The sequence below is a fragment of the Mixophyes fleayi genome, chromosome 5 (assembly GCF_038048845.1).
Source record: "Mixophyes fleayi isolate aMixFle1 chromosome 5, aMixFle1.hap1, whole genome shotgun sequence".
In the NCBI taxonomy this organism is placed as follows: Eukaryota; Metazoa; Chordata; class Amphibia; order Anura; family Limnodynastidae; genus Mixophyes; species Mixophyes fleayi.
Window position 1 is genome coordinate 244861253 of NC_134406.1, and position 269079 is coordinate 245130331.

General features: G+C 40.3%; 1 long non-coding RNA gene across 1 annotated transcript; it reads left to right on the plus strand.

The window, feature by feature from the left end:
* The first annotated feature begins 7402 nt into the window (after positions 1 to 7402).
* On the plus strand, positions 7403 to 193668 carry LOC142157876 (uncharacterized). Its single transcript, XR_012692670.1, has 3 exons — positions 7403 to 7482; positions 158654 to 158729; positions 193207 to 193668. It is a non-coding gene; the product is annotated as an uncharacterized LOC142157876 (long non-coding RNA).
* Positions 193669 to 269079: the final 75411 nt, after the last annotated feature.

Sequence of the window (269079 nt, forward strand, 5' to 3'; positions counted from 1 at the left end):
CTTGGGTGAAGCTGGACCACTAGTCATGAACACGGGCCAGGGCCTAAGCCGTTCCTTGCCACTACGTGTCGTAATTGGCATATTGCCAACTTTACGTTTCTCCTCAGATGATTTTAAGTTTCTTTTTTTGCTGTTTTTTGAGAACTTGGGCTTTTTGGATTTTACATGCCCTGTACTAGGAGATTGGGCATCGTGCTTGCCAGACGACGTTGATGGCATTTAATCGTCTATGTCATGACTAGTGGCAGCAGCTTCAGCATTAGGAGGAAGTGGGTCTTGATCTTTCCCTACTTTATGCTCCAAATTTTTGGTCTCCATTATATGTAGCACAAGATACTGCAGAATGTGTGAACTTGGTAATATTGCAGTACCAATGGACTTATACTGCTGGATTGGTTTTGGGAATAATGGGGAAATAACTATGCCCTTAGAAGCACAGAGCACAGGACACAGCACCACTGGACTGAACAGGACACCGCACAGGACCCAGCAGCACTACGGAACTCAGCAGGACAGAGCACAGGACACAGCACCAATGGACTGATACTGCAGAATGTGTGAACTTTGTAATATTGCAGTACCAATGGACTTATACTGCTGGATTGGTTTTGCAAATTTGGTTATAATTATATATTTTTTTTTAAATTTTTTATTTTTTATTTTTTTTTACTTTTTTTTTATTTTTTAAAAACTTGGGAATAATGGGGAAATAACTATGCCCTTAGAAGCACAGAGCACAGGACACAGCACCACTGGACTGAACAGGACACGGCACAGGACCCAGCAGCACTACGGAACTCAACAGGACAGAGCACAGGACACAGCACCAATGGACTGATACTGCAGAATGTGTGAACTTTGTAATATTGCAGTACCACTGGACTTTTACTGCTGAATGTGTGAACTTGGTAATATTGCAGTACCAATGGGCTTATACTGCAGGATTGGTTGTGCAAATTTTGTGGTAATTAAAAAAAATTAAATTAGTTTTTGGTATTTTTTTAAATAACTTTTTTTTATTTTTTTAAACACAGGGGAATATTGGGGAAATAACTATGCCCTTAGAAGCACAGAGCACAGGACACAGCACCACTGGACTGAACAGGACACAGCACAGGACCCAGCAGCACCACTGACCTCAGAAGGACAGAGCACAGCACACAGCACCACTGGACTGATACTGCAGAACACAGCACAGCACAGCACAGCACAGAACTAAACAGCACAGCACAGAACTAAACAGCACAGCACGAGATCTACCAGGACAGAGGACCACCTAACACACCCTCCCTCTACCCTGATCAATGCCCGAGTGAAGATGGCGGCGACTAGCGGGGAATTTATAGGATCCGAGTATCGCGAGATCCGACAACGGGATTATGAGTCAGAGCCTCAGTTTCAGATTTGAATTTGGCGCCAATACCCGGATCTGTTGTCTCGGATCCGACTCGGATCGGCAACGTTCGGGTGGGCTCGGATTTCAGAAATCCGAGTGCGCTCATCCCTAGTTCAAATTGTGATGGCTAGATGACTGGGTCAGAGCATCTCCAAAACAGCAGGTCTTGTGGGATGTTCCTGGAATGCAGTGTTTAGAACCTACCAAATGTGATCCAAGAAAGGATAACCAGTAAACCGTCGAGAGGGTCATGGGCACCCAAGGCTCATTGATGTGCGTAGGGACCAAAGGCTAGTCTGTCTGGTCCAATCCCACAGAAGAGCTGCTGTAGCACAAATTGCTGAAACAATTAATGCTGGGCATGATAGAAAGATGTCAGAACGCACAGTGCATCACAGCTTGATGCGTATGGGGCTGCGTAGCTACAGACCGACCAGAGTGCCCATGCTGACACCTGTCCACCGATGAGAGTGCCAAAAATGGGCACGTGAGTGCCAGAACTGGGCCATGGAGCGATGGAAGAAGCTGACCTGATCTGATAAGTCACGTTTTCTTGTACATCATGTGGAAGACCAGGTGCATGTGCGTCATTTATCTGGGGAAGAGATGGCACCACAATGCACTATGGGAAGAAGCTAAACTGATTGAGACAGTGTGATGTACCTAGCATTTATGTGGATAATATTTTGACACGTACCACATACCTAAACATTGTTGCATACCAAGTACACCCCTTCATGACAACCTTATTCCCTGATGACAGTGGCCTTTTTCAGCAGGATAATGCGCCCTTCCACACTGCAAAAATTGTTCATAATTGGTTTGAGGAAGATGATAAAGAGTTCAAGGTGTTGACTTGGCCTCCAAATTCCTCAGATCTCAGTCTGATCTAACATCTATGGAATGTGCTGATAAAATAAGTCAGAGCCTAAGAGGCCCCACTTCACAACTTACAGGACATAAAGAATCTGCTGCTAACATCTTGGTGCCAGATACCACAGGACACCTTCAGAGGTCTTGAGGAGTCCATGTATCAATGGAGCAGAGTTGTTTTGGTGGCACAAGGGGGACCTACACAATATGTAGGTGGGTTTAATGTTGCGGATGATCGTTGTTCAATATATACATATATATATATATATATATATATATATATATATATATATAAACAAAGAGGCCTATCTCTTTAACCTCTCCTAAAGAGGAATAGATAATAACCCAGGGAGTCTGCAGCAACAGGCTGCAAGCAGAGTTAACTTCCCATTGGTGGTTTCCATTACATCACACAAACACACAGGTGCACCACTGAGGTGTCATTGAATTGTTGCTTTCTGTGATTGGTTTGTGATGTTTGGATGAAAGATAACATATTGTATTGTGCATGTGTGCAGTTGAACTGATGCCAGATAGTAGCCGGTGACTAGGCAGGAGGACTGTGTCTAGTCAGAGTTAGGTTCCCTGGTGTCATCCTGCCAGAAAGTGTATAGTTGATCTGTGATATGAAAAATAAAAGCACTGTTTAGTCAGTAAAAAGCTTTTTGTGTTTGATATGCCGGATGTCAGTGTCACAATGGTGTCTTCATAGAATAACAAAGGTCTGCCAAAGCACTGATGTCCATCCAACCAACCAGGTACAATGGTGTGTGAAACATGTATTGAATACCATTAACAAGCACCAAACTGTTATAAAGCTGTCAGATGCAGTGGAGAGATTGCTGTATTGCAGGGGAAGGTAACATTTTGTCTGTGGAGGGGCAGAGAAAAAGTTATATCTGTGAACTGTCCAGCAACTGTATGCTTTCTTCACAAAGTAAAGAAATGCAAATGTTTTAAAAACTGTTAGTTATTGTAGCACCACATCTGCTGATTCTGTAAGTTGTGAGTTGGGTGTGTCTATGTTGGTGTTTATGCATGTGCATATTCACCTAAATGACGTGTATTTTGCAAAACAATATTCTAATCTGTATAAAGATATATGTCACCCAGCATGCTGAGGACGTAGGTTTTCCATAGTTTAGTGCGCTATGCTAAGTTATATTTAAATAATCCCTACTTTTATTCTAGGTTGTCCTTGACACATGCCCCCCATCCTACTCATTCAATTGTTTTTCAGTTCTCACAGTGACTACAGCAGAAGACACTGATCCTGTCAGTATGAATGCCATTATCACAGAAAAGAAACAATTTATTATTCTCTTTCTGTTGTTTAGATTGTTCTGGATAATGACCTGAATGTTCTGGGTAATATAAGACCTGTATTTTTTATGGTAAATTAAATTTAAGTCATATGTTGGTAACAAAGCAAAAAATAAACTCAAGGCTGGTAAGTGCTAGTGGTATAGGACAATTTTGCGCTAATTGGAGTAAATGTATAGTTTATGATGTGAACTTTATAAATATTTAAGTGCTATTAGGTAATGCAAAAGCAACCTCTTCCCATTGGGGTGATTAAGAAGAACAATATAAAAGGTTACTTCAGTACATCTACACATTGCTTTATAACTGTTTTATGTTTAAGCTGATTTATATGTGTTCTGAGAAGAAAAACGATAATAACAATTTTTATTAATTTATTGGTTTGTCAATGTTAAGATTTTTTGCTTTCTATATTCTAGTATGTTACCGTTTGATCCATATTATAAGATTATAAGATCAAGGGGTATATTTACTAAACTGCAGGTTTGAAAAAGTGGAGATGTTGCCTATAGCAACCAATCAGATTCTAGTTATCATTTGTTTAGTACATTCTACAAAATGACAGAATCTGATTGGTTGCTATAGGAACATCTCCACTTTTCAAACCTGCAGTTTATTAAATATACCCCTAAGTCTTTGAAGTTCCATTGTACTGAATGTGTCAATTGGTATTTTTTATTTTGTTTTGTTTGTTCATAACACTAGAATTCAATAATTGACCAGAAAGGAAGACCATTAACATGAATCTAATTTATTTGTTGATAAAAGATATATTGCATATTTTAAAATAAGTTGGACTACTACCATGTCTACTTAAGTGATTCAAATCAATTATAGCACTGGGATTTATGTCTTGGATTTATGAAAACATCCGTATAGCATAGCCCTCCGATGTATCACCCTCATCAAATCTCCTAATAATCCCAATTTTGGTGAGATTGTCCCAATTCTCAGACACCAAATGTGACCTTTTAAAAAATGGGTGATCATGAGAATGTATCCATGGCTGGGTTTAGTGGGCATCGTTTAGGGGGATGGGCAGCATGGTGGTTTAGTGGTTAGCACTTCTGCCTCACTGGGGTCATGAGTTCGATTCCCAACCATGGCCTTATCTGTGTGGAATTTGTATTTTCTCCTCATGTTGGTGTGGGTTTCCTCCCACAACCCAAAAACATACTAGGAGGTTAATTGGATCCTATCAAATTGACCCAAGTCTCGCTCTCTTTTCTGTGTATTTTAGGGAATTTAGACTGTAAGCTCCAATGTGGCAGGGACTGATGTGAGTGAGTTCTCTGTACAGCGCTGCGGAATTAGTGGTGCTATATAAATTATAAATAGCTGCTGATGATGATGATGGGGTGTGGGGTTTGGGTAAATTGGGGATAACTTATCTCATCACGATTTTGCTGTTAGGTATATGATTTTTGTTGGGCATATGTTGCATGTCTTGCACTGAGTCATTGATAATTTTTTTTGTGTTTAATTCATTATAATAGTATAGTTATCAGTCTGTATTAGGCTAGCTTTAGATAGACAGCAGTTAAGTCGATGCTGTTCTACCATATAACTAGTTTATTCATAATCACTCTAGTTATACTATCAACAGCTTAACCCTGAATGTCTATGCTGTAATGTAAGTGTACTACAGGATAAAATAGTATTTCCTACTAGTATGCAGTGGTCCCCTAAGTTAGGTGTAATACTTTCACTTTGTTATATGTTCCGCTATGTTGTTTGTGGTATATGGATAAAATGATGGCTCAATCCTGCACAATAAATCTTCTTGCTTTTGAAAAAGAATGACAAAAATGGTTATAATGAATAACATAATTATTTATATGGAGAGTACTTAATCACATCACTAGTAGGAACAGTGCTACATCCTACTGTATAAACTATATAATGAAAAGAAGTGGTTTGGCTGCTTTTACCAATGCAATTCCATACCTCCCGAACTGTCCCGATTTTAGGGCTCTGTCCTGCTTGGGGACACGTGTGTCGAGGGTGATAACGTTGGGGGGGGGAGATTTCTATTGGGCAGCCTTCTGGGGGCGTCGCCACGCCCACTGTCCCGCTGTCGGAGACTAAAATGTTGGCAGGTACAGGGGCAAACACAGGATTTGTAGAGGGGGGTTTCCTCACCGTACCGCGTGACCTCACCAAGTGGGCGTGACAAGCATGCATGGGGGCGTGGCTATAATTTTAGACAGTGCTTGGCTGGTCTCCAACTCTTCCTATCCCCATAATATACATGGGCAATGCTGTGTGCACTACTGTTAGGCCGTGGGAGCAGAGCCATGTGAAGCGGGGGTAGCGATCAGCCCAGGGCCGCCGAGAGGGGGGGGGAGCGGGTACATTTTACCCGGGCCCGGCCATGCCAGGGGGCCCGGGCCGGGCCCTCTCCGCTAATTAAATTTTTTTTTTTTTTTATAATTTTCTTTTTTGCGATTTTTATTTATTTTTATTTTTTTTCCCGCGGGGGGGGGGGGGGTTATTCGTTGGTGGGGGGAGCTGGAAGAAAAAAAGAAAAAGAAAAAAAACGATACTCACGTGATCGCGCGGCGCCGTGTCCCTCCTCTCCTCTTCTCCATTCACACTGACTGCCGGGCGTGACGTCATCAAGTCACGCCCGTCAGTCAGTGAGGAACGCTGCAGCCAGCATGAAGAAAGAAGACAGAAGAGGAGATAGAAGAAAAGAAAGGAAAGAAGTTGACAGAAGAGAAGAAAAGAAAGGAAAGAAGTTGACAAAAGGTAAGTAAAGAAACGGAGAGGCAAGGGGAGGAAAACAGAGATGGACAGTACTATAAAGAAAGGGGAGAGAAAAACAGAGGAGGGAAAAAAAGCAGAGAGCCACAGAGGAATTAAAAAAAAAGTGGGAAAGAGGAACAGAGGAGAAAAAAAAGGAGAGAGGAACAGAGGAGAAAAAAAAGTGGGAAAGAGGAACAGAGGAGGAAAAAAAAGTGGGAGAGAGGAACAAAGGAGGAAAAAAAGTGGGAAAGAGGAACAGATGAGAAAAAAAGTAGGAAAGAGGAAGAGTGGAGGAAAAAATAGTGGGAAAGAGGAACAGAGGAGAAAAAAAAGTGGGAAAGAGGAACAGATGAGGAAAAAAAGTGGGAAAGAGGAACAGAGGAGAAAAAAAAGGAGAGAGGAACAGAGGAGAAAAAAATGTGGGAAAGAGGAACAGTGGAGGAAAAAAAGGAGAGAGGAACAGATGAGAAAAAAAAGTAGGAAAGAGGAAGAGTGGAGGAAAAAATAGTGGGAAAGAGGAACAGAGGAGAAAAAAAAGTGGGAAAGAGGAACAGATGAGGAAAAAAAGTGGGAAAGAGGAACAGAGGAGAAAAAAAAGGAGAGAGGAACAGAGGAGAAAAAAATGTGGGAAAGAGGAACAGTGGAGGAAAAAAAGGAGAGAGGAACAGATGAGAAAAAAAAGTAGGAAAGAGGAAGAGTGGAGGAAAAAATAGTGGGAAAGAGGAACAGAGGAGGAAAAAAAGTGGGAAAGAGGAACAGTGGAGGAAAAAAAGGAGAGAGGAACAGAGGAGAAAAAAAGTTTTGGGGGCTATTGAATGTTGGGGTGAGTTTAGGGAGAATGAGGTCTATTTATTAAATGTGACTGAATTATTTAATGGCAGTGATGGTTGCAAGAAATAGGTACTGCTGGGGCTGTTTGCAGGAAGTTTATTTATTAAATGTGAATAGTATTATTTTAATGTTGGGGCTGGAGGAAGGCCTAATTATTAATTGTGGGTGCTATTGATTTAACGCCGGGGCTGGCTGTAATTTTCTAAATGTAGCCATTTTTTTTTCAAAATAGGTCCTTCAACATTCCTGGATCCGGACAAGCCACAACTAAAGAAACCAGCAGCCACAGGTGGAGAAAGTGAGAAGAACAGGTAGGAGAGAGCAGCACAGTGTGTGAAATGTTGTGATTCTAGTAGGGACAATACCAATTTTTGGTGAATGTTGTGCCCAATGTAAGGTGTAGGCCAAGACTGAACTGTTTGTGTACACACTGCATTGTTTGTATACTACACTGTGGTGGTAGATGTCCTGAAAGTCAGGAGTGCTTGAACATATGTCACGCTCCGGCGAATTGAGAGCCTAGTGGTTTTTATGTTAGCCACGCCCCAATGGCACGTTTGCCACGCCCCCAAATGCATGACCACACCTCCCAAAATTTTTGCACCGCCGTTTGGCTAGCCACGCCCCTGAATGTATGACCATACACCTAAATTGTTTTGCGCCGCCGTAAGGCGGCGCAAAAAAATTTTGGGGCTTACTTGAATATGAGGGGGGCCCCATGAATTTGTTGTACCCGGGCCCTGAATTCTTCTTGGCAGCCCTGGATCAGCCACCTCAATTATAGAGTGCCCCAGGCTTGGAGGGGGTTTCCAGGCACTAGGAACCCCCCCCCCCTCCCCCTCGGTTTGCCTATGAGGTATGCATTTCACAATCTGAATTATCTCATGAAATGTAGGGTACAAGCTGAAACATAAAATATTGTTCCTTCACAAAGTACAACAAAAATAAGAAATGGCTGATTACCAAATCAGTATTATATTGTCATTTATATTTCTACCATCGCCCTTACGGTTATCGAAAGGGCAGCAAAAATCATGCAGATCTCGATTTTTACAAGGTCTTTTAAATGTATATCAGTGATCCAATGTGTGACTGTTTCCATAGCAGCAACATCTACAAGGCTTTAATGACCATTTTCTTGCTTTTTCATATTAAAAACTGGAGGTAGCTTTATTCTTGTGCTTTTAATCAAACTTAAAATATATCAACGCTGAGGCCAGCGTTTGATCGTGAAAATGTAAGTTAACATCCCATAATAAAATAATAGCGATACAAGATGGTAATGGACAAAGTAAAATAAAGCTTAGATTCAAATATTTTAAGGCAGCACTCTGAAAGAAATCAGTGTACACAGCACGAAACATGGGCGAGTTTTACGGATATAATTTGGTGTATTATTACCTATGAGCATTCAGCTGTACTTGGCACTGCAGTAATTACTTGCAGTTAATTAACAATGTAATTGAAATGCTGGTACCTTAAACTCTTACCCAGTGAAAGGACATTCCTGCCATTATCGCTCTTTCTTTGGAATATAGGGTGAAAGGTGTTTATCAGCAGTTTCTTATCCCCTACAGAAGTATATACATATATTAGAATCACCTGTTTATTATATCAGAATATAGCAGATCTTAGTCTGCTAAACTTAGGCACCCAGGAACCTTGGAATCCTGACCTGTCTTAAAACTTTCCCAATTAAATGTAACGTATATTTTGCAGAGGTAGCAAAATAATGATGAGCTGAAAGTCAATTCTCCCTACAGCATAATAATGATAATAACTATTTTCTATGCTAAGTTCTTATGGGGACACCTGCTCCTACTGCTGACTTGGGTATTGATACCCGGTAAACTGACACACATACATAAATGATATATATATATAGTGACTGTGGTGTGTTTAATAAAATAATTGCATTACCTGGGGAATTTCTCTCCTTGTCTGCATGACAGCTCAGGGGAGGTTTGCCAGGAGGCGGTGGCAGTAGGGGATACAAGTCACTGTTGTTTTCAGAGATGAGGATCAGCCCTGATGGACAAGGCTTCCTCCGATGCTGCACTTATTGTACTCAACAATCCATCGTAACTACATGTTAAACCTGTGTGCTGCTGTTTACTAGGTCTCGTAAGCCCACACAAAGCAATCATATAGTAGAATTTCCTGCAGAGATAATATTTATATGCATTATTATCCTGCAGGAGAACACGGCTGTCAACTCATCAGATTACTATTTATCCATAATTTCCAATAAAATGGCATGGACACTATCATAATGTGTTGCTTTTTTTCCAAGCCATCTTGTGCCTGTGTACTCATCTTTTTAGCTAGGTGTTTTTTTCTAACTTATATTGACTTTTTTTGTGTCACATTCGTGGACCAAACACATTTTTAACCGAAGTGATGTCATAAAACTGAAAAGAGTCTGTATGTTTAATACATACTGACAGACGGATCAAACAAGCCCAATAACTGTTTCTAATGGAAAGAAGTTATTTAGACTAAGGTGCTACTCATATCTACATTATGTTTACTTCGCCTTAACTGGTGCTGTTGGCCAACATCTTGCAATGATGAGATCTAACAAGGATTAAACAGTTATTGAAGTTGGATCTAGAACTGGCCACATGCTTATAAGTATACATGAGGCTAATACAGTGGAGCGATTTAAACATGCTTGGGATAGATACAAGGATATCCTTATAAAGAACTAAGGATTAAATAGGGTTGGAGACTACCATAGGTTAAAATATGGGCAGTCTAGATGGGCCAAGTGGCTCTTATCTGCAGTCAAATTCGATGTTTCTATGTCTTACATATATAGATATATTTATATAGTATAAGTGATAGAACCAGTCACGCCTGTGGGCATCCTATGGATCTGCATCTCTGGTTAATATCAGTGGTTTTGGGTGAATGGTTGTCTTGTAGAAGCAAATAAGGAACAATTTTCATCTCTCTTTTAACAATTCCTTGGGTACCGTTTAATTCTTCTTTCTTTGGTCCTGTAGGATAATCCTGTTGTTTTAATAGTTGTGAGCACGTGGTAGGTAAGTATTTTCTTTGATATAACCATGCTTACACACAACTACTGAAGCCATACCTAAAGCTTGTAAATGGAGAACCATTAGCTTATTTTTTTTTTATTGCAAATCACAATTTGCTTATATATGTAAATGTGAAATGTGCTTGCATAGGTAAAAAGAAATGCTTAAACATGTAAAAATCAACACGAGCTACGCAGCCAGAAGAAATGATTGCTCTAGCTTAGATTCCTGAATTTACTCAAGATACCTACATTCAATTGTGTAATGCAATTATTATCTGTGTGATTTACTGTTCAATTACAATTTAAATGCTTGCTTTTATCTCATATGTCTAATTCTCTGGCAGAACTCAGCACAAATTTCATTGTAACTCAGTTTAATGCATTGGAGATTAACTTTTATTGTTTTTTTAGAATATTATACTGAATTATAGCAAATACAACATGCTTATGAAAATATAATACTTGTGTTTATTTTATGGTTTATTGAAATAAATTAGTACTAGAGATATCATGCTGTTTAAATGGGTAATATTACAAGTAAATATACACAAATTATTTATTATAAAATGTGTGGTTTACATTTATGACTATTATCGAAAAAGTGCAATGCTTTGATCAGCTGATGTCCTATGGTTTTACAGAATAAAAGTGCAAATTACGCCTTGTGATATCACATATCTATTTGTGGGTGAATGCACTGCCTATAGTAAAGTGTACCAATGTCAACCTCTGCAGGGGGTCACAAGTGACAGAACCCAGCGTATCAGGGCATTCCATGCTGAATGCTGGCTATGTGCATTTATGAATATTATTTTGTGTCCATAAGTAAAAAAAAAAAAAAAAGAGACTATACATCGCAGAGCGAAATATTTAAGTCAGATTTCGATGTTGGAAACAGTGTATTTTTAGGGGGTGTTTTAAAGATGGAATGGGTCACATAACCACTTTAATCCTATCCTTTTGGCGGAGATCTTATGCTGACCAGTGCCGTAACTAGACATTTTTGTGCCCTGGGCGAGACAGAGCACTGGCGCCCCCCATCTAAGTGGGAGTGACAATCGTAGAGTGGGCATGGTCAACCTACTGTGGGGGTGTGGCTAGCGCTTTACAAGTTCTGAACAGCCCTCCCTCCCCATTCTTCACGTTCTGGCTTTGTAAGGATCTTTATGTAATGAGCCTCCATAGAATCAAAGTACTTTAAATGCAGCTATCACATGCTAGCTGTATACAAAATGAATTGGTTATTGAAATAAAACTCACTGAAACAAATTAAAACATAATTGTAACGGTACCATCTGTATCACACTGCCCCTTCATCACACTGTGCCCTCCATCACAGTTCCCCCCTTATCACACCGTGCCATGGAGCCATCTTTATCACACTGTGCCCCCTTATTACCATCACACTAAATAAATAAAAATAAATATATATATATATTTACACATATACACACAAACACATACAATATAAAGAGCATCCTAGTGTCTGCCATACCATACAGAGAGCATTTCTATGACCGCCATACAATACAGAGACCATTGCTATGACTGCCATACTATACAGAGAGCATTCCTATGACCGCCATACAATACAGAGAGCATTCTTGTGACTGCAATACAGATACCATCCTAGTGACCCCATATAAAACAAAGAGCATTTTTGTGACTGCCTCACAATACCAACCCCTAATCATGAATGAACCCCTCTTCAAAATTGTTAACTCCCTATCAACATTAACTCCCTCATCCAGTTTAATCATTAATCCCCACTTCATAAATTAATTTCATTCATATTCATTAAACCCCTTCATTATCTTCTTCAGTCTCATCTAAAGACTGTATATGTGTGTGCCCAGAGTGTCTGTTCCTGTATGTATGTGTCCAGTGTATGTACCAATGCATGTATGCCCAGTATCTGTACCTGTGTGTGCGTGCTCAGTGTGTGTAACTGTAGTTTCTGAAAAATTATTTACCATAAGATGTCCAGGGAGAGCACAGCATGGCCGCAGTGCAAAGGAAGTATCTGGATCCTGGAATGTTGGGGGTTGTATTTTGAAAAAAAAATTGGTGATGAAATTTAGAAAACTAATAATTAGCCCCAACATTAAAATAATAATATTCCTATTTAATAAATAAACATATTTCCCTCCCTCCAAACAGCCCCAGCAATAAATTAAAGAGCATTTACATTTAATAAATATAACCATTTCCCACAAACTTCCCCGGAATTAAATAATTTATATTCACATTCACCTCCCTAGCCTCATATCACACATTATATTAATACATGCCCCTTCCCTCACACATTAAGGCAGCATATCCCCCCCCCTTCCCTCATATGGCATAGCAGCATGCAGCACACATCCCCCCCTCCATAATAGCAGCATACATTCCCCCCTCCCCTCCCTAATAGCAGCATACATTCCCCCCTCCCTAATAGCAGCATACATTCCCCCCTCCCTAATAGCAGCATACATTCCCCCCTCCCTAATAGCAGCATACATTCCCCCCTCCCCTCCATAATAGCAGCATACATCCCCCCATCCCCTCCATAATAGCAGCACACATCCCATCCCCCCCCCCTTTTGAAGCTTACCTTTTTCGTCTTTCTTCCTGTCCAGCCATTGCTGCCTGGCTCTTCTCTGCTCCTTTGCTCCTCTGCTGCCCAGCAGCGTCATGACATCAGACGCAGAGGGGCAGAGGGCAGAGTTCAGAAGGGGGTGGAGCCGAGTGCCGGACACCATTTTGGATGCTACGGGCGGTCGGCAGTCTGATTCTGAGGTCTGTTATTTTCTTTATTTTTCAGTCTCCTCACAGAGGCAGGTGCGGGCGGACACTGCGCCCCCTTGGGACTGCGCCCTGGGCGACAGCACCGCCCGCACCTGCCTGGTTATGGCTCTGATGCTGACCTATACTTTCAATGGGATGTGTCTAGCACCTTCCAGGTGTTCTTGATATGTGTATTTATAGGTTCAATTCTACCAATGTAGTTTAAAAAATAAACAAATATATATTAACAAGTAATAAAGACAGTTGTGATGCTTTATTGCTATTCTATCGTAAAGAGTGAAAATACAAATATGGAAATGCTTCAGTCATACTGCATGGTATGAGTTACGTGATTGTGAGCACCCACCAATAGTCCTTGAGGTGGTAGATTGACGTCAGTTCAATGGCTCAGTACCCCACTCGTCTCCTGACTTAAGTCTCTGATCTAACAAAAGAAATAGGATATTGTATTAGCACTGAGCGTCTGATTCATGTTCGGACACAAGTACATTTTCGTGCCATATCTTGGGAAACTAGCTCAAACCATTCTGAGAGATGGACGTTACACCAATGAGCGTAATTCTGCGCAATTAATGTCTGAACGCAATTGACTCTTACGAAAGCCTACAAGTTGAAGGGGCGAAACAGAGGTGAACGAACATAGACAATGTACAGTAAGGGCATGAAAGAGGCCGATTCAAGTGTTTTTTTTAAACTATGATTTTACTGCCTAATAGTGACGATGGCATAATCTTTGAACTAAAAACTACATGTATGTGTGCTACCAGATAGTAAAGAACATACGTATGCAAGTAAAATAGATTATAAAACGCAATGTATATACAGTACACATTAAGAAGATCCTGATTTATATATTTAATGTAAAAGAAAAAAAAATTAAAAACACATTTTTATTAATGATTATAGTATTAGGAGCTTTTCATTTATTTTCTAACATTTTTTTTTCATGCGTTTTGATGGGACTTTATATTGCTCATACACATGTGTGTATTCTGCACTGTTTTCTCTCTGCCTGAACGTTACTCGCTGTATGTTAACAGAGCGCACTAACACCCAGATCGTAATGGAATCTTATACTGAGATCCGCTTGGATTTGAATACAGTCGGAACTCTGCTGTTTCTAACACGTTTTTTAAAGGCAAGTTGCGTGCAGGTTGTGTCTGAATATCAATAAGGGCCATAATGTTATGCTCGTTTTATTACATATCAACATCATTATGTGTAATATGTATTTATTTCTCTTTATGCTTAAATAAAGTGTAGAGAAAAGAAAATAAAAATACGAGAAAAGAAAATACCATTTCACAATGTTTTGGGGAGCTGCTTGCAGCAAAGGGCAGCTGGCTGGTAACATGTCACCCACAGTAGCAATATCTGAGCGTCCTGACAATACACAGCATGAAATTATCAGGGATAAAACGTAATATACAGATGAGGCAAGCCTTACAGCATCTGAAGCCAATTCCTTCAATGGCAGGTGAGGCATTAAAGGTCAGTTTAAAAAGTCGGTTACATCTGTAGTACATATTGTGGCAAGGAAAAGATTTCAAGTTCTAAACAAATGCAAACTGTCCATCATTGCAGCACATGCGCAGTAGCGCTACCCTCAGCACCTGTCGGTTGTCAGTGTTGCCACTGACTGCCCTACACCTTCCTAATATCAGCATTCAGCTGCATATATATAAACCTGGCTATGACACAATTAGGGTGCCAGAGTATCAGGTCTTACCTGCCTCCAACCTTTATCATCATCATCATCACCAGCGCTGTACAGAGTACTCACTCACATCAGTCCCCTCCCCATTTGAGTTTACAATCTAAATTCCCTAACACACACAGGCAGACAGACACACAGACTAGGGTCAATTTGTTAGCAGCCAATTAACCTGCCAGTATGTATTAGAGTGTGGGAGGAAACCAGAGCACCCGGAGGAAACCCACGCAAACACGGGGAGAACATACAAACTCCTCACAGATAAGGCCATGGTTGGGAATTGAACTCATGACCCCAGTGCTGTGAGGCAGAAGTGCTAACCACTGAGCCACCGTGCTGCCCATACTAAGGTTTTGGATTAGTTTATTTTTAGTTAAAAATTAGATTTAGGTGACAAAATTGTTTTCTGTGCATCAATTTGCTTTTTTCCAGCAAAGTTACACAAACAAAATTAGTGATACCAGGTATTCCAGAACACACCAGGGGCTAGATTTACTAGACTGCGGGTTTGATAAATTGGAGGTGTTGCCTATATCAACCAATCAGATTCTAGCTGTCATTTTGTAGAATGTACTAAATTAATGATAACTACAGTCTGATTGGTTGCTACAGATACCACCATACAGATAAGGCCATGGATGGGAATTGAACTCATGACCCCAGCGCTGTGAGGCAGAAGTGCTAACCACTTAGCCACCGTGCTGCCCCATTTCACATTTAGCCAGGTTTGGTGTTGAATGTGCCATCTTGCTTTGCCCGGGACCCCTTTTTATTTAGCATTGGTTCTATACCTCTATTATTTCATGATAAACTTTATTGGATTGTACAGATACTAATTTAAGAGTGTCCATCACCTACACTCACACAATTTGGTGAGATAAGTCAATATTTATGAAAACGGAGCCCATCAACAATTGGCTAGGAACCATTAAAGATCACTGCGAAATACTAGGGTTGCCTTCTAATGGTTATTATTTGCCTCCACTGTGTGTAATGCCCCACTAGTTGAGATCGTGTTACAAGTATTTGTGTCTTTCCTCTTGAATACATCTTTGTACGGTGCCATCTGTATTCTTCTTCCTGTCTTCCTTCTACTTGTGCATGCTCAGTCTGTTTCCTACAACTATTTCCCTTCATCCTGAATGTAGAAGGTTTATTGTGCCATCTGCACATTGGCATATTTTTATAAGGCAAATGAAAAAAAAACTCACATAAAAAGATCTTAAAGGCGGGAAAAAATACGCACAAGTCCATGGATTTTGTCCTCTACCAGAATCTCATAAAATGCCAAGTTCTCAGAAGCACATGTCTATATATCATTTTAATGATTACACAATATAGTATTATGAACACTGATGTTTTTACAAGCATAACTTTATTCCTCACATCTGAAATGACAAACGTCTTTCTGACTACTTACACACACAGATCATCTGGCTTTCGTTGGAGGGCCCTGAAATGACTCCATAATAAATTCAATTCAATAAATTCTTGAAAGAATTAACAGGAGTATAAAAGTATTTAGTCATCGTATACATTACTTAGGCCTTATCTTGCATGTAAGAGGACAAACAAAGCTTCTCCAGGGTGTCTGAACCTTGTTTTTTTTCAATATCCGGAAATTGCACTGAAATGTGAGGTACAGCGCAGTAATATCAGGGCCGTCTCTTCCATAGGGCACGATGGGCAGGTGCCCGGGGGCCCTGCAGCCCAAGGGGCCCGTCAGAGGCAGCTAAAAAAAAAACCTGAATAAAAGAAGAAGGAAATACTTACCTTGCTCTCAGCTGGCGATCCGACTCCCTCCCTGGTCTCCTCCTCCATGCTGCGCTCGCAGTGCATGTCGGGCGTGACATCATCATGCCCGCCCGACATCCATTGCGGAGCGCAGCACGGAGGAGGAGACCAGGGAGGGAGCCGGATCGCCAGCTGAGAGCAAGGTAAGTATTTTCTTCTTCTTTTTTTTTATATATATATATATATATATATATAGGGGCCTCGGTGGACTGCTTTGCCCAGGGGATCCAAATGGTATTAAAATGGCCCTGAGTAATATCTCTCAGGAACTGGGGAAAATATATTTATAAATGTGTATGCAGGTGAAGCCATAGATGTGTTCTTCACATTTTTATGTTCCCTATTTTTTTCCCATAATATGGGGAAGATTCAATTCCCCGAGTTGTTCTTTAGAACAATGCGGGCCTTCGCACTATTACCGTTACTACGGTAATAGCTGTACATTATTACTGTTACTATGGTAATTTCAAAGCTGATTTTTGCTCGCTGCTCTGTGAGCCCCAAGCAAAAATCCGCATTAAAATTACCATAGTAACGGTAATAATGTGCGGCCCACGTTGCTCTAAAGAACGCAGGAAATTGATTCTGCCCCAATATGTTGTTTGACTTTGTCAAATGGATCATATAGTCTAGTCTCCAGTATTAAGCTGGGTACACACTACAAGCTTTTAACCCAATTATCACATGATAAACGTCTGTTAGGTCCGATATCGCATTAGTGTGTACGCTCCCGCGATCATGTTTGATTGTACCAAAGCTTATCGTAGCATTTGATTTGATTTTATAAACTGACTAAAAATCACTATCAACGAGGGAACGATGTCAGGCAAATATGGAAGTGTGTATCATACCTTTGGCATATTCTTCTCCGAGAAGTCCGGGGCAGGTGGGCATTTGTGAACGGGACCCTGCGAATCGCATCATTTGGCCCTGCCCCTTGACGTACAACACATATTAAGGCCTATTACAGCAGGGGCCAGGGCCACTATGATGAGCGAATGGCGTCACTCAGCCCCGCCCCCTGCCAATTAACTACTGCAGTGAACGGGAATCAGGAAGTTGACCTGCTGTCTCGGAAGTCCAGGAGGACTCCCAGAAATTCGGTAGTCTCCCGGACATTCCGGGAGAGTAGGTAACTATGGTGTGTATGCACTCACAACCAGCAGTGTCCATAGATCTCTATAGAGTTTACAGAGCCACGATCTCTTCAGCAGATGCTTATGAGAAAAGAGCAGAGATCTGAAGGTAGATCCTGTAGGTGTGTACCCATGAATCTGAACGCTCATCGGAACTTTCGATCGTTGCTAAAATTGTCATTGTAAGAATTTTTCTGTTGTATGTACCCAGCTTTGCCATTAGAGATTGTTCTGATGTTTGTTCTATGCACTCCCATGGGGGCAAACACATTCAATGTGCTCTTACAAGTACAGTATTTAAATAGAACAGCTACTGGAACAGCAGATAGTTTTGTAGCTTTGTTTTGTAAATATAGGATATCTGTATAAATTTTGCACAATAACTCCAGTTCTTTTGTAGATATAAAGGCAACAGCTATGTCCAGTGTAATGATGCCCATTTCTAAATTATATTAACTCTACCTTAGTCTTGATGAAGGGTAAAAAACGGCTACCAAAGCGCTCACCTCTATGCAGATACAATGATAGAATGGGCTTAAGTATTCAAGAATGGCTTCACCTGGTAGACAGCATTTGGCTATCTACAGGATATCCCCTTTAAAGGACAATATTATTCTGCAAACATCAGTGCAGGAGATACACAAATAACTATGTATCATCAAGTATAATCAGAAACACTATGTAGTAACGAACTATAGAATGCGATCAAGCAAAGCAATAAGATCAGATCCCCGAATACACAGTGCTGTCGTCCAATTAGCCAGCAGGTCTTAGACAACACCAGCAGATAAAGGCGATGCTCACAATGGAACAAAGCAAAAATGTTTTAACACTGTGTTTAAACAAAAGTATGATAATAAAACATTTTGATAGAATGGTTATGTAGAAAACTAGCGGTGTTCCTTTCTATGTATGTTAGTTTTGCAATTACAAAAACAATATTTCATCCCAGTGGAACAACATCATTTATGTAAACACATGATTCATTTGAAGTCACTTTTACCGATGGAGCACATTTGTTTTTGAGAAATGGGGTGCGTATTATTTGGCAGATCAAATGAGCTGTATACACTCACCTGCGCTCCCCATGTTAAACACTAAGACAAGTGTGGATCAGAAAACAGATTGAGTGCGGCATAAGTAGCACATACTTGCCAACATTTTAGATTTGGCTTCCGGGAGCTGCCAAGGGGAGGTGGGTGTGCAGGGGGCGGGGCTCCAAAAATCGCGTCAGTTTGGCCCCGCCCCCATTACGCAATGACGCAAATCGCATCATTTTACAGCGGGGGCGGGACCAAACGCCGCAATTTTGGGTGAATCGCGGCGCTTGAACCGAATTCTGCCCACTTCCTAGTGAAGTGGGCAGATCAGGGAGATTGCCACACTCTCCCGGGAGTCCGGGAGACTCCCAGACATTCCGGGAGAGTTGGCAAGTATGAAGTAGCAATTGGGAGCATGATGCACTGTTCTGGGGTCTCTCCGTCACACCACATAGAAACATGATCCATCTATAGTTCCACTATCAGCTGAGATTCAGATGTTCTAAGGATACTTCAGAAACAAGACCTAACATTTCCCTGAATATAAAATAAACTTTATTCATCATCAGATATTAATACATGTTCCCTATATAATGTCATTGTAGCCTATAGAGGCTCCAGCATCAGAGCTGAACTGCCCAGAACAAAACTGTTGTTCTCAGCACTTATATGTAGCCCTATTTTTAATGCAGCAATTACTGGAGAATGTTCCTGTATTTGTTGGATGAGCTTTTAAGTTTGAAAATGGGATCTGCAGCAACTCACATATAGTTTTCTCATGAATCCAACCTTCTAAAAAGAAGAAGTGGAGATGTTGCCTATAACAATCCATCAGATTCTAGCTATCATTTATCTAACACATTCTAGAAAATGGTAACTAGAATCTGATTGGTTGCGATGGGCAACGCCTCCACTTTTCCTTTTTAAAAGGTTTGATACATTTACCCTCTGGAATCAAATTTTTAGTTTAAATACAGATTAAAACGGTTAGTCAAACTGGTTCAACAGATGTTAGTAAATTTACTTAACATGTTGGGACTGATTCCTCTTCGGACTTCGGACTCAAGTCCCTTTGCCGTATCTTTGTATGATATAGCTCTGTGCATGCTGAGAAACTGACCTTATGCCAATGAGCGCAAATGCATGCAAATCATGTCTGACCGCATATGGCATTTACGAACGGCATAGTCCGTTTTAAAAACTACAAATATTCTTACCACTAGATAGCACAGAACATGTGTATGCAAGGGAGAAAGGCTATAAAAATGCATTGTATCCACAGTACACATTAAGAACATCCTGATTTTTTTTTGCAAATATTTGTATGGATTATAGTAATAAGCTGTAAATTTAATAAAATATTTTGTTTGTGCATGCGTTCTCATACACCATTATATTGTACATATGCCTGTGTGTATCCTGCACTCTGTTCTGTCTGTCTACATGCGGCAAGTAATGTTTAGCCAGACCGCACTTATACCCAGATTCAAATGGAAACGTATGAGATCCATTTGTATTTGAATACGGTGAGAACTATGCTCAGGTTCCGTGCTTGTTGCATCAGAACATGAATCAGACCTTTTATGTGCTCAGGGATTTATTCAATTAAATTTCCGAAAAGTTCATTGGCACTGTTGAATAAAACACATTGATTCCTTCCATACAGCACCTACTTAAACTAATGTCTCACATTGATATAGAAAGTGCCCATACCAAACAATAATAATAACTTGCTTTATCTTTGATGTATATTAAATGCATAAAATGTATAATTTGTTTCATACACTAATTCACCTAAAACTAGTCTAAAAGAAGGAAAATAGGTAAAAAGAAATATTCAATTTTTACCAAAAGAAATGGAAGCTTTCACGTACTAAATCCCAAATGGAAATCACCTTGAGTGATTTCCATTTGAGATTTAGTGTGGCTGCATGTTTGACAATCCTGGTTGGGTATCCTTTGCTTCTGCGAATCTGTTATACCTATGACAGGACATTCTGACTTTTGGCCAGTATGACACTTTTATCACTTCACTGCAATAAAGAAGCATCAATAGGCTTCTGACAAAGTCAATAAGGCAAAATCAAGGATGAGTTGAAAGTTACAGATATTCCAGCATCCCTTGAAATCTTCTCAACTCTTTATAGTAAAAGTACAAAAGAAAACACCTGATCGAGACACCCCCCCCCCCTACCCCACCCATATGCTTCTCTCCCTGATCCCCATTCCCTCCCTCTTACAAAATTTGAAACCACCGCTTCACTCTAAATATCTTCTTCTATCAACCACATACTTGTTGGATCCAAATCCTGGACTCTCGCTGTTTAAACAAACTCTGTTCACATGCTAACTTTCAGATTTTGGATTACGTGTAGTTCTATCCGATTTGGACTCATATATGGTATTTGTATCACTTTTGGTTTTTTGATATACTTTGTATTTGGGAGCGCCAATTCTAGTTCCACATTTCTTATATACATCATTTAGAGCACATTATAGTGGATTGTGTGCAGGATAGTAGAAGGCAGCTCCTAATCTGTCAGCGCAGCATACCAATCCCTTTAATTACGTCAACCACATACTTGTATATCCTATCCTAGCATTTACGAGACGCACAAGATGTCACTTTATATGCTTATCTGTCTTACTGAACCAATTGTACCATGTTGTTGGACTGTTCGCTTGCTTCTCTACCCATGTAATATGTTTTTGAATTTTTACGCGGTTTGAAAATAAAAAGTTTTTAAAAAAGTACAAGAGGAAGGCAAGAGAGGGGATCACATTCAAAAACAGTAGCACACAACCAACAAATGCAGGTGGAACAATGTCACCTCCTTGAGGAACGTGCTCACAGGTGATCTCTTGGGATTTGCATGTACTATGGCACCAAAGGTCTCTTTTCTTTACCAGATCGTCCTGAAATTGGTAAACACCAAAGCCTAAGAAGTTCAAGAAGGCCACACTAGACTCTTCCCTATCCTTGACTATCCTTACTGTTTTTTGATGAACTACCAACTTGGGTTGTCTTTGACCTTTCTGATTTGGACTCTGATCTGACATTCCTCTTACCATAAATGTGCCATGCCCCCAGTTTCGAGTCAGCTGCAAATGCTAGTATGACAGTGGCTTTGTGTCTGCAGTTAGCAACACCACCCAAAACCTATGACCGCTTCTAAGCATGCGCAGGTAGAAAGCTAGAAACACGTCATTGTACAGCCTCCTACCTCTTCAGGAACACCTTCTTCATTCTTTTAAACATTTCAGGTTATTTTTATACCAAAATACTTCTCAGTTTAGCTATAGGTATGGCTTAAATTAATCATTAAAGCAAGGGGACATTGAAACATATGTGCCCAGAAATGCAATCCTCTTGCAAGGACTCTCTATCCTTATTTCTAATTTAAGTAATCTTATCCCACAAAACAAAATCTCACTTTTGCAACATAGGTGCAGATTAGGTGCACATTTGTGCCTAAGCTGTATTCAGCAAGGTGATCTGCCCAACTTCTCCCAGCGGCTGATGCAAACTTTTGCACCCCTGCAGTCACTGCCATAATAGCCAATATATCCATTCATTGCCCTGTGAAACTAGATACATTTGCACACAAATAAGCATGAGACATCACAAAAGCGCATTTTTGCTGCAGTTTGCAGTTCTTAAATTACCGATATTGTGTTACTATCTGCTTGTAACATTAGAGACTCTGGAAAGTTTTTAGAAATGTTTTAGCTGCCTACTGATCCAGCAGAGCCTCAGATCCATCATAGAATGTGACAGTACAATGTGTAATAAATAATCTATGCAGCACTGTCCTGCGGCATCACAGAAAACACTGGAGTCAAACACACTACTTGTATTTTCTTGAACTGAGAAGCAGAATTGTGCAGGTCAGAAATTGTCTGTTGCAAATAGACATGTCTATGAAAGAAATGCGTTATTTTTTTATTTATTCTACTACTTTGCTTAGTTGAACACTTACCGTAGTTGCTTAGATAAAACACCTTTCTTTAACAGCCTATTGGGGAGTAAATTTGCACATGTATATAAGGATGCTTCCCTATTCCTATGGTCCCCTACCCCTGGGTTACTGCTCCACCCTCCGTTCTATGTTAGCCTCATGGCTCTTGTCAAAGGGTCACTACGGGAAGAATTACTGCCTCTCCCATGATGTGCGGAGGGAGTGGATGTCTGGACTTACTGTCAAAGTTAGTGGCCCATCTGTTAACAGTTCAGCTTTTTGGCCGATCCCACAGCTTCTATTAAACCGGACTCCTTACAATTCCCTCAGGGCTTATGGACACAGTCAATGTTCATTCGCAATTTTTTGACCAATGGATGAGGTGCAAACAACAGCTGACATGGGGATGATTAATCCCTATGGAAAAGTTCACACAAAGTGCATGGAGCTTTCTGCTGTTATGAAAAAATCTAAAATTATCCCATATTTCATCCCTTAGCCATAAAAAACCTACAGTACATCATCCTAGTGGAAACATTTTATTTTTCTGTTCTTCTTATAAGTTGTGAATGAATAGAAAACCATCTAGTGTGATATTACCCCAGGGCCCTCGAATATCTTGAAACGGCCTTAGAGCTCCTGACCTTCAAGTACGGTGGCTGGTATGTGTGCCCTGATTGTACGCATGTGAAACTAATCACAATTATAAGACAAACACTACAACAAATTCCGTCTTCCTTCTGCTGCACTGCTATGTGTTTTGTGCTGTGTGTTAACTGTAGATAATTATGGCATGACTCCGGATTGATTAAACACTTTACTAAATTATCTAATTTGCTTCTAAATAAATTATAAAAAATTGTAAACAGACATAAAATACATTTCATTATACGTAAATATTTGAAGGTTAAATAAAATGATGAAACAAGATAGGCGTTCCACCATAAATGGACCGAATCTAGAACATGCAATAACACATTTTTGTTTTTGAGTTTTGTTTTATTAATTAAAAAAGCTTCCTTATAACTTCTGCAGGAAACGTCCAACCTTTGCTTTGCACATTAAATGCCATTTTCTAGCCTTCCACTATAATTCAGCAGATATTAACAACAGAAGAGATGTGTTCAGCCAGTCAGGCTCACTGTGAGAACAGTCATATTAACAGCATTTAGGAACTGGTAACATAACACCCTATTTCAAAAGTTCACTAATCATTAACTTCTCGCTACTTCAGCCGCTGGTCCCTGAAGTCTTTACTCAGGAACCTGACAGACTGCAATTGTTTGCTGCCTTGTAGCAAGTAGAATGAAATGTCAATATGAACACATTTAAGATCATTATACAGCAGGAATGAATGGTGCATGAAAGATGCCTTTCTCACTTCGGACCACCAGTATAATGAATCGACGTGCCCTCGGATGAACCACATTCCCTGAGGATCCATGGTACAAGGGGATTATTATACATGGTTTTCCATTTATAATTGCATCCAGATTGTGCAGTGAAAAAAAAAAGTAAAGAGTTATATTCCCACAGTATAAACGCTCTATCTCTATGTCTGGTACACTCGGGACTGTATACATTCAATGCACCTGAATGACTGTGGGACATACGAGACCCTCTTATTTTTAGTTACACTTAGAGAGGTGTAATAAGTGAAAACACAATAGACAAACTACACACTAGCGACAAGTAGTGACATTTCAGGTTGATAAATAATTTAAAAGTTATGAACAAATCTGTAAAACAATTTACTTAAAATCGGTGTAGTACTGTCTTGTAACCTATAGATGTCACTAGCTGTGGAGGTCACAGCTAGCTAAATGTTTTCTATATTATACACAGCAACTGCAACATCTGCAGGATATGAAAGGGTTGCTGCATTCTATTATAAAAATAAAATTCAGTAAAGGGTAACGCGTTGCAACAAATTTAATTTATATATTAGATGCAACATGTGTGTTATTCATACAATGTATAAAATATTGAATTTTGTTTTATTAATATTCCCATTTAGATAATAAGTTATAAACAGATGTATGAGTGTGATGCCTGGGAGTACCTTTCCCCTGTTTATTGGCATAAAAATACTTATCAGATTTATTTAAAAGAAAATCCTAGTTAACTAATTAGATTTATGATGGAGATATATTATGGATACTTAGTATTATATTATATATTATATTATCAGATACGGATAATTGAAGGAAAGCAAGATCTCACTTTCTGAACCTGATTTAGAAAGTGCTAGTTACACTACACTACACTGGTTTATTTTAAGGTAGCTCTCAGCTGTGTTTGTTTTCTCTTTGTTTAAATGGATCTTGGACTTGTCAGATAAATGTGACAATTCTGCCTGTTCTGTGTTAAGTAATATTTATTTATATATGTATGCGTATATATTTATTGCTTGAAATATTTGCATAATTTACACTTGCATTAAAAAGCTGTGCACATTAAGAGGTATATTTACTAAACTGCAGGTTTGAAAAAGTGGAGATGGTGCCTATAGCAACCAATCAGATCCTAGTTATCATTTATTTAGTACATTCTACAAAATGACAGCTAGAATCTGATTGGTTGCTATAGGCAACATCTCCACTTTTTCAAATCCGCAGTTTAGTAAATATACCCCTAAGACTCAACTCAGTTAAAAAGCATAGCAATAATCATTTTCAAATTCACATTGATGTGTATATTTAGCGAGGACTGGTTAGAAGAGAAAGACTTTGGCGTGAGTCGGTTAGCTTAATGTGTATTGCAATACATGGAACTAACATTCCTTGTTTTAATACAGAGTACAGCTTGAAGTAACTAGAGTACCAATTTTTGATGAGTTCATCAGGTTAAGTGGGAAGGCACTGCTCCCAAGCAATCCTGGTGTTTGAGACAACTTGAGCCACGTACTGCCTAAACAGGTCTGCTTAATCATCTCCCATTCTACATATTTCTCCAACGCCTAGTCTGAAAAGGATATACTGAAATTATTTAGATGGTATTAATCTATAACAACGGGTGTAAGTGGTAGTGTGTTGTCTTTGTGTGTGAAACAATAATTTGAACTTTTACCCCTTGTTTCCGAAAAGGAAAACTGGAGGCCTTTTCACATGTCAAGAATATATTTCACGGTCGTAAAAATGTCAAGTTAGCGATCTGTTACAGAAAGCTTTACAGTTTTTAATTTTGCTATTACATTCCAATAAGTTAAAGAGAAGGCTTAACCCTGCCCCTGAAGATTTGGTGAGGGAAGTAAGTTTGGGGTTGTATTACAACAGCTGTCCATATGGGGATTGCTTTCCAAATGGAGGACTGAGCTGATTGGCCTTCTATTAGGCAAGATGTCTCGGCTAAATCAGGAGTCACACCCAGATTCCTTTAGGATTAAGAACTTTGAATATCCTCTGCATATACTTATCCCCCCAAGAGGGTTATCTGGCATCTGAATTTGATTTACCTGCCTTGCCTATATGAAACACCTCATTATCACTTTCCCACCCTACGTCTTTTGGATATGTTATAGTCATTTTATGTTGTCTAACATTTAAAACACTTATATTATAACACTTTATGTTGCATAGATTTTATGCCGGTAAGCACCCAATACTTCCTAAACTGCATTCTTTGACACCCAGAGGCACTCAGCTCACATTTACATAGCACTTGGACCTTCTACTAGTATCACACTACTACCTGGAGACAGCAATCACTATACCCGTGAGACACAACATGCTCACGGCCACAGGCAGGAAACACCAGAGATAACTGGTATCTCCCAGGTCAAAGAAGTGACCTGGAATCACAAAATTGCAATTTTGGTACAGGTCCCTGGCAGTGAAAGGGTTGACATATGGATTCAGGCTCTAGATTAAGATATTTTGATGCAAACTGCAGTCACCGTAAAATAAAATAAAATAAAAATAAACCTTGCAGGTGATCTTTAAATTAATTTTATATTAGGTGTGGAAAGAGAATTTCTATAACGCTTTTAATATATGACCTGACATAACAGCCACTCTTCCCTACTAGTAGAACCAAGCATAGACCTAAGTAAGTGCTTAGACTATTAATTCAGGGTCTTATAAAAAAAAATAGTTATATAAAAAACTGTAAACATTTTTTAATATGATTTGCTGTTAAAAACATTTTTTTATTTTTTTCAGCAATTCGATATATATTTCCTTCAGTATATGGATTCAGGATCTCTGTAACAGCCAAAAAACTCTGAACCAAATTTAAAACAAAATAAAGTACAGACGATACATACGCAGCGCACTGGATCCAGCATACAGTCATTCATTCCTGAAGCCTGTGATTAAAGTAGACTGAATGATGGTCTCAGTACCTGGTTTATATACCGTTTGTGAAACATAAAAAACAATGGTGATGCCAATGCATTTTCCATTGGTTCAGAATTTAGGACAGTCCATTATAATGCATTTCATAGGTCGGTTCAAACGATGCCCTCCAAGGGTGGGGGCAACTCTCCAACAGCTATATACGTGTCTTCAGGCTGAAAAGCTAGTTTAAACTGGTCTATTTGCATTTCACACTCAATATCATTCTGATCATTACTCACTCCTCTATCATGCTTAACTTGCATACGCAATATGCGACTGCTTAGCCGATTGTAACAGATGTCTGATAGTAAAAATAGAATTAGTATGACACTAAACATGATACATTTCCTATATCCTGAACCTTAGATGTCATTAAAGTGGTTTTAACATTATTATTTTAAACTTTTAAATCTATTACATTTGAATATAAAAGACTATTTGCTGGAACTTTATTAAGGTGAACTATTTACAAATGAATGTATGAGTGTAAACGTATTTAGAAGTGTTCGGCAGTGTTATTGCGTAATAAGCCCTTCCGCGTTGTAGCGTGTTATTCACAAAGTTTCACCTAAAATCAATTAAATCGATATAAAACCACTTCATCCAATTATTTGAATTTCACATTTGGAAATGCGGCAATTTCGCTACATTTCCTGATTCGTGTTTGTTTTTCAGCAAGGCACCAAAAACGACTTATTGCATGCATATGCTGAGATTTAGCGGCCTTGTCTAAATACGTGACGATGCGAATGTGGAATATATTCCATCTAATAAGGTCACATCTGATGTGATATTTCCTACCTTAAACAGTGGCACTGCATCTGGCATGCCCAACACTGAACAATGTCCAGTACGGCATACCATGGTTGCCTGATCTGCCACTTTCCCAACAGACAATTGTGTCCAAAGTATATTTCTTCATGCTTGAGAGGCTTATCTGTGAGGAGATTAATCTCTTTGGAGGAGACATCTGGTTCTCTCCTGAGGGTGTAGGTTGCTATGAATATATGAGCAGCACTGAATCTCACATTTTCTATTATGAATAATCTGAGAACACCATTAATGTGAAGCACAACGTTACTTTAGCATTTAAGATGACCTTGGTTTAAATTTCACAATATAAGTTATATCCTTTTATATCTTGCTGGTCTTTCTGGTGTTCACCCAAGCAGACACTTTGCATGACATTTTGTAGGTTTGCAAACTATGCCAGAAATTTACATGTTGTTTAAAGTAGAAATGTCCCGAAATTGCTTTGTACCGACAACTTTTCAACTAAAATCCTGCTTATTGGGGCCCGATATATGTTTTAAATAACTAATGACAGTAAGTGGACATTGAGAATACCTTTATTTCAAATATCACAGTCTTCCAAATTTGTCACTGATCTGTTTATTTATTTTTGATTATTTATAAAGTGCCCCCATATTATTGAATCATTATTCACATCATTCTTGAAATTCGTAAGTCCGCAAAGCCATTTATAAGTTCGGTGGTTAAAACAGTATATCCTGCAGGAAGCTCTTGTCCGGCTATGTTCCTCTATCCCCCCGATCTTCTCTCTGGTGTAGTTTGTCAACGTTTGCTGCTTGAATTATGAATACAAAATAAATGCAAATGTAAATATTATATTAGATACCTTATAAGTAAAAATGGATGTATTACAATACTTTTAAATCATGCCTACAATATTTATCAAAGTAAAAAAAGAGGCATTTATGATAGACCATTTTTGGGTGCGGCAGGAAAAAGAAGCTCTTACGAGACAGACAATTATTGTCTCTATGACAATAAAGTATACTAAAAAATCAAACAACCCCACTGAAGTATTTGATTCAAAAAGTTACAATAAAGTATACTAAACGAATCTGAACAACAGCTCCGGCTGTATTTATTTGCATGAAAAAAAGAAGCACTAATGTCGCAATTAGAATGAAATAAATCATTGTAACCACATCTACTGCAATATTTGAGTGAACAGAAACATTTGACATTCAGGAAAAACTGAAATATAAATAATCAGCATTATTTTCTTTCTTGGCTACCAACAGAACACATCTGTCCATCCTCACTGCCGCTGTCCTGTTCACCACCAATACCTATATAACGTGAGATTTATGCATTTGGGAATGTCACATTTTAGAGGGTTTTAGTTTATTACTGTATTTTGCACATAGCACTATCACTATGTATATTGCAGCTTTACAGTGAAAACACTTATGAAGACTTGCGCGTGAACCTGTTTAAAATAAAATCCAAAATAAATTGTAGTAAATATGTGTCTTATGGGGCTGGACAGTAACTTTTAGCCTGGAGGGAGGGGGAGGGGGGGCGGATGGGGGATGGGCCAAAGCAGGCGAGTGACGCAGTGTTTTCTATCAGCACACAACCGCCACTACAGAAAACTAGGTGTGATAAATCATGTGTAGGCGTGGCTTGTCTAATGTGGGTGTCATTTAAATAGCCAATAAAATATGTGGAAAATTGTCATGTCAAGAGCTGTAATCATATACAACACCAACCTGTCCCGTTGGCCAGTGTTCAAAGCAGAGATTATTTTAGCGATCCTATACAATACAGAGAGCCTTATAGTGACCTCTATACAATACAGAGAGCCTTATAGTGACATCTATACAATACAGAGAGCCTTATAGTGACCTCTATACAATACAGAGAGCCTTATAGTGACCTCTATACAATACAGAGAACCTTATAGTGACCTTTATACAATACACACAGTTTTATAGTGACCTGTATACAATACAGAGAGCCTTATAGTGACCTCTATACAATAGAGAGAGCCTTATAGTGACCTCTATACAATACATAGAGCCTTATAGTGACCTCTATACAATACAGAGAGCCTTATAGTGACCTCTATACATTACATAGAGCCTTATAGTGACCTCTATACAATACAGAGAGCCTTATAGTGACCTCTATACAACACAGAGAGCCTTATAGTGACCTCTATACAATACAGAGAGCCTTATAGTGACCTCTATACAATACAGAGAGCCTTATAGTGACCTCTATACAACACAGAGAGCCTTATAGTGACCTCTATACAACACAAAGAGCCTTATAGTGACTTCTATACAATACAAAGAGCCTTATAGTGACCTCTATACAATACAGAGAGCTTTATAGTGACCTCTATACAATACAGAGAACCTTATAGTGACATCTATACAATACAAAGAGCCTTATAGTGACCTCTATACAATACAGAGAGCCTTATAGTGACCTCTATACAATACAGAGAGCCTTATAGTGACCTCTATACAATACAAAGAGCCTTATAGTGACCTCTATACAATACAGAGAACCTTATAGTGACCTCTATACAATACAAAGAGCCTTATAGTGACCTCTATACAATACAAAGAGCCTTATAGTGACCTCTATACAATACAAAGAGCCTTATAGTGACCTCTATACAATACAAAGAGCCTTATAGTGACCTCTATACAATACAGAGAGCCTTATAGTGACCTCTATACAATACAAAGAGCCTTATAGTGACCTCTATACAATACAGAGAACCTTATAGTGACCTCTATACAATACAAAGAGCCTTATAGTGACCTCTATACAATACAAAGAGCCTTATAGTGACCTCTATACAATACAGAGAGCCTTATAGTGACCTCTATACAATACAAAGAGCCTTATAGTGACCTCTATACAATACAGAGAACCTTATAGTGACCTTTATACAATACAAAGAGCCTTATAGTGACCTCTATACAATACAAAGAGCCTTACAGTGACCTCTATACAATACAAAGAGCCTTATAGTGACCTCTATACAATACAGAGAGCCTTATAGTGACCTCTATACAATACAGAGAACCTTATAGTGACCTCTATACAATACAAAGAGCCTTATAGTGACCTCTATACAATACAAAGAGCCTTATAGTGACCTCTATACAATACAGAGAGCCTTATAGTGACCTCTATACAATACAAAGAGCCTTATAGTGACCTCTATACAATACAGAGAGCCTTATAGTGACCTCTATACAATACAAAGAGCCTTATAGTGACCTCTATACAATACAGAGAACCTTATAGTGACCTTTATACAATACAAAGAGCCTTTTAGTGACCTCTATACAATACAAAGAGCCTTACAGTGACCTCTATACAATACACACAGCATTCTATCAACATCTATACAAAGCACAGAGCATTCTAGTGACCGATATACAACACAGGGAGCATTCTAGTGACTAACATATTCTAGTCACCAATTTACAATACACAGAACATTCTACTGACCAATTTACAATAGACAGGGATGTAATCATCCTATAATCCATTTAGGGAGACATTTGTATTTTAAACTATCTATGATTTAAGTATATATTAGACAGATCAGGTCATGTATCTTACTTTAAGTCTGCTAAGAAAACTTGCCTGGAGGGAAACATATTTTTTTGGTGCAGCTGACACTGATACTGTTATAATAGTGATGTTCGACTTGATCATTGGATGCATAGCCGTGTCTTAATTCAGTCTGCATACACAGGGTTATAGTTAAAATACAAGTAATAAGGTAGAGATGACAAAACTATTCTACTCAATTAATATGAATATGGCCTCAGTAAGAGGAAATATAAATTAGGACATGTAGCAGCCCCAGACCCACACTAAGCTCTGGTGGTATACTTATATAGCTTATTCCCACTCTAATCTCTCTTGGTGATAAAAAGCAGACCCCAGATCTCTGGAGCAGTGCTAGTTAAATGACTTACCCTTCCTGCCATCCCTCAATGTCTCTCATACCCCGTTCACACTGCCTCAAAAACCCAGGTTATTGCTGGGACAAGACCCGATGACCCAGGTCGAGGCTCAATTTGAACGGGTACAGGGGCATCTACCCAGTTCGGATGACCTGGGAATTAAACCCAGGTCTCACCTAAATCTATTGTAAAGTAAAAAAAAAACAAAAAACAAACCATTACAAGAGGAGCCAATCAAATCTCCTCATGTGACGTTGCTAGGAAGATCCGGGTAGACCCGTGTTCAGGGTGAACACGGTCTACCTGAGAATTTGTCGGGGGGTCCTGCACTATGTCACTCGGCAATATACCTGGTTCATAAATGTGGGATATTGCCAGGGCGGCAGTGTGAAAGTGGTATCAGTGTGTTGTGGACAACATCTGAGGGCATCCTGAACTCTGATTGGTGGATAGTTACAGCCATTCATTAATCAGTGTGTGCAGACCTCCCAGTTCTCTGATTAGTGGATGGCGCTGACCATCCATCAGTCGTCTAGTGAGTGTGACAAAAGCATGTTATACCCAATAACTGTGGGGCCGCAGATGCTCCCCAGCCGCTCCGATTGTGTCTCTATTTCTGTGAATCTTTATACCTACCTGTGTGTATGTCAAGTTACGAAGTGTATGTGTGTGTTTATTAAAACTTATGTATTTAAAATGAAATAGCATACCTACTACAGTTTATTATTATGGACATTAGAAGTCACCTAAGGTATCCATGACACGTATTAAAGCACTTGGCCTTTTGCTTATATATAGTCTTGGAACTCCTTGTTGACATCTAATAGCCTTATAATATATTGTAGACATTACATTATCTCATATATGGCAACACAAGAAATAAAACATAGCTTTTGGTGTGCCGCCATACTTTTGGCAAGACATATCTTGTGCTATAACTATGATATGGAGTAATATCCAGTCACCAAACTCTATATAATATTTCCATTAACTAGAAGATTATAACAAGTCTGCCACCAAGATTCAAGTGCTGCAGTGATGCTAGACAGAGAAGTTCTAACTTATAAAACTAATAATAGGCTTGATAAAGATGTCATGGTATACAGACTTAGTTAAGTATAACCACTTCCAGTATATTGTTTAGCTCTTAAGTACTATGTGTAAATATAATATATATATATATATATATATATATATATATATACATATATACTTGCTGAGAGGCTCCCAAATTTCGGGGAATTTCCCAAAATCCTGATAGCGTAGGCAACCTCCCTTGTGTAGGCCAGGCTTAGTGACGCAATCGCCCCATCAAGCCCCGCCCCCTGCCATTCAATGTGGCAAATGCCGGGATTTTTCAAGAACAGGGGGCGGGGCTATGGTGACGCCACATGGGGATCTCTTGGAGAACAGGTCTTAAAATTTGGCAAGTATGATTACACACCTCCAATTGCTAATTGCTATGTTTCCAGTGCCCCTTTGAGCAAATTTGGTAATTAAACCTCATGTCTATATGTTAGGTAAAGCTGCATGTGATCAAAAAAAATCATTTTCATTAAACTAGTTGTAGTGTACTAACTCCAATAAACATTCAACATTGTCATACTCATAGACTTGAAAGAAGTCAATAATATAAATAGCAATTTTAATGTCAGATTAAACCACCAGTGTAGGCATAACCTGAAATACATATTTGTTGTTATCAGTTAAATACTATTAATTTATGTTGGACATAATGATTTTAATAAACTCAATCATTGATATATTAAATACTGCCACTGTTAATGTTATTGTAATCTTATAACGCACCAACATTGTTCACTAACCAGCACATATAATTATGTTAGGTGTAAGTCCCTGTTTATCAGCAATAATTGTAATGCTATATAACATTCTAAATGTAACTGAAATGTACATCAATATAGGGTGCTGTGTATTAGTCTCAACACAGCAACTAATACAAAACTCTCCTTTATTTTTACAACTCACCAGAACCATGCACAGCATATGTTAAGCAGTAATATTGTCAGAGCATTTCCATAGCCTTTACAGCTAATCCTGGATGGCATGGAATATTTTTGCCAGCTGAGAAGATTTAACCTACGTTACTGTATTTGTAGTATAAGTTCAAGTCACTTTATAGACTTCATTGCAAAAAAACAGAGAAAAAAATAAGCTCCGGTCCCTTTTATAGGCAGCATGCATGAATTCATTGTCCCTGCTCGTTTTTTTCCCCTGGACATAGAGTATTGTCTGCTCTCCATATGTCCACAGTCTGTAGATGCCATATGGTAAAAAGCTGGAAAAAAAATATCCTTTTACAATTGCATATCAAGTACTGAAAGCTATGGGCATAATATTATAAACCCAACCACAAACTCATCAACATTTGTAGAATTATTTTTTTTTATTCATTGCATGTTATGTCGATGTTACTGACAGTGTGTTAATATTTGTGTTGTATTTTGGTTTATTCAAAACAAATAAAAGGTATAACACCAAAGCATCTCTCATAAATCATTGACACATTTCTTCCCTCTAATTTATGTACATTGATAATACAACCTCAGCTTTTTCCTACATCAATTTAATTACTGATTTGGTAACCTTAAGACAGGGGTGCATTTTATATTGTTTTAAAAAAATTGTAAATATATGACATTTTCAACAGCAAAATAGACAGAAAGTGAGCAAAGGAAACTCAAAACGATATATATAACTTAAGTTAGAGTGATATTATACAGGTACAGGTAGAGTAGAATGTATTGTAGCTAACAGTGCACCATGGCTCAGAAACAACATGTATAATAATAATAATAATAATAATAATAATAATATTGAACAGCCAAATACAGCTAATTAATCAAAGATCTCCTAGACAATAACGCCAATAGTACTTCACTAAATCTGTAGCAATTATGCACATCCTTATGACAATGACATATTATAACCTTCGTAAACAACCAATGACCATTTAGTTGATGGTAAATTGGTGATGTTGGAAGGTAATCCTGAACATTCTGTAAGGGTCAGGTCATGAAACTAAAAATTGTTCTTCATCTGTATGATGTCATTAAGCTTATGAATGAGCAGCCATCAATAATAACTATGTAACCACAGGTTATCAGGATAGATATTGATTTCAGCTACCAATGAATGCATTATCTTCAGAATTCAATGCTGGACAGGGCTGGCTTATCATAAGGAAAACTAGACTGGGACCTAACTAAAGAATGACATCTGCTTACCCTTTCTGGCCTCTGTTAGTCTTTCCTCCACTCTACTAATCTCTCATTCATTTAATTGACTCTTGAAGAGAAACCAAATTCAAGCTCACAACATTTTAAGGAATTGTCCCTATTGGGCATATGTGAATTCATAGAGCCTAGGATGGTTCCACAATATCAACAGAGCGTGTGCAGTTCGGAGTTGACCCAGTTCTTCACGTGTGGGGGTATATTTACTAAACCGTGGGTTTGAAAGAGTGGGGGTGTTGCCTTTAGCAACCAATCAGATTCTAGTTATCATTAATTTAGTACATTCTACAAAATGACAGCTAGAATCTGATTGGTTGCTATAGAAAACACCTCCGATTTATCAAACCCGCAGTCTTGTAAATCTAGCCCCTGTTGTGTTTTGGAATACTTGGTATTGCTAATTTTGTTTGTGTAACTTTGCTGGAAAAAAGCAAATTGATGTGCAGAAAACAATTTTGTCACCTAAATCTAATTTTTTAACTAAAAGGACACTAATCCAAAACATGAGTTAATATAATATGAAAAGCAATTTGTTACATTCATAGACACATATACCTTTAGAAAACGTAAGCTGTTTATCATTCTATTTATTTATTTACTAACAGTTATTTATATAGCACATTTGTTCATCTTTACCTATAATTGCTTTGATAATATTTTGTCTCCTTATATAAACTCTTCTTTCCATATCTCTTCTCATAATATTTCTCCAATTTATTAGTGACCTAAAAACTAAGGCCACCATACAATCTTCTTACTACATAAGCTGTCACTCAATTCTTTGATCCGATCATCTGTATATTTATTGCAGCACAGATAATTTCAGGAGAAGAGAGTGCTGATCTTGTGGGAGACAGTGACTGATGCAGTGAGGAGAGGAATGGAGGTAAACAGGAAGCCAAATCTTTTGCGTTATATAGTGAAAGGAGCAGGGTCCCTCAACAGCACATTGTCTGGATGAACTTCATGTAGCCAACTAATCAATCAATCAATCAGCTGAGCTTTTGTTAATCATATAGATAGAAATTGACACATTTAAAGAACTCATTAATTCTATTTAGACAAATGCTCTGAACATGACCATTAGGGGTACAATATTTTAAATGGGCAGACTGAGACAGTAATAAGTTGCTATATATAGGCGAATTAACGATACACATTTCCTTGTGTTCATATACACATGCAAACATACATTGGCAGTCTTTTTCTGTTTAAGATCATAAAACACAGGTCATTATGTACAGCCACTAAGCAGTAAACAATTATATACATGGACGGTTCTCTTTTAAATGCACGTTTTTCGGTCAACTTAATTAATTTATTAATACAGACCTATAAATTAGATCCAAAATAAAGGCACAGGGAAAATACATTAGTATTGATTAAGAGTCAAAAATAATACTATTGACTTTATTAATTTCTTTACTTAAAGCTAGTAAACGACTTTATATTATTGTAGGATGCATACATTCAAACACACATTAGGTCAGTGGTCAGGGAACAGGGATAAATGACCCCAAATGGGGTAAAAATGAAATTCCTGGGGGTAATGCTGCCGATTCACATGCTGTCAGTTGGATTGTAGACCCCTTTAAATGTGAAATTGCTATTGTACCAGAAGAGCCTCAAGGGTTGGCAGAGGCACTTCTTGAGCTTCAATGCAATAATGAAGCACTTATTGCATTTGAAAACAAAGCAGATCTGTCATATTTTTGGATGCCAACAGCTGCAAAGGCATTCAAAATTGCCCATGAGGAGTCAGTCAAAAAGTTGCTGCTTTTTGCAACAACCTACCTTCGCGGACAAGGATTTTCCACTCTAACGAACATAAAAACAAAGCAGAGAAATCGATTGGATGCTGAAGACTGTGTCCAAATTGCTCTGACATCAAAATGCCCCAATATTGATGCTCTCGTATCAAAAATGAAGATACATCATTTCTCCAAAACCTGAAGTTTTGAAGTTGAAGCTTTCAAAGAAATTTTTAATAGAATGAATAAAATTTTGAATTCCAATAATTAATAATATATGATTTCCTTCCATTCAAATGAAGGGGGTAACGTCGGTGTATCTAAATATATTTTGGGGTAAAAGGTAAAAAAGTTCCCTGACCCCTGCAGTAGGTTAAGTAACATTTAACAAATATATAGTTACTTATATAGCAAAAACACTGTATTTGTAGATTAAGCAGCCTTTAATTGCAGTGTGATTTGCTTATGTGTTTATGAATTTGTTTCAAGACGACTAAATTTATGATCAGGGATAACTCTTTACAATTGGTATCATCTGTCAGTTAAAGGAGAATTGTGGGGAGTAAAAGAGACAAGTACAACTATCTGAGCCTTTTAACTGTTGACCACAGCTGTCATTCAGCCACCCGTTTATGTTGTATAACAAGCAGGCACTTCCTAGTGTAACTAATTACCCCATAGTCTTGCAGTTCTCTAGCATGCAGACACCAGATCAAAGCATTTTGCTCATACCATATACACTGTTTGAATAGACCACAAGACAGTTAATAGTTGAAGGTCAGCAGCCTCCCATCCTTCATCACCTTGTCCACTTGCAGAGTCGGAAACTGTAAACGTTCCAGCTGGTGTGGGGGGAGGTTGCATGGTGCACTATTTGTGTGTCAGGGAGATGGATAAAGCCTTGGTCCACAGCTTCTCATGCACCTGTTAGCTTGCCACCATCTGCTAGCCAAAATGTTTAAAAAAAAAAAAAAAAGAGCCACACCCTACGACAACCAGCTGAAGAGAATTTAATCTGTTCCCTGCAGGCATAACAACAAAAGCAACTGATCACATCTTACAAAAATGGAAAGTGCATCATAGAAAATCAAACTAGGCCCAGGGGGGAGCTAATCTCTTTGCATTCCTGGTTTTGTTTCCTCGTTTCAAATGAGACTATTAAATACATCTAGATAGCTACTAGCTGATACACCAGCTAATACAGAAACGGCTATTTGTTACAGGAGGAAAAAGTTTTTAATTGGGAATGATTTCACCCCATAAAAATGTCGAGCATAAAAGTTTATCGTATGAAAATGTAAAGTGGGAATTAATATTAAAAAGGGATAGTAATTACAAGACACAACAAAAGTAAAAATGTAGCTGCTGTTTGTGCCATCTATGTAGATCTTATAATGTTTTATCTATAAACATGTTTTTAGTTTGTAGTGTCTGCGTGTCGCATAGAAACTGTACAGCGCTATGAAAATTGATGCCAATTTATTAACACTGGATAATAATTAGCAATATTACCAATATATTATGTGAATGAGTTTTCTGTTCAGCGCTGCGGAATTAGTGGCGCTATATAAATAAATGGTGATGATGATGATAATATATTGTGAATGTGAGGAATGAAAATGAAAACGTCTTAGTGCTATCATAATTATTTTGTTTTAGGAATTTTTTTTATTTTTTTTAGCTTTGAAAAAGTTAGAGTTGGATTTATTTGTTACATAGGAAATATTAATAAACTTTTCAGAAATTGGCAAAGTGTATTTTGTTAGAGCTATTTAACATGTCCTTGCTTTTAATTTGTATAGAACAGAACATGGTTTTGTGAAGAAGAATTACACTGAGAGTGTTCAGAATTTGAAAAGAACACAAGTTTCTATAATCTGTGTTATGTGAGTCCATACTTGCCGACTTTTTAAACTGCTCCTCCAGGAGAGGTTATGTGCCAGGGTATAGGAGAGGGCATGGCCAAACATCAGAGCATTTCCGGTAGTCCAGAAGGACTCCCCGAAATTCAGGGAGAGAAAGAAAGTACGTGTAAGTCTGTACCTGCAGATTGCACAGTGGCTAACATTGCTGACTTACAGTTCTGGGGTCATGTGTTTGATTTCAACCAATATGTGTGGAGTTTGTATGTTCTACCCGTGTTTATGTGGGTTTCCTTTGAGCGCTCTCGTTTATTCCAACAGACCAAAAACATACTGGTAGATTAATGGGTTGCAGGTAAAACGGACCCTAGTGTGTCTGTGTATATGTGCGGTAGGGGATTTAGACTGTAAGCTCCAATGGGGCAGGGACTGATGTGAATGACTTCATATTCTCTATGCACAGCTGCGTAATACAATTGGCGCCGTATAAATAAATTATAACAACCTTACAAGGTACTAGTTCAAGCCCTCCCATAACTACAATGTCACACAGACATTTCTATATATAGAACACTGAATTGCAAACAGATAAAAAAAAATTATTTATAGCCCTGTTTAGCAAGTATACCTTGATCTAATGTCATCTTGTAATTATTAATGTATAGCTTATAACAAATACAAACAGTACATTCACAATTAAGACAGTCATTTTAATGTTAATATTATTGAAAATAGATAATTTGTAGGAAAATGTATGATAAAAGTGATTGGCATATTTTCAGAAAACTTAAAATGTATATTGGAAACGACAGCGTTTCCATTGATAGTTATTTTCACTTTCGACATCAACAAGTGCAGGGCAGGGTGTGGTTTGGACGAATCAAGGTTTGGCGTAATCTGCCCCGGTTTTTCAATCAATATCAGTAATAACGGACAGTCGTCTAGCAGTGTATATGTACACCTGCTAGTTTATGCATTATTTCTAAAATTGTTGCGTATTTAGCAGTTTGGGATATTTTAAATGGAAGTAATACTTTATTATGTGAATGTCATTGGAACATTAGTATTCAAAGCTGCTGACTCCTGATTTCAGGGATAGCTCTTACCAAATATCTGAAGCGAAAATGAAAATACTTCTGTGGTTCAGCCTAACACACCTGAGGACAGTGAGAGAGGTCATAGAATTGGTCGTATCTTAAGGTGACAATAGACAGTTTACGTGCGTCCAAATCAGAAGGATCCACCTGTACACACCAGATCAGATAGATTGACCTTTGATTAATGTTGATGTTGATTTGGATTACTGCTCATTTTGGGCTTCCGCATTCAGAAATGTGTTGTCAATTTGGTCTAAATAGACCAGAGAGACACTAAAGTCACTGTGTGGGCAGTTTAAGTGGATTCCTTTTCGTACCATTTTTCTCAGATGTTCTCATCTACCTTAGTTTAATAACTTTTCTACCCTGGACTTTTTTTTTACAACTATGCACAACAATCTGAAAGTGTGCATTTAGTGCCACCACTAAATCAGTGTTTTAATTAAGTGCCTCCTCATCAGTTAGGACCTTCATACAGTGATGATCTGCTTGAAAATAGCGCTTTGGTTCAACATTCTTAACAAGTAAACTCTACTACAGAACTGGGGGTAACTGTATCAAGCTGAGGGTTTTCCAGCGGTTTTGAAAAGGGGAGATGTTGCCTAGAGATACATGATTTTTCTTTGGTTTTATATATATGTTTATTATGTAACTCTCTAAAATTTTCTTTGCTTTTAATTGTAACATTAACAAAAAAAATTTAAATGAAAAAAAAAAAACAAGACAAAAAAAATACAACAAAACAAAATGCATATTCTATGGGATAACTCTTAAGCATATGTTCTTTTGGTTAACCCAAATCATGTATTACATAATTGTTTATATAGTACTGGTTAGATTACTTTCTATTAACTGACAGGATCACTTTTTGGGGCCCTGGCACCTCATCTTTGCTCTTATATATACCCTGTTAAAAAAAAATCATAATGTTAAAATAAATAGAAAAAAAAATGCAGTTTATTTAGTAATTTACATGAGATTGCCTTGTCCTGTCAGCAGTGTATTTTATTACGTGTTATTTTATAAGTAAGAGTTGTACACATTCATTAAACTCCTGTTGTTTAATGTAATCGTTACACAAGGATAGTCAAGTTCTGGGGGTAAATGTATCAAGCTGAGAGTTATCCAGCGGGTTTGAAAAGTGCAGATGTTGCCTATAGCAACCAATCAGATTCTAGCTGTCATTTTGTAGAATGTACTAAATAAATGATAGCTAGAATCTGATTGGTTTTTCACCCCCGTTGGAAAACTGTCAGCTTGATACATTTACCCCCTGGACAAGCGATGGCTCTCCATGTGTTGTGAGACTACAAGTCCCAGCATATCCTGCCAGCTATCGACTGGCAACGCATGCTGATACTTGTAGTCTCACAACACCTGAAGGGCGACGGGTTGTCCAGGTCTGCTCTACATCCTTGTTTATTAGCCAGAATAAAAGGAAGTGTCACAACTGATGTACAACTATAAATATACTGAAGCCGGCAGTATTCCTCCGTTACTGGAAGCTGAATCAATACTTCAACTTCTCGGTAGGAGCAAAGTAACTTGGAACTGCCAACTGGGCATACGTAAAATATTATTATAAATAAAAGTGTCAGTGACATTTATAGGAAAGCATACTTCTTCCAAGATACCAACATATTCTGTTGTGTGATGCATTATAACAACCATCTGCAAAATATAATTCACAGCAGGTTAGTGCACATACCTACAAAAGACAAGGAACTCTTGAAAGTTCATGCTTATTAAAATGTAACAATGTAGTGTACTTATGTTATGTGGTATAATAGGGAGGATAGTGCAGGTGCCCACGACTCCAACACTTTACTTTTCTAAAAGACGGATATAAAATTAGATGCAAGACTATTTAAAACCATATAGACAGAAGGACAAAGGTCCAGCTTGCATCTAAAGTCACACAGACCCTAGCAGGGAGTGGGATATAGCAGGTGCTCAGGGCTGTTGTACAGGCCAACAAACCAGCTGGTGGTAACTTCAGGACTCTGCAGCACAGATGTTGGCTTAAGAAGCAGAAAGAGGAATGTGAACAGGCAACCGGTACTGACGCTTCAGTCGGGTGAGAAGTGCAATGAATTAATAAGGCAAGGACAACGTTTTGCTTTCAAAGGCTGTTTAATAAATAATACACCAAGGAATAATCTCATAAAAATTAATCACGGTGTGCATAAAACAGTACAGATGGTAGGTGTAGCACTTGCAATCACTGTTTATTAAGAACTTTACCCTCTACAAACAGTTATAGCATTTATTTTCCCAAAGAGAAAATATCAGATGGGGAATATACATTTGTAATAATTCAGCAACTTACTGAGAGTATGTTGCTGTAAGTCAGACCTGGATTTAAATTTGATGCAGCCCACTATCTCTATTGAAAATAAACGTATTCTGCCATGGTATTGACATGCTTTTCCCACCTGCCTTCCTCACACCCCCACTTCTTCATTCGCTCCTTTAACCTCTTCAATGCTAAGGACAAGTCCTCCACAAACCCCCTTAAAGTGCTAATGACAAGTCCCAGTCTTCCTTAGCACCGGTTGGGTACCAAGAATATAAAATAATATTTAGCTGGCCCACACCTGTCATTTCTGTCAGTGGGGCAGGGAGAAGAACCGTGTAGTGGTGATGTGGCCCCGTTAAAGTCTGGTGATCATATATAATCCCATATAATAACACCCTGCACTACAGAAAGCGCTAAAAATGCCAGAGATAAGGGATTTTAATGCCCAGATTCCCCCCATTCTGGTTTCAATAAACTCATGGATACCCACTTTTGGTGCAGTATGCTGTCTAGTTTTCAAAATGTTATGCCTTGTTGCGATACTATTCCTACATATATTATATGCATTTAATTTTATGCATTTCTTTCATGCAAGCTAAGATGAACAAAATGCGTTGTCATTTTCAAATGCAAATTTTATTATGAAGGCTAAGTGTAGCGTTCTGCCTTTTGCTGTTTTGAAGTGGTGGATTGATGCCAAAGCAAGAACCACAAAGTATTTCTTAGTGGCGTTTAGAAAAAAATGCACATATTTGCTTTTAGTTCACTTTCTCATAATTTTTATTAAAAAAAACAACACTTCTTTTTGGCAATTTTGGGTACATTGTCTTTGCCGTGCCTGGAGGTATAAGACTACCAATGGCATTTGCTGAAACTTCAAAATATTCTGAAAAAGCAATTTATAATATGTCTGTGTACTCCATAAACAAATTACTGATATTCACGTTGGAACGTGACCAGGGCAAAAAGGTAGTAATAGCTCAACAAAGGGCGGAGAAGGGGTTAAGTATGCCATAGTCAAAAACATTATTAAAATCCCGGTCTTGCCTCCGCTTCTCATTAAAACTACTTTAAAAAAAACATGTGGAGTTACTTTATCTTTGATCTCTTCCTGTCTCTTTGACTGGACCTTATAGTCGGGACATTTACTAAAGTGCAATTTAATGAAACTAACGCATTTTTCTGCGTTTTCTTTTTTTTTTGGTAGTTTAGTTTACTAAAGGTAAATCGAGAGCAAAGACAGCCAGAAAATCACCGTTTTACAAGGCTCCACATTAGACATTGCAGATTTTTACCTGATAAGCATGCAGACTGTGACATTTATTAAGCTGTGGATTGATAAACAGACAGAAAATCTGTCAGAACAAAAATGTGATTTAGAGATGAGGTCACTCAAACCACCTGCTGTTTGCGATATCTTGCCTGTCAGACCAAGAACAATAAATAAATAATCTGAATTAAACACCTTCTTTCCCCTTCTGTAACAGCCCGTGCCTGTGATTGGAGAAGTCTCGCCCAATGCTAAAAAGCACTGGGCACCTCCTGGGTACCAAGGTAACATGTTCTAATATAGTGCCCGTTCTTGTGGAACTACAATTACCAGCATGCACAGGTCCACCAATGCATACTTGTGCTTGTAGTGCCACAAAAACGGGCGTTACAAGTGTTGGGATATAAAAAAGCAAACTAATTGTGCCCCCATTGTGTAAATAAAAACATAACCTTATTACTAAAAAGAAACTTAAAAAGTATTTAAAAAAAGCAGTACTGTGCCCCATAAGTATTAAAATAAGTAGTACAGATCCCCCTTAGTCATAGAAATATATGATCCATTTTGCTGTGTTATTAATAATATTACTGGGCCCATATTATTTTCTGTAGTACAGTGTGCACATTATACTTACCTGGAATCTTCTTCTTGTCTTTATCCGACATAACCCATATGGCAAAAAAGTGAAAACCCCTCTTACACAGAATACTGCTTCCAAGGAGCTTCTGACACGGAATTTTTGGTAAACCGGCCTACATAATAGGTAGCCAATCAGGAGCGGTCTCTCATCTGTCCCTTTAATGTTTCAATGTCCAGCCCCCTGCCAGTTTAGGACTACACCCCTCATTAATGAACATCTTTACATTTTTTTACTAAAATATTTATCCACATAGCCTTATTTATTTCTTAATTTAATAATGAGAGTAAGGGGACATTGGTACTACATTTGTTACATATGTGACTTATTTGTGTTGGAATGTTTTTACTACACTAGTCCATACTTGCCTACTTCTGAGATTCCCCCTCCGGGAGATTAGATCTCAGTGGCATGGTGTGTGGGTGTGGCTACCAGAACCACGTCATTAGGCCCAACCCCCTCTGTAAAATGTCACTTTTTTCAGCCTATTGCAGCAGGAGGCGGGGCCATTATGATGCAATTCACAGAGAATTGAGTCACTGAGGCTCACCCCACTCGCAGGTCACTAAGGAATCAGCAGGATTCATGAGGTTGCCATGCTCTCCGGGAGTCCGGGAGAACTTCCAGAAATTCTGGAGTCTCTCGGACATTCCTGGAGAGTAGGCAACTATGCACTAGTTAAAATGTGTCTTGAAATGTGCTTTATAGAGATCACATGCAAAAGGCGTCCTGATAGTACAGGACGAGGCCTGGTTTGCACCACTTCCAAGGACAAGGAAAAAACAAATGCTTTTACAGGTAGAAAAATGTTCTGTGTTCCCCCACTAGACAGGAACTCCCCCGAAAGTAGTCTTATTCACCCCTTGAGTCTCATTTAAATAATCTCGTCCTGCAAAATGTAATCTTATTTCTGCAAATTGGAATACCAATGGAATCTTCTTTCTGCAGATGGTAAAACAGCTGTAGAAATGCATCTCAATGTTCATGCTGTATCCATCGTTGGCTTCACCTATGCAGCTGAATAATAGGAATTTACTTTTCTGTGCATCTGGTCCACATGTTATTGATGCAGGCTTATAATACATGAAGGGAAATTAGAGGTGATTGGACCAGTTCTGTTCAGACTGGCTCAGAATTCAAATATTGCTAGTTCGCAGGGTATAAATAAACTCAACAAGGTTTAATAACCCTTTTTTTTTTTTTGCAAAGTGTCAGTTTTTGCCATGAAAACCTCTTTATTTTGAATAGCTTTATATACAGATACAATAAGTTTCTTTTAGACTAATGCCATGAGCCAGCAAGCCTCAAAGGGTGGTGAACTGTGCCGCAATTGCTTCTTTATTCCAGTTTTTAAATAAGGGTGAGATTACACGGCAATTGCACAATCAACCCGTTGTGTGACTGGAGGTCGAAGATGCCACCCAGCTGTAAGGAACATCTGTAATTCTTTTCATTTCTTCAGAACAGATATGTTGGGATAAAATAATAAATTCATTTTTCATTATTCTTCCCACAATTAGTGCAGCTCCAATAAATGGCCCCAAAATGTAATCAGCTGTTTGTCCAAAGTTGTTATTACGTTTTTTCTTTTTCATTTTTTCCTTCTAATCAAGGCAACATCTTAAAGGATCACGTGAGACCTCTATAGGGTTATTGTCAGGGCAAATAGATCCACTGTAAAATGGATTTATTAGTGATGTATCAGACAGCTACTAATAGATGGAATTCACATTGATCTGTTATGGATGACTGACAGAAGAGACCTGATTCAAGTTCCCTCTGAAGTCAGGTGGGAACTCCGATATGGAAATTCTGACTGAAGTGACTTGATGACATTTTAGGATGTCCATTTGTCACGTGTAAGAACAGTATCTAGTACTTCTGCATTAGTGGTACACAGAATTTAGATTTAACCCTGCATGCAGTGATCGGGCTGCCAGGAACTGAAGGGGACAGTTCCTGTTCCTTCATTAGAGAATCAGAATATTATTTTTAGTTCTTATCCTCTGACACTCTCACTATCATGTTGGGTGATTTCAACATCCCAACTAATGAGCTACATTCTCCCTCTGCTTCTAAATGTCTCTCTCTAGCCTCCGCTCTCTGCATCTGCCAGTGGTCTCTGCTACTCATCATGATGGACACAGCCTTGATCTTGTTTTCTGTAACATTCCTTTACCTCTCTCAGACCATTACTTACTATCTCTCCTTCACCCCTTTTACAACTTTGCTCTCTAATAAAACACTTGCAGAACTCTCATTCCTATTAATTTTCAATTACTTTCCACCTCTCTGCAACAACTTCTCTCCCCAGTTTCTACTTTCTCCTGTTCTGATCTGACACTACCACATCTTAGGTCAACCCTTTTTTGGATTGTTTTGTTAAGGAAACATATCCACATATATTCCCTTTTCAATTCTGTCTTTTACTCATGGTCTCACTCCTGTCAGAAGAGCCGTATTAATACAGCGTACCATGGGGCCACCTATTGCTGCGCGAGGGGCTGCTACTGCAGGCGCCACCTTAGTGGACTGAACTAAGTGATCCTTCAGTAACTTTAGCAGCTTGCGTGAACCTTGTTCGTCATCAACTGTTGTGCAGATAGAGAAATATTGTCACCAACAATGGAAACCAGAATCCCTTGTCCTTGTTGTGGGGAGTTATCCTGAGGCACATTATCCGTTGTGATATTTACTTGTACCGTTTCTTCTCCGCTGGTCACCGGTGTAAACTGTGATAACGAAATGCTTCCTCTAGCCACAGCTGTTTCTCCCCTTTGTTGTACCTGCATTACTGGATGAGAAAATATATTAGGTAGAGGCAAAACATCTGACCTACAAACACCAACTTGCTCTGAACCACTGAGTGAGGGAGGAGCAACACCATCCAGGCTCGTATTAACGTGAAAGCCAAGAGCTGGTGGATGAGTCAATGCATTGCATACAAAAGAGGGAGCAGGCATCTGGCTGAGACCTTGAGGGTGAAATGGGCCTTGCATGGGTGATGAAGCGACAGAATAAACCTGGAGTATGCTTCTATCTGGCTGGGGTAGGGAGCCATCCAATGCGGCAAGGCATTCTGTTCAACTTGAGAATCAGAGGGCGGATAAGAGAGCGACCAGGCTGCTGGGGAATTAATTGGGGGCACCTTCTCCAAGGGTAGGGGCATGTACTGCACCTGATTGAGTGCTGGAGGATATGGCATGTTGCCTGGCTGCATAACCATGTGTTCACGGTAAGGTAGAATGTTACCAAAACCTGCAGGACTATATGAGGAATTATCAAATGATGAATGAGGTCTGTGCAAAGCCCCTGAAGTCGGGTGTGAGCTATGTCCCAGAAACAAATAATCTTGTGAAACAAGAAGGGGAGAGTGTATACGCTGCAAGGGGGGCACCTAATGCTGCAGAAGGACCACCAGAGGAAAGTGGGCGGCCCCTGTATCTCGACCACCCTTATGGCATGAGTGGTGGTTACCTCGCATTCACTGATTGAAAAGCTGTGGGGTTGTGGCTCCAGTGACTGGTGGGGGGGAGTAGAACTTGCATTTAATACATTGGAATTGTCAATCTGTTCAGGAAGGGGTGTGTGGGGTAAAAACCTAACTCCATTGCATTGTACCATAACTATTTATGGGTGAAGGGGTAACCGTGTGCTCAATGTAATAAGCATCTGTACTGTCACTGAAATCACTCCCTGTCTGCAGGGCAGAAATATTGCTAAGCTGATGAGTGGCTGAAGTAGCGATGGCTCTACCCCTCCTCTCCCCTCTCCTACCCCTCTGCTGCCTGCGTGCACCAGCATTGGACGGGTGCACAGCCCTGTCTGGAGCACGTCATCTCCTATTTTTTTTTGTCCAAACCTATTATGCCCCCGGCGTCCGGAGCCCCTGGCGAGCTCCGGCGCTAACACAGTGTCAGAGTCTGCGGCGGTGCGAGGCTCCACTCCGCTGTTCGCAGGCTCTGCAATCAAATTTAAAATGGCTGCCACTGGGTCGGGGCTTCAGCCTGAGCAGTGGTAGAAGTATCCCCGCCATCCAGAACACGGGCTGGGGGAACTACCTGACGGCAGGGACGGGATATCTTTAAGCTATTGGGAGGGGAAGGTAGTAAATCAGGGAAATAATGGCCAGAAAGTTAATGTGGACTGAGGGGAGAGAGAACAGGGGGGAGGTTTGGAATACTACACAGTATTGGAGGGCGAGAAATATGAAAAGGAGGAAGAGGGGTTAAGAAATGAGTAAAAATAACAAAAGTATGACAGGAAAGTCAATGAGAAATAGACTATAATAAAGCTGGAAAGAAAGTATAGAAATATAAACAATGACAGAACAACCAAGCAACTGAGTACTAAGCCTTTAATCGACACAGGAGATGCTTCCTATCCGAAGACCCAGGAACCAAGAGGGCCAGCCCACTATGTCAGTATAATTTATAACATCAACAGTAACCACTCCCAACCACTGTGATTGGCTGACTGTAAATAAAACGTAACCCTTAATGGTAAGTGCTAAGAAAAGTATAAACACAATATTTTAATTGCCCTCAGCTTATGGCTTCACTTAAACTTGTATTAGACCAGTAAGAATGGCAGACATTGACATTATATAATTATAAATACTAGTATCACATGGCAGACATTTAACATTTTAATTGCTGAGAGCATTGCAGAGGCGTTGCGGTTGTAGAGAGGGGTCTGGGATACAGGAATTTCTGCACCTCATATAATCAAATTTGCTAAATTGTATATTTGAATCAGAAGGCTTGAATCCCACAGCCAGGGCCGGATTTAACGCTTGGCAACCTAGGCACCTGCCTAGGGCCTAGCGGCTCTCAGGGGGCACATAAGGGGGGACAACAGAAAATATAAAAAAAAATAAAAAAAAATTGTGGCCCCTCCCCCAACTCGCGGCACCCCAACCGCGACTCGTGCGGGGGGGGGAGGGTGCCGCGAGTTGGGGGAGGGGGGGTTTCGGGTGCCGTGAGAGGGGTTCCTCTAACTAAAGACATTACCCAACTTCACCCTGTATAAAGTCAACCCGTGCATTGATATGCCTTTCGTAGACACAAGCGACACTCAACAGATGGTCAGACACACTGGCACATATATGAGGCTTTATTATTGAAACCAGAAATTTGTTGACATGATTAAACGCTAAATCATTGAATACTTCAAGCTAAACAACAACCCCTGAACTATCCACAAGGCTACCGTGAGAAAGGTCTTTATGAGAATTGCATAGGTCAAAACAAAAGCTTTGAATCAAGAATCCAAACTCTCATTCCAAAATGCCAGCGCTTCCATAATAATTTACTAGAACTCAACCAAATCCCTGGGGTTAAAGCCAGATAAAGCAATACAATGTCATAGACTAAGATATTAGAGTGGAGAAGGGGGATCAAGCAGACTCACATGAATGAAGCATAATGAGGGGGCCCAGAAGGGGGGGACAAAAGAAAATATAAAAAAATAAAATAAAATAAAAAAAATAGTTGTGGCCCCTCCCCCGACTTGCGGCACCCCCCCCCCCCCCGCTACTCGTGCGGGGAGGGGGGGAAGGGGGGGGTGTGAGAGGGGGGAGGGGCGTGTGGTGGCTGGTCTCCTCCACATGACAGGTGCCGTCCCATGTGTGAAGAGAGGGAAGAGTGCTCAGCTCCTAGATGCAAACAGGTAAGTTGGGAGGGGTGGTAATATTGTGTGTGTCAGTATATTGTGTGTGTCTGTGTCTGCATATTGTGTGTGTCTGCATATTGTGTGTGTCCGCATATTGTGTGTGTCCGCATATTGTGTGTGTCAGCGTCTGCATATTGTGTGTCAGTGTCTGTATATTGTGTGTGTCAATGGCTGTATATTGTGTGTGTCAGTGTCTGCATATTGTGTGTGTCAGTGTCTGCATATTGTGTGTGTCAGTGTCTGTATATTGTGTGTGTCAGTGTCTGCATATTGTGTGTGTCAGTGTCCGCATATTGTGTGTGTCAGCCAGCATATTGTGTATATATATATAGAAGTATGGGGCCAATATATTGTGTGAGTGAGGGGCCAGTATATTGTGTGAGTGAGGGGCCAGTATATTGTGAGTGAGGGGCCATTATATTGTGTGTGTGTGAGGGGCCAATATATTGTGTGTGTGAGGAGCCAGTATATTGTGTGTGTGAGGGGCCTGTATATTGTGTGTGTGAGGGGCCAGTATATTGTGTGAGTGAGGGGCCAATATATTGTGTGAGTGAGGGGCCAATATATTGTATGAGTGAGGGGCCAATATATTGTGCGAGTGAGGGGCCAATATATTGTATGAGTGAGGGGCCAGTAAAGGAATGTAGTGGTAGTGGGTGTGTGTGTGGGGGGGACAGTAAATGAATGTAGTTAGTTTGTGTATGGAGGTTCTTAATACAATGTGGGAGGTAGGCTATTCATTTAATTGTGGAGTGCAGGTGGGAACTAATTATTGGGTGCTATTTTATTTGTGGGGTGATGGTGGGGCAATTTAATAGTGGGCCTATGAATTCATAATGGGGTAATTAGACCTTTAATTTAATGCTGGGGTGGTTTGAAAGCTATTTATTGATTGTGGGGCTGTTTGTGGAAAATGAGGTCTATTTATTAAATGTGATTATGTATTTTTAATGCCTGTGATTGTTGTGGGAAATGGTAATATTTGTTAAATGTTATTGCTATTTAAATGATTGCTGGGTCTGTTTGGAGGGAGGGAAATAGGTTTATATATTAAATGTGTGTGCTATCTAATGTCAGGGTTGGTCGGAGGGAAAGGGATCTATTTAGCAAATGTGAATATTATTTTAATGCTGTGGCTGGAGGCAGGCCTAATTATAAAATGTGGGAGCTATTGATTTAACGCTGGGACTAGTTGGAGTTTTCTAAATTTTATGTGCCCATTTTTTTCCAAATAGGGTCTCCAATATTCCAGGATCCAGACAACCAGCAAATGAGCTAAAGTAACCAGCAGCCACAAGTGGTGACCGTGACAAGAACAGGTAGGAAAGAGCAGGACAGTCTGCCAACTGTCCTGAATCTGGTGGGACAGTCCTGAATTTGGGTGACTGTTTCACTTAGTACAGTTGGGAGGTATGTCCTGCTTCACCGTGTACTGCTCGTGAAGGCAGAACTGGATTTGGTCTGACTGCAAGGACAGTTGGGAGGTATGTACTGCTCGTGAAGGCAGAACTGTGTGCACCTAACAGTAGTGCACACAGTATTGCCTGTGTATGTGTCTAAAATGATAACCATGTTACATCATAGGGGGTTACCCTGTCTAAAGTGCCCAGGCCCCCAAGATCCTTAATCCAGCTCTGGGCCTGGGCATAAAAATATATATATGGATTACGCAACACTAAAATAGTCTCTTTTTATATAGATTAATATATATTGTACCAAAAACCACCCTTTAAGGATGGGCCGCTACTTATGGGCCAGTGCTATGTGCTTGCCCCCCGGGCTAAAGTCTGCCAGCCCCCCCCTGATTGTGGCCACTGTGTGTGTGTGTGTGTGTGTATTATGTGTGTGTGTGTGGCCACTGTGTGTTTATTATGTGTGTGTGTGTGTGTGGCCACTGTGTGTGTATTATGTGTGTGTGAGGGGCCACTGTGTGTGTGTATTATGTGTGTGTGAGGGGCCACTGTGTGTGTATTACGTGTGTGTGAGGGGCCACTGTGTGTATGAAGGGGGGGGAGGCCCAAACCAATATCTTTCCTAGGGCCCCATGAGGTCTAAATCGGGCTCTGCCCACAGCATTCGATATATTGGAAATTTACCCTGCTAGTGTTTTAAAAGAGGAACAATTTAAGTATCACTCCTAGGTATACAGGACACAAACCCTGTGCAGCTGTGTGGAGCCGGGTGCACAAGTCTGCAGCTGTGTTTTTATTGGCTCCAAAACTGTACATAGAATCCTCATTGTATATGTGAGCAGGGTAAGATGAGACCAACACATCACACCATAAATAAAGGAATCATAGTCCTGACAACCAAGTTGTGTGCAATGCAAATTAACAGGAAAGGATAAGGGGATTGTGATTTTTGTTTGCGGTCTGTAAAACGAAATAAAAAAAAAATTGTTAAATTAACAATTTAGCGTGTTATTGAAAATAGAATAACATATATAGAAAGCAATCAGTCGTACCAAGAGCATACCTCACAATAGACCTCTATTTATGTGGGACAGTCCAGATTTCTAATAACTAAATGGGGTGTGGCAAAAAGCCGTTGAGGTCTTCCGGGAAATTTGGGAATACCTTAATTATTGGGAAGTTAATGAAGAGATAGAGAGGGAGAAGTGGAACAGAAAGATAAGAAGCAGAGAAACAGAATCTCTGAAGGGAACGGGAGCAGAATCCCAAAAGGAACAGACAGACAAACAGAGTCCAAAGGATGACATAGTAAGAGAGGATTACTGGCTCTGATAGGGGGGAGGACCAGTAGTGAGACACAAAGGTCCTCATTCATCAGTATCAGTATCTATCTGCCAATTTTGTGCGTATTGTACTCAAAACCACTCTGCACATGCCCAGTACAGAGAGATACGGTGGTGTACACAAGCAAAGTATGTGCGGAAGTGAGCGCAAGTGGCACTACGACAGGCTACGACTTTGGGAGGGTAGAGGGGCGTGTGATGGGCTGACACCCCTAACAAATGCGCATAGTAGGCGCTTATCTGCAAATACATCAGATTCATATTCTGCCGCAAGCAGCAATTCATACGTAAAGCTTGCACCAGCTCAGGATCTAGTCTAAGTCCAAGCTGATGTGGGCAAAGCTGGATAAACACAGCTGGACACTCTCGTCATCTAACGACAGGGCAGACCATACATCTGCATACACTTCTCTCATTGTAAACCATTACAAAAGACTTAACGATGCACACTTTCATTATAGGAGTTTATAGTGGATAGTAGGAGATTATAGTGGATAGTGGGAATTTATAGTGGATAGTGGGAATGTATAATGGATAGTAAATAGTGGGAGTTTATAGTAGGGCAGCACAGTGGCTAAGTGGTTAGCACTTCTGCCTTACAGCACTGTGATCATGAGTTCAATTCCCCACCATGGCCTTATCTCTGAGGAGTTTGTATGTTCTCCCCATGTTTGCGTGTTTCCTCCGGTTGCTCCGGTTTCCTCCCACGCTCCAAAAAACATACTGGTAGGTTAATTGGCTGCTAACAAATTGACCGTAGTCTGTGTGTGTGTGTGTGTGTGTGTGTGTGTGTGTGTGTGAATTTAGACTGTAAGCTCCAATGAGGCAGGGACTGATGTGAGTGAGTTCCCTGTACAGCGCTGAGGAATTAGTGGCATAATGGCACTATATAAATAAATGGTGATGATGATGATGATAGTGGATAGTGGGATTTTATAGCGTGGGGAAGACGTATGTGGGGGACAAACGTGTGTTTTCTACACTAATGGCCTGAGTCATTAAGGAAAGTAAGGCGAAAAAAGTAGTAAATGTTCTAAAGGATGAATCATGATACAATGCAAGGGGTGAAAATTAGTTTATTATTTTGCACATAAGTTAAATACTGGCTGTTTTTTCATCTAGTATACAAGTACTTGATAGCTTTATTTTTACACTGAAATTTAAAGTTGATCTAGAACTTGCCCTGCCCCAACTTTAAATATGTCCCCTCATTTTAAATTTACCTCCCCCTCCAATGAAACATGGTTTTGCCCAGATGCACAATTACTTATTTTTTATGCTTTGCTCTCCTTAGTGACTCAGGCCCTAAGTGTTTTTCTTACAAAGTGTTTAGAAAATACAGTTAACCAAGACAACATGCTAACTGCTAACCATTGTACATCTGTCTATCCCCAGGTATGTACAAGAACTGAACATCTCATCTCATCCTCTCTTATTCTCATCTCTGCAACTGCAAGTATGTAATAGGACTTTGTTACTTGCTTAACCTGTGTTTAGTTGCTGCGCATTGCACCAATTTTATGACTCTGGCCTGGCTCTCATATAGCCTGAGTAAGCCCAATAGTTCCCCCCTGCCTTCTCTGATCAGCTGTCCAATTAGCACAGATGTAACTTATTTTGAATTCAGACTCACTATAACTTATCATTTAGTCTCTGGAAGACGTATGTGGGGGCAGACGTGTGTTTTCTACACTAAGGGGTATATTTACTAAACTGCGGGTTTGAAAAGTGGAGATTTTGCCTATAGCAACCAATCAGATTCTAGCTGTCATTTTGTAGAATGCACTAAATAAATGAAAGCTAGAATCTGATTGGTTGCTATAGGCAACATCTCCACTTTTCCAAACCCGCAGTTTAGTAAATCTAACCCAAAGTGTTTAGAAAATACAGCTAAACAAAACAGTTGAATAACAATTGAAAACATCTAGAAATAATCTACATCTGCTGCATCTTTACTCTGCTACTTCTGATTGCACAGGACATTACAACTAGGTAATTCTTTTTAATTCTTGTATTTGTTGCTATTTTCCTTCCAAATACCAATGTTTGCCAAATTATTTTTCTTGCTTTTCCTTCATGGCATTATCTTTATAACTATATTCTCCTTCACCCATCCTGCAACACACACCTCTGTCCACATTGCCCCTTCATTACTTCATTTACCTCTAGTTAACACTCATAAACTGTTTTCCTATATAAATTCAATACTTATAACAGTCTCATCCTGTCACCAGAAACTAAAAGGACACACATCTTACTATCACCTTTCTTATCTTTCTTCCTCCCTGCATCTATTATCTAGTGATATATCACCTAATCCAGGTCCCCCACACTCCTCCCACATGCATGTATCTGAACGCTACCAAAATTCAGCAAACCTCAAACGCATCACCTGTCTCCCCTCTCTTCCAAACTCCTTTAACTGTGCCCTTTGGCATGCATGCTCTGTAACAAACTTACCTCCATACACGACCTCTTCCTCTCAAACAACCTCAACCTTATGGCAATAACAGAAACATGGCTCACGCAATCAGACACTGCCTCACCTGCAGCCCTTTCACATGGTGGTCTCTATTGCACCCACACTCCCAGACCTGGAGGCAGACAAGAAGGTGGGGTTGGACTACTTATCTCCCCATAGTGCACATTCACAGTTCTACCAAATGTCCCATCACTCACGTTCACATCTTTTGAAGTACATACTGTTAGAGTTTTTAACCCATTCTCTATGCGTGTTGCTGTGTTCTATCGCCCCCCTGGACTCCACCAATAATTTCTTGAACATTTCTCTGCATCGCTCCCTCACTTCTTATCTTCTGACATCCCCACCATCATCATGGGTGATTTCAACATCCCTACTGCTAATACACATTCCAATGCTGCTTCAAAACTGCTCTCTCTAACACTTGACCTCTCCCAGTGGCTTGAATCCGATACTCATCAGGATGGCCACTTTCTTGATCTTGTTTTCTCTAGACTATGCTCTGTTTTTCCTTAACACTCCGTTCCCCCTCTCGGATCATCCCCTTTTTAGTTACTCACTCATTCCCAGTTCCTTAACCTCCCTGCTGTCAAACTCTTCCAAGCCTTCTCATACCTGCAGGAATATTAATTCTATTGATTTTCAACAGTTTTCCACCTCTCTCCAACACCTTCTCTCCCCAAGTTCTACATTCTCCTCCCCTGATATGGCAGTTCCTCATTTTCACCATATCCTAGCAACTGCCCTTGATCAAGTGGCTCCAGCGAGTCCTCATACTCCACGTAGACTTTGTTGTTAACCGTGGCACACTAAAGTAACATGAAATCTACAAAAACGTTCTCGTAAAGCATCATGGCATAACTCTTGTACCTCTAATGATTTCAGCGCATATACTTCTATCTACAACTACTATCAAAGTGCTCTGGACACTGCTAAACAAGCATACTTCCAATCTCTCATCTATGCTCAGGCTTCTAACCCCAAACGCCTTATTAACACATTTAAATCTCTTCTCAATCCTCCCACCACAAACCCTCCAACTAACATCAGTGCCCAGGACCTTGCTTCCTATTTCAAGGATAAGATTGATAAGATCAGACTTGAAATGGTATCATCTCCCTCGACAAGAAATCAGCTCAATTCCTTTGTAGCACCTTCTGACACTCTCTCTTCATTTGATCCCACAAATGAAGAAGGAAGTTTCTACTCTCTTCTCATCTTCCTACTCTATGTCCTGTCCTCTTGATCCCATTCCCTCACAAAGTGGTAGGTCCCTGTCTCCTGTGCTCATTCCACCTCTAACTAAAATCTGTAATCTATCTCTCTCTACTGGTATCTTTCCATCACGATTCATTCATGCAGTGATTAATCCTATTCTACAAAAACAAAATTCTGACCCAAGCTCTCTCTCAAATTACTGCCCCATCTCTCAGCTCCCATGCCCCTCCAAACTTCTCTAGCAAATTGCTTACACTCGCCTCACACGTTTTCTTTCTGCAGACAACCTATTGGATCCTCTTCAGTCAGGCTTTCACTCTCAACACTCCACAGAGACTGCACTGACCAAGGTTGTCAATGATCTGATCACAGCTAAAACTAAAGGTGATTACTCTCTTCTAATTCTTCTGGCTCTCTCTGGCATCAGACACTGTTAACCACTCTCTCCTTATACAGAATCTACAATCCCTAGGTCTTCAAGACACTGTTCTATCCTGGTTCTCATCCTACCTATCTAATCGCTCTTTCAGTGTTAATTTCTCTGGAACAACCTCCACTCTGCTTCCTTTATCAGTTGGAGTGCTCTGCTATTCTCTATCTACACCACTTCTCTGGGAAAACTAATAAGATCCTTTGGATTTCATTATTATCTCTATGCACATTTATCTTTCCTCTCCTGACCTCTCACCATCTGTGTGTAGCGGCATCCTTTGCAAATACTCTATTTATATTCCCCTCACCTGTGTCATATCTGTAACAGAAGGGGGGTATTTATGACAACAGGTCACAGGTTCTGCAACCACCAGCAAGCAATGAAATTCTCTTATCTTTTTAGTGCGGTTCATTAAATAAAACCATTTGGTTGTTATGGGTAACAGCACATTTTTTTTACCACGTATCTGAGCGCCGGATTTCAAAGATTTTGACAACTACCTGTGTTCTATACTGCTGCTTGTGAATCCTGGCCCCCAGGGTCCGCTTATAATACACGGTTTCCGCATTACCTATCTGATGCACACGTGAATTAATTAGTGACTGATTCCAAATGAGCTACTAATTATTTCATCTGAGATTCTGTTAGAAGACCTGGAGAATAGGCACCATTAGAAATCCCAGAGCTACACACTGTTCCGTGTTCCGATGGTCTTCTCCTTGTATTGTACGTAGCTCCGTTTATCAATTTGTCACTTAAGTGATGTCGCATACACCATTGCTACTTTTTGTTTTTCTAGCGCCATAATAATTAGAGCCACCTGTCATCTGAGATTTTATCAGGGTCATGTTGATCCCAAAAAGCTGTGTGCACCATATGTTGGCAACATGTCCAACATGCTGAAATCACATGTACAGTTTTCTTGCCTTGACGTTGCTAGGAGGACTTTCAGTGAGCCTTTGTGCTGTCTGTCATTAACACCAGCAACACATACCAGAAATAACAGTTCATGGTCTAGAAAATCAAAGACAAAAATGCACAGCAGGCGATGAAGGGGTTTTCATATCTAAGGGTTACATTTTGATTTAAAGTAATCACGCATGTACACACAGCGGTAAACAGTGGCAAATTGTCATCAGATCAGAATAAATTAGCATTTTGACTTTTCGGTGTCAAACGTTAACATCTTCAGCGCTGGGGGAAAGCACAAAGCTGTGTAAGGTGTAATGGACGAAGCTCTCTTTTGTTGTATTTTATTAAATAGGATAGTGTAAAATCTAGAGTGGTCAAGCGTTGTGACATTAGATAACGGAACAAAAGATGTCACTGCTATTATCTACATAAACAGTTATGGAAAATAAAAGGCTTTTTTTTTAATGATATAAACCTTTCTATAGAGGATAACAAATGTGCAGCATTACAGGCAAGGAAATACATTCATATAATTAGGGCTAGATTTACTAAGCTGCGGGTATGAAAATGTGGGGATGTTGCCAATAGCAACCAATCAGATTCTAGCTGTCATGTTGTAGAATGTACTAAATAAATGAAAGCTAGAATCTGACTGGTTGCCATAGGCAACATCCCCACTTTTTCAAACATGCAGATTAGTAAATCTAGACCTTAGAGTTTTACAACTTACAGGTGTAACTGTTTTCACTGCTGTCTATGCAGAGATCCTTTGTATAGCCAGTGACATTTACGGGACCATTTTTACTGATCATAATACTTGATAGCTTATTTGTACACTGAAATTTAAAGTTGATATTTGTGTGCTACATGAAAAAACAGTCAGTATTTAACTTATGTGCAAAACAGAATACTAATTTCCACCCCTTGCATTGTAACATGGTTTTGTCCAAGAGACTGAAATACGAAGTTTCTCAAGTTAAGATCCTTCATGAATCAGGCCCTTGGTTTGTAACTTTGCACTTAGATCGCATGTTATTTTGTAATCCCTTTTCAAACCAATGTTCATGAGAATACAGCCCATAAATTGGATGGACCAGCGCTTTATGAATATTAGTCAGGCCTCAAGAATAGATGTCAGGATGCACCTCAGTGATGTCACTTGTTGCTAATGAATTGATTGGCTGCAGAAATATAGGCTTCAGCTCTGTGGGTGCTTAAGTACCCCCAATGTTTGTGCTACAGCTGCAACTGATCATGCCTATTCATGGACGTTTTCTTTCATTTTTATAAGTTGATAGACTACACAATGGCTGCCTCCACTGTAGGTGAAAGGTGGTCTTTAAAGAGGATAACATTTTGTCATTAATGTTTCTGTTGATAAAGACAAATATATACTGTAAAGTAATTTTATCACAAAAGACTTACGATAACTAAATATGTCCATAGACAGTAGGAAGCCAGTGGTCAACTTAGTTGGCAATTAGTCCACCAAAATGCATGGGGGCCCTCACAAGGTCATTCAGCCTGCCTGTCAAAAGATCAGCTCTGTAGAGTGAGACCAGGGGGTAAATGTATCAAGCTGAGAGTTTTCCAGTAGGTTTGAAAAACCAATCAGATTCTATCTATCATTTATTTAGTACATTCTACAAAATGACAGCTAGAATCTGATTGGTTGCTATAGGCAACATCTCTACTTTTCAAACCCGCCGGAAAACTCTCAGCTTGATACATTTACCTCCAGAACTTGACTATCCTTGTGTAACGATTACATCAAACAACAGAAGTTTAATGAATGTGTACAACTCTTACTTATAAAATAACACGTAATAAAATACACTGCTGACAGGTCGAGGCAATCTCATGTAAATTACTAAATAAACTGCATTTTATTTATTTTTATATAATAGCAAAGAGCAAAGATAAGGGTGCCAGGACCCCAAAAAGTGATCCTGTCAGTTAATAGAAAAAAATCTAACCAGAACTCTACAAACAATTATGTAATTCATGATTTGGGTTAACCAAAAGAACGTATGCTTAACGTATCCCATAACATATGCGTTTTGTTTTGTTTGTTTTTTTGTCTTAATTTTTTTTTTTCATTTACATTTTTTTTGTTAATGTTACAATTAAAAAGCAAAGAAAATTTTAGAGAGTTACATAACAAACATATATATAACCAAAGAAAAATCATGTATCTCAAATATAGTACAGTAAGGTAAAGAAAAATATAAAAAACCCAGAAGATACATATACACGTGATTCAAATTATACTTTCAAGACCTATAAACATAATATTTAGAACTACATTAAATATTGCGGATAACTCGTTTTAATCTCAACCCTGTAAATATAACATTTAAAACATCAATACATATTGTGCATAACCCATTTTAATCCCATTGATATTAGTGTGGGCACCCGCGGGCTCAGTCATCCAAAACTGTTCTTCTCATAAAGACTAGCACGTAAGGGAAATCAAGGCATCTGCTCCATATATTTTCTTATTCCTTTAAGCCTTGCCTACCAGTATACATAAACCTTCATGCCTTATCATATCATTAACTAGTACTAGCCAATGTTTAGCCTTGGGGCTCGTAAGAGCTATAGAATATGGGCCTGATTCATTAAGGAACTTAAATTAAGAAGTTATTTAAGTCTCCTGGACAAAACCATGTAACAATGCAAGGGGTGCAAATTAGTTTTCTGTTTTGCACATAAGTTAAATAGTGGCTGATTTTTCATGTAGCACACAAATACTTGATAGCGTATTTGTACACTGAAATTTAAAGTTGATATTTGTGTGCTACACGAAAAACAGTCAGTATTTAACTTATGTGCAAAACAGAACACTAATTTGCACCCCTTGCATTGTACATGGTTTTGTCCAGGAGACTTAAATAAGAAACTTCTTCATTTAAGTTCCTTAATGAATCAGGCCCTATGTGTTTAAATTCAGGGCAACACAATGGACTTATTTAAAAGTCCATTGTGTTGGAAGGATCATTATAAAAGACCAACTCAGTATTAGCACAATTTTAGGATAATTCACCCTCAATGATGGACCATACAGATAAAAAGAGAAAGAACACTTTAAATGACCTTTATAGAATGTTTTAGCAATATTCCCGTATAACGAACATTACTTGATTTAACTTCTAGATTACACTAAAGTAACTTATTTAATTGATCCTGATTATGGTAATAATCAGCAAATAAGATTGACCATAACGGACATAAATTAAATTTTAAAGGGAATGGTTATATATTCGTTGTCCAGGACCAAGACAAGGGTATACATTTAGGAGCAAAAATATTCTCAGTATATGACACTGTGAAATTGTCTGTCTGCTGATAGCTGGAATACATTGTAGCATATAAAAAGGTAAACCCTTCTAGCATACCTAGAGAAGATGACCTGACAAGATCAGCCAACCCAGTGTTTGTTCCGTACAGAAGACTGAAAGGTTGCCAAACGTGTCTCCGGTAGCCACAGATGCATCAGAGTGTGTTTTTAACCCAAGAGAAGTCTTTGTCTCTCTTCAGGGCTTTATTAAGTTTACACACATTTCATGTCATTGTTTTAAGAGCTATAATTCGGTATTTACTATTATTATAATTATCTTTCATTTATAAGGTGCCAGAAATGGTCTGCAATGCTATACATAGTAAGTGAACAGAGTACACATTAACAGTATTACACAATGCACAGACAGCAACAAATAAAACATAATTGCACAATACAAAACTATACAATGGCCAATCAACAAAGAATAACAGAGTATAAAATAGATAAACAGGTCATTTTAAGTAGATGAGCAAACCATACCGTGTTCTGGTTTTGTTCCCAAAACCATAATTGTGTTGTGACGTTGGTATGGATTGTAGCAAAACTAGGTTGGTGTTTTATTTTTTATTTTGGTTATGAATCTCGACAAAAAAAATTAATTTGGTGAAAAAAATCCTAAAGAACTCCAGGGCATAATTATAGCCGTAGAATTTCGTGCAACTGCTGTGCAGCTCTACAACACAGGGGAAATAATGTTGCTTAAATTACACAATTAATATGGCTTCACTACAAATTTATCCAGGCAGTTATGTGATTTGATAATAATAAAGATAAACTGACAAATAAGCCATATTTCTACTAATGCAGTTGGCATTCTTCCCTAATGGATACCGATTGGGAATGGAGAAGACACCATGGGGGGTGTCACAACAAGACTCACCTGAGCCTGTGTTATGTGTGGGTGGGAAAGAATTTATCAATAGAATACCACCTGGTTTGTCTCAAAATGTTTTCAAAATTATATCTCTAACTCACTATTTAACTACCTTTTTTCACCCCCAATATTTGTTTTAAAGGCTGACACTCTTACAGGAAGTCTTGGTTTACACCCTGACTTGTGACCCTGTCCTGATCACTATATACTAACAACTTAAATTAATCGGTTATTGTAAACTAAGCAATTCTTTGTATCTAGGTGTGTAGCATTTATAACTAACCAATCTTATCTAGCACATGAGTCCTTTAAGCACACAGAGAGAATATTATTAAATGGAGGTTAATATGTCGAAAAATGTCACAATGCTTAATATAAAATAGGATACTAAATTGACAGACAGTCATCTATTGCGAAACAGATTTTTAAACAAAAACAAATAACACAACAGCTGAAGTTTTGGACAGTTTAATGCTTCTCCCGATTTATCAAAACCCCTGGGCCTGTTAAGAATGTTACTGGCTATAACTGATGTTAGTCTTCACTTGGGGCCTCCAAAAAAGTTTCCTATAAATTGTGCGGCCAACGATTTTCTATTGCTGTGCTAGGCAGAGAGAGGAAATCTACAAATAGCAGATAAATAGACCACTATGTCTCTGCAAAATACAAATGATCCCAGCATGTTGACAAGACCTTGAGTTGTAGTTGAAAGCTGTAGTTGTGCTTCTGATATAAAATTATGCACACAGACATGAGCATGACTGCTCAAGTTAAAAAGTTAGAAGCCAGTGGCGCACGCAGGGGGGGGGGGGTTCTGTGTCTCCAGAAACCCCCCCTCGCTAACTAAGTGCCCACCATAGCGGTACTGTACTATACAGCAGCTGCGGCGCTGTCAAAGAAGCATCCGCGGCGGTGCTGTATTGTATACAGCACCGCCGCGGACGCTTCTTTGACAGCGCCGCGGCTGCTGTATAGTACAGTGCTGCCGAAATGGAGCTGCTGTGTATGCGCGGGTGCATGAGCAGCAGCTCTCGCACATGTTTTGGTTTTTTGGGGTTTTTTTTGGTCAGGGGGGAAACCCCCCCCCCCCCCTGACAATCCTGCGTGCGCCCCTGGAAGCCTAGGAACGCCTAACTCTAGGTAAGCCTTATTAATGGCTAATGAAAAGAACTAGGAGTTTCTTGCTTATTTACAATTGACTAGAATTCCAGGTATAGGAAAAATTTGACTTAACAATATCAGCACATTAATGATAATAAAACTACATTGTTTTTCAGCACTGGCTAAAAGTAATGAGTTTGTTTCTAGTATTATTATTATTATTATTATTATTATTATTATTATTATTATTAATATTATTACTATTAGTGACAACAGTAGCAACATAACTGCACAAATAGGAGTTTCTTTATTTTCTTTAGTAAATCTATTCTCAAAATGTACTTCGCCTATTCTGGAAATCATTATGCAGACCGCATAAATATAGAAGATTCACTTTTGCCCTAGAGCAATATGTGTTTTATAAAACTTGGGACATGCTACCTTAAGGCAGAAGCAATCCTAAAAATATTAAACTAGGTGGCATATGGTTCCATGATGCAATGTCACAATGTTCTAGAGATAAAGGTTCCTAATCCCAAACTAAACATGCCATATTTTAAATTAAACATGAAATCAGATGGTTCATGCATTTTATAGTAAAATTAAGAGCGTTTTCAGGCACAAAAACAAATGGAAAATAATCTGTGTTTGGATCAGAATCTTCATTGTAGAAGATGACCACATGTAAAGAGTGTCTACTGCAGCTGCAGTTTTTATGTTTATGCAGAACTTGTGGACTAGAGATGCTCAGGCTCGGTTTCCCGAGAACCGAATATACCCGAGCTTAGCAGATCCGAGTACCAAGCTGAGCCGGCTCGATACTTTCGCGCTTTTTCGGATTTGAAAACGAGGCAAAACGTCATCGTGATGTCGTCGGATCTCGCGATTTTTGGATTCCTTTTTAAGATCCAACATAACGGTTGGTGGGAGGGAAGGCGGACTCCCATTTTTATTTTCTGCCACTAATGTGTGCCAATGTGTCCTAGATGTGCTAGGAACTGCTGTGTGTTTTTGTTATTGCTCTGTCGCTTACCATCCAGCCAGGTCGCTGCAGTATTTGTCCGAAAGTGTATGAAAATAATATTTTGATCTGTGACGTGGTCAAAATCGACTGCAAATGACTTGAAATTAGTGTTATTGAGGTTAATAATAATGTAGGAGCAAAAAAGAGCAAAATTATGTTATTGTAGCATATTTTATCATTTTTTCTAAAAATCCAAAACCAAAACACACAAAGGCGGTTTTGCCAAAACCAAAACACAAAGCTAATCCAGATCCAAAACCAAAACCACTTCACGGGGGTCATTGAGCATCTCTAGTATGGACCTGAGTAAGGCTGGGTACACACTATAGTGTTTTCACTCGATTATCGGGCCAATCACATGATAGACGACTGTTCGGCCCGATATCGCATTAGTGTGTACGTTGCAACAATGAACGATTATAATTCCAAAGGACATTGTATCATTTCATTTGATTTTTAAACCAGACTAATAATCTTGTTCAACGATTGAACAATGTTGTTCCAATCCTGCAGTGTGTCTGCACTCACAACAGACAGTGTCCATAGATCTCTATGGAGTGTGCAGAGGCAGGAGCTCTTTAAGCCAATGGTTATGACAGATGAAGAGCACAGATCTGAAGGTAAAATCGTGTAAAATGTGTTAAGTCTGTAAATAGGAAATGGGATGCTGAACGGGTCGTTTTTTTTTAATCGCTGGTAAAATCGTTAAGGATATGGCATTGGGAGAGATTTTGTATAGCGTATACCCAGCCTTACATTGCCCTAATCCTGGTTTTCTTGTGTGAGATACCTCACTAGCTGCACTAAGCTAAAGTCCTCAAAATTATACAAATAAACAATCATTTAATTTTGTAATTTGTTGGTAAACTAAACAATATGTTTTAAATAAAACAATAGGAGATTTTCTTCATTAGATGTAAAATGCATCTTGGAGGTGACCTTGTTAATATACACAATACACTAAAGAAATATGTAAGGTGTTATCCAATTATATTTCACACACATAGATAGCCCTTCAGGATCTGATATATGGATTTTGAGGCTTAGATGCAGTAGTTTCATGTGTGCTGGCAGGCCAAAAATGTGATAAAATACCCTTTAAGTGATGGAAAGACAATCACAATCACAAGAACAATACAATAAAAGCAATCAAAGGCTACCCGCTGTTTCCTATTATTAGCTGCAGGGAGATATTTTGCATACATTTTTAAAGCTGTTTCATTCATATGAAGGAAGCAGAGTCCATAAAATGGACTTTATGTAGAATACTGTCAGAATGCGCTACATCACTTGCATTCATTCTCTGGCATGTATCCCCTATAGAGTCCCTTACAAAGGCATCAGCATAGCTGCCAACATCACAATATAACTTTCAGGGACACTACTGCTAGGCACTGCTGCTATTTCACACCATGCGTGGTGTCATTCCGATCAGATGTCAGTGCATTACTAACCCTATCATGATATGTTCTCTGTACCTGGCTATAATGTCTCTATAAAGATGGATTAGTGTATGATGGCAGGCATATTTCACCTAGGTTCCTAACCTACTTGTTTTAAAACCCCAGAAAAATGATATTGTCTGTGAGCTGCTGTAGGGCTATAGGCCTGTTCAAAAGTCAGAAAAGGGTCCTGGGGTTTATGGATGGAGAGTGAGGGCGGGCTCCATCCATTAGGCCTATTAACCGGGTCTTCCAAGTTGTCAGTGATTCTCCTGGTAATCAGGAGCTGCACCTGAGTGGTGCTGGTAAAAGGCTGCAGCTCAGTCAGTTTCTCACTGCCTAGGGATCAGGCTTTCTCTCTATGAGAGAAAGCCTGATATCTGCCTGTAAGTTACTGTGATGAAACCACTTTTTGTTTTGTCTTAGTGTGTTAGCTAGGAGCCACCAGTGTTTAGTTAGAGCCGGACGACAAATTGTTTATTTTGGAGGATTTTTTTAGTTGTTTTGGTGCTGAAAAGGCCACTTGAATGAAATCTTTGGACTTGAGTTTGTGTGAAATTTCTCGGCTGCTATAACCCCCAGGAGATGGTAATGGGCCCCCGAGGCCTGGTCACGATATATGTGTGTGTATATATATATATATATATATATATATATATATATATATCTATCCAGTGGTCGAAATGGAAATTCAGAAGTGGTGGTATGAAAAATGTAGTGGGAAGTGAACGGAATTGATAGTTCTACTATGAAGGCAGTGAGAGACGTGGTAGTGTGGCATACCACTGTATACACCACCTCGACCTCTGTATATGTGTATATATATATACACACATATATATATATATATATATATATATATACATGCACAAGGGCATAGACTAGGAAAAAACAGTGAGAATTGTATATACAGAAAAACCGAAAGTTTCAAGGACAAAACTTTCCAGGGACTAATCTTTACAACCTGGGACTGTCCCTGGAAATATGGACAGTTGGCGAACAATCCTTGTTAATAACTTCCATGACAGTCATAATGCAGCCAAAAATATATTGCAACATGTAGGTTACTTTCTATTTCTACTACAGCAGTACTAAAATGACGCTGTCAATTGACAATCTTTAGTATTTGACACTAATTATAAATATCGGCAGTAACTGTAACTTAAGCACTGGTAGGACTTACTCTATGGAACTGTTGGCCAATGAATTAATGAGTAATATATATACTTTCTTTGATATGGACTGTCCAGACTTGTTATGTAAAAGCAAACAGTGAAAGCAATATTATTTTAAAAATATGTAATATTTATTGCTTCAAGATATCTCCAGTGTTCACTAAATTATCTGACACTGCCACAGTCCCTATATTCTCTATAGGAACCGCAGTCTTCTCAAATTTTTTCCCCTTTTGTTAACGCCATCCTCAGATGGCATTGGAAGCTCTCCCTCTATAGTGGAAGCCTAGACGGAGAGGGATCTTCTGATCTCTCCTCTCCTTCCACCTCAATCTAGCATGTGTGTGCCCTATGTACGCGCATTTGCAGAGAGAAGAACTGGACAGAATAAGTAAATAAACTCTTTTGCTGCTGTGAACAGTGGGTAGAGAGTGTGTTTTACCATTTGCAGGGACTGCTGCTTATCAGGGAAGCTTGAGTCACTAAATAAATTGTCCTTTTGCTACAACTTTTATGGCTGCCAATAGCAGCGAGCGTGAGCAATAGAAAAAGACTGAGAGGGTGGGAGAGAGAGAGAGAGAGATGGAAAGAGAGAGAGAGGTTAGAAGTTGGGGAGAGCGTAAGCTAGAAAGAGAGAGCAAGAAGGTGGGAGAGAGAGAGAGAGAGAGAGAGAGAGGCGAAAAGAAAGAATGAGAGAAGAAGTTGGGGAGAGTGTAAGCTAGAGAGAGAGAGAGAGAGAGAAGGTGGGAGAGAGAGAATGAGAGAGAGAGGCAAAAAGAAAGAATGAGAGAAGAAGTTGGGGAGAACGTAAGCTAGAAAGAGAGAGAGAAGGTGGGAGAGAAAGAGTGAGAGAGGGAGGCAAAAAGAGAGAGTGAGAGAAGAGGTTGGGGAGAGCGTAAGCTATAGAGAGAGCAAGTAGGAGGGAGAGAGAGAAAGAAAGAGATGAAAAGAGAGAGTGAGAGAAGAGGTTGGGGAGAGCGTAAGCTATAGAGAGAGCGAGAAGGTGGGAGAGAGAGTGTGAGAGGGAGGCGAAAAGAGAGAGTGAGAGAAGAGGTTGGGGAGAGCGTAAGCTATAGAGAGAGCAAGTAGGAGGGAGAGAGAAAGAAAAAGATGAAAAGAGAGAGTTAGAGAAGAGGTTGGGGAGAGCGTAAGCTATAGAGAGAGCGAGAAGGAGGGAGAGAGAGAAAGAAAGAGATGAAAAGAGAGAGTGAGAGAAGAGGTTGGGGAGAGCGTAAGCTATAGAGAGAGCAAGTTTGAGGGAGAGAGAGAAAGAGATGAAAAGAGAGAGTGAGAGAAGAGGTTGGGGAGAGCGTAAGCTATAGAGAGAGCAAGTAGGAGGGAGAGAGAGAAAGAAAGAGATGAAAAGAGAGAGTGAGAGAAGAGGTTGGGGAGCATAAGCTATAGTGAGAGCGAGAAGGTGGGAGAGAGAGTGTGAGAGGGAGGCGAAAAGAGAGAGTGAGTGAAGAGGTTGGGGAGAGCGTAAGCTATAGAGAGAGCGAGTAGGAGGGAGAGAGAGAAAGAAAGAGATGAAAAGAGAGAGTGAGAGAAGAGGTTGGGGAGAGCGTAAGCTATAGAGAGAGCGAGAAGGAGGGAGAGAGAGAAAGAAAGAGATGAAAAGAGAGAGTGAGAGAAGAGGTTGGGGAGAGCGTAAGCTATAGAGAGAGCGAGAAGGTGGGAGAGAGAGAAAGAAAGAGATGTAAAGAGAGAGTGAGAGAAGAGGTTGGGGAGAGCGTAAGCTATAGAGAGAGCAAATTTGAGGGAGAGAGAGAAAGAAAGAGATGAAAAGAGAGAGTGAGAGAAGAGGTTGGGGAGAGCGTAAGCTATAGAGAGAGCAATTAGGAGGGAGAGAGAGAAAGAAAGAGATGAAAAGAGAGAGTGAGAGAAGAGGTTGGGGAGAGCGTAAGCTATAGAGAGAGCAAGTTTGAGGTAAAGGGGTAAAGAAAGAGATGAAAAGAGAGAGTGAGAGAAGAGGTTGGGGAGAGCGTAAGCTATAGAGAGAGCAAGTAGGAGGGAGAGAGAGAAAGAAAGAGATGAAAAGAGAGAGTGAGAGAAGAGGTTGGGGAGAGCGTAAGCTATAGTGAGAGCGAGAAGGTGGGAGAGAGAGTGTGAGAGGGAGGCGAAAAGAGAGAGTGAGTGAAGAGGTTGGGGAGAGCGTCAGCTATAGAGAGAGCAAGTAGGAGGGAGAGAGAGAAAGAAAGAGATGAAAAGAGAGAGTGAGAGAAGAGGTTGGGGAGAGCATAAGCTATAGAGAGAGCAAGTAGGAGGGAGAGAGAGAAAGAAAGAGATGAAAAGAGAGAGTGAGAGAAGAGGTTGGGGAGAGCGTAAGCTATAGAGAGAGCAAGTAGGAGGGAGAGAGAGAAAGAAAGAGATGAAAAGAGAGAGTGAGAGAAGAGGTTGGGGAGAGCGTAAGCTATAGAGAGAGCAAGTAGGAGGGAGAGAGAGAAAGAAAGAGATGAAAAGAGAGTGAGAGAAAAGGTTGGAGTGTGGTGGAGAGAACAAGAGATAAAAAGTAACTAATGAGAAAGACAAAAGAGAGAGTATTACATCTGAACAAATTATGAAAGTTTTGGGTGTATTTATTAAGTTAACAGTTGTTGTGTCAAAAAGTGTAATTTTAAAATTAGAATAAAAAATCAGTTATCGCCACAATTTACCATCATTTTTTTGCCATGGTGAAAAATATACAACAGTTTGAGCTTCTGTTAAAACAAATCAAATAAAATAGAAAAAAAACCCAGCTGGATTCTAACCTGTGACTGCGATGACAACACCTACACATGTACAGGGCAAAGTGGAAAGAGCTACAGACAAGAAATCCTGTTTTTGACAGCAATAGTGCTCTTTGTCCTATAATGACTTGGATGACCTGCCCTTAGATGGCGATTTAGATAACTCCAGTTTCAATGACCTGATAACAGGAACGCTCAGAACTTGGGAAAGTCATAATGAGGTTAGTGCTAGTCTTGAGAGACGCATCTACTATTTTTGCCCAAATGGCTTTAGGACATTTATATCTGTAGTAAATGAGAGGAAGCTGATTCAGCAGCGACCTTGCAGAATGAGCAGTATAAAAGTTATTTATACTGATAGAAGACTTCACAGTTTTATAACAATGTTCAGCAAACTGGAGGTTCTGTGGAATCAGGTTAGTGAGAGCCAGGGCTAAGCCCTGCTATTTGTTTGGCTGCTCGGACAAATCACTAAGGTGAGATAAAGAGAACAACTGCTGTATGTTGGCGTATGTGAAAACCACAAGCGCTATTTAGTATAGCAGCTCCCGCACACCACAATATTCTCATGTATATGAAAGTGCAGTGTTAATGTCATCTGAGGTGCTATGTGCCTGGGGTGTTGGAGGAGATTGCTGTTAAATACTATAGTTTATTCCCATGTTTCCAAAATATACTAGTAGATTAAATATGTGTGTGTGTTTGCCAGTGGCTGACAAATTGGGGTTTTAAGCTCCTGCTCTAAGGACGCTTTGATGCTAGGTGAACCAAGGAGAAAGAAATATATTATAGTGCCACAATTGCGCTGGTGAAAAACAGCAAAAGAAAGAAAAAATTCTATATAAAAATATATATGTTCACAGGTAACAACAAATATCAATAAATATAAAAGTGTCTCTGAAATAAGAGTGTCTCTTTAAATAAAACGTGCCCTTTCTTCGTAAATTGTGTGTTCTGTGTTCTTCTTCTATCTCTACTGTGTTGACATGTAAAAAATAAAATCGGGAAAAAACATAGTGTAACCTGTATACACACTGCATACACAATAACATCCAAGTAGGAGGTTATTAATATATCATAAATGGGATTCTTCCCCTCTATTTCAAAAGAGCAGACCTAATAAGAATGGTAGATAATCAAGGAACAATTATCCTCTATACCTGATATACACCAGAGAAACAGCTCAGTAACAGAACTATAATATTTACTGCCAGATTTTAATTGGCTTAGAGCATTTAAGGACAATGATCTTTTTTGCCCAATACTCAAAGTAAATTACTTAAAAAGTGTAGCATACAAATCATCAAGGATGGAACGAAATAATAAAAATATAGGGCCTGATTCATTAAGGATCTTAAATGAAGAGGTATCTTATTTCAGTCTTTGGACAAAACCATGGTACAATGCAAGGGGTGCAAACTAGTTTTCTGTTTTGCACATAAGTTAAATACTGACTGTTTTTTCATGTAGCACCCAAATATCAACTTTAAATTTCAGTGCACAAATAAGCTATCAAGTATTTGTGTGCTACATGAAAAAACAGTCAGTATTTAACTTATGTGCAAAACAGAAAACTAGTTTGCACCCCTTGCATTGTACCATGGTTTTGTCCAAAGACTGAAATAAGATACCTCTTCATTTAAGATCCTTAAGGAATCAGGCCCATAATCTTTATTACCAGACTTTACCTGGCTTTTAAACATATCACAAATCTTTAAAAGACAGCAGTCTCCAAATGCGATGTTCAGACGCCCCTTAAGGGTATCCGCTTACCCCGTACTGATGGAATACAAGCATATAGAAACTAGCAGGTGTCTGCAGACAATGATGTTATTCGGCCAATCATAGCAGTTCCTCCAGCTCCTAGGTATAGATCGCACAGCTGCACTCACACTTGATGCCAGGTGTTGGGATAGCTACCGTTTCAATCATCACTGAACATTTTCCTTAACTAACTTGCTGGGAACTACTTTTATGAACACTGGGCTTCCAGCTTAGCAGAGTAGTATTTTTTAACACATTTTATATTGAGAATATGAAAGAAAACTATTGTAACAAACCCTGGTGGCTCAGGAGCTGATATCTTATTCCTAGTGAAACCCAGGTGCAATTTGTGGACTGCTGACAATTTGTTGCACTTAGATCAGAAAGACTTGGGTCTAGGAGCAATACTACCCTGGGAGATATGCACACAAGGGTCACTTGTCTACAAGACACACTGGATGCTGGGCCTGCATTGTTTATGTACTTGGTGAATTATTAGGGCAGTGTGAAACCACAGAAATTTTGCTCATCGTAACTCAAATTTCATCTCAAAATTTGTGAATTGTGTTGAATTTCCATATCTCCTGAACTGGAGTGAATCAGTGATTTGTTGACATTCACAGATGGAAATAGAGGAATTGGTGGTGGTCCTGACCTTTATGTCCTCCCTGTTATATTGTTAACAAGCCCCGGCTGTCTAGCATGGAGGCTGGCTGAGGATTTGGAGCACGCCGCCTTTTTTTTTTTTAAATGCACTTTAAACATCGCCAGACCTATGAAGCCAGGAATGCTAGTAATGTGTATGGGAAGGGAGGGGGGTGGTGGTAAGGGTGACTGGCCCTGTTATCAGTGCTGAACCAGCTTCCATAGGAAATAATGGTAGAACAGCAGTGTATATGACATGAGGTTGCCGGATTCTCCAGTTGCTGTTTTTTATTTACAAAATGTTTTGTGAATCTAAACAAATTGGTAATTAACTTACTGAAGTTTGGATGAATTCATTCACCCAGCCCTAATTGTTACTCTGCTATTGCATTTAATTTTTCTTGGAAGGAAAGGGAGCTTCTGAAGTCCTGGACACATTCATTGGGGCGGGGGGAGGGGGGGCTTGCATGGCACTCCCCAGTGTGGTGTTGCCACATCCCCGTGCCTCGTGACCACGACGTGTGACAGTTTGGAGGTACGGTACATGTATCATTGTCCAACTAGTGAGAAAGACATTCAGGTTTCCTGCAATTGGTGGAGACAAGTGAAATTCAATTTAAACCCTCTGCCCCGTTTAGTGGAGACTCAGAACTCACAGTAAGCATCAAACTTCACACCTTGCACTCTCTGTACAATGTGTGTAAGGGCTACACAGTAACAAGCAATCCATCAATGATCATAATTCCTGGAGATTGTACATTAACTTTTGCAACTGTTAGAAGATACTAGTTATATTTAGGTTATGCTGCGTGACATTAAGGGCTAGATTTATAAATTGCGGGTTTGAAAAACTGGAGATGTTGCCATTAGCAACCAATCAGATTCTAGCTTTCTAGCTAGAATCTGATTGGTTGCTATAGGCAACATCATCTGTGTGACGTCAAGCTGTGTAAAGAATGTGGGCAATATATAATCTCTGTGTATATTATTAGTATTAACCTGGTAACATATTCTGCAGGGCTTTACAGGGATATTTTTTAATCATTCACATCAGTCCCTGTCCCAGTGACAATCAAAAGCAATGGTGGTCAGTGGTTAGCAACACACAGCCAATCGCCAGGCTGCCTGTTGCTGTGCAGCAGACAGGAAGCAGGACGTCTTCACTTCCTATCTGCTCATCTGAGGAGAGGAGCGATGCTGGCACAACTACAGGTAATTGAAGGGGGGAACTGCCCTGCATATCTATAGGGAGGGGGGGGAACTGCCCTGCATATCTATAGGGAGGGGGGGGGAACTGCCCTGCATATCTATAGGGAGGGGGGGGAACTGCCCTGCATATCTATAGGGGGGGGGGAACTGCCCTGCATATCTATAGGGAGGGGGGGGGGAACTGCCCTGCATATCTATAGGGAGGGGGGGGGGAACTGCCCTGCATATCTATAGGGAGGGGGGGAACTGCCCTGCATATCAATAGGGAGGGGGGGGGGGGAACTGCCCTGCATATCTATAGGGAGGGGGGGGGAACTGCCCTGCATATCTATAGGGAGGGGGGGGGAACTGCCCTGCATATCTATAGGGAGGGGGGGGGGACTGCCCTGCATATCTATAGGGAGGGGGGGGAACTGCCCTGCATATCTATAGGGAGGGGGGGGGAACTGCCCTGCATATCTATAGGGAGGGGGTGGGAACTGCCCTGCATATCTATAGGGAGGGGGGGGAACTGCCCTGCATATCTATAGGGAGGGGGGGAACTGCCCTGCATATCTATAGAGAGGGGGGGAACTACCCTGCATATCTATAGGGAGAGGGGGGGACTACCCTGCATATCTATAGGGAGGGAGAGGGGGGACTGTCATGCATATGTATAGGGAGGGAGAGGGGGACTGTCATACAAATCTATAGGGTGGGAGGGGGGGGCTGCCATGAAAATCTATAGGGAGGAAGAGAGGTTGATATGTATGAAGGAGGGCAGAGGAGGGGGGCTGATATATGTGACTGGGGGAGTTTTGATGTGACGGGGGGGATAGCTAGCTAGCAGAGTGGAGGTAAGGAAAATAGCTGCAAAGGGGATGGATGCAGGATGGGAGGTAAAGAAAATGGCTGCAGCAGGGGTTAAGGAAAATGGCTGTGGGGGGGGGGTTGTGGTTAAGGAAAATGGCTGCAGGGGGTATTTAAAAAATACAGCAGCTTTGGGGGGCAGAATCTCATGATTGTGTGGTGGTCACATGGGTGGTCTCAGCAATCACTAGAATACTAAATATTAGTGAGATGGGGCTGGTAGAGGTTTGTATTTGATTGACAACAAATATTCAGATATTGCTTATATATGCCTGTCCAATGGGGTACTTTTAGCTGCCCATAATGGAGTGTTTTGTTCTAACTAAAGGGCCTAATCATTCAGGGTTTGCATTATAATACATTTTTGCATTTTCAAAACGGGACGCCAACTTTCCAGAAGCCAACGAGAGGATAACAAAGTTGCAAGAGAGAAGAGCAAGAACAGGTAAGAGACAATGGCACAATCTGTCTAAATTTGAATGCTGGAGAATACACCTGAACACTCATATTCAGGAGTGTTCCTATACACCTATATATTCGGAGGAGGGGGAGGGGGGGGGGGGGGGGCGCTGCGGCCGTATTAGCCTAGGGCGGCCAGAACCCTTAATCAGGCCCTGAGTGCAAGTATCTGAACTCAAAAGTATATACACAAATTGCTTACAAAATCTCCCTTTGGTGTAATTTCCTCAAACTGGAGCTTCTCACCAATTTATTCCGATGTTCTTTGTAGTGTAAAACTGCTATACTACGTCTCTACACACTTGAGATGCATCCCTGCTGTCTGTTTACATTAATATTATAAGGCCTCCCAGATCCATGTATATTCAAGCAGCCACATGTACGTTAGAAGAGTGGATGGTTAGTGCACGCAAAGTGTAATCTGACTTCAAGAAATATGTGGGGGTTATTCAAGTTACAATGGAAAGAAAATAAATGCATAAGAAGGTACGATTTTTATATTCATCTCTCACTATCATATGACTCTGCTAAAAACCAAACAGCTGGCTTCATCATGACTGACAAATCAAAACTCAGAAAGAAACTTCCTGATCATCTGAGCTCTTGCCACCCGATTAGCAGAAATAAAACAGGGCAGATGGAGAGAGACGAAGCAGCGTGAGGGAACAGATGGCCACTACCAACTTGATATATGAAATTAATAACACTTCCTCAAATACAATTTAGTAGCAGGAATACATTACCTGAATTTTCAGAACAGAAAGTTGGCTGAAGTTACATTTATTTTCTTCCCTTAATTATTTGTTTTATAATTCTTTAGGTAAAATGTAATAAATGAAGAAGATGTTTTTGGTTTTTTTTCATGTATTTAAAAGACTGTAGATTATGTATTTCTGAAAGGATAAAGGTGAAATCTGCATATTGGTAAATACTACACTTATGGTATAATTTTGGCAACTGACAACCTTACCTGTCTAGCAGGTATCAACAAGGGCTTTTATTGACAGCATGTTGTTATGACAGTACATCCAGATAGTACATAGGTTATTGTTGTGTCTGTAGGGTATGTATATGGCACCACCTGCAAGTGTCCTACTAGAATACCGCATATGTATGGTATAGAATTTGCTTATTTGTATCCATATTTGGCTACTCCCCCGGGAACATCTGGGAGACTCATGAATTTCGGGACTCCCTGGAGTGTAGGCCACCCTCCCGCATTAGCATCATAGGACCCACCAGAGCTGCAAATGGGCATGATTCATGTCACCACGTAGCGGCAGATGGGGCCTGATGATGGGAACCGTGACATCGTGGCATCATGCCCCCCTCCCCCACTGCACCATGACATCATGTCCCTTGGTGAAGGAGTAGGCAAGTATGTTTGTATCTAGTTGTGCAAGTAAGAATGAATTAACAACATTGTCAGAATACACCTTTTTCTTACTCAAAATGCTACCAAACCTCTTATTCATTCTCTCATCATAGAAATTATTTTCAGGGACATTATCTGAAATATTTCTTATTTAAAATACACACACACACTCACACACACACACACACACACACACACACACACACACACTCACACACACACACAGACACACACACACGTTGAGCCTGGTTTTAAATATGCATGAGAGATGTCTTCTTCAAAAATCACATTAGGTTCGCTTAATGGCAGGCGTTCCGGGCACGGAACCCTCACAGTTTTCTTAGATAAGGGGTGGGTGTTAGATAAAAAAGAACTTTCAGGAGGACTTAAGCCTTCTGCCATTCTACTGTACAGAAAAATATGGCCACGCAAGAAACTGTTAGTTTGGTTTGATTGTTGACATTTTACCATGTCTTGGCCTAGTCAAGACCGAATCAATGATGATAATAATAATGTCACCAGGGACCTAATAGGTTCATTTTGTATAATACGCCATTAAATATATAAATGAAGTATATTTTCCTACATAACATTTCAGTTGTTCAGAAAGTAAAAGATCAAGATAAATCCACGTACAGAAATATTCTTGTTTCTGAAAAATAAGTTGATCAGCAAAATAATAATAAGTGTCTGTTAAGAGGATATTTTAATGGAACATTTTTCTGCAATTTATTATTGAACTGATAACCAAGTTATTATACAATATAACTTAAACTATGGTCTGCATGGTGCAAGTTCATAGGTCACAACCTTTAAGAACACAGCTATACATGAACCCCTATTTGCACCTATTAATCTATTTCTAAGAGAACGTAACAATTTAGTTTATGTTTTGATGTCTACATCAATTAGCTCTTCATTCTCCTTATACAAACTGCCTTTTTTTATATTGGTGCATTATAAATGTCACATGGTCAGATGCATTCAGCCACAGGATGGAAATTTAAGAGAATTTCATATACCCCACTTATCTATTTTCTATAGTCATATAAATCCAGTAACACAAATGGGTGGCATAAGTTATCCGACACCGTTCATGTAAATTCTCAACACATTTATAGGTGTCAGCTGCCATTTTGCATACTCTGGTAAGAATAAATTAAATCTCATTAATTGATCAAACTGGCCTTATCTGGGCCCTAAACCACGATGGCCTGAAAGACATTGCAATGACCTGATTCTAATTAGTTTCCCCAACAGCTCCTTTAACATCTCTTCTGTGGGCTTTTGGTTGTGGTGTTTTGCGGATTAGTGTTCAACTCTTGGAAACACAGTCAGACAGCTTTTCAGTATTCTCTGTATGTTAATGATATGTAATGCCAAACTGCCTGCTATGACCTCATAGGCAAACAGAGTGGGTGTTTCCTAGTGCCTGGAAACCCCCCTCCAAGCCTGGGGCACTGTATAATTGAGGTGGCTGGACCCTGCACCCACTTCACACAGCTCTGCTTGAAAAGGGAGAGCTGCGTGCACCTAACAGTAGTGCACGCAGCATTGCCAATGTATATTATGGGGATAGGAAGAGTTGGAGAGCAACCAAGCACTGTCTAATATTATAGCCACGCCCCCATGCATGCTGGTCACGCCCACTGGCGGCGTGGTGTGGAAACCCCCCTCTACAAATCCTGAATTTGCCCCTGGACCTCCACCCATTGTTATGACCAGTATACCCGCCTTATGGTGGAAACCTAACCTTTAAAGACCAAGTATATTGTGTTTCTACTTTCCTTTAACACTCCTGTACCTGAAATATACGGTAATTCCTTGTATAAAACTCCAACAGTACGGACCCTTTCTCTTAAGAACATATTCCACAATTTCTTTCAGTTCCTTCCCCTCCAAAATCTCTCTCACATCCACCCTTATATCACTAATTATTACTAATAAATATTACTCATAAATTAGTAATATGCAAAATAGGAAAAACATCAAAACATTGGTGCAGCAAGTGATATTCCCTCCACTAACTCCCCCTTGTGCCTCCTGTCTGTTTGCCCTCCCTTTAGTATGTAAGCTCTTATGAGCAGGGCCCTCTTCCCTCCAGTCTCTGTACCATTTCTTCACCTCCAGCTTCAGTGTACCAGTTATGCTTGAAGCTATTGGAGTCTTGGTTTTACTCATTTATTGTTCTGTATCGTTTTACCCTGTATGATCAACTGTTTGCATTCTGTACGACGCTGCGGAAATCTTGTGGCGCCTTATAAAGAAAGAATAAAATTAATAATAAAGTTAACAAAGTTATGGGCCTGTGTGGTCAAACCTCAAATCCAGACCTGATTCTTTGGTCTCTGTCCTACCTGTTATGTGCGTATTGTCGCTAACCAATAACGATTGTCGAACCTCGATTTGTGTTTCCAACGCACAAAGATTTATTCGCAATAAGTACAATAAATATGCTCAAGCGAAGTAATAGTAAATACAGCCGTTACTTATCGCAGGCGCTCTGGATCCAGTGCAGTCATTCAATCCTGAAGTCTGGGGACAAGATGTCTGCACACTGGATCACAAGCTGCTGCTTATATACACAATCAAATACAGTAATACAATGAAGATGGTATAGCTTGCATCTATTGGTCCAGGTCTCAGGAATGTCCAAGGGGTTGTCAATCATTGGCTGGTTCATCCTAAGGAATCCAAAGGAGGGGGTCATCTCTGCAGGGGGTATGCTCTGCTCTTCCCGCCAAGATTCCTTAGTCTTAAGTAGTTCATAATTTCCTATCATTCATAACTTATGTATGCACTCTGCGATTCCCTCGCAGAGTGAACCAAACAGTAGGATATGTAACAAGGTTCATTATGATACCACTCATGATGTGATTCCTTCAACCTTTTCCGTGTATTTCACTAATATGCATGTAACTCTGATATAACATATAAATACTACTATATTTCAACATAACTGACTATGTGTTGCAACTGCCATTAATGTGTACTATTTTATAAGTATGCGTGTTTGTGCGAATGTATGGTAAAAGACCAATTACTGTTGCTGCCACGTGTAGTGGATGCGTACGCCCTTTCACGCCGTAGCGTGCCCTTGTACGTCATAGCGTACCGTACGCATCTTTTCAGACAAAGACAACCAAGTTTGCTAGACTTTAATTGATATGACTTTATCCAATTTGCTGACTTCGACATACCAAAGACTTACATCAATTATCCTTCCTGATTTCCACCACCAACTCCAGCCCTAAATATTTCCTGAGGCTCTACCTCCCAGTTAAACTAATCTATTCCCTTCAAAATTATAAGCATACCAAAAACAGACATTTCTTAGGGAAAATTATTACGTATTACTCTGAATATTATGACGTTACCTCTCCATATTAAATATGTAGCACAATCATCAGTCACCTACATTCACTCTACACAAAGGGCCTGATTCATTAAGGAAAGGAAAGCAAAAAAATGAGTAACTTTGAACCTTGGCAAAACCATGTTGCATTGGAGGGGGAGGTGAATTTAAAATGTGAAGACAGATTTATAGTTGGGATAGGGCATGTCCTACATCAGCTTTAAATTTCAGTGTACAAATAAGCTATCAAGTATTTGTTTGCTAAGTGAAAAAGCAGTCAGGATTTAACGTATGTACAAAACAATAAACTAATTTGCACCCCTTGCATTGTAACATGGTTTTGTCCAGGGGAAAACTTACTCATTTTTTTGCATTGCTTTCCTTAAAAAATTAGGCCCAACATTTTTACCTCTTATCTAGAATACGTAACACTACATTCTCCTGACTTAGTTACATCCTCCACTAATATCAGCCATGCTCACTCAGAGCCTGATATTAAGTTAGGAGGAAAGCAAAAAATGGAGTAATTTTTCTCCTGGACAAACCATGTTACAATTCAAGGTGTGCAAATTATTTTATTTTTTTTGCATGCAAGGAAAATACTAGCTGCTTTTTCATGCAGCACACAAATACTTGATAGCTTTATTTTTACACTGAAATTCAAAATTCTAGGACACGCTCTATTCCAACTATAAATCTGTCCCCACATTTTAAAATGACCCCCCCCCTCTAATGCAACATGGTTTTGCCCAGGTGCAAATTTGCTCTTATTTTTATGCCTTGCTCCTAACATAGCATCAGGCCCTCAGTATGTGCTTGAACTGAAACTAGTTGGATAGTCAATCCATACAGCACTATTGAGCACTTGGAAACTTCACCTTTTAGATATTTGTGTAGCGACAACATTTAGATTGTAAGCTCCAGTGAGCAGGGCCATGCTTTCTGTTTCAGTACACGATCCATAAAGGTATAATTCTATCTTTACTTTGTCTTCTTTATTGCACAGTACTGCGGTATATATTATATAGGTAAAGGATAATAATCCACAGTACCAAATGCCACCTAGTGATAACACACTGGAAAAAAAGGTAAAACACTTTCCTATGATAACCGAACAGTAATGTGAAAATGTCTAACACATATTTTAAAAAAAAAAAATAAGCATTTTTCTTTTCTTAGTTTATCATACCCATTTATCACCACTAATATTAAATCACAGTTTTAGTGATATTTGTGCATTTTATTACCCTATATTCATAAATATTGAGTGCCTAAACTCAGCATGCAGGTATACATTGGTTCAGCATTAATTCATGTAACAAAATTCTGAACATTCACTTATAGTTATCAGTACAAATATTTTGAAGTCGGTTTGATAGGCACCAAGTACATCCCAATATATATTGCATGAAAGATTAAGGGCTAGATTTACTAAACTGCGGTTTGAAAAAGTGGAGATGTTGCCTATTGCAATCAATCAGATTCTAGTACATTCTACAAAATGATAGCTAGAATCTGATTGGTTGCTATGGGCAACATCTCCACTTTTTGAAACCGGCAGTTTAATAATTATACCCCTAAGTGGCAACATCAATTCAAGTTTCCCAGTTCAAAAAACATTAGTATGACCGCTGGCGTTAAATAAAATGTTAGCTTCCTCCGTTGAGGCACACTGGGAGCAGAATATTGTTCCACGAGAGCTGAAACTGGCTGACCTGTAACAGCAAAGTCCTGCAACACAAACATTCCTCTGCGCAGAAGTGAAACATATTTATATAAGCCATGTCATTTTTATGTCCTCTCAAATTCCATTTTAAATCAGCTTCACAGGAATGGAAATGATATTCTGTCGCTAAAAGCAATTACGAATATTGTTAAAGGAAGTATATTATTACAGTATAACACTATAAAAATACATATTAATTTCCAGCTTATATCTTTCCATTAAATAGCACATAGCAGCGGCACGATTTGGGTGTTGAATTTTGAATGCTGGATGCCTACTTGATCCATTGACCTGCGCAGACTGTTTACAAGTACATTAACTAGTATTCAGTACTGGAAACAGATATTCCTTTCATTCATCAAAGGAGACGGAATTCGGACAATCTGCTCTTGGGACAAAAGAGGAAGAAAGAAACTGTGAAGTGGTTGAACTGTAATAATAAAAGAGAGCTGAGAAAAAAACAAGAGGCGTCTGTAGAGAAGGCTTTAAGGCTGGCTGTGCAGACAAGGAGACTGCTATCAAGAATGAACAAGACATAGACCAGAGCACCCTGGACTTCATTACCTGCTTTGCCTCAATGTCACTTTCAACAGAAACAATGAGGCAAAACAGATGATTCCAGAATCCAGTAAATTCACATGACCACCCTGCCGAGTGCACATACACACACAGATACTGAGCCTGACACTTTACCAATGGCTGCCAGACACGCTTATCAATGTGAATAAAAGCTACCACGGGAATGCGGTCCTCCTCTTGTTCACAAGGGCTGGGTGTGAAGTTTGAGCTGAGCCAGAACATTCCTGAGCACTTTAAATTTGGACTTCAGACGCGCCTGGAGAGTACAGTAAACATAGGAGAAAACAGAACACCACCGTGGTGGAGCCAAGTGCAAAATGACATTTGCTGCAACTAGTTTGTCTGTCATGACATAGCCTTGTCATAAGGGTTTCTGAATTGTTTGGGCCTTTACATATTTAGAACTATATCTATAATTAGAGTATCGTATGTATAGGGGAAAGTACAAGATTGTACTTTATTTCCAATTAAGTGCATAGCATGTTGACACAACAGAAAATAGTTCAACGATGAAGAGTAAGCAATGGATTTTACAAACAGGCCACAAGACAACCCAAGCAAGTGCCCGTGGTCTGGAGCCTTGTAGGTGTTGTGTGCTTTAGTTCATAAGTATAAAGTGAAATCAACAAAGTCAGAACTTAGAGGATGGGAAATATTAATAGTGCAATTAGATTCACTGGGAGTCTGGCAACCCAAAAAATTGATTACAAGTTGCAGCAGCTGCAGTAGGCAACAAACCTGCTTATTACTTATTTATTGACAATGATTTATGTAGCGTTAGGATGTTCCATAGAGCTTTACAATTTGGAACAAACACAGTGATAAAAGGAGATAGGCAGACAGAGGGGTAAGAAAGCCCTGCTCGCAGGCTTACAATATTTATGAGAATAGCAGCTTGATGCATGAGGTGCTACATATTGCATGTTGGTCCAGCCAGATTGCAAGAGTAAAATGTTTGATTTGTGGGGCTAAGTGGCGGCAATGCTGGTTTGGGGTCGGAGAGATGTTTGAACATAGAAGGAGAATAACGGTGCAGCGCTTTAATAGAATTCACAGTCATGGAATTGCACAAGTCCGTCCCCTGGTGGGGTGCTATAGATTTAGGAGCTGTGCATATACTTGTGTGTGTATGTGTGTTATGTATGTATGCATGTATCTATGTATTTGTCTACCTTTGCACCAATGTCTACTCTTGCATTCACCAATATGCAGAGCCCGCGCTCTATCCATCTCCTTATCCCTATCCACCTCTGCTTTTCCCCTCCTTCTAAATAGCGAACATATTCAAAGTTGTCAAACCACCTGGCCGGAATAGTTAGAGGATCTCCTGTCAGAAACAATTGAGCCAGCGATCCACAGAGACTGAGTGAGAGTGGATGAATTCAAGGTGAGATCTAAGATTAGAAAGACAGCCTTAATATACAAGGAATGCAAGGATGACTGATCTGTGACTAATACTTTATAAACTGAATGTTTAAAAAGAAAGATTTGAAGAGTATTTCAGATTACCCTGAAATAGTGGGTAAAATAAAAAAAGAAAGAATTAAGAAAGTTTTAAATCATTCTTGTCGATAGTGGAATGCCTCATGGTTACAGTGTGGAAGATCACTCGTAGGGGTATATTTACTAAACTGTAGGTTTGAAAAAGTGGAGGTGTTACCTATAGCAACCAATCATATTTGCGCTGTCATTTTGTAGAATGTACTAAATAAATGAGAACTAGAATCTGATTGGTTGCTATAGGCAACATCTCCACTTTTTCAAACCCGTAGTTTAGTAAATATACCCCATAGACTCTCTGAACAGTAAAATACAGTTTGCTTTGTATACGTTTATATTCAGTAATGGTTGTGTATGTTTCCATGGAACCTACTTCAAGATAATTCAGGTAGTTAAGGATCGCACACAAATTAAAGATGAGCAGTTGGGATTTGTAGAAATCCGTCAGATCTGAGATTCGTGGATCTGAGTATAAACAAAACACAACTCGATTCTACGCACCAAAATCGGATTTTAAAACGAGGCAAAATGTAATTTCCGTGGGGAAAAAATACCAAACTCTTGTGAGTTTTGGATCAATGTCATCTATATATATATATATATATATATATATATATATATATATAGCCCTCCCCCTGTACTCATCTGCCATTTTAGAACAGACAGTGTGTAGGGAGGAAGAAGCTCCTAAAATAGCATGTAGAGAATGACTAGCGCGTTAGAAGAAAAAGAGAATTTTACATAGAAAACAATAGCTGTGATTATTTTTAATGCAGTTTATTTCTGTAACGATATAGTTCTATACCAAAATAGATAATAGTGTGAGAGGTTGTCCCCTGCATATGGAGCCTGTGAAGAGGGTGAAGTAAAGAATCGGAGTGCAGCCCTTGAAGAGGGTGAAGAAATTAAGAAAAAAGGAAAGAAGCAAAGAAAACTCAACGTGACGTTAAGTGTTTTTCTACTTTCTGCACAGGTCCCGGCGCTAACGACAATGAATCGGCAATGATTCACTGCCAGCCAATCAGTGTCCGGAACATAGAGCCAGGTATGATGGCTTTTATATAAACTGTTGCTCCCAGCACCATTAGGAGTTCATTGGCGGAGCCAGATGGAGAGGACGTTGGAGGATGTCCAGAGTTCGATGACAGGCGAGTCAAGAAGACCAGCTGAAGAAGCCGCCATATCAAGCTGAGAAGAATTTCGAAGGGAGCCCTTGTCAGGGCTAGGAGCGCTCCTGCCCGAAGTGAAGGAAAGGAGGGTCTGGAAGAGGCCCCAGAAGAAAGGCTGGTATCCTGCGCTGAGCAGGTAAGTATGGCTCCAGCTAGATAGGTCCTGGCACATCCTGGGCATTAGACCCGTGGGGCCGCAGTGAGTGTAAGGCCCTGGAAAATTAGGTGAGTAGAAATATTCTATTGGGCATATTTAATTCAGCATTAGGCTCTTGGCTGCAATTAGTGCAGGCTCTAGGCCTGAGGTGGCAATAAGGTTCAGGTTTTAGGCCTGAAGGGGTAATTAGGTTCAGGCTATAAGCCTGAGGTGGCAAATCATTCCAGATCAGTCTGTGGCAGTAGTGGCAGTCGGAATTGTCCTGGGGCCAAGTAAGTTGGTTCTGTAATAGGGGCATTCCTCATAGTATATTACCCGGTAGGTAACTGAGTGGCCATTTGTGTGGTGGTCACTGTAAGGTAATACCCTGTACTTTATAGCATAGCACTGGTGAGTGTGTTTCCCTTATGTAATTTCTTTCCCGAAGTCTGGGCCCCCTTAAAGGTAGGTTTTGGTATCCGTATCCTTCATTTGCATCTTTTCCATTGGTAAAATGGTTCAACCACCGCACCAAGTGATCATATCTCCGATGGCTTAATTAGCTGTTTGGAAATCAACAATAATATCGCTTATCAGGTGGTGCACCCAGACCATGTATAATACATATTAACAAAAGCCAGAGAAAGAAAACATGACTCACTGGGACACTCTATGAGCCAAATTAATATTTCTAAAAACAAAATACTTTATTGGTGTATTTTTTAAAAAAGACGGAGGACAGAAATTCCCTTATTGTCCCTGAGCCTAGCTAGTAGCGAAATATAAAAACAAATGATTGTGATTTATAGTGAAAAACGATATAGGTGATTTAAAATGGTGGCTCTGCCACCAAATCTAGCTGTGTCAGCTCTATATTATAATAATTTTAGTATAGATTGCAGCAAATTGTATTTATATTATTATCATTAATAATAATAATTAATTGAGAACCTGTGGATTTAATAAAATGATTCAAACCCCCCGTGTCTTGTCTGAGTAAAAATTATCCAAGTGACATATATTTATTATGTCCCTTGTAAAAATAAAGTTGATACTTATATTGTCACAACAAAGAGGCATCATCTGAAAGGAATGATAACCTGACTTATACAGTCATACTTCTGGGGTTGCAAATAGATGGCATAATAGAGATTGGTAACCTATAGCTTCATCATTGACATGTGTCAGAAGTAACTGAACATATATATTTATAGCTAGATGCTCCCCTATTTGTGATAACCAGTCTTCCTAGATGTAATGCCTAGAGTACTTATCGCAGCCATTCAGAAACCGATTGTCTTGATCGTTTTTGATACGGTTAATGTATTCCCTATATTGCCATTACCCAATATTAATGGCTGTTAAGTCATATAGAATTAATTATGATAGATCAATTCAGATCAATCAGCCCAATTGTACCATAAAGTCTCATGCTGTAATGGCAGAAGGTAAGCCTCACATATACTTAATATACTGGCTAGACTGATATTATCTGAGGACGCTAAATCTAGCTCTCTTTTGTGTCCAGATTTGTATTGCCCCTATATTGTCAGACAAGAAGGTTGCTATCAGGAGTTTGACAAAGCGAGGCGAATGCTGATGCGCATTTCGCTTATTCGCTCTGTCCAGGCAAATAATTCCTTTCCTATGTTTCTTTTACAAATATACCAAAGGATTTTGTTTGAATAAATATTAATTCGGATCATAGAGTGCCCCAGTGAGCCATGTTTTCTTTCTCTGAACTTTTCCATTGATGTCTGTGTGACCGTGGGGTTTTGAGCTAAGGTAGTGCACCACATCTACTTGTAGTAGCGTTAAAGTCATGCAACGTCTGATCACAAAGTTTGTTGATAGGATCAGGGAGCTGCTCTGTTGTAGTTATAGATTACACTAGTGTGGGAGCACATTTGAGAGGATAGCTCTGTGGGTGGGCTGTGTTGTGTCTCCCCTATTTCCTAGGCACCGGTTTGGAGGGCCGCAGATGTCCATCAAGAGGAGGCGGCGACCATCCCTCTGGTTGCATCCCTCTCTTGGTGGGACCCTCACCTGTAGAACGGTGAGTAGGGTATTCGGGGTGTGGTTTTTCCCTACCCCAAATATTCGTTGTCTCGTGCCCAGACCCAGAGCAAAACGTGGTGTCAACAATTGGGGTACAGTGAAGTATCTCTACTCCTTGCCATCACCTCTCCTTCCATCTGGTATCTATTCTTCAGTAGTCTGTCTGGTTTCTTTCCTAAGCCGAGGTTCTGAGGGGTCCACACGCCAAGGTTAGACCACAAGGTTCTTTGTAAGGAGGGTACGGTTTCTTCCCATAGCCGTCCCTCCGGATCAGGTAAGTACCTGGGGTGTCGGGAAGGGATTTACGGGTAGTGTTGTCCTAGTTTCCTAAGCAACCGTTACAATAGCACTAATAGTAAGTACCGAAAAAATTGTGTTTTGTGCCAATTGGGTCTGTGTGTTGTAAAGTGTGCACCAGTTCAAATCACAATGCATATGCTCCCCATTTAGAGCTGAAAATGAAACGATATCTTATATACAGTATTAATATGAAAAAGAGAATTGTACTAGTTTCCTTAAGATGTGAGTCCACCAGCAGAAAGGATCCACTTTAATGGAGCAATCTCACTTGGTCTGTCAGCTGCAGGCTTGCATGGATGTGTCCCTACACAATCCCCTAGAGGACATAATACGCTAAAAAGAATTGAAATATGCGCTCACAGTGCATCATTTATACCCATTTGTCCTATCAAATATACAGGATATATTTATTCTGTTTGGCAATAAAAGTCACAGCATCACATGAATATGCAAATAGCGAATACACTCGCTGAGAACACAATGAATTGCCTGTGTATTTCTCCACCTAGAATACTAACAGCATCAATCACAACTACAGATAACAATTGTGTCTTGCGGTGGTCGGTATTAGGGTGAGGGTGTAGGTTCTGTATACCAAAATATAAATCAAGCCGCAGAATGGTTACACAGCTATGTAACAATGCACATGGGAGTATTGGGGGAAACAATAGATGCCTAGGCAATAATAAAATTAAGGTCCCGTGTATAATAGTAAATTAAATACTATTATTCTAAACAGCCTCAATTCTAGCTCTCAATTCTAGCCTCAATTCGCCGCCTCCTCTTGATGGACATCTGCGGCCCTCCAACCCAGTGCCTAGGAAATAGGGGAGACACAACACAGCCCACCCACAGAGCTATCTGCCATTACCCTGTTTCAATTTACTTTATTTATTTTTACACAATGATATATAGAATATAGACACATCACATACATTGCCTTTTTTTCAATGCACAAATATTATTTCTTATTTTTTGCAAGGTACGTCTCCATCTACAGGATCCGCTTCACATCCAGCATACGGAATATTTGGCGCAACAATGCACATACTGAGTCTGTTACTTACTGGTTATAGCAGTGGTCTTACTGTGTCCCGTATGCCACTGTATTAACGAATGGCATGCAAGAACCTTCTGTTTAAACATCTGCGACAGGGAAATTTTAGGCAGTTTTCCAAATAGTTTTAGTGCTTTGGACCAAATTTTCATTAGTACTATAAAAGCTGGCAAGCAGCATTGTTGTATATGATTTTTTAATAAACTGGGATATGCATTTGTTAGAGAAGTGTTGAAGAAAGCCCCCGTGGGAACACTTTCTATTAAAAAGGTATAAAGAGCATATGATAGTTCATGCAACAACATTGTCGAGTGGTGTTTGATGTGAAGCTGTTCGCTCTTTCGCTGTTTCCAAATGGCAGATCTTGTGTCTTTCCCAAACCATTTCTATTCATGATATTTTCATTTTGAACTTGTAAAATAGATACTGAAATACAACCCAACATTCTAAACCAGAGGTAGATGACCTGGAGCTGAAGTTAAACTACAATTTTTAGTATGCTTTGCCAGCCTTAGGCTATAACCTCCAAAATGTGTACTGTACTTTTCATAGCCACATTTTATATTAGCAAATTCTAATTTTATAGTTATCATTTTATAATAAATATTACCTGACTGCAGGAAAGTGAAGTGCTGCAACAACTAAAATCATTTGTTGTGACATTTTTACCACTGTGAACGAAAGTGGCCACGATGCTTCGGTATCTTGTAAATGACCACCAGTGGGTCAACTAATACTGTCAATTAAAGTAAGCTTGTGAAGAGAGAGGTGGTGAAGGTCACCTTCAGGCCGATATTCAAGTTTAACCGTCAAAATAATATAATTGTTTTCAGAGAGATGCACTATTGGAGCCCTGGGTCCCAGTGGTATTCTGAGCCTCAATTGTTTGCCTACCCACATATCATCATTATCATCACCATTTATTTATATAGCGCCACTAATTCCGCAGCGCTGTACAGAGAACTCACTCAAATCAGTCTCTGCCACATTGGAGCTTACAGTCTAAATTCCCCAACATAAACACACATACAGACCGAGAGACTAAGGTAAATTTTAATAGCAGTCAATTAACCTACTAGTATATTTTTGGAGTGTGGGAGGAAACTGGAGCACCCGGAGGAAACCCACGCAAACACGGGGAGGTCATACAAACTCCACACAGATAAGGCCATGGTTGGGGATCAAACTCATGACCCCAGTGCTGTGAGGCAGAAGTGCTAACCACTGAGCCACCATGCTGCCCACATATCCTAAAGAAATACAGGAGATTGGGGAAGTTCAAATGCTGACATTTAACATTTAATGAGATCACAGTGGTCCTGTGGTATTTTATAAAATGAAAGCCCTCTAGCTACCGAAGGAAGCACTAGCCCTCTACAGCGGATATAAAAATTCTCCCTTACCCTCTCCTGTTGGTACCTTTCAACAATGAGATCCTGAAGATGTTTTGAAAGCTCCTTGTGCACCATGGCTATCCTTGTAGGATGCAGCCAAGAAAACTGTAAGGAAATCCTACAGGAACAACAATTTATATTTGGGGTTAATCATAATCACTGGGCCGCCATCAGGCTGGTACAGTGAGTAAAGCAGTATGGTGCTCGACAGCAGTATGGGGCCCTACCAGCCCTGTGCCCAAACAGATTTATTAAATGAGGCAGCTACAGTGAATTATGGGATATGATAGGCTCCCTTTCTAGGCAGCAGCTGCGCCTGAGCTGTGAGGGGTGTGGGCGTGGCCTCCATGCTGAATTAAGGGATGCAGCAGCGTTCACCCTCTAGTCCCAGCCCCCCAGGTGCGCATCTTCTCACAAACAGAGAACAGCGGCAAGGCAGAGAGGCGTCGCTGGCGTAACTGCTGATGTAACGATACAGTCATTGGGGAGGAGCCAGCAAGAAGAAGCAGAGAGGTAAGCAAACTATAGCAGGGGTTAGATAGAACCAGGGATGAGGGGTGGCTGGTGAGAACAGGGGAGAGAGGGGGTGGCTGCAGAGAACGGTGTGGGGCAAAAATCCAAATGTTGGGTAGAGGATAGTATAAAAATGGGGGGTGGGGTAAGAGAAGGAAGGAGGGAGGTCCTGCCTTGTTACATTTGTAGTGGACTCTGCAATCTCTGGTGGCAGCTGGTAGGTGTAGGCTACTTACCTTTGTACATGATTTTGAATGTGATTGGTGAACTCTGGACACAGCTCCATTATGAAAGGGTGTGCACAATTATCCAACCAGGTTATTGTAGGTTTTTATTTTCACTTCTTTTTACTAAAATGATCTATTTGTTTTTCACTTGAATTTTGTTGGTTGCAAGGCCACATTACAGTTGGAAGTAGGTTTCACATGATTTATCTTGATTTCGGACTTTCCACTATATCTGTGGAATGTTGTGTGTCTAGAAGAAACCGCTGGTACCTGTCCCTATCACTGAAACTTACGTCCGTTAGCCCGTGGGAGACGGTGGTTGACGCTGCAGTAAGACCGTTACCTATGTGGCACTGGATGTTTGGGTTCCTTGGCTTCAGATGTACTATCACTGCCGTGACATAGACGATGGCGATAACTAAGACACTATCCATCGAGCTTTCCTGATTGCATTCAAACATGACATTTTAGAACAGAAGCCATTTAGATGCGCTAACGGAGGCGTCACAGCAAACGTTTTGCCCCTTGCATAACACTAAAATACATTTGATATAAAAATGAGCATTTGCGCTAAACACAAATAAAACAATAAGGTAGGTTTCTTTAAAAACTAAGGGGCATGTTCAATTGTCTGCGGTTTCCGCTGCGGAAAAACTATTACCAGTATTACGGTAATAGTAAGCTGGATTTCAGCGAGAAAAGTACCGTAATACCGGTATTTACGCGCACTATTACCGTAATGACGGTAATAGTGCGCGTGTCGCGAGAATTTTGGCTATAACGCCAACAATTGAATATGCCCCTAAAAATGACTCGTTTGCAATGTTTCTAAGTGGCTATCACTGAACTTTTATTAGCAGAAGTGCTATTAAAGAGAACTGCCCCCAACTAGTGCTGACTACTAGACAGGAGGAGTGAGGGAAGGGGCAGTAAGCTGACACACCTTAGCTAACGTCTGGATACATTTTGAAGTCTCTATTGAGATAATATTTTGACATAAGTACTGTCTGTTCTCTTATCTCCTGTGGTCTCTGGATTTTGTATCGCTCATCTATAAGTATACTGCATATTGCCACTCACTTCCTCCTTTATCTGAGTTCTTGATTTGCCATAAAACACATGGATTCTTTCACTTCTCCTATTTGCGTTCAGAACTGAACGTAGAACACACTGACTCTCTCAAGAACAGACCTCTCCACTACTATACTCACAGATTCATGAGACAGAGAAGTGGTCAAGTCAAATAAATAACATGAATGGGATCTGGAAAGAAACAAGATAATTATTCTTTCTGGAACAGGCTGCTGGTAACTGGTGAGAAGAATGAGCAATAAATCAGGTGAGGCAGAAGCAGTGTTGATGTACTTTAGTCACTCAACAGTTTCCAGACTCTGCAAAGATAATTCTGTTAGAGAAAGCAACTTAGCAACACGTTTGAAGTTGCAGCAATGGAATAGATTCATGCAGTCGCTCGTGTAAATGTTGAGACGTTATGTGGTTTGGTGCCTATAGGATTAATAACTCTGCTTATAATGATGTAAAAGTGTTGTTGCAACTGATTTATTTCCCTGACCTACAGTGCAGATTGCAGATTGCATGTTACAAACTTGCATATCACATTTTTAAGGAGCAATCTGTACCAGCAATGTTTATAGCCGACAAATTATTCAGACCACCAATTTACTATGAACTATTGACATCACTGAGCCATAACGTACATTGTGCAGTTGTTCCCGCAGGCTGGCTGTATGAGAATATCCCTAATAAAAACAAATGTTTAGACTGAACTAAAAATAACAATTTCACAGTAGTCGCTAAAAACTGGCAACATTTTCAAAACGGTTCAGCAGCCCGTGTACCTCATTCTTTATTTGGCACTGCGAAATTTGGCCTTTAGTGTTCCCAATCCAACACCAAACAGCAGGATAAATTGACCAGCGTGGTGCCAGCTTTATTTTTAGATTATAAATTCTGCAAAATGAAAATAATAAATACAGGGGTCTATTTATCAAATTGAGATAAGTCCTAAGGGCCTGATTCATTAAGAATCTTAACTTAAGAAACTTCTTATTTAAGTCTCCTGGACAAAACCATGTTACAATGCAAGGGATGCAAATTAGTTTTCTGTTTTGCACATAAGTTAAATACTGACTGTTTTTTCATGTAGCACACAAATATTTGACAGCTTATTTGTACACTGAAATTTAAAGTTGATATTTGTGTGCTACATGAAAAAACAGTCAGTATTTAACTTATGTGCAAAATAGAAAACAAATATGCACCCCTTGCATTGTAACATGATTTTGTCCAGGAGACTTAAATAAGAAGTTTCTTAAGTTAAGATCCTTAATGAATCAGGCCCTAAATCCATATTTAGCGCTTCTCCTTATTTTTATCAAAGTCTCCTGCAATGCTTCCTCGTGTAAAGCATGGGGAAGATTATTTACCAAGGATAGAGACGGTACAAACTCTAATTGTTTGTTAGTCAGGGACCAGCAACGGAAAATGCTTTATTAGTAAAACAAAACATTTTCCTTTCTTTAAAAAAATAAATAAAGATTATTTAATGTTTTAAAATATGTTTTGACTTTTTTTTAACTTCTATTACTATATTTTTTTTATTTTACAGAATCCGGAACGGCAAGCCACGGCAATGAGAAAAAGAAAAGATAGTTAAAAAGATTTTCGATCGCTGTGATAAGCAATCAAAAGTCTGCTTAACATAAGGGTCTTAATAAATAGACCTCACAGTGTGAATGGCTAGTCAGCAGAATGACTAAGCAAAAAGAGGACGCAAGGATTGTACAGTCGAAAATTTGGACCTTTGCGAAATGGACTATTCAACTGCGAAAAACAGTACAGCAACTGCTACATTGTCTGTTATCAGTCAGCCCCTGCAAAAGCTAGCAGAATATTGTCGTGCAAACAAATATGTACAGACTCATGGGATAAAGAACAGCACTTCTTGTGACTCTTTTGGCGCACCCATTGCTCTCGCCTGTGGAGTGCAAAAGAGGACACGGGATTACAGTGTGAGAAATTGGGTGAAAAAAATTCACATGAAATCAACAAAATGAATAAAAGGAAATGCAAAATGTTACTCTTGAGAACAGTCTCCATGATGTGTTTATTTGCACTGCAAGCGAAGTGCCTGGAAGGGTTATGGCAATTTACAAATATGCTGAGAGTTTACACAAAGCATTCTGTGGGGACGCTTCCATCTACAGGACTGCACAAGGACATAAGGTCATCAGTCCTCTCACTTATACATAAAGGAATATTCCACCTTCAGCGATAAGAAATTCTTCCATTTTAATGCAAACAATAAAGATACAAGTTTTAATAAAATAATCTGGTATTGTATATATCTAAATCTCCATGTCAACATATAGTTGATGAAAAAAATTACCAATTGTCCTTCTGTTGTGAAATAATAACCGGCTGCACTGAATATTTAGACCTAAATGCAAATTTTGAGAGAAGGGACAATGGTTAAACAATGCAATGTCAACAATGCAATATATGAGTATGTGATTAAGATCCTCAGTAATAAGTAAATTAATATATATACTGTATATAAGTATGTATATATACAAGTTAACCCGTGCATGATACTCATGCATTCTAGTCAAATCAAGCTACTTAAGGTGTTAAAAAGGTTCTTGTCATGCATTTGGGCCTAGCCCAGGCCTCCTCAGGGGAAGAGCGTTACTTCCCGATGCAAGCGCCCTTTTTTAACGTGGTTTTGTCCACGTGTCACCACCTCATCATTTTTCTCCATCACCTCATCCTTCATCTTCATCGCCACATCCTTCATCAAGCTACTTAAGGTGTTAAAACTCCCCACTGTCACCCCCGGCAACCACCAACCACTCCCAACTGTCACTTTTCCTTCAAGAAATATATAGGTCAGTGTATAACTCTGCCCAGCAGGTGGCACTGCAGCTTGATTTTTTTTTTCCACACACGCCACTAGGCATTTATATAGTAGATATATATATATATATATATATATATATATATATATATATATGATCATCGTTTATTTGTACAACAACACTCTTCATAGTCAGAGTTACAGATCATACAAAGTGCATATGGCATATATAAATAAATGGTGATGATGATGATACAAGTACATACAAGGTTGAAGAAAGTGGTCCAGACATGAGAGGCGGTGGAGATGGTAGTCTACAGGTAGGGGGCGATGCTGAGTCAGTAAGCGCTAGTGTGATTTGGAGAGGACATGGGTCTGTAGGTAGTAGAACAGAGGGGGTAGTATCAGGTAGGATAGGCTATAATAAAGCCTATCCTACCTGGTTTTGAGAGAGCGCTTGAAAGATTGAAGGTTGTAGAAGAATTGGAGGTGGGATTGAGATGTGACTATCAGTGGTGGCGAAGTGCAGGTCAGAGAGAGCGAGAGAGCATTTAGTGACGAGCGAAGCATAATATCTATATTTTCAAATAAATTAGTTCTATAACTGAAAATTTAAACTAAAATACATTACCTTATCTGTAACATGTAACGCAGAGACTCAGGGTGTGTGCCCTGGCAGATCACCTTAATGCAGAAACTTAGGGTGTGTGCCCAGGCAGATCACCTTAATGCAGCTGAAGAGGAAGCTACTGGTCAATGTGGCCACCTTGCTCAAACTTTGGGCTCAAAGCTCTATATTTTCCCATAATCTGCAACCACAGGTCTCCGAAGAGAGACCTGTGCCCTGGCACTTATATCTGTGCCACCCCTTCTTGGCACCCCTGTCTGGAGAGGAATTAAAGTTTACTTTCTGAAATGATTCAATCCCAGTATTATCATCTGAGGGTGAGAAGTGATGATCACTAGGGATAAAGTCACCCATGTTTGTAGAAGTCCGTAACTATAATTCTTGTACTACAACTTTCCTCAGTTTTGGACCCTTCCAGGACACATATCTCAGCTTGATACCATTTATCTCATGTTCCTTCTGGTTTGTCTCCTAATGAAGCTGAACAGGTGATGTTACCACTCTGAACTAAATGAATTCCTGGTCCATTGAAGAACCCTCACAGGGGCTTGGTTTGGGCTGGTCCGTAGGGCCATAATCAGCCTTCGTGTTTATCAGTTTCCAACCTCCTCTTTTATCACCTTTAAAATATTTTGTTTTACAGTTTTCGTATGGTTATTAAGTGTGAAATGATTTGTATCCCTCAAGCATTTTTGTCTTTTTCTCTATTTTATTATTAACTGTTGTACAGTTTATGTATTATGTTTTTTTTAGATTGGTAAGATCATCTGACCAATGAGGAACAGAGAGCAGGAATAAACGAGGGGTAACCAGATTTATCACCCACTTTTGGAATTGCCATGATGGCAATCCAGGTTTGTTGGAGCATGTACAGGTTCCTAGCAAAATAGAGTGTTTGAATTTAATACTTCCTTATACGTTTTAAGGGGTCTATTTAAGACCCTTTGCAAATTTTCCACATTAGCTAACGTCTCTTATCCCCGCTACTTGCAGCGATAAAATATGAAGTAATGGGGCAATCTATTAATTGACTTAAGACAGGAGCCCCATGTGCATGGTCACAAATGTTGATCGGGGGGGGAGGGGGAGGAATCAGGAGACCCCTCTTTGTCTAGGCTATTGTTATAGGGGGAGAACTGCTAACACCATCTGGTCTTAAATACCCCCTATACTAAAATCTGCTTCAATCCAGTATAAACAGCCATTTCTGCAAAATTTAAGGCAAGCTAGTATTTCATAAATTGGCACCAAAGTGAGATATTTGGCCCCTTTCATGGTAACGAAACGTATGAGATATCAAAAGGTTGATCTTGATGGAACTAACTTGTACAATGTATAAAATATTTTTGAAGTTAACTGATAAAACATGCAGTACTGATATATTGTCTAACAGAGATATATTGCTAAATACACAAAAGTACCAAACAGTTGTAAATATTACAGATGGAAAAGCTAAACCTTTTATCACAATGGCAATACAAGTTCTTATTGAATCAACAATGTTTCCCCTGCACTTCATGACACTCGCTGAAAATTCATATATATAAGATCTTGAAAATTTGTTCCCAGAAGGATGCAGAAATGATCGCTGCTTTAAATAACAAAATAATACTTGACTGAGAGAAGATCTGTAGAAGGTTAAAGCAATATAAATTCAAATATTTAATAACTGTATTATGTCGCTGATACAGAATATGAAATCCGGATGATGAAAAATTGCATCTTTTGTGCAAAGCCCAAAGGCCAATCAGCCTGATCCCTGAGCAGTGCAATTTTGCATTTTAACACATTTTGGGAAAATAGAAAACAATTTGTATACTCTGTTATTTTCATTCTTTTGAATAATTTACTACTTCAAAAAGGAAATCTAAGACTTGAATTCTTTCCACAGGTGTAAGCGTGTGGGTGTGAGTTGACAGTGCATCTATTTGTCTCTCAGACAGGGGGTAGCTGGCAAAATGTTAGCCTGGGGTCATGCACACAGCACTGGCCCGTGGGGAGCAGGCCCATCTTAAAATGTAGCTTTAAGTATAGAACACAGGGCCTGATTTATCAAAAAGGGTGAAAACCCATTTTGCTGGAGACAACGTGTTTTATCACCACAATTTATCGATGAAATCTTGCAGAGATATCCAGAGAACTCAATTTATCGCTTTGACGTGTCGCTCTCTGCAGTATGTGCAAGTGTGAGCTATGTAGCCTGCTGTCGCCTGTGCAGTGGAACTATAAAGCCCAGACTTGGGCTTTCAGTTCTAGTTTATAAAAAAATTATAAAAATCGAAAATTTACAACTTTCTTTTAAAATAAAAATTAAAATAGAATAAAGCATGCCAGTTTATCTTACTGTCAATTTTCTTACACTCATTTGCACCAGCAATAGTGCTTTATGTGGGGGCCTCCTATTAATGGAATCCTCCTAATAACAAGGAGGTTCCAAATATATAAATTATATATGCACTATAGTGGTGTATATGATGTGTAGTCTAATAAGGTCACAACTCAATAAGCCACAACTGGGCATGTACTTTGCAATGAGATGAGGATTGAAAAGTTGCTTCATTCCCTCCATTAACAGTTAATAAAGGATAGAATCAGTTTCTGTAATGAAGCGGTAATGGCCTATGGCAGCCACGTCACTCACAAGCACAGACTAGGGGAGCTTTGTAGTACTAATACTGTGTCAATAAATGGCGCATCCGCACATGCTGTGCATAGGTGGCTTCATAAAGTATTGCCTGATGCGGCCATTCCATTCAATCATCATCATCATCTATTTACTTATATAGCGCCACTGATTCCGCAGCGCTGTACAGAGAACTCACTCACATCAGTCCCTGCCCCATTGGAGATGACAATCTAAATCCCCTAACATACCTACACACACAGCCAGAGAGAGACTAAGGGCAATTTGATAGCAGCCAGTTAACCTACCAGTATGTTTTTGGATTGTTTCCTGCGGAGCACCTGGAGGAAACCCACGCAAACATGGGGAGAACATACAAACTCCACACAGATAAGGCCATGGTCGGGAATCGAACTCATGACCCCAATGCTGTGAGGCAGAAGTGCTAACCACTAAGCCACCGTGCTGCCCCATTCAATGACACATTATTGGTCCTACAGGATTCCCTGTAGTGTTTGGGGATAATGTAGGATCAATAGTGTCACTAAATGACAAATTATTATTATTATTATTATTATTATTATTAAGCTTTATTTATAAGGCGCCACAAGGTATCCGCACATATTACAAACAATAGACCTTACAGGATTAACAGCACAGAACAATGAACAAGTACTACTTGGACTCCAAAGGCTCCAAGCAAGACCAGAGTCAGTGTGGCTGGAGTAGAAGTAATAAGTAATGAGGCAGGAGGGAAGAGGACCCTACTGGTGAGAGCTTACATACTAAAGGGAGGGGGAACAGACTGCAGGCAGAAGGGGGAGTCAGTGGAAGGGATCAGGTGCAAGGGGAGCGCATACAGGGACAGGGGAGGAGGGAGGTGAGGAGATCACGCATGGAGGTGGTTAGGTGGATGGCTGGTAGGCTTTGAGGAACAGATGAGTTTTAAGTGCTCAAAAGTAATGTAGTCCAATTGCAATTGAGGATGTAAATAAAAGAAAAAAAGGCTCTAACCCGTTTTACTCTGCCTACAACTGACATAAATCCCTTGGGGGGGATTGGTGATAAAGAAAGCCTCCATAACAGAGGGGTCCTGTTAAACAGACCCCTACCTTCCCTTGTGGCGTGTGTTATGTCTGCATTCTGAAACCATCTCGACTGTATTAAATTCCCAGCAACCTCCAGGAATATGTAATGTCTGTTAGACCGCTGGCTGGAGCATTATGTGGATTCTCCCGGTATCCAGTCGTGCTGTGTACACTTTCCTGCCTAAGGCAATATTAAACAAAATAAAAATAATAAAAAGTCGTAACGTGCCTTTAAATGTTATTCTTATTAGTGTCATCATGTTCTAAAGCTGTTTTCCAAATTGCCTACTACTGAGACTGAAATAGGATACTGTAAAATGAATACAAATTCATAAAAAAAAGTATCTCAGGGGTGTTTTTAAGGCTAGTAATGTAAAATACAGAGACAATTAGCCATCACTAATTTCCACCTCTGTCCTCCTTACTCAATGTTTCCATTATAATTTAACTTTCAAGCCTTGTAGGCTATAATCCTCGGCCCGGCTTTTATTAGCTGAGCATGTGTGGCATTTAAGTTAAATGGTCACTTTTATAGAGTATACGTAGGGTTTTGGCTTCTTGTATCGGTAATAATATGGACGGTCAAGGAGGCGCCTATTATAAAAATACACATTTTAAGAAGCGGTGGTTCTGCTTTTTCTCAGAGCGAATGTAATGCATTCCTTCTGTTTAGGATCACTTTCCACGCTTGCATTCTTCGTGAACAACTTATAAAAGAAATCTGATGCAAGGCAATTATTTTTACTTTCAAAGCCATTAATCAAGATCGACTGAGAATGAAAACAGCCAAGTAACATTTCATATGTGGCTCAGAGCGAGATTAAAATAAAACCAGATGGGGATGGACAGAGACACTAAGCATTTTTCGCATTGCGTAATAAATGTATTTTACAAATCGCAGCGCTCTTATTTTTGTACAGTAAATCAAACCAGGTCACAGTGTACAAGTGGTCTCGTTGCAAAAACGTCAAAAAAAATTAAAAAAAATAGATCCTGCCTTGTTCTTGCTGAGTAATGGTTCACAATGGAAACCAGCAGTGGGGCCTGACAGTCTATAAAACACTACCTGAATTTACATCCTTTAACGTCACCCTCCGCTGTGACAGGACAGAATAAAGGCCGCACACTGCCATATTCCCCAAACGGACAAAGTGTTTAAGTATTTACATCTTATTTACAAAACTTTAGCCGGTGATTTTTGCCAGGAAAAGTATATTAACAAATGACAAAAGTGGTGTCGGAGTATTGCTAGTATCATAAGTCACCATTATATTCTCTATGTCTTTATTGGCAGTGTCACTGGATCTGGGTGTAATCATTTTACTTGCTTGCTGATATTACAGCATAATTGTAAAATCATTTATAGATAGGGAAACAGATGTAGAACTTTTTGGGGGGATTAATTTGGCCGACACTTATAGGTCGGTAATGGGATATATGGTTTCGGTCACAGGTAAAAAAAGTTGGTTGACTCCCTTAGTCTTCATGTTAGTGACTATAACAATAATTTGCATAATATCGCAATGTTTGTTTTAAAAAATATCCCTTACACCCATTTTTGAAAATATCCCTTGTGTTTTGTGTTTGTTTTGCTGCTGCGTACAATGTATAGTAAAGTATTATTTAAATACAGGTATAGAATCTATTATCCGGAATGTCTAGATGTTTTTTTTTTCCATATAAAGGTATTTTCTGTCATTTGGATCACAGTGTCTAAAATACAGTTGCCAACTTTGACAAGTTTGCCTCCGGGAGATGTTGGGGGTAGGGTGGGTGTGTGGGGGCGTGGCTCAGTGAATCACATCATTGGCCCCGACCCCTAACACACATCATCAGTTCTAGCCTATTATGGTAGGGGGGCGGAGCCACATTGACGCATTATTCGTGTTATAAGCCCCACCCCCGAGTCCTCCTGGACTCCCCGCTCTCCTGGAGTAGTCTCCCAGACATTCTGGGAGAGTAGGCAGCTATGGTCTAAAATATAGTAAATTACATCTCAAAATAATCCCTGTCTTTCCCCGAACTGCTTGTTACATTTCCTCTATGCCATTGTTTTGCAGTGCTAGGCGCTAGCTCTGAGAATGACACCATTACTGTGAAAGTTATTTTTACAGATTTATGGATAACAGATGCTGTACATGTATAACTGCTTTTTTCCCTTTCACTTCTGGTATAATTCTAGAAAGTGAATGTTTTTAATACGGCTTAGATTGCAAAATGTATTAATATAGTATTTGCATTATATTTTGACAATCATACATACATGGTGTACTATACCGAAATATTGTTTTGTAAATTAATGTGTGAGAGATATATTTTTCAAAAGTTACTTTATGTTTTGACAGAGGTGTTCCTGCAAATGCTGTTTCTATGAGGAAAAAAAAAACAATGAACCATAATATGAAATGATACGGACAGCTACCTTTCAGCCACTGCAACCAGTTTAACAACTCCTGGATATTTGCACAGGATAGTCATTAATCTATGGATAGGACTACATACAGAATTATGTGTGATTGTGTGTGAATAATAATAATGTCTGTAATAAATTGATCCCCTTTGGATCAGTTACACACAGTTCAGAACAGCAGGTAATTGCTGCTGCATTGTTGATGTCAGCCTAGGTGTGATCACATGACTCCACTCACCTGTCCTGATTGGCTACTACTGCTTTAAATATCTGTTCAGTTCACTGAACCCTTGATGGCTAAAGTGTTCACAGGCTTCCTTCTCTGTGGTCCTATTCCTGAGATTATTCTGCTCCTGTCTGATTCATGATTTTGACCTCTGCCTGTGACCTGACTACGCCTGATTGCTGCCTGGTTAGACACCCACTACATATATCGCTGCCTTGCTCGAACCCTTACCTGTTGTTTGACTCTGCTTTTCGTCTGTGCTACCACTTGCCAGCTGCAGGATCGTGGTGCCCGGTATCTGCTCCATTGGACCTTCTCGTGTCATCTGTATTTTACCATCCAGATTTATAATTCGATTTTGCCTCTGCACTTTCCCTTGCACTTTGATGTTGTTCTCCAGTGCCCCACACAGGCCACAACTGGCATTACATCCATCATCTACTCAACACTGCCAAGTTGTTGTACTGGTGGAGACTGGTACTACACTTTATTACAACTCAGTGGGGCATATTCAATTAGGTTTCTGGTCTGTGGTAACGTGCATTACCGTAAAAAGTGCGCAGTATTGATGGTAATATGGTACCGCAATAACACAGATTTTTCTTTGCAACCCTATGGGGTGCACACGAAAATCCACGTTATTGCGGTACCGTGGATTGCCTTCGCAGCCCGTTCTTGCGCAGATCGGAAACCTAATTAAACCCCCCCAGTATATCTCCACAATCTGGTCCAAGTACATCCTGTATACCTGTTGCCATAGAGATCTCTGCTCAGCATCCCACTACCAAGTTCTCTGTGGTGCCCACCTTCCTGAGTTAAGTTATCACTACTCAACATTAAGTCCTGGGGACAACAAAGTACAGGCCAACATATCTGGTTCCATGGGAACGGGGATTGTTAAAGGTAAAGCTCTCGTGTAGGTATGTACACATGAATCGGTGTGCTCATCGGAACTTTCAATCGTTGGTAGAATCGTTATAAATATCTCATTGGGAGAATTTTTCTGTAGTGTGTGTCCAGCTTTACACACTGGGCAATAGTCAGTCTATTTCATTACAAATAAATTTGTCAGCCAAATTGGCACACGAGTGGACAGCATTAGATATACCGCAACACTATGTGTATTCATTTGTGTATTTTTGTAACTAACCATTTAGTCACTTCTTTAAAACAACCATAAGGTTCTGGATTTCATAGAAACACTTTAAAAAAAAACAGCATCTTTAGTCCATTAGATACTGTATATACATGATGTAGATTGACAATATCCTCTGTTTTATTTGTACTGCATAAATAAAAAAAACTGCAAAGAAATATAGTCTCCATTTATAATTAGAACAAAAAAGAAGATTATATACGGGAAGTTTGGCTCTGTGGCATAATGCACAAGGAATCTGCATTTAATCAGGAACACACAACAATATCCAAATACAGTCTGGCAACATATGTAGGATATGTAAAGCCAAAACATTCATTTATCTGGCTATGTGCTGATGAAACACAGTTCATGCCTGTACTCCAACACTTCATCTCTGATAGGCGGATCAAGATTACATGTGTCAATAGAACAACTATGGTATAATGTGTTCAGGGACCACTATACAATGTCAGTGACACAAAAAGAACACATAGTCTTAGTACATTTTTCAATGGTGCCATCAGAGATATCCCAGAGGCTGACATAGCATGCTGAAACTTGTAGTTCCACACCGACTAGGGAGACATCCCTATCTCTATGCTTAAAAGAGAAGTTTAAAAGTGCACGAAAAGAAATATCTTGTAGAAATATAGGAAAGCTCACTAAATATCATTGTAGATTACTCTCCGAAGATACGTTGCTTTTGTCAGTCACGGTAATTTACCTCTGCGCTGTTCACGGAGAAGCTGGAACTGAGTGAGATATTTTACCATATGTTTCTTATGTAATCAGCTTTCAGATATGATTTGTGCTCCTCGGCCAAGTTCTGCGTTGACAACATTTATGTAATAGCTATGTGCTGTGCAATCATTCATACGTGCAAGTGTAAAATCCCATAAGACGTTGTACTGCGTGTAACTAGGTCACCCTTGGAGTTCTACATTTTAACCCTGTGAGCGCCAGCTGAACAATTTTGATCCCCTGGCCCTCCATCTGAAAAAAAAAAAAAAAAAAAAAGCACCAATATCTTATAAGCTATGTTGTGTTCATGGAACTGCAAAGGTCCCCCCCCCCCCCTCCAAAAAAAATGGATTCATTACTAATGAAGATTGATGATGAAGACATAGAGAGAAAGATGTTAAGTACTATTGGATAAAGTTGTGTTTTGTTTTTAAATGAAATGCTGCCTCTTCAATGTACTGGTTGGTATATTTTATTTCCCTGTTAAACTACAGCATCAGGGGACTAAACAAAGATAGTGCATTTACCTGTCCCTAGAACATCAGGGATAGAGTGAGGATTCCCAGAACAAGGCTAGGACTATTTAATTTTCCTGTGTCCGCACCACTAGTTAAGTAGGTAGAGCCCTCACTTCTGTTCAAATAAAGGCACAGTCCCACAAGATCCCTTATATTATATATATTGTTATTGTTAAAGTCAAATCATCCAATCACAAGTGTATACTACGAGGCAATTGAAACAAGTGGCCGTCTGAGTTGGCTTTCATCATTATTATTTTATGTGAGTATGTATGAATGCATGTTTTCTTTAGTAAAAAAAAATAACACATATTGGGAGCAAAACGTGGCGTCCATATAGGATTCATCAAATATCCTGAGCTATCCCATGCTTGGCTATATTCTACAGGTCGTCTTTCAGGTCTACTTCAAGGTTGTCTGATTTTGTGAACATAACATAGATAGCATTTAATAAACAGTTTGTATATGGTACTGACTCAAGGACTAGTTTTATATTATATCCAAATCTGATTTAAATTGGAATTGCTAAGGCTGAACAGGCAGAGAACAATGACAGCTATTCCAGTCCAGAGCAGACCTAATGGAAGACACAGAAGAGACAGGCACATGCTGGGCCTTAGGAGGCCAAAATGTGACAAAGTTTGTTTTTAAACCACACCTGAATAACCCTTTATAGACCGGCCAATCAGCAGCCATCGGACCATTGGGTATTATGAGGAAAAGCAATATGCCCACGTTTGACCTGCACTGCATTAGTGCACTATATGAATACAAACAACAGGTGTGGTAAGTGTTTGTCCTATATCTTGTACAATGCAAATACTTACCTTTCAAGTGTACTGATTTTGGAATGTCACCCGTTCATGATGATGTCTTGATTTAGGATTCTTAGTTGTTGGGAGGTAATCGGATATGAGGTGTTGGTTCATATTTTGAGCTAAGGGTCCTACACTCATATTAATTCTTGATACCAGGAGTGCATTTAGGGGGTTAATCATTACCCAGAACCCTCCATCTTACGCAAGAGTTACGTCTTAATCGCACTCCAGCAACAGCCCTTGATCAACAGGCTCCAGCTACTATTTCTTGCAGTTCCTTTTCTTCAAATTAAATGAAGTATCTACCCTATTATTCTCCTTCCCTCCACTACCCGTACCATTGTCTTTATCCCCTCACAAATCAGTTGTTCTCTGTCTTCTGCGCTCATCCTAGCCTGTACTAACATCTGTAATCTCTATCTCTCCATCTCTTCCCATCAGTATTACCGCTTTTATGGGGGAAAAAAAATAATTCTGACTCAAACTCTCTCTCAGATTAACATCCCATTTATCAAATCCCATGTTCTCCGAGCTTCTTGAGGGTCTTGTCTACACTCACTTCACATACTTCCTTTCCTCACACAACTTATTGGAATTTCATTGGTCATGTTTTTATTCCCTATGCTCCACAGAGACCGCACTGCATAGGTTGGTCAGTGTTTTCATCACTGCTACATCTAAAGGCCACTACTTACTTCTAATTCTCCTTGATTTCTTTGCTGTATTCGATACTGTTGACCACTCACTTCTTATATAAACACTGCAATCCTCAGATCTTCAGAACATTCCCATACCCTGGCTCTCGTACTACTTATCAAACCGTTTATTAATTTCTCTGGATACATTTGTTCTGCATTTCCTTTATCAGTTAGATTCCCAAAAGGCTCAGTCCAAGGCCCACTGCCCGGAAAACTAATAAGCTCCTTTGGAAAGCATTTGTGTTGGCTCACATTACTGAATGTCTTTATACCACTTTATCTTGGATGTCCTCTCACCACCTCAAACTTAATCTTCGAAAACCTGAACTAATATTCATCCCATCAGTCAACAGACGTTACCTACCTCATATCTCCATTTCTGCTGACAACACAACAATAAAAACGACCCATAACTGACTGCCTTGATGTTATCCTTTACTCAAAAGCGTCATTGGTTACATACATCTAAGTTACATCTGCAGACCACGCAGGGGCAGGCTGGGCTAGGGGTCAGGTGGGCTTCTGCCCCCCGGGCCGGTCTCATAGTGAACTACCTTGGGCTGGGTCACTAGGCCACCTGCATTTTTTTTCCATTAAAATCATCTGCTTAGTCAAATCTTGCCTCCCAGGCTAAAATTTGCCCACCCTCCCCTGAGTACACGCATGTATCTCACAAAACTTTCCAAATTTTTAAATCATGTAATCATAATCATCCACATTGAGTATTGGAATTCTCTCTTCCCCTAATGAGACCTTCACTCTTATAATCTTTATTCCTTGCAAAAAAATTCTACTATTGAACCCAATGTAATTATCTTACATTAACATACTAACCATTAATGAAACCGCACAAACAAGATACGTCTCTTCCCTTTTCTTAAAATATCTTCCAACTGAACCCTACCGCTCTGTCCAACATCTGCGCTTCTCATCCACACTCATTACTTGTTCCCATTCCCTGTTAAAGAACCTTTATTCAGGCTGCACCCATATACAACAGGACTTTCCCTAGCCTTCAACTTTTTAAGTGTTCCCTGAAAACTTACCTCTTCAGGTAAGTTTATTAAATTCCCCAACCACCTTCTTAAACTCCCTAGGCTGTTCTATGTGATTACCACGCATGTACAATTACATTTATTATGTTTCTATGCTCAACCCAACTTCTGAAACCAAACCAACATTGTTGTGTGACTGGACCACTAAGCATGTCCTCCCATTGCGGATGGCGAGGAGCATTATGCAGTATGTGGCACTTGGCCTCGTGTACCAAGCTCCCATTTTCCTAGAGTTTATAAGGAGGGACTTTATCTCTTAGTCTGTTGATGAATACTCTGCTTTTATTACTATTTTTCTTCCCAAAAAAAAAAGCTCTAGAGTATGCTGGCGCATTATCAGTAAATTTTGATAATTAAATAAATAAAAAATAATAGCAGCTTCTCTATCTTTCATCACTATGGAAAAGGAGAACTACATAGAATTAGACTACATTATGCTAATAACTATGGTTATGATTATAGCAATCTTAAGAAGACGAATGGAAACAAGTCCTACTTTGTCCTGTCCTATCTCTGAGTTAGAGGGAAATGTGTACAAAGTTGTAGATTAACCGCAAATTATAGCATGGGAGGTTTGTCAAGTGGGGCAGGAGGGTATTTACCAATAGGTAATTTTTACCTATAAAATCTAGCAAAGAGTAATTGTGGGGGAAGGGGTGGTTTATTTCAACAATAACTACTGTATAGTGCACTTAGGAGTGATCAATTTCTGTCTTTGGTTTACTGACCTTCACTATCCTATAAAAAATTTTTTTTTTTAGTTTTCTCGGCCTAAAAGAAAATAGTCACAGCAATAGCAACATAAGCATACTGTGACTGGATCACTATTAAATAAATGTTGGCCTCTTACCTCTCTGTCTGTATGTATTACCCAGTATTGTCTTATTAATGTTTGTTCCCAATTGTAAAGCGCTACGGAATTTGCTGGCACTATATAAATAAATGTTGATGATGATGATTTAAAGCAAATAGCGCAGGGCACTTATTTATGTAATTACACGTGCACTTATTTTTTGATATTGTAAGATAGGAAGTCGTTATCTCTGAGACCAGGTTAGAAAAGTGTTTTTTTCTGTTTAGCCTTGCTATAGGATATGCCTATTTCTGATGTATATATCTGATACAATGAGCCTGTGTTAACAAAGCCTCTTGTGTATTGTGATGTGGAAAACCAGCTTGTTTTTTGTTGTTCTGTTTGAATATGTATTCCGAACAGTCTGATGAAAGACCACTTGTTAATTAGATCTTTTAATGTGTGAAGGTCCAACATTGAAGGCAGGAATTTTTAATTAAGACTGGCTTCTGGTTTCTCTGCATTTGAAAACCAGTCGTAGGACATCACAGCATTTCTAGAATTTCATAGATAAGTGTAAATTTTGTTAGCCTTGAAATGCATGTAAATCTATGTTTTGGGAAGCAGGGTGCTTCCTGATTCTAAAAATAGACTATTTCTGAACTGTATAAAAGATGAGCTGTGTGAGCATGTAAGTGTTCTTCTGATTTCAACATTTGACCTGATCACTGATACCTCTAATCAGTGAGAGCAAATAAACATCTTGCTTCAAAGACCTGCTTGGAAACATCTTCAATATCGCTGTATTCCTATGATCTACAGATTAGACCCTAAATCTAATCCGTTCTCCATCTGTCTCTGAGGTTTGGACCCAAGAGTTTCCAGTACCACCGCTCTGCCTGCTACCCAGCAGCCCTGGTCAATGTGATAGGCCAGGGAGGATCCATTCACAACAACCCGGATGCATAGTAAGAGGTCCGTAGTTACCAGCCCAGGTACACCAGCAACAGACATGCTAGCAGCGTCATTTACCCAGAAGAAACCCAGTACTGGATGCCGGTAAGGAGTTCAGTAATGGCAGCTTGTGTAAGCCCCTCCTACTGCGGCAAGAGGGCGCTATTTGGATAATGAAAGGAAACTGTGGCAAAGTAAGCCCAGCCGGTTCCCAGCAACAACAGACAGGGTGGCATAGACGGTCCATCCTGTCACACATACCTCCCTGTAATAGTCTATTATAGTAAACATGTTATGCTGTTGTTATGATGTTATGGACCATATACATGGAGTAGTCCCCAGTCCTTTACATTACTAGTAAAGGAAAGGAAGATCTAGTTTGCTGATCATTTATTTTTGTTTAATGGGGATTGAGATTGCGGCCAAAGATACTTAGGAAGATGTTTTGCTGCAGGACCCTTTGGTACATTACTGTTGCAATGGCTCATTCAGCATATTTAGTATACTAAGGTATACATTGCAGTAAAGTATACCGTTACTTGACTATACTACAGCATACTTTTTTATACGTGTATGGTATACCACAGTATACAATTGTATGGTATACTGTAGTTTTGTATTGTGCTCTACAGTGGTGATTAAAGTGGGGGTGTATCCGGTGGTATGCCATACCGCCACTTCTTCTACTGTCTTCATTGTAAAACTATCAAATTCCATTCACTTACATTCCCGTTACATTTTTATATTGCAGTGGCAGCAATGGATGGTTAGAGGTGAGCAGCGTGATCAACACACCAAGGAGTAGATTTATCAAACATTCTAAAAAGTGGAGGTGTTGTTCATAGCAGCCAATCAGATTCTAGATATCATTTATCTAGTACATTCTAGAAAATAATAGCTAGACTCTAATGGGATGCTATAGGCAACATCTCCACTATTCCTTTTTAGAAGGTTTGATAAATCAACCCAAGTGTCTAAAATAATTTTTAACTGAAAATGGAGCATTGCATTAATGAGTGGCATGCATGATATATATGCTCTTTCTTATTCACGTCATTACAACATTTATTCTTCCTTTGCTAAGGTATAATATTTACAGCAGCAAGCTGATTTTCACTTAAACATAATGTTCAGTCTTATGCGCCCATACATACCACAAAGCCACTAGGCTATTTTTTCCTCATTCTGAGAGCATTTATGTGTAGTAATGTTTATTAATCATTTCAGTGGAGACAAACAGTCTGCAAGAACACGTTTTTTCTTAAAATATTACCCTATCTGAAAACATATATCAGGCCAAAATGTTTCCTTTATGGATGTATACATCTACTGGAAAGAACAAAAATGCTGTAGAAATGAAATGAAACCACAGCAAAAATAATCTTGTAAACCTACAGGGGAACGGCCGTGTAATATCTATGCACAGGCATGTCACAAAGATGTGTGCTTTATGTATGTTTTATTAAAAAAGGCACTAAAATGTGCAAAACAGTTCAATAAAGTTAAAGATTGTACAGATTTCAGTGTTTAGAGGTCTTCAGTCACTTTGCGAAGGTCAAAAGCTTGAAATACATTTTAAGAAGCTCAAACTGGGAAAAAATATGGCACTTCAATCAAAATGTTTTAAAAAATGTGTTTAGGAACAACTAATTCTGTACAAAAATTAGCAAGCTATGTAAATTATAAATAAACGGTTACATCCCTGAGATGTCTTTTTAAACAACTTTTTGAACCTGTAATACAAGATTTGAGAATCGATTTGTGGAAAACAGAATTACTGGTGCAATGTTGCAAATTACTTTGTGAAACATCTGTTATACCACTTTCATACTGCCGCCCCTGCAATATCCCGGGTTTTTGAAGCCGGGTTTTTGCAGGGTCTCGGAGCGTCCCAGCTCAGAAACACCATTCATACTGCACCTCGGACCCGGGAATTTCCCGGGTTGACCCCATTCATACTGCACAAGTCTGTGCCCTGGCAATTTGTGGGAGTCATCACCAGAGCAGTTTTCATTGGCTGAAAAATGGTGATGTCATTGAAAGGTGACTGGTTAATGCTGGAACACAGCATTTATATGTCTCATAATCTGGGGATGTGATGATTCACGCAATCAATATAATAATGTGTATAGTATTTGGGATCTAAGTACCTTTCTTCATCACTCAGCGACTGAACTTATCATTCGGATTCCTGCACAGTATTTACAAAAAGGTATGGTAAGAAGGTGTGACCAATGTGTAGACTGCAGCAGAACATACTCTCAGGCCAGCCTTCCAACACGCCTTGACAATTCATTTTGGCAAGATATTGTGATTTAAAGGTGCAGGGATAATAACTATTGGTGCTTAGAATTTAATTTTACTCTATGGTAATAAAACGAGGCAGCAGCTTGACATGTACATTGAGCTTTCTTCTTTGTGACCCCTCTGTGGCTGAAGAATGAGCATTATACAGCTGCAGGGACTGGCTAAATGACCTTTAATTGTTGATGACCTTTATATACTACTTATATTCCAAATTCAGTGTACTTGTAGCTCTATTCTGGTTGATGTTCTTAATTTTCTCACAATCCAAACCCAATTACTACATTTTACTCTTTCCCCTTTTAATAAAGAATAAAGAAAACTGAGAAGTCACCTTCAGTTCCAAAAAATGTATGTACACAGCACAGTAGAATCACTGTGAGATATGCTGCACACAGATCTGTACTATAAAACATACCCCTCACCATTGCCCCACAGTTCTTCATGATTCACTGACAGGTAGACAGCCAATCATCTTGGTTTTTTTTTGTGCAACCCGGGTTGAAAAACCCGGGTTGCACCATTCATAGTGCAGGCTACCTTGGTCCGACCCGGGAATTACCCCTCGATAAATCCCGGGTTGAAGACCCGGGTTTTTAGACCCGGTATTTTGGACTTGTACCATTGATACTGCACCAAGACCCGGGTCGTTTGAGCTCGCCCCGGGAAAAACCTGGGATTTTGGTGCAGTATGAATGGGGTATTAGTGACAGCTACGTAAGTATGAGTACAAATGGAGTAATGCCCAACCTACTCTCATGTCATTGGGCTAATGTCAGCAGATTATGAATGTCACAGCTATAACTAAATCCAGCCTTGAACTACATCATTTTTTTGTGACTTGTAATAATATTATAAAATTGTACATAATGATACTAGGTGCATTATCATCATAAACGTTTATTTATATAGCGCCAGCAAATTCTGTAGCACTTTACAATTGGGAACAAACACAATAATAAAACAATAATGGGTAATACAGACAGATAGAGATGTAAGAGGACTCGTCTCGCAAGCTTACAATCTATAGCCAGGATGGGAGCCAGCACCCGAGAAAAGGACCCTGGAAGAATTATTATTTATATTTAAATCTCCTACCTGGCGGCTCATAGGCAGGGAGGATGTACACTCCCCACTGCCACTAGCAGCAATGTTAAAGGTGTTAAACCTCTCGAGGCTGATTCACGTGCAGGCTGCATGAACCAGCCTGGATTGGCTAAAGGGGCAGGAAGCTGGATTACCCCAGGTTAGGTCTGTAAAAGAGTATATAAAGAGCCCTGTTGACCATGTAAATGTGTGCATACCACTAGTAGCTTTAACCAGTGTGTAACGGTCCTTATAAGCACCTTCCAGAGCAAATAAACATCACTTCTTTAAGATCCTGCTTTGACGCTTACTTACCTGCTGTAATCCCTGTGACCTTCAGATTAAACCACTCTAATCCGTTATCCGGCTGTTCTGAGGTTTGGGACCCACCGTTTTAATATCAACGCTCTGCCAGCTATCCTGAAGCACTGGCCATTGTGAGAGGCCAGTGGGAACCAACCACAGCAACCCTGATCTGAAGGAAAAGATCAAATTGGCTCAGATATTTGCTTGACAGCTCATTTCACCCACTCACCCAATGTAAGAGAGGGCCTACTTTTGCCAGTCCGCATGAAACTTGCATGGTGGAAATAGTGAAAAAAATAATGTCTAAATCCAACCTACTGCCACTTTAGGACCTCTTGCTTCATTAATTGCATGCTTTATTTTTTATAATTTATCATGAGAGTGAGGGGATATGGGGACTTTCTTTTTAGTACATTGGTCAAAGTGCGAAAATATGCATTCAAGTATAATGTGTGCCTATAAGGTGCAAAGGGTATCCCACTGAAAGTATAGGACAAGGCCTGATCTTTACCACTATTGATGATGTGGAAAAATCAATTGCTTCTACTGGGAGAAAAATTGTATGCCCCTTTCTGGAAAACAGAGACTACCACCTTAAATGTATCCACCCTTTTATCTCATTTACATAATCTTGTCCTGCGAAACAAAACCTTACTTTAGGATGTAGATGCACAAGTAGGTGGCCCACACTCAACTCTGTTACGATGTGTCTTGGATGCAATGAAAATAACTTTGGCTATTCACCGGTGCATCTAGATGAATGACCCATTGAGTTTAGGCTGCACACCTACTCTCTGCTCTCTGGAGAAAAATCTTAAGGAGTGCCTTGTGCAAAGGTGTAAATCCTATCAATTCCAACCAACTATCACTCATCATCAGCGTTTCAGAGCACCTAGGAATGGGCTTCTCCATGGAAGTGCCAGAGGAAGGTACAAACTGTGTCCCATTAAAAGTGCAGGATTAGACCGAATCTCGCCAGCTCAGAGCTTCTGTATAATAGTGATCTTGTCGTAGCACTAAAGACGCACCCGCCACAATCCTGCTTTGCAAACTGAAATCTCATTCCTCCACTGCTCCACAATACTAGGCTCCTACTCCGTACATACCAGGGAATGCCCTTGCTGTGCCCAATTCCTCCTACTACACCATGTGCCACTGCACCATGTGCTTAGTGCCAACGCTTGCCATATGTCTGAATTAACATCATGCCATCTGTATAAAACAAGTCCCTTTTTAGTTTTATTAGTCTTTTAAATGGTCATTAAACAAAGATAGACATTTAAAATAATCAAATGTTAAAAACTCTTATTATCAAATATATTTATATCAGCACTGGGATTTGGGACTAAAAGAAATTTCCATACAGGCAACAATTATTAAGATAGGAACCAAATGTTATTTCTGTCTGGAGTTTATCCACACAGCTGGCTACAGTCTACAGTGTCGACGGACATAACCCATACTGGCCCACTCTCCAGGAATGTCCTGGAGACTCCTGAATTCCAGGTAGGACTCCTGGGACATTAGAACATTCACCAGCATCTGCCCACTTCCAGTGGGCGGAATTTGGAGCCTCTATGACGCGATTGTAAGGGAATTGCATTATTTTGGCTTACCCCCCCGCGGTAAAATGATGTGTTTGCGTCATTGCTTTGCTTCGCAGGGTGGGGCTAAAATGATGCGATAACCATGAGAAAATAATGTCTAAAAAGAATCCGTAGTAGACTTAACAAACTTTCTAAAAAGGATAAGTGGAGGTGTTGCACATAGTAGCCAATCAGATTCTAGCTATCATTTATCTAGTACATTTAGAATTATACATAGTATCTGATTGGCTGCTATGAGCAACACCTCCACATTTATTTTTTAGAAAGTTTGATAAAATTACCACTTTGCATGAATGAGCCGGAGGATGCTATGACTATTTAATTATATTTAAAAATTGCCCCGGAAGTACAAATAGATGATTTTAACTGCAAGGGCTAAAAACAAGTTAGCAATCAACTTGAGTTTCAACTCCGGTAAGTTATGTATCAATACTGATAAATAATGACCACATACATTATTGCATTTCATATCCCCCCTCCCGCTTTCCTTTTCATAATTATTTTCTTTGGTACGATTTTGATTTTACAGAACAACATTTTTGTAGTCCGAATTCCTGTCCTCATCTGCAATGCTCAGGCATGTTCAATACAGATAAAAAACAATTTATCCTGCACACAATTAAACATACCCTGTCTTCAGTTGACAATAGCAATCTGCAGCAAAGAGATAATAGGCAGAAGCAAGGCAAAATCAAAGATAGGTTATCATAAGCAAAGGAAGCAGAATCACCTCCCTTTTAACCCATGGGGATAGAGAGAAAGAGGAAATACTAGGTTAGCAGGACTCTTGTTGCTTTATTTTTGTTTAACTGCTTTTAATTCAGGACTAGTCATCCAAAGAGAATGCCGTTTTCAATTGAAGTGATTTACACAGCTGCCTTATATCAATGAAGTGCCATTCCAGGGAACCTGGAACCAAAGCACACTATTATTTGAAGACGTGGCTTCATTGTTAAATAAGAATTCATGTATAGCATTTTGCCAATTTGTCAATTAATGTTCCAGAAATGTGTTAGAATGACAACAAATGGTGCATTATTGAGTCCTGCTACATTTAACAGTAACATTACAAAAATGAAAGGCTTTAAGCACATTTATACGTGTTGTTTTCTCTGCATTGTAAAAGAAAGATAAAAATGTAGCTTCATTATCTGGAATATATTTTAAAAATAATTAGCTTCATCGCGCAGCGGGGGCGGGGCCATTATGACGCAAATCACATCTCCAGCATGGTCTGATGATGCGAATCGTGTTATCAAGAGCCCATTCTATTAACAAGAAAGAGGATATCCAGGAGAGTGGTCTACCTGCCAGGACTTTTAGGAAGCTCCCAAACGTTCCAGAACAGTAAGCAAAAAAAATTGTACGTGTCCAGTCGGGTGCATCTTAATATGCGACCAGCTGTACATCAGTTTCATATGCACCAGTGTGTACACTTATGGCCCACAATAGCATAGAGAAAGCGTAGGTATAGTGAAGAGAAAGCGTATAGATATTGGAGAGAGGTGGCTTGACAGTGTAAGTAGTACAAACTAAAGTCACATTTCTCTATTTGTACACAACATAATAATGTAATGCTGTGTCATATGCTAGAGATGAGCGGTTTGGATTCGGAGAATTGGGGTTCTGAGTAGATACAAAACACTACTCGATTATTCGCAGCAAAATTGGATCTGAAAATGAGGCAAAATGTCATAAGGAGTCAGGTAACTACATGTTTTTTTTTTAATATCCGTCTTTTCTATTGTTCTATGTGGTTGTCTTGACAAAGGTTCAAACAGTCTCGGACTGGCCTGACGGGAAGCAGGGCTATCCACCGGTAGGCCCCGCTGTGTTGTAGCTCCACCCCCTCCATTGTTAGGGCGGAGCTAACAGAACAGCTGTCTCCCGACTTCCAACAGCGACACTTCTGTTAAACACACTACCGCGCAGGTGCAGAGAGCTGTGTCTGGGCTCTCTGCACCTGTGTGGTAGTGCGTTTTTCACTTTGAGCAGGGGAATAGAAGAGACGCCCATGGAGGAGGAGGAGTTCCAGATATCCAGCCGCCCAGAGGAGCATCAAGAAAGGACGCAGGAGCTTTGCACAGGTTAGTAAGTGTGCACCCAGCCAGCCTGTCATTTTAACAGAGATCGATGAGGCATGAGTGTGAGGGTGGGGGGCTCAAAGTCAGCTTGGCACAGTGTGGGCAGAGTGTGGAGGGGGAGAAAAGCCAGCATGGCACAGTGTGGAGGGGGGGCAAAGCCAGCATGGCACATTGTGGAGGGGGTAGGGGCAAAACCAGCATGGCAGAGTGTGAAGGGGGCCAAAGCAGCATGACAGAGTGTGAAGGGGGCCAAAGCAGCATGACAGAGTGTGAAGGGGGCCAAAGCAGCATGGCAGAGTGTGAAGGGGGCCAAAGCAGCATGGCAGAGTGTGAAGGGGGCCAAAGCAGCATGGCAGAGTGTGAAGAGAGCCCAAAGCAGCATGGCACAGGGTGAAGAGGGGCCAAAGCAGCATGGCACAGTGTGATAAAGGGGGGCCAGGAGAAGGGGGAAGCAATAGCAGCATGGAGGGCGCAGTGTGATCAGAAGGGGGCACAGCATTGTGATGAAGGGGCACAGTAATGTGCGTGTGATGGCACAGCGGGCTTGTGGCAATGTAATGTGTGTGATATGTGGTGGTTAACGAATGGGTGCTATTTTGTTTGTGGGGTGAAAGTGGGGCAATTTAATTTTATAGTGAGGACTATTAATTTAAGATGAGATGGTTTGGGGGCTATTAATTGAATGTGGGGATGAGTTTGAGGAGCATGAGGTCAATTTATTAAATGTGAATATGAAATATATAATGGTAGTGATGGTTGCGGGAAATAGGTATATTTATTATACGTAAATGCTATTAATTTATTGCAGGGGCTGTTTAAAGGGAGGGAAATAAGTTTATTTATTAAATGGGAATATTACTACTTTAATGTGGGGGCTGGAGAAAGGCCTAAGTATTAATTGTGGGTCCTATTGATTTAATCCTGGGGCTGGTTGGAATTTTCTAAATGTACCCATTTTTTTTCCAAATAGGGCCCCCAACATCCGAGGATCCAGACAAGCTGCAACTAAAGACACCAGCAGCCACAGGTGGTGAAAGTGTCAAGAACAGGTAGGACAGTCTGCACACTGCATTCTTTATATACTACACTATGGTGCTAGCTGTCCTTCGTGGGCTGACCACTCCCCCTCTAGTGTCTGGTCTCGCCTCTATGATGGCTGGCCACACCCACTCTGGTGGGCCCCTAGCGTTTTGAAAAACATTTGGATTTAGCCATATGTAGATGATTAGCTACTTTACCGAGTGCTGTTTCTACAGAGTGTTGAGGTTGGGCCCAGAACTGAAGTTACTCTATTACTAAATAAGATAAGAGACAACTAGGAAACTTCATATGTCCATGAATCTTAAGTAGTTTGAATGAGAAAGAAGGTAAGAGATTGGGTGATGGCTGGATGGGAGAGGAAGGTTTCAGAGAAGGTGTTTTAATGTTAGGATTGGTAATGCTATGTTTAATTGAGGAAGAAATATGTCAATAGAAAGTGCTAAGCTAAAGAGAAGTGTTGTTTAGGATTTGAGGACTTTGGATATATGAGTGTAGGGAAGTAAGATTATTCTTACAAGAGAGCGATGAGCAGTAGGATTCTTCAAGATTTCATCCAATGAATTTCAACAATTCTGGAGGTACTTCAGATGCTCTGTACTTCAGGGTTGCTAATTAACGCAATAAAGAAGATAGGTGTCACATGCCGCTGCTTCAACCAGGGTTCAGATCTCCAAACACAATACCAAATGCAGGTCCTGTGTCCCCAGGGCTCTCTTATATTCTGATCTGGCACTTAAATGTCTGCCCCCATATTAAACAGAAGATGTCTGTGGACCTGTTAGTGCAGCAGTCTTATGCGCAGCATATGTGTTCTACATGTCTTCCATATGTGTTTCACATACTTCCATATCTGTTCTAACTCTGCTCCAAAAGGCAAAAATCAAGCAGTCAACCTCTATACTATGAAAGACCAGCTGAGCTGTGAGTAAATTGGTAAGCTATTAAAGTCTACTGGTGGGACCTTCACCTTAGCTCTTTCCCGACCAGAAATTTTGTGTACTGGGCCAGTTATGCCATGCACCTGGCTGTTCTTCTTGCCGCTCCTTTTGGTATTCTTTGTTTTTGATACCCACTAAACATATTTGTGTACTGGGACCTCTTAGCAATATCTTGAAATATTCTCTTGACCATTCATTTGGATATCCTTTGGAAACTCTGCTTGTTCTGGACGGAATTTTGGCTTGCGGACTTAGAACACTCCTTCTGGTACGGATCTCTGAGCTGGGACAGATATTACAGCTTGACCTTTGGCTATTGTTTTATGGATATTGTGTTTGGACCTTTCACTCTGGACTTACCTCATTATTCCCATTTCCTCCTTGGTATTACTGGATTATCTTTTACTGAGTCTCCAACCTCTGCAGGCCATCTATCAGACAACTACAACCAGAGGGTGCTCGTATTGCTTCTTGTCATTTTTTTGTGGTAAGAACGATTTTTGTCATGATTGGAGCTTTAGTTATCTTTTTGTTGGTTCACGTTGTTAGATTGCAAAACAGACAAAAAAACAAACTACCAAACTGAACACTGAGCATAAATTAATATTGTCATAAGTTGTTTCAGACTCACAGACTCAGATATTTATCATTGTAGATGTAGGAAGTTTAAAGTTAGAATAAATACATTAGCTAGTATATGTAAGAACTGTTTTTTACAGCTAGGAGATTATGTACACTCTAATGTTAATGATGGATATCCCACTAAGTCACCAAAGAGCTATCTGACCATACAAAGACATAGTTCAAACCAGTGCTCATTTCGATTTTAACAGAAAAAAGATTAAATATATATATATATTCCTGCTTGCCTGAATACAAATTAGAACTTCTAGTGTACATTACAACTTCTATCTTGCACACAGCAAAGTTCAATTTCAGCATTCTGGTTCCACTGGTGTAGTCTCTCCATTGAATGGTGCCATTTCCAAAGAACTGAATTATCTTGATTTATGTGGAAATATCAGCACAGCTGTTTCACTGTATTTTAAACTCACACAGATGTGCGCTTTAATGGAGATATTTACAATAGCTGGTGGGTGTTATAAATAAACGAATTTATGATTATGGTTGAGGATGAATACAATCTGAGTTGCACATCTTTAAGTCTTTCATATATTCCCATATAATGACACCTGCATACATTTCACTGTGTTTCACCAAAAGTTAGTAGTTTTCTAAGAAAACTTATTGCACTGTAAGCCGGCACAAAGACATTGGAAACAGTTGCATGCTGTACTACTTTCGTAAGTGTGGACAATGCATTAGGAAATTATCATATTTTTCATAATAAAAGTAAATAGTTTGTGGATTTATAATTTCTTATAATAGCAATAATACATGTCTGCTTTTTACTTTCCTACATTTTGATACTTAGCTTGGCACATTTTTCCATCACCAATGTAATACAAATGGACAGGTGACTTATGGATTTTACTGACACATTATTATAATGATGTCAAAATCAGTCAGCAACTGAAAGTAGTAGCAGTTATTACAGGAAAAGTGTTTTCAAAGGGGCATATTCAATTACCCGTGGGCAACGCAGTTACGCCACGGCTGCGCATTTCATCAGTTAATATGGTACTGCAGCAACGCGGATTTCCCTGTGCAACCCTATAGGGGTGAAGGTAAATCGGCGATGTTGTGGTAGTGTGGAGTGCCTCTGGCACGGGTGCCAGGGCACCCCAAGCACAATTGAACATGTCCCAAAGATTGTAAGTACAGGGTTACCTGTCGGGGCAGGCCACTTCACATGGCTTTCCCTCCTGTACGATTCTTCCGTCTTTGCTCGGCTGACTCAAGCACTCAGATGGAAGTTCCATACCAGCGCCCTACGTTGGCATCTCATCTCAGTGGTTCTGTTCATCCACAGATTTCCAAACTAACATGTTGTATACACTGGAATCAATCAGGTGCCGATATGGCATCTGTCGTGCGTGCTCACTCTGAATACATAGACACTTTCTGTGAACTGGGGTAGGCCTTTGGATGCTTTGGTATTGTGTATAATTTTATATAGTTAGTAGTAGTGTCAGCAGGATGTCATTAAAATGTATAAGCCGGCAGAGTATCTGATCAGCCAACTTACACATTTCCACGTGAGAGTGAGTTTTAAAAGGGAGAGACTAAGCCAACATGTTACCTACCAACATGTTTCCATTCCGAGGATCGAAACCTTATCAACAGCACAGAATAGTGATGTGAAGCTGTTGCCAAACTGGTGCAGGAACATTGTGATGATAAATGAACTTCTATGTTCTCTAAATGGCACTTGGTTTTCAACCCTACAGCACCACACTGAAAATCACTCGGCTGTCTGCACAAATATTTTCAATTATCTCTACTTGTGTCACTTGAATTTGTTGTTCTTTTGACATGTGTAAAAAAGGGGTTTAGTGTATATGAAATATATACTCGTTTCATGTGAAAATGGTTACCTTTCAAATATTAGCTTCTTGTCCATGGATTCAGCATAGTAAATTAAATACATATTTTTTTTGCAAGCCCTTGAAGTATGCTGATAAGAAAATCTATAATAATGTGCTAATAAGTATTATTTCATTGAGTTCTCTTAACTGTAGGAGACTAAAAAATTCTTGACTTCCCTATTAGAGGTAATTAGCTCCAGGTCACAACTGCCAATTAATCTGTCATTTCAATATAGAACCAAAAAGGATTGAGCAAATAACATCGACCTTCGCTAAATTAAGTCTGTCCAAGCACCAATTTTATGAAATATTATGTCACAAACCATGACCAACATTAACTTTATTACTCACAGGTTGATTTTCAATGAAACCAAAATGTATTGGGAATACAGCTATTGTATTGCAATCAAAAGTTTTGAAATCATTCTCCTAAACAACAATGTGCAATATAATAAAGTTTCCTGTAGTTTGCTACTAATGGGCAAGTTTGACATTCAATCATCACTGCTCTAAAATAAAAGCCTTTGTCTAGTGCTTGGTTGGTGTGATTTAAGTATGAGTGGAATATAGAAAAGGGTCCTGCTACTAGATAGAGATCTGGGGGTAAAGGGAAGTTTCCCTTTACAATGCAGCGCCGCTTGAAATTTAATCGCTGAACACGCTGAACACGCGGGTGTTGAAGAACCCGCATGTTCATACATTTACCCCCTGGTGCTAGATCTCTATTTAGATAGATAGGCTCTGGTGTTGTAGACTTCTTGGTGGAAGACTGCCTTGTGATAAAAGTTGTTAATATCGTGGTAGGGTGCAGATGTTGGTGGATTTTAGGTATTGACAGTGGAGCTGCTCATACATAAGAGTGCCGTCATGTGTATAATTATCAGTGTGTGATGTACTATTGTTGTGGACCCATTGTCAGGGCTTGAAGCTTTGGTCCCATCTGATTGTGAGTTCCTGGTATCCTGTTCCCAGTGTGTATTCCTGAGTTTAAGACATTGGGCTTGATTCATTAGTGATCTTATCTTGTGCAAAAGTTAAGATGCTTATTTTAAGAAGAAACGGGGAGATAAGAGTGAAGTTAAGATGCTTTTTCATCTTAACTTAAGAAATTCTTCACTTACGCAGTGGATTTTGCTTTTTATCTCCCTTTTCTGTGCATGCACAAAGTGGATTTGCTTAAGATAAGAAAAAAATGGCAGATAAGATCACTAATGAATCAGGACCATTGTGTTCCCAGTGAGCAGTCGTGAGTCCCAGTGTGCGATTCTGAGATCCGGGAACGCTGTCACTAGTGAATTCCTGTCACATTACAACCTGTGTTCTATCCTGAGATCCTGACACTCTATTACCCGATTGCATGCTGGAGTTCCTAACTCTGCTACCCCTGCGCTAACCTGAGTTCTGACACTCTGCTACCCATGTGCAATCCTGTTTTACCTGTCTGGTGTAAGAGCTCCCAACCACTGTCAACCCTGTTATGTTTTCAAGCACAATAAAAAATTCTGCACTTTTACAGGTCTTTGACTCCACTTGTGACATAACACCTGCAAAGCCTTAGTTCATCTCAAGCCTCAGTTTGAATTACACAAGCTGAAATACTCTCTCATGTACCCATAGATCTACCTCTGACCTATGTCTTGTATCATCTCTTGATAACCACCTCTCACTCCTGCCTACACGACTTCTCCAGCATTGCTTCCTCAATATGACACCCAATCAGACTCTCCTCCAGCATTCAAATCTTTAAACGCTCTCCAAAAGCAGACTGAATTTTTAGAGCCTACTCTACTGTCACCTATGCTACTCACACTTTGGTATACCCTCACAATTCTCTCGATCTCCTCTCTTAATAATAATAAGACAATAAGAAGACAATAAGAAGAATAGCTTATGGCTAGGCAAGGGACGTATGTGAAGTTAGTGGTAGTGGGTATGACATGTATATCCTGTAAAGAGGCATAACATAAAAACTGTATCTACCATAGACATTCCATGATACTATTAAGCAAATTGAGTCCTTTTGATGATACAGTTCCTTCTACAGGTTGGATCAGTTAGTAAGTAGAAATAGGATCTTTTGTAGTTTGTCCTTTTTGATTGCTCCTATTGGTTCAGGTTCACCATACATTTTTTCAGACTTTATGTGTGATGTAATTAAGTTTCCTTGTTAAAAATGGGCAACGTGGACATTCAATCAGAATTACTCTAAAATAAGAGCCTTTATCTAGTGATTGGTTGGTGTGATTAAGGTTTGAGTTGAGTATAGAAAAGTAAAGTTCTCTGCTACTAAATAGAGATAGGCTACAGTGTTGTAGACTTCTTGGTGGAGGACACCATGGGATCAAAGTTGTTAAAATCTCAGTAGGGTCCCCATGTTGGTGGATTCTTGACATCCCTAAAACCCATCTTTAGAAGTACTATTACTTTAGTTCTTCCCTAACTCTTCCATAATCTAGTATGTTTATTCTGTAGACTTATCTGAAGATTTCAGCAAGGTTCAAAATGGGGTAACAGTATTTTTCAGATTAAAAGTAATTTATATGTACACACTAGGCACACACGTCCAGCAAATGTAGTTAATAAAATCTATTTAAACACAATATAGGTACACACTGCATTAACCCAACAATAAGCCAGCAATAAGCAGTCTAGGATGGCCAGCTGGACCTTGATAAATGTTAACTTAGCATTTTTGGTTTCTCTCCTGGATAGTGGAATGCCTTTCAATGGTGTATGAGTCATATTACTTCCATGGTATGATACTGTATATTATATAACATCACTTTAACCAGTGTTATTAATAGCATGTTTTCTCTGGAGGTAGTGAATGTTTCTTCTCTGTAAAAGTTCTAATGTTGTACACAATAGAGCTTGTTTACCAACATGGCATTTAGGTGCAAGATTTAACCCGAACCTCAGCAGCCAATCAGCAATTAGCCTTTATCTGTCTTGTGCGACTTAGCCCATGAAAGCAAGTGTCTGATTGCCACGGCTTAGTGCACATTGTGGAACAAAATTCAATGCTAATAAATGAGCTATAATGCACCATATAGAAGTCAGAAAAACCCAACCTCTTTCTCTGACCTGCCTCTCACTTGAGTTCATACTTCTTTCCACCTAGAGGTTTAAGATCTGTTCTCCCTAACGAGTTGGAGTAGACTAATGGGATATCTATCATTAATAAAGGTACTTTCATGGTGCTAATACAGACCTTGCCAAGATCAAAATACTCCAACGTCTACAATGTAGAACCAGCCGGATGTTTACTTTACACATTTTGGTAATAGCTAAACTAAAGTGAAGATGTATTTATTAAATGTGCAGGCACTTATTTATACCTGATGAAATATATTAATTATTCAAAGCATATTATAAGAACAAGCTACGCATCACCCTATTATATTTTGGAAACAGGAAACTGTTTATCTGATATACATACATAGATTGGTAGCATGTGCATTGATTAGATGGAGTATATTTACTAAACTGCAGGTTTGAAAAAAGTGGAGATGTTGCCTATAGCAACCAAGATTCTAGGGCCTGATTCATTAAGGATCTTAACTTAAGAAACTTCTTATTTCAGTCTCCTGGACAAAACCATGTTATAATGCAAGGGGTGTAAATTAGTATTCTGTTTTGCACATAAGTTAAATACTGACTGTTTTTTCATGTAACACACAAATACTTGATAGCTTATTTGCACACTGAAATTTAAAGTTGATATTTGTGTGCTATATGAAAACACAGTCAGTATTTAACTTATGTGCAAAACAGAATACTAATTTGCACCCCTTGCATTGTAACATGATTTTGTCCAGGAGGCTAAAATAAGAAGTTTCTTAAGTTAAGATCTTTAATGATTCAGGCCCCTAGTTATCATTTATTTAGTACATTCTACAAAATCACAGCTAGAATCTGATTGGTTTAGTAAATATCCCCCCTGGATTGTTGTGTATTTTTCAACCTTTTTTCTCTTTCAGTTTTTTTATTGGATCTATATAGTAACAATTATTGGTGTGCCATGGAATTAATCTTTGCTATTCTGATAGAAAGAATGCAATTTATTCACCATACACATTTCCTTGGTAAAAGGTAGACCTGTATCCTGTGACTAAATAAGGAGAAAAGTAAAAGCAATTAAACAGAAAGACTTTTTGTTGCAACTCAGTAACTCTCAACTTGAAATCTTCACTAACAAAAAAGTTAACATTTTAAGAAAGAAAATGCTGGTAAGACAAATACTCTCTATTAATTCTTCTCACTGAAACAGCAGTTCTCATTTTCAATTGCCCCCAGTGGATTCAATTCTCCTGGTCTGTAATTCTTTTCTGGTTTCAGTCAGTGATACAGCAATTTACCTTGATACAGGTCATACTGAAATCTTGATTTAATTTCCTAGCATTTACTCCATTAGTTTAGTTAATTAAATATTTGGTCTCTGTCTGTTGAATCAGATAATAAGTTTTCTTAACTTAACTTTAAACTTTTCTTATTAATGTAGCGCCTGCGAGGAAAGACAGACATACACAGAGTTCTAACCTTCGTCATGATTGGTCCCCCAACCCTCTGTACCAGCTCATCAGCATAGTTCACCACACACCACATTGGTCTAGGGGAGCAACCACAGCAAATTACTGGAGTTCAATAATCCAGAGTGGAAGGTAGGGGGTGTCCGAGGTGACGGTCAGAAGTAGAGACCCTACTCCTATTGCCGACACCTCGATTTGGTCTGGGTCTGGGACTACGAATATTCGGAACAGAGAAGTATCCTGTCCGTATATCATACTCACCAATGTACTGGTGAAGGCCTCACCCAGAGGAAGTCAACACAATGATACTCACCTGGTAATCGTCGTCTCCTCCTGACAGCCATCTGAACATTCCAGGATTGATGCCTAATAAAAGGGGCAACAAACAACAATCCAACCACAAGGCGGTCTACCCGGCTAACGTGTGCCACCCACACTATTGCTAGCTGCGACAACAATACAACAATAGTGCTGTAGTCCTATCAACGTTCTACATGACCAGTATGATGGGCAAACTAGATGAGCCAAGTGGTTCTTATCTGCCGTCAGATTCTATGTTTCTATGTTTATGCTGCACGACTTTCACTCCTAGCACTAGGTGTACTGTACTGCCCTAACTACAATCCCCACAGTTCCAAGACACCAATCACAGAATACAGAAAACAGCTACAATAACAGATACCAAAACTCCTACCTTTAATGGGGGCCTGACTTCTGGATCTTATAAGGGAAAATATTTCAATAAAAATATACACAATACTATAAAGGGACCACAACGCAATGGCCACCTAGATGAAATATACAAATGTGGTTAGATTGGGCACTGTCCCATGATGACACATACCTCCTAACTGTGCCAGCCCTAATACAAACCTGGTCTCCACAGGCCTAGTGCCTTAATTACTTTGCCCCACAAGCTAATTCCTGGACTTACTTGCATCCACAGGTTAATCTTGATTTAACAAATGCTCCTCAATGGAAAACTTAAAATGAACCTACAACACCTAAATACCCCAGTCCTTATGCCCACTACTGCTGCACGGGTCTAGCACCAACGGACTCACCACAGCTCCAAAAATTCAAACGGCCGGAGGTCCCGGCCCCTGATTGGCTGGCAGCGAATCATTTCCGATTCTCTGTCACCAGTGCCAAGGAACCCTGGAAGAAAGAAGACCTGTTCTGGATCACGGCTCTCCAGAGTGTACTTCTCTCTTCCTCTTCATCCACTTCACACAGGGTCTGCACCGGGTGGCAACAACTCACAATAACTGCAAAAGACAGTGACATCATTTACCATCCAAGAGAAAAAAGTACATAATCTCCAAACGTCTCAGAAGGGGCACTCCTATCCATATGGCACTTGAGTCCCACCCCATAACATCTCTCCAGGCTTTCACCTATACAAAGAGACCTGTGGTGGCATAACTTCAAGGTAGCAGTTTGGGGCTGCAATAGTTTTATTTTCAGTTCTCTGAGATGAAGAATGAGCTTTTTTAGAGAATCATCATCATCATCATAATCATCTATTTATATAGCACCACTAATTCTGCAGCACTACACAGATATCTTATTCATTTCAATCCCTGCCTCAATTGGAATTTACAATTTAAATCCCCTAACACACATACAGACTGAGAGAGACTGAAGGCAATTTTTAATAGCAGCCAATTAACCTACGAGTATGTTTTTGGAATGTGGGAAGAAACCCACGCAAACACAGGGAGAATATACAAACTCCTCACAGATAAGGCCATGGTGGGGAATCAAACTCATGAATGCTTATATTATCGATATTCTGGCTATAGCTGTCAAGGAGGAAGGAGTACTGTGCACAAATACAGGTGCTGCAATACAGTCATCATGTTTTGTTAAAGGGTTATTTCAGGTTATGAAGCCCTGAGCCTTGGAAATCTATTTTGAGTTTCCCTTGAACTTTGAAGCCATTCCTAAGAAGCAACCAGCAGAGCTCCTTCTGCACTACACACATTCAATCTCAATTAGTTCAGTAAAGTAAATAATTAAAATATTTATGCACAGCACTGGTCTATAATAAGAACCGCACCAAGAAAATGTGCTCTGTGAGAATTGAAATTTCTGTTAAGCAGAGAGAAGCGCTAAAGTAAAACTTACAAAGTTGAATCACTAGCACCAGTTAATGTATATTTACACATATACATCCCCCACGGCGGCAAGGGACAATGTCAGCACCAAGAATTACCACTCTAATGAAAGTGCTTTTTTTTGCCATCTTTTCAAAAGTGGCGTCTGATGCAAGATCCCTACCCTGCCTCATGGTTGTCACAATATGACTGTCGCCAAATATTCTTTATAACTATAACTATAAACACTGGTAGGAAGTGAACATCGCTACTTAATTTCACTATATTATTTACACTTGTTTTTAATGTGGTAGCAACATCACTCATCCACAATAAATGTCACTGTATCATTTTTATTATACGTGTGCCATTAAGTATTTTGTATGATGGCTTATAGTGCACCTGACTTAAGGAATATGAGGTCCAAACAATGTGAACATTTTTTTGGTGACTTGCATGTAGATGAACCAGGGGATGATTTAGCTAGTTCGGAACAGTTACTAATTTAAAAAATAAAGGTCTTTTATATTTCACAGAAGTCTTGATTTTCCCATCAGTTTAGAACTGTCTGATTTTGGCTTTTGACCATATAGTGTGAATTGTACTCATCTTACACCTTACAGTTGCGGAGAAGCTCAGTTTTAGACGCACTTTAACCAACGTAAAAGAAAACTTCAAACAAGCAAAAGTGCCACATAGAATAAAGACAATCCCGATGTCCCCTCATGATTAAGATAAGCTATAATTGAGGCTAAACAGATTTATTTTAACAGCAAAATGCTAAAGTTTCCATAATTTATTTTATTTTGAGAAGAGAAGGTTCTAAAGTGGTAGGAGGTAGGACTTTTGATGCTACCTTTGCACAGTGCACCTCCCAAGATGTTTCTACTTCTACGTAAACCAAGGTGGGCTTCTATTGTGTGAAGGTGTCTCCTGAGAGTGGAGAGTAGGTGTACACCTGGATGTGCGCTGAGTAGACCATCTAGGCTCACAAGAGCATCTCACGCTGCACATTGAGGGCCTTGTGTAGAGTTGGACAGGAGTACATTGCGTCTGGAAAAAAGACACATTCTGCATAGTGTGCTGAGTCGGACGCATCTCAGCTGGTTGACATCATTATCAGTTTGTATTTTCCACCAGGGGTGGAGCACCCGCAACAACCGCAACATTTCCTGACAGGCGTATCTGAGTCTGCGTCCAGGTGTACATCGGTCACCTTTTCTTTAACACACCCTTACATTCCTAGAACCACCTCTATATGCATAAGTGGTATATGCAAGATGCAACTGACTCTGCATCCAGTCTCAAGTGTCAACCTTTTTTATGGGCATGTAGAAAGTTACTGGTAGGAGCGCCAGTATGTCAGACAGTTTTAATAATTCATATCAATAGCACATATCATGCATCAATAAAAAAACACTTATCAAGAATACATAATATACATAATAATAAATATAAAAATAAATCTTAAAACCACAATACCTGTTAATGTTCGTATTTAAAAATATGGCTAAGTAATAAAACAAACATAAATTGTGAAACGAGAATAGTTGTTCTCAAAAAGTGTATATAAATCAGGTCCCAATATGCACGTGGATAGTATAGAAAGGTCATGATATGGATGAAAAAGAAAAGGATAGTTGTTTCAATATCCAGTTGATGTAATGTAGAGTCCATAGATCTAAACATCCATTGATATGTAGCTATAGCAAGAATAAATAACTGTAGCAATCCTGTTGGATACTAGGGTCCTGTCCATCTTTGAATAGCCATCCGTAAAATCAGTCATATAGCAAAAAGATTTTGTTAGTATGTGCACATACATCTGTTTAAGACTTATCTCGAACTGTGGATACCCTTATGGTATAGACGATCACCTTCTAGCGTGTCCACGTGAATAATGGTCTGTATGCAGGTAGTGTTATTTCCCGGTATGCGACGTCACCTTTTTTATGGGCATGCACAGTAGTAAAATTTGTATTTCACGTTGCACAAATTGACTTGTGTCCCACTCTACTTGAGACCCTGAGTGTGTAACATTACTCAACCTGCGGCCTTGTTCTTTAATAAATGTTTTGCATACTGCAATAGTAGAAATCCCTACAATCAGGAAAAACATGCATTTGCCTTTGAATTTCATTGCTTTTCAATTTCATCCACAAATTCTTTGGAGATTGGGCTCTATTGATGGCTTTAGAGCGCGTCTGAACAAATACTGTGTAATATTATGCAACTCTGTGAAGGGTGCATTAGCTTGAATTCAGGCATGAGACCATAAAACAGTATCAACATCTCACATTCTTGTCTTCAAGTAAAAAGCCAGCGTAATGACTTGGGCAGAATAAATACCTAAGATGCTGGCCCGCTAAGCTGATGAAATTCCTTTACTTACACTGTGTGAATTTGTGACCTGATATAATGTAATTCTTGACCTGACAAACAGTGACAAGAATCAAAACGACTCACTCTTGAGAGAAACAGGTTTAGCAAAATGATCACAGGCTCAAATCACTGTAATAGCGAAATATGTATAATTTTTACTTGAATGGAAGGATTTATAACTAGATTAAATTGTGTTTTTGTAGATATATTATAATTTCATTCAAAATACATAGTTTAGAAGGCCAATTTGGACGTTGAAATCTCGTGGCATACTGGGTAATAGGCATAGATAAATAAAATTCCATTTTATTCTACTGTAAAATAAATAGCTATGAAGCTCCGCAAGAAGCAGATGTTCATTGTGCATATTTTTCTTTGTCCCGTATGGCCTACAAGCCTCAAGAAAGAAGAGGATCCCCATGGATTTAGCTGATTAATAAAAATGGTGAACAAGGAATTGCAGGAATCTTTATTTAAAGAAAGGATTTTTTTTCATTGTGTTTGTTATTTTACAGTCATTTTCATTGGGGCACTACAGATCCCAGAAAGTATGCTGGATTTTGTAGTTATACATGTGAAAGCAATTTAGCAATGCTGGTGCCAGTAGTGCCACCTACAAAAATGCTTTACCATTTACCTCTTTATTACTCAAATATGCGCCAGGCAAGGGTATAGGGAGGAGCTTTCAGTACTAAGCTGTTTATGTCCTTGAGGAAAGGCCAAATTTTTTTGGAGGCCTGATTTTCCTAGGGAATTCAGCACTGTGCTGAGCAGGCTAGGCCCTTCGCCCTGGTTTCAGCCACCTTCCACCTTGCTCAACATGATGGGGCTGGTGGGGGGAATAAGCCTACCTAGTAAATTGGGAAGCTAATAATTTAATGCCGGTGTAGTTGGGTTGAAGGCGACTAATTATTGCTTGTGGGTGCTACTGATTTAATTTCATGCTAGTTGGGGGGGTCTAGAGTGTTCGCTTATTGCTCCAGACAGTGAATAGCACCTAACTATTTTCCAAACAAGTCCATCACATTCCAAGATCCGGCCAAGCAGCAACTAAGCTTGAGACACCAGCAGCAGCACCAGGGAGTTAAAGCAGCAATGACAGATAGAGCAGCAAACTGTTGGAGGGCAATTTAGTGCTTGTAAAGAGCTAGGTACACCCCCACAGTCACACATCTTTTGGTGCACCGCCACTTGGAGGCAGCATCTTCTCCCACCAAGATGGAGACATCAGTGCTTACTGTCACACAGGCATTAAAATGTTTAGTTACGACTCTGATTGGAAGTGCAAGGAAAAACTCTTTCATTTTGAACCTAGAGAGTCCGTCCAGCGCATTTGTGATATTACTCTCTGCTCTTGAGTAATGACTCATTTGCGGAGGCATGTTTTGAGAGAGAATCAAAGTCCTACATTATACCACTTTGTTGCCAACTGCTTAATGAAATTAAACTTCAATTGTACTGCTCAAATACTGGTTTAGCCTCATTCAAGGCTTTTAGGGGAAATCGGGACTGTCGATTTTTAGGTGTCACTTTTCTAAGATTTTTTTCTTTAAGAAAGAGTGAAGTGTGCCTAGAAATGTTTTTCTCTAGCAAAGTACAACTGGAAGGTGCAAGATTAAAAGTAAAGGATGAGACCATGTCTCTACCAGGTCAGAGCTGACATAGTCATCAAGTCCTTTTGTGGAATGAAAATGGGCAGCAGCACTGCAAGAAAAATACAGAATAAATAAAATAAAAATGTTCATCTCATGTCAATAATTGTTTTCTATATAAACTTAAATATTTGCATTGCTCTGTGAAAGCTAGAGGAACTGGTACCCTCAAGCTGGGTACACACCTATGCAATCTTACATCAGATGCAATTTCTGTAACGATTTCGCCAACGACTGAAAGTACCGATGAGCATGCCGATTCATGTGTACACACCTACACGATTTACCGTCAGATCTGTGATTTCATCTCTCATAACCATCTGCTGAAAAGATTGTGACTCCGCACACTCTACAGATATCTGCTTACACTGCTGGTCGTGAGTGCGCACACACTTCCACATTTGTCTAATATCGTTCCATTGTTGATTTTTAGGAGGTTTATAAAACCAAGTCAACAGAAGCAATGTGTGCTGGTACAATAAATCGTGATAGTGGGAGTGTGCACACTTTTGCCATATCTGACCAAACGGTCGTGAATCATTTGATCAGCATGATAAATGCATAGGTGTCGAGGCAAACGTAGGATTTGTAGAGGGGAGTTTCCACACCACGCCACCAGTGGGCGTGACCAGCATGCATGGGGGCATGGCTATTATATTAGACAGTGCTTGGCTACTCTCCAACTCTTCCTATCCCTATAATATACATGGGCAATGCTGCAAGCACTACTGTTAGGAGCACGCAGCTCTCCCTTTTCAAGCGGGGGCAGGGTCCAGCTACCTCAATTATACAGTGCCCCAGGCTTGGAGGGGGGTTTCCAGGCACTAGGACCCCCCCACCCTCGGTTTGCCTATGAGTGTGTACCATGCTTTACACCATATGTAGAAGCAAGGAGTGACCTACTCCAGCTCTTCCCATCGTTCAGTGCAAACATCTGCTTCTTTGCAAATGCCACCATCCTCCTCTGCACAATTGGGCACTTTAAGTGCACCTGCTCAAACCAAGGTGCACAGCACCACCAAAGAAGAGTTTGCATAGTGCTGTGGCTGTTTTCTGCTTTGTACGTAATCCCTCTGCATCCCTAAACGTTGCTGGCAGAATGACACAACTAAAATGCTATTATAGGAGACGTAAATAAAGATTCTTCTCGGATGCATTGAGAAGATGAGTGTGTACAGTGTGCATGACACAAAGCCAGGATTTAGAATATTACACAAGTGAACACTGTTGCTGCACTCAGGCTGAAAAATCCGGTTGAAATCCAATAAGTGGTTTAAGATGTACAAATAAAGGTTTCTGCAGGGAGCCAGGCATTAGAAGCCACCTGGAGTATGTAGTAGAGATTGTATCCATCAATACAGCAGCTGGGCTAAAATTATAAACAGTGCTGCTTTTCATCACGCCTGTTTTAATGCATACATTTCTGCTGTCACTAACACCCCAGGAAACATGCTAACTACAAAAACTAATGGTTACCATTACCTGATATTCATACATAGAGCAACAGTGAATAGACCCATAACACAACAGTAAGCAAAAAACTGATATTCAAATTATTTTTAAGTTGCTGCAATAGAAAATCCTAATAACCAATTGGTAATATTTAATAGTACACAGTGTTTTAGAAAGGGGAAACAAAGTAATTTGGCATGAAGTCACAACCATCAGTCTGATTTAGGAAGGAAAAAAAAAAAGACCAGACAGAATGTTCACAGTAATAACACATGAAAATTAGCTTCTAATTTTAGCTCCGTCTGTTTCCCAGGGCCAAATATTATGAACCAAGACGCTTCAATTGAAATAGAGCAATTGTGGTCTAAAGTGTCTTAATGGACCAGTAATATTTGGAAAACTTAGAGTTGATGGGCAATGTAATGTATAATATTAATTAGCTGTATACCGATTTACATGGGAAAATGAAATTAAAATTATTATCAAACTGTACATTATTCCATAACATAGACTGAGTGGTTGTTCTGCAATCATTGTATAGATTACAAAAGGTCTATGAATGTCACAACTTATATGGAGCTTCCTCTTTTATGCAGGTGTAGTAAAGTACTGGGCACTGGGAGCATTTGGTTCACATGCAATAATATAAGTTGCTGACAATTGGGTATCCAGTTTGGTCCTATATGTAGCATATGTGTAAGATGTGTCCAGTTTGCCTAAATGCCTAACCAGGAGAAACAAGTGATACTAACAGCTCTGGGCTGTTTGTACGCGATGGGCCACCATCCCACATGTGAGCCTCAACTACATGTTAAACATATATTATGTTTAACACCACACACTGCAGGTATGTGTGACATATAGTCAAAGGTTCATGTGGTCCTAGGTCATGCAATGACCACCTTGACTCCCCTTGTCACCTCTGACCCCCACACTCCTTTCCCATCTCGCATTGTAACATATGCAGGGGCAAACACAGGATGTCTAGATGGGGGTTTCCAAGCCATGGCACGAATGGGCATGACCAGTATGCCCATTGACATGGCTATAATTTTAGACTGTGGTGGGCTTCTCTCCAACTCTTCCTATCCCCATCATATACATGGGCAAGTAACCTCAAGCATACAGTGCCCCAGGCTGGGAGGGGGTTTCCAGGCACCAGGACCACCCTCCCCTGGGTGCTCCCCTGATATGGTAGGTGAAAGAGGGAGAGAGGGTGGTGATAGGTTACAGCACACAATGGTGGAAGTGCCGCCAGCATTCATCCCGATGAAAGGGATTTCAAGGCAGAAATAATCTTTATTAAAGTGCCCAGTGCCCTGACCATAGTACATTCCCACATGAAACAGTAGAGATAGGAGTCCTCCTCAAGTGGGAGGAAACTAGGAGAAGGTTGGATCACACATAACAGGGGGATCACATGCCTTCCTCATTGTCCCCTTGTCACATATCTTACCACACCATTTTCCCCTTGTTAAATATGGATTACTACTCTTGCACACAGGCCCTCTAAATTTAATAAAACGCCCCTTCCATACAGGCAGCGATATCACCGATGGTAGCAGTCATTTTACACAATATTACTGTGTGGGTGGCCCCAAAATAGCATGATGCTCGATAATTAATAATCCAAACAAAGATGATCAGACATTCAGTAAATGTAATCAAACGATGACCAGTATTGGTATGTGTTTGTGGTCATCTTCTGATTAAATGGGGATCCTGCTCCCCTGTGTGCTGCCAGATTATAATCTGACTTTGTGGTTCAGTGCTTGGCCTAAGTAACAGAATAGGGCCAGGTGTGGCCAGCATTAGATGAGGGGGAAAACTTTAACAAGTCACTACTATGTGGACATGTTTATTCTGGGGAAGCTAATTGGATGGCTGCAGGGGCGGGACAGTGCATCACCGGACCCCATAGAAAAGCTTGGGTAGGGGTCTGACAATACCACTGTTAACTCTCAGGCCCTCTGAATACAGCAGCAGAAAACGGGCCTCTGCTCAGAAGAGGACACTGTCTGCTCATGTCAGAGCAGAGTGGTAACCTTGAGGGTGGTGTGGGGGTCTCCCGAGAGGGTCTTGGTGGGAGGAGCACTGTCTGCAACCAATAGTTCCTACACTGGACTGCTGGATAGATTTAGGTTAATATATGCACATTGCATTCATTTCAGAAATACTATGTATCCCTTATTTTTTAATTTATACCTAGTAGTTTGAAAATAATTTTCTTACCTTTTTTGCCATTATTAAATGAGACTTTCAATCTCTCCCTGAAGTAATCATTCCATTTGGTCCAGTAATACACTTTATGTATCTATAACCCTTCCCGGTGACTAAATGGTATCCTTGAACCCAGTATGCTATTATTCTTTTCTTGTTATTCATTCAAATGCTAGAACATTGTGCAATCTCCAAGTGATAGTGTCACGCTCTGAGCTGAGTGAGAATTCCTCAGTCATTTCTGTATTGTATTTTTAATCACATTTCTATTGCAACATATTTCTCTTCAGTGTTACAGGTCATGTTTGTGAACAGGTTTTTTTTTTGTATATCAATTGAGACTTAAAACAATATATTATTTGAACAAAACGGGTAAAATACAAATGACAAGGTGATTGGTATTGAGAACTATGACATTATGATTGTACAGAAATGACCAATATGCAATTATGTTGTGTAAAATGAAATTAATTTTAACATTGGTATTGTTCTGATTCACATTTAAACTATCACAACAAATCCTTCAGACGCGCTGCCCTCCTACATACTCAAGGTATAAGCAAAGGGCTTTTATATCTGCATAGTCTTTAGAAAACAAAATTCAGACATCTGCAGCTCCCTGTCTTTCATTCCTCCTCCTGTGGGACCTGTCTGACAATATACAAAAGGCAGAGAGGGCGCAGGATAGTGCAGTATTTTTTATTTAAATACTAAATATAGGATTACTAGTGCTACATTTCTAATAATTTTTTGCAAGTGAAAAAGCAATATCTTTATATCCCAGTTGGCTTAATACAGATCAGTTTCTGGCTTCTCACCCATGTACCTCGGCAATCAGAGTGTTCCCCTGATGAAGTCACAAGAAGAGACAAAACCGGTTGGGTAAGAGGTGTATTGCACATCCTACCATGGCCTAATTTCTTTATTCCACAAAGAGACTTGGATTGGACTAGATACTCTGATTGCCGGGGTATACGAATGGGAAGCCGGTAACTGATTTGTATCAACCGACTGTGGTATAAAAATATTGCTGTTTCGCTTGCAAAGAATGGTGTTAAATGTACGTGTTTTAATCCGGTATTTGGTATTTGAATAAAGAATACTTCACTACCCTACACTCCATCTGCCTTTTATATATTTAAACTATATTTATGTCATGGTAACTTCAGTCACCAGAATTTTATTTTGCTGATTCTGAACCATTATTGGTTGCATTACTTGCTTTTCCTCCAATTAAGTCTTTCTGATTGGCTTGTGACGTTCACTGGAGAAGTGACTAGCACAACCAATAACAGTGCTCAGAGCTGCCATTAGGGGGAGCACAGGAGGTACTAGTAACGGAGACCAAACTGACCAAGTGGTCTGCCATTCAAGGACAGCAGTTTTTGTTTATTTTTATATTTTCAATCTGTTGAGACCCTCACTCTTTTTGAGTGGGTCCCAGATTTAAAGATGTAACGGAGGCCGTGCGGGATCCATGGGCTCTAGTCTGCGCTGTCCAGAATTATCACAGCCAGTCAACCCAGGTCCAGTCATTGATGTACTTCCCAGTGGCTGGCCCCTACTCTGGGACCAGCACCAAAGAGTTGTCTTTGGTGGCTGGTCCTCCACCTCTCTTCTACAGCCCAATCATCTGCTCTCCTCCTACAGCCCAATCATCTGCCTTTAGCCTGTCTGTTCCACCCTTCCCATCTCTACAAGTGGCTGTGTGGCTGCCCCCATCAGCTTTGTAAAATAGGTAAGTGACATGCGGTGATTAATGCAATGTGGGGGAGGGGGGTGGTTATGATATGTATGGTGGGTTATTATTGTTGTATTATTCTCTGTGAGGCATGTGGGGAGGTTTGAGGGGTATGTAAAGGACACATTGAGAGGTCTGAGTGGCATGTGGGGAGGTCTGATGGGCGTGTAAAGGGTATGTGTGGAGGTCTTGGGGTATATTGTTGTCCTAGGCATCATTGCTATACACAATACACCTCTGCATCAACCAGTTGGTCAAGGAGAATGGAGGGACTCTGCCTGTGTCTTTGCATTGGGCCTCACAATTTCAGATGGCAGTCCCTACACTGCTGGTTGATTTTAATGACTAACTATGACATTAGCAGCCAGTGTGGTCCCTATAAGGTTTCCGACTTGCATTATATGGTTCTGTATTATATTTTTACCTTTGGGTTGCATTATACAGCATGGTGCTGTATTATACACTGAAATAATGATATACAGAAATGTAAATTCTGGTGCAGTCACCTTTTTAATGTGACTAGTTATAGAAAGGACATATGGAGGGTTACAACCATGTATAGACCAAACAGTATATTGCTATGCAAGGCTCACTAAGCAACCTGCGACAAATAAGTATCAGTGTCCTTGTGGAACAGTAATAGGAAATTACAACACACTGCAGTGGTCAATAGTGTGGAACTGTCACTGTTCTACAAGGACATTTATACTTATTGTTCCAGCCTTTGTGTCAGCCTCACATGGTGATGTGCTATGTGACCTCTACATGACTGTACACCTCCATCTGTTCTCTGTATAACTAGTCACATTTAAAAGGTAACTGCCCCAGAGGCTGCATTTCTGTCTAACTTTTAGGTTGTTACATTACCTACACGGAGCAGTGCATTGTGAGTTGCATCAGGTTTGCTGTTCACCTTATTTTTTATGTATTTTTGGAAGAGGGTATCTAATGGAAGAAAGGTGCTTGATCTTTCGTATAATACAGACCATGAGTTGCTGCTGTTGGATATAATACCTGTCTGGACTTCTAAACTTTTATACATTGGTGACTTTTTTCTTCCTTGGACTGTATTATTTGGTAATACATTATGTCAGGGTTTCCCAAACCCAGTCCTCAGGGCTCCCCAACAGTTCAGGTTTTCTGGATCACATGTGACATAATTAGGAGCACCTGTGGATCTGTTGCAATGTGTCAGTCAGTAATGAATACACCTGTGCTCCAGCAAGGAGATATGGAAAACCTGCACTGTTGGGGAGCCCTGAGGACTGAGTTTGGGAAACCCTGCATTATGTGCTTGTCCTAGAGCTACATTATATGGGACTGTATTATATACTGATGATGGGGCTGCCATTTATACTAGACTATGGGTGGTATTATACTGGTCTATTATGTTGATTATGTGGCTATAATAATACACATACAGGGCTCAATTCATTTTTGAGCTCAACTTGCGTTTGAAAGACACGCCTATAACTTGTACGCACATATGCACAAATATAGATATAAGCGGATCTCAAGATACGTTTCCATTTGAATCTGGGTATAAGTACGTCTTGCTATACGTTACTTGCTGTGTGTAGATAGAGAACAGAGTGCAGGATACACACAGGCATATGTGCGATATAATGTCCCATCTGAAGGCATGGAAATAATAATAATATTTTATAAAAAAAAAAAAACTCTTACTACTATAATCATTCATAAATATATATGTAGAACATTTTTTTTTACATTAAATATATAAACCAGAATGTTCCTAATGTGTACAGAACATAAAATGCATTTTTATAATTTCCCTTACTTGCAAAAACATGTTCTGCCACCCATACGTGTAGTCATCCCTATCAGTCAGCACCAGTGGCGGATCCAGGGGGGGGAGATCGGGGTGATCGCCCCCCCCCCAAGTAGACACTTGCTGCCGATGGCTGCACAGTATGTGCAGGTCCGTCCAGCCGTGACAGGCAGGGACAGTGTGCTGCCCGGCTGCTCTGACTGTGTTTAAAACACAATCAGAGCAGCCGGGCAGCACACTGTCCCTGCCTGTTACGGCTGGACGGACCTGCACATAGTGTGCAGCCGTCAGCAGCCTAAGATGTTAGAAAAGGGCGGGGCCTAAATCGCCCTCCCCTATCTCGCCCCGGGTACAGCATTTTTCTAGATCCGCCCCTGGTCAGCACATGCACCTGCCCTGTAGCTGAAGAGGCACGCCAATGGCACACCCATGCTGCACATAACTTATGTCCGCCCATTCCTCCCTTCCCCCGTATCGGCCTTTAACTCGTAGGCAGTTGTAAATGTCGTTTGCGTTCGGACATGAATTGCGCGCTGTTGCGTTCACTGGCGTAAGACCCATTCTGGCGCATGTGAGTTTTTTCACACAAGATACGGCAAGCAAGTGGACTTAAGTTCTAAGATAAATCGGGCCCACAATGCTCTATATTATTAGTTATAAATATTTTATGATCATGGACTTCATGTTATATGGACATAAATCTCTTCATACTTGGTTTTCATTTAGCTGGTTCTAAGAGGCTGCGGCTGAGATGGGCCTTGATTTTGGATAGATGCACTGAGCGATATAAAAGAACATAGTTATACTTCCCCAAATTATCAGGTACAGCCGCTTTAACAAAACCACCCATTATCTATGCACCTAATACTAATAAACAATAAATAACATAATATTTAAACTGCAAGAGAAAGAGAAGAGATTATGTAGAGGAAAAAATCAAAGGTGGAGAACAGCCATATAATAGCCATTGCTTTTTATTCCTTTCCATGATTTACAGATTTTTCCTTCTACAATTACTGCATGTCTAAGGACAGAAGTTCATGATTATAATAACGCACCTTCCGGCACATACTGTAAATGGCAGGTGCAGGAAAAGCTAGCTCTCTGAAATGTATTATTATGACTCCAGTAGCCATTTTTATTAATTATAGGCACTTATTCTGAAATCATAGTCACGGCACTTTGTACCTTTTATTTCCTTTGCTTAAAAAAAAAGCCAACGGGCAGATCACTTTAACGCTCGTAATATAACAATCACATTGTGGACGATTGTGAGTGCTAAATAACCTCCGCGAATTTCATAGCTACTGACACTGTCACATTGTAATTTATTTATCATCGCTTCATCAGCCTTCAATGTGTATATGATAGCACCTGTGGTTTACTAGTTCGGAGAACAATACGCTTCATGTCCTATATCTTGTAAAGAGATATACATCATATGGACAATAGGCAAAATATATTCACATTTTACTTATTATTGACTAATGGTTCGAAATGGTCAAAACACCAACTTATTTCTGTGACAACCATGCAGAAGACTGTCAAGGTTCTGTACAAAGGAATATTAAATGAGAACATCCGAAATAATGATGGCCTTGTAATGTAATATTCATAGCAGAAAACCTGTAAGCCAAGATCACAATTAGGGCCTGATTCATTAAGGTACTTAAATTAAGACGTTTCTTATTTAAGTCTTCTGGACAAAACCATGTTACAATGCAAGGGGTGAAAATTAGTTTTCTGTTTTGCACATAAGTTAAATACTGACTGTTTTTTCATGTAGCACACAAATACTTGATAGCTTATTTGTACACTGAAATTTAAAGTTGATATTTGTGTGCTACATGAAAAAACAGTCGGTATTTAACTTATGTGCAAAACAGAAAACTAATTTTCACCCCTTGCATTGTAACATGGTTTTGTCCAAGAGACTTAAATAATAAACTTCTTAATTTAGGTATCTTAATGAATCAGGCCCTTTGGGGCATATTCAATTGTCGGCGGAAACGCAGAAAATCTCGCGGTCCGTGCATTATTACCGTTGTTATAGAAATAGTGCGCGGAAAAAACGTTATTACGGTAGTTTTCTCGCTGGATGCAGCTCGCGGCTCAGAGAGCTGCGAGCTGAAATCCAGCTAACTACTACCGTAATAACGGTAGTAGTTTTAACGCGCCGCGGAAACGGCACAATTGAATATGCCCCTTAGAGTTTAAAGCAGTTGCTTAAAAATACGGGCAGCATGGCAACTTACAGATGGAGTAGAATGAATTGTCATGAACATTCTAAATGACAGCGTGAACAAATGCAGATCTGCGTGCGTCTTGTCTGCACACTCTCATATACAGTGGATGCCTTAAATGAACCATCGAGTTGACATTGATGCCAGCTACAAAGTCTGTACATATTCTTCTTTATTTCATTCATTAACATATTTGCCTGGCTTCTTCCCTTGAGCTAGGGAGAGTGGGTTGAAAGAATCACTTTGTTTCTTTATTTGTAACTGCTGGTTTGTACATTTTGTTCTGTATTTTTCTACAATTCTTTTACATGGATAAATAATCTCAAATCTTCATATATGAAAATCTACTGGTAATCTGGGGGTGAAACCTTTGGATCTCATCTTCACCTTTCTACAAATGCAGCAAATTTACTTTAGGTGAATAGAGAAATTATGAGTGTGTTGATTGTGCCATTTATCTCTAACCGTGCCACGGTACCGTGACAATCTATGGACTGATCGGGGGTGCTGGGTGAGCCAACACATCTTCCGCGTTACAGGCAGGCCAGGCATGGTAAAAATGATGCACCTAATAACAATATTATTAAGTCCTACTATCTCCATAAAAGCTCCTCTAGTTGGGTTGCCCAATGGATCAGTGCTGTTAATTATATATATGTCTCACCTTCATTACTACAGCAATGCTGAAGATATCCAACTGTACACCCTTCCTATAAACACTTTTCTGCTTGTAATTAATATCATTAGCATCTTTCAACTGTTTCCTACTTTGTGTTTCATCTTAAACTGAAGCTTCTCCTCCGGGCAGGTGTGGCATTTCCTGAGCACCCCTTCCTGGAGTTGGTGCATGCGCCATGAAGCCCCTTTGACACTCACCCACTAATTCAATATTTTCCGATACCTGTTCTGTTATCTGCAGAGTGGGGACTCGTAAATTAATGTGGCAAAATGTCTGCAGTGAATAATAATTTTTTAGCGAAGGTGGGCTGTTTAGGTGCCCAGGTAATGTCGAAACTGTCTATATCATCATCATCACCATTTATTTATATAGCGCCACTAATTCTGCAGCGCTGTACAGAGAACTCACTCATCATTCCCTGCCCCATTGGGGCTTACAGTCTAAATTTCCTAACACACACACTAGGGTCAATTTGTTAGCAGCCAATTAACCTACCAGTATGTTTTTGGAGTGTGGGAGGAAACCAGAGAACCCAGAAGAAACCCACGCAAACACAGGGAGAATATACAAACTCCTCACAGACAAGGCTATAGTCGTGAATTGAACCCACGACCCCAGTGCTTTAAGGCAGAAGTGTTAACCACTAAGCCACCATGCTACCATATATCTGTTACGGTTCTGATGTCTTAGTATTTGCACAGGCTTACCTAGGGCGCGGAGTCTAACGGCCTTCCGGTCTTCACAAAGAACCACCGCAAGGTAGGGTGGACTTTGCTGCCGAAAAACCGCAGGTCGCGGCCCCCAGGTTAGCCTACTGACGTAAGGGAGAAGGCTCTAAGTGATGGGTAGTCAAACAGGCAATATGACAAGATAATGCAAATACAGGCACTAACCGTGAATTCCAGGGTTTGGAGGTCTGGAGCAGTAACAGGTTAGATGCACAGAGTCGATTGTGTGCGTAGTCGGAGATGGGTCCAGAGGAGTAGAAACACAGCCGGGTCGGTACACAGGAGGTCATCAGGTATACGGTGCCAGAGGGAAATCCAGAGAGTAGTCGATAACACAGCTGGGTCAGTACACGGGATGGTCAGTCCAATTCGCAGTGCCAGGGATTAAGCCAAAGAATAGTCAGGTCACAGCCAGGTTGGTACACAGGAGTAAAAGGAATATGGGAGTACACAGGGAGCAGGATCACAGGAGTCAGGTACACAGGAACAGGTAGCCAGGAACAGGAAGCACATTGCTCTGACACAGGTAGCGTGTCAGAGCAGAGTAGATATAGAGATTTGAATTCCCCACCCAGGAGTCACATGACTTGATGCTGGGAGAACCCGGAAGTGCGGGGACGCCATCGGGAGACAGCGCTGAACTGCAGAGCGGATACAGCTGCCAGACAACGCTGACAGCGCAGCGGAGCGGAAACAAGGTAAGATCATAACAATATCCTAACATTGGCTGTCGGTATCTTTCAGGATACAATTTTGAATGGAGATTCTTAATTACCATGTCCTCCACAATGCTGCACTCCTACATGTATTCTTTAGTCTAGTACCTGTGCTATGTGCTATATTCCTTTGCCCAGAAACTATATGGATAACGAGCCCATAGAGCATTGTTGACCATTTCACAATTTTACCCCTTCTTAATAAATGCGTGACTGGTACCTTGTATAGTACAAGTCTTTTGTTTCATTCCCTGCATTGCATTCCATTTGAATTGCAAATTCTACCTGCCAATCTTCCTCTTCCAATGCATATCCCTGTATTATTATCACTGTATGTTCAGTTTATCTCCGTTTATTGGCAACTCTACTGGAGATATTGTAAAATGTAAGATTTTGGAATACAACATTTATGATAAGACTGGAATAAATGAGTAAGATGATGTTACTATGGATGCCATCACAAACTCAGGTGACTCTTCTGTACCAAATACCATAACATTTAATGTAAAACACGTATGACAGAAGTATCATCTGTAGAATGTATGAACATATAGATGTGCATTTTACACCACAATCTTCCCACATCATTTTGACAAGAGCCTTACCTCACTTCTCAGCGCTGTCGGGGACCCTGTTCAATTCATTGTTCAATTCTTAGCCTGTGGCTTTCCGCTTCTTTCAGTTTTATTCCCCAGATCATGACACTGTTTCTGTTACATGCATTCCTGTCCTCACATACAGTGCCTTAAAACAGTGTACAACCCCATCCCTATTTGCACACTTAAGATTCTCATATCCTGGAACTTGGGAATTTCTACTTATGAGTCGCATATTCACCTTCACAGATCCCCCATCCAAAAGAAATATAATAGTATAAAATAAAACAATACAATTTCAAAATCTGAATTATTATATTATCTCAATTATTACTGTACTTTGCCAATTACATACTTGTCATTCCTACTATTGCTGAAGCAGGGTCAGATTACATGGTGAGCAGTGATGGACATCAAGTTTGAGATCCTCATTTTCAATGTGATTAAGGCCAGGATTCTGACAGGACCACTCCAGGACATGCTTTTGCGAAATCAGAAATCCAGTGGGGATAATAGCAAGTTGAGAGGAACAAATTGTTGTGACAGTCAGTGCATTGTATACAATGCACCACATCTGATAACAATGTATTGTTCGGCTATTTGGCTACCAATATGGGACAAGTACTGGAACAATTGGTTTCGGATTTATTATAGTACTGACAGAAATAATAAGGGTGGGTAAGAAGATATAGGCAATTTGTAAAAACCTACACAAAGCTTTTAAATGCCAATAGATTGTGTGTCATGATAGGACTAATTAATCATTCTGTTCTATTCAATCTATCTTCTCATTGATCCTGAGAAGGTTATAAGGCCCTGCCACTGTAAGTATGTTGTTACCAGTCTGGTGTGCAGTGTTTGATAAACAACATACCTTGCCAGCATGGGCAAGATGATTCCCGGAAGGTTCGGGCTGCAGGTGGGTGTGTGGGGGTGGGGCTCGAAGAATTGTGTCATTAGCCCTGCCCCCAAAATGGACATCACTACTCTGGACCAATAAAAACAGGGGGTGGGGCAACGATTTTGCATCCATGACGTCACTAGGCCCCGTCCCTCCGTTTAGTTTACGCAGCCGGCCAGGATCAGGGAGAATTGCCTGCTCTCTCGGGAGTTCGGGAGGGCTCCCAGAAATTGGGGAGTCTCCCAGAATTAGGCAAGTATGACATACCTATCGCTAGAGCATTCAGGACAAAAAGTGCCAGTAGTTGGCTGACCATTCCTTAAGACTTTCTGGCACAACTCTGCAGTATCTTTTAGATGGAATTTTGCTTTTCGTGTCAATTATATGTTTTTTTTAGCCAGGACTTCTGCAACCCTATTACACTGTATTTCTGTCAGTGACTTCTATAGTTCATTCAGTGTCACAGTTGGCCTTGAGGCAGCTTGACTGATAAGGGTTCTTCTTGTCCAGCAGTTAAGTTATGGGGGTGCCCTAATTAGACAGTGTGGCTGTATTTGTATACTTATGTACTTATGTACTTCTGTACAATGGACTGTGCTTACCTCCAAGGGATGTTCCATTCTTTTGCAAAGGTCTTGTACACGTTGTGACTCTCTGTATTCATATTTCTACAAAACATTAACCACTGGCTATCCACTAATTACTTATAGGGGTGGAGTGAGTGAACAAATTGTGTTTCTTTTGAGGCACTGCAACTGTACAAACTTGAAGTTACAATTACAATGGGTACAAATACTTTTTCATTGATTCATCTGTGTTTCTAATTTTTAGCAATTTGTGGAAGGGGTTAGGGGTTACATTCTGATGATATGGTGGGCTATAGGTTGTTCACTCAGCACCCAATTCAAAACAAATTATGCACTAAAGTCCAGTCGGTATATTTACTAAACTGTGGGTTTGAAGAAGTGGAGATGTTGCCTATAGCAACCAATCAGATTCTAGCTGTCATTTTGTAGAATGTACTAAATAAATGATCATTACAATCTGATTGGTTGCTTTAGGCAACATCACTTTTTCAAACCTGCAGTTTAGTAATTATACCCCCAGGAGATGAAGTGAGATAACAAGTACAATCAGCGGACCTAGTCAAGTGCACCTTGAAAAAGTATTAAATTGTATGGTAGAATATATGTGTGGGGAGAATACACTAAACTACATCACTGATATAAACAACCTCATATGGTGTCACAATACTGCTGTGTTTAGCTGAAGTCCAATGGCCGATAGAGGCAGTTGTATAGAATAGCAGACACTTAGATATAAGTTGGATTGTCACACAACACCATGCCGGTAGTAGACAAAACCTGAGGTGGTACACAAGGGGCTAGCTTTACTAAACTGCAGGTTTGGAAAAGTGGAGATGTTGCCTATAGCAACCAATCAGATTCTAGCATTCATTTATTTATTACATTCTACAAAATGACAGCTAGAATCTGATTGGTTGCTATAGGCAACATCTCCACTTTTTCAAACCCGCAGTTTAGTAAATATACCCCAAAGTGGCTAGTCAGATGTAATTCGGGTTGGCACACAGAGCTAGTAATCAGATGTATTATTAATATTATTATCATTTATTTGTTAGGCGCCACAATGTTTCCGCAGCGCCGCACATAGTACAAACAGTAGACTATACAGGGTATAACAGTACAGAACAATAAACAAAAGTACCAATACTTCAGAAACTCCAGGCAGGCAGATGCAATATACACGGAGCAGAAGAACGGGTAAGGAGACAGGAGGGAAGAGGGCCCTGCTCAAGCGAGCTTACATCCTAAGGGAGGGTTAAACAGACCAGGCACAAGAGGAGCCAGTTGAGGGAATGGGAGAGAGGGGAGAATGAGTGGAGGAGATGGGGGTTAAGTGGATGGTTGGTAGGCTTTGAGAAAGAGGTGAGTTTTGAGTGCATGTTTGAAGGAGCACAGAGTAGGAGAGAGGCGGATGGAGCGAGGGAGGTCATTCCAGTGAAGGAGGGCTGCACGGGAAAAGTCCTGGATTCTGGAATGGGAAGAGGTGATCAGAGTGGAGGAGAGGCGGCGGTCATTGGCCGAGCGCAGGGAGCGGGTGGGAGTGTGAATGGAGAGGAGGTTAGAGATATAAGGGGCAGTAGAGTGGGAGAGAGCCTTGTAAGTGGTGGTGAGGAGTTTGAAAATAATTCTGTAGGGGAAGGGGAGCCAGTGTAGGGCAAGGCAGAGAGGGGAGGCAGAGGAGGAGCGGCGTGAGAGGTAGATGAGTCTTGCGGCCGCATTGAGTATAGAGCGGAGGGGGGAGAGACGGGAGTTGGGGAGGCCGGTGAGGAGGAGGTAATGTAAGTTGGTGATGTAAGTTGGGTTGGCACACAGATGGGTAGTCAGGTAATTAACACCAGCAGGGAATCTAACAGGAACACATTCAGGTAACAGGGAGCAGAGAAAAAAAATACTCAGCGACTTATTCAGAAAGTGCCTATATTTATACACCCAAACAGAAATCCAAGATGGATTCTTCTGAGGTAATACTGACCATCTTGGTTAAGGAAAAGTTCAAGAGCAAGTTTATTATTCCTAACACATGGTTTACATGTACTGTTTTGTGTGTTTTTTTTAAGAGGTCTTAATTCCTAGAAAGTATATTAGTCAGCTGGTGGGGCTCATAATTTAATAAGAAATTTATACTATTTGAGGGACAGCAACATAAAATAATGGCTTCCAGGAGGTGGCGCTCACACCATAAAAGAAGGTTGACATATATTAGACATGAAAGATACATCAAACATCTAGGTGTAGCCAGTCATACCAAAATGGTGTCTTAATGATCATTTGCAGACTGATGCTTGGAGTTCTGGGATAATTTAGGAGGACCTCTCCCTGGTACCAAGCTACTTTTCATGTTTCTGAACGTCATCAAGCAGCCCTGGCCATGAGGAGAGCTGTACAAATGCAATGAAACTCCAAAAGGTCATGAACCCACCCAAATGAACATTTTATGGATTGGACAGTATACAAAAGGTCCACCAGGGAAAACATGCAACTCTCATATTGTGTACTGTACTGTCTCGTGGAATTTCTATTCTCTGTACTGTATCATTTCTGTACTTGAATGCTAGAATAGTACTAGAATAACAGAATTACATATATACAGCATTTACATTTTATTTGCTATGATGTTGTTTTTGCTTATTTCATTGCACCAAGGCAGACATTCCTTTCCTAAGGAATAAAAAAAACAATAAAGTGCAAAAGTAAAATCATTCTGATTTGTACTAGCTCAATCAAAACTAATTACTGATTGGTTGCTGTGGGTAACTGCACTTTTTAACTTTATAAGTCACTAACCCTTTAGGTATGCTAATTAGTCATCATGTTTATTTAGTTGTGTACTTGTCAGTACGTTGTAAATGATAACTGAAGAGTACAGTGAGTTCCGTGTTTCTCTGCGTTTCAATCCAGTTGAACAGAAACGTCTTTGACTAAGGTTTGTAACTCAATCAAGGTATGTTTGACAACTTGGCAGCAATGTTATATTTAGGTCAGGGTGGAATAAGCCACCTTCAATCTTGTGAAAGATTAAAGCTACTGTGGACATGTGATGTTTTGTTATTCCAAGCGTATTGCAGAATGCATTTGGCACTGGAGACGGCAGTTTATTATAGAAAAAAGGTCCTTTGGAATTAAAATATTATTTTTATTATGGAATTAATTTAACAAATGAGAGACTCTGGATCTCAGAAAGACTTAAGTGTGATTTACAACAGACCTATGTGTGTTAAGGTGATATTACATGAATACTGGCCTAATAGTATATCAGTAAGGTCCTCTTACTGTTACCAGTCACTTGATCAGCAGAATAAAATACCTCCTATGTAAGATCATTTACCATGCAAAATGAAAGCCATATTCATGTTCCAAGCGTGTCACCATGTCTTCTCCGGGACACAGAAGTCAGTGATCATGTGGAGAATCGAGAGTCATAAAATCGATTGCATAGTCAGGACAGGAGACTGCTAACCTGTCCTGTATCTGGGTCACTTACGTGAGTGCCTGTGACTGCTTGTAGAGGCATTTGGTTCCAGACTGCACTTGCTAGTACCCCAAGGGGTAAATATATCAAGCTGAGAGTTTGCCATGGGTTTGAAAAGTGGAGATGTTGCCTATAGCAACCAATCAGATTCTAGATATCATTTTGTAGAATGTACTAAATAAATGATAGCTAGAATCTGATTGGTTTATCAAACCAGCCGGAAAACTCTCCACTTGATACATTTACCCCCAAGTGTAGTCATGAGCTGAGTAAAGTGAGCTGGTGCTAGGAGTCCGTTAATGAGACTGCAGCTGCAGAATAAAGATTGAAGATGAAACTACATATGTTCCTAATTCATTCAACACTAGTAACTGTACAGCGCAACCTCTCCTGCAACTGTACTTTCCAAACCTTGTTGTTGTTATTAAACCTGCACGTGCAGGGACACCTGTTTGCTCTTCACCCACAGAAAGACTGAGAAAGATTGTGCTAACACTGGGTGATTGACCCAAGGATTGTATAGAGGTAGGTGTAATGAAACAATAACCCACCACCACACACCAGGCAAATAGGGGGCACATTCATAAAATGATGCACTCAAACATTGGTTAACTACAACTTCAAGAATGAGTTTCCACTTTATAATTTTTGACTGTTGGGAGCTTAGTTAATACTTATGTGCAAAGAGCAACAGTGTAACACAGAACAAACGTTTAGCTATGAGCTTTTAGCAGTCTAGTATAGTCATACTAATAAAAGGTCTTTTAGAACTTAGAGAGATCTATTGTATGTTGATCAAGGTGGATGGTAAATCTCATCATAATTCCCTGTCTCTTGGGCCAAACACATGTATGGCCAAATGTGACAGATACAGCCGTTCACTTGTTCCCATTAGATATTACATGAGGCATTCCATGGGGTAGATATATCAAGCTGCGGATTTGAAAAAGTGGAAATGTTGCCTATAGCAACCAATCAGATTCTAGCTGTCATTTTGTAGAATGTTCCAAATAAATAATAACTAGGGACCTGATTCATTAAGGATCTTAACTTGAGAAACTTGTTATTTCAGTCTCCTGGACAAAACCATGTTACAATGCAAGGGGGGCAAATTAGTATTCTGTTTTGCACATAAGTTGAATACTGACAGGTTTTTCATGTAGCACACAAATACTTGATAGCTTATTTGTACACTGAAATTTAAAGTTGATATTTGTGTGCTACATGAAAAAACAGTCAGTATTTAACTTATGTGCAAAACAGAATACTAATTTGCACCCCTTACATTGTAACATGGTTTTGTCCAGGAGACTGAAATAACAAGTTTCTCAAGTTAAGATCCTTAATGAATCAGGCCCTAGAATCTGATTGGTTATGGACAACAACTCCACTTTTTCAAACCCACAGTTTGATAAATTTACTCCAATTTCTCTTGCAAAGGTAAATACAATCTGGGTTACAGTGTAGGATACCATGTTAATACATCACTCTTCCTCTGGATTGACAAAACAAACTTTGTAGACACGATTATTTAAAGGCTACATTTATGTTGACTCACAGCGCTGGGGTCATGAGTTCAATTCCCGACCATGGCCTTATCTGTGTGAAATTTGTATGTTCTCCGTGTGTTTGTGTGGGTTTCCTCCGGGTGCTCTGGTTTCCTCCCACACTCCAAAAACATACTAGTAGGTTAATTGGCTGCTATCAAAATTGACCCTAGTCTGTCTCTGTCTGTCTGTCTGTGTGTATTAGGGAATTTAGACTGTAAGCTCCAATGGGGCAGGGACTGATGTGAGTGAGTTCTCTGTACAGCGCTGCGGAATCAGTGGCGCTATATAAATAAATGGTGATGATGATGATGATGCTGATGTTGTAGCAGATACATTCAACAATGCATTCAAAAATGTAATAATTACACCTCTGTACAATTATTTGTTGTTGACCTATAGTATCTTAGACCTGCATGGTTTTATTTTACTACATTACCACCAGATATACTACTTTCAAAACAATTTCTATGATAGTCAGACCATGGGTCTCAGCGTAACACAATGAAATTATTAAAAGTTACACTGACTGAACTTAGTTGACAAAGTGTTTGGAAACTTAAAATAAAAAGATGGATTTTTCGCTATATGAATGTACCATATTTTTGAACCATAAAGCCCTCCAGCGTATAAGATGCATAGGAACATTTATTGTACAAATAATATAAATACATAAATACCAGAATGACCCAAGGGTTAAATGTCACTTTGCCCCCTTGTCTAGGAATGTCTAATGCAGACTCCAGGATATGTAAGGTGGAGACTATCTTACACCAATGACATGTACTGTGATGTTATGTTTTAGGTAGGCTGAAAAATATAGATTGAGTTTGAAATGCAATCAAATTTCACTGATTCAAAGGCTCCAAACTTGTTTGCAGAACAATCATCTTTGGACGCCAATTAAAACTTGAAGTTTGAAATTGGCTGTTTGCATTTGAGACTCAATGTTTCGGTTCAAGGTTCGCTGTTTGAGCTTCAGATTCACTGTTCATGTTAACATTACATTTTAAATTTTTTGTTTCATTTTAAAACAATATTTAAATAATATTTTTAAATAATAATAATAATAATAAAATGTAACCCCCTCAGAAGAAATGCTATTTTGTGATATTACATGCAGGGCTGCCAAGAGGAATTCAGGGCCCCGGTACAACAAATTCATGGGGGCCCCCTCATAGTCGAGTAAGCCCAAAAATGTTTGCGCCGCCTAGCGGCGGCGCAAGCAATTACGGGGGTGGGGTCATACATTTGGGGGCATGTCAATGTGTCGTGGGGGCGTAGCTAGCCTAAACGGCGCCGCAAAATAAATTCGGGGGTGTGGTCATACATTGGGGGGCGTTGTCCACTTTCAAGATCACAGACCAAGCTTTCCCATAGGTCCCCACTGTCCCTGATATTCAAGGATTTTCAAAGATTTATCTATTTTTATTGTATTGATCAATTGCACAATAAAAATTTTTTTATGTTACATGTAGTTCTTAACATCTATCCCTACTCATATTTTTAGGCTTTAGAAGTTATTATTTGTTGAAAAAGAGTATTTAAGAGGCAAATTAACATTTTTGCAACTACTATGTCCTGCTGATTTGGATACCTAATTGCACTACATAAATATACTGGATCACATATAAAGAACTGTGATTATGTATTTAACTAAAATGAAGCTTGCTTAAGACCAAGCGGATATAATTGTTCCCATAGGTGTCTCATGTGTTTTTATAAGCACACAGCTTTCTACCTCTGGATTAAGGGCCTATACAGTTATTATTTATATATATATAATCCCCCAGATTATTATTTTCAGTCTATCTTTACTTACCTTTTCTTAGCTTCTTTCTTTTCTTTTCTTTTATTCTGTCTTCTTTTCTTTCTTCATGCTGCTTGCTTGGTCCTGTCCTGTGTCTGGCTGCGGCGCTCCTCACTGACTGTTGGGCGTGACTTGATGATGTCACGCCCGACAGTCAGTGTGACTAGAGAAGACAGGAGAGGAGGGACGCGGCGCCGCGATCACGTGGTGAGTATATATTTTCTTTTTTTTTTCTCAGCTCCCCCCACCAACGAACGAAACAGACCCCCTCCCCCTGTTTCCCCGTGTTTCCCCTGTCTCCCCGTGTTTGCGTGGGTTTCCTCCGGGTGCTCCGGTTTCCTCCCACACTCCAAAAACATACTAGTAGGTTAATTGGCTGCTATCAAAAAATTATATCCCTCTCTCTCTCTCTCTCTCTTCTCTGTACAGCGCTGCAGAATCAGTGGCGCTATAAAAATAAATGGTGATGATGATGATTACCTTCCAGTTATAATACTCAACATTATCAACCTTCATGCTACATTGCAGGAATTGCAGGAATATCCAAACGGTACTGTGACTCAATTTACTAGAGATGCTCACTGACCCCCGTGTTTTGGTTTTGGTTTTGGATCTGGATTACCGTCATGTTTTGGTTTTGGTTTTGGTTTTGCCAAACCGCCTTTGCGTGTTTTGGTTTTGGTTTTGTTTGGTTTTGTTTTGCTATTTTGTTCAAAAATCAATGTTTTTGGTGATAAAAGAACCAAATTTAGTGCTCCACCTGTTTCTTGGATAAGTAATGTAGTTGTAAAGCTAATAAATTATCAAAGTTTAATTCCTGGTAGGCCTTCATTAATTCTACACACAAACCAGATTGTCTTCCTCTCCATCTATGCATATTGGCAATGCAGCCATAGTCTTTGGATGTATATTACACCCTGCACTTATAGTTAAATATGTAAAGTAATGGACAAAGGCAGTTTGGTTTCTGTCTCTCTAGGCCCCCCTCCACTTGTATAAAATACCAAAAAATTCAGCCGTTATAGACTGTACAATATTAATTGAAATGGATAAAGGCAGTTTGGTTTCTGTCTCTATAGGCCCCCCTTGACTTGTGGAAAATACCAAAAAATTCAGCCGTTATAGACTGTACAATATTAATTGAAATGGAAAAAGCCAGTTTGGTTTCTGTCTCTCTAGGCCCCCCTCCACTTGTATAAAATACCAAATAATTCAGCCGTTATAGACTGTACAATATTAAGAGAAATGGACAAAGCCAGTTTGGGGTCACTCTGTGTATGACACCCTACCCTTAAGGTGAAATTGCCCAAACAGCAGCCTTTCAAGACGATACGTGATATGGAAATGCCCCAAGTCCCTTTCCTCTTTGGGGGTAGATTGCACCCTACACTTAAATAGAAAGTTTTAAAAAGATGTTATCGTCATCATCTCAGCTTCATCCTCACCCTCATCTGTGTGTACGTCATCATCACAGACTATCAATTCATGGCCGCTTGAATCCGCCATTAGAGAACAGTCAGTGCTTGGATGTCTTTGATGGTGAAGGCCTTCCTCGTGGAAGATGTAGTTCAATTTTATAAACATAATTTTCTTAACATTTTTTGGAAGTAACCTTCGACGGCGATCACTGACTAAGTTCCCTGCTGTGCTGAACACTTGTTCAGAGTACACACTGGAGGGTGGGCAGCTTAAGTATTGCAAAGCAAGTTTGTACATGGGTTTCCAAATTGCCTGCTTTTCTTCCCAGTAAGGAAAGGGACTGTCTGACATTTCCATATCAATTACCTCTTGAAAATAATCCTCCAATATGTTAATATTCATATTGGATGGAGTTATGGGCAAGGTCACACATTTTTTTGAAAAATCCTTCAAACCAGCCCAGATGTTAAACTGTTCTGGTCTGCCCTCTGCGTCTTCCCTGCTTCTTTTTTGAAAATTACATTTTTTACGAGCAGCAGCTGCTCGAGAAACTGAAGGAGGACACATTGTCAAGCCAAGGCCCAGTTCAGCGGACAACTTGCTGAGCAATAGCTCCTTGCAAAAGTTCACATCTCATTCATTTTGAAGCAAAGACTCAATGTAGGTCTTAAACCTTGGATCAAGCACAGTGGCCAAAACTTACTGATCCGAGTTCAAGATCTTAATAACTCGAGGATCATTGTGAAGCGAATTAAGTACTTGATCGACAAGGCCAATATACTTTGTGGAATTGCTTGCTTTCATCTCCTCCTTCAGTTTCTCAAGCTGCTTTTCCAATAGTCTAATTAAAGGAATGACTTGGCTCAAACTAGCAGAATCTGCACTCACTTCACACGTCACAACTTCAAATGGTTTCAGCACCTTGCACAGGACTGAAAGGATTCCCCACTGTGCAAGATTGAAAAACATGCCCCCTCCTTTCCCAATGTCATGGCTTGTGCAATATGCTTGGATGGCTTTGCGCTGTTCCTCCATCCTCTGCAGCATGTACAGGGTGGAATTCCACCTAGTTACCACCTCCTGCTTAAGTTGGTGGCAGGGCAAGTTAAACTGCTCTTGGAGCTGCTGCAATCTCCTACATGCTGTGGCAGAATGCCTGAAATGGCCTGAAATTTTACGGTCCACCGAAAGCACCTCCTGCACCTCATGGTTATTTCGTAGGAAGCTCTGCACCACCAAGTTGATGGTGTGAGCAAAACAGGGAATGTGATGGAATTCACCCAGCTGTAATGCTCACACTATATTGTTGGCGTTATCTGAAATGACATACCCTGGGGAGAGTCCGAGTGGTATAAGCCATGCATCAATCACATCTCTCAGTTTGCGTAACAAATTGTCAGCCGTATGCCTGTTAGTGAAGCCGGTGATACAAAGAGTGGCCTGCCTGTGACAAATGGTACGTAGTGGTGTAAATGCTGCTGCTGTTCTTGCCGGTGAAGGTGAATGACCAACCCAGTGGGCTGTCACAGTCATATAGTCTTTGGTTTGACCACTTCCACTTGTCCACATATCTGTGGTTAAGTGAACAGTGGGCAGAATGGCATTTTTCAGCTCAATCTCTACATTTGTACACACTTTTTGGTATAGTTGTGGAACAGCTTTACGGGAAAAATGGTGTCGCAATGGAATTCTGTAACGCGGATACAAAACCTCAATTAACTGTGAAAAACCAGCTGCGTTTATTGTGGATATTGGATGCAGATCTAACACTAACATGGCAGCCATGGCGTCTGTGATTCACTTGGTGACTGGGTGACTGCTGTCATATTTGCTTCCCCTAGAAAATGATTGTTTCACAGTTAATTGTTGAAATGTAGGACTGCTATTTTTCTTGGCCTTCCTCTGGGCTGACGATTCACCCCCAGCAGCAGCAACAGCAGCAGCAGCAGTGGGACTAACGCTTTCTTCAGAGGAATCAATAATAGTGCAGGAGTCATCCAGCCTTAATAAGTGGGATGCAGGGCTAACTCTGAGCGCTACTGAGGATATTGATGAGGATGGTGTGGTGGGTGTATTTTGTAGCCGTCGGGATGTCGGTGACCGGAAGGTCCTAGCTGATGATGGAGTGCTTGTAATTGTTTGGGAAGCACTTTCAGCTTTTCCCAACACTTTGCCATGAACTCTCGACAAATGGCGTAACATAGACGAGGTTCCAAGATGGTTAAGGTCCCTCCCTCGACTGACTGTGGCTTGACATACACTAGAAATGGCTATACTACTGTTGTCTGGATTGTGGTAGAAATAATTCCACACATAAGAAGTAGATTTTTTTGTTTTATGGCCAGGCATGACAATGGCATTTTTCTTGTCACATGCCAGAACTGCTGCCACTGGTGCAGGACTTACACAAACAACCTCATTCTCATCAACATCCTTAATAGCACCCTCGTCGCCTACAGAAATCTCCCCCTCATTCTTTTCTATTTCCAAACTGGCATCCTTAATTTGTGTATCAATGGCTACACTCGGGCTGTTCAGGCACACATCAGCAGAACTGCTGAAAGGGCCCCCCTTTATGGGTACACTAACAGAATGCTCACGATTAGACATACCACTGTTGGATGGACTCTCTATAGGGATTGGTGTCATTTCTGATTCAGAGCATACATTATCCTCTAATGCCTTAGTGTTATCTTGCAGCTCGGCTTTGACGTGTAAGAGTAGTTGTGCACCACTTGTAGACTCCAAATTACTTGGTCTTGCTTGGTCACGAGTGACCGTACAAGAAGAAGGCTCGGTAACATTTTTGGATCTGCCACTAATAGAGAAAGGCGAAGGCCTCATTCTCTCTTTGCCACTGCGTGTGTAGAATGGTATGTTGGCAATTTTTTTTTTTATCGGCAGTTAACTTTTCCTCAGTTACACTTCTTTTTCGCTTCAACACGGTAAAAAAAATTTTGGGGTGTGTTTTTTTGCCTGGTTTCAAAAGACTATGTAGTTTGACATCACCTTTCCCAGATGACTTACTGGAAACACTACCATCAGGACTGGTGACAGAACCTGGTTGCTGATTCTGCTCATATGTGGACTGCTTTGAATCCATTATAATGAGGCCAAAGCACTTGTAGTGCTAAATATTGTTTTAGATACTTGTGACAAATATGACTTTTGACAGGCAGAAAATTACAGTAAAAACACTGGGGAATATGGGACACTCCAAAAGCACTTAAAGTGCTAAAAATTGTTTTAGATACTGCTGACAAATATGACTTTTGATAGCCAGAAAAATTACTGCAATAGAATGGGGAATAAGGGACACCCCAAAAGCACTTGGAGTGCCAAATATTTTTGTACCTACTGCTAACAAATATGACTTTTGACAGCCAGAAAAATTACAGAAAAACACTGGGGAATATGGGACACCCCAAAAGCACTTGGAGTGCTAAATATTTGTTTTTTATACTGCTGACAAATATGACTTTTGACAGCCAGAAAAATTACTGCAAAAGAATGGGGAATAAGGGACACCCCAAAAGCACTTGGAGTGCCAAATATTTTTGTACCTACTGCTAACAAATATGACTTTTGACAGCCAGAAAAATTGCTGCAAAATAATGGGGAATAAGGGACACCCCAAAAGCACTTGGAGTGCCAGAAGTTGAAAAAAAAACCTCCTCTATCCTCCTTTTACTGCTGTAACAATTGGTATTAAGATTAGAATTGTATAGAATAGAAACAATAATGTGTCAAATTATTGCTCTGTCCCTGCGCTGATATAGCCTGTGACCTAACCCTGCTCTCTCCCTCTGTCAAATGGTGATGGATTGCTGTGGAGGTAGGTATTTATGCTTTTCATATCTCGCGAGAACCGAGCTCAGAAATACGAATACGTCACGATGACGTTTTGCCTCGATTTTGATTCCGAATGGGCGGAAGAGTACCGAGCATGCTCGGATGGATTCGGATCTCGGGGAACCGGGCCCGCCCATCTCTACAATTTACCCACCAGTGGCACAGTGGTTAGTAATCCAGCCTCACAGCATTCGGGTCATGAGTTTGATTCCCAACAGGGCCTTATCTGTGTAGAGTTTGTATGTTCTCCCTGTCTTTGTGTGGACCTCCTCCCACACACCAAAAACATACTGGTAGGTTAATTGGCTGCTGGCAAAATTAACTTTAGAGTCTATGTGTGTGTGTTGGGAATTCAGACTGTAAGCTCCAATGGGGCTGGGACTGATGTGAATGAATAGTGTTCTCTGTACAGCGCTACGTAAATGGTGGCGCTATACAAATAAGTGAAAATAAATAACTTTTTACCTCGTGTCCTCTGTTGCGCAGCTCCTCCACCGTAGTTTGTGTACTGTAGGATCTTCGTGGGGTTATGTCCTGGAAATGAGCAACACCAGAGGGAGACCTAGCAACCCTCTGCCCCCCTATTTAGGACCACAGGTACCCACAAATGAAATAGTAATACACCAGGCTGGTCTTTAGAAGCCCCATCGGCACAATTAGTAGTGAAAGGCGGGCTCCCAAGGTGTTTTATAAGTTTTATATATCAAAAATATATTTCTTTGATTCAAACAATAATTATGGGTAACGTTGAATGCAGTAAACACTGTTAGTACACGGCAATCTAAGTGTAAATGTTTCCAAGATATCTTGGGAGCAACACTAACTGATATCTAATGCACAATTTATACGGGCCTAAGTAGTTCTATAACGCTAAGAGGTACCTCTAGCTCTTCTAATGACGGTCCTGCAATATCTCTCTAACCACAATAACTAATCACTAGTAATATACTTTAAGCTCTGTCATAGTCGCTTCAACATTGCTAACACATATCATACAAATACATTTGAATTTTAAACAGATGTATACAATTATGCAGTCCATGTTATAAGGCAGTACAAATACAGATCCCTTCTTTTCCTTCACAGGTCAAACAGTCATTATGGTTGCAAATAGCACGGCTGGGGTACGTGTTTCCGAAGACAAGAATTGCAACATTAATTACAGCAACAGTAATATGCCAATAAGTATAATCCAAAAAAGGGTTAGGTGGCTGGGTCCTGGCATTGTCCCCCTTAGAACCGGCAGTGTCACGAGAATCATGCTGCCAGCATTTTCTGCTATTGTAATTTATATGCGACATGTCTGAAATCTTGTCAGTCGCTTTTAAGTCTGTATTTGCTCCATGCCGGGATTGTAGTCATCGGCATTTTACTGTCTGTGTAATTAATGTCGCAATTCTCATCTTCATAAACATTACTACCACTGAAAAGCACAGCACCACATCACAGTGCACTGTATTCCTCAATATCGGCTTAACACAGATAATCCCACATAGGGGCACTTTGCAATCTTACTCTTCTCCAATAAACAGTTACTTTCTCCAGGTGATTTGATAAAACACACCCCTTGTCTGTCTTTCCTCCAATTGAACATGAATGTAGAATGCGATTTACAACCCAGCTGTTCCCTCTTTTCCTCTTAGACGTGAGGATACAATCACTTTAGTGCAAACTGGCTCCTCAACACCCACTTAGGGCTTTCTCACAGATAAAAAACAATGCCAAAGTGTTTTGTGTAATTTTCTTTAGTTTTAGACACAGTCTCTAGCCGCTAACTATCTTTCCCTACACTTCACCCTTGTTACTATATCACAGTCCCGCAAAAGTCTGTTATAATATATTCTTCAGGTCTCTATACCTGTGCCCTACCTGACTAGTAACAAAAAAACTCAGTCCAAGTAAATCAATAACAAAGTAAATATGGGTTACTTGACCCCACTGGTCTCCAGTATCTGTGTCCAAGTTGTCTCCTCTCTGCTCAGGTATCTGGTAAGCTCAGGGCCGGTGCTAGGGTCCATGGCGCCCTAGGCATTTTTACAAAATCGGCGCCCCCCCCCGCAAAAATCGGCTCCCTCCTCCCCCCGTCTTTCCTTACCTTGTCTCACCACCGCCGCCTCTCTGCTCCGTCTCCTCCCCTCCACTCACTGTGAGTGGAGGGGAGAGGCGGTGGCGGTGAGCAATAGACTCTTCCCCCCTCCCCGTGCATCTGAATGCTGTGCGGCGGCCGTGACAGGTATGGTCAGCGGTCGCCGCACAGTTTTAAAGTAATTTACCATTCTGTGGCGCCCTCCAGAGCCCGGCGCCCTAGGCAAGTGCCTAACCTTGCCTAATGGGAGCGCCGGGCCTGGGTAAGCTCTCACACTCTCCACTATAAAGTCTACTCCACTCTCTCAGGGTGTCTCTATCTCCTTAATCCCTCTGTCTCTCAGACTCCCGTTTCTCTCTCTCTGACAGGTTGCAGGAAATTCTCTCAGGATATCTGTCTCCCTGGGTGCTTCTCAGCATCTCCAACTGCTGTTTGTAACTACTCCTTCACATACTCCCTCTACCCACTGCACGCTGGGAGATGTAGTTCTCTACTGGTAGGGGAGGTATCTAAAGTGCATGTAAAGATAACATTTCTTTTTCCAGAAAGTCCTGTACTGTTCTGACCCAGGTATCAATTAAAATTGCTCATTCATGTTTAATCAACAAATTAAAGGCATTAAATTGCTATTATTAATGTGATTATTTTAAATGGTATATTTAGTTTTCATTATTTTATATTATTATCATGAATTGATTAAATGAGCTAATTGATTACTTATTCTACATTACAAATGTTCCAAGAAGACCTAAAGTTAGTATACTGTAGCAATAGTGCACTGGTGTCAATAATTAGCAACAATAGACAGATTTAAACTTAGCCTACTGTACTTTTTTCTTTCAACTTGGTCTTGATTTCATAGCACAGTATCTTAATTGATCTGTGAATATCAGCTAAAAGAACAGATGCCGTACCACATGGCACATCAAGATGCTGCCTGCAACACTGTTCCCCATTAGTGACAAATGTTGTGCTGTGATATGCTAAAGCGATCCCTATATTGCATATCACATCTTGGTGCTTTACAATAAAGAGTGGTGACAAAATTCCAGTTGAAAAACAATCCCATGTTAAGTTCATATTAGCATTAACCCTGTTATTTAAAATACCATTAATCCCAAAGCCATGATATAGCCTAAAATCAGACGTCAATTAAGTCCAAATGGTTTCCAGCAAATAATTACGTTTCCTATAAGAAAAAAGAGTTTGTGTATTTTGCTGAAGGAAATTTAAATGCTTTAAAATACCTGCTTTCTGTCAATGTATCTTGATTGTTTACTCTAGAGGTATCCAGTTATCAATAGATGGCTAATCAACCCTTTCTTTTTATTACACTGTTAGGAGTCTAAGAAAGCTGAAAGACTGGTTAAAGCTCTTCAGGCCAGAAAGAAACCATATGGAAAGCACAAGGTTCAAGGTATCTGGGTAATAGAAATGTTGATCAATGTAATTTTTTGTGATGTCTCCTGCATACAAGTGTATCCTCTGAAAGAAATGGAACAGCATGTTTTAATGATATGTATTACTCATAAAGGACATATAGGAATGATATGTCTCTCTCAAGAAGCAATATCACCAAATCACATATCATATGTATATGTGCAGAGAATTATCAGACTTTAATAGTGTTGTATCTATTGACTTTTCCAGAAAGAAGTTATTGTACCTTTTTGGGCAATTAATAGAAATATTCTGGGACAAAAAGGGCAATAAATTAGTCATGAAACAGACTTGCATCAATACAGTGAGGCCACAGGGAAGGGGGGATTGGGCAAAGAATAAACACATACAAAGAGTTGAAAAATGTCAGTTTCTAGGGATCATCCTGCTGCTCAGAAATAGTCCACATATTATAAAAAGTATATGAGTTCAATTCTGCTTTTTCTGTGTTTCATTATATTTTCTTTTAAAAACAGTTTTGCATTTATTGTCATATTAAATTATATTGATTAGTGTTCTGTCTTTGCGTTCTTAAAGGATTATCGTGTCAAATAGTTATATGGCTACATGTATGCAGGGAATTGTTTGGATTGCAGTAACTTTGCTAAATTGTGGTTTGATTGCAATTTTGATAGGTCAGTAACTGAAGCCAGATTTTATTGTTTTGATTAGCCCTTTCACATCCACATAGGCCACATGCCCAGATGAGTTTTCTCATGACACTCACCTATAATAGCTTTGTCCCATCTGATGGTAAATGATTGCAACATCCATCCGCTTCTTGTAGTTCTCTTATATTTCCCACAAACTAAAGAATTTGGAAGTGTTATATGACTCAGACTTAGCTGTTTGCCAGATAACCATATTACTATTATGAACTTAGTGACTTCCTTTGCTCCATAACCCAGTTTACGTACAACAAAGATGGCACCTAATAAATTCCTTATGGGCTGACTACATCTTCAGTGAGCTAGATCTAATTGGTTCCACATGCCAGATCAACTAACAGTCTGAGTCACACAGCCACAAACTCTTAGAGACCCTTAATATCTGATACACACACTGCCCTGGTGTGTACTGACCTCATTACTTCCAATGAAGCAAAGCAGACATATATATATAAGCAACATAGTACAAAGTTATTATGGTCTATATTTTTATAGGGAAAGGGAAATACAAATTTAACAGCACATTACATGCTTGTTAGTAATATATTTTATGTGCACAGTGAAAACTACCAATACAACCATGACCAACGCCAACAAAGATTTACAGTCTAAATATATTTGGAGGTGATTTTCAGAAGGAAAATGATTAAAGGTGCAACATTTGAGCTCTCAGAATGTGTCATGCTGTTTAACGTTTATGTCTATGCGAGCAACCAGTGTGACCTTACTACACCAACTGGCGGAATGCACTCAGGCTCTGGAGCAGATTGTGCAATATTAGCTTTAGGCCACTGGCACACAAACATTTTAACCCTGTCCAACCCGTCATCCATGTATCAGGGGCTAAATCGAAAGCTAAATGACCTTGCAAATAAATATTGAGCTATTGATCTCTAAGTTGAACAGAAAGGTTCATTTACAAACCTCAAACAATACAGACCCGCGCAGCCTCTTTATTTGTCCATATTTAATCGTCGAGTCTACTTCAAGGCCCATGACAACTTTCTGGTGGTCCTTAAAGCTGCCCCCCTGGAAATCAATCTGTGACTATCTCTGAGGAATTTCAGACTACCTGAAAATATGATTCACTTTAAATTCCAAACTATTAACACTTTAGTTTTTATCTTAAAATACAGCACTTTGTAGCTTAATTAATTTCTTAAATGAATCGTAAGAATGAAGGGACATTGGGTCTGTCATTATTACATGTCACATTTTGTGTATTTTAATGTCATATTTTTCAAAGTCTCTTAAAATCACTGGTATAAAATAAAAATGTTCACGTATCTATAGGCATTAATTTGATCATTAAAAGTGTCTTCAAAAACATTTTTTTATTAAATGTATTTTCACACAGTTCATATGTTTTAATCAGGAAAATAGGATCTCCAAATCAATTTGCCAAAAAATAGAGCTTCTGGTCCATTTATGCCAATAGTTTCTCTAACCAAACCAAGGGAGATTCACTCATGCCTAGTCTTGGGCAATGTCACTACAGGACAACCCATTGATTTGCACACCACATTGTCATACATTGCAGAATAAGAAAATCTTGTACATGGTCAGATGTAGTGTTCCTCAATGCTGCACTGGACTATATTTCTACAATATTAAATATTGTTTCTGCTGGATGAGATCTTGCAGAAATCCGAAAGTATTCCTGATTTTGAGGTGCTGTAAAATTTTTGGACAGTGCAAATAAAGCTTAACCTTGCAAAGCTCACGGGGTGGTAGACATAAGTACTTTCAGATCCTTTCAAGATAATAAGTCCCTTGCTCCATTTTGGCACAAATACTATTGTTCATAACTATGTACCTGTAAACCAAGGTATTTAAAAAAAGAGAAATTATGTTAATTGGCACTTGAAATAGTGGGATAGGTCAAGAGCTTCAGAGACGTGAGGCATGCCTGTAGATAGCGCGGCCACACTTTATGAGAGTACTGCCTTCTCTGCAATGTGTCATCATGACCATTGGAGCACTATGAATGCTAGTTATTTTCCAGCTGAATATGCACTAGTGTTCAAAGTGCCAGTGTGACACCTCCTTAACACTTAGCTGCTGCATTCACTTTTTCCACATACTATATTTTGCCTTTATTCTTGAATGAATGTAATTTTATTTACTTGTTTATTGGTGTATTAAGTTATGTCCTGCAACTATTTTTATTTACCTTATGTATTTATTATGAAATGTTAATTGGTAGAATGGTGGCTGTCTGTGTCACGGAATTGCAAATATGGCCGCTAACCGGTATTGGCGCAACTAAACAGGGAGGCGCAGAGTCTAACGTACCCCCGGTATTCCACAGGGACCCACGCAAGGGAGTTTGGGCTTAGTTACAGAGGGTACGCAGGTTGCGATTCTCCAAGACAGTCACCGGTGTAGCGACAGTAGTAAACAGGCGTAGTCAGGCAATCCATGTCAGAGCCAACCTAGCGTTGCAGTACACAGGAAGGATCCAGAGAGAAGTCAGAACAAGCCAAATAGTCAAACCAGCCGGGCAGCGAGGTACCAAAACGAAACACAGGAAAATAGTAACAGGAAGCCGAGTCAGAACCAAAGAACACTGGATCAGAAGTTCAGGAAGCGCTTGAGCAGGAGTGAACCAATACTCTGGCACTAGACATGTGTCAGAGGGTGCTTTATATACCATAAGGTCCTGATTGAGTTAGGGAGATTTTGGTGGTCAAACATAATGACTGCTGACAGGTGAGTGGAGATAGCGTCCTGCTCGTGGCCATGGGACGCGGCTGCCGAGAAGGTGCAGGCGTTTGTCTCCTGGACCAAGTGTCACTGCGAGACGGCACCTGACAGTACCCCCCTCGCCCTGAAGAAGAGGAATTGAAAATCTGATTCTTCAAAAACTTTGAAAGCAGATGGTGGGCATGTAGGTCTTTCTTATCCACCCAGGACCATTCTTCAGGGCCATAACCCTTCCAGGGGACGAGGAACTGAGTCTTACCATGATTGGATCGGGATTTCAAGATGCATTCAATCTCATATTCATCACCCAAAGCCTTCTTGATGGGAGGAGGCGGAGGCTGAAGGTTGGAAAATTCATTAAGAACCAATGGTTTAAAAAAGGAAATATGAAATGAATTATGCACACGGAGTGAAGGAGGTAGATGGAGCTTATTGGAATCCGCATTAATAATTTGAGAAATGCGGAAGGGACCAATATATTGGGGGAACAAAATTCATTGAAGGTAGCTTGAGCCTGAAATTACGTGTGGACAGTCACACCTTGTCCCCAACGTGAAGAACTGGAATCTTCCTTCGGTGACGATCAGCAAAGTGTTTATGCCGTTCCGAGGACTGTAAAAGTTTAGATTGTACCAGAGTCTAAAACTTCGAAAAGTCACCGACCATCTCTTGAGCTGCAGGTACTGATGCACTGGGAATTTCTGAAAAGGTGGGACGTATGGGATGTCTGCCAAAGACGGTAAAGAAGAGAGATGCTCCAGAAGATTCATGTTGATGAATATTGTGTGAAAATTCTGCCCAAGGTAAATAATCACTCCAGGAGAATAGGTGATGAGAGCAGTAAGAATGGAGGTACGTCTCCAAATCCTGGTTGACCCGTTCAGTTTGACCATTGGTCTGGGGATGGTATCCCGAGGAGAATTTTAGCTTAATTCCTAGACTGTTGCAAAAGGATCTCCAGAATCTTGAAATTAATTGTACACCTCTGTCAGAGATGATCTCAACGGGGCAACTGTGGATCCGAAAAATATCCTCAAAAGAGTGGCTAGATCAACAGCAGATGCCAATTTCTTGAGAGGGACAAAATGTTCCCATTTGGAAAAACAATCAACCCCAACCCAAATAGAATTGAAGCCATGACTATTGGGGAGATCACTAATAAAATCCATGCTGATGCTTGCCCAAGATGAGTCTGGAACCAGGAGCAGAAGAAGAAGCCCTGCTGGCGGACGCCTCGGTGTCTTGTGACGAGCACATACTCCGCAAGCTGCAACATACTTGTGAATATCAGCACTCAAGGATGGCCAACAATAGATGCGGGACATAAGAGCAATGGTTTTCTTAACCCCAGTATGAACAGCAAATCTGGAATCGTGGGCCCAAGCCAACAGTCTGGGACGGAGATGGGTCTCCACAAAAGAGTGTCCAGCAGTGGGTGTCTTAACAAAGGATTTAGTAATAGCCAGGGCTTTCAGAGGACTGATGACAGACCTAACGCAATAATCTGAAGGAACAAAAGACCTTGAGAGTGCATCGGCCCTGGAATTTTTTGACCCAGCATGGTAAGTTAGAATCAACTGGAATCTGGAAAAAAAAAGGGACCAGTGGGCCTGACGAGGGTTAAGGCACTGAGCGGATTGCAGATAGGTGAGGTTCTTATGATTTGTGAATACCGTGATAGGATGGAGAGCTCCTTCAAGAAGGTACCGCCGTCCTTCTAAGGCTATTTTGATGGCCAGGAGCTCCTTGTCTCCGATGCTATAGTTGGCCTCACCAGGTAAAAATTTAGTGGAGAGAAATCCACATGGAGAGAAAGTGCCGACAGAATTCTTCTGAGAGAGAACTGCTCCCACACCCACCGAGGAACCATCAACCTCTAGAAAGAACGGTCTTAGTTGATCAGGCTGTCTCAAGACAAGAGCGGTGGCAATAGCTTCCTTAAGGACTTTGAAGGGCAAGACTGCCTCCTGAGGCCAGTTTTTAGCTAGCCCACATTTACGGGTAAGTGACATGATGGGCGAGATCAACAAAGAGAAGTTTTTAATGAATTGCCGGTAATAGTTGCAGAATCCACTAAAACCCTGAGTAGCCTTCAGGCCAGAGGGTTGAGGCTAACTAAGGATAGATCTCCATTTGAAGATCCATGCCAGAGATTATATACCCGAAGAAGGGAACCTGACTGATCAAAAAGGTACTTCTCCAACTTGCAATATAGGTGATTAGTATGAAGGCGAGACAGAACTTCTTTGACATGATCTCGATGAGAGGTGATGTTCTGGGAGAAGACCAGGATATTATCAAGGTAGACAAATACAGATCTATAGAAAAGGTCTCTGAGGATTTCGTTGATGAATTCTTGAAAAACCGTATGGCTAGACAAGAGATTGAAAGACTTAGGAGGTTGTACAGCAGTCAAACAATGTTGTTTGCAGATGGATCCCCAAGAAACGTCTTGGACACGAGACCAATTGAACTGCGGATTGTGAGCTTTAAGCCAGGTTAGACCCAGAATAACAGGATTGACGGACTGAGTAAGAATCGGAAAACTTATCCATTCAGAGTGAAGCGCTCCTACCACCAGTCATAAGGGACTGGTAATGCGATCACTGGAACCATTGCTGATATGATTACCATCAATTGCGGTCAGTGCCAGAGGCTGTTGCAATAGAAGGATGGAGAGATGATGCATGGAAGCCATCATCTCTCCAGCGGAAATGAAGTTCCCAGCGGATCCAGGTAAAGGTGGAAGAATCTCGGAGGGTAGGATCATCCCGTTCCCAGAGGGGAGAAGCCCAAGACAAAGCTTGACCAGAGAGGAGGCAAATTATATAAGCCTCTTTGGTCCTCTCGGAGGAAAAATTATCCAGGGCAAACTCAAACTGAATAGCGCACTGGTTAAGGAACCCACAACATTTCTTAGGATTGCCATCATATTTCTCCGGCAGTGGAATACGTAGGCTTCTGAAACTAGCAGTGCTGGCAGTAGACGTTGTGGCTACAGAGGAAACCATTACTGCTAAAGCCGTCTGGCTTGCTGGAAGAGACCCCTGTTTAAACTGTGTATGTGTTAGGGAATTTAGTCTATGAGCTCTATTGGGACTGATGTGAGTGGTTCTCTGTACAGCGCTGCAGAATAAGTGACGCTATATAATTAAATGATGATGATGATGTTTATTCCAGGCTTTCTGCTTGTTGAAAATTAAATAAATAAATCTGCCAAAGCAATACTGTTCTTGCCGGTATATCCAATCTCATGCAACAGAAGAAAGAAAACTAAATAAACCAAAATACGAACCCTGGATACATCTGCATATCAATAACAAAATTAATGCATAAAAAGGGCAAAAACAAAATATTACATTTGAATGGCTAAATAACTATACAAACCTGTATTTATAGACAGACATTTATATCAGTGCTGTATAAAGTTGACAAGATCAAATTAAGATAATTAATGGTTTATAGACTTTTAAGTAAGCTATTTTCTATCATTGTAATTCTGTTTATTAGCATCTTGCTTATGAAATGACTATTTTGCTAGCAGAACGTAAATGAGTAAGAAAAAAATAGGCAGATGTCACAAGGCCAGTAAGCAGGTGGGCTGAAACTTCTGTACCAATTCAAACTGGCACTGCATCAAACCTGGTGGGTATAACCTTTAATTCACTGTTCCTCTGGGACCAGATCTAGTGCCATCTGCTCCTCTTTGCTAAGCTGTGCTTGTTTCTGTTCAGGGAGAATGCCAACAATACAGACTGTCTCCTACATGTGCAGAGAATCATCAGTGTATCTAGATTTCCGAGACCCATATGGTGGCATCTGCAAATCCACACTGTCAGCAAGACAACCACAACCCTGTGCGTTTTAAGAATGGAAAGACTACTGTGAGGTTTTAATTTAGGCTGCTAAGCATGAAAAATATTTTCTTTTCCTTATAGGTTTAATTGGGACAAATCTGCTATTTTTAGTACACAAAGGGTTAGATTTACTAAGCTGCGGGTTTGAAAAAGTGGGGATGTTGCCTATAGCAACCAATCAGATTCTAGCTTTCATTTATTTAGTACCTTCTACAAAATGATAGCTAGAATCTGATTGGTTGTTATAGGCAACATCTCCACTTTTTCAAACCCGCAGCTTAGTAAATCTAGCCCAAAGTCTTTTGCGGGTGGGGCTGTCATATATAATAAAAAAAAAGAGATAATATGTGGTCCAAAAGTCTAGTGTCAATCAAAAACCCTGCAATGAGTTAGTATCCGCTTAAATAAGTATCTTAATATGCCCATAAGTATTTTATAGATGTGTGCTTGTATATGGTTTAGAACAATTTATTTTTCATCTATAGCTTGACAAGATGGAAAAAATGTGCACAGTAAATATATTTATCTATTGTGATATTATGCTGACTTCTGCAGTTAAATGGGCATTAAAGAATGAGGGAATCTGTGAAAAAGTATTAATCCCATTAACTTGAAATAACATTTTCATATATGGATTTTATGGCTGCTCAGTAGAGAATCACATTATGTATCATTCATAACACATAGGGTTTCATTTTTGCAGAAGAAATTAGACTTTCTTTTAATGTTTTTAGTCTTTCCAATTACATTTTCATGCATAATCAAAGAAATCCTTGACAATTGGATAGCATCAGTTCTAATTTCAAATCAAAACATTGTTGAGTCACTCACATGTATTTAAAAGGAGAAACATATTTGCATTTATCTAAGGGACTGTAACCTCAAACATTGTATATTCCCTAGGCTTGTAAATGTGTATGTTACATAAAGTTTTATATTATCCCTTTTGTGCAGACAGTGAGTAAGCTATTGCGGTATGAGAAGACTATCACAGCTGAATAAGACTGACAAGAGGGCTCTGGGAGGAAATAAGTGGTTTGGGGAATATTACAGAGATAATGGCAGTTGTCATGAATAATGAGCTCTGGAAGCACTGCAACAAGAATTACACTTAATAATAATAATAATAATAATAATAATAATAATAATAATAATAATATTATTATTATTTATTATTGATTTGGAAGGCGCCACAGTTTTAAAATGGCATACGTAAAACAGAGACATACAAAGTAGGCAAAATAAATGCTGGCAAGAGGGCTGTGGTCATTAGAGAGTTTAGAATCTAAAGGGAAAAGAGCACAGCTTATAATGTAAAATGAACGTAGTTCAGAGTATAGAAGGAGAAGGTTGTAAGAGTGTACCAGTATGAACAGTATAAGTGGAAGTAGGGTTAGCTCTAATAAAGAGGTGAGTTTCCTGAAAGTTTTTAAAGTTTTAAGGCTAGGAGAGAGTCTGATCGGGTGTGGCAGAGAATTCCATAAGTGGGTAGAAAAATCTTGCAGGCGGGAGTGAGAGGTGGTTATCTGAGATGGGGTGGGGCACAGGTACATCTAAGGGGGCGTGAGGACAAGTATTTGGAGATGATATTTGAAAGGTATGAAGGGGTGGTGTTGTTAAGGAATTTTCAGAAGAGGGTGAGTAATTTGAATTGGGTTCTGCAGGTTATGATGAGGAGCCGGTGTAGGGTTTTACATAGTGGTGTGGAGGAGGTAGAGAGGTATGAGAGGAATATCAGTTTTGCTGCAACATTAAGAATGGATTGAGTGGGAATAGATGGGTGAGAAGAATGCTAGATAGGAGAAGGTTGGAGTAGTTGAGAAGGGAGAGAGTGGATAAGCGTTTTTGTTGTGTCTTGTGTAAGAGAATTGATTGTTTCCGCAATATTTCAAGGCAGGACGGGAAGAGAGACAGGAATAATGCAAAAGGAAAAAGTCAAGTGTGACAAAGAGGGAGATGTATGGGAGGTTGGTGCTCTGGGTGGAGGAAAGTTGATTAGATCTGTGCTGCACTTGAAGAGCTTTAATTTGTATTGCGACATCCATGTGGTGATAGCAGAGAAACAGTTGGTCACACAAGATAGGTCAAAAGGGGAAAGGTCAGGGGAGGAGAGGTGAATTTGGGTTTTGTCAGTGTAGAGGGGGTACTAGAGGCCATATAAGCAAATGATTTCACCAAGAGAAGAGGAGTACACTGAGAAAATTAGAGGGTAGGAACAGCGACATGTGGGATCCAAACAGATAATAGAACAGTGGAGGGAAATGGAAAATGTGCCAGAGATAGAGACACTGAAGGAGTGGTTTAATAGGTCAAAAGTTAAACAAAAAAAAAACTGCATCATGAAGACTAATGGAGTAAAGCGTGTGCAGGAGAAAAGGGTGATCAACAGTACCAAAGGCAGCTGAAAGGTCCAGGAAAATGATTATGGAGATGGGACCAATATAATGTGCTATGAATAGATCATTGATCACTTTTTTGAGTACAATATCAGGGTAATTTTGGTGGCGGAAGCCTGATTGCAGAGAGTTTAGAAGGGAGGGAGAGGAGAGAAAGAGAGATAGGTGGTTGTACACAAGTCACTCAAGTAATTTGTAGACAAAGGGCAGGAAAGAAATAGGTCTGTAGTTGGAGAGTGAGGCTGGGTCAAGAGAGTGTCTTTAGAATTTGTAAGATGAGCACATGTTTAAGTGAGAGTGTTTCAGTTGAGACTGAGATATTGAATAGATGAGCTAGATTCAGGGCATGTAGTGGGGGAAAGGAAGTGGAGCAGTTGGGAGGAAGTGAGGAACCAGGTTATATGGTAGTTTGATGAGATAAGTGCAGAGATTTCATCCTTAGTTACTGGTGAAAATTAACTGACGATGTATTGGAGAGTCTAGGAAAGGGGGAGGAAGTGTGCGGGATCTGGATGACAAGATATCTTGTTAAATGGTGTCAATTTTGTCTTTGAATTAGGTTTCATGTGCTGTGAGAGGGAAAGAAGGAAGTGTAGGTGAGCAGAGAAGTGAGTTTAAAGTGGCAAATTGGTCAGGAGTTCAAATAGTTGGTGGATGTTAGAGAGTGAAGCGCACTAAGGGCTAGATTTACTAAGCTGCGGGTTTGAAAAAGTGGGGATGTTGCCTATAGCAACCAATCAGATTCTAGCTGTCATTTATTTAGTACCTTCTACAAAATGACAGCTAGAATCTGATAGGTTGCTATAGGCAACATCCCCACTTTTTCAAACCCACAGCTTAGTAAATCTAGCCCTAAGTGTTATAAGATGTAAAAATGAATTTATGGTTGAGAAAAAAGATTTTGGAGTGAGATTTCTTGCAGTGGCAGTCTGCAGTGCAGGAACATTTTGCAGGAGGTGGATCTAAAGGTGTACCATGGTTGAGGATTGGATTGCTGGCAACTGTGTGTAGTGGGTTTGAGATATATAGTCTAGGGCTGCAGTGAGTTTGCTATTGTACAAAACTGCAGCCAGATCAGGACAGAACAGGGTGGTTATAGAAGAGAGGAATAGTTAAGTTAGGAGTAGTGAAAATTTAGTGAAGGGGTGTGAGCAAAAATGAGAGAACTATGCCTTATTTACTACAGAATGTCTTTATTGATTTTTTTGCATTATTGTTTGAGAAAAGGAATGCAATGTGTTTATACAACAATGAAAGTACTTTGTGTATATAGCCACTGGGGGTTAAGAAGAGCAGTTATATTAAACTTGTGCTGCATTACACTGACCAATCTGAGGCTGGTTTTCACTATGACTGTGCGACTCCAAGCTCCATAACCCCCTGCTTCTTGTCTACTTTTTTTATTGGGGTCCAGACCAAGCACTATAGTTCTAAGGCTAGTTAAGGAATATAGTTTGGATGAGGCACTCTGACCTTTCCCATTCATTTCAATGGCTCAGTGGGATTTTTACATGTAGCTCCAATGAAGAAACCTCATTGAAATGGATGGGCTATTGAAATGAATGGAAAAAGTCTATACCACGTGTTCTCAACTCTAAGGCATATGAACCACATATCGTACATATGCATTTTAACATTTATATGCGTTTTCAAATGCGGTTACACTTGCGTTTTCTTTACTCAAAAACTACATCAATGGGTAAGGAGCCTTAAGAGCAAGCAAAGCCACTTTTGGACACCAATAACCATTGTCAAACTCTTTGCATTATTAAGTTAATAATGTATAATATACAAAAGGTAATGTGTTTATCCCTAGATATATGTACATAAAGGGACTGATACAGAGTTATACTAAACTTGGACATAGTTGACAGCCCAAAAATTGTGCATGCAAAAAAATGTTTCAGCCCATATGCTTAGTCTCAAGATGTGTCCAACTCGGCATCTGTAGCATATGTGCCAGGTTTACTGCAGGCATATTTACATAGACATGGACAGAACCAGGTTGTAAGCAGAATAAACTTTGCAAACATTTGTTTTCATAGGGAAAAATGCATTTGCTATTAGGCATCATATAATACAGCAGATATAACCTTCCTTCTCGCATACGAATGAAAGCAAAAGCCTTTTTTTTAAAACACACACAAAATCATATTGTATATGCACAGTCAATGAAGAACTGATAATAATACAACTGTAAAAGGCGTATTTACGTCTGCGTTCAGGTCTAGATCAACTTGCAATTCCATGAACATGCCTTTACTGTACTCGGCCAATGTTAGAACACCTTCCCTCCCCCATCTTGCCTCTGTAAGCGCGGACAGAAATTCTTTCCTCTCTCCCCTCTATGTGCCACCTGGATCCCATCCCTTCTCACCTCCTTTGCTCCCACTCCCCTCTGCCTGCTCCTACCTGGCACACCTCTTCTGCCTTTCACTCTCCACTGGCATTGTCCACATCTACTTTAAACATGCACTTATCTCCCCCATTCTTAAGAAGCCCAATGTTGACCCCACCTCACTTGCTAACTACTCCCCTATTTCACTTCTCTCCTATGCGTCTAAACTACTTGAGCGGATTGTATGCAACCGCCTCACTAAGCACTTCTTGGACAGCTCCCTCCTTGACCCTCTCCAATCTGGGTTCCGCCCCTTCCAGTCCATTGTAACCGCGCTGGCCAAAGTTACTAACGACTTCCTCTTGGCTTAATCCAAGGCTCACTTTTCCCTGCTCATCCTCCTCCACCTCTTCACGACTTTTGACACTATGGATCACCCCCTCCTGTTGCAGACCCTTTATTCTCTCGGCCTCTTTGGCTCTGTCCTCGCATGTAAAGTTTCACAGGGAGCACAAAACACTTGAGTTGTCAGTACAATATTATATACAGAAATAGGTATAGATGCTAAGAAATACTAATGTAGGTGTGGATGGATACAAGTTATATATATTATGGATAAATTTAATGAGGATGCAGTGTAAAAAACAATGATTTATTTATGGAAGAATGCGGTCAATCTTGCATAGTAATGTAATAGCCTTTTGCAGAGTTGGTGCAGTGGAGTTCATTAGGGAGAAAATGAGCATCAAAGCCACTTCTGTCTTCGCATGGTTCACCTCATACTTCGCCAACTGCTCCTTCTTTGTTTCCACTCCTGACTCGTGCTCAGCCCCCTGTGCCTTCCCCGTGGGATTCTCTCAGTGCTCTGTTCTTGGCCCTCTAATCTTTACACTGTACACTACCTCCGTTGGTGATCTCATCTCTTACTTCTTTCTTCAATATCACCTTTACATTCAACTCTACAACTCTTCTCCTGACCTCACCCCTCCTCTCTTGTGTATCTGACTGCCTTTCTGCCACCTCCTCTTGGATGTCCTCACATTTTCTTAAAATCAACATTGACAAACTGAACTCATTGTTTCCCCTCCTTCTAAATCTTCATCCCACCTTGATCTCTCTAACACTGTTAACAACTCCACCATCTCTTCTGTTCTCCAACTTCGCTGTCTGGGTATCACCCTCTACTCCTCCCTCTTTTTTGCCCCCCATATTCAATCTCTTGTCCAATCCTGTCGCTCCCAACTACGTAACATCGCCTGCATCCTGCCCTTCCTATCTCAGGATGCCACCAAAACCATTATTTACGCATTCTTAATTTCCTGTCTTCATTATTGTAACCTTCTCTTCACCGGCTTTCTTCAATCCCACCTCACCCCTCTTTGTTCTATACGCAACGCAGCTGTGAGACTAGTCATGCTTTTGTGCTGCTCTTCCTCTGCCTCCCGTCTTTGCTTTGCCTTATACTGACTCTCTTTCCCCTACAGAATCCTTTTCAACCCAGCCACCCTCACCTTCAAGGCCCTCTCTCACTCCACTGGCCCTTATATCACCAATGCCCTCTTCATTCACACACCCTCCCGTTCCCGGTGATCGGCCAATGACTGTCGCCTCTCCTCTTCTCTGGTCACCTCATCCCATGCCAGAATTCAAAATTTCTCCCGGCTGCTCCCCTCCACTTGAACAACCTCCCTTGCTCTATTTGACTGTTCCCTAACCTGTGTACCTTCAAATAGGCACTTAAAACTCATGTGTTCCACAAAGCCTACTAGCCATCCACCTAACCTTCTCCATGTTTGTTTTTCTCACCTCCCTCTGCCCCATCCCCATATGCGCTCATCTTGCACCTTATCCCCTCTACTGACTCCCTTGTGTGCCTGCTGTCTGTTTGTCCTCCCGTTAGTATGTAAGCTCTCACAAGCAGGGCCCTCTTCTCTCCTGTCTCAATACGTATTACTTCTGCTCCAATTACACTGATACTGGTCCTGCTTGGAGCTTTTGGAGTCTTAGTAGTACTTGTTTATTTTGTTTGCCCTCTAAGGTCTATTGTCTGTAATATGTGCGGTGCTGCGGAAATCTTGTGGAGCCTTATAAATAAAGGTTAATGATAATAATAAGTGACAGAATCACACAAGTGTGCATTGGCGCATATCTGAGCATCCACTTTCTGCTCTCATGTAAAGGAGATAATGCTGCCAGGAGTGGAATGTTACAGTACACCCTATACCCCATCCTTATATATGATCTCCAAGCATCCCCTACCCTACTTCTGTGGGTCAAAAGAGAACATCTAAATAAGAATGTTGGCACGTTTTGTGAACATAGAGAGCTTGCAGTTATTTATAAGGGATAATTCATAACTGCAGTGTAAATAGGTTATATCAAATTAATCCATTGATAAGTTTAAAGTGTAAAATTTAAAGACAGAGAAATGTGTTTGATGTCTTTGCACATCCCAGTGTGAGAAGATAGAAGTGTCACCTGGTAGCAGCTTCAAAGAGCTCCCGGGGTGACATATAGCATAGTTTTGGACACTCGAATAGACTGTGTGGGGCCGATCACAGCTGGAGATCCTGGTAGGCAGCATGTGAAAGCCTATACAGGTATATAGAAATATGACCTTCAAAGGAAAATGTTTTCATAGTTCATATTTTGGGAAATCTGGGTGTAACTCCATACTGAGGAGCAGAAATTACACCAGGGTTGTGAATGACAGGTATGGGTGGTATCCATGAACAGCTAAAATTACATATCTTTGGAAAAGGTATGTCCCATTGTCATAATTCCATCATGTTTGGTATTTAAATGTGCGGGAGATTATAACCGGTTTATTGAGGGGGGAGTTATTTCGCTGGGATATATCTGTGAAGAATTACCCACAGGTCAAGACTTTGGGAATATTTGAGAGCAAAGTATAGTGACACTCAGGGGACATCCCTGCCCCCTATTAGCATTAAACACTGCCCCTGTGAAGACCGTTCCATTTAATTTTGCTTAAAAACCTGTGTTTTGAAAGGACAAACTGTCAGACTTTTTGGGGAAATCAAGTTACATTGATAAGCTGTCCATCTTCCTAGCCAATTCCCCATGGTGCAGATTATGCAGCCCAATTAAGTGCTATTCTGAATGTAACCCTTTTTATTTTAAACTACTTTATGTTGTTCTGTCAATCTATTAATTGTTATTTATTATTTTTTTTATCTGTATGCCCTGTATTTTTGTATATTAAATCTATAATTTAATAAGTTGCGTCCTTGATACTCTAACGGATTCATTAGCCTATTAGAAGAGAGATTGCTCGACCAAGTTAACCCTTGGAATGCCAGTGTGTGATTTGTTGATACATTTGATTAACAAGCGGTGTGTGCTTGCATTTGTGTAACAGTCTGGAGGTGTGAAGAGGTAACCCTTTGTGTGCTGGTGTGGGTCTTGTTAGTTTGCGGATAACTAGAAGCCTGTGTGCCAGTGTGGCACAATGTATTGGGGTCCTATTGCCCATACTCAATAGGTGGTGGCAAACCTGTAGTGTCTGGGGGTGTGAGAGCGCTGTGTTTGGGGGCGATTCCATAGGTCTATAACCTGTGTGATAGGTAGAGAGAGACTGCGGGCTGAAATCGTGTGTGACCTCATACTGTGAACAACCCAAAGTCATGGCAGCTGGGAGCGTGTTCGTGACAGCACGTATATCTGAAACTCTGACCCAGAACCAAATGAAGCAAGCAATAATCCATTCTACATTTTAGAATCCAACATTTGTTTCACTTCTATCTCTTATGGACAAATCAACCAGAAGCGGCTTGGCGGAAATTTCTAGGGAGAAAAATACTAGTGGCTTAAGAAAACATAGAAAATGTTGTATTGATTAAGCAAGGTAGTATGTTTAGATGGAATGGTACATAATTCCATTTAATTGAGGAGTAAGTTTGAGAGAAGACACTTTTATCTTTCTGGTGGACAGCTAAACCATATATCCAAGTTGTAAATTAGGAGCTGGTTAACAATGTCTTTTAATCTTGTGATAAACAAGGGTTTTAAAAGGAACATCATGAGCTTCCCTCCAGATGTTTTCGATGGTGGTATCAACAGCAGGATTCCCTGACGGTGTGGAAATTGGAATAAGATGTTTAGAATGGGCACCAGAAACTATAAAATTTATTTAAGTAACACATCCATTAGTATTATTTTGTGCAAATTCTGCCTAAGGGAGTAACTCTGCCAAGATGCTTAATATGCGGAGATATACTCCATAATAAATTTGATGGTCTAATTGAACCTCTCCTTGAATAATTGCAGGAGCCCTCCAAAACTTACAAACAAATTGCACCTCAGATTGAATGGGTGAGCTAGAGGTGGGCATACATGTGGAGGGGTAGACCCTAAAGAAGAAGAGGAGATGCAGATGGCAAACCCATGAGAATGATACAGTGAGACATCTTAGAATAGTAGTATAGTGCAACAGAGATAACTGTTAAATCATAGGAAAGTTTATGTGAAAGTGTTAATACCCGTGTATATATATATATATATATATATATATATATATATATATATATATATATAAGATCTCAAAACAAGAAAGAAAAAATAGTATAAATCTTTACTTCAATTGATATAAAGTTCCAGTGCCCAAAGCGAACTCAAACCAGATTAAGGTATACAATGCGCTTATCTGATTAATATGTTGAACACCAAGCTCTTCTTTTTTATATTAATCTTAATTTCAGGATTCTCTTCCAGGATGTAGCTAGAAGCTCAAAGAAACCAAAACAGTAGTATAGTACGCTCCAAGCATTCCCTACATAAAAGCTCCAAGCGTACCCAAACACAAAAAGATATCTACTAAAAAATGATGCCATAACAGGTCCTATCGGTCCCAAAAGTCAGTATATAAAATTCACTTGAGTTGAGAAAATAAGTTATTCTCAAAGAACCTGAGGGAGCGCGAATATTTGAACAATGGTATGTCCACTGGAGGTGCAAAATCAACATATTTTTGCTTTGAAACTACTTGCCAATTGACTGCCACTTGTCAGGTCTAAATAAGTTTTATGTACTCAATGATTATTATAATTTTGAATATGAATGAAGAACGGAATTGAGACATGTTTAGGGTCAAAAGCAGAGATTAAAAAAAAAAAAAAAAAAAGGTTAGACAGGGACAAGAACCGGGATAATTAGACAAGAAAGGGAAACCGGTCCCATTAACATATTTTTGATAACTGCCTTAACCCTTACACTGCCAGGGGTCTGTGCCAAATTTGCAACTCATTTTAACATTTTGCACACTGCATCTGTAATAAATTATTTTTATCATTACTCTACCCAAGCACATTTCATATTCATATTTGTCGATGTTCATATTGTTTCTTTTCGTACTATAGGCAAATAAGCACAATTTTAATTTGTAAAGGGAGGAAAAAAGTTTTGGGGTTTTTTTTTAAATTAACTGTTGTAATTTTTACATTAACTACTTTCATAAAAATTAATTACATCTCTAAAATATAACACTTATTTTTTATTGTGTAATTTCTTACATTTACATGGATAACCAATATGTGTTCATTATTTAAAATTTTGTTCATGTTTTTGGGCCAAATATATCATATTAAAGGTTATTAGGCCTGTATATTTTTATTGACTCAACATGTTTTGTTATAGTTTCTATTGTCATGTAATACCATAGACTTGGATGTCATATGTCTGTATTAGAGCATGTAAATACATGCCACATGCTATAACACTAGGGGTTCTATGACAGAGATGATCTGGGTATTAATAGACTCAGATTATTTTTTCATGCAGGAAATACCAGTGATCACATTGGACACAGATTGGAGCCCTATGGGCACGGATGCCATCTGATAAAATATCAGGGCAGATGACAATATAGATAGATAGATAGATACTATAATGTTGGCAACAAAATGGTTAAGGCATTCTGGAAGTTAAGCAGCTACACGGTCTGACAAGCACATGTCAGCGGATTTATGGGTGAACCACCCTGCCTTTAACCATGCAATACTCATGTCTAAACTCAAGAAACCACTTTAAGTCATCCCTGTCCTCCAGCTATAGACCCAGTTATTTACTGCAATTTGCCTCAAAACTACGTGGGCTTTTAATGACCCTCTTTCTCTACTTTAACTCCTTAATGGATCTTCCTTCACCACAAGTCATAGAAACTGCACTCAAAATTAGCCACTGTCCTGCCATCAGCCAAATGAAAAGCTAAATCTTCCCTGCTCCTCCTCATGGATATTTCTGCTGTTTCCAACATAATTGACCATTTCCTCCTCCTACAAATATTCTATCCTCTGATGTCATACTTGTCTGACCACTACACAGGATTTCTTTCAACAGAACCTCATCTCCTATCCTAGGTCCACTACTGTCCTCAGTTTATGTTCTTTTGATTAGCTCATATCTTCCTATGGGTTCCAGCGCCAGTTGTACGCAGACACAATCTAATCCTGAACTCTACCCCTCTGTATTAGCCACCAGATCCAACTGTCAATTTGCCAAATGCTTATGGATGTCTCAAAGGCACCTAAAGTTAAACTTATATAAAACAGCTGATACTGATTCCACCATCATCTTCCAAACCTTCACTTGGTTTATCACTATTGACTGTTGTCATCTATTCTTCCCATCTCCCAAAATCTTTGTCTCAAAGTTAGCTTTGACTCCTCACATATCTTCATCCCACGTCTTTGGACATTCTCCAAATCATGCCATCTTAGCAACATTTCCAGAACATATCCGTTCCTTCCATAAGATACTACTAAACATCTGATCTACTGTCAGGATTCCTAGTATGAACACCACAGAGAGAGATATAAATAAAACAAGGTGGTTTATTTAAGCACAGAACATACAGGTAAAAATTAAATATGGCAAATGAAAAAGGTAGATAGCACAATACTGGATTGCCAGATAAAGCTGAGCACTCTGGTTACCAGGCAGGTGAGGTGATCTGCAGGCACAGAGAGTCTGAATGTCCAGGTTAAGCTGGGAAGCTTGTGAATGGGATACCATGTGTTAGTGATAGTCTGCAGGCACAGGCATCATGGAGGTCCAGGTAAGCTGGGAAGCTTGTGAGCTGGAGAACAGGCAGGTGAGATGATGCGCAGACACAGGAAGACCGAATGTCCAGGTTAGCTGGGAAGCTTGTGAGGCACAGGGAGCATGGAGGTACAAGTAAGCTGGGAGTTGGATACCAGGTAGTAGAAATAGTCTGCACTAACAGGTAGCATGGAGGTCCAGATAAGTTGGGAAGTTTGGAGCTGAATACCAGTTGGTGGCGATAGCCTGAAGGCCCAGGCAGCATGGAGGTTCAGGTAAGCTGGGAGCTGGATACCAGCTAGTAGTGATAGTCTGCAGTAACAGGTAGCACAGAGGTCTAGGTAAGTTGGGAAGTTTGGAGCTGAATACCAGTTGGTGGCGATAGCCTGAAGGTCCAGGCAGCATGGAGGTTCAGGTAAGCTGGGAGCTGGATACCAGCTAGTAGTGATAGTCTGCAGTAACAGGTAGCACAGAGGTCTAGGTAAGTTGGAAAGTTTGGAGCTGAATATCAGGTAATAGTGATAGTCTGAAGGCACATGGAGAATGGAGGTTTTGGTAAGTTGGGAAGCTTGGAGCTGGATACCAGGTAGTAGTGATAGTCTAAAAGCACAGGGAGAATGGAAGTCTAGGTAAGCTGGGAAGCCTGGAGATGGATACCAGGGAGTGAGATGATTAGGGAGTCAGTCAGGATCAGAACACAGGCATTACACTGAGAACCCAGCCGCAGCAATTGATGAACATGCCCAGATTGCTGGGAGAGGCAGTCTTTTAAAGGCCTGAGACAGGCGAGCATAATCTGGATCCAACGAAGAGAGCTTAACCCTTTGTAGGCAGGATCAGGTGTAGACACAGTAGCATCTAGGGAGGAGATGCAGAGCTGCAGCCAGAGGCAGAGGTGACATCTACGTTCTTATAATTTACCACATTGATTATTGCAATCTCTTTGTTTCTGACCAGACTAGATAGATAGGTCTACATATCCTGCTCTTATCTGCCAATATTTACATTGGCTACTCATAACCCCCAGAATACAATTCAAACGGCTGTCCCTTACACACAACTCATATCTAGCTATATTTAGAACACAATGCACCAGTACTGTGCCTCTACTGAATTCCAAATGACCGTTAACACACAAGGCATTTGGAATGGCATGTTAATCAGATTTTAGATTATGCAAGAAAAAAATATTTTTACTGTTAAGTTAGAAAAAAATCCTCAATGTTCATTTCATTTTGTTTTATAAATCTTTCTATTCCAATAACATTTATCTCTTCTTGCCTTGTTATGCAAAACCCTCTACAGATGGTTTCCCCCAGACTGCAAATTATTATAATACCAGCTGTTGCTTTATGCATAAAAACAGTGATACATGATTGCAAGTATTCAGGATAAAATATTACAACGTACAATCAATACTAATAATATCCTGCATGGGATTTAAAGAGATTGTAGAATCACATCACTTTCACCTTCTTCTTTGTTGTAATAAACAGAGAAATAAACTGAGCACAATTTATCCATAAACTGACAATCGTTAGAATTAAGAGTTATTTTTTTTTTACAGAACCGATTTAAATAGAAGGAAACATTAATGCAGAGCTGCCATGTGCACATGAAACCACATTACACTATTGAAAAAGTCCATCACATTCAGGGGCAGACTGGCTGGGGGCAGGGGGGCATCTGCCCCCCGGGCCAATCCGGTAGTGGGCTACCTTGGGCAGGGTCACTGGGCCACCTGCATTTCTCTTCCTTTAAAATGTTTCTAATAGGCTGTTGAGTTGAGTCTTGTTCCCTGGGCTAAAATCTGCCAGCCTTCCCCTGATCACATTCAACCTAATAAGTGGTATAATCTAGCTGTGTTGATCTAGTAAACCAAAACAACTGTGATGTATGGCTAGCGGAATAATTTCTTGTAAAAAATGCATCTAATCAACATTTAAGTTCAATTACATTATTAGTCTTTTCTGCTCTTAATGGCTGATAATTATATAGACTACCCTTTTCTATGCAGATGGTGAAACCAGAGGCAGATCAGTGCCTTAATGGACCCCATATCAAAATATGGGGCCCAGCGATGTCGTTCTTACCTCCCAGGACCCTGTTCTCCTGTTCTGAGCATATGCGTTCCTGAACACCCAATGACCACTGTGAAGTGATCTCTGCTCTGCTCTTTTGAGACCAGAGGAGGGGAGTGACCAAGAATTACCACCACCCCCACTTCCCCCCACTCACTCCCACCCCCCGCACCCATTTATAGATATGCCCCTGGGTGAAACAGTCTTTTGTGGTGACACAGAAAAAGTCCCTTGTCATGGGTATGAAAAACCCAACTGAGAAAACTTTATAGTGACATCAGATATATTTATACATGGTAACAATGTGACTTCTAAAACACTGTGGTTCTTAAAACCTAAAATTATTATTTTTGTAGTTGGATATGTTTCAAAGTACAATTGTTTTTTCTCTGCACTTTATACCCTTAAAGGGTAATTCAATGTAGCAATAATATATTTATATTAATTCCTCTCTCCTAACCGGTAGAAGCGTGGGCCTCTATGCCTGACATACGTATTTGTTGGATACTCGCTCCTAGCATCACAATAATGGACAGTTCTCCAACACCGATAGTCAGGGGACATTTGAAAATAATCCCAGTGTATTGAAAGGTTGTCAACGCAGATAAGTCAAAGCATGGCAGTTATCCAATCAGCTGGGTCTACTTCTTCCAGCTGTCAGTAAAATGTCTAGTACAGTGCTGGTGAATGTGGGTATGTTACGATCCTCGGGGTTTCCAGGATTACATGAGTTGGAGAGAGAGAGATATTATCATTAGTTGGGATTCTTGTTTAAAATGTTGAGATTTCTTGCAATTATAAAAGTAGAGCTCAATATTACCACAACTATTTCATACCATAAATATACTTTGATTACATAATGGATTTACTTATTGTTATATTAGAGGGCAACAAAACCACCTTTGCCATGTTTTCCTTGTATCAGACATTCCAGATGGAACCCACATAGGCTTTGGTAACCGTAATGGTCAATTTGAACCTCATTTAAAGTCAGGAACAAGAAAAGGAGTAAATTTGCACCTGGAAAAACCATGTTGCTGTAACACCAATAGTGAGTGAGTCTGGCGTGTGAATGTTGTGTGGTTAGACAGGAATAGTTCAGGTGCCTGGTTTAAAAGGGGGAGTAAATATAACGCATATACTATACTGTTGCTTGCCCCCCCCCCCCCCCTTTGTGATGACAGGTGAGTCTATAAAGACTCTGACTTCCAACCTTTAGGTTGTTGGCAGCCATTTAAAAGTCTGGGAAGGAGGAGGGTGATCTTGGGTCCTCAGAGAGGGGAGGCTGTGGCACAAATTAATTACCCCATTAGGGCTATAAAGTGACCCAAAGTGATGAAAGTCCCATAGAAAGGGGCAGTGACAGAGGGAGATACCCACCATCAGGGATACCTCAACAGAGGAACCGGTGAAAGGGTGTGGATGCAGAAGAGCAGAAGATTTGCTCCTGGATAATAGGGGACAGGAGGGTGAGAATCCCCAACAGCAAAGGTCTCAGAAATATTGGAGAGCCTTTGGATGACGGTCCCTGGGAATGAGGCATGGATAGAGAGTGAAACCCTTGGAGTGATATTGGATGGAAGCCACATGTAATGTGGAGAGAGAGAGAGGACCCTGTGTAGAGCCTCCTTGTAAAGTGCCCCCATACTGTGAGGAGGTGTCACTGCAACTATGCAACTGGCTGCTCTGGAGGAAATGAGCCCCACAGTGAGATGTAGATGGAGAACAGTGGTTGAGTAACTGTTATATGAAGTGAGGCAGACTCCCTGGCTATTGGGATGTATTGAAGAAGTCTCCCCGTCAGTATATGGGTACTTTGATATTTCAGCTGACACCAGGATTTTTATTATTATTCTTTATTTATAGTTCACCACATGAGGCCCACAGGGCTGTACAGAGGGAAAACAGCAAGACAGTACATGGCATAACAGTACAATACAATAAACAAATACACTGTAACCTTCAACACAGCTACTGGGGTACAAAGGGTATACTCAGAGCAGGCTGAAAGCTGTGCCCATTAGGTGGGTGCAACTAACAGATTTAGAGCTACTGAAAGACAATGGAGGAGTGGAGTCAATGGGCAGATTATGGTACAACATGATTTTATTATGAGGTCAGCAGATCAGAGCTATACAACATGAGACAGATCTTAACTGACTAAAATAACGGACAAACATAACAGTTATAACTTCCAGCAGTTTGGAACATGGTCCTTGAGGGACATTAATCAGCTGATTGCCAGTCTACCTTGTGCCCCTAACCCTTATAAAAACTATACTCTAATCTATACCTGACCTAATTATACACTATTGTCTATGCCAACTGCTAACCAACATTATAACAATAACCTATGTTTATACTAACTAATCTATCTATACTATACATGCTTAAATGAAATAAAAGCTATCTATACAGCCGACTCAAGATATTCCTTCACACTGCCTGAGTAACCAACCATCCATGAAATGACATCAGTCACTGCTGCGGATTCCCAAGTTGTGAAGGTCCCTGGATATTGGGATGATATTAACCAGAGTTTTGGCAGTGTGAGATGAGGCAGTGGGGCTGGTGTAAGAGGGTCCCTGTGTGGGATAGGGTGCAATGTGGCAAGGAGAATCCCTGGATAGTGGGATGTCTGGAACATGAGCATGACCCTCCAATATATGCCCATTGCATACTGACACCTGTGGGAGAGAGTACAGTATTTATTGAACGTGTGGAACTACCGTACCCAGAAACACCGGATATGCAGCTGTAATATTATGCATAATGGACTTTAGCAAGTAATGTGCTGGTGGAGTATAGGAAAAGAATAACATCCGCTGAAGTGATATGCTGGAGGTGTTTGGAAGAAGTGCTTGTTATCACAATGATCTGTGTTGGAGGAGATTGGGATTTGTGTCCTATTCCTTGCAACCATAATAATATTTGCAGGAGAAGAAGTTTGACATAAAACGGCATGTTACTTTTCTATGAGATGTCTGGCACCCAACAGTTCTTTGACGTTTGCACTGCAGACCTATAGTGTCAACCCCATATTAATGGTCTTTAAACATCTGCCTGTGACCACCACCTCACTACTTCACTGATCACCTCGTCTTGAGGACTTTGCCTGGGCTGCTCCCCTGCTGTGGAACGATCTTCCACGTTCCATCAGGTTAGCATCTACTCTGAAAGGCTTCAAGCGTACCTTTAAGACTCTTTTCTTTATTTAAATCTATCAGCCCTCCGCCTAACTCCCATGTCCTGGCTCTCTTCCCCAGTTAGCACCACCCTATTTGTGTCTCCCCCTTTCCTTTAGGATGTAAGCTCTCAGGAGCAGGGCCATCTTTTCTTGTGTGTTCCTTCTACTATTCCATCACCCTCTGTACCTCTTGGCCTGCTTCCCTAGCCCTGTTTTCTTTAGCTTTGGCCTACTTAATGCTGATTTCTACCATCCCTTTCACTAACTGTCCCAGAAATAATTTCCTTTGCTTTACCTTGTTACCTGTGTTTGCATATATTTTTGTTCTTTCTGTATCATGTTGTGTCTTGGGTCTGTGTTTTTTGTATATGTAATGTACGGCGCTGTGGACCCTTTGTGGTGCCTTATAAGTTAAAGATAATAATAAATAATAATAATAATCTTAGTATTTAGTATTCAAGGGACCCTCTGGTTGCAGATGCCACACCCATGCCATAGCCGGTGCAGAAGATGAGGGCATCAATAAGTGGGGTACCACACAACATCATAACACCCCAAGTAAGTGACTGCACAACATGACCAGCAAGGGTTTCCCATTACAATGCAAGGATGTACATGTCTTTATTTTTTTCACATGCTGGGAAAGTACTGCTTTTGCATGAAGCACACAAATACTGGACAGCTTTATTTTTGCAATGCAAGCTAAAATATTTCTGCACATTTTAAATTTTCCCCCCTGCCCCACACAGGGCAACATGGTTTTGCCAAGGTGCGAATTTGCTATTTTTTTGCTTTGCTTCTATCTCTAAAAGAGGCCCTATGTCAGGAGGTATGTATGTATGTATGTATGTATGTATGTATGTATTATGTATGTATGTGTAATTGTGTCTTCTTGGGAATTCACAATTGTACAGAGGATGAATCTATAGTACATAAGTTACCTTAATCAAAAGGTTAGCACATTCTCATAAGAAGAATGTTCTTTAAGTCAAGAATCTGCTTGTGTGAACTGAGCTTGGCATTCAATCAAAGTGAACTGATAACTTAGAACCCTCTGGAATGCTCCCACGTGTATTTCAGTTCTGTATAGAAGTGTTGCTTGAAAGTGTCTTTGACGAGATCTGGCACAAAATACAAAGTCAGATAACATGAAAAATAAAAAAAACATTTTCAATTTCAATTTCTTCCAATCAGTTCACAATATAGATGAATACATACTTTAAATAATGAATGATAAATAGACTTTTAATGATGACAAATATAACATCATGAATTAAAGTCAGGTTGTTTTAACCTTTGCTTATAAACGGAATCATGGAGAGGTCATGGCAACATCCCCGTGTGATCCAATGGTATGTACGCTTCACAGATCAGAGACATGGTACAGAACATAAGTCAGTGGTCCTTAACATAGTTTTATCAAGGAACATAAATAATCTTGTACATGACTTATCTCACAAATCTCTCATAAAGGAGCTACATTAAGTGATAAATCGTTTTTCTTAGAGCACAGCACCAAAACAATCCTGTAACATAGGAGCAATTTGTGGATAAATAATTATATATAGAAATAATATGAATAGATAAGTAACTCTATATGTATCCATACCTAATTCAAAAGCACATGCCCACAAATGTGTTGTAGACCTCAATTCATAACTTTGTTAGACACAGTAGAAAGATGTGCGGAAGACCCAAGTTTGGATTGAGACGGAGACCCCGAAAAGTGTACAGTGAAGACACACGCTCGATCACATGTAAGCTCATGTACATAGTATTGTGAGTCAAGGTAAATTAAGAGGCAAGGAGAGGTGGTGATGGAGAAGGTAGGACCTGATCAAGGGCGCACTAGGCTAATACACTTGTAGTGCCCCCTCGTCTTCCATGCCAGGCTAATACGCAGTAGGCTTCCTTCACCCCCACCAATGTTTATTTTCCTGTGTTTTCGAAACTCAGCTCCACTTGGCTTTTTAAGAGGGTCACGGCAATCTTTGTCACTCATTTCGTTTTCATTAAAATCAGAATTGTATAGCAGAGTGGAGACGTGAACGACCCATACTGGGGGTGAAGATGTTGAAGTGGCTTTCTTGTCTGCACCTGTACCTCTCCAAAACGCTATACTCAGGTGCCCACCCGAGGATGACTCATTGCCTTTAGCCTTTGCCATGAAAATACATCTATTAAATCCTCACTACATTCTTCTTTCATGATTTTTTACTATGAATTTTATATTTTGGAGAACAACTATTCTCTTATATTTTAAAATTAATTTCAATGTATACCTCTCCCTGTGACAATTTTAAACCCTAAAAAAATTTGCAATCCCCCCCCCCCCTTCCAAAAGCCTCACGCCTCTAGGCTGCTACCTAGGCAGCCTAATAGATAATCAGGTCCTGGGTGTAAGGTTTATTGCAGTGAATAGAGTATAATGGCACAAGATTTTTTGCAATAAACTTTAATAGCCTAACCCAGGGTTTCCCAAACCCAGTCCTCAGGGCTCCCCAACAGTGCAGGTTTTCCGGATCACATGTGACATAATTAGGACCACCTGTGGATCTGTTACAATGTGTCAGTCAGTAATGAATACACCTGTGCTCCAGCAAGGAGATATGATAAACCTGCACTGTTGGGGAGCCCTGAGGACTGGGTTTGAGAAACCCTGGCCTAACCTATTTACGTAATAGAATAGAGATCTGTCACAATGTAGCACATTTTCTCTATTTTATACCTAGTTATATTGCCTACACTCTACTCCATCTGTATCATAAAATCCTAAAAATGCGTTAGCATTCCTTATAGACTACCATTCCTCTTTCAGGGACATTTAATAAGGCTGAGTATTGAGCAAGGTGTGTGCAAGGTGTCTTTTTTCACATTTGATGAATTGCTAATTGTAATTATATGCTATAAGGTGCATTTTTATGCCTTAAGGTGCATTTAGCATTTTTACAGAAAGTCACAACAAACTTGCTAATAGTGATGCAACATAATAGGCAAATAAAGGAGAAACATTGAAAACATCAAGTTACAGCAAACTTTTTTTGCATGCAGGATTCAGTGATGGTAGAACATTTATTCAGCTTCTAAAATTATTGCTGCTAAAATGTGCTATCTGTTAAGAGGAAATTTGAACAATTTTGTACTTAGCCTTTCTGTTGCCCTATTTTACAAGCCTGATAGTGATGCTTGAGGAATGGTTTTAAGACATGAAGGAAAAAAGTCACTTTTGCCAAGTTTCCTTGGCAAGTATCCGGGAGTGCGATCATTATTAGATTCCAAAGCAGTTTGTATAGCAGCCTAAGCATACACACAAAGCTGTTTTTTACTAGCTTAAATGTTATTATTCTATCTTAACACAATATATTACTAAATATGTTAGCTGGTCATTGTCTAAGGTTTTATAGACTAAACATTAAGCTAACACTATATTTAACTGTGACACTGAAATACATGCAGACAAATTCTGTGCAAACACACAAAAATACACAGTCACCCTAAAGTAACCCCCCGCATGTTATTGCCATTGGCACATCATGACCCTAAAAGGGAAAACACCTCTAAACTAACAAACACATGGTTTCCTCTTTAAATGCCCTAGGGTGAATCAGAAAACGGCCACATGAGGGCAGCTGTCAATCAGAACATTTGATCCTGCCCCGTAGCAATCCACCAGTTTCATATTTTTCCAGATGTTTGTGATCATGGGTTTTATAGCAACAAAGACTGTTCATCCAGCAAAATGCAAAGCAGATTTCTCTGCAAAGTCCTACATGCAGTGATCATATATGGTGGTATTTTATTGCAGAATGAAAATTCTAATTTTAGATTGAACAAAATTGCTTTGTTTAACACTCAAGTAACATTATAATATCAATATAACCCTAGATGTGGTATCACTTTTCTTTTCATGGGTCGTTGACTCAGAAATAACATATCTAAAGAAAGCCCAAACTCTCAAGTAAGATGATGCCTATATATATTACATGGATAGCTACACACAGTAAATACCTATAGTGTGAATAAGAAAACGGTACAAATTATAAATAGTGGAGAAAAGAAGTAGAGAATAGAATAAACTAAAAATGTATTTTGGGGGAGAAAGGTAAGAGAAATAATAAACATATAATGTACTTACTCAGGGCCGGTGCTAGCCTCCATGGCGCCCTAGGTATTTTTACAAAATCGGCGCCCCAGCCCCCCCCCCCCCCCGCAACAATCGGCGCCCTCCTCCCTTCTCCCCCCTCACCCTGTCTTTCCTTACCTCTCTGCTCCGTCTCTTCCCCTCCACTCACTGACACTAGTGAGTGGAGGGGAGGAGACGGAGCAGAGAAGCGACGGTGGTGAGCAATAGCCTCTTCCCCCCTCCCCCGTGCATCTGAATGCTGGGCGGCGGCCGTGACAGGTATGGTCAGCGGTCGCCGCACAGTTTTAAAGTAATTTTCATTCTGGAGGGCGCCCTCCAGGCGCCCTCCAGAGCCCGGCGCCCTAGGCAAGTGCCTGACCTTGCCTAATGGGAGCGCCGGGCCTGTACTAACTTCTACACACTGATCAAATGTTATATAGTATCTAAATCTTTCTTATCCTTTGCTCTACAACAAAAAACGATTTACTTCTAAAAGCAGTAACATAATTTCAAATCACGAAACATGCTTTATTATTTATAAATTCAATTTATCATGATTGAACATATAACTTACATCAATGTCAACCACTCTCCATACAGTATAGACATGATAAACATTATTATTTATGTTTATTTATATAGTGCTATCATATTACACAGAATATGTAGTCATTAATATCAGTTCCTGCACCATTGGAGCTTACAGTTTAAATTCCCTAACATACACACACTATGGTCCATTTTGCCACGAGCCAATTAACCTACCAGTATGTTTTTGGACTGTGGGAGAAAACCGGAGCACCCAGAGGAAACCCACCCAAACACATAAAGAACATGATATATGTATAAATTTGCTCTACCATTGGCCTCTGCATCATTAAAGTGACTGCCACATTTATTGGATAAACGCCCCAGTTGTGATCTTTAATCTTTATTTTTGTACATTTCATTTAGATCACCTTTACAACCAATGGTAACTTGCTTAGAAACACATTGTAAGTTAGAAAGATAATGATGGAAAGCATAGATTGGAACAAGGGTACACAAATATACGAGTTTAGTTGTTGGGACTGGAGTAATCTCCACCATCATCACTACTTATATTTGTAGCGCCACCAATTCCGCAGCGCTGTACAGAGAATATTCTGTTAATGTTGTCAGCAGTCAAATACCAACCAGTATGTTTTTGGAGTGTGGGAGAAATCCGGTACACCCAGAGGTAACCCACACAAACACGGGGAGAACATACAAACAACACACAGATAAAGCCATGGTTGGGAATGAAACTCATGACCCCAGTGCTGTGAGGCAGAAGTGCTAACCACTAAGCCACCGTGTAATGGTGCTTCACTAGTTGTACATCAAGAGCTCTGCAAGATTCTTGTCTGGATGGAAGGGTGGCTCCTTAAAGCTAACCATGTACATGGAATTTGGTATCCAGTAAAAGAGTGACCCAGTTATGGCATGGGAAAAAGTTTTGTGGCCCCAATGAGTAGACCACAAGAATCACAATTTCTACAGTGAAGTATGGTAACGGCAGTGACATGCTTTGAGGAAAGCTTCTCATCAGCTAGAGCTGATGGGAAACGGATGGAGCAACTTACAGGAAAATACTGCTAAAAAGCTGAAGCTTGGGAGAAAATTGCCCTCTCAACAGAAAAATGGTCAGATGCACAGGATCCATATAACTTTGAAGTGTCTCTGAAATAAAAAATGTTATGTCCTTGAGTGACCCAGGCAACGTCCTGAAATTCTTATGAGTGGAATGTCCAAACACCACTCCCAATCAGTGTGCAAAGCTTATACAATATGGAAAAAAGTGACTCTACCATATATTAATGTCTGATGTCTGAATGATTATAGAAGAATTATATCTAATTGATATTTTCTTTAAGATAACTTCTGACAAATAAATAACAATTGGCTAATTTATATTTATAAGTCCATAACACATAGAAAAGTGGTTGCTGCCCATATCCTTATCTAATAAATGTGTCGGGGTGGCTTCTACACCGTTCCTATGTCCAGGTAAAGTATTTTCGTGTTTGCTGTTGAAGTTATAATGCTGGGCAAGGGGTCCCCCAAGTCTACCCTTGGTGTTCGTAGTCTCAGACACTCCCCAGAAGAGAAGCCAAGATTTGGGTGGAGTCACTGTTTGGAATAAGAGAGGTGAAAGGAAAATTACACCAATGCCATTTACAAACAGCAATTCCAAGATGAGCTTGGAAATAATGTGCTACAGTGTTACAATACCTAAACCTAAGAGCCTCAGCCATTCTGAGATGGGATTCTGATCCCACTGTGATCCCTACCTGTTTGCTACCGCAGCACTATAGGTGCACTGTATGCAGCTGTGTATCCTTAGAAGAGGCCCCTCTCTACTTTATTTTAGAGAAGCAGAGGTCTTCAGGAGATATATCAGCCTCACTGGGACCTTACCCTAAACCAACTTTCTCATTATACCTCTCTCATTGTAACTTTAACACCATTCTGAAGTACAGCAATACATGCTAGTGAGGATTGAAGGTGGGGTGTCTACTTTTGATACATTTACGATTAAGACCTTTCCTTTGGGCTTTCCGTCAACTCACTTGTCTGTGAAGCATTGCTGCTATTGAGGGTTAAATGCGGGATCATTCTCCTATGATGAAAACAACAAGTGGTTAGCATTGTAGTCAATCTCCATAAAGTCATCATTTGCTCATATAATTTTACATTTCTTTCCTGTACTGTGTATCAATATAATGGTACTTTTCAAAACACAGCTTAGGAAAAGTTTTTATAATAAAACTCCACATCAGATAAATCTCCTCATTCATTTGAAAGCAATAAACTAGCAATATAGAGCTGCTTCAATCAGTTGTACAGTCTTACTGCTTGCTGATTGGAAGCCGGCATGATCATCACTGTCTGGTAATGACTTACCATTAGAATGACATACAACAATGTTTTGGTAATACTGAACTTAACCAATCTCTTTACACTCCTCTTTATAAAACAAAGTTCATACAACTAACTCTTTTTGAATAAAGGGAGATGGATAGAAATTATAGAATTACAGAAAGAGAATGGATACATGAAAAATGCAATATGTAACATACTTTTACAAATATGTAGGGAGAATGCATCAAATACTGTAGAATTGTGCATGAAAAGTGCTAGAATGATTGCGTGCAGCAATTACTGAATGGCATGTCCTTCCATTGTATTATTCATTATTCTACCCTTGGTGTTCGTAGTCTCAGACACTCCCCATTATTTACCTGAATTTTATTTTATATATTTTTATTATTGAATTTTCCCTTCAACAAATTGAATAACATTTTAAATATAGGCCAATCTAGTCATGCTGGAGAGGAGGTCAGGTGACAAGGGCAGGAGGGGGTGTGGCCCCGCCTCTGCAATGAAATATCAAAATTCACGGCACTGCATAGCAGGGCGGGGCTTGATAACGAGTATCGCGTCACTAAGCTCCACCTCCACCAAGTCTGGGAGGATGCCTACTCTTCAGGGAGTCCGAAATTCGGGAACATCTCGGATATCTGGGGAGAGTAGGCAAGTATGATTTAAGATTATCAGAAATTCCTAGAAGGGCCAAATATGAATAAAACAATGAAAGAAAATTTAAAAAAAAGACAGGGCAAGAGTAGAATAGTGCAACAGGAGAGACCCATGAAATGTGAGTAATGAGTAATTTACACACATATGAGAAGATACTAGAGTACCATGGAGTACTATTGGGTTATATGTGAGTATTAACCACAGATATACAGATATACAGTGATTGAAAGTGAAGTGAATTATTGACCTCCAATGTGGTAGTGGTCTGTGTGGCAAAGGAAACTAAACAGCCGCCTGCAGGTTGATGAGGGAGTAGTATCCACGCTCTGGTTAATTGTAATTAGTACAATTCTCAACATTTTTTGGGCGTATCCTACGCTTCATCAGAAGTATTTAGATGAAAATAAATAAGACAAAAAACCTTACCAAAAATATAACATTTTCTTTGTTTTGTTTTTAAATATACACCTGACCTAGTGGAGGTAATTTAGTACTCACTGGTCTGGTTGTGCAATATTCATCCCGTAGGGGCTGTGTCCTCTATTTATCACTCAGACTGGTGAACTATGGGACCAATGGTAGCCACTGGCCCATACCAGAGGTCACACCACAGGCTTCGGGAGATGACAAGGTGAAAATATTGTTTAGTCAACTGTAGCCTATTTATCATTAGTTTCTACCAATGGGGGTACATTTACTAAAGCTTCTGAGAAAGAAAAGTGGAGGTGTTGCCAATAGCAACCAATCAGATTCTAACTATTATTTATCTAGTACATTCTAGAAAATGATAGCTAGAAGCTGATTGGTTGCTATGGGCATCACCTCCACTTTTTTATTTTAAGAAGCTTTAGTAAATGTACTGCTTAGTCCCTGTCAAAATGTTTAAATGTTTTTTAAAGGGATGGAAAGTATGCATTTTAGGGGATGATCCATACAGAACTCTTTTTCCTGCAAAATGACTGTTTTTGAATAGATTCTGGGTCTGGTGATTGGGAGTTCAATTGGACAGATTTTGTACAAACCGGGCCAATTTGACAAATGTGACACATGTACAGTCCAGATGTCCCCTCAGTTTAATTTAGATTTTAATGATGCTCGAATAAGCTGTAGTTCAGAAGGAAAAATTAAAAGTTAAATGTAGTCCTAAGCAGCAGGCGGGATTTTGAAACTGGTGGCAGAAACTGGTGGCAGTTCCCAAAAGCAGAAACCGGGCATGCAACAATGTATACACTAAGCCATAGTTGCCTACTCTCCCAGAATGTCCAGGAGACTCCAGAATTTTTAGGAGTTCTTCCAGACTCCTGGGAGAGTAGGACAAACTCCCGCATCCTACCCTGTTTGTTGGTGAAATGGGTGGGGGTGGGGCTAATTGCGTCTTCCTGGCCCCGTCCCTGCTGTAATTGGGACTAACTATGCGATTTGCATGGCCACGCCCCCAGGAGGCTGCATGGAGATCTATCCTCCTGGACGGGAGATCTCCAAAGTAAGTAAGTATGCACTAAGCAGAAAAAAGGAAAATAAATGTGAAGTCTGCACGTTTTGTTTACAAAATTACCCAGATTGCGTTTTAAGTCCTCTCCTATTTATTTTGTTTGAGATGTTCAACAAACTATATATATGTGTCAAGAGGAGCGGGGCCAGCATCAGAGGAACGTAGTGCTAGATTTACTAAGCTGCAGGTTTGAAAAAGTGGGGATGTCATTTTGTAGAAAGTACTAAATAAATGAAAGATAGAATCTGATTGGTTGCTATAGGCAACATCCCCACTTTTTCAAACCCGCAGCTTAGTAAATTTAGCCCGTAGTGGTAGCGCTGAGAGGGCTGTGGATCTTGAGAGGGGTAAACAAAAATCTAAAACATAAAAAAAAGTTATATATAACATTATGTTTTTTCTTTATTGTAATTTACTTTATTTGTTGACCATAAGATGCTCCTAAGACACATCGCAATTGTTATGGTCTAATATTTAGTAGGAAAAAAAAACCTGCTATTAGTGACAAGATGTGCTGTATCATATTGTATCTTACGTTGTCTGCACTGCACAATACACGGAATTGTAGAAAAATGTATCTAAAGATAGCAACAGCAATATACTGTATTTAAATAAAATATTTCAAAATTCTATTCATGTTATATAGGAAATTATTTCAACGTAATATATATACATATATATATATATATATATATATATATATATATATATATATATATAAATAAATATGTGTGTTTGTGTGTGTGTTTCCACAAATCCTGATTACAATACATATCATGACATTTGTGCTTTATGATATTACATTTTATATCATTATTTATTATGTTTGATATGTTTTGCATAATTTAAAAACAGTAGATTTTACATATGTAGGTTATATATTGAAATGGGTGTTAAATTTGTATTTTCCACAGAAATAGGTGTTTTTTGGGCTTCCCTTTTAATTTAAAACCTTTTACCGACGGCTAATGTTTTTTTTTTTCTAGGCACTGCTGAAAATCTCTGGGCTCCCTTTCTTGTCTGCTTTCCCTACGCATGGCAGCTGGAGCGGGTAGGTACTGTGCAGTGTAGGCGAGATGGCATCGGATTGGTACTAATAGTGTTAGCACATTCATGACCATCAGATGCAAATCACTATTTTTTTGCTATTTTTTGGAGGCAAAAAGTATATCTTTTGGTTTCAAGATAAAGTAATTTACTTTTAGTAGGAGCTAGTGTACCTCTATATCTGTGAAATGTTTTTGTTATTTACACAGAGCCACTTGAATATTAGCAAAGCATTATACAATAGGTTGCTATGGAAACACATTAACCACAGCTGCAATAAGACAACTGCATCCTTTTTAACATTTCAATGTGTTACTCTTCCTAACCAAGTTCACTATTGTCATACAGAACTTTCTCAAAATGTTCATTATTAGCTACGGAAAGTCTATTATGTAAATGTTCAAAAAGGATATTTGTCACTTAAGCAGATCACTAAATAAAGATGATGTATGATGAGTTCTATTTGTGTCACACTTATTTGCTTCTCTTGGTCCTTTTTAATATATGGAAACCTCAGGCCAAGAAATCAGTGATATTTAACAGGTAAGTAAAGCGTATTTTGTGTATGGATTGTTTTTAACAATTAATATGTACATATCAAAACGGAGACTGTAGTAATTATATGAAACATGACCTAGCTAGCGCCTCACACAGATTAAGAAGAGACTGTAACCTACTAACGCAGGGGAAAACGCAGGATTTGTAGGAGGGGGGTTTCCACGCCACGCCGCCAGTGGGCATGACCAGCATGCATGGAAGCGTGGCTATAATATTAGACAGTGCTTGGCTGCTCTTCATCTCTTCCTATCCCTATAATATACATGGGCAATGCTGCGTGCACTACTGTTAGGTGCACGTAGCTCTCCCTTTTCAAGCAGAGCTGTGTGAAGTGGGGGCAGGGTCCAGCCACCTCAATTATACAGTGCCCCAGGCTTAGAGGGGGGGGGGGGGGGGGTTCCAGGCACTAGGAAACCCCCCCCCCCCCTCGGTTTGCCTATGTAACGGTCATCGTCATCATCAACATTGTTTATTTATAAGGTGTCATAAGACTCTGCAGCGCCGAACAGTTAGTACAACAAATGATAAAGTTCATAAAACGATTCAAACAGAACATGGACATAAAAGTTTGATGAAGAAGGTGCAGATATGAGACAGAGAGAAGAGAGCATCCTGCACGTTACACATTACAATGTAGAGAATGAGCTCAGGGTAGACAGTAGTAATACATTTTAGATTGTATAGCTTTTGGTTTGCGCGTTTCACTGCTTTACTAAACAGTAGCATAGTTCTACTGTGGGGATAGCTTTATTGTACAGGGTTCAGATACTAAAACTCTTTTACCGCACAGCTTTTCTTACATGCCCACCAGCTATTCTTTCACATGCCACCCCGTTCCCATCAGCTCTTGTCACACATGCCACCTCCATTCTACCAGCTTTCTCATATGCCTCCCTGCCCACTATCTTTTCTTTCATATTTACCACTGCCCAAGCCAGCTTTTTTTCACACATGTCCCCTGCCCACCATGTTCTGTGGCAATCTCTCTCCATGTTTTCTGTAGACCCCTCTAACCCACCCCCATTTTCTCCAGCCCTCTCTCAACATTAGCTGTAGCCCCCTCTGCCCCCATTTGCTCTTCATCTTAATTATCTTTTCTTCAATTTCTCCTTGTCCGCATCTCCGCTTCTTCTTTCTTCTTTCTTCCTTCTTCTTTTCTTCCTGTAACCTCTAAGCTCCTCTCTGCCATATGGATGTTAAGTCTGGGAGGTTTCAAGGTGTAGAATAGATACAGCAGAAACAGAAGGCTGGGAGAGCTGGATCACAGATAAAACACAAGTAGTAATGCAGGATGGCTGGGAATGCGCAGACACATATTTGGGGGGAGGGGGGAATCATGCAGATAGAGAGGGGTCAAGTGTTTAAAAAAAAATCAAACTATCAAATTCCATTCACTTTATGTTCCATACCGCCACTTCTAAATTTCCACTTTGACCACTGTATGTACGCTAATCACTTAATGCCCCATACCTTATAACATAAGAGATCAAAATGCTCTATTTTTGAGTCAACTGACAAAGGAAATAGTGCCTAATTATAAATGAGTAAAGTACATAAATACACAATATAAAGCAAAATACAGTATCAGATAATAATCAATTTACATTTTATTTTTCCCCCCAAACCTCCTTGTTCCTGCCAGATTTACAGTTTGAGTTGAATTATGCTTTAAGTGCATTTAAGAAGTATATTTTATTAAGCAGTTATTTGAGACACTGGACAGCACAGTTTTATTATTGGCTCATTAACACTCCCCCCATCTGCTTTTCACATGTTAATAAACATATGACAAGTATATTCAAAATAGGTGAAATAAGAGTAAATGCTGCAGTTCCCACTTTCGCATATATTCCCTCAGTTTTCTGACCTTAGTTCCTCATTTTTTTCTTAAACATTTTAATGATTAGATAATATTTACTTACATATCAACACACATATCAACTTTAAATTTCAGTGTACAAATAAGCTATCAAGTATTTGTGTGTTACATGATAAAACAGTCAGTATTTAACTTATGTGCAAAACAGAACACTCATTTGCACCCCTTGCATTGTAACATGGTTTTGTCCAGGAGACTGAAATAAGGATCCTCGTCGTTTAAGATCCTTAATGAATCAGGCCCAACATTCTGATATTTTAATGCACAATTACTATTACATTTCTGAATTTAATAGTTATTGAATATTAGGGGGAAATAGTTCATCTGGCATGTGTAAGCGCTTGAGCACCTTGTTAGTCAGTACTTAGTAACACCTCTTTTGGCAGAAATCGCAGCTTCCAAATGTTTCTTGAAGACAGATAAGCTTCTTTCTGTTAGGTTAGCAGCAGAAATTACAAAGTGTGGGACCTAAAATGACATTCTTAATTTTAGAACACAATTGATCAGCAACACACGGTATATGCAGAGAACCAGATGCAGATTATCAGGTTCTGAATCATATGCAGATTTATCAATTTCAGAATTAAATGCAGGTTTACTAAGTTCAGAAACAGACGCAGATGGCTCTGCATTCTCAAGGCAAAAATGCAGGATACAAAAGTCCCAATATCAGAGCAGGAGATCAAGCCAAATCAGCAGATGTGATACAGCGGAATTACACAGTGTACTTATCAGCAATGTATAACAAAGTCCTGAGTATCCTAAGCATTCTGAGACAGACCCAGAGTCCCTCAGAACAGACGACAACAATGGCACTTGAGGCAGTACAAAAGTCAAAGCAAATGCTTACCACTCCAATAGGATTGAGTGGAGCTGCACAACTGATTGTCAGGATTCAGGCTGGAATGAATGTAGAGTAGCTGAACACCAGAGAGATGTATCACCCGACATAGCAATCAGAACGGGTTGTGTAAATGGTAATGGTACCAATGTTACGACTTTCTCAGGACAACAGCAACTCAGCCAGGAATGGAATATTTAGAAACCAGGTAGGGAGTCAGAACCTGAATCATATTCTAACATAGCCAGGGATCAAAACCAGAATCATAGCCAGACTGTCACGGAATTGCAGAGATGGCCGCTAACCGGTACTGGCACAACTAAACAGGGAGGCGCTGAGTCTAACGTACCCTCGGTATTCACCAGGGACCCCTGCAAGGGAGCTTGGGCTTAGTTGCAGAGGGTACGCAGGTAGCAGTTCTCCAAGACAGTCACCGGTGTAGCGACAGCAGTAGACAGGCGTAGTCAGGCAATCCAGGTCAGCACCGACCGAGCGGTGCAGTACACAGGGAGGATCCAGAGAGAAGTCAGGTCAAGCCAAATAGTCAAACCAGCCGGGCAGCAAGGTACCAAAACGAAACACAGGAGAATAGTAACAGGAAGCCGAGTCAGAACCGAAGAACACAGTGTGTGTTTCATCAGTCCATGGGTCACAGATCCAAAAAACTTCTGGATTATCTCAGTATTGTTTTCTATTCTTCAGATGACTTTTGTGATGAGGTCGTAGAAAAAGTTTCCTTCTGACAACTCTTGCAGATGCATCCATGCAGATAATTTTTGTGTAAAAAAACTCAGTACTGGGGACCAGTCCTTCAGTATTAATTTAACTTTTCTGAAAGTCCTTTGCAATGATATATACATTCTGCTTTGCACATCTGACCATTTGATGAACAATTATATCATAAATATTTCTGTGTGTTCCAGATGTTGCCTTGACTTCAAGAGTTCCCCTTAACTTCCATTTGTTAATGGCATTTCTGCCAGTGAAAATTCCAAGCTTTAAGCATTTAGCTACATTTTAATAACCTTTCTCTACTTTGTAACAGTAAGATCTTTATTTTCAAGGTCTCAGTCAGCTGCTTAGAGGGAGCCCATGGTTGCTAAGAGTGGTTACAAATTGTGAGAGGTTAGAAAGGCCGCAACATTTATTCAACTTTAGAATTGTCTTCACCTGTCTTAATGTATAGCCTAACAAATCAATAATGAGGCCTTCAAAAATGCATTATTAATTAACTGAAAGGGTGTCCAGTAGTTGTAAATTAGAATGTACAGAGATCTGGAATGTTTAATTTTGAGAAAGTCTTGCTGTTACAAAATGAAACGCGTCAGAGTGAACTCCATACGCTGAGATCCGGCTCTCTTCTATATGCCATCACTGTTTAGGCAGAACTGAAATTTACGGTCCGTATTACCATCAGAGGATCTAATAAAGCATGCGCACCTGTTGTCTTTACAGAGACGTTACAGAGACTATGGCCTTGAATGGTATGCATGCTGAAGTTAATTATCCCTGCAGAGGGTTGACCAGATGCATACGGGTAAGACGTATTTGCACTTTATTATCATTTGGAACCGCCATTGAAAAATGGGACAGAGAGACATATTGACCCGGTTAGTTCTTATACAGGATCTTGTTATCTCCATTTATCTCAAAGTGGGATCTGTGTGAGCACACAAATTATTTTCTATGGACTGTATTTCTGCTCCCTAATGTGAGTGCTTTTGGGATTTCTCAGAAGAATGTACTTATTTCAAGGTCTTTAAGGACTGTGTTGGCTTCATTTGAAATAAATTGCTGGAACATTGCCTGGAGTATATATTTTTCCCTTCATATTTTCACGCCAATACCTATTGGCAATGTTTTATATGTTTATATAGTGATTACATTTTTTTTCCTTTTTAGAGACCCTCTCTTGTCACATTTATCTTTTTGAAATGTATTAATGTGTATTGATAATTATTAATCTAGTGATCAATGTGCATAGCATAGTTCTCTTTCTTCTTTTCTGTGTATGTATCTATGAATAGGGTGAGCAATAGACCCTACGAACTAGCTACAGTGAGATTGACTACTTGTGTATTGATATTTTTAATATGTAATGTTGATTATTTAATTAAGATTTATGTGTATTAATCGGGTATTAACCTCATTTTATATTTATATTTATTATACTGTTTACATCCTCATTAGCGCCGGAGAGCTTCTTTGCTTAGGCATAAGAAGCTAAAATACCTTTTCATGCTTAATTTTATACCTGCAGACTTATTTCTAACTTCGAGTGAAGTATGCAATCTGACAAGGGTTGCCTAAAATAGCCACAAGTGAGTCAACAGCACCACAAATATTCTTGTTTGTTGATAGGACTATTTTTGATAGGTTTTTGGTAGTTGGAAGTCAATAGGCTGTAAATTAAATAATACTGATATATGAAAATTATTGATACATTTCATTTCAGTGGGGAAATGCTATGAAATGTTATATGTAACACATACTGGCCAATATATTAAATTACAAAATTAGTATAAATTAGGCCATGCATATTCTTGATAGGCCACTCTTAGGTAGCCAAAAATATGGACTATCAAGAAAATTGGGATTATTGCCAGGTATGGATATTGCTATTAGAGATGAGCGGGCTCGGATTCCGCTAATCCGAGCCCACCCGAACAGTGCGGATCCGAACGGAATCCGAGCACTGTTCGGATATTTCCGGCGGGCAAAAAATGAAAACGAGGCTCTCTCGTCCAAGTCTCGCGTCAAATCTCGCGAGGGGTGGGAGGGAGGGCCCAGAACAATTCCATCTTGTACCTCTTTTTTTGGCATTATGTGCTCAAGCTACCTCGGTGCAACCTTTTGGCCTAAAAACAATATTGTGAGGTATTCAGGATAGACTGGAAATTAGTGGAAATGATTGTTATTGAATGTTATTGAGGTTAATAATAGCGTAGGAGTGAAAAAAAAAACCCCACAAAACTGTTTTTTAGCACTTTTTATGTTTTTTTCAAAATAAATCCGAATCCAAAACCTTAAATCCGAACCAAAACCTTTCGTCAGGTGTTTTGCGAAACAAAGCCGAACCCAAAACCTCAAGCAAATCCGAATCCAAAACACAAAACACGAGACACCAAAAGTGGCCGGTGCACATCCCTAATTGCTATGGATGTCAAACTTGCTAAAATTTAAAAGACATATATTTTCTTTTCAGGTATGGACTCCTTTGGGATTTATTTGGTTGCACTTGTAATAGAATATTTATTAAGTGACAATATAAGAAATGACTAGTGACCTGTAGATAATCTGTTAAGCTATATTGCATAAGGATTTTTTTAAAGATATGTGAATGCTATTTAGGGGAGTTAAATAGTGCTGAATAGAAGTATTTTAGGAGAACAATCAAGAAGTTTAACTTAATGAACGCAGTGGTACTAAAGTGATCGTAGACACTTTCATGGCTTACAACATATATAGCTTCCTCTGATAAGTTTATTAGGCAAACTACTGTGCAATGGCTTTTAATCTCTAAAGCCCAACAAATGTTATTCCTTGTAACTATGGTTCCTAAATTTACTGTTCACTATTACTGCAGCACCATATTTGCTCAAGCACTTTTAATGTTTTTCTTTTCCTGATTTTCCATTAAATAGTCAAACTCTTGGCTGTGAAGGACAATTGCAATTTGTAACACCAGTACTATCCCCTCTTGTGTCTACCCACGTCTTATATGTCATTTGTATTTGAAGAAGGATAACATCCCTGAATTCTCAAAAATATTCCTATCTTGTCTTTACTTTCCTTTCTTCCTTATGTGCAGTCGGGAATACCTGCTAATTAGCTAGCAAGACAGTTGCTGTGTGTGACCTTTTCTTCTCACAGTCCTTGCTCTGACTTACAAACTCTGACAGTGCGCTTGAAGCTGCTTTCACATACCGGTATGTCCTCTGCTGATATGGTCACAGCAGGGTCATGAAAATTCTTTAGTTAAACTGAGATTTCCAATGTCTACTTGTTCCCTCATAACTTCATTGTATATGACTTGAGATGGATGCTCCAAACTTGTACTTTTCTTTGAGAACCACAGTAATGTACAAGACATATTAGTTAGCTACTACATATTTACACGTTTATCCTTCCTTCAGAAGACTCAGCTGTTGTCCCCTTGATGATTCCTATTTATAATGGGACTGGCATGTTCTCACTTTCACATTCTAGATGGTCACTTCTTTGTAGTGGCAGAACAAGATGGATAGTTTAAAGATTCAGTGCAGAAAATAGAAATGCCACTCTCATGCTCCTCTTTGTCTCAAGCATACACCTCATATATTATACCAGAAGTACTTCCTATATGTTAAGCTGGCAGTCAGGGGTGGATCCAGAAAAAAAATGATAGAGTGCACCATAATACAAATATTTTGCTACCAATTATCAATATAGAAAAATGATAGTTATATCATTATATCGAAGGAGGAGGAGATAGTCTGGCACAGGCAAGGGAAGAGCAGAGAGTCTGGCACAGGCAAGGGAAGAGGAGAGAGTCTGGCACAGGCAACAGAAGAGCAGAGAGGCTGGCACAGTCAAGGGAAGAGCAGAGAGGCTGGTACAGGCAAGGGAAGAGCAGAAAGTCTGGCACAGGCAAGGGAAGAGCTGAGAGTCTGGCACAGGCAAGGGAAGAGGAGAGAGTCTGGCACAGGCAAGGGAAGAGCAGAGAGGCTGGCACAGTCAAGGGAAGAGCAGAGAGGCTGGCACAGGCAAGGGAAGAGCAGAGAGTCTGGCACAGGCAAGGGAAGTGCAGAGAGTCTGGCACAGGCAAGGGAAGAGCAGAGAGGCTGGCACAGGCAAGGGAGGAGGAGAGAGTCTGGCACAGGCAAGGGAAGAGCAGAGAGTCTGGCACAAGCAATGGAAGAGGAAAGAGTCTGGCACAGGCAAGGAATAAGCAGAGAGGCTGGCACAGTCAAGGGAAGAGCAGAGAGTCTGGCACAGGCAAGGGAAGAGGAGAGAGTCTGGCCCAGGCAAGGGAAGAGCAGAGAGGCTGGCACAGTCAAGGGAAGAGCAGAGAGGCTGGCACAGTCAAGGGAAGAGCAGAGAGTCTGGCACAGGCAAGGGAAGAGCAGAGAGTATGGCACAGGCAAGGGAAGAGCAGAGAGGCTGGCACAGGCAAGGGAAGAGCAGAGAGTCTTGCACAGGCAAGGGAAGAGCAGAGAGTCTTGCACAGGCAAGGGAAGAGCAGAGAGGCTGGCACAGTCAAGGGAAGAGCAGAGAGGCTGGCACAGGCAAGGGAAGAGCAGAGAGTCTGGCACAGGCAAGGGAAGAGCAGAGAGTCTGGCACAGGCAAGGGAAGAGGAGAGAGTCTGGCACAGGCAACAGAAGAGCAGAGAGGCTGGCACAGTCAAGGGAAGAGCAGAGAGGCTGGTACAGGCAAGGGAAGAGCAGAAAGTCTGGCACAGGCAAGGGAAGAGCTGAGAGTCTGGCACAGGCAAGGGAAGAGGAGAGAGTCTGGCACAGGCAAGGGAAGAGCAGAGAGGCTGGCACAGTCAAGGGAAGAGCAGAGAGGCTGGCACAGGCAAGGGAAGAGCAGAGAGGCTGGCACAGGCAAGGGAAGTGCAGAGAGTCTGGCACAGGCAAGGGAAGAGCAGAGAGGCTGGCACAGGCAAGGGAAGTGCAGAGAGTCTGGCACAGGCAAGGGAAGAGCAGAGAGGCTGGCACAGGCAAGGGAGGAGGAGAGAGTCTGGCACAGGCAAGGGAAGAGCAGAGAGTCTGGCACAAGCAATGGAAGAGGAAAGAGTCTGGCACAGGCAAGGAATAAGCAGAGAGGCTGGCACAGTCAAGGGAAGAGCAGAGAGGCTGGTACAGGCAAGAGAGGAGCAGAGAGTCTGGCACAGGCAAGGGAAGAGCAGAGAGTCTGGCACAGGCAAGGGAAGAGGAGAGAGTCTGGCCCAGGCAAGGGAAGAGCAGAGAGGCTGGCACAGTCAAGGGAAGAGCAGAGAGGCTGGCACAGTCAAGGGAAGAGCAGAGAGTCTGGCACAGGCAAGGGAGGAGCAGAGAGTATGGCACAGGCAAGGGAAGAGCAGAGAGGCTGGCACAGGCAAGGGAAGAGCAGAGAGTCTTGCACAGGCAAGGGAAGAGCAGAGAGTCTTGCACAGGCAAGGGAAGAGCAGAGAGGCTGGCACAGTCAAGGGAAGAGCAGAGAGTCTGGCACAGGCAAGGGAGGAGCAGAGAGTATGGCACAGGCAAGGGAAGAGCAGAGAGGCTGGCACAGGCAAGGGAAGAGCAGAGAGTCTTGCACAGGCAAGGGAAGAGCAGAGAGTCTTGCACAGGCAAGGGAAGAGCAGAGAGGCTGGCACAGTCAAGGGAAGAGCAGAGAGGCTGGCACAGGCAAGGGAAGAGCAGAGAGTCTGGCACAGGCAAGGGAAGAGCAGAGAGTCTGGCACAGGCAAGGGAAGAGGAGAGAGTCTGGCACAGGCAACAGAAGAGCAGAGAGGCTGGCACAGTCAAGGGAAGAGCAGAGAGGCTGGTACAGGCAAGGGAAGAGCAGAAAGTCTGGCACAGGCAAGGGAAGAGCTGAGAGTCTGGCACAGGCAAGGGAAGAGGAGAGAGTCTGGCACAGGCAAGGGAAGAGCAGAGAGGCTGGCACAGTCAAGGGAAGAGCAGAGAGGCTGGCACAGGCAAGGGAAGAGCAGAGAGGCTGGCACAGGCAAGGGAAGTGCAGAGAGTCTGGCACAGGCAAGGGAAGAGCAGAGAGGCTGGCACAGGCAAGGGAAGAGGAGAGAGTCTGGCACAGGCAAGGGAAGAGCAGAGAGTCTGGCACAAGCAATGGAAGAGGAAAGAGTCTGGCACAGGCAAGGAATAAGCAGAGAGGCTGGCACAGTCAAGGGAAGAGCAGAGAGGCTGGTACAGGCAAGAAAGGAGCAGAGAGTCTGGCACAGGCAAGGGAAGAGCAGAGAGTCTGGCACAGGCAAGGGAAGAGGAGAGAGTCTGGCCCAGGCAAGGGAAGAGCAGAGAGTCTGGCACAGTCAAGGGAAGAGCAGAGAGGCTGGCACAGTCAAGGGAAGAGCAGAGAGTCTGGCACAGGCAAGGGAAGAGCAGAGAGTATGGCACAGGCAAGGGAAGAGCAGAGAGGCTGGCACAGGCAAGGGAAGAGCAGAGAGTCTTGCACAGGCAAGGGAAGAGCAGAGAGGCTGGCACAGGCAAGGGAAGAGCAGAGAGTCTTGCACAGGCAAGGGAAGAGCAGAGAGGCTGGCACAGTCAAGGGAAGAACAGAGAGGCTGGCACAGGCAAGGGAAGAGCAGAGAGTCTGGCACAGGCAAGGGAAGAGCAGAGAGTCTGGCACAGGCAAGGGAAGAGCAGAGAGCCTGGCACAGGCAAGGGAAGAGCAGAGAGGCTGGTACAGGCAAGAAAGGAGCAGAGAGTCTGGCACAGGCAAGGGAAGAGCAGAGAGTCTGGCACAGGCAAGGGAAGAGGAGAGAGTCTGGCCCAGGCAAGGGAAGAGCAGAGAGTCTGGCACAGTCAAGGGAAGAGCAGAGAGGCTGGCACAGGCAAGGGAAGAGCAGAGAGGCTGACAGAGGCAAGGGAACAGCAGAGAGGCTGGCACAGGTAAGTGAAGAGCATAGAGGCTGGCACAGGCAAGGGAAGAGTTGAAAGTCTTGTGCGGGAAAGGGAAATCAGTAAAATATAAAAGCACCTCATGCCATGAACAGATAAGCTACAATATTAGCTAGGTCCCTAAAATGGTTGCCTTTAATATATGTAGGTAATGGGTGCACTTTATTACAAGCTGTATAGCTACTACACTGTGGTATTTTGATCACAGACATCAGTAGATCTTAACATGTCATTAGCATCTTAAATCAGCACCTTATATTGTAAAATGTAATTTTGTTAAATAGGAACCATCTATCACACTGTTTTCCCTTTATTCCACTGTTCCCCCTCCTTAATCACAGTGCTCGCTCGCCTTCATCACACTGTTCCCCTTCATCACACTGCTCCCCTCCGTAATTACAGTGTTCCTTCTCCTTCATCGTTGCTCCCCTCCATCATCACACTTGTCCTTTTCTTCATCACACTGTTCCTTTTCATAACACTGTTCCCCCCTCCATCATCACACTTGTCCCCTCCTTCATCACACTGCACCCCTCTTTTATTACACTGCTCCCTCTTCATCACACTGCTCCTCTCCTTCTTCACACTGTTCCCCTTCATCACACTGCTCCCCTCCTTAATTACAGTGTTCCTTCTCCTACATCGTTGCTCCCCTCCATCATCACACTTTCCCCCCCTTCATCACACTGCACCCCTCCATCATCACACTTGTCCTTTTCTTCATCACACTGTTCCTTTTCATAACACTGTTCCCCCCTCCATCATCACACTTGTCCCCTCCTTCATCACACTGCACCCCTCTTTTATTACACTGCTCCCTCTTCATCACACTGCTCCTCTCCTTCTTCACACTGTTCCCCTTCATCACACTGCTCCCCTCCTTAATTACAGTGTTCCTTCTCCTACATCGTTGCTTCCCTCCATCATCACACTATCCCCCCCTTCATCACACTGCACCCCTCCATCATCACACTTGTCCCCTCCATCATCACACAACCCCCCCTTCATCACACTGCACCCCTCCATCATCACACTGCACCCCTCCATCATCACACTTGTCCCCTCCATCATCACCACACTATCCCCCCTTCATCACACTGCACCCCTCCATCATCACACTTGTCCCCTCCTTCATCACACTTGTCCCTTCCATCATCACATTGCTCCCCCTTCATCACATTGCTCCCTTCTATCACACTGCTCCACTCATTCATAAGACTACTTCCCTCCTTCATCACACTGTTTCCCCTTCATCATACTGTGCCCTTTCACCACACTGTTCTTCTCCGTTCTTTGCTTACCTTCCTATGACCTACTTTCCTTCTGTCTTCTTTTCTTCTGTCTTCCCTTCGTTCTAGCTCACCTCTGCATGGCTCCTCAATGACAGTGTTGTGACAATCAGCGAGAAGGATGGAGCAAAGTCCCGGAAATTAATGTATTAATGTCAGGGGAGCACATGCTCCACTGCTATCACATTACATCAGCAGTGCCTCCTATACTTTCTCCAGCATCCCCCCTCACATATTATACCAGTAATACTCAGGCCCGGTGCTCCCATTAGGCAAGGTTAGGCAGTTGCCTAGGGCGCCGGGCTCTGGAGGGCGCCACAGAATTAAAATTACTTTAAAACTCTGCGGCGACCGCTGACCATACCTTCCACGGCCGCCGCACAGCTTCAGATAAATCCACGGGGAGGGGGAAGGGGCTATGGATCACCACCGCCGCCCTCCTCTCAAACAACTGATGGGGCGCTCCGTCTCCTCCCCTCCACTCACTGACTGTCGGGCGTGACATCATTATCATCAGCAGTGTCAGTGAGCGGTGGGGAGGAGATGGAGCAGAGAGGAGCAGCTTTATGGAGGTAAGTTAAGGTAAGGAAAGGGGGGGGGGCGCGGATTTTGAAAGTGTGGGGGGGGCGTAGATTTTGAAAGTGTGCCTGGGAGGGGCAGATTTTGAAAGTGTGCCTAGGGCGCAAAGGACCCTAGCACCGGCCCTGGTAATACTCATTATAAAGCACCAGCAGTGCACCCATAGACATTGTAGCAAAAGTACCTTAAAACATAACAACTGCATTATAAACACTTGCAGTTGTGTAAATAGAGGTGATATACCAACTAAACAACAAGTATCAACATTTTCACTAGGTGGTAAGTGACAATAATCAGAAACCTGTGATTCCACTAAAAGAACCCTTTTAGCTCAAGTGTTATACACTTATAAATATCATGCTAACTGTCAACTGAGCAAACAGTCAAACAAGTTTTCAAAAGGTGATAATGGTAAAAAAACATATGGTGAATTCAAAAGTAGAACCTAATAAATAAACATTGATGATGTTGATGATATGTCACTAGTAGTCAGTTGCTCAAGTTAAGATATATGAGTCCATGGAGCAATTGGTACAGGCAAATGGACCGTAAGTGCCCTGGGTCACTCTCTAGGTATCTTAACTCTGGAACATGATTCACAAGACTGCACAATGGATGTAACAGCATCAGAAATAGATATTTGAGACCAGAATGCACCCACACCAACATCAGAGGCATCCACTACAATGATGAAAGGCTTTCTTAAGGGCTTCAAACGCCTGTACTGGCAGCTGGATGAGCTCCATTCTTGGTTAAAGCTACTATAGGCTCCACCACTAATAAGAAATCACAAATTAATCTTCTGTAATAGTTAGCAAAACCTAAAAACTGTTGGATTGTTTTTAAGTTAATAGGAAGACTCTATTCAGTGATGGTTTGAACGTTTCCTTGTCCATGTATAAACCTCTATCAGAAATACTATAGACCAGAAGTGCACCAGTGGAGACTTCAAATTCACACTTCTCCAAATTAGAATATAAGTGGTGCTGAAGTTTAATAATTGAATGAAAGTGGTAATCAATGTTTTCTGTACTCTAATATTGGTTGCCATGCAATTAGTATGCAATCAAATAATTATTTTAGCAAATAGCAACATGCAAGTAAGTTTAATCTATTTATTTTAGTTAATATAAAATATAAAAAAAAAAGCTAATTAATATTTCCAACATATTAATTACATCGAGTTTGGTCTCATTTTGTTTGCAATCGCATGAGAACGTTTCAGGTATTATTTATGTAGCGTTCGCACATTGCGACCACTAGTTATAACTAATGTTACTTTTCGTATGACAAATAGCAACTCCAGAGAGGTCACAAAAGACCCGTTTATACAGGTCCAGGGGCGGAGCCTGAGGAAGGACACCTGGCTCTCTCAAGGAACAATGACCAGAGGAATCAACCAATGACCAGAGGAATCAACCAAGTTCTTTGGAGGTCATGACCCATCGAACTGTGAATGTGGACCTTAATACTGTAACTGTGTATCTTTGTGATGTCACTGCTTTTTACAAATGTACAGTGTTTAAATTGTTCACCTCTGGCTTTGGAAACCAGATAATTCTGATAGAAGCTTGTGTAAGTGCTAACAGTTGCAAGCGTATGCGTACCAAACTTTTTCTTTTAATACATTTTGAGAATAAAACCCTTTGTGTTTTGTAACCACAATGATTGCATCGGAGAATTTTTATTGCAAACGATAAGATACGGACGTAACAATGGTTTTCCCTAAGTTTCTCCAAGACAAGACAGCCTTGTTCACAATGTTGAGACAGTGAGGTAGAGTAAAAAAGTCAAGATAGAATATAACGAACTTGCCCAAATAATCTTGTTACACATTGTTGATCACAATCTGAAAAACAGTCGGGCATTACATATCCCAAAAGGCATCACATAATACTCATAGTGCCTGTAATGGGTGTTAAAAGACGTTTTCTACTCATTGTCCTAACGGATTCGTATCAAATTTCAAGCTCCACATAAATCAATCTTATAAAATACAGTAGCACTGTTTAATTTATCGAACAATTGTGAAATCAATGGCAACGCATTCACCGTAATTTGATTCCGGCCCCTGGAATCAATACAGGGATGTAAGTCACCATATTTCCTTTTAACAAAGAAGATGCCTGCACCAAGGGGTGATCTGGAAGGCCTAATAAGTCCCTTCTGGATGCTTTTCCTTGTGTGCAAGTGACCATCCAAACCACAAACACAGACAGTCTTGTCCATAGACCTGACTGCTGAGAGAGCAGTTATCTGTTGTTCCTAACACACCATTGGCAACTTCAAGCTACCAAAATGTATCTAAATTTTGTATGAATGTGTTCAAGCCATGTGCAAACCATCTCACATGTCCGAACTGGCTCTAACATGATTGAACTGGCTCGAACACGATTGAACTGGCTTAAACATGGTTGAATCTGTTCGACTTTCTTGAAGGTAGCTTGATTTTCTTTACTCAATCTAAAATTCAATTTTGAATTTTAGAGCCAATTCTTCAAACCTGTTTGAGAATCAATATTCGACCCGTTCGAGCATTTCTACTCATCCTTACTCCTTTCATTGTATTCTGCCCTCTTCACTCACTCTTCCATACCAACAAGGGCATAATTAGAATATTGTGGGCTCTATAGCAAAGTTTTGCAATGGGCACCCACAAGGAGCTAGCTGGCAAATTTTAGCCTGGTGGGCAAACACAGCACTGGCCCATGAGCAGCGACTCATCCTTAAATGGTGGATTTAGGTATAGAAGATAATAACTGACAACGTTAACCCCTGTTAGGGGCACCTATTTATCAAGCAATGATAATGGTAACGCACCTATTAGATATTGCTAACAGAACAGAACATTTAAATGCTGCTGTAGTCTTGGAATAAATCACTTTTGTAATGCATTGCTGTTTACATTATTTTTATTGTTTTATAAGAAAGTACTTAATTATTCGAGTCAAGATTTATTCGAGTGGAAGGTTTGAAAGCAACGGTTCAAGTGGAGGAAGTGGTGCTGTGCTGGTAAGCTACAATTGGGTCCATAGAATTATCAAGTACCATGATCACTTCTGACTAGCAAACTAGACAAAGCAAAAATAACTTTTTAGCACAGCAACTTACAGGCAGATATCAGGTTCTCTCCAACAGACTCTGCGGCCCTTGTCCCCAGGGATTGAGAGAGTGACTGAGCTGAAGCCTTTTACCCATACCAATCAGGTGCAACTCCTGATTGCCAGCAGAATCACTGGTAACCTGGAAGACCCAGTTAACAGATCTAATGGATGGAGCCCGCCCTCTCTCTCCATCCATAAACCCCAGGACCCTTTATGGCTTTTCACCAAGCCTATAGCCCTTCAGCAGCTCACAGCCACTACAGACAAACATTCTACTGGGGTTTTAAAACCAGTAGGTTAGGAATCTAACATCCTATACTACACCAGTGACTTTGTCACAATATAATATAAGAATACATTGTAAATAATATATCATTTATTAAAGTACGGAGCACGCACTTACCTAGATAAAACTTGAGCCCACATATTAATATACTGAATGTGCATGAGGCACGACTAGAGATACCCTCTGTGACAGGTACCCAATTGTATTGGTTGCCAGAAATAGCCCAGCTCCATCTGTAAGTATGTATAATACTTTTAACTTTATATGACATTTGCAATCTATGTATATGCCTGCATGCAAACAATATTAAGTGTCAGATTTTGGATGATTCATTAATACAAATTAATATTATTATTTATTTATATAGGGCCAATCATACTACACAGCGCTGTACAGAGAATATGTAATAATTCACATCAGTCCCTGACCCATAGGAGCTAACATTTTAAATTCCCTCTCACACACACAGACTAAGGTCCATTATGTCACATGACAAATAACCTTCTGGTATGTTTTTGGACTGTGCAATGAAACCCTGCGCAAACATACAAACTCCACACAGAATATCGCCTGATCGTAATCAAACATATGACCCCAACACTATGAGGCAACAATGCTAACCACAATGCCACCGAATGTGAAGTTCTTCGTGGAGCAAAACCACATTCTCATTCAGAATATCTGTAAATATGTTTGATCCGTACTGTCCCTGCAGCTCTTGTTTTATAAAATAATGGGTAGACTTTATAATATACAGTAATGAAAAAAAGAAAATGACAAAAATAAAATCCTTAGCTTGCTAGCTTGAATTCATTTGAAATGACAAGCTTGTTATAAAAATGACAAATTAATTACCTTTTTCATTTTTTTAATAAAATTTGATGTTGAAAATAAAAGCAATTTTGTTACAATTTTCAAATTATTATTTTTTTTCAGTGCAAAGAGATCAACGTCTCTGAATCAGTGAGATTCAGAGAATCTCAAATACTGCTGAATCAATACCACAATCGCTAGATATGCAGCAGTGATATACATTGTAATGTGCATTAGATTAGAATCTGACCACCTTCTTGTTATCAGTCTTTGTTTTATGTTCATCTGTGTGTCCCCTGTTTTGAAGCTGGTGGGGATAGAAAATCAGATTATGGGAATGTTCACAGCAGCAGATGATTATGCTGATGTTGTGCTGATAGCTGTGACCTGTACTCTCGCGTGATTATGTTAATGTGACATGAGCATTGTCAGTATGGGAGAGTGAAATGGTGGTAAGCGGAAAGCCACAGACTGAAAGGTTTATACTGAAAGCATCAGAACCCCTAACAGCACCGACATGTGATGTGAGACACCTGGCAAACTTATACAGGGAAACTGTGGTGGGAAATGAACATCGACATGAAAATAAGTTCAGGAACACTTATCAAACCTAGATACGAAAATTGGAGATGTTGCCCATAGCAACCAATAACATTCTAGCTACCATTTATCTAGTATATTCTAGAAAATGTTAGACCAAATCTGATTGGTTGCTTTGGGCAACACCTCTAGTCTTCCTGTTTAAAAGTTTTGATAAATCTGCCCAACAGTATCCAACTTAAACTGTTTAAGAATCAGATTTTAGATCTGTGTCTGAAATTGTATTCAAGGTTTTATGAAGATAATAAAGATAATATAATATACTGTTTCATGATTTAATATGGCATGGGTTCACACTGAATACCTGAGTGTGCACAGAAAATTCAAGAAGTGGAACCAATGCATCATAGAGGTAGATATTTTTCATAGGCATATCCCATACTTGCCAACTCTCCCGGAATGTCCGGGAGACTCCCGCATTTCGCGAGAGTCTCCCGGACTCCCGGGAGAGTATGCAATCTCCCTGATCTGCCCACTTCCTAGTGAAGTGGGCAGAATTCGGTTCAAACGCCGGGAATCGCGGCGTTTGGCCCCACCCTCGCTGTAAAATGACGCGATTTGCGTCATCACGTCACGGGGCTAAAATGACGCGAATTTTGAAGCCCCGCCCCCTACACGCCCACCTCCCCCTTGCATCTCCCGGACGTAAATTATAAAATGTTGGCAAGTATGGCATATCCCATTAAATGATTTTGCCACCTTACACTGTATCTCACTTGTACAGGAAATAACCCAATATCACAGAACACCGTGACTGGTGATTTCCCAGATCCAGTTACAGAATTTACAGCTTATTTGCGGACACAGAGTGCATTAAAACAGCCCAGCGGTTAAAAGTTTCACTAAGAAATAATTGATAGTTTTTTTTTAATCAATGTGTTTGTGATTTTAGGTTCTCTGTTGTTGCATTGGACACCTCTCCCAATTTTTGAATGTGATAAAAATCTAACTATTGCAAAACCTTCATTTTGAAAATCAACACTCACAGACATGGAGGTATATTTACTAAACTGAGGTTTGAAAAAGTGAAGATGTTGCCTATAGCAACCAATCTGATTCTAGATGTTATTTTGTGGAATGCACTAAATAAATGACAACTAGAATTTGATTGGTTGCTATAGGCAACATCCCCACTTTTTCAAACCCGCAGTTTAGTTAATATATCCCATGGACAGGGGGGTATCCAAGTTTTATACTAAATGGGGACCATATATAGAAACTCTGTAGGATGATGTACAAACAAATATTATGAAGATCTGAAACAGATGTACACGGCTTATAGATCATATTGCACAGTCTAACACTGAAAGGTATACGTTATGGATGGCTTCACTTACTGGAGCAGTATGTGTTGTTTTTCAGAAAAACAAAACATAAGTAATTACATTACCTTTCTGACTCCGGGTGATGAATGCTCTTACTAAAAGATACCCTGATCATTCCATATGCACGTTTGGTTTACTTGAACTTAACATTGATACAATTAATTATACTTTACAAAATTATTTTAAAATAAAAACACCAATAATGTATTTGTATTATTTTGCTAAATTAATTAATTGAGAACCTCAATTTGTTCTATATAATTATGTGTATTGTTTTGTTATAATGTAGTTCCTTTTTTCCAATGGTCGGTACTATCTTCTTCCAACATGTCTCCATTAAAAGACCATTACCACTAATGAAATTAATAAATTAAATAATAGTAATAATAATAATAATAATAATAATAATAATAATAATAATAATAATAAAAACTGAAAATGTTCATTTACATTTACATCTGATTTCATTTTTTGTTTGTAAGGAAAAACCCTCTATGTGGAGTAGAAGTCATGTTTCATTCATGTTTTATCATGTTTTAAGTGCACAGTGTATAGCGAATGATATTTGACCTATTACCTACACTTGCCAACTGGGTGCTGACAGTCTGGGAGGACTTCCTTAAATTCATGAGCCTCCCAGAAATCCTGAGAGCTAGGCACAAATGCTATTTCTTTGTATAACCATGATTTCATTGTACTTCCAATTAGCTGAATTACTTTTAATAAGTAAGGGCCTGATTCATTAACGATCTTAACTTAAGAAACTTCTTATTTCAGTCTCCTGGACAAAACCATGTTACAATGCAAGGGGTGCAAATTAGTATTCTGTTTTGCACATAAGTTAAATACTGACTGTTTTTTCATGCAGCACACAAATATCAACTTTAAATTTCAGTGTAAAAACAAAGCTATCAAGTATTTGTGTGCTACATGAAAAAAACAGTCAGTATTTAACTTATGTGCAAAACAGAATACTAATTTGCACCCCTTGCATTGTAACATGGTTTTGTCCATGAGACTGAAATAAGAAGTTTCTTAAGTTAAGATCCTTAATGAATCAGGCCCTAAATGAGGGCTATTGTAAAAGCTCAGCTTATATATATATATATTGGTATTGGAGCTTCTGAAGAAAATATGAAAACAATGCAATATAAACTGTGCATGTTTTAAGAAAATAAATTGCATTGCCATTTTTAAATACTGTGTCGTTACGATTTTCCTTTAAGTGTTGTTCTTTAAATGAAAAGGTCTGGGAAAATGTTGTGGAGTCTCTGCGCATTTTTTTTTTCTTCCCTAAACAAAAGGGCCAGTCATACACTTGCTAGTAAACTGAACACTAGGGAGATGTACCTCCACTGCCTCCAGAATGGAGCCAGACGGTGAATAACGTAAGAGGAATGTTCTTACACTCAGTACCAGCTCGTGACAAGGCCTGCACTCTGTCTTGAGCCTCAAGTTTTGGAAAAGCTTCAGGAACTGCATAAAAAAAAAAAAAGTATTCAACCTGACAACTATTCTATTGCTGGAATAGGCTCCTGTTTTAATTCAGCACAGATGTGATTGTTAATGAAAGCATTATGGATCAGCAGCTGCATAGAAGGCACAAACATATAGAAGGAATAAATAATTTAAACATTTCTTTGCATTGAACAATTATGCCTGACCTTTTATAGGGTAAAAAACTGAGATGGATTTGGGGGCAATTTAGTAAACCTGCTTAGTTTATGCAAACTAGATTTAATTGGGATTAGCGAGCTCATTATTATGATGTTATACACTTAGATGTATAATATATGTTCTTTCTATAGGCTGCTCCTTATGAAATATTTTAACGGCTTCAAGTACTGCTAAACTTAATACACAAGTCGGCTTACATAAAATAAACACTAATAACATTCCTAGATATAGGCTGAGGGGCCCCCCGTGAGCTTAGCTCCTTCCGTTGCTCCACTCCATGTAGTGCTTCCGCGGCACGCTGTAATCTCCTCAGTAAGGAAATTACTGCGCGCCGCATAAGTACTACAGTGACAGCAGGCAGCTAACAGCATAACATTTGCTGTTAGCTACCTGCCATTCTCCTTGAACAGATGACAGTCAGAGCCGGAGGCACGGACGCCCCCGACCTGATGAATGCCAGCGGACCCCCCTAGCTGCCGAGGCCCCTGGGCTGTAGCCCCTTTAGCCCTTTTGTTAATCTGGCTCTAGCGATCGCTCAGAGAAGAAGCCGGGAGGTTCAAGACTGCATTTGCAAGTATCTGATGTAAATGATATAACATTCTCTGTAAACAGCTGCATACTATATTTGCGCTATATAAATAAAGGTTATAAATTAAAATAATAGTATATAATAACATATAATAACAAGCAGGATCACCCGCCGTTGCACGGGTCTGATTTGTGATGTGTTGCAGTTTTTATATATTAGCAAATTATTTGGTAAATAGTGCAAAAATGTTATTTAGAAAATAAGATTTTTCGCATTGGCGCATTGTAGCTATGTGGTCTAATAGGCTACTTTTTCAATACAAAATATGTAAGCTATGTAAAATTTGGCAACTTTACCTTGAGAACTGTGGAAGATATTCGACAACAAGCAAACAAACAAACTTCTTCTTTTACATACAGTATATAGAAGATGTGCAGGGTCACTTGTTTGCTAACCATTAATCCACAGAACCTTGAGGCTAGAGAGACTGATCTACAGCCGGATGATTGACTGAAGGGTTCTGCAACGTTGGCGTTAAGGATAACAGCCTCCCCACATGCAAGCAGGGGCTACACAGCAATAAGAAGCCACATCATCGATACAGCAGAATACTCTATGCTCCTCCTGTTACCTGAAAACCATCTATTATTTCAATAGACCTGGCAGACATGCAGTCACACAGGTAAATCAGTACTGATAAGCACCTGAAACTTTTACACTTATATTAGTGAATGTTATTAGCTGTTTTATATAAGCCAACTTTAGGGTTTGTGGTCCTTTAATAGAGTAGATATATGAAACGGTGGAAGTCATTTAGGATGTGCACAATGTCACAGTACAACATCCAGGGCCACCTTAACTACTTTATGGGCCCCCGGGCAATGCAGTGTACCGGGCCCCTAAAAAAATAAATATATATATATATATATATATAGTGTGTGTGTGTGTGTGTGTGTGTGTGTGTGTGTGTGTGTGTGTGTGTGTGTGTGTGTGTGTGTGTGTGTGTGTAAAAAAGAAATATATGTATGTAAAAAAAAACCTGATTATATATATAATCACTTTTTTTTTACATATATATATATATATATATATATATATATATATATATATATATATATAGGGGCCCCCTTAACTTACCTTAAGTCCGATCCTCTTCTTTTTTCCGCGCCGCTAAGTCTCTTCTGCCCTCTTCCGTGCTGTGGTTGCAGTGAATGCTGGGCGTGACATCACGCCCAGCATTCACTGCGAGCACAGCACGGAAGAGGGGACCAGGGAGGGAGCCGGATCACCACCGGATCACCTGCCCATCGTGCCCAATGGAAGAGACGGCCCTGACAACATCCTCTCTGGTAGCACCATGTGCTTTGATTTGCACATTTATGTCTAGAATTCCAGAATGTGCAGGTTTATCGGGCACAATGCTTGCAGAGAAGTAGAAATTTGCACAAGTGGGTGGCAGGAATTTGGCAACTCCTTGTATAGAGCAGGCATACCAGTGTGCCTAGTTTTGCAGAACAGTAGAAAAATTAGACTTAATCTTGCAGAGCCAGATTATTGAAATAAGGTTAAGAGGTGTTCCATGTTGTGCTGAGGGGACCACAGCTGTTTCCTCTTCTCAAAAGGACTTGATTTTTGCAATACCTTAGATTTAACAGATATTGAGTCTTGTCCTAAACTTTTAGTTGTGCCTTCTAGTAGAATTCAGTGAAGAAGCCTATTTCCATACTTCTTTACAGTTCCAATTTAAGGGCTCTCTCCCGCCAGCACTAGGCTGTTCCAAACGGCTGGAAAAGTGAACAGCTGCACGCACTGCAATTAAGGTGTTCGGAGGGAAGGGGAGAAGAGAGAGGGGCAGCTTGATGCTTCAAAAACGCTAGACACACCCCTGGGATGTGGCCACATCACGATGGCCCCCCTGTGCCGAGACCTAAATGTTGGGAGGTATGTGTCGCTAAGCTCACTTTGCCCAATATTAAACCAAGCTTCAGACATAAAAGTGTCACATGGGCCACATGTAATAAAGTTAGCTCCAATGTCCACTGTCACCTTCATAATTAATTTAAGCTATAAATATGTGCTCTTTGATGAGTGCTGGGTAGACTATCACGGTGCACTGATACAAAACCAAGGTGCTTTGTACTGATTATTGAATCTTCTTCATAACTGACCTCTGCTGTTGTATGATGTCTACCAAATAGTCATCGAGTGAATTTAGCATAAACAAAGGATTATGTTAAATTGGTTCCAAATGTTACGGAAAACTGGTGATTCAATAAACGTTGATCATTACAGTAAAATGACATCAAACATATACCGGTATATGCAAAAGCATTTGAACGCCAAATAGGCCACATAGCTCTGCATAATATCAATAGTAAAACAGAAAATAATTAATATTGGCAGAGATAGTCAATGAAATCATAGAGTATGCCTGGGTCCTGTATGACTGTCATTGGTAAGAACTGTTCTCAGTTCTGCATCATGTGTTATAAGGACATATGGTCAGTGTCACAAATGATTAGAAGGTTAGTTAGTGTACCAGACCTATTGTTATGTAAGTTAGTGATGAGCATATGTCAATGGAATTTGTACCTCAGAGTTTCAAATATGTGAGGGAAAAATAGGAATGCTGTAAATAACTTATTAACTGATTGAATTTTGTTATTTCAGTTTAGTAGTGAAAAAATAAAGTGTTGTATAATTAGTTTTTACTACTGATATTACTAAATAATAATGCTCAAATACCTTAATGCAGTGGTTTCCAAAGTGTGTGCCGCGGCTCCCAGGGGTGACGCGGCGCTGTCACGGGGGTGCCGGGGCCCAGGGAAAAAAAAAAAAAAAGTACCAATCAGCAACACCCGGGACCCAGCATCCTTCTCCCTTCTCACTTCTCACTGAATGTCAGGCGTGACGTCATCACTCCCGACATTCAGTGAGAAGCGGCAGGAGAGTGGAGGATGCTGGGTCCGGGCGCCGCTGGATTGGTAAGAAGACAGAAGAAAAGACAGAAGAAATAGAAGAAAGAAGACCAAGTATAGTAAGTAAAGAAACGGAGGGGAAATGGTGATAGGAAACAACAATGGAGGGGCAAAGGAGAGGGCTGAGTGAGGATGCAGAGGGGGTAGAGGATGAAGAGGGACAGAGTGTGGATGAAGGAGGGCACATAGTGTGTGGATGAAGGGGGCACAGAGTGTGTGGATGAAGAAGGGCACAGAGTGTGTAGATGAAGAGGGACAGAGTGTGTAGATGAAGAAGGGCACAGAGTGTGTGGATGAAGGATGGCACAGAGTGTGTGGATGAATGAGGGCACAGAGTGTGTGGATGAAGGATGGCACAGAGTGTGTGGATGAAGGATGGCACAGAGTGTGTGGATGAATGAGGGCACAGAGTGTGTGGATGAAGGAGGGCACAGAGTGTGTGGATGAAGGATGGCACAGACTGTGTAGATGAAGAAGGGCACAGAGTGTGTGGATGAAGGGGGCACAGACTATGCGGATGAAGGAGGGCACAGAGTGTGTGGATGAAAGAGGGCACAGATTGTGTGGATGAAAGAGGGCACACAATGTGGATGAAGGATGGCACAGAGTGCGTGGATGAAGAAGGGCACAGAGTGTGTGGATAAAGGATGGCACAGAGTGTGGATGAATGAGGGCACAGAGTGTCTGGATGATGGGGGCACAGACTGTGTAGATGAAGGAGGGCACAGAGTGTGTGGATGATAGGGGCACAGACTGTGTAGATGAAGGAGGGTACAGAGTGTGTGGATGAAGGATGGCACTGAGTGTGTGGATGAAGGGGGCACAGACTGTGTGGATTAAGGGGCACAGACTGTGTGGATGAAGGAGGGCACAGAGTGTGGATGAAGGAGGGCACAGAGGGTGTGGATGAAGGAGGGCACAGAGTGTGTGGATGAAGGAGGGCACAGAGTGTGTGGATGAAGGAGGGCACAGAGTGTGGATGAAGGAGGGCACAGAGTGTGTGGATGAAGGCTAGCACAGAGTGTGTGGATGAAGGAGGGCACAGAGTGTGTGGATGAAGGAGGGCACAGAGTGTGTGGATGAAAAGGGCACAGACTGTGTGGATGAAGGAGGGCACAGAGTGTGTGGATGAAGGAGGGAACAGAGTGTGTGGATGAAGGAGGGCACAGAGTGTGGATGAAGGAGGGCACAGAGGGTGTGGATGAAGGAGGGCACAGAGTGTGTGGATGAAGGATGGCACAGAGTGTGGATGAAGGAGGGCACAGAGGGTGTGGATGAAGGAGGGCACAGAGTGTGTGGATGAAGGATGGCACAGAGGGTGTGGATGAAGGAGGGCACAGAGTGTGGATGAAGGAGGGCACAGAGTGTGTGGATGAAGGAAGGCACAGAGGGTGTGGATGAAGGAAGGCACAGAGGGTGTGGATGAAGGAGGGCACAGAGTGTGGATGAAGGAGGGCACAGAGTGTGTGGATGAAGGCTAGCACAGAGTGTGTGGATGAAGGAGGGCACAGAGTGTGTGGATGAAGGAGGGCACAGAGTGTGTGGATGAAAAGGGCACAGACTGTGTGGATGAAGGAGGGCACAGAGTGTGTGGATGAAGGAGGGCACAGAGTGTGGATGAAGGAAGGCACAGAGGGTGTGGATGAAGGAGGGCACAGAGTGTGGATGAAGGAGGGCACAGAGTGTGTGGATGAAGGAGGGCACAGAGTGTGTGGATGAAGGAGGGCACAGAGTGTGTGGATGAAGGAGGGCACAGAGTGTGTGGATGAAAAGGGCACAGACTGTGTGGATGAAGGAGGGCACAGAGTGTGTGGATGAAGGAGGGCACAGAGTGTGGATGAAGGAGGGCACAGAGGGTGTGGATGAAGGAGGGCACAGAGTGTGTGGATGAAGGAAGGCACAGAGGGTGTGGATGAAGGAGGGCACAGAGTGTGGATGAAGGAGGGCACAGAGTGTGTGGATGAAGGAGGGCACAGAGTGTGTGGATGAAGGAGGGCACAGAGTGTGTGGATGAAGGAGGGCACAGAGTGTGTGGATGAAAAGGGCACAGACTGTGTGGATGAAGGAGGGCACAGAGTGTGTGGATGAAGGAGGGCACAGAGTGTGGATGAAGGAGGGCACAGAGGGTGTGGATGAAGGAGGGCACAGAGTGTGTGGATGAAGGATGGCACAGAGGGTGTGGATGAAGGAGGGCACAGAGTGTGGATGAAGGAGGGCACAGAGTGTGTGGATGAAGGCTAGCACAGAGTGTGTGGATGAAGGAGGGCACAGAGTGTGTGGATGAAGGAGGGCACAGAGTGTGTGGATGAAAAGGGCACAGACTGTGTGGATGAAGGAGGGCACAGAGTGTGTGGATGAAGGGGGCACAGACTGTGTGGCTGAAGTAGGGCACAGAGTGTGAATATGAAGGGGTACACAGTGTGAGGATGATAGGGGCACAGACTGTGTAGATGAAGGGGGGCACAGAGTGTGTGGATGAAGGATGGCACTGAGTGTGTGGATGAAGGATGGCACAGACAGTGTGATCGAGAAGGGGCACAGTGTGATGATTTTTGTACATGTTGTTGTTTTAATTTGTTTGATCTTATTCTGAATATTAGCTGTAAATTATTCTTTGACAGAAATATAATTGAAAAAAACACATAAAAATATTCTTTTCTCTTGGATTTATTTGTATTATTTTTGGAAACAACTTAACTTTGTCCTGACCTAAATACTTATTACATTATTTTGACCCAACTACTTATAAAATGGGACTGCTCTGTAATTATTTTGGAGGGGTGCCTTGAAAAACTTATGGAAACTCTAAGTGTGCCGCGAACTTAAAAAGTTTGGGAACCACTGGCTTACTGTAATGTTTTGTAAGGCTGTAAGGGAAAGAGACAGGTTGTCAGACACTAGGGGGAGTGGTCTACAAGGAACCATTATTAGTGCTGGTCCTCCAGTCCTACATGTTGTCAAACAAGTGGAGAATAAAATGATGTTTCTATAGAATGTTGCAAAATAAAACCATATCCTCTTTATGCAACCCATATATAGACACTATTGTTTTATGTATGTATATAGCACAGCTGTCTTTCTATTTCATTTCAGTTGATTGTACTACAGAAGACTTGTGCAGATGGAGCCCAGTTTGCTGCTGTGAATAGAGCAGCATGACACCGAATGTCACTTGTATATTCCCAGCTAGTCACAGCTGAAGTAATCAGATGTCTGTCACAAGATAGCAAGATACTCACTGGATCCTTAGATACGGTGCAGCTGCACAGCATCTGTGAAGTTCTGTACACCACAACCAATGGGATTAAAAATGGAGATGGGAATGAATCTTGAATAAATCTGCAATGAGAGGGCGGGTGGGAGAGATGAGGGTGAAGCCACCATTAGTGATTTTGATCTTGTTGACACTGTGCCGTAGTGAACCTCCTCAGCTAGAAATCTGACAGGATAAACACAATCTTATTTGTAGCATATTGCAAAAAGTTTAGTTGGCTCAAGTCCACATACAACATCTGGTACCCAGGCATTAGTGTATGTGTAGCTTTGCATTGGATTTCATTTGCCTTTACTGGCAAACTCTTAGCAGTATAGTTACTATGAACCACCGATTCCCGGCGCTTTGAAGTCATTTTCTTCAAATGACACTTTTATTAAAGATAAACACTGATGGGTTTCTTTAACTTTAATAAAAGTGGCAGTTTTAAAAAAAATTACCTAAAAGCGCTGTGAATCTGTAAATATTCCCCTTAGTGACATACCATCTATATATATTTTTTAAGTAAGGCTGTGACGGAGAGGGCAGAAAGTTGGTGGCAGAGGCTAGCTGGCAGAGTTGGGAGTTGGCTGGTATCAAGCTGAGGGTGCTATTAGTGGCAGTGACTTGGAGACTGCTGTTAGTGACCTGTCACTGTGGTTCCTACGTTGTCCAGAGTGGACGAGTGTAAAACATTCTTTTTTGCCAGTATTTTACAAAAGAAGTTGTAGATCTCAAAATCTGTACTGTGTGTCTGGTAGGCCATTGACTTTGGATAAGAAAGGCATTTCCAAAACAGTCAAAAGCTAAATTTCATACTGCAACAGACAATAACAAAATAATGAACTGGCTAATTGCCAGTTTAGAGGAATTGTTTGACAATCGTCAGCCCCTAACGAGTAATTTGAGAAGAGATAATAACAAAGATTGCATGTCATCGGAGACCTGATCCCATCAGTAGAATTGATAACACCACATTCAGACACTGTAGCTGTTGATGAGAAGACATTCTCTGGAAGTGGTTCCCCTTTAATTGCAAATTAACTTTCAGAAAAGCTTTGTTCTTTGCAGTGAAGTTATACAGGGTTCTTCCTGTAGTACAGCTACTAGACAGAGTGATTGTGGTTTAGAGTGTGTTTCTGCTGCAGTCTAACCATAGCCACAAATAAAATTGTTCTTATATAAAGGAGATATCTGTAAATAATCCCAAGGGCATGGCAGAGAGACAACCTAATGTCTTGTCTAGCAATGAGTTACAGTGAAGATGATGTTGATAAACATTAATACTAAAGTAAGTGTGAACGGTCCCATTGTGCATACTGAGTGTCCATGTGACAACAGACACCAAATTCCATAAAAGAACCTTTAGGACCAGGCTAGCACTGCTCTTTGTGTATAGCAGCCCCCTTTCCCTATAGTTGAACTTGCTCACCAGTACTTGTTTGCGACCAGGTCTTGCACATGCTGCAGTCAAGGCTTATTCCAGGATAGGCTCTGACACTAGAAATATTGAAGACACCAATCAACAATACCAAGAACTGGATAACAGGAGAACACAGGTAGTGGAGAGATCAGGATACTGCCACTGAGTTTGTAAGATCTGACCAGAAAGATCTTGGGTCAGGGCTGGCCAAATCTGCGAGCAAGGAATACTAGGTATTATTTCAGGGACTTCAACATGTAACCATAAAAGCTTCAGGATAAGGCATCAGCCTTGGTATTCTGAGACCCTGGTCTGTATGTAATGACAAAATCAAATTTTGAAATAAAGTGCCCAATGTGTCTGTCTAATATTCAATCTATTAGCAGATGGAATATATTGCAGATTCTTGTGACCAGTAAAGACCACAATGGGATATAGAGACTCCTCCAATCAATGTCTCCCGTCTTCGAAACCCCACTTTATGGCCAATATTATACAATTCCCAACATTGTGATTAATCTCTGTCACATAGAATTTTCAAAAAAAGAAAGCACAAGGATGTAATTTATTATCTTCACATGCACAATTATATAAGACCAGGCCTGACATGTCACCATCACACAGAAGACTTTGAGTTTGGTCTTCTGTGTTTGATCCTAACTCTGCCTGCCTGCCCTGATCTTTCCATATGAATACCTGTCTTTGCCTTTGGATACTGATTTTACATTTCATTATCTGAACCAGAGTCATACTATGCCAAGCTGGTTACACTATAATGTGTCATAATGTGTCCCAGCCTGTTCAGCATAGGGCCGAAAAAAAGTGGCCCCCTTCCCCCCTATGGAAAAATAAAAGATTTGGATAGATGACAAACATCCTGGTCCTAGTAGAGCTGCGATGCAAGTAAATGAAAAGGGGGCTGTCTGTGACTAGCCAAGCAGTACAACTTGCCTCTGATAGGCTGAAGCATGAGAAAACCACAGCGATTCGCTAGTCATGTATAGCCCCCTAGTGTATGAATGAACTTCATTGATGCGTCAATATCATCCACTGTAAATTCCACATTGTTTTACTACTCCAACTGTATATCAGGCCTGAGTGTCCTCTTGGATCTCATAAAGATTGTTATCCCCATGTACCATAAAATTTATGAGATTATTTGTTACCATGTGGCGTGTGTGCTTCCTCCCCTGCTCCAGGCACCAAAACTATATTCACTATAGGATTTGCTATAGGATGCATTTTGCACCTATCACTATCCAATCACTATTGATGCAGGACACTGGATTTTGATTTCTCATACCCACTGGCATGGAAATACATTAATTTACTACTGGTTTCAACATCTGTACAATGCACATAACAGGTCTGACTTTGGTACCCAATGTCAGCATACCAATTCATGTTTTTACTTATGTTCTTATGCAATGCATTACCATTGCCTTGCATCACATTTTTTTTAAACACTTCTTCCTCCATTGAATGCTTTTATTGACCTCCAGAACACAACTACATGTTAACAACTAGACGTCAAAAGTAAATACATTTGTCATGTGGTCTCACTGACATTTGAACTTGTACACATATTAGATTATAAAGATATTTTATTCGAAAGACAGTTCTGATGTTATGCTGCTCTCATGATTTAATTAAAACATAACAAATGTTAAATTAAAAAAATAAAATTAAAATTTAAGAAGCAGGTGGGCCGAAAATAGTAGTGGAAAGTGTCCTTATTACTGTTTCTGCCATGCACGGTTCTATCTGGACCCACAATGCCATAGAACATTGCGCAGAGTATTTCTACGGGGCAGTTGCCAAAAGTGGAAAGTCAGTGTACACTTTTATACGCGCTAGTTGTGTCTGCATGTTCTACGGTAAGTAAATGCCCCGTATAGCCTTGAATGGTTAGTAAGGACAGGAATAAAGAGATGCTTGTAAACACTGACTGATATAAATGGTTATGTGATAAGAATAAGGCTGAGATTTTGGGCCACAGAACTTCTCATTTACTTACTATTCAATTGTGTGGTTTGCTTGTCCTCTTTCTCACCCTGCTCCTTCTCATGGCTGCTGTTGACATCTCAGCTACTTAAATGATTGGTGTACAGCCACCTGTTTCACTCACTCTCCTCTCACTCCATTGTCAACTCTCTTCAATCAGGCTTCTGTCCACAACATTCCACTGAAACTGCTCTTACAAAAGTGATCAATGATCTACTTACTGCAAAGTCTAAGGGCCATGTCTTCATACTCATCCTTCTGGACCTCTATGCTGCTTTTGACACTGTTGATCATCTTCATCTGTTACACACCCTTCACTCCATTGGCCTTCGTGAGACAGTTTCTTCCTGGTTCACTCTCTACTTATCAAATCGCTCTTTTAGTGTTTCTACCTCTGGCACATCCCTCCACTCCCACTATCTGTTGGGGTCCCATAAGGCTCTGTTCTTGGCCCTTTACATTTATCACTGTACTTTTCTTCTTTTGGGGAATTAATTCTCTCATTCAGCGTTCAGTACCACTATACACTGACAACACTCAAATCTATTTCTCTTGCCCTGATCTCTCCCCTTTTGTACTATCTCGTGTAATCAACTGTCTTTCTGCTATCTCCACATGGATATCCCAACACAACCTAAAGCTCAACATCTCCAAAACAGAATTTATCATCTTCTTACCTCCCTTCAAATCCCACTTACCGTCAATAACACCACAATTTTCTCAAGCCCACTGCCTTGGTGTCACACTTGACATTGCCCTCTGCTTTATTCCTCACATCCAGACTCTCCCAGTCCTGTTAAAACATTGCCAGAAAATGCCCTTCTCTTACCCAACATGCTTCCAAAACTCGTATCCTTTCTATCATTATCTGCATTCTTGACGACTGGAATCTCCTGCTATCTGTTATTCCCAACACCAGTGTATTTCCACTTCAATCCATCCTAAATGCTGCTGCAAGACAGATCGTTCTTTATCACCACCCCACATCTGCTGCACCACTTTGCAAATCCCTATACTGACTCCCTGTGCCCTCCAGAATCCAATTCAGATTACATACCATTACCTACCAAGCCCCCAACAACACCACCGTTCAAATCTCATGTCAAAATACTTTCCCTTCCGCCCTGTTAGATCTACCTCTGACCTGCGCCTTGTCTCTGCTAACCACCTCTCACTCCCGTCTACAAGACTTCTCACGTGCTGCTCCTCACTTATGGAATTTCGTACCACACCCAATCCAGCTTTCCCACAGCACTCAAATCTTTAGATGCACTCTGAAAATTCATATTCTTTTTAGAGGTGACCTTATCCCTGATGATACTACTGACACTAATGTACCCTCACAACTATCCCAATCTCAACTCTGAGTCAAACTCCCTCCTCTTGTTTCAGCTGTGCCCACTTAGAATGTAAGCTCTTTAATGAGTAGGGTCCTCCATACCCTCTGTTTTCATGTCTGAATTTTTATGTTTACCTTGTAGTCCATGTTTTATGTATGTACTGTTTTCCTTACTATACGGTGCTGCGGAGCACTGTGGTGTCTTAAAAATCTATGATAATAATAATAATAGTCTATGGGGTCAATTCCATTCTAACCGATGTTTGGATGCATACATTTCCGGGTACTTTAGTACCCAACATCACAGATTTTCCTGTGCATTTCTATGGGATGAGAGGCAACATCCACTATATTGCATCACCGCGGAGTGCCCCCAGGACTGTTCCGGAGGAACTCCTTGGCACATCACTCTGGATTGAATCGACCCCTCTGAATAGAGCTGTGACGACAATGGTCAGTTCATTCTGTTGTGTGGTGTGGTCGGGTAGGACTGGAAGCAGCGAATACCTCCAACACCACATGTAAAATTTTGCCGCAAAATGCCGAATGAAACAAACCTGCTACAGAGCAGTTTTCAAAATCTCTCTAGTGCCAAGCATTACCAATGTATTTTAAACTAAGTACAGCTACTATTATTAAATTATATTAACAGTATAGTTGAGCAGGGTTCTCTTACCTCTCTGTCTGTATGTATTACCCAGTATTGTCTTATTAATGTTTGTTCCCAATTGTAAAGAGCTACGGAATTTGCTGGCGCTATATAAATAAATGTTGATGATGATGATGATGATGATTATATTATTATTATTATTATCATTATTATTTATTGTTGTTGTTCTTGTTTGTTTATATAGCGCCACCAGACTGCAAGGTGTGGTACAGAGTATATCTAAAACCTATCTGAGACAGAAAAAGAATACAAAATAAAAGAAAAACAACAAAACATTCATTTTCCTCTTTTTATTATGTACAGATGAATCATTTTAACAAGTTATCACTTACTCAATCCTCATCTAGCATCACCGCAAGAGTTAACTGGGAAACGCTAAAGCAATATGTTTTTATTTAAAACATCTCCTTGTCTGAGTATTGCAGGGTGAACAGATATTTCAGAGCTCTCAATTGATAGCATTCCTGGGCTATAATTTAGTCTTGACATCTGCCTGCTGAAGTACTGCACATATGTCATTTCAGTTAAAGGCTGTAGACTAGAAATGCAAATAACCTTCCCTCCTCTGCTGTGTTAGAAAAACACCAAATCTATGTGCTGGAAACATCTGCACGCTTAGGTATAACAATAGCAAGGGTTTTTTTTCTTTCTTTAAAATCCATTAGCGGCAGACAAGTCTGCGCCGTGGCTTCCAGTGATTCAATGCATTAGTCCTACATTATAATGGTAGCTTCATTACTGTGTCTATGAATAGTTTTTATATAATAGGATATTGATAAGCATCATTTTTTTTCAAATAGCGAAAGAAGGGTCAAGTGTGTAAGAGGAACATTACTCTCCTGTCTGTGGCTTGGGTGTTTTGGAGTATACGTTTTGTCAAGATCCAACGATTGCTCTGGCATGATCCCCCTACTATAAACTGGTCCTACCACTTGCAGAGCATCACATTATTCAATATGGAATTCACAGTTTAATCAATGAAATCTGAATCCCCATGACTTATGTGTGTGGGGAAGGTATTAAACTGCTCTCTCCTGGCTGTGTTAGACCAATGAAGCAATTTCAGCTGCCAGAGCTCAGATAATGGTTAAATACAACTTATCTGTAACTGTTGGTTTGAAACACTTTACATTATACTAGTGTAAGACTCTGCCTAGGATTGAGCCTATCGCCCTACGCTTTAGTTTCTGTTCCTTAACCGCTAGGCTATTGGAGTAGGAGTTGTTGTATAACTCTCTCCCTCTTTTCTTGCTGCATTTAGTATCTATCCATTCAGAGGCCATCTTCTCCACCTTCAAATGAGGAAACGTTGAGGTGTTGCCCATAGCAACCAATCAGATTCAATCATTTTCTAGAATGTACAAGATAAATGATAGCTAGAATCTGATTGGTAGCTATGGGTAACATCTTATTTTTTCATTTTTAGAAGGTTTGATAAATCTACCACTAAATAGTTTATGTGGGGTAGAGAATTATTCCTCTTTCTAGAAGACCTGTGGATGTAACTATTACAGAAATAGGAAGATAAAATTGATGTTACTGTCATGAAGGACAGGCTTAAGTATCCATATTAGCTAGAGAGTGCAATGTGTCTAAATTAGGGATGAGCGCGCTCGGATTTCTGAAATCCGAGCCCACCCAAACGTTGCGGATCCGAGTCGGATCCGAGACAGATCCGGGTATTGGCGCCAAATTCAAAAGTGAAACTGAGGCTCTGACTCATAATCCCGTTGTCGGATCTCGCGATACTCGGATCCTATAAATTCCCCGCTAGTCGCCGCCATCTTCACTCGGGCATTGATCAGGGTAGAGGGAGGGTGTGTTAGGTGGTCCTCTGTGCTGTTTAGTTCTGTGCTGTTTAGTTCTGTGCTGTTTAGTTCTGTGCTGTTTAGTTCTGTGCTGTTTAGTGCTGTGCTGTGCTGTGCTGTGCTGTGCTGTGCTGTGCTGTTTAGTGCTGTGCTGTGCTGTGCTGTGCTGTGTTCTGCAGTATCAGTCCAGTGGTGCTGTGTGCTGTGCTCTGTCCTTCTGAGGTCAGTGGTGCTGCTGGGTCCTGTGCTGTGTCCTGTTCAGTCCAGTGGTGCTGTGTCCTGTGCTCTGTGCTTCTAAGGGCATAGTTATTTCCCCAATATTCCCCTGTGTTTAAAAAAATAAAAAAAAGTTTTTTTTATAAAATACCAAAAACTACTTTAATATTTTTTAATTACCACAAAATTTTCACAACCAATCCTGCAGTATAAGCCCATTGGTACTGCAATATTACCAAGTTCACACATTCAGCAGTAAAAGTCCAGTGGTACTGCAATATTACAAAGTTTACACATTCTGCAGTATCAGTCCAGTGGTGCTGTGTCCTGTGCTCTGTCCTGCTGAGTTCCGTAGTGCTGCTGGGTCCTGTGCCGTGTCCTGTTCAGTCCAGTGGTGCTGTGTCCTGTGCTCTGTGCTTCTAAGGGCATAGTTATTTCCCCATTATTCCCAAGTTTGTAAAAAATAAAAAAAAAGTAAAAAAAAATAAAAAATTAAAAAAATAAATAAATATATAATAATTATAACCAAATATGCAAAACCAATCCAGCATTATAAGTCCATTGGTACTGCAATATTACCAAGTTCACACATTCTGCAGTATCTTGTGCTACATATAATGGAGACCAAAAATTTGGAGGATAAAGTAGGGAAAGATCAAGACCCACTTCCTCCTAATGCTGAAGCTGCTGCCACTAGTCATGACATAGATGATGAAATGCCATCAACGTCGTCTTCCAAGCCCGATGCCCAATCTCGTAGTACCGGGCATGTAAAATCCAAAAAGCCCAAGTTAAGAAAAAGTAGCAAAAAGAGAAACTTAAAATCATCTGAGGAGAAACGTAAAGTTGCCAATATGCCATTTACGACACGGAGTGGCAAGGAACGGCTTAGGCCCTGGCCCGTGTTCATGACTAGTGGTTCAGCTTCACCCACGGATCTTAGCCCTCCTCCTCCTCCCCCCCCTACAAAAAATTGAAGAGAGTTATGCTGTCAGCAACAAAACAGCAAACAACTCTGCCTTCTAAAGAGAAATTATCACAAATCCCCAAGGCGAGTCCAAGGGTGTTGGTGGTTGTCAAGCCTGACCTTCCCATCACTGTACGGGAAGAGGTGGCTCGGGAGGAGGCTATTGATGATGTAGCTGGCGCTGTGGAGGAACTTGATGATGAGGATGGTGATGTGGTTATTGTAAATGAGGCACCAGGGGGGGAAACAGCTGATGTCCATGGGATGAAAAAGCCCATCGTCATGCCTGGTCAGAAGACCAAAAAATGCACCTCTTCGGTCTGGAGTTATTTTTATCCAAATCCAGACAACCAATGTATGGCAATATGTAGCTTATGTAAAGCTCAAATAAGCAGGGGTAAGGATCTTGCCCACCTAGGAACATCCTCCCTTATACGTCACCTGAATAACCTTCATAGTTCAGTGGTTAGTTCAGGAACTGGGGCTAGGACCCTCATCGGTACAGGGACACCTAAATCCCGTGGTCCAGTTGGATACACACCAGCAACACCCTCCTCGTCAACTTCCTCCACAATCTCCATCAGATTCAGTCCTGCAGCCCAAGTCACCAGCCAGACTGAGTCCTCCTCAATACGGGATTCATCCGAGGAATCCTGCAGCGGTACGCCTACTACTGCCACTGCTGCTGTTGCTGCTGTTAGTCGGTCATCTTCCCAGAGGGGAAGTCGTAAGACCGCTAAGTCTTTCACCAAACAATTGACCGTCCAACAGTCGTTTGCCATGACCACCAAATACGATAGTAGTCACCCTATTGCAAATCGTATAACTGCGGCTGTAACTGCAATGTTGGTGTTAGACGTGCGCCCGGTGTCCGCCATCAGTGGAGTGGGATTTAGAGGGTTGATGGAGGTATTGTGTCCCCGGTACCAAATCCCCTCGAGATTCCACTTCACTAGGCAGGCGATACCAAAAATGTACAGAGAAGTACGATCAAGTGTCCTCAGTGCTCTTAAAAATGCGGTTGTACCCACTGTCCACTTAACCACGGACATGTGGACAAGTGGTTCTGGGCAAACGAAGGACTATATGACTGTGACAGCCCACTGGGTAGATGCATCCCCTTCCGCAGCAACAGCAACAGCTGCATCAGTAGCAGCATCTACAAAATGGCTGCTCATGCAAAGGCAGGCAACATTGTGCATTACAGGCTTTAATAAGAGGCACAACGCTGCCAACATATTAGAGAAAATGAGGGAAATTATCTCCCAGTGGCTTACCCCACTTAGACTCTCATGGGGATTTGTGGTGTCAGACAATGCCAGTAACATTGTGCGGGCATTAAATATGGGCAATTTCCAGCACGTCCCATGTTTTGCCCACACCATTAATTTGGTGGTGCAGCATTACCTCAAGAGTGACAGGGGTGTGCAGGAGATGCTTGCGGTGGCCCGCAAAATTGCTGGACACTTTCGGCATTCAGCCAGTGCCTACCGCAGACTAGAGGCACATCAAAAAAGCTTGAACCTGCCCTGCCATCACCTCAAACAAGAGGTTGTGACGCGCTGGAACTCCACCCTCTATATGCTGCAGAGGATGGAGGAGCAGCAAAAGGCCATTCAGGCCTACACAGCCACCTACGACATAGGCAAAGGAGTGGGGATGCGCCTGAGTCAAGCGCAGTGGAGACTGATTTCCGTGTTGTGCAAGGTTCTGCAGCCATTTGAACTTGCCACACGAGAAGTCAGTTCCGACACTGCCAGCTTGAGTCAGGTCATTCCCCTGATCAGGCTGTTGCAGAAGCAGCTGGAGAAAGTGAGGGAGGAGCTGGTAAGCCATTGCGATTACAGCAAGCATGTAGCTCTTGTGGATGTAGCCCTTCGTACGCTTTGCCAGGATCCGAGGGTGGTCACTCTTTTAAAGTCAGAGGAATACATTCTGGCCACCGTGCTCGATCCTCGGTTTAAAGCGTATGTTGTGTCTCTGTTTCCGGCGGACACAAATCTACAGCGGTGCAAAGACCTGCTGGTCAGGAGATTGTCCTCTGAAGAGGACCGTGACATGCCAACAGCTCCACCCTCATTTTCTTCCACATCTATGGCTGCGAGGAAAAAGCTCAGTTTTCCCAAAAGAGGCACTGGCGGGGATGCTGATAACATCTGGTCCGGACTGAAGGACCTGCCAACCATTGCAGACATGTCTACTCTCGCTGCATTGGATGCTGTCACAATAGAAAAAATTGTGGATGATTACTTTGCTGACACCATCCAAGTAGACATGTCAGACAGTCCATATTGTGACTGGCAGGAAAAAAAGGCAGTTTGGAAGCCCCTGTACAAACTGGCTCTATTTTACCTGAGTTGTCCCCCCTCTAGTGTGTACTCGGAAAGAGTTTTTAGTGCAGCGGGGAACCTGGTCAGTGAGCGGCGAAGGAGGTTGCTTCCTCACAACGTTGAAAAAATGATGTTTATAAAAATGAATAATCAATTCCTCAATGAAGTACAGCACTGCCCTCCAGATACTACAGAGGGACCTGTGGTTGTGGAGTCCAGCGGGGACTAATTGATAATGTGTGATGAGGAGGAAGTACACACTGTAGGGGGAGAGGAATCAGAGGTTGAGGATGAGGACGACATCTTGCCTCAGTAGAGCCTGTTTAGTCTGTACAGGGAGAGATGAATAGCTTTTTTGGTGTGGGGGCCCAAACAAACCAATCATTTCAGTCAAAGTTGTTTGGTAGGCCCTGTCGCTGAAATGATTGGTTTGTTAAAGTGTGCATGTCCTATTTCAACAACAGACCTCTCAACTGCAGCTCATCCCTCCTCTGCGGGGATAATGTCTCCTGTGCTCTGACACGTCACTCTGTGTACTCTCAGCCTCAGGATCTGACACTACAGCTACCATGCCTCTTGTAGCAGCCCTCACTCCAGGGCCTCTTCCATGTGCAGTGTCCCCCTCTCTCTTGGGTTCACTATAGTGGCATGGAGTTCTCCCCCTCATCCAGGGCACACATTCCTTGCCCTGGCTCAGTCACCACGCTCAGACTTCCAGGCAATGCTGGGGGAGCCTGGGAGCTTCCACCCCAGGTCCCCAGCTACAACTCTCCTCTCCTGTGTCTTCTCTCTCTTTCTGACACTTTAAAGATCGTGCCTTTAAATGAAAAAGTCAGTCTTCATTGCACGACTATGTGCAAGGGCAACAGGGACATTTTTTTGGGTTTACAAAGTCAAACAATAACACTACGACCCTGTCTGTCTGGGGTATGTCAATGACGAATTGTCTGGAGCATGTTTTGAGGAGGTATTGTGGCCCCGGTATCAAATTGGGTACCGGGGCCACCCCACTATGCAGTCCAGATACTTGTTTGGTGGAATTCCGACACGTGGAGGGTTTTTTAATTATATTGTGGCCTCGGTACCAAATTGTGTACCGGGGCCACCACACTACGCAGTCAAGATACTTGTTTGGTGGAATTCAGACCAGTTGAGGGTTTTATTATTATATTGTGTGGACCACTCTATCTATACCACACTACAACTCTATACCACTCTATTTCCTACTTTAATTCTATTTAATTCTATTTCCTACTTTAATTCTATTACTAATTAATTAACATAAAGAGGAACAAAAAAAACCAATTTTACCAAAAGTATAATATGACTTAGACTTACAAACACTACACTTGAAAGATCGTGCCTTTAAATGAAAAAGTAAGTCTTCATTGCACGACTATGTGCAACAGGGACAGTTTTTTTCTTTACAAAGTCAACTAATAACACTTGGACCCTGTCTGTCTTTAACATACTTAATGGGATCTCAATGACGAATTGTCTGTAGCATGTTTGGAGGAGGTATTGTGGCCCCGGTATCAAATTGGGTACCGGGGCCACCCCACTATGCAGTCCAGATACTTGTTTGGTGGAATTCCGACACGTGGAGGGTTTTTTAATTATATTGTGGCCTCGGTACCAAATTGTGTACCGGGGCCACCACACTACGCAGTCAAGATACTTGTTTGGTGGAATTCAGACCAGTTGAGGGTTTTATTATTATATTGTGTGGACCACTCTATCTATACCACACTACAACTCTATACCACTCTATTTCCTACTTTAATTCTATTTAATTCTATTTCCTACTTTAATTCTATTACTAATTAATTAACATAAAGAGGAACAAAAAAACCAATTTTACCAAAAGTATAATATGACTTAGACTTACAAACACTACACTTGAAAGATCGTGCCTTTAAATGAAAAAGTAAGTCTTCATTGCACGACTATGTGCAACAGGGACAGTTTTTTTCTTTACAAAGTCAACTAATAACACTTGGACCCTGTCTGTCCTTAACATACTTAATGGGATCTCAATGACGAATTGTCTGTAGCATGTTTGGAGGAGGTATTGTGGCCCCGGTATCAAGTTGGGTACCGGGGCCACCCCACTACGCAGTCCAGATACTTGTTTGGTGGAATTCTGACACGTGGAGGGTGTATTTATTTTATTGTGGCCCCGGTATCAAGTTGGGTACCGGGGCCACCCCACTACGCAGTCCAGATACTTGTTTGGTGGAATTCTGACACGTGGAGGGTTTTTTAATTATATTGTGGCCTCGGTACCAAATTGTGTACCGGAGCCACCACACTACGCAGTCAAGATAGATAGATGCGTATCATAGATAAAGTACATTCAGTGGTGTGGGGCAAATTGAAAAATATTCAAAATGCACTGACATTATCAAAAACAAGAGGTTGTCACACGCTAAAACTCCAACATGTATATGATGGAGAGGATGGAGGAGCAGCCGTATGTGTAGTGTAATGCAGACCTGTTGAAGGTTTTTTATATATTTTATTGTGGTGCCCAGTGCCCACTCCTCTACGCAGTCCAGGTACATTTATTGGTGCGATTCATAAAAGTTCAGGGTTTTTAAGATATTGTGGTGACCCACTCCTCTACGCAGTCCAGGTACATTTATTGGTGCGATTCATAAAAGTTCTGGATTTTTAATATATTGTGGTGACCCACTCCTCTACGCAGTCCAGGTACATTTATTGGTGCGATTCATAAAAGTTCAGGGTTTTTAATATATTGTGGTGACCCACTCCTCTACGCAGTCCAGGTACATTTATTGGTGCGATTCATAAAAGTTCAGGGTTTTTAAGATATTGTGGTGACCCACTCCTCTACGCAGTCCAGGTACATTTATTGGTGCGATTCATAAAAGTTCAGGGTTTTTAATATATTGTGGTGACCCACTCCTCTACGCAGTCCAGGTACATTTATTGGTGCGAATCAAACAAGTTGATGGTTTTCTTATTATATATATTGTGGTGACCCACTCCTCTACGCAGTCCAGGTACATTTATTGGTGTGATTCATAAAAGTTCAGGGTTTTTAAGATATTGTGGTGACCCACTCCTCTACGCAGTCCAGGTACATTTATTGGTGCGATTCATAAAAGTTCAGGGTTTTTAATATATTGTGGTGACCCACTCCTCTACGCAGTCCAGGTACATTTATTGGTGCGATTCATAAAAGTTCAGGGTTTTTAAGATATTGTGGTGACCCACTCCTCTACGCAGTCCAGGTACATTTATTGGTGCGATTCATAAAAGTTCAGGGTTTTTAATATATTGTGGTGACCCACTCCTCTACGCAGTCCAGGTACATTTATTGGTGCGAATCAAACAAGTTGATGGTTTTCTTATTATATATATTGTGGTGACCCACTCCTCTACGCAGTCCAGGTACATTTATTGGTGCGATTCATAAAAGTTCAGGGTTTTTAAGATATTGTGGTGACCCACTCCTCTACGCAGTCCAGGTACATTTATTGGTGCGATTCATAAAAGTTCAGGGTTTTTAATATATTGTGGTGACCCACTCCTCTACGCAGTCCAGGTACATTTATTGGTGCGAATCAAACAAGTTGATGGTTTTCTTATTATATATATTGTGGTGACCCACTCCTCTACGCAGTCCAGGTACATTTATTGGTGCGATTCATAAAAGTTCTGGGTTTTTAATATATTGTGGTGACCCACTCCTCTACGCAGTCCAGGTACATTTATTGGTGCGATTCATAAAAGTTCAGGGTTTTTAAGATATTGTGGTGACCCACTCCTCTACGCAGTCCAGGTACATTTATTGGTGCGATTCATAAAAGTTCAGGGTTTTTAATATATTGTGGTGACCCACTCCTCTACGCAGTCCAGGTACATTTATTGGTGCGAATCAAACAAGTTGATGGTTTTCTTATTATATATATTGTGGTGACCCACTCCTCTACGCAGTCCAGGTACATTTATTGGTGCGATTCATAAAAGTTCAGGGTTTTTAAGATATTGTGGTGACCCACTCCTCTACGCAGTCCAGGTACATTTATTGGTGCGATTCATAAAAGTTCAGGGTTTTTAATATATTGTGGTGACCCACTCCTCTACGCAGTCCAGGTACATTTATTGGTGCGATTCATAAAAGTTCAGGGTTTTTAATATATTGTGGTGACCCACTCCTCTACGCAGTCCAGGTACATTTATTGGTGCGAATCAAACAAGTTGATGGTTTTCTTATTATATATATTGTGGTGACCCACTCCTCTACGCAGTCCAGGTACATTTATTGGTGCGATTCATAAAAGTTCAGGGTTTTTAAGATATTGTGGTGACCCACTCCTCTACGCAGTCCAGGTACAATTATTGGTGCGATTCATAAAAGTTCAGGGTTTTTAATATATTGTGGTGACCCACTCCTCTACGCAGTCCAGGTACATTTATTGGTGCGAATCAAACAAGTTGATGGTTTTCTTATTATATATATTGTGGTGACCCACTCCTCTACGCAGTCCAGGTACATTTATTGGTGCGATTCATAAAAGTTCTGGGTTTTTAATATATTGTGGTGACCCACTCCTCTACGCAGTCCAGGTACATTTATTGGTGCGATTCATAAAAGTTCAGGGTTTTTAATATATTGTGGTGACCCACTCCTCTACGCAGTCCAGGTACAATTATTGGTGCGAATCATAAAAGTTCAGGGTTTTTAAGATATTGTGGTGACCCACTCCTCTACGCAGTCCAGAAAGATACCTTTTTGCAACGTTTTGGACTAATAACTATATTGTGAGGTGTTCAGAATACACTGTAAATTAGTGGAAATGCTTGTTATTGAATGTTATTGAGGTTAATAATAGCCTAGGAGTGAAAATAAGCCCAAAAACTTGATTTTTAAACTTTTTATGTTTTTTTCAAAAAAAATCCGAATCCAATACCTTAAATCCGAACCGAGACCTTTCGTCAAGTGTTTTGCGAGACAAATCCGAACCTCAAAAATAACGAAAATCCGGATCCAAAACACAAAACACGAGACCTCAAAAGTCGCCGGTGCACATCCCTAGTCTAAATGGACAGTGTCAACCATCCTTAATGATCTTCTGTCATATCAAAAGTGAGTTCCCGCTAGGTTCAAAGGCTCATTTCATTACACACACAGTGAGACATTCGGATTCCTGATAAATATTTGAGATTGTATGAAGCTGATCCAGAAACTGTTCTCTCCAGAACTGTTACCAGTGATGAGATGTGGGTCCACCTCTGGGGTCCTGAGATGAACCCAGAATCCATGGAAGGGAGGCACAAGGGTTCTCTTCTTTTCCTTTCAAGACATTTAATACACAACTGTTTGTTGAGAAGATTCTGGACACTCTACCACTTTATAAACACCCCCTTTATTAATTAATTAAATTTTTCCACTAAAATAATAAAATGAAATAATGCTCATTTTAGCTTAATGTATTTCTTAAATCAATCAATTTGCAATTACTGGTGAAAAGTTGCAATTATTGAACTCCACCACATTATGCACCGCTATATAATTCTGTAGTGTGCACATACACATACATACTAGTGTCCATTTTTGTCAGCAGCCAATTAACCTAGCAGCATGTGTTTGGATTTTGGGAAGAAACCAGAGCATGACATGCGTCGGACAGTAAATATATCCCCATGCTAAAGTACACTCTGTACCAGGTCACCACAAATATCAGGCCACAACACCATAAACACAACAAGACTGGAAAAAAATCTGTGTGCTTCTATTCTTTTAAAACACATAACTTGCCTACTCTCCCGGAAAGTCCAGTAGACTCTTGAATTTTGGGGAATCCTCCTGGAACTCTGGATGAGTAGGCTACACTCCCAGATCCTGCTTAACTTCCTTGTGAAGTGGGCAGGGCTTGATGATGAAAATCATGTCATCAGGCCCCACCATTGATGCCTATGGATAACTTGGCGTTACCGCACAGGGAAGGGCCTGATGATGCATTTTGTGTCATCATGGCCCCAACCCCTGCTATGTAATGATGTGAATTTGCGGCATCACCCCCCCTGCACCTGTCCCTTGGACCTCCTGGATTTTCCAAAGTGGAGGTGAAAATAGTAAACAAGCACTGAATTTAAAATTACAATGTACTCTAATGCATGTCATCATGCTGCAATATATAATGCTGGACACTAGGAGAAAAATTTACGGCAATATTGTAACTACTGTACACTTACAATACAAACCGAAATCCACAAATGGTCTTGCTTCATGTCCCATGTACGCGGGCCATAGGGTCAATGCGGTGCTCGGCCCACGACACCAAACACAGATACACAGCTGCTGCACTTCCATATTCTAAGAACAAGAAAAAAAAGTTGTCAACTTTGTAGATTACATTATTGTACAGTATTAATGCTGGTTGACATGGTGACTTTAAGGAAGGAAATTACAATTTAGACCTTTTCTCTGACACTGTAAAGGCATCAGCCAGCACTGTGGTTAATATAGTTTTGACAGTATTGCATGTGTTGCTCACTACAGAGTTTCCATTTTATATAGTCTGTGATGCACATGCATATTGATACAGGCTACAATTATTTATATCGTAGTCCTGCTTGCTGTATTTTGTCAATCTTAAAATAAATTGAATCACACTGTAACCAATCACAAGCAGTTTACCGCAATGGTCTCTTGATGTAATTAGCTGGCTCACAGGAAACCAGTTTGGATTGGCTGAGCAGGTTGACAATTGAGAATACTGTACTCTGATTCTGTGTCATGATTTCAGTCGGAGTAGTTATCATTGCGCTTTTGTGGTTTTTATTTTATTTCCACATGGACTATGACTGGATAAGAAGATTATACTGTTAAAAAAAAAAGTATTTTGGGGTGTCGCTATTTCAGGAAATATTTCTTTATCATGATGTGTGAAAGTAAACTATATTCCCATAGAGTGTAAGCTTATGAGCAGGGCTTTTATACCTCTCCGCCTGTCTGTATGTATCGCCCAGTATCGTTTTATTACTGTGTTTGTTCCCACTTGTAAAGCGCTACGGAGTTTGCTGTCACTATACAAATAAGCGATGATGATGACGATTCTGTAGCTAATCATCATTGGCATTACAAACTGGAACATATCATCATCATCATTTATTTATATAGCGCCACTAATTCTGGAGCGCTGAACAGAGATCTCATTCACATCAGTCCATGCCCCATTGGAGCTTACAGTCTAAATTCCCTAATATAGACACACACTCACTCACAGACACAGACACAGACACAGACAGACAGAGAGGGAAACACTGGGGTCAATTTTAATAGCAGCCAATTAACCTACCAGTATGTTTTTGGAGTGTGGGAGGAAACCGGAGCACCCGGAGGAAACCCATGCAAACACAGGGAGAACATAGAAACTCCACACAGATAAGGCCATGGTAAGGAATTGAACTCATGACCCCAGTGCTGTGAGGCCGAAGTGCTAACCACTTAGCCACCGTGATGCCCAGTTAGTAAATACATTTTTAGAGTTATTTCTTTATTACAGAGTTTTCCTGAGCACGACTGTAGATTACAATATCATCACTAATTAGTCGAGTGGATGGATGGAGGTTAGTTAGTGGTCTGGTGTTACATTTCATCTATACTTCAGTCAGGGACGGACCCAGACATTTGCCCTACCGGGGCGATTTTAGGGGGGGGGGGCGATTTAGGAACCGCCCCCTTTCTGTGTTCTAAGGCTGCCGCGGCTGCACAGTATGTGCCGGTCCGTTCAGCAGTGAAAGTGTGCTGTCCCGCTGCTCTGATTGTGTTTAAAACACAATCAGAGCAGCCGGGCAGCACACTGTCACTGCTGAACGGACCTGCACAGTGTGCAGCTGTCGGCAGCAAGCCCCTGGTAGGGGGGGCGATTGCCCCCCCCCCCCCCCCCCCTGGATCCGCCACTGACTTCAGTCCTTTCACAGTACACAGTACACGGATTTCTATGGGGACTGATATTTTTTGTGATTTAACAAGTTCTGAAGATCGAAGTTTTCAGAACTTGTGCCCGATGGCTAATGCCATCGTTATCGTGCAATGCGCGGTAAGAGAGACAAGTGGACAGTACTGATAATATAAACAGGCAATATCAAGTATTGGGGCATATTGCGTTATAGTAACACGATGCCAATGGTAATAAAGTCAACCCATGCCATGTATCAATTTAACGCTTGCTGCATCTCTATCCTAAATATGTATTTAATAAAACACAGAGTGAAATTAATTGTTTAAGCAGCCCCTAAAATAACGCAAATTGGGATCAATGGAATATACGTCAGAGATAACTTTGAATTAGCATTGTATTTATCACATTTAGAGAGTATCTAAGAAATATATATGGGAACAGTATGTAGGAATAGTTAGATATTCGACACAGTGTCTAATTGGATACCTTCTACAGAGAGTGAAGCAGCACCTGGGGGCAACAGTACAGTTTCTGGCTATATGTGAGTTCCAGGACAATGTTAAGTAGAGCTAATGATGGAATTTGTAGGGAGAGGCCCCCACCAATCTACCATTATTGGAAATGTAGGGGATTTAGTAACAATGTATGTAAAGTGGAAAATTGATTTCGTTTACACATGTTTTAAAAATTATATAATAATAATGAAGGGATTTTTCTTACAGCGCTTCACAAACAACTGCAGCAGATCTAATCATGTAAAAACTAAACACATAAGTCCCAAAATAAAACAAAATACAAAATAAGATAATTTTTTTTGAAGACCAAAAAGAGAGAATACTTAAATTCAAGATTGTTGATGCACGTAGATTCCTCTCTTGGTTCACAGTTATAGCATATAAATAAAAAAATAAAAAAACAATAATAGTGCAATATTGTAAAATAAAATCTACATACTAAAAATCCTTTATTCTGTTATTTATCTATTATAGTGGACTTCAGTGCAGAAAAAAATATCTTATTTTGTATTTTGCTAAAAATTATAATTATCTATTTTATAAGGCGCCACAAATGTTCCGCAAGCGCCTTGCATAGAGGGTGAACAGAGTACACATTATACAGTGTTACTCAATGTGCAGAAAGCTATGAATAATACGTAATCACACAATACAAAATTATACAATGACCTGTCCAGCTATTGACAAGAGTGAGCATAAGTGATAATCAGCACTCACAAGAAGTAGGATTGTGCCTAGTGGCCTGGGCTCGAGAAACAAGGTTGGGAAATCAGGCCTAGAGGTGCGGCCCCCCTTCACTGGAACAACCTCCCTCACGCCATCCGTCTCTCTCCTAACCTGTGCTCCTTCAAACGAGCACTCAAAACTCACCTGTTCCTCAAAGCCTACCAACCATCCACTTAACCCCCTCATCTTCTCTACTCAGTCTCCCCTCTCTCCTCCCAGCCCCCCCTTTTCTCCCCCAGATTTCAACTGCATCCCCTTGTGCCTGTTTGTTTACCCTCCTTTAGGATGTAAGCTCATATGAGTAGGGCCCTCTTCCCTCTTGTCTCCACTCCTGTTCTTTTGCTCCGCCTCTACTGCATTAGCCTGCCAGAGTTTCTGAAGTATTGGTATTGGTATTTTTTGTTTATTGTTCTGTACTGTCTCTCCCTGTATAGTCTACTGTTTGTTCTGTGTACGGCGCTGCGGAAATCTTGTGGAGCCTTACAAATAAACGATAATAATAATAATAATAATAGAGGTGCAATGGTAGGAAGGAGAGAGGGTCCTGCTCGTAAGAGCTTACAGTCTAGAGGGAGGGTAACCTCAGGTTCCCAGGCTTAGCACAGGAACCAGAGGCTATACCTGAATGCTCCTATGTCAGTAGGTGGGAGGGAAATCCTCCATACCTTTTGTTTTATAACAATCCTGTTAAGGTACAGACTGTGGGGGCTAACCACAGATCTGCCCCCAATATTTTTTTTCTATGTTTATGTCCTGTCATTAATAATAATATAATTTATAAATAATTGGTTCTATTTTTTTGAATGCCTTATGTTTGAAAAACTGATGTTAAATTATTCAAGCTTCTCTTCAAACCTAAAGGTTTAAGTGCAAAACGTAGTTGGAGCAGCTACCAGTGATACAGGATGGCTGTTTGTCAATGTGGGCCAATAAATCCGTTAGAACTGTCACAAAAGAACAAGAGGGATGGTGACTTAGCAAATGTACTTTGTAAAGTTGGAATAGCATTCATAAATGCTAAATTTAATTCATAAGACAGCAGAAAATTTATCCTCAATGATTTGCTAATCATTATTTTTTTTACTCAATTTTATTAAGTGTTCCAAATAAATTGTTAACAAATTTAGTTTAATTGTAAAGAACACCTACTGAAGCAAATTCAGCCATTGCGAAAGTGTAGTATTTATTATTTTTAAGGCTGTCACATCTCAAATAAATTGAACCATTCATTATTATTGGCAAGCAGTCTCATATAATTGAGCTCGGCACAAATAGTAAGATGTTTGTATGTACTTAGTATATTGTTACAGAAAATTGTAAATAACTAATTGTTTATTTAGATGAATGGTACAATTTGAATTGGGGAATAAATTATTGGCACAATAAAAATATTCTATTTAGGTACAATCTAGTCATTAAAAATACAATTTGGCACTAATATATTGTTTGAAACCTTGCCAGGGTGTGTTTCCGAAATTATGTATGATTACTTCTGCTAAATTTGTTCTCTGTAATAATTAAAAGACTATTTTACATACTTAAAGAATTGAGTTAATTGATCTCAAACAGTTATTAAGTGATTTACTGCTTGTCTAGGACCACCCACTATCAACATACTCGATTCAATCATACAGTATGGAGGATGTTTACAAAATGTATGTTTTAGATGAATGCTATTGTACGATACACAATAAAAATAATTCTTTTAATTTAGAGATTTATAATCTGTCATTTATGCAATGGATTAATTGGGGGGGTAAATTCTAAACATACAATATATTGCTCGAAAATACAAAATATTACGTTTGTTTCCTCCTTTAAAAAAAGTAAATCTCTAAAATAAAAAAAAATAAAAAAAATCTCTGCAAAATGTAGTTAATGTTAAGGCATTAATATGAAATATTCTAAATGTTGAAAGATGTGCCATTAAAAAGTTATAAAATTAAGGGATTTCTTTGTAAGGGGAATAGTGCGTGCAATTTTTACAGCCCAGGGATATAGCGTGATGTGAATGCCGCATTTTGTGCTTTCTGACATTAAAATTAGTTTTTATAAGTATAGAATGCAAGTCCATGAATTGACATGTATAGGCTGATTATTGGTTCAGTCCACAACATGGCTTCTCCCACTGTGTGCAGGTGACATATCCAATTTAATAAACATTCCAATATCATATACTAAACAGATTAATAGATTATGTCTTGTCATGTCGGAATGGGGCATGAAGGGCCCACCGGGGGACTGCAACGCTAGGGGCCCACCAGAGGGGGTGTGGCCAGCCATCATAGAGGTGAGACTAGATGCTAGAGGGAGAGTGGTCAGCCCATGAAGGACAGCTAGCACCTTAGTGTAGTATATAAAGAATGCAGTGTGTATATAAAGAGTACACAGTCTTGACCTGCCCCTTAGATTGGGAAGAACAGTCACCAAAAATCGGGATTGTCCCACTAGACCAGGCTTGGCTAACCTTTGGCACTCCAGGTGTTGTGAAACTACAAGCCTCAGCATGCTTCGCCAATATATAGCAGCCTATTGCTGGAAAGGTATGCTGGGACTTATAGTTTCACAAACCTGGAGTGCCACAGATTAGCCAAGAATGCACTAGACTCAGAACATTTGACAGACTGTCCTACCTGTTCTTGTCACTTTTACCACCTGTGGCTGCTGGTTTCTTTAGTTGCAGCTTGTCTGGATCCTGGATGTTGGGGGGCCCTATTTGGAAAAAATAATGGGTACATTTAGAAAATTCCAACCAGCCACGGCGTTAATTCAATAGGACCCACAATTAATACTTAGGCCTTCCTCCAGCCCCAACATTAAAGTAATAGTATTCCCATTTAATAAACCTATTTCTCTCCCTCCAGACAGCCCCTGCAATAAATTAATCGCATTTATGTATAATAAAAATACCTATTTCACGCAACCGTTACTGCCATTAAAAAATTTATATTCACATTTAATAAATAGACCTCATGCTCCTCAAACTCAGCCCCACATTCAATTAATAGCCCCCAATCCACCCCATCTTAAATTAATAGTCCCCACTATAAAATTAAATTGCCCCACCTTCACTCTGCCATGCTGCTCTGGCCCCTCTTCACACTCTGCCATTCTGCTCTGGCCCCCCTTCACACTCTGCCATGAAGGTTTGAAATAACTGGATACCTCCATGCCCTTCTATAATTGGCCAAGGAACAGGTAGTACTAATGTTGTTGTGTAGGAAAGACTGCACTGGTATACCTATATGGAAGAATAAGTATTCTTTTAGAGGTTAAGTTAATAATATATCATAAACTGTCAGACATATTGGTACATACACTACTTGTCCTCAGAGATTATGAGAGTTGCTAAGTATGACTGAAAAAAAATTACTCTTATTTAATAATAAACAAACATACAAATAATATATCAATATATAAAAATATTTTTGTTAGAAACAACAATCATATTGTTAAAACTCAAGTAGAAGGTAATAATCTCATATTCTTTATTTATGACACGGATACTTATTTAAAAGTCAGCATAATATTGCACTGCTCAGTGAAGTAATCTACTCCCAATTCGATAAATAGTATTTGCACATACGACTTTAAAACAGTGTCTTACAGGACTAATCGTCCCAGGTATATCTGTTTTCCAATTAAAATACAAATCTCCATCACTTCACTTTTGAAATTGTTTTTAGTAAGGTCGCCTTGATCTTCCGTGATTAAGAACACATGGGGGTAAATGTATCAAGCTGAGAGTTTTCTGGTGGGTTTGAAAAACCAATCAGATTCTAGCTATCATTCATTTAGTACATTCTACAAAATGACAGCTAGAATCTGATTGGTTGCTATAGGCAACATCTCCACTTTTCAAACCCGCCGGAAAACTCTCAGCTTGATACATTTACCCCATGGTGCCATAGATATCGGGAAGCAGTCCTTATACATTTGTGTGTGTTCTATCAGAGTGGGTAAAGTCACCTGTGGTTGTAAATTCAATTCCTATTGTTGGTTTATAGCTGTAGATTTTGGTTTCATAAGTATCCTCTGCTTTTAACCAAGTAAGTTGTTTCTCTGTATCGAATAGCTGATGCATTTCGTTTGGAAATCCAAACACTCTCAAAGCTAATATCTCAAGGAGCCAATCAAATGGCAGAGCCCTGTGAAAAATGACTGGATGTAGCAGCCCCTGGTTCTCCGGCTAGAGGAAAGGGGCATCTTAGTAGAAGCTATTAAATCTAGGAAAAAAGTGTGCATTTTAGTGGGTTAACAAGTCACCAGCCAAAGTCTTGAGCCTGGGTCAAACAGGAGCTTTATTGTGGGGATCCACAGCACACACAGTCAAACAGGTTAGCAGCAATACAAAACAATGCTGAAACTTCAGGCTATATTAGCTCCTGCAGTGGAGCTGTGTGATACTTCCACCCTGCCCAGACGCCAGCCAAGACTAAACTGAATTTGAGTCCTTAAATAGTCCCAAACTCCTCCCCTACGGGGAATGGGTGGGGCCTCCTACTGACTCCCAGGAGATTAACCCTTTCCTCAGATGTGGCAATTGCTCACCCTGCCCCATCTACATTATACAAATAAAATATACAGTGTCATCACACCCTTTGGGTGTTTTTGATATTTAATCTAGATGTTAAAAGACAAAAAAGAGACAGGAATTAACAAGCCAGGTCATCAATGAATCTGTAAGAGTTGAAGCCAGTACAACATGTGCACTAAATGGACAAGAAAATAATAAGTGAATTTTACTGCAGCATCCTGTATTATTTAACACCTTTTTAAAATTTTAACACAGACTACAGCACTATCCACTTTAATAATAAATCATGATGTCTTTTTACACAGCTTTTATTTCTCCTCGGTTGGATTCTTTTCTGATCCTTCAAAAATCATTAGTAAAATAAGTATTAAAAAGGCATAACATATTGTCTACAGAATATTATTGTATTTTCCAATATATTTATTTATATTCTTGGCAGCATTTGAAGAATATTTGCTAGTATTTGACAACAATACTCTTAGGAAAGTGAATATGTGCACGCTACCTGGGTGTACTGAACACCTTAATGCTATGTGAATTTTCAAGGTATGTTATAATGTTATCTTCTTGAAAGATAGATCTTTCTTTTAGTAGCATTTTTAAATAGACTTTTCATATTTTAGGTTTAGATATAAATAGTAAAAATAATACACTTTTCCATGATTACACACCCATGGTTATCTTAAAGCAATTAGTGTTAATATGTGTTATTTTCTCTAGTTTAAGGACAGTTATAAGGGATAGAAATGAGTGTGTGTGTGTGTGTGTGTGTGTGTGTGTGTGTGTGTGTGTGTGTGTGTGTGTGTGTGTGTGTGTGTGTGTGTGTGTGTTTTGTTTTATATCTATTCACTTTTTATCTTACTTTCATTATTTTGTATTAGAAGGTCTCTCAGTAGGATAATATTCAGGGACACAACAAATATATTTTTTTTACAGGTACTGTTTTGTTTGCTCTAACAAGAGCTGGTAAACCAGATCTATTTAGAGTTGTAATAAACAATTCTGTATTTATCTTATTATTGCTATTATACTATTTATTTATTATACTATTTGTATTTATTATTCAGAGAGGTAATTTGGGTCTACTTATACCCAGTAGCTCTCTTTCATGCAGGGGGCCCCACTGTGATCATGTGATCAACCAGGAGAAACAGGAGGCTAAAGTAGCTGATCACGCAGACATCCACCATTATTAATGCGCTTGCTAACCATTGTCCTTGTAGGTATCTCCTGAATACATAGATGCATTGCGGTTCCTTGTTTGTGGAAAAAAGTGTTGATAACCCCAATGCAAAGAGAAGTGAGGTACCCAAATTGAGACAGGGGGCTATATAATTATTTTAAACCTAAATTGGTATTAAATACCTTTACATATTAAATATTAAATAAACTTAATACCAATTTAGGTTTAAAATAATATTATAGCCCTCTGAATACCCACTCATTTTAATATTGTTATATTTCGTATTTTCAACCTATTATTTTAAACAGTATAAAATAGAGTTATATTTTATGTGTGTTTAATCTTGTCCTCATAAGTGAGAGATACAACTGTTATAGATCTCTAACCAAAGGATTAAAATATTGAACGCTATATATTTCTAACAAGTGTGTTGGAAATTGACACTATATAGACCTGTATATGATATATTGGGAGTGCCCCTATGAAATAGTATCTCTTTCTCTTTTTTGGAATGATTAAGCTCTTAATATATACTATTAAGGGAGCACCCCATAGATGGAACTCAATCACATATACAAAGTTTTTGTTCTACTCTGGGTATAATAAATAACATTTATTTGACTATTTACCCAACCTTGAGAAACACATAGTGCGGAGGGTGCACTTTTAAGTTAGTGTAAGAAGAGCCAGCTTGAAGCAAGCTTGAAAGGTTTTAGTTCAGACAATCAGCAGGGAAACGGTTCCAATTCACTTTACAGAAAAGTAACCGGTTCTCCTGAGGTAAGTAACGTGCTGGGGATTCCTGGTCCAGGGTCTTCAGACATTCTTTGGGGTCTTTGAGTGGGTCTGGTAAGTTTCAACTGATTTTTACTATCTCTTATTCACTATCCTTCTCTTCAGTAATCCTAACACTCAACAATTCCCATCCTTTTAGGCCTCAGACTATCTACCTTTCCTATCAATCACTTCCCCTTTATTCAGTGTTGTTTTAGCCTAGAATCTCTGTCACTATTGATCTGTCTGTGCTCTTATCTATTTGTAGATCCCCTTCACCAATGTTCTTATTATTCCAAATGTCTGTCACTATCTCCCTGTATCTACTCTTATTTGTGTGCTGCTCTCCTTATTGAAGTTCTCAGAGTCTAATTCTCTCTTCTCACTTCTCTTATTCCGGTCTCCACCCTGTATATCTCTATCTATCTGTCATTTATTACCTCCTCTGTGTTGCTATTTCTCCATTATTCCCTCTTAATGTCGCTCTACTAGTTCTCTGTTGTTCCTCCTCCCTCTCATCTCACTATTACTTTCCCCTGATCTGTTCCTCTCTCTTAGTCCTCCATGTGCCTCCTCAGCTGTCTCTGTGACCACAGCTCCTCCTCTCACTTAGTCCTCCATGTGCCTCCTGAGCTGTCTCTGTGACCACAGCTCCTCCTCTCTCTTAGTCCTCCATGTGCCTCCTGAGCTGTCTCTGTGACCACAGCTCCTCCTCTCTCTTAGTCCTCCATGTGCCTCCTGAGCTGTCTCTGTGACCACAGCTCCTCCTCTCTCTTAGTCCTCCATGTGCCTCCTGAGCTGTCTCTGTGACCACAGCTCCTCCTCTCTCTTAGTCCTCCATGTGCCTCCTCAGCTGTCTCTGTGACCACAGCTCCTCCTCTCTCTTAGTCCTCCATGTGCCTCCTCAGCTGTCTCTGTGACCACAGCTCCTCCTCTCTCTTAGTCCTCCATGTGCCTCCTGAGCTGTCTCTGTGACCACAGCTCCTCCTCTCTCTTAGTCCTCCATGTGCCTCCTCAGCTGTCTCTGTGACCACAGCTCCTCCTCTCTCTTAGTCCTCCATGTGCCTCCTGAGCTGTCTCTGTGACCACAGCTCCTCCTCTCTCTTAGTCCTCCATGTGCCTCCTGAGCTGTCTCTGTGACCACAGCTCCTCCTCTCTCTTAGTCCTCCATGTGCCTCCTGAGCTGTCTCTGTGACCACAGCTCCTCCTCTCTCTTAGTCCTCCATGTGCCTCCTGAGCTGTCTCTGTGACCACAGCTCCTCCTCTCTCTTAGTCCTCCATGTGCCTCCTGAGCTGTCTCTGTAACCACAGCTCCTCCTCTCTCTTAGTCCTCCATGTGCCTCCTCAGCTGTCTCTGTGACCACAGCTCCTCCTCTCTCTTAGTCCTCCATGTGCCTCCTCAGCTGTCTCTGTGACCACAGCTCCTCCTCTCTCTTAGTCCTCCATGTGCCTCCTCAGCTGTCTCTGTGACCACAGCTCCTCCTATCTCTTAGTCCTCCATGTGCCTCCTCAGCTGTCTCTGTGACCACAGCTCCTCCTCTCTCTTAGTCCTCCATGTGCCTCCTCAGCTGTCTCTGTGATCACAGCTTCTCCTCTCTCTTAGTCCTCCATGTGCCTCCCCAGCTGTCTCTGTGACCACAGCTCCTCCTCTCTCTTAGTCCTCCATGTGCCTCCTGAGCTGTCTCTGTGACCACAGCTCCTCCTTTCTCTCAGTCCTCCATGTGCCTCCTGAGCTGTCTCTGTGACCACAGCTTCTCCTCTCTCTTAGTCCTCCATGTGCCTCCTGAGTTGTCTCTGTGACCACAGCTCCTCCTCTCTCTTAGTCCTCTATGTGCCTCCTCAGCTGTCTCTGTGACCACAGCTCCTCCTCTCTCTTAGTCCTCCATGTGCCTCCTCAGCTGTCTCTGTGACCACAGCTCCTCCTCTCTCTTAGTCCTCCATGTGCCTCCTGAGCTGTCTCTGTGACCACAGCTCCTCCTCTCTCTTAGTCCTCCATGGGCCTCCTCAGCTGTCTCTGTGACCACAGCTTCTCCTCTCTCTTAGTCCTCCATGTGCCTCCTGAGCTGTCTCTGTGACCACAGCTTCTCCTCTCTCTTAGTCCTCCATGTGCCTCCCCAGCTGTCTCTGTGACCACAGCTCCTCTTCTCTCTTAGTCCTCCATGTGCCTCCTGAGCTGTCTCTGTGACCACAGCTCCTCCTTTCTCTTAGTCCTCCATGTGCCTCCTCAGCTGTCTCTGTGACCACAGCTTCTCCTCTCTCTTAGTCCTCCATGTGCCTCCTGAGCTGTCTATGTGACCACAGCTCCTCCTGTCTCTTAGTCCTCAAAGTGCCTCCTCAGCTGTCTCTGTGACCACAGCTCCTCCTCTACCAGTCTCCTCTCAGCTCACTCTAACACCCCAAGCACCGGCCATCCTGCACAAATGTGGCCTCACTTAGAGCTACGCCAACTTTATGTAAGACTTTAGGTACTGAACATGCGCACCAAAAATGCGTCCGTATGTAGATTTTTGCATATGGTAAATTTGTGTCTCCTTACTTAGCAAAGCTGAATACATAAAGGTTGTATTCACATCAGTGCAACATAACTAGACATGGAAGCATCCCCAGATTCTCTTATTAGTAGGCACATTTCTTGCAGGTATTGAAGGGCTGGTGCAAAGATATGTTATGGTGATGATGACGATCAGCAGTACTGTCTAGTGGCCTCTGATTGACTGCTTGTGTATTGACCTCTCCAGCTTATTCATTCCTAAATCTTGAGTCTTAAATTCATTAGTGTTGCGGCTAATAACATCAAGATGCAGCAGTCTATTCTCATTATTTATTTGTCATTTCCATTTGGACTGCTGCAGGAAAGAAGATGGATTACTAAAGGGGTATACAGTGGAACTAGAAGAAAAGCTAGAAGTATTTATATTTAATTACATTTTATATGGAAAATGCGACTTTCAAATTTATTAATAGCAGTCAAGGTACTATCGACTCTTAATGACATTAATATATTGTTTACAAATAGGGCAATGTGTCTTTAGCATTTATTATTAACACTGTTAAGTTGCACCTCTATTCTAGTATACACTTGTATGCATGAAATATGCCTGGCGCAAATACTACTCAACATGCACACGTACGTATGCTTTTTGTGGCATACATCTTTTTTATGTACATATCGGGCCTGAGTCATTAAGGAGAGCAAAGCAAAAAAAGTAGTAAGTTTTCTCCTGGACAAACCATGTTACAATGCAAGGAGTACAAATTAGTTTATCACTTTGTAAGTAAGGACAATTCTGGCTGTTTTTTTCATACAGCACACAAATACTCGATAGCTTTATTTTTTACAATAAACTTTAAATTTAAATGTAAATTTGATCTAGGACAAGACCTACTGCAACTATAAATCTGTCCCCACATTTTAAATTTACCTCCCACTCCAATGCAACATGGTTTTGCCCAGGTGCAAAGTTACTCCTTTTTTATGCTTTACTTTCCTTATTGACTCAGACTCACTGTGTACATATGCATACGACTCAGAGGCTTGAAATCTCTCTACTGGGCCAGAGAAAAGAGGCAAGAGACAGAATTCCCTCATGTTATCAGGGCAGTCACCATGCGGACAAGAGATGCAGAGGAATTCTTGTGCCCACTCACAAGCAAATACTGCCCGCTGTCAAAAACTGGCTGGGTGTGCTATACATACTCTGCTGGCACAAAAATGATATAGACAAATAATTTATTATTCAACTGGATGTTTTTCATCTACTGCCAGTATGCCCAGAGTTGGGAGTACCTTTCAGGGTGCTACATATTTTAAAAGACTTAGTTTACAGAATAGGTATAGATGCTGAGATTGGCACGAAGTATTATAGTGCAGATGGCAAATTGATCATAAAAAACAGGGACTTTGTTGGGTAGGACAAAACTTTTACAGTAAATAATGAAAACATTGGAGTGTTTCAGTAATTTGTTAACTGTTACCAATTATGTTAAAATTTCCATGCCATATATAATATCAGTGCCACCTTGTAAATGAATATATCCTTAGACTAAGACAGAAACTCTGTCTCTTTTAAGCATGACTTGGGTTAACATTAGTAGGCTTGTGCTTAGAGGGCTTTATACAATAACACACAAAAAATCTGAGTTGTATTTCATTGGGGTTTATAAATGTTAAATTAACTAGTTACAATGAGGTTTACTCAGGGCTGCCATCAGAAGCTGTAGGACCCAGTACAAAGTAATCTGGCAGGGCCCCTCTCCATTTTCACATTACATTCCCCCAATACACTTACCTTGCATATGCAGGAGCCGGCTGTCACCACTGTGTTTTCAGAATATACATAACTGTTCAGGACCGCGTTATGAACGTTTTGCTATTATTGCTCCACCGTGACTTTCATTAAATACACATGTACACTGACCATCTGAATCTGCAGAGGTATTAATGATTATCTATGTTGTATTGAGTTAGCGCTATGTTCAAACATGGGTCATTGCAGCTTTGGGACTCTGCACCCTTCCGCGATGCGACGGCTCTTAGACACTGATAGACTGGGAGCCGCTGCATCGTGGAGGGGTGAAAGTCATGGCGTTCATACTAGGTGGTCCACACAGACTAGGAGGCACGGACAGGCTTCTTTCGGGGCCCCCTAGTCTGTCTGGGCCCTCTACAACTGTACCACTTGTAATCCTCCTGATGGCGGCCCTGGATTTAATTTAGGAACATGCTTTAATTGAGAAGAGGATTCTGTATTATTATTATTATATACTGTCCTGTGAAAGGACCTTAAATAGTTAGAATTTGATGTATAAAAGAGACGTGGCTTGTGGATAAGGCAGGGCTTAGAGCACAAAAGGTTGTGCATGGGCAGGAACCTATTATGTAAATATTGTTCTGCAGTTAATGATAGGTACTCATGCCGAAAAGATATATATGTTAATGTTTACCATGTTGCTGCCTCCTGATTCTGCATTTACATCACCACGTGTGGAATGGAGAAGGCTTGTGTTCAAAAGTCATTCAGGACTTACTTAGTGAAAGGGTGAATACAGTTTGATTCCATACTTGCAACTTAATACAAATTTCGATTTTGTCACTAGGTGAAAGGTAGCAAATTATTTGACTTGAGTCAAACTCCGCTGCTCCTCCAAAATACCTCTGCCAAGACAAAGTTGTAACAAATTACTCCTAACTTCTTGTTTCCAGCTCCCCTTCTGGAAATAACGATCTGAATTCAGAGACTGAGCTAAAAGCTTTTTGATTTTGATAAGCAGGTGTGAAATGCATGAATGCCCCTGAATAACATAACAAGAGAACGCTGTACAAAATGATAACCCGGAAGTCAAAAGAATAGACTTAGGCCACCGTACACCTGCTAGACACCTATCGATTTGCCAACAGAAGTAATTAACTCACTTTAGAGCACTTTAAGCTAAACTGAATGTACTGCAGGCTGTGATGCAGGAGTCTTACAAAATGTATGACATAAATATAAGTGCAGGGGGAAAAACTCATAGTAATGAGGCCTAATTAAAACAGCTAATTTGGCAGTCGGTTGAGAACTTTCTGCCAGTAATGTGGCAGCTTCATTTCTTGTTTATTTAGAAGTTGTTCCTTAACTCTGTTTCATGGAATTGTAATGAGGTTATTTTGACAGAAAGGCAACTTTGATTATTTTAATCACAGAGACAGTTTATAATCTAAGGTGAGGAAAGCGAGAAAGTTATGAAGATCTGTAGGAAGTAACAGTGGAGAAGCTTTATTTTATTGCGATCCAGCCGAAATCTGCAATCCTCTATTAGGCATACTAGGCTGATTTAGAGTTGGATGCATTGAGTTTCGAATGTATGTAGGACTTATATAAAAAAAAGTGTACTTATGCATAGATCCTCATCTAACATCCCTCTCTGTCGAGATCTACACTAGCTCCCCCTCCACTTCAGAATCCTGTTCAAACTCCTCACCTACAAAGCCCTCTCTGCTCCTTATCTCTCCAATCTCATCTCTACTCATGCTCCTTCTCGCCCTTTATGGTCTTCCAACAACCGCCACCTCACCTCCCACCTGGTCACTACCTCTCACTACCGCTTTCAAAATTTCTCCAGTGCTGCCCACCTTCTCTCGAACGATCTCCTTAATCCCATCAGGCTTTCCCCCAGCTTGTTTAACTTTAAATGCTCCCTCAAAATCCATCTGTTCAGATTAGCCTATCCTTCCTCCATCTAACCCTCTTCTCTATCCTTCTACACTCACCATACTCTACCTCCCCTCACTCTTCTTCCGTATATTCTCACGTTCATCTCTTCCCTTACAGTTCTGCCCACTCACCCTATGTTCCCTCTATGTGTCTCCTGTCAGTTTCCCCCTCTCACTTAAATGGTAAGCTCCCTTGAGCAGGGCCCTCTATCCTCATGTCCTCTTCCTCCTGTTTACCTTTGCTCCGGCCCCGCCTCTTTTCTTCTTTTCATCACTTTACTCCTGCCACTGTTTCCCCTCTTCTCCCTTGCCTTTACATCTCTATCTTTTTCCTAATCCTGTTAGTGGTGCCCACACTAGTGGGCACAGGTTCAGCTTCCATTCTTCACTTCCCACCTCCCTCTTCACTCTATCTGTGCACTGGTAGTCACTTTCACCTCTTTGCTAGTGCACCAGCTCTCTGCTAAGTTTGTAATAAAGTGCTTAACTGTTGATAACATAACCATAGACGTCTTGGTCTTAAACTTAACCCTTATGTAATATAATAAAAGACACAACACCGACTTGTTGGTAATTAAATCTTCATTATTTAAATAACCGCTGGCTGTTATGGTGACAGGAGAACACTGTACTCAGCCTTATCTATCCATAACCCTGGTATCTGAACGTTAATGGGACAAACGTCCCCAGACATCCCGGAACTCGCACCCTTCTGAGCAACCCTTCTGATCGTAATGCAATGCAAGCCAGCCCAGAGGAGCTGTACTTGCACCGAACCTAAGACAATTCTTCAAAGAGAACGGGTTCCAAATGCCTGACATTCATGAATGTGCACTTCACCCACCTTGCTTATCTTGTACAGTGTTCTCCTGCCACGCTAAAGGCAGAACCAGCCACAAGACTTCAGTCCATGGAGTGTTCACGCTCACCAAGCGGCTCCAAACACCTCCGGGGCTGAGCCAGCACACTCGTACCACACCAGGGTCCGCACACCAAGTGGCCCATCATACCTCGAGGGCTAAATCAGCACACCCGTACCATACCATAGCCTGCACTCCAGGTTGTCCAAACCTACCTCCGAGGTTGAACCAGCAGACCCGTAGCATACCACGAGCCTCTTGCATTTCCATGAACAGGAAATTTAGCTATAGGTCTCTACCCTATAAATACCTGCTGAACTGTGAGCATGGTGGCTTAGAGGTTAGTACTTCTGCCTCTCAGCAATGAGTACTATTCCCGACCAGGAAATGTGTATATGTGTTTTTTACACGGGTCTATACACAGTGCTGCTCCTGGGCTGACCAATGTCTACTTATGCTCTTGTCTCTGTGTATTGTGTGAAATTATTTTTATTATCTTTTATTTAAATATTGCCAGCATATTCCACAGCACTGTATAATCAGAGAGACAAATTTTAAAATACAGGGTGGTCCATATGTGTGGAAACACCCTTTTAAAACAGAAATGAGTAAGGAAATATTAATCCAGTGTCTACACATATGATCTGGGTGTGCTGGAAAACATTTTAGGATATGTGGCAAGTATGGCGGCCATCTTGGATGCAATTCTAATTTTTTTTTTAAATGGGAAGATAGTCATGTGACATATCAAACAACTTTATTCATTCTCGAGTTATAACAGAGTTTTATTTTGCAGGTAGTGACATTTATGACAATGGCACTAATATAAACAGAACGTGTTGAGATTGTGTTGATATCTGGAGACTGAAGCACACATGCTACAGCAAATGATTTCAACCCGTCACCCATAGACCACCCATTAGTCACAGTGCTGTTGCCAAACTCACAAACTGGATTAGTTGCAGATAAACCAAAAAGTGGACGAGCAAAAACTGCTACAGATGAAGCAACAACAACAACCGCTGTGCTGGCCTACAGCGTAGCGCTCGCTGTCTGTCTCATGAATGTGGGGTTAGTCGTACGGCCATTTTGATAATTTGGCAACTGCACTAAAGAATTTGAAGCAAGCCAACATGTATAAACACCAAATATCCTGGTAGTGCACAAATTGCGCCTTCAATCTCAAGTTCCGCTGTACTCATGTGCAAATGTAAATGAGTGGGCTGGGTTAGTGCAAAACAATTCTTCACATTTAATTCATACAATAAGCACCATGACTTTTGTACATGACAGACTATAACAAACAAAAACAGGTGGTTTTTTTTGTACCTATATTATATTTCCTGATGCTTTTGATCTGTTTTAGTGCTCATGAGTTAACTACAAGTGCTCACTTTCAGATTGTAAACTGAACTCTCCTCAGTTATATTCCTGCTGCAATCTGTCTCAACACTTATGGCCTTCACACGGAACTGACCTTGTGTACAGCCCCTGCCTAGAGGTAATTCAATTGCTGAGCATAGTATGTTTGTGTTCCAATGTACGTCAGGAAATGTGTTGTGTGCAGTTCAATGAAAGATGTTTAGTGAATCCAGCTTGTTGTAATTACTCACCATGAACTTTCACCTTGTGGAAAGTAAGTGTGTGTGTGTGTGTGTGTGTGTGTGTGTGTGTGTGTGCGTGTGTGTATCTTGCAAAGGACAATTTGTACCTTAGATTGAGGATTAGTTTTCATATCCTAAAATGTAAATAAATCATTAAGGGTAATAATTACAATGATGAATTAATACATTTACAATAAAAACAAGGTAAGCTACATCTATATATATATATATATATATATATATATATATATATATATATATATATATATATACAAAGTCTCAATGGGAGGTTGGTCTGCACACCCTAATTTCCAAGTATATTAAAGCTGCTACACTGCTGTGACTGAGAGCGCAATACACAATCCAGGTGCACTCTTTAAGCACTAAGGCCATATTTACACATAATTATATGTTAAACTCTCCAGTAATATAAACTCTATAATAGAACTAGAATAAACATGAGGTTATTATTGCACATATTGATCAAACTGTGGGTGTCCATCTACCACGTCAGGGTGACCTCTTTCAGATGCCAACCTACACAAACAATTTATAATTGCATATGGGAGCTAATTTAGTGCTTCTAAATTACAAGGAGTATTGTAGGAACCAGACTGCTCTGATATATAACACCCCTGTACCCCACCCATCTATCCTTAGGTGTTTTTGCCTATGGAGCAGCTGCACAAGTGCGCCTAGTTTTGCAGTGCAAAAGCTAAATTTCATTTTGCTGAGCGGATTATTGAAATGAGATTAAGGAGTGGACAGGTGTTCCTTGTAGGGATGTGCACCGGCAACTTTTGGTGTCTCGTGTTTTGGATTCGGATTTGCTTGAGGTTTTGGGTTCGGATTTGTTTCGCAAAACACCTGACGAAAGGTTTTGGTTCGGATTTAAGGTTTTGGATTCGGATTTATTTTGAAAAAAACATAAAAAGTGCTAAAAACCAGTTTTGTGGGTTTTTTTTCCACTCCTACGCTATTATTAACCTGAATAACATTCAATAACAATCATTTCCACTAATTTCCAGTCTATTCTGAACACCTCACAATATTGTTTTTAGGCCAAAAGGTTGCACCGAGGTAGCTTGAGCACATAATGCCAAAAAAAGAGGTACAAGATGGAATTGTTCTGGGCCCTCCCTCCCACCCCTCGCGAGATTCTACGCGAGACTTGGACGACAGAGCTTCGTTTTCAATTTTTTGCCCGCCGGAAATATCCGAACAGTGCTCGGATCCCGTTCGGATCCGCACTGTTTGGGTGGGCTTGGATTAGCGGAATCTGAGCCCGCTCATCTCTAGTTCCTTGCTGTGTGGATGGGCACACAGTCATTTCCACTCTGGAAAAAGAATAGGATTTTGCAGAGCTCAGAGCAGGCAGAGATTGGGGGAGTATATTTACTAAACTGCGGGTTTGAAAAACTGGAGATGTTCCCTATAGCAACCAATCAGATTCTAGTTGTCATTTTGTAGAATGTACTAAATAAATAACTAGAATCTGATTGGTTGCTATAGGCAGCATGTCCACTTTTTAAAACCCACAGATTAGTAAACATACCCCTGGGTCTTGTCCTCTACTTTTAATAAGGAATATGTAAAAGAAACATTCCCATTATCCTCTCATTTCCATTATTAAGTTAGTCCTTAAATGATGCTAAACAAAGCAATATTTTAGGAAAAAAAAGTCTTATTTAATGAACGAAGTGGTGCTAAAGTAAAAGGATGTTGGACTAGTACAAACTGAAGGAATTTTGTGGTGTGCACCCAGTATGCTTCATAAAGAAAGAAAATTCTGAGGGCAAATGGTTGCAATGGGGGACTCAACTTGTATATCGACTCATGTTGACATGTTATTATTATTATTATTTATTTTTAAGGTGCCACAAAAGGTCTGCATCACCTTACAATGTAGGAGGAACAAAGAACTGTGGACAGATTACACAGTGCACAGACTACAAACATGTTACGGAGAAGAGCAAACAGAACAGCAGAGCATGAGAGCAAGTAACGGAGCCTGAGGTGCTCTAGGAGACATGGGGCCAGGCAGGAGGTGGTTACTGTGGAAGTGCATTAGGATATGGCAGTGAAGGCAGGAGTTCCTGAGGTTAGGTCATGGTAAATCTCTAGTTTAGTTTGTTCCATTTCATCTCACAAATGCTCCATTGGAAGGCATTTGTCAGGAATGGCAGGCATTCAATCACAAGTGGAATTGGAGATCTATGACATTGTAAAATTATTTTTTACACTTGAAAACATAAAAAATGTTGATAATGGTGGGAAGACTTTAGACCGAATAAGTATATCAGGATTGCACACAGTTAACAGATAGTCTGGAATTCAGGGTAGTACACGAGTAGCAGAGTGTCAGGAAATCACGGCACCACACGGGTAGAGGAGTGCCTAAAGTATATGCGTGGCAGAGGGTCAGGAACCTACAATTACACACAGATAGCAGAGTGCCAGAAACCCAGGATCACACACAGCAGCAGAATCCATGGAACTCAGGATTGCACTCAAGCAGCAGAATGTCAGGAACTCAGGATTGCACACTGGTAGCAGAATATCAGGAACTCAAGATGGCACACTGGTAGTAGAGTTTCAGTAACTCAGTTTAGCACATGGTAGCAGAGTGCCAGGAACTCATGATTGGATACTGGTAGCAGAATATCAAGAACTCAAGATAGCACACTGGTAGTAGAGTGCCAGTAACTCAGGATAGCACATGGTAGCAGAGTGTCAGGAACTCAGGATAGCACATGGTAGTAGAGTGTCAGGAACTCATATGATTGCACGCTGGTAGCAGAATATCAGTAACTCAGGATTGCACACAGTAGCAGAGTATCAGGAACTGAGGATAACACACTGGTAGCAGGGGGTTAGGAAATCATGATAGCTAAACCAGGACTTCAGGGATGTAGAAATAGGTCACCACGGAAAAATAGGAACTGCAAATGTGTAACAGCATAGGATCAACAATGATCTACCCATGATTGAAGGGAGAGCTAGAGCTTTAGTAGTCAAGCATCCAGCGCTGCTCATTTCTTTTGGGGAATGTAGTATTGGTTATCTGCTATTGAACCACCAGTAATCCAGAAAACAGCAGCAGCTATGGTTGGAGAAAGATATCAGACCTATAAAGTGGATGGGCCACTGCAGTCACTGCCATGTTTCTGTATTGATGTTTCTCATGCACATTATTTACAGATTCACACATAAATAAGCAAGTGAACATGTATCTGTAGGACCTTCGGACTGACCACTTTAGAAGACACGGACTCTGATGATTGGCTTAAATCTGGCGTGTGTCAAGCAATGTTTGATGGAATCAGAGGATGACCGAGTTCTGTTTTTCAGGTGTCACTTGAGTCAACTGTCCCATTCTCCTTGAATACTGAACGAAGATTTGAGTTGAGTGTCAATAACAATTTCAAGTTTTATGAGATAGCCTGGACCTTGCTTGTAGTCATTCAGAGAGAGAGCACTGACCTACAGTATGCTGTGACTTTAGCAGTAGTGAGATCTAAGAGAGACTTCTAATATTCATAATAATTTACTGTGAGGGGTATATTATACATGTTTTACATAGACATACAAATACACATATTCATATATATAAATCCTGTTTCCATGGGTGTATAATGTTAGTGTTTCCTTCATGATTGTTACCTGATAGCTCCCGTAGATCAGTGATTAGGATGTAGCTCAGTCTCTCCCATCCCACGACGATTGAACAAAAGTTTCAGCACATGCAAGTTTGATAACACTTGAACAGATGTAATGCAGATGCAGCAATTTGAGAGGTACACAGACACAACTGATAAACAATATAGATTTATTTACAATCGCTATATACAATTTCTTGTTTTTGTTGCTACGAGTACATTGCAGCATAAATCACAACGTTATTTCTGCAGAATGAATTACGTGTTTACATCAGAGCTTTGCACAATAAACAACCTCTATCACCCCACCCATCCTCAGGTTTATAGGGATGTAACAAGTTCATTGGGCTCAAGAACTAACACTCACTTCTTGTGGGACTGTCACACTTCACTTGGCTCCACTCCTGCTTTGCTGTTTCTGTTTGGTAACAGATTATTTCCCCAAAACTCTAGTCGCAAAACTATCCCTAGTTGATCCTATTAATTAAAGCAGCTTGGATTCAGGGCCAGCCCCACCATAAGCAAAACCTAGGTGGTTGCCTAGGGCACCATTGTTTAGGAGGCGCCTATGAACACAGAATGAGTGACGTAACATGGAGCGCCAGCCCAACATGAGAGAAGCTGTTGGTTGTTGTTCCTCAATGTCAGTGAGGTCACAGCCAATCGCTACACTTACAGTCTAAGGAGCAGAGGAGGCTGCCCTCTCCTCCCATTTGCAGTGGGAGTGGGGGTGTGCAACACCCAAGGGGCTTGATTGCATTGGCCCTGCTAGCATTGCATACTTGCTGATACATAATCCTCTTATAAGCTTGCTCCCATGCTCTCGGTATCCGACCCTCACAAATATCTCTTTGAGGTACTCAGTGCTCTGAATCTCACATCTCGCAGTATACTACTCCTAGCTTTATCCATTCTGAGCGCCATTAGTAGGTGTCACTTTTTTGTTTTTATACAGAAACACAATACTGTATTCAGTTCCGCTGCCCACAGTGGGTCATGTGACCAATAGCAACAGCTATTTGTGTACTAACACTTATTAGAATTTCTGTCAAATCACAATTATACAGATATTAATTACAGAAACATATAATAATCCTTACTAATGCATAAAATGGATATTGTTATTATTTTTTAAGTTAATTCTGCTGCTTAAAGTGTCTCTTTCAGAAAGCAACACTTACCTGCCTCTTCCAAACACCGGCCTGGAATCTCTATACAAACATAACACAGGGGAGGAGAAGCAATCATTTAAAGCTTATTTTTATGTGTTTGGGGCACACAGGACAGTGAAAACTGTGATGACACTTTAATGACAACTTTTTTTTAATCATATATTAAATGTTAAGACTGATGGATTGGAATGTTACAATTAGATGTTAATGATTTCATTGGTTCCATTATAATGAAAAGTGCCTTACTCATTGCAGCTTCCTAATTTACATAGAAGTCTTATAATTTGGAAAGGTATATCCTTCCCTCACTCAGGTACATTGTATTTTGCCCATTGTCCATATTTTTGTGAATTAATTATTATGCTCATTTAAATGGTATCATATTTTAAAATGTTCCTACATTTTTATCAATTTTACGTGGATCAATTGTAGGATCCAAACTGCTGGTGTTTTGCTGGATATTTGTCATTGCTGTATTTGCAGGTTTTGAAGTTGAGAAATTGTTTGCAGAGTCAAAGGGTAGAGACCTGCATATCTCCAGCAACAATACGTGTTCATCAAGGGCTGTTAAGGCACTGACAGTTTCATCCATCTCGCCAATGGCCTAGGAAAGAGAAATGGCAGCTTTTCAAGTTGTTTATGGTATGACGGATGGGCGCTGTCAGGGATCGACTTGTTAGACTTGAGAACTGACAAAAATAACCTCTTCTCTTGGGAAAGAGGCAAACATAACATAGTCCCTGTCTCTTACATTCTCAGAAAGCATCGGTGGTGCTGAATTTTAATTGAGAGAGGTCGAAAAAGAATCTACACACACTATAAGAGATGCTACGAATACACCAGACTTGGGTATCCTGTGTAGCTCCAGTTGTTGTGGAAGTGCCATGCTGGCACTGATAGTTCTACAAGGCGTGAGCGCCGTGTGTTGCCTATGTACAGTACGCACAATACAGGTGATAAAATTAATTTTATGAATTTGCTCACGTTTTACTATATAAGATATGAGAGAAAAAAAAGTGTACATTTTGCACACAAGAAAATGACACATGAAATTTTCATCAATGACTAATACAGTTTTACTTTATTAATAATGGTAGAGTTTATTTTTTTTATTGTTCATGCTATTTATTGGCAAGTATAAATACATGCATTTAATTCTGGAAAAATATATTAACACTTGACAGTTTTGGAAGTAGAAGTAACAGGAAAATATAAAATGAAAAAACTACTAGTGATGGACAAAATTGGAAACACCTGTACATGAGGGTCACTAAGATTATTTAGAGCAAGGGCTTCTATACCATAGGTGAACTCGACTCGCTACTGGAAATATCAGATTGAGCTATTATCTTTCGCTAAAAACATAAAAGCGTGAATTCCTCCTCCCCTCCCCTCCCCTCCCCTAACCCTCCCAATCTGCTTTCTCCCCTTCCTCCATTTTGCCTTGTACTACCTCCTTGCCCCCTCTTTTTTATCTTCTCCCCCTTATTTGTATAATTTAAAACAAAACAACATCTTCATAGCACCATGTTCATATGAAGCTGTATTTGTCTTGTAAAAGCTATGTGAGAGAGTGTCATACTCACTGTTAAATTTATATGTGCATTTGTCTTCTCACTAATGTACCTTTCAAGAACTTTTCTACTTTGTAATACTGTTCAAGATAAGATGTTCCTAATAAAACGTATTTAAAAAAAACAAAAAACCTTAGAGGCTCAGAAAGAACATTAAATATAGTGTAATGTTATAGCAAATAGCTATAAATGATAGTGCACATACATTATAACGCTAAATATTAGGCATATCTGGATATACCAAAAAGTCACCAAGTACATCAGATGGATTCCAGGGGGTAAATGTATCAAGCTGAGAGTTTCCCGGGGGGTTTGAAAAACCACTCTGATTTTAGCTATCATTTATTTAGTACATTCTACAAAAATGACAGCTAGAATCTGATTGGTTGCTATAGGCAACATCTCCACTTTTCAAACCCGCTGGAAAAAATCTCAGCTTGATACATTTACCCCCTGGTGTTCTTCCTGCCTCAAAAGAACACAGTGAGATGGTAGGCCAAAAATTCAGGGGTAGTATAGTGAGTAGACATAAAGATGGAGTCTACCAAGAGATTCCATACACGTTTCATCAAGGAGACTTCCTCAAGAGTACAGTGAATACCATGCAAATATGGACTAGATGAGTCTCCTTTTATAGTGTCCAGTATGGTAAAGATTACCATGACAAACAAGTCTCCAAAAACAATATGAGTGAAAAAAAGTAACATGATTAAAAGTTAAAAATATTAATATATTAATACAGTAGTGATAAATAAGTTAAAATATTTAAATATACTTATAGAGATCAAAGCCATCTAGCAGAAAGGAAAGCATATTCCAAAACTCTAAATGAATGATCCAAAAGTGATTACTTAGTAAATTTGAAATTGTACATACTTCGATGTTTCGGAGAGTCACGCATGCCCCAAAGACATAGGCACCTGCAGCCCCCATCTCCTTCCTGCTTTATGCCCTGCCAATCCCTTTTCTGGTAGGTAGGGTATCGCGCGGGGGGTCTGAAGGGTGCTTTAAGGTAAGTGGGGGGTTTTAAATGGAATGTGGGGACATCCGAAGGGAGTTTTGGAGTACATGTGCGATCTATTCTAAGGGCATATAGGTCTCTAAATAACTCTATTGTTTTAAAATATTGAGTTTATTGTGATTAAGGGTAATATGCAGCCATTGTGAAGGTTACAGGGCCAAATAGGTAATCCTTGAAGTGTATGAGATTTCCCGTCACTGATCTAAGTAATGAAACTGGGGACACAGAGCACATTCCCTATAGAAACCAGATGTCCTGCAATATGAAAATAATGTAAAATCACATTTGCTGTAAATATATATATATATATATATATATATATATATATATATATATATATAGTATCTAAAGGTGACATATAAAATTAAGGAGTAAATAAATAAATACATGAATGACTACTTGATTTGTAAGTAGCTGATGTGCATTTTAAATAAATTGTACTCTTGAGACATTACACCTGTGGTTTTCATCTTGTTCCACCTCTGAGGCATCCAACTGGTTGTTGAAGTATGAAAATATATAACCTGCTGTATCCAGGATATTCTGACTGATAAGCCTAAAGGACCATCCTTCTGGTACGCATAATAAACTACACGAGTGGCTGGTGTACTATTAGTTTTATTTTTATTTTACATTAAGATCATTGGTCTATCCTATTGGTGATAAGTATTCATTCCGGACCAATTTTTGGTCCTGTGTTATTTTATATAACAATACTACACTATTGTGCGGCTCCTCCTCCATCATATATACATATATACAAGTTAACCCGTGCATGATACTCATGCATTCTAGTCAAATCAAGCTACTTAAGGTGTTAAAAAGGTTCTTGTCATGCATTTGGGCCATAGCCCAGGCCTCCTCAGGGGAAGAGCGTTACTTCCCGACGTAAGCGCCCTTTTTTAACGTGGTTTTGTCCACATGTCACCACCTCATCATTCTTCTCCATCTCCTCATCCTTCATCTTTATCGCCACATCTATCCAGATGTCTATCCAGACACAGGGATCTCTCTCAGCGATCCTGAGTATCACACTCCTCTCGCTCTGTCACCCCCGGCAACCACCAACCACTCCCCACTGTCACCCCCGGCAACCACCAACCACTCCCAACTGTCACTTCTCCTTCAAGAAATATATATTTTTTTTTTTAAAATCTTTATAAACACTTTTAACAATTAACAAATTAAAAACATCTTAGTATACCAAATTTCAGCCCTTTCTGAATTTTTTTTTACACACACACACTAAGAATTTAGTAGGTCAGTGTATAACTCCGCCTAGCAGGTGGCGCTGCAGCTTGGTTTTATTTTTTCCACACACACACACACACACACACAGACAGACTAACACACGCCACTAGGCATTTATATTACAGATATATCTATATATATATATATATATATTAGTATCTAGAGGCGACATATAAAATTAAGGAATAAATACATGAATGACTTAGCAGGAGGGCAGCATCCGGATAGATTCAGTTGAATCTAAATGTCTTTTTTATGCAATTTTAGATCCCTGCAAGAAAATGAATATACAATTATTTATCTCATTGTCCTAAGGTTTACACCAAATGTATTAATATTTCCTTTCCTTCTCCCATCCCAGCACTATATTATTAGGATTTTATCAAACTTATCACTATATAAAAACGTTATACAAATCCCACAATAGACTTGTAGGCTGGTTTACATGTAAACTTCTAATCAGTATGTCTCAAATTACTTGGGAGTTGTTTTTAATGCATTTAATCTTCATCTTTGTTTATATTGGACAGAATGTAATGTTGTTATCTAGCCATTATGTAATTAGAATTTTGAACACAAATATATTCATATCTGACCTTCTATATGTATACCGATGTTTACAGAATGTTGTATTAAATATTTCTAATCATTAATATTGTTGCTATTCTTCAGAATTTTTACCTGTGATTTGATTGGCTTGTATTTAAACCCTGTGGCGTGTACTTGCTTATCCACCATGACCTACCCTGATGAGGCTACTGATAAGCTCATGTAGGGCATTGATTTCATACAAAGTATATAAGTTAAAATAAAGTTTTATGTATCTTTTTGGCACCAAAGTGCTTTGGTGATTATAAAAAAAGAATTACAGTATATATTGACAGTGAAGTTACTTGCTATGGCTGCTACAAAATCAGGTGAATGTAAAAAAAAAAAAATGGTACTTTACTGATTACGTTATTGTTATATTGTGCTGCCTGAACACGGGATCTCTGTTCTCAGATTGTGAGCTGTCCATGATATTGACCGAACCAAACTGACTTTGTATATAATCTCTACCAGCGGAATGTTGCCTACAAAATAGCAACAATTCTATGTGACTATATCACTATTCTTTTTCTACATTTGAGACATTAAGGCTATTATGTGTATTGCGCCCCATCTGTGTTTAATTTCTAGTATAAATTTATTGTACTTTCAGTGGTATTTATTTTGTTACTTTACTGTCTTGTCTATCACAACTTTTCTCAGCCCCAAAAAACCTACAGCTCACTTTTACCGAGACAAGGGGTGTGGTTTACACAATTGAGGTTACAGGGATCACCATCAGAGTAAGAATTGTAGCACATAACAGGGAAGACAGTTACTCTCATCTGTGCTTATTCCTTACAAACCTATTAAAAAAAAAAAAAAAAACACAAAATAAATTTCCTATACCATACATAAACATGTGCTAAGTAGGATTAAAGGAAATGTTTTAGGCTAAAAATCTTTTAAATATTGGAGGTAGAGCTGTAGAACTTCCATTAACATGTAACCTTTGCAGACCATATTTTAATATTGTTGTTTTGTTTTCTGAATAAATTCATTAACATCAGAGGGCACATTGCACCAAACATTCCTGCAACAATTTGCAATATTTTATTTTGCAGTGTTTATTGGTTTAAATCATTTAAAATTCACTGTTATAACTGCCAAATCTGTAAACCACACATTACCTCAATTACGATAGCAACAGATTGTCCCTTATTTTTTTATGATAAAAAAGTAAAATGTAATACTTCACAGTTTTGCATATTTATTCATCTAAACAAGCTACAAAATAATGTGGTGACATCTGTTGTAGTAATACGCACAACCAAACACTGCCTTTTTACTCTGCACAGACAAGAAGCTTGGTCAACAAATAAAAAAAGATTAATAAAAAGAAAAATAAAGAAAAAAAAAAAAAGAGGGAATAAATTTTTAACTAAAAGCACATTCACTAAAACAAAAAAATAATAATTTAAAAACAACATATGGATATGGATGGTATAATTAAAATATTAAGTCTGCCCATGGTATTTTTCTTACTTAATTAAAATGTAACATTGCATTGTGTACCTGTTTCCGCTTTGCTCTTACATCACACAGGATAGTCGGTTTGTTATTTTTTTTCCTTTTTGTTTTAGAGTATTTTATTGTGCCATCTACTTGTAGACCTTTTTTTTTTTTTTACTTTAGCTCAGTTACCAAAAGGTTTCTCGGCGCATTGGAAATCAATTATGCACTACTCTAAGTAGTTCTGATCTCATAATTTCCACATTGCAGCGACGTGCATTATAATTATCGTCTCAATCAAAAGAACATATTGAGCAAGTAAATTTAGGCTCAAGTAGGTTTTCCTATTTTTATACGCACACTGTAGAAAGCTTACTCCAAGCCAGCTCGTGTGTGCCAAGAAATAATTTGTCATTGCTAAAAGTTCCATTTGAAAGAGAAAAATATTTTTAATCGAACCTTTGTCCTACTGATGTACCGAAAAACAGGTTATGAAGTCTAAAGAAAACAATTCCGTCACTAAGGTTGAAAAAAAACAACAAAGTGGTAAATCTATCTGTAGTAGAGGTGTCATTTTAATGATTTAGCCAGCCTGGTATTCAGGGCTTCAGTACATTTTACTCAGCCTTCCAGGTATAAATAAATGCAGCTTAACTAAAAATGATTGTATTTCACAATTTTACTCTTAGAAATCTGTATACTGGTAATTATGTTGTCAGTTCAAGTGTTTACATTTTGCACTCTCTTTTCTGTGTGGTGCCTAGTCCCCTGTCAATTACCCACTCTGAGCTCACCTGTCCACTTCATTCTGTAGCAATTTAGTTTAATTCTACCATTTTCTTTAAGTCATAACTGCATAAACTGCTTTCACAGTGGTCAACATGTGAATATAATTTCAGGAATATTTTGCTGCTGAGCAGTTAAATCTGTACATCTTGGGCCTCATTTAGTAGTAATTTTGCACTTTTGCAAATTTAAAATTCGGGAAGGGACTTGTCCTAGCGCAGTGTAAAAATAAAGCTCTCCAGTATCTGTGTTCTACATGCAAACGCAGCCAGCGAATTCCCTGCATGCAAAGCTAATAAATGCATTTGCACCCTTTGCATTGCAACATGGTTTATCCAGGAGAAATGTTCATACTTTTTTTTTTTTTTTTTGCTTTACTCCTAAATGAGGTCCCTTTATGGAGTTATGGGCGTCTATATGGAAGTCAGTTACCAAATAAAAGAAATATAGGTGTGCAGTGCAAAAACCTTGACTTTTTGCAATGTGTGATCATAGGGTATATTTACTAAACTGCGGGTTTGAAAAAGTGGAGATGTTGCCTATAGCAACCAATCAGATTCTAGTTGTCATTTTGTAGAATGTACTAAATAACTAGAATCTGTTTGGTTGCTATGAGCAACATCTCCACTTTTTCAAACCTTCAGTAAACATACCCCGATGTGTCTGTTTATGTATAGATGAGCGTGGAAAGATGGTGTCAGGTTGGGTGGAGATTACTGGTCATGAATGGATTAGGGTTCTCCTTGTAGACTGAGGCAAAAACAGATTTTGTTTTCCTGGAAAAGATATTCTAAATAGTGTTATCCATGGCTGGTATGTGGAGACATAGTGGACGAATGGCTTTAGTGGTCACGTGACATATGGGAAACCTTCCTCATTGGATGGTGAGTGGAGGCATCTAGCACACTGGATTACATGCTAGGTATCTAGCCCTATGTACAACCACTATCAATGAGAAATCCAAGTATGGAGAATAAAAAAAAACCATTGAATTCCTGGTGGAGGAGCCACAAAGAAAATGTGGGAAGACTCTTTCTCCCAGAATTCAATCTTTTTTTGGAACACCTAAATTGAGATGGTTATGAATTGAGCAAAGGGAGCTATTTTACCTTTGAATGCCACATTGCCCCCCATTGTAATCACTGATCCGTGATTCAAATGTGACATTCAAAATATGGTAAATTAGCCCCCTTTGCTCAATTCATAACCATCTCAATTCAGGTGTTCCAAAAAAAAGTTGAATTCTTTCATCGCTTTGCAGCATTAGTGATGTGGTCACAGACGGGTGAACACAGCATAGGAAAGTTGGTGAGAAACTGCCCAAGTGCTCTAGGCCTTAATTGGATTTGATTAATGTAATTGGAGGAGGAGAGTACTAGACTCCGGAGCTTGTGCCCGATGCGGACAACACCAGGAAGGCTATAACTTCACAGGAGATAACGGCGGACACTGGCATGCATGAGCTTGGTACTGTACTTGTACTAAGGAATGTGGCAATGCCAAGCATAATAATAAACTAACAGGTAAATGTTGAAAGGCCTGGTTTGGTTTCTGGAGAGCAGATAAAAAAAAAGCGTAAGTCAGGATAAGTGAAAATGAATAGGACATCTGTCAAATGGTCATTTGATTTAAAATTTCTCTTTAATTTGCTAAAATAATCTGCAATTACCCTGACTGCACTCACAAACCGCGGCAGTAAGAAGAAACAGATCAGTGATGGGCAACAGGTGGCGCTAGAGCAGCATAAGCCTTCACCTTTGCCCATTGTTCTTCATGGGGCACATTAAGAAAACAAGTGCCCCAGGTTGACAGATAGTAACTTCTCTGCATAATTGCAATGTACCATCCTTACATCTAACTTTCCAAAGCTGGTTGAAGTCTGGTCACCCAGAAGTCACAATGAATTGTCAGATTTG